This window comes from Canis lupus, chromosome 3 (genome assembly GCF_011100685.1).
Source record: "Canis lupus familiaris isolate Mischka breed German Shepherd chromosome 3, alternate assembly UU_Cfam_GSD_1.0, whole genome shotgun sequence".
Classification (NCBI taxonomy): Eukaryota; Metazoa; Chordata; class Mammalia; order Carnivora; family Canidae; genus Canis; species Canis lupus.
The window spans coordinates 2,594,351-2,846,704 of record NC_049224.1 but is presented as its reverse complement, the minus strand read 5'-3'; the positions used below and the strand labels follow the sequence as shown (position 1 = coordinate 2,846,704).

The following is a 252,354-nucleotide window of genomic DNA, read 5'->3' as shown; positions in this document are numbered from 1 at the left end:
TGCGCACCTCCAGAAAGTTCCAGGTCATCCTGCAGCCTCTCCTGCCCCAGAGGCCTTTTCCTTACTCGGCCACTCTGGTCCGCACCTGCTTTCCGGGGACAAGGAGGGGGCCCTACAGGCCGCTACCTTTTACTCAAAGTATGTGCATTTGTACCGGGTTGGATTCTCCGCTTCTAGACGGATCCAGGATCCCCCCGCCCCACAACGGCTCACCGATCCCTTCCTGGCAGGCACCCGGCGGCTGTCCCCGGGATGCAGGACGGTCACGTCCTCACTAACTGGCACCGCCGCTCTCCTTGGGACCCGACAGGCTCTCGTCACCCCGATGAGCCGTGGGCCAGGGGGCCCTTCGTGTGCCTTCGACTCCCCCGGGCCGAGAGCTGGGAGCGAGGAGGGAAGCGGGGCCGGCGATGCCCGGAGCCGCGCAGCCTGAGGGTTAGCAGGCGCCACGGCGCGGCCCGTGGGGACACCAGGGGACACCAGGGGACGGGAACAGCAGCTTTCTTGCAGAAAAGGTAAAAGCCTGAGCCCTGGGCAGAGGGGGGTGCCGAGCGGCTGGCCTGGGCCCTGGGGCCCGCCTCGGTCTCACCCATCTGCACGCAAGATCGTCCGGAAAGAAAAGATGCAGCGACTGCCCGGGTGCCAGGTGGCAGGTGGCAGGTGGCAGGTGGCCCAGGGGTGCTGTCCCAGCCCCAGGCATGTCGCGCAGGCCTCGGCTGGGCTCCCCGCGGAGTGCAACCTTAGGCCCCAGGCCAGGGCCACGGACGGCGGCGGGACAGGGAGGTGACGGCTGCGGCTCACGGCACACTTGGGCTCCAGGAGGGTGGAAAAGAGACGCTCTTTTTTTTTTCTTCTGGAAACCCTGCCCCCGCCGCTAAATGGGGCTCCTATTACAGGAGGAGGAGGCTGGGCGCCTCCGGGACAGCAGAGGGGCCCGGCCCGCGGCCTCCCGCCGTCCCCCAGGTCGCACATCTTTGGTCCCGCACAAAATCCCCTTTGATCTGTGCGCTCGGGTCCACCCCATACGTTCCCACGGCCCGAACGAAAGGGATCCGAGTCTCCTGAAGCTTCCTGCGCGCAGCCTGGCTCTGCCCCCTCCCCAAGCCCGGCCTTTCTTAATCCCGCAGCCTAGCGCCTGGCTTCTTAGGCGTGACTCACACACTGCGAACACGCGCACACATGCGCATATGCACATGCACACACCTGCACACGCACACATGCACATGCACACGCACACACACCTGCACACACATGCACACGCACACAGATATGCACACAATCACACACACATGCACAGGCACACACACGCACACCTGCACATGCACACATGCACGCACACCTGCACACAGACCACACATGCACACGCACACACATACACACGGCTCCTGAAGTCTTGCTTTTCTCTTCATCTAGGGAGAAATTGTAACCGCAGATGGGGATTGTTGACGGGAGCCCGCAGCCTTCTTTTGCGACGAGAAGGCAGTAATTTTCCGACCTCCTGCTTCAGAAGAGACCCAGGTTCCTCCTCCAAATGAGAGTCATGGGGCTGCGTGCCCTGACATCCGGGGGCCACCGACAAACAGTGCTTTCTTACTCTTTTTAGGAAAGACTGCTTTTTAAAAAAAAATCATAAAAGGAACATTATAAGTAGAACACGGGGAAATGGGGTAAAAGAAAAAATATGTATTATGTATTTTCCATAAGGCTCATTCGTTTCACACAGGCACTGCTGTCATGGGCACAATTTTCTTTCAGCCTTTTTTTTCAAATGGGCGTAATATCATAAAATGTATATATACATCTTTATTTGACATGATTTCCTAACATTTTTCATATTTCTACATGAGTTTTCAATAAGCCCATTATTTTAATAACTACATAATGGAGGAGATATATCATAATTTCTGTAATGGTTCCCCGTGGTTGGCATGCAGGTTGCACCCAATTCTTTCCCTTTCCCAGAGATGATAAACACTAGGGACATAAAGATCGATCGTATATTCAGAATCCTGGGGATTCTGAATTTTATTTATTAAATGGATATTTTTTAAAAATGAGTTTACTTTTATTACACAAATAATACATTTCACAGGTTCAAAAAAAAAAAAAAAAAACCACACACACACAGTAAGGGTAACCGGAGGGGAGGGCACTAGCCCGAGTCCCCAGCGTTATGTTTCTGCTTTTAGTCTCTGGTAAGGACCTTCCAACACAACTTTAAGCAATATTTATGTGACTTTTAAATATTTACATCTAAGAGCTGGTGACTCCTGATTTTATATTGTCCTCTTGAGTGAGGATTCTGTGTGCATCCAGGTCTGATGGATTCGTTTGTATTTACTCTCTCTGCTTTCTTCCCGTCCCCTGGCTCATATTCCTCTCTCTCTCTCTCTCTCTCTCTCTCTCTCTCTCTCTCTCTCTCTCTCTCTTTCTCTCTCTCTTGTTTCTGATGCCATGAATCTTCTGGGCTCCTCACTTGTGTTTTTCTGGAATACGATTTCTAATAATGTTTCCCAAAGAATGTACTGGGGGCAGTAAACCTTGTGGGTGTCTTCAGGTTACCCGCCCCCCCCCCCCCGCCCACCGCCCCCTGCCCCTCTGGGCACGAACTCGGGGACTGAATCACTTGCTACTCAGGACTCTGAAGTCAGTCTTGTAAAGACAAACCTAACACTGCTGCTGAAAACCCTGACGCGGTGTCAGTCTGATTCTCCTTCCTTGGGACCCGGGGGACTCAGCCTCGGTGCTACTGACATTTGGGGACCAAAGGTTCCTAGTCATGGAGTCTGTCGTGGACGTGGTGGAAACGTCAAGAGCATCCCTGCCCTCAAGCCCCCTTGATGCAATGATGGTTCAGTACCTGCTACCAGAAGTGGTCATGGAAGGGTCGGGACACAGAGGAGGGTTTCAAGCTATAGGGTGGCCTTGCGGCTGGGCCTGGACAGAGGACGGGGAGTGGTCGTCAGGCTGACGCTGGGGAGAGCATGTTGCTGGCGGTGAAGAGCATCACACCCGGGAGGCTCCACGTGGAGCTGGACGATGGGGACCTTTAGGGGGTGACACAGTGGGACAGGGAGGACAGGCCGCTCCCCGAGAGAGGGCTGTGTTCCCATAGGAGGCACTCACCGGGACAGTCTGGGCAGCAGGTGACCCCTCCTGTCCTTCTCCCTCCCCTCATCCTTTGTCCTTCTCTCTCTCCCTTGGCCCGACTCTCCCACTCTCCGACTCTCCGACTCTCCGACTCTCTGATCTCTTTGGTCATTGTCAGGGAGTCAGTCGGAGACCCGGGATTCAGAGCCGGGGATGCCGGGGAAAGCCCCCGAGGCGATGTGGCCCTGCCGGGGTAGCTGAAGGCAGGCATCCGCCAGGGGCGCAGAGGCCAGGCTGCAGCGGGGGTGCAGGCTGGAGGAGGCCGAGGGCCCGCGGGGGGGCGAGAAGCACGGAGGGGGGTGGGGGGGTGGGCGGGGACGGCTGCAGGGCCGCGGCCCAGCTTGGGGGGTCCCCTAGCCGGGCCCCTGTGGACGCACCTTGCTCCCACAGCCCAGGCGCTGAAGAGCACAGCCCAGGAGGCGCCCCACAGAGCTGCGGGGCTGGCATCCCTGTCGCACATTTCCTACTCCCCTAATATAAATGTCAAATTTTTTTTTTTTTAGCAACAGAAAGGGGCAGGGAGACCCCCCACTGATTGCATCAGGGCATGTTAATTACGCATTCATAAAGAGGACCCCACCATTCACCCCACGGATCAGCCCTCGGAAAGGCGAGTGTGCAGTAACCTCCTCGGGGTGGGGATGCTCAGAACCAGACGCCTCTGCGCCACCGCGGCCGGAATCCAATCGGGAGGAGAGCACTTGACGTGCTGTCTGCCGGCGGCTCAGCAACGGCCAGCGTCTGTGGCCAAGCACAGCCCTTGGGGGGCTGCCGGCCTGGCCCGCACCCCACGGCCTGCCCTGCACCCTGTGGCCTGCCCCGTCCCTGCACCCCGCGGCCTGCCCTGCACCCTGTGGCCTGCCCTGTCCCTGCACCCCGCGGCCTGCCCTGCACCCTGTGGCCTGCCCCGTCCCCACACCCGTGGCCTGCCCCACACCCCACAGCCTGGCCCGTACCCCATGGCCTGCCCCGTACCCCACAGCCTGGCCCGCACCCCGCGGACACATGTCCACTGACCCACGGCGCGGGAGGTCAGGAGTCCCGGACCCAGGCTCTGGCCCCTTGGCTGCTGGTGGCTGCTCCCCTCTGGCTTGCGAGAGCCGCCTTGCCACAGGTCCCCGCACGGCCTTGCCCCCGCATGCCCGGGGACAGAGCCAGCCCCGAAGGCCACCCTCGCAAAGGCCTGGAGCCCTGCCCCGGGGCCCCACGCCCCGAATCTCCGTCCAAGGCCCGCTCTCTAGTCCGCCTTTGGGGCCGGGCCCTAACACACGGCCTGGGGGCTGGAGGGAGACACGCTTGGCACGAGGCAAGTAGTTTCCAGGGCGGCTGCCTCATTTCTAGAACTTCCAAGGTTCCTCGAGCTGGAAGAGGGTGGTGGCCGCAGCGGCTAGACGTGACATGACGCTGAATGCTTCTCAGTCCTTTCCGAGGCTCCCGGCCTTTCCCGTCCAGCCTCGGGGTCAGAGGGGGCAGCGGGGCCAGCGCTTCCTCTGATGCCCCAGCGTCCCCCAAACCCAGGTCTGGAGCCTTGAACCTTTATAATCTGGAGAAGCCACGACGGAGCCCGGGCCGGGGGCCACCCGCGGGGTCTCCAGGGCCTCACCGAGAGCCAGACGGCCCGGCAGGAGCCCGTGCCTCAGCCTCCCTGCGGCTCGCGGGGACTCACGGATGGAGCGAGGCTCGGGATAGCGAGGCACGGGCACGGGCACGCCGGGGACGGTGGTGACGCCAATGTGCTTATTCACGAGACACACGGAGAGAGGGAGAGCCGGGCCGGGGAGAAGCAGGCTCCGGACACCGGTGGACCTTAGCGCGGCCGTCCTCGAGCCCCATCACAGCCCGCCCGGGAGCGCCCGGAGGCCGAGGCGAGGGGCCGGGCCCCGGGGGTCCCGTGTTCCGGTGCGGGGCTCAGACCGCGTCAGCCACCCGGTCGAGGGGCCGTCAGGGGCCCAGCATCAGCACTGGCCACCCACAAAGGTCCCCGAGGCCGAAGCACTGTGACGGGCCATCGGTCACCTGCCCGTGACACAAACGCCCCCGGGCCCCGCGGCCTGACGCTGCTGCTCCCGCGGCCCGGGGAGCCCGACACTGGCGCCAAGCGGGGGCCTCGCAGCGTGGCCGGCAGAGCCCCCAGCCCGGAGCGGGGACTCGGCTGTGCCATGTACCGGGGCCGCCGAGGGCGGGGAGACACGGGCCGGCGCGGGCAGCTGAGCCGGCAGCGCTTGGCCCGGTCCCCAGGGTGCGGCGGCCCCCAACGGGCCCACGGCTGCCATCGCCCGGGCGGGCACCTGCGCCAGGCTCTGCGCCGGGCCCGCGGCCCCTGGGTGCCCGGGAGCCAACGGGAGGGTGCAGCCTGCAGGGGAGCGGCCCCTGCCGGTGGAGGGAGTCCCGCCAGTGACCCCCGGTCCTGCCAGTGACTGCTCAGTCCTGCTGGGTGACCTCCTGGTGACCTGCTGGTGAACCCCTGGTCCTGCCAGTGACCCTCCGGTCCTGCCAGTGACCTCCTGGTCCTGCCGGTGACCCCCCGGTCCTGCGGGTGCTTCCTCTGTGCGCCCGCCCCCGGTGAGCGTCCTGGCAGCCACGGCGAGCAGGGCCCGGGACCGGCTGCGGACCCCACGGCTCCTGCACCGCGTGTCTAGGGACAAACGCCAGGGTGCGGCAGGCAGCCGGTGGCAGGGGACTCAGCCCTGACGGGCGCTGGGAGGGGCTGGGGCCAGGGCTGCGCAGCGTCCCAGCCCCGCCTGCCGTGTCCCCCAGCGGCACCAAGGAGGAGGTCCCGGGCGGGGCCAGGGGCCCTAAGGGCACCGTGCTTACCCAGAGTGGCACGAGGCCTGCAGAGACGCGCCCTGGAAGTCCCCGCAGTCCCCAGTAGCTGATTCCGTCCTTGCCACGCCAACCCCAAACTTCCCCGCAATAAAATGTTTCTGTGTGAGGTTTTATCAAGCCGGGAGCTGCCTCCGTTCTCCGGCCCGAGCCAGGGGTCGCAGGACAGCAGAGGCAGATGTCCCCAAGGGCCTTCCCTGCACCTCATCCCCCCCAAATGGCACGACCCGTCCACACACGGGCCCACGTGCAGAGCAGGACCCTTCCCCTGGCGTGGTGCTGGCGCCCACGTGGTGCTCCCTGCCCCGCAGCGGGCGGTGGGCCCAGGCCGGGGGCGGGGGGGCTGCCCACATCTTCAGCCTGCTCGCCGCGTGTCCCCCAAGCTCGGTTCTACGTCGGGGCCCGGGCCCCAGGCCTAACCGCGCGCCGCCTCTCCGCCTCCTGCGGGGATACCCGAGCGTAGGTCCTCCTGTTCTTCTGCAGCCACATAAAAATTCTGATTTCCAGCCCCGAGGCACATGGAGGGGACGTGCAGCTGTCACCTGCCCTCTACCCACCCTGCGGCAACATGCGCTCTCCTCCAGGAAGAGGGCCCCGGGCCTGGCTCTAATTGCTTCAGGGAGATGAAGAGGATTCCCATGTAGCAGCCCCTCCTGCTCCCCCGGGGGGCGTCCCCGGGCTCTCGGAGCCCCGTGGAGGGGCTGTTCTGGGACGTGAAGTTTCCTGATACAACAAAGGTTTCTCTTCCTTGACCCTCTTGTCTCCCCAGAGCAGATGTGCAGGGGCAAGTCTCCAACCTAGCAGCTGCAGAGCATAAAACCGCGTTGAAGTCTACTCTGGGAAGGTTCCAGGCCCACAGATACCTCTTGCCCGAGCCCAGTCCTCCTGCTTTTCCCTCCCCAGGTTTCCCCCCTGCAGCAAAAGCTCCTGACATCTAAATACTTTCCCTTTCTCCACAACCCCCCGCCCCCCCCCCCCCCCGCCCCAGCCTGGGCTGCCTCGGGTCTCTTCCGGAAGAGTGGAAGCAAAATCAAGCCTTACAACCCACCATTACTTTATTGACGCCGAGAGGGTTTGTTAATCAAGTCAGACTTTTCCCTTTCCTTGATCAATACCGATCGGGCTTGTCCTGCTAATAGACAGTTACCCGATTACCTGTCCCTAATCGCAGGCCCTGCATCTCTTAAACCTTCGGCTTGTTTCATTGATCAGATAACAGCTGCATTGGCATCCAGGCTCCTGCAGGACAGATTTAACCCGGCTGGCAGTTGATTAAAATGCTTCACCCAACCCAGGGCCACATGAAATTTTATCACTTTTACAGCTTGCTCAGGAGTCACCGCGGCACAACATGCGACGAGGCCTCACAGGGGGACCTCGACCTCCAATGTCCATCGACCAGTCCTCGGAGACTTCCAGAGGGTCACTGGGATACACGTGTCCCGGGAATACTGAGTTCTTGGCTCTCGTCTCCTCGATACAAATTTCTAGAGTGGAATTCTTGAGCCAAAGAGGCAGTTTCTTAACACATGTGAGGATTTGTTGGCTGCGGCACAAAGAAAACCGGAATATAAATATCACCAAAATGTGACTACGGGAAAACACATTGTTCCCACCGTAAGCTGATTTATTTTTATTATTTTTTTTGAGAAGGAAATTCCTTTTTTTTTAAAGATTTTATTTATTTATTCATGAGAGACACAGAGAGAGAGGCAGAGACACAGGCCGAGGGAGAAGCAGGCTCCATGCAGGGAGCCTGAGGCAGGACTCGATCCCGGGTCTCCAGGATCAGGCCCTGGGCCGAAGGTGGCGCTAAACCGCTGAGCCACCCAGGGATCCCCCATAAGCTGATTTAATACAAGGTAAACTTCCTGGGAATCATCATCGTGTGATAAGTAATCATCTTACAGAGACCTTTAGGATGACTCCTATGTCCTCAAGCACTTATTTTGTTAACATTTACTTAACAAATCTCCCATATTGTGAAAAAAATTTTTAATTAAAATGGAACTGTAGACTGCAACTCACTCATACAGAGTAATCACTTATCCTGTCCTTGGAGATTAAATAATGAAGCTGAAGGCTTTCTAATTAACAAGGAAGAAAAAAAAATCTAACTATTATGTAGGACATTCGTTTTCACCTCAGCTTTACAGAAGGAGGAAATGCAACGCATTCATTTGCAATAATAATCTGAAACCGTGCAAGTAGAAAACCAAAATATAGCCGCTATTTTATAATGTGCGAGGGATGTGTGATGTAAGTACGAACGGGTTACACTGTGTTTGTAACAGGGGAGCAAGGAGCTCCGGGTCCAGTGTCCTGCAGACGAGGAACAAGGAGCCTTAGCCTAAGATCCTAAGATGCCTTGAAAACTAGGCGGAAAGTCTGCCCCGATTTCTGCCAAGAGCAGAAATAAACCATATAAATCGTCTAGGCAGTTGCACAAAGGAAGCTCAAAATCAAAATCCGCGCTAAAAAATACCTGAAAGGAGAGAATAAAGCCTGTTGGTTTGGGAATAACACTGTACGGTCTGGTTTACGCAGCGCGGCCGTTGGATGCGGATGGAGCACCGTAGCTCGCCATCGAGAACAAGAGGTTAACAGGAAGGAAGAGGCGAGGAGGAGGAGGAGGAGTCATAGACACACCATTATTAGCGGGTTGTTTCCCAGGAAAAAGCTAGGTGTCGACTTCCCTTCTGTACTCTGGTCACTCTCTCTTCCCCTCTTCCTGTCTCCTGCTGGTATCTGCCTGGCTGAGGTGAGCGAATGCCAGAGGACAGGGGAACCTACATAATGGGGTGTGCTGAGGTAAGCCTCTCCGGGTACAGAGGAGGTAGGGACAAAGGTGAAAAGTACATCTGGAGGGACAAAATCACTGTATCATTTTATTTGTAAAATGTATAAATTAAGTCGATTGCATTTGAAACTCACTTTTCTCATCCATCAAAAACAGATAAAGGTAATTACAACCTTAGGGCACCTAACTCTTGATTTAAGTGTCCAACTCTTGATTTCAGCTCGGGTCATCATCTCAGGGTTGAGAGATGGAGCCTTGCATCGGGCTCTGTGCTCAGTGGGGAGTCTGCTTGAGATCCTCTCTCTCCTCTGCCTCTGCCCCTCCCCACAACTCACACGCTCAGGGACTCACCCTAAAATAAATAAATTAAATTAATTATTTATTATATGGTCAGGACCGTATAACAGAGGGAGACAAAGGTCAGGTAACAGATATTTGTGACTTCTAATAACTATCAAGCAATTTACAAAAAGAAAAACCACTGGGTAGTCTTTCGTTCAACGTGTTTAAAAGCAAGAACAGCTCTGCTACCCATAATGCCTGTGATTATCACGAATTTGGTACTTTGACCAAGCATTACTATCACATCTAAAAATCGAACATAGAACTGTGATCTGTACCCGGAAAGACACTTCACATGCTCACCATGAATTACGGTTTTCTTACTACTTCGCTGGCCAAGGTCATCCCTTTGCTAAACCAAGGTCATATAGAAACATTATGAACAATCTTTAGCTTTGTCAATAGATACGTAAATTTTATGATTTTAGTTGAAAGTAAAGAACAAAGACCAACCAACACCTTCAAGAAATAAGGTCTAAAGGTAAAAAAAAAAAAAAAAAAAATAGGCTGCATTAAAGAAGTGGAAACGATGTAAATTAAGCCACCTGTCATTCCCTCAGGTGAAAGCTCATTGTCTTTTCCTTATGGATTTCTATTTTTTAAAAAAAGTTCAAAAATAAAAAATAAAAATAAATAAATAAAAAATAAAAGAAGTTCAAAGCGTAGGAGTGGGAGGCATTCAGATGATCCTTAAAGCCCTTGCACCTTTTGACAGTAAAAAAAAAAAAAAAAAAAAAAAGGGCAAGAATCTGAAGCATTTTGTTGGGGCCTGGATTTGAAGAAAGCTTTTAGTGAGGTTGGCACTCGGAGCAGCAACCGCACAGCCTTCCCGTTACGGAGGGCGATGGGTACGAGCTCTTGGAAGGCAGAGGGAAGCCAACCTTGCCTTCCGCCTTCTGCTCAGGGCTGGCCCTAGCGTGGTGTGTGGAGACGCCTCAGTTTTAAACCTAGTTCACGGTTTTGATTATCATAGGGGACTGGGCTTGTCAGTTCTGAACGAAGGCTGTGCTGAAACACAGAATAACTGGAGGATTGTTCTAACTGGAGGGTGACCAGGAAACCCACGCAACGTCCTGCTCCCCCTTCAGGGAACACGTTCCCCCTACCAAGCAAATTTAAATGGAGACCAATATAAATAAATAAATAGATAAATAAATAAATAAATAAATAAATAAATAAATAAATAAAGTGATTAAACAACAACAACAACAACCCGGAGAGACACTTAAACGAGACGTGTCCATTCTGGGTACCCCACATCTCCGTCCAGTTCAGCACCCAGCCCCGGGCCCCGGGCCCTGCACCTTGGGCGCCTTCCTCTCCAGAGTACGGAGCACGGGTTTGTTTTTCTCTTTCTTGCGGCATTCTCTGCAGCCTTAGGGGCTTGGAGCTACAAATTCAAATACCTGTCTCTTTCCTCGACGTCACTCATCATCCTGTGAGTTACTCCACTGTCAACATGAAAAGAGAAGAATGCAAGCAAGTGACTTATTCTTCTTGTTTGTCTACTTGTGACAAGTCACCGACCTTCACGAGTCCTTCAGCTGCCGGACTTGTCAACTACTGCTGCACTTTTAAGCCTTTTACTTTCAAATATTCTGCGGGGCCCCGGCGATGAAGTGATCCTACGTGAAATTTACCTGTGGACGTACCTCACATGTTTGGCCTCATCTCCCTCAAAATGTGGGCTTTGGGGCCCTTGCAGTCCGCGCTCCCGCCTTGCGTTCCTCTTCTCTTTCCGAAGCAAGCCTCCGTTACACTGCGGGGAGCTCCGTCTTTCCCTCCCTCTGTGGCAGAAGCACCTCCGCTCGTCTGCTGTGCCGGTGCAGGCCTTTCACTGGTGGAAAGGTCAAGGATCCCTCGCCGAGGCCGTGCTTTCCCCCTCTGATCCGTGACGGGAGATAACCGCCGGACGCGTCAACAGAGAGCCGGCAGGGCTGCTGCTGGGGGGTGGGATTGGATCGTCATTGTGCCTCGTCTTAAACATCTTGGCTCCGGTGGCCCCCGTGAGAGACTGGAAGGAAAAGAGAGAAGCCAAAACAGACCCCAGATCCCGCAGAAAGGGCAATAGTTTTCCATGAACTCAGGCGGCAAAAGAGAGCAATTGTAGGGCCGCAGATTTGGAAAAGCTCCTTTGCATCCCAGTGGTGTGCCACCTGCAAATATAACCAGCAAAACTGAATTTAGGTTCAGTGGAGAGGGTCAGTCGCGAACTCAAGAGTCACCATACATGGAAAACGTGTTGGCAGACTGCAGTCACATCCCGTTTGTGGCGGCTCGACACATGAGGACGCGGGTAAGAAATGCGATGGCCGAGGCCCTACTTGTGTTTACACCCAGTCACCCCTTCAGAATTCTACTCCATTCTCCCACACCTCCTTCTTTCTGAGAACACTGCTTCGCTGTTTACATGGGCTCCTTTCTCCTCTTGACATTCCTGTCGGCCGTCACTGTCACAGAATGCAATCATTTTCCTCCCTTGATTCAAGTCCAGGTCAGAGGCAGGACAGAAACAAATGACACACTCACTCAAGGCAGACATTTCTGATTGAGTTTTCTGGCCTGACCCTGACCGGACCATACCTGTGACCCTAAACACGACCCTCTTCCCTTGACCTGAAGAGTTGTCACTGCCCATTTCCATTCATCCTTAGTTCCCCCAGGTTCTTTTGGTTGGTGACATGAGCGCCCTGGAGTAGGTGGAAATCTCTGCAAAGAAACAGAAACAAGCTGATCCCTATCTTGTCCCCGGCCAACGTGGCATTACCTTGACAGCACCTCCTCTAAGGCCATCCAGTCACAGGCGAGCATGCGGCCGTGAGGACACAGAGGCCCAAGGGCGAGAGGACTGGCCATGTTGTGGGTAGTGCAGAGCTAGAGCCCAGGTTAGCAGAGCTCCCCGTACTCTCCCCCTGTCCTCCCTCGGTTCGCCCATCAGAGATCCCGTGGACAGGCCACGGCCTCCAGGATCTCATGAGCAGAGGACCACTTGCTGCATGTCCGGAGCACTGGGAGATGATCCAGAAATGTACAAAGGGATGAGCTGGGCAACTTTGTTCAGGCCGTCCCACCCCCGCCACCGTTGGGCTATCCACCCCGCAACACCCATCCTCACTTTTATTATAACACAACTTTATTGAGGTACAATCTATACCAAGCAAAATCCACTCCTTTTTGAGGCACAGAATGATAAATTTTGAGAAATCTAAGCTGGTGGACAACCGTCACAATGATTAAGGGACAGAGTATTTCCCTCATCCCATAAAGGGCCCTCCTGCTCCCACCCCCACCCTGGGCCCTGGGCCCAGCAAACTCCAATCCATTTTCTGTTCCCATAACTTTGTCTTTCTTGGGTGTCCTATAAATAGAATCGTGCAATGTGCAGCGTTTCGTGTCTGACTCCTTTTACTGGACAGAACGTGCCACGATCCATCCCTGCTGCCCCAGCAGTATCCCCACCCCCACCCCCACCCCTGCGCCGAGTGCCGTTCTGCTGCATGGATGTTCCATGCTTTGGGTTCCCTCCAGTCAGGGGAGATGATGACTATGGCTGCTCTACGGACCTTTCTGTGCACGTGGACCTCTAGGTATGTGGGGTGTTACCTAGGAGTGGAGCTGCGGGGTCACATAGGCAGGATACGTTGATTTATGAGAACTTGCTCATTGACTGCTGAAGTGGTTGCACCATGCACTTTCCTACCAGCAACGTGAGGGACTTCGGCGCCAACACACGCTACCGTCCATTTAAAAAATTTTAGGGAGTGCCCAGTGGGATCTCGTTATTGGTTTAAATTCACATCTCTTCCTTGATGATGTGGGACACGTTTCACGGGCTTATCTGTGGGTCGTACTTCTCCATTTGTGACCATCTGTTTGAATCTTCCGTGCCTTGTTTGGTGAGCTACCAGTCTTGCTGTGGAACTGTCACAGGTTTGTTGCCATTGACCTGGCTTGGCCCCCAACGGGGCTGCAGGACCTCAGAGAGCAAGAGGCCCGCGTGACGCTGTGGTGTGTGGGTCATGATGCTCTGGCACTGTCTGGCCCCTGGGGGCTGGGCTTCCTCCCTGAGCCCCAGACCTGGGAGCCTCCGGGGCCCCGGAACCTGCTGCTGGGCCCCCCTAACGACCATCCTCTGCTCCCTGGATCTCAGCCTGGGCCGTGGTCAGGAGGCCCTTACCCTACCACCCGATGTGCGCTAGGGAGCTTCTTCAGGGTTTGCACTTCCACCTCCAGAGGTGTATCTTGGCGGCCGTCCCGCTGTGTCATCCAGCCCCATCCAGCCAGCACTTGTGATCCAGACACAGCCCCGCACGCCCGCAGGACCCATGCACGTCAGTCGATCCTGCCCTCAAGCTGTCTAGCGGCTGAGACTCTACTGCCGCGTTGGACTCGCTGCAGGTCTCTGTCCCCACCGAGTCCCTAAAAAAGGGAGCCTGTTTCTCGTGTGTACCTGTCACCACCCTCCCCTCACCTAATCACGCTCTCATTTCAGGACCGTTAACATCTCAGGGTCTCTGTAAAGCTCCCCCTGACCTCCGTCCACCCCCGTCCATCCCGAAAGCCTCGCCCTCCGCCACGATCTCTAGGAAGCACCGGTTCTCCTCCCGCCCAACACCACCTCCACCTCCAGGGCACTTGGGTGCCTCCGACCTCCTGGGCACCTTGAGGAGTTTCTGTTTGTCTGTCTCACCTTCTTCGTGGCAAGCTCCCCAGGGAGGGGGCAGATGTGTCTTACTCGTCGTCACGACCGCCCCACGGTGCTCTCGTGCAGCCAGGGCCCCGCGGCTGCCTCTTCCCGTTTCTTCCATGGAACCAAACTCGGTGCTTACAGTCTGTCCCCTCCTGTGTGCCGTGGCCCACGGAGAGGCGGCAGCGGCGCGTGGGGAGGCGGCGGGCTGGGCAGACGACTGAGGGCACAGCAGGGGCCCCGTGTCCTCGGGCTGCGCCAGCTGCAGCTCCAGGCCAACCAGGGGCTGGGAGTTCGGTCCCCCAGCCTCGGGTTGAAATCCTGATGCCCGGGGGCGGCGTGAGAGCTGGGACTGAGAGGCCTCCAGCCTCGTGGACACAATGGGCGCCTGATGGGAGCCCGCGGGGCACGCCAGCCCCTCCAGCCATGGGGCACAGCGACACGGTGCCCAGCGCCTCCACGGCAGCCCCGTGGCCTCCGGCCTCCAGGACCGAGGCGCACGAGCGCAGGTCGTGTGGAGCCCCCCGGTCGCCGGGACGCTGAGCCAGCAGGTGGGGCGGGCTCGCCAGGGCTCTTCCGCTGCGGGGACCTGGCCCGCATCCCGGCCACAGAGCTGGTCTCCGGCGGGCCTCTCGGGAAGAGGGGCCTCCCCAGGCCCCGACGGCGACTCCGCTCCCTGCCCAGTGCCTTGGCCTCGGGGCGCGCCGTGGCCCCTGCTCCCAGAGGTGGCCTGGAACCAACGACGGTGCGAGGCGGACCCGGGGCCCAGTTCCCCCGCCGCTCCTCCCCGGGGGTGGGGGGTGACAAGTGTGTCCCACCCCTGGGATCCCGGCGGGGCTGAGCCTCGGATCGCCATGCCCCCCGTGGCCCCTCCCTCCCCGCTGCACCTGCCCTCGTCCCTACCGGGGTCCCTGGGGCAGCCTCCAAACAGCCTACTTGCATTAAGACCGTGTCTCAGGGTCAGCTTCCGGAGAGCCCGCACCGGGACAGCGTGCTTCCATTCTGTGGCCACCGTCGCCCGCCTTCCCGGGAGCTCCGGCTGATGCCAGCGATGCCAACGGAGGCGCAGGACGGAGTCCGACCCAGGCCCTCCCAGGTGCCCACTCGCCTCCCGGGCCGTGCCCCCGACCCCTGGGGACTCCAGGTCGGGCCGTTTCTGAGCCGCAGGGCTGCCCAGAACAGCACCCAAGCCACGCACCGGGGGGGGGGCGGGGGGTGACAAGGGCCGACGGGCCGACCGCACCGAGCGCAGCAACCAGGACAGTCGCAGGATTCGCCTCAAGGGCCTTCCCACGCGGAGGCCTTGGGAACATTTTGGCCAACAGAGGGGCCGACCGCTTCAAGGCAACTGGAAAACGTGCTGTCATCACGTAAGGGGTGGCCTCGGATCAGGACAAACTGATCCCGGCGCACCCACCTCTGAGCCAGTCCCCCCAGAACACATGACGGGGCCTTCTCGGCCGGCGACGCCACGTTGCAGTCCCCAGGGCCACGTGCCCCGAATTCGACGTGGTTTGTTGGTACAAACACATGACGCTCGGAGAAGAATTGCAAAGGCTTCACCGGACGTCCCCGGCAGCCTCCCCTTTAGAGGCGGAACCGACGGCCCACCCAGTAGGCCGCTCCCCGGGGGCAGACGGCTTCCAGGGCGCCTGGCGGCTCAGCTGCTCACCGCCGCCTGCCTTCCACTCGGGTCACGACCTCGGGGTCCCGGGATCGAGCCCCGCATCGGCGGGGAGTCTGCTTCTGCTCTCCCTCTGCTCCTCCTCCCAGCTTGTGCCCCCCCCAAATAAATAAATAAATAAATAAATAAATAAATAAATAAATAAATAAAAATCTTTTTTAAAAAGATTTTTATTTATTTATTCATGAGACACAGAGACAGGCAGAGACCCAGGCAGAGGGAGAAGCAGGACCCCTGCGGGGACCCCAATGCAGGACTCGATCCCGGGACCCCGGGGTCATGCCCTGGGCCCAAGGCAGACGCTCAAGGCCGAGCCCCCCAAACGAGCCCCCCAAGCGAATAAATAAATAATCTTTAAGAAGAAAGAAATAGGACAGATTGTACACAGGGAACAGAATCTTGCCTGAACCAAGCCTAAGGATATTCAGTCCGGCCGTTGGTGTCAGTCACCCTGACGATGAGGAAGCGAGTTCTTAGCAGATGGGGTGGGATAAGGACCCCCGTGTGACACGCTGCGGTGTCAGCGTCGACCGCTGTGCTCCCGGCACGTGAGGTCGCACCTTCGGGGCCCACGAGGCTCCAGGAGTCGCCGAGGAGCCCGGCCACCTGGCGCTCGGGGTGGCACGGCTTGTCGTCTGATGGTCGGGCCGCGGGCCTCCTGCCACGCCGTCAAGCTCTGCGGGTGTCCCCCCGCGGGGTGTGGCGGCTCTTGCCACTCTCTTCATGGCCAGACGCTTTACGCACTTGCAGGAAATCCCCAGTGGTCCCGTTGGCACAGCATCTGCGCCCGGTGGCGGGGCGCTCCACTTGCTTCCTGGCGTGCGACCTCCTGGCCTCGGGCCCTCGCCCAGGGCGGCATCTGTGGCTGTGTCCCCAGCAGCCACCTGCGGACCATCCTGGGGCGATTCATTATGCACGCTTGCCCCCGGGGGGGGGGGGACCCCGCAGGGCTCCGAGTCGTGCTAGAATGGGAACCCCGGCGCTAAACGTAGTCCCGCTGTGCAGGCCACAGAGCGGTTCTTTCCCACCTGCATCTCCTGTAAGATTTTCTGGGAAAATTAAGCCGCATCGAGCAGGTTAGGCCGAGCAGGTTGGGCCGAGCAGGTTGGGCCGAGCAGGTGCCGTCGGCGCAGGTCCCGGAGGTAGAGCCCGGTTGAGCAGGGCTCGAGCCAGTCGCTGTGTGTAAGTGTCCCGCTCGGAGGCGATGCCTGTTGTTAAAGCAATTAAAGGCGGAGCAGATGCGATAGGTCTTTAGAGGGGAAAAAATAGTTCCCCGGGTAATGAAAATCAGGTGCGTGATGTGAACGTGGGAATGGCTTCCAGAAGTGGTCACCGCGGTTTCGCATATTAGTCGCAGACCTCGGAGGACGTTAAGATGTCGTGTGCGAGTGACAGCAGCGGGCGTCTTTTCTGGATCGTATAACGTCAGAGGTAGATGACCTGTCACTTCTTAGCTCTGTTTCGTGGCTCCGGGGCTCGGAATCCTACCTAATGGGGGAAACCGGAGCTCCTTGAGCGTGAGGGGCCGGCCAGCGACATTTCTGTGCACTCGGTGGCTGGGTTTCGGCCACAGGTCAGAGGCCAGGCCACAACCATTTACCGTATTAACATCGCATCCCGGGCGGGGCCGGTGCTGCTGGTTATTCCCGCTTCTCCTCGTCACCAACCGTTCCCTGCAACTGGCTCCTTCGCATTAACGTTCAACATTTGAAAATGCCTGAGGTCCTCCTGCCTTAAAATTCAAGCGCCTCACTCCACCCCCTTCTTTTCGCAGCCACGTCTCTTACCCCAACTGGCCTCAGCTCCCCACTTCTCCTCCATTCCTCAACCCCACGTGAACACGTCCCTTGCCCAGATCACAGATGGCCTCCTTGTCATCGAACACAATGGCCACTGTTCCGTCTAAGTTTTCCTTGACCTCTTGGCCACTTTTGGGGTTGCTGACTTCCTGGAATGTCCCAGGGACGGGGTCGGCGCTGGCAGGTTGAGGGGGCCGCTCCCTGTGACACCAAGTGAGGTCCCAAGAGGCAGGGGTGTGCAGAGGAAGTGGGAGCCAGGGGGATACACAGCACCCCTAAGCAGCTGCGCCCACGTTGATACGAGGAACAGCCCAAGCACCCTGTGCTCTTGTTGCAGGGAGGAAGGGTCATGAGTGGCTTTGTAGCACCTATTTTTTTTTTGCCTTTCTCCTTTTTAAAATCCACCCAACTGAATAAGGATACGATGATAGTTTCCAGGCAACACAGAAACAAGGGCACCATCCTTCTCTGTGAACTTCTGGGAAGCTTATCAAGCGTAATGCGCTGCAGTGAAGCAGACGTTCTCAGCTGCTGAAGCTAGACCGTTAGCTCCCGTGTGTGTCTTCCCCTCCTTTTCCCCCCAGCCCCATGGCCTCCTCCACCTCAGCCCACCGCCAGCTTCATGAAATCCTATTAATAGCCACAACTTCCTGATTTACAGATGACGCCTTCACCCTCGCCAATAGATCTGTCTCCACCATGACACCGTGGCCCCGACTCCTAGCCCAGTAGCTTTCTCAGATGCCTAGAGGGGTGGTCATGAATTCGTTTTCTTTACAGTTTTTTTTTTTTTTTAATTTTTTAATTCCCTAGGCAGAGCTTTCAGCCTATAGATCTACGAGGCCACACATGGTGTTCTTTGCACTCTTCCTCTTACTTCCCCCCAAGCACATAGGTACCGTTTTGTGGTTGTGGCTCTTCTGGTTGAGCAGCTCTCTGCACCAGGAAACCCTTCTAAACGCACAGTAGCACTTGCTGTCTCGGTTGAACCTCAAACCTCTCCTCACCCCTTCTCACGTTCATTCTTGCCTCCTGGGTCTGCCTGCAGTGGCTGCTCGAGAACACCTGTGAGTTGGGTTGGACGCTGCTGTGGGTGGAACTGGCTGTTCTCAGGACAGTGAGTGAGGACTGCGGCCACGGCTCCTCTCGGCACGGGGACCTCCAAGCACTCCCTCTCTTCTGGGACAGTAAAGGAAAATGTCTTCTGCTCTGGTTAAAAAAAAAAAAAAAATACAAAGACTTTACAATGGCTTAGAAGGCCATACTGTTGTCACACAAACCTCCCACTACTTGCCCTTCTCACCATGCTCCAGCCACAGGGCCTTCTCTTACCCCTGGCGGCCTTTGCTCTTCATTCTCTCCACGTCCCACTGGGCTTACTGTTCACTCAGATGTGATCTGAGCCCCTACAACCTGCACGCTCCATCGCAGAACTTCCAAGGCTCTGAATTCTTGCTCTGCTCTTTTGTCCATGGCATAGGATATAATTTACTTATTTACTAAGTTTATCGCTTATTGCCCATCTCCCCACTGCCTCACCAAGAGGGCAGGGAGATCTGTCCCTCCATGGTCCTCTGCGCATATCCCAAGTGCCGAGGAAATGTCAGGTATGTGGTAGCGACTCATTTTTTTCATTATTATGTGAATAAATTAATGAGAGGGACATGGGTATAAAAAAGCAAAAATGCATTAATTCCTGTATAAGTGGGACGCTTCAGTGGCTCAGCAGTTGAGCGTCTGCCTTCAGCTCAGAGCGTGACCCTGGGGTCCCAGGATGGAGGCCCATGTTGGACTCCCTGCAGGGAGCCTGCTTCTCCCTCTGCCTGTGTCTCTGCCTCTCTCTCTGGGTCTTTCATGAATAAATATATAAAATCTTTAAAAATAAGAAAAAAAAACCTTTAAAAAAAATTCCTGTACAAGTAAATTTCAACTGGTTGTCTTTTCTTTTTTTGACAAACGTCTCCAACTCTATCTAGTATCCTCATGTTTTTTCACAGCTCAGAGGAAAACTAGTGTTCGGAAACACAACTGAAGAGTTTCGATTGCCAGGAAGTATAATTTGGACAAGGGGTCGTGTGGTGGGGTGAGCGTGAAAAGGAGAAGTGGGTGGCGCCCCAGATGCAAATATGGGTTGGAGGGAGAGAGACTGAGCAGATAGCCCTGAAGGGTGAAGGCGCGGAATGGCGCACCGGCCCACTGCACGGCTGGGCAAAGGCAGGGAGCAATCCAGAGCGACCTCTGCTTCTGGTTTGGGGAGGGCCGCGGGCGGGGAGGTGAGCTGCTGCGGCTGCTGCCTGGGCTGTGCGCTGTGAGGGGCCTCAGTCAGGCCAGCAGAGCCAGAGCCAGAGCGTCCCGAGACCGCGCCAGTTGTCCGGGCCCGGGCACCAGCTGGCCTCACGGAGGATAGGCCTGTCTTGGGACCGTAGCAGCACGTCTGGGGGGGCATCCAGGCCGTGCGGCTGTCGGACGCCGGGGCTCCTCCCGGAGGCGAGCGTGTTAGTGTTGACAACGAACTCACCCAAGAGTCGCCTCCGCCTCTTAGCGCCCTCTGGCCTGGAGCTTGTCACTCTCAACCTCCCCAAACTGGGAACGAGAGCGTTACTGAGCGGCTTCTCTGTGCCAGACAGGTGCGGAGCCACGGAGACACGGGCGAGCCATCGGGATGGCAGCAGCCCTTGCTCCGCCCTGACGGAGAAGACCCTTGTGATCGGCACAGCAGCCATCGGAGATGGTAATACAAGGCCTCCTGTGTGATTGTGGAGAGGCTGTTGCTGTCCGGGAGAACCGGGGGGCTCTTGTAGAGCAGGTGGTGGCTCAACTGAAATGGGAGAATGGGTGGGACCCTGGTGGTGCTGGGTGGCTCACCCCTGGCGGAGTGGCCCACGTGGGGGAAGACGTGCTGTCGGGAGAGGAAAACAGGCCGAGTCTCATTCAGTGGGAAGCACAGGGCTCTTCACGGTGGAGCGTGATGAGGAGGAGATTCTCAGGTCCAGCGGCCGTGATGTGTGGGACCCGAGAAGGTCACCGGGAAGATCACAGAAGCCCCCTGGGCCACTGCCTCTGCTCCAAGCTTTCAAGCACCCCAGCCAGGTCTCCCTCCGGCCGGGCGCACGGGGCCCCGGCCCTGAGCCGAAGGGACCATCTCCAGGCCCGGGAGGAACTGCAGTCATAGATCCGAAACTCAGGTTCCCCGGATAGATTTTTTACCTCAAATTGTTTCTGCCAGCTTGCCGATTTCTTTTTCTGCTTTTACATCAAGTCAAATGTTATGTGTTTTTTTTAATACAATCTTTAAAAGGAAACCTAATAGACATACCAAGTGAAAAATAAGCAGAAGGGAGCTGTAAATCATCTTTCTAAAAGTAGTAAGATAGAATAATCACATCCATTTGAGAATCATGGTCACAAAGGCATCCTCTAATGTCTGATTGGATAGTTCCCTTCGAGAAATAAATACAGATGTTGACAATTTTGTTGCTTTCTGTGCATGTCTTCCTAGGCCTGACTTCTTCAGAGGTTACAGGGCATGAGTAGAAAAATCGCTCCAGAAATTATCCTCTGTCATTTTTCAATTTTTAAGTAAAATTGGTTACTTGGCTTGGAAAGTAGTGCGCTAGAGATAAATCACTTTTAAGAAACGCCGAACTGCTATTAAATTTTTTTCTTTATGTGGTAGACATTCTCAGTTTAAAAATAAATATATACTTTACAAATTAAAGCATAGCAGGAGCATTTGTTCTACCAAAGTTGACAAGAAAACATGTTTAAAGGAGCATACCATCTGTTTCTCTGCCTTGTGTTGACACGTCCCCGTTCCTTCGTATGTACCTACACGCCTCGATGTACATCGTGTATTAATAACAGACAGTGTGACAGATGCTCCCATTTTTTTTTTTTTTTTGCCGCTTTTGGAAAAAATGTAACAGATTGTATTTAGCTCTTCCACGATTATATTGTCTATTGTTGAACAACCACTGTAGATTTACACTGCTCCGTAAGTAGCCAAAGCTAAGCACCAAGCCATGTCTTCTTACCTTTCCTGAGGGCTCTGGCTGTGGAGCTGTATCCTAAAACCACGAAGACTGTTCCAGTCCATTTGAGAAGCTATCGCAAGACACCTTAGAGTGGGTGGCTTGGAAACAACAGAAATTTAGGTTTCACTGTTCCGGAGGCAGGGAAGTTCAAGATGAGGTCGCTGGCAGATTCTGAGCCTGGCGGGAGCCCACTTCCAGGCTTGCACACTGGCATTTTCCTTCTGTATCCTCACACGGTAGAAGAGGAGAGAGCGCCATGGGGTCTCTTTCATAGGGATACTAATCCCATGCATCAGGGCCCTAACCTCATGACCTCAGCACTTCCCAAAGGCTCCACCTACAAATATCATCCCATCAGGGGTTGGGTTCCAACATAAATTTTGTGGAGACCCACTATTCAGCCTACAGCAAACACATCGCAGCCTGTCTGGCCTCCTCAGACACCTTCGTTCTCTCTTCTGCAGTGGCCTTAGTAGGAATCTGGGGTTGTAAGATTTTTACGTACTTTGATTGACTGCCATATGTCTGGAAATGCTGCATTCTTAATTTTAAGATGTTGTGTATGTGCACGTGTGTGCATGCTCCCACACATGCACACACACCAGGATGAGGTTGCATTTTTCCTTAAAGATATTTGGCACAAGTCCACAGGACCATTGCTGTACTGGAGATAAAATGCAGTTTAAGCTTCAATCGAGCTACACATTTTGTTTCACTTCTACTCACACACCTTTGTCTTTTCACAGGACATCTCCGGAGTGTTGCTGCTAAGTTAAAAAGCAATGCTTAATGAGCTTCACTGCTTTAACATGGTTACCAAATAGAAGCTCAGTGTGTGTCTGCTGGTGAGAATTTATAGAGCTGGTTTGACAACTCCGCCCCTCTACAACGTGTAGATATTTTAGAATGTGTTATTGGATTCTGGCTTATTTTGCAGCATAAATGCATTTATTAGTTTACATTAAGGATTTCCTGTTCACGTGCAATCATAGTTTTATTTTCTTTTTAGCATAAACACCATGTTTATGGTGAAACATCACGTATCCTTCAGTGAAGCGGGACATTTCCCCGCTTCCCTTCCTTCCTTCCGCCTTGCCTGACCTTTCATGGATCCACTGGCTACTGTTCCACTGCAGGGCATGACCAGCCCTGCCCAGGGCATGACGAATCCACTCAGAGGTGTGTCTGTAGAGAACATGGAAATACCGAGGCCGATGTTCAAGGAGGAGCAGGGGCGTTCGGGAAGCTGGAAGGAAGAAGGAATTAGGGAGCATAGGCCATTCGGAGGGGGGCGTGCATGTCTTACCTGAGTGGCCTACCTTACAGTTCCGATCCAACAAACCTAGCCTCCAGGGAACCATATTTTAAACACTCTTTACCCTCGTAGGTGATGTGCAGAGGAGTCTAGAAACTGCCACACGAAGAACAAGGAAAGTGTTGAGGACTCTTCCCTGTCTTCCCTCCCTCTAGACACACACACACACACACACAAAGAAATGGCCAACAGAAAAGGAGGGAGAAAATTGGTCCTGGGTTGTTCCTGGGAACAAGTTAGTGTCAAAGCAGGGAAGTAGAGAGGGGCCACCTTTAGCATTATGATACTGGCATGGAGTTTGTACGTAAATTTGCCCACTCATGGAACGAATGGGCTCGGGAACTCCATGGCATTGATGCTTCCACAGAAACCACTGCTGTTCTTCTCTATCGGAGGATAGAATTGGCCAAGATCAGTGGGTCTTGTTGCTGGCTGTCCTTTAGAGTCACCTGGAGAATTTCTTTAAACTGAAGATTCCTGGGCCCTACTTCAGACTTACTAACCAGAATATCCAAGGGAAGGCCCTACGTATATGTCCTTTCATCAGCTCCCCAGGGACTCAAGCGTGCAAGCAGCATTGGGTGGCGCTTGGAACACAGAACTCTCAAACACCGTTGTTCCACATTGAACTTCCACCCACATATCCACAACAATTGCAACGGCGGTAGCATCATAAAAATAATACCTCAGTCACCATATATCTGTTCCTCTTTCCAGGCCCAGGCTTTGCTTTCCTCCATCTTGGCTTCGCTTGCTGCCAGGATCTCTCCAAGGGATGATAAACTGACAACTAGCACATGGCTGCTCCCAAGTAACACTCATTTGCCAGAGTCTTATATTTCCTGTAATATGAATAGAGGGATGGAACTAAGCAGGAAGGGATTTTTAAAAAATTATGTGCTCTTAACCTTTGCACTGGCAAAGGCAAATGACGTTTGGTTCAGACACAAAGGCAAGCACCTTGTCACTAAAAGGCATCACACCTGGAATATGCAAACATTTCCTTCCAGGGATCTCTGGAAAGCACATGGGGTCCTAATGCCCAGAGAGGACTGAGTCTTGGCTCCAGGTCACAGACTCTGGCCACCCTAAATTTTGTACTAACTTTTAACCCCTCAGTGCATCTGCAACTCCAATAGCGTTTACAGGTCTAGCTCCAGGGCATCTCTCAGATAAGGTGTGTCTGTACCTGGTGCCAGGGGTGGTAACAGTAATGTGGCCCAAGGCCTGGCTCCAGTTTTCACAAAGAACCTTTATTTGCATGTTTTTCTTTGAAAGGGCATGCGCAGGTGATTGGACTTTTGTAGTTGCTTTGTTCATTCCTTTAGTACTTAGCTGCCCTTTTTAGAATGAGTTATTTTTTAAGGATTTATTTATTTATGCATGAGAAACAGAGAGAGAGAGAGAGCAGAGACACAGGCAGAGGGAGAAATAGGCTCCCTGTGGGGAGCCCGACGTGGGACTCGATCCTCGGACCCCGGGATCACGCCCTGGGCTGAAGGCAGACGCTCAACCACTGAGCCTCCCAGGCCTCCCTAGAATGAGATAGTTAAATTGGTTTGATTGGCTCAAGGATGTATATCCAGTACCTATAACTTCTGTTCAATGAATAAATCAGAAAAATAATTGGTTTGAAAACTAGAACAGAGGGAGATTAGTGACCAAATCGCAGATGCTGCTTACCTTCTCTGCAGAGACTTCGCATGCACTTGCTCAAGCTGACCAAACACAAGGTCTCTCTCTTTTCCCTTCTGGGGAGAGAAACTCTGGGCAGGCGACCCTCAGAAAGATGAACACCAAAGTTGTAGCAAACGTTATTTCCAAACCTGTTCTAACAGTTAATTTTTTCTTCTCCTCCTCCCCCTCCCCCTCCTCTTGTTCTTCTTCTGAAAAAGGCGTGTTTATTGTCCAGAAATATATATTAAAAAGTTCCCCACAGAAGATGCTGTTCTCTCATTGCCCATCTTCTTCCTCTTCTTCAACATCCCTGATACAAAAAGCATTATTATATCTTATAAAACTTCACCCAAATGTCCAGACAGTGCTCCGTCTATGTATCCTTCTGTGTTCACAAGCCGCATGTTCACGTAGCGACCTCAGGTACCAGGCAGCCTGTACTCCACTCCTCACTTGAGTTTCACCGTTCCTGGCTTTCCCGTGAATCCCCTGAGGAAAGGTTTGGGACTGAGGGGTAAGCTCGTCTCAATGACAAGCACATGCTGTGGGCCACTTGCCACCAACCCACCTGTCATCCGTCCCTCGTGACTGCGGTAACTGCAGCCAGGCACAAATCCTGCTTTTGCTGTCTTACTTATGTGTATCAGTCACATTTTCTTCTTTGGACATGTTAATGTTGCAAGTGAAAATATCTTACTGCTTTTTCCTACAAAAATTCCAAAATATTGACCCTACCTTGCCATTTCTAAGATTTTATTTGATAGACAATGTTCTGTCTTCATGAGAAGCAGTTGCAAGAGTAATCTAGGTGGTGGCCTGAGCGCCAGGAGGGCGTAGTTGGGAGACACCATTTCCCGGGTGACCTGTCCTCCCTGGGAGCTGCCAAGTGGCCTTCACTGCTCCAGCACGAATTATTTTTGGATCCAACATTCTATAATTCACACTTAAACAAGAGACAATGGAATGAACATCCTGAATTTTTAAAGAAGACTTTCTTTTGCCACCTACCATCTAAACATGACAGACCAAATCTTCTGAAGAGTCTTCAACACCCACAGCCTGGCAACTCAGAAAAAAACTCATGCACAATATACACTTTCAAAAGTATTTTTAGTTCTTCCATGATGTGACATTTTATTTTACTCTTCTTAAAAACATTTAACTGTCAGCAATGGTTCATGCCTGGTAAATTCTGTAATCCTTATGAACGACTCCCTTCGTTCTTCAAGACAACGGGCAGCTTCATCCTAATTTGCCCAAGTTATAGCAGCTCAGAGCAATCCGGTGTGGTTGGGAAACGATGGAAGTTTACCAAGGGGAGAGGTGGAATCTGCTCTTCTACAACAAATGGATCCCAAATCCTAATCTAGAAGAGGACACGCTTGCATCTACCCGGGTTCCCATATATGAGATAGCTTAGTGTCCTTGGGGGAAAAAATGGCAGATCTAAAGTAACTAATTTGAGAGTAGTTTTAAAAATGGATGCCTTACAATGGTGTGGGTGGGGGTTGGGGTAGAAAGGAGATTCCCAGGGCCAGCAACAGCAGGGAGCTACCACCCCTGGGCCTTAGAGAGATGGAACAGCTGCAGAAACTCAGGAAGAGTCGTTTTATAAAGGGAACTTGCTAGTCCAGACCTCACCCTCTTGCCCACTGCCTCTCCTTGAGCAAGGCTGTCAGAAGTCAGATGACAAAAGGGCATGTTGACCTGGCCTCCTGAGACAGGACGGAGAAGGGTGGACAACGGATTCCAAGGCAAACAGAAGATACGCGGTAGATGGGAATGGAGGGAGGCAAGGGTAATCCCCGGAGAGTTCTTCTTTATCTCTTTGTTCATTCTTTCATTCATTCCCACGTTAGTTAAGCACCGCCTGTACCTGAAAGCACTTTGGAAAACACAAGTGAAGGAGAAGGATGGTAAGTCGTCTCTCCTCTCAAGGAGCTTATGTTTTTTATTGAATGTGGGAACGAGACACAGCCATGTGGAATGTCGTAAGACAAAGCTCGCAGAGAGTGATGGTGTGGCCGAGAGCAGCAGAGGGGCGTCTGTGTGGGCCTGAGAGAAGGCAGACCAGGGAAGGCTAGAGGACTCCAACGGGGCTTTGTGGGATTCCAGGGAGAGTCTTGAAGCCTCCAGTCTCCACCTCAGTACCTCTATGGAGACTTCGCATGCACTTGCTCAAGCTGACCAAACACAAGGTCTCTCTCTTTTCCCTTCTGGGGAGAGAAACTCTGGGCAGGCGACCCTCAGAAAGATGAACACCAAAGTTGTAGCAAACGTTATTTCCAAACCTGTTCTAACAGTTAATTTCTTCTGGCCTAGTGATTTCTCATTGGATTCTAGGCCTATACAAGAACTAAATATACGTACTGTGTTTTTATTGAGTCTTTATACTGTGCCAGGCATTCCACATACAAAATCCCATGGAAGCCTTCCAATGGGATTGCTGAAATTAGTGTCATTTTTCATATCTTATGTATGAGAATAAATGAAACTCCAGGAGGTGGAGTGACTTATGTAAGGTCAGATGCTTGGTGTTAGAGGAACGGAGATTCAAAGCCAGGCATTTCTGACATAAAATTCTCAGCTACTAATCTCCTTGAAGAACGACAATAAAGGACTCAGCAGTGGCGCCTGCCTTGGGGGTCAACATTGTCCTGGTAACACCCCCGTGCTTTCTCAGATAACCGGTACTTGGAATTTTCTCCCTATTTGAGGAAGCCGCTTGACTTGAATAATAGGATATGTTTTCACAAGTGCTGCCTGCACTTAGGTACAGAATTGGCCTCTGAGGAAGCCTGAAGGGAAGTGCCATTGTTTTATCCTTCCTATGGAAAGCCATCTAATGACTTCTGATTATGCTTGGAATTAATTCTATGAACTATATGGACAAATGATCTGGCTTCTCCTACCTCTGATTTAATCTCCTACTATCCACTACTTACTCACTCGGCTCCAGCCACACTGGCTTTCTCCTCGTTGAATAAGCTTTGCTCTTCTCACCATAGGTTATTTGCCCTAGGTGTTCTCTCTGTCCAGAATCTCCTCCCCACAAATCTTCACAAACTGGCTCCTTTTGTGATCCAGTCTCAACGGAAACGTCAGAGATCCCTTTTCTGACCATGTCCCATCGTGCCCTCCTACTCAATCTGTAGAACATCATCTTGTTTCATAATCACTGTAACACTCATCACCAGGTAATATTTCTTGTTGGTCTATTTAGTCTCTGTCCACAGGAGGCTTGGAAACTTCCGGTGCCTTATGCAACGCTAGATAACTTCACGTCTTGGATAGTGCCTGGATCCTTAAATGGCTGCAAATGAATGAGTAAACTCATGGAGATGAACCCTGGTTCAGAAAGAAAAGTGGTAACGGTGTGCTATATTTATTCATTATTTCATATCACCGGCCTCTCAGGTATTATTTCTACTATTACAAGATGAGAAAAGTGACATTTAGAGATGCTCAAGGTCATGCAAGCAATAGAGCAGGGCTACAACATGTACCTTTTGACTCCATCTCTATTGAGCTTTCAAAGCCACTGCTCTGTTTGTATGAGTTCCGGCCCCCAAGTACAGTCTGAAGTGAGGCCAACGCTGATTTTTCTCTCATGTGTTAATATAGAAGTGATTGTCTCCACCGCACGGTGGTGTCATCTCTGGGTCCAGGCTAGCTGTTCCAGTTATTGCCATTCCCTCGCCACAATAAAAGGGGAAAGAGGGAGGGGAGGGTCACAGCTTCTTTGTGAGGATGAATTCAGGAAGCTGTAGGCAACCCCTTCACCAGAACTACGAGAAAAGCTGGTGGATGTAACAGCTGGTTTAGAGAGTGTGTGCCCCATTAGAACTTGGCCAATTCTATCACTAAAGGAAGAAGGGGAGACTAGATATGGAGCATGGTAGGCAAACTGTTTGGTCTTATAACAACCGTGTTAGGTAGAGATTCATATCCTTTTCATTTTACATATGGATAAACTGGGGCTCAAAGAGATTAAAGAACATGCCATTAGTCCGGAAAAGGGCAGGACCCGTGACAAGATTCCATGCTGTCGCCATTTCATCATTATCATCTCTCTCTCACTCTGTCTCACATATACACACAGACACATACACACCACAGCTCAGCCTTCTATGCTTAGGTGGGATTTACTCCATTCTCATCCTTGGGATCTCATTTCAGCCTTGACCTACTAAAGAGAATTCAACCAATGAGGACAAGTAAGTAAGTAGAGGTGAAGATCCCAAGGGCTAGGTCCGGGCTGATCCTCTGCAGCAGAGCTTGCCTTCTCCTAGGTACAGAGGGTGCCTGGGGAAGCTGCTTCCAAGAGGCACGGTGTCCTGATAAGTCAGGACCTGGGTCTTGGGTAGAGGAGTTTTGTAAACAATGAGCCAGGAGTCCCTGACTCTTGAGCGCTAAGAATCAACAGGCCATTAGTAGGTACAGTGGGCACATGTCCTTGTGTACTGGGATAATCCTTGTTCACACCCCAGCATGCTCATTAAAAGTATCCCCTCAAAGTTGCCCTAGTTCAGGTGATAAATTATATGGTCACCCTACCAGTAGCCCTATGCTGCCATTGGTATTCAGCCTTAGAAAAACTGGGGCAAAAACTATAAAGATGTTGGACAGCTACCTAAGCAGAAGAGGTGCCTAAGTATGAGCCCCCGAATTTGACTGCCATTGTAAAGCCCCAATAAGAAACTGATCAATGGTTTAAATTAACAGTAATTCCATTCTTCTGGATAACCCCAAATAATCTAATTATCAAGGTTAACTTCATAATTCATTCTTAGATTACCAAAGAGAGTAAAAATGTCTTGGGGGTGTTTTATGCTGCAGTATCATTAATGATTAAAATGTCTGGGAACAGAAGCATGTACAGTCACAAATTATTCAAACCACATAAGACTTTATAAAATTCTATCTATGAGAGGCATTCAATAAATAACCCAGAATTCATCTATTTCATGTCTATGCCCTTTGGTTTCAATGACATTCTCATTTTTCAAAACAATATTGAGTTATGCTGCACATGGAGTTTCAGAAAAGTTCTTCCCAGTTAATCAAAATTTACTCAATTTGTAGCACAACAATTTTATTGCCCAGAGGTTATTATTGATGCTCTGTATCTGTGAACCTGGTTGAAAAAAATCCTAGAGGGAGACTTGCAAAATGACAGTCCTCCAGTCACTTTGTTTTTGGGGATCAGAAGCATGAAATTAAAGATCAACACATAAAAGAAGTTTCTGCTTCTTGAAGTTAGGATGAAGTAAAGCACAAACCCATTATCCAAGAATAATGGGTAAAGGGAAAAAGCAGCAATCTAAAGTGAGCTCACTTAAAATGGAACAAAATTGTACAGTTAGTGAAAAGAAAAGTTTCTGTAGGATGTAAAAAATTAAAGCCTGCAGAGTTTGGTGTTACTTCCCAACAAAACTATACTTCAACATATTCCAAGTTGCATTTGATGTTTAAATGACCCTAAAGAGGATCACTTAATAAAAATGGGTGAGGGGCTTCATTGGTCTCCCCAGGGGATTCTCTTAAACATGTTCACAGCCAAGTATTCTCTTTCGGAGGGCTTAGCTAGACAGTCTCCGTGTCCCTCTCTCCTCTTAGCTGTCAAGAAGTCTAACCCTCCGGGGCCTTGGTTATCAAAGTCTGAGCATGTGTGATTTTTAGGCAGTTTTCTAACACCACTTCCATCAACCTCATGAAACCCCATACCTTTGGTAAGATTTGCCTTTTCTCTTTGCGGTCAACGTGCACTCTATTAACAATGCATTGTTGGATATTCTAAACGACGGATGATCCTGGAGGCCAATCAACAGAGTCATTGATGTAATTGCTGGGAATCAACACTAAATGGAGCAGAATATTTGAACAGGGAGAAACTTTATGACTGTTTGGTCTGTTAGACAATGTCTTCCTGTGAAGGCCCCCATGGCAGCTGTGTAGCAGCAGGGCCTCAGGTAATAATCTCAGGTAGCCAGGACTCCCCTGTGCTTTAGGCTTGAGCCCCGACTTCATTAGCTTGTTCTGTGGTCTTGAGCAAGTCACTTCATCTCAATAATCTTACAAGCCCGAGACACCCAGATTCTTTTTCTGGGATCTGAGAAGTTCTGCAAATATGTTTTTAATATGCATGTTCTCAGGGAGTGTGCTAATATGTTTTTTTTTTTTTCAATTTTCATAAGAATCTAAACCACCAATCATGGAGTATCTCTCATGACCTCTAAAGTTGCTTCCATCTTTCACATTCTCTGACTTCTGATTTTCCCTGGGTAAAATCATCTATAGGGAAAAGTGGAAGATTGGGTTAGGCCACAGGGGAAAAAAATCTGTAAACTGTTACCTGCAATTAGTAAAGAAGTGCAGGTAGGTAATACATTAATTCTGACCATAATCCACCTCCCAGCAACCTCTGAAGCTTGTTTTGAGAAACCAGATTGAAGATTTTTGAGTTTGTTGTTTCAGAGAAGTCAGAATGCTATATACGAGATTTAATGATGTCTGTGCACATTGTTAAAGAAGTATTGGGCACTCAGCTCAATCTATTCCTAAGGATTTGAGACATCACTAAATAATTACCATCCTATATTAGTAATTAATTATGACTAAGATCATTGCAAATATCAAAACCAGAAAGATAGAAAATGATGCATACTATCTGATGTGGACAGAGCAAGTAGGGTTTCTGAAAGTAGTAGAAACTGGGCCTTTAATACAGCTATTCTAAATCTTGACATCATCATAGCCATAACTTATTACATACTAAGTGCTAAATTTACCTTCCGAATTTTAAACAGACCTTAATATGATATTCTTGTCTTGTTTTTTTTTAAGATTGTATTTATTTATTCATGAGAGACACAGGGAGAGAGACAGAGACATAGCCAGAGGGAGAAGCAGGCTCCATACAGGGAGCTCCATACAGGCTCCATACAAGGATAAGGTCACTCCCTGAGCCGAAGGCAGATGCTCCACCACTAGCCAACTAGGCGTCCCAACATGATATTCTTGTAATAGAAAATAGAAAAGAAAAATTGGAAAATTGCTTTGGTGACATCAGTTCTGCCTCCAAGACTCTTTGGAATCTCCATTAGATTTTTTTTTTTAAATCTGAGTCTCATTTATTTATTCATCAGGAATTCGGGATGGGGAAGTCTGGTATGACACTGTTGCGTCAGTGTGTAGGCCTAAACTCACAAAATCTTGAATGACATTATTCGACAGTGGGGAAGATAAGGCCCAGGACTGCAGGAAAATGGTTTATATTTTTTATTTAGCATTCACAGGCAAATAGAGCCTATCCCTCCATCAATGTGGGTCTCAAGAAGGCTTTGCAAAGACTTGAAGCACTTACAGAAAGTAAGTTAGTTCAAATATAATTAGATAGTAGAATATGAAAATTTGCTAAAATGACTTACTGACAGAATTTCTTAGCCAGGGAAATTTTTTTGATTTTTAAAGAGCTCAGAGAGACCATTTGTTGGACTCCTGATCAAACCATGATTTCTTACAGGTATGAAAAAAACATATGAACAAAACAACTGAACCTGTCTAAAAAAGACAAAGAACATGGTTTACTAATTCTAGAACATGCTAGGATTTAGATTCAAATTGGACAGAAATGTTAAGTAACTGACAGTAGGCAGAAATTATTTTCTATGGCCAAACTGCCAGGAGCATATGAAAATCACAGATTTTCAAAATTGCTCCATGTAGAAGTAAATAAATAGTTTTGAAAGAGATTGGTAGGTTTTTATGACCATGTAGCTGTGCATATTTTGGACATTTGTGGACATTTGCCTTCCTAGCACTCATTTCCCCTTCTTTCTCCTACTTTTCCACTGGGCCCCACCCTTCCCCACTGCTAGTCCATTGGTCCGTGGAACTCCATCCAAAGCTCCCCGGGTGGCCTTGTGCTCAAATATGTGACTCAGGCCTGACAAACACAGCAGCTCTTCCTGCTGGTCACAGTGATTGGAGGAGTAATGAGTACGACCAAAGTTATGCTAATAATATTGAATGTCTGGGCTACTGGGGATGCTACTGAAAACAATCCTTTTTCTAGACTCAGATCTAGGAGGGTATGCAGCAGTTTTACCAGGCCACCATCCTGGGAAGCCTGAGGATGATATATTGCTACCATCTAAGCCTCAGACCTCACTCCAGTTTAATCAAAAAGGTCCACTTCTGAACCATGCGCTGCATTTGTCATGTCTGTGAAGACCCCTTTAATGTAGAACAGTTTCTCGGATTCTCTCGACTTTCCTGACCTCATATCTCTTGAAGAGGATAGGCCAGTCACCTTTGGAATTTTCCTCTACTTGGGTTTTTCTGATATTTCTTCATAGTGAGATTTAGATTTTACATCTTTTGCAGGAATATGACAGAAGATCTTCTAGAGGCTCTCTATGAGGTGGCACAGGGTTTTAATGTGTCTCATTATTGATTATTTGTTCTCTTTGACAACTTGAGAAGGTGACGTCTGCAGATGTTTTCACTATAAAGTTACCTTTTTTCCCCTTTGCAATTAATAAGTGTTCTGTGGAGAAGTACTTTGAGATTATGTAAAATATTATTTGTCAATCAAATTTCATTTATTTATGTCTGAATGGATTTATAGTTTCCTATTTCGTTTCATGGGTTATAGTTTTTCATCATGATTATTTCTTCTGATGCCCAGATTATCCCGATTTGGCCTTCATCATTTGCTGTTCACTTATTTTTCTGGCTCTGTTCTGTAGACAGAGTCCGAACTCATCCCCACTATGGACACACTGAATCTACAGCTACGTATGGAACAATTTCCTCTGGAAAAGACCTAAACACCAGCTGAACAGCTCCTACACGTGGGCAAACAGGAAGAAGCCCACAGTGAAGGGGGCGGGAGAGGCTGAGACAGGGTCTCACCAGCACAGCAACCCACAATCAGGAGGGAACTTACGAACCCAAAGCCTCACCCTGAGGAGTGAACTGTTCACACCCCACAGCAGACACTCCAGATTCGAAGACCTGCACCCAACAGATGAGCCCCCAAAACATGAAAACCAATGAGGCTCCCTTCCGCGAGACCCACGGGGCTGTGGTGAACTGAGTGTGATGCCTCTGGAAGGGTTCATGTGTGTGGACTCGCTCACCTAAGGCCCAGTGTAGAAGCAGCTATTTGAAAAATGCCCAGACTTTACGTAAAAGAGATTCATTTGCTAATCTTAAAGCATCATCCAAAGAGGCAGGGTCTGTTGGGGTATTTTCCATGGATGAAGGAGACGGCAGGCACCATTTTCATGCCCTTGCTCCACCTTGTTAATGTTGGCAGATGCCTTTTATTTTCTAACCTTTTCCCCTCAGCAGATGACCTCTATACCCTCTAGCCAGTGGGCTCCATCTTTGCTCTCTCTCTCTGCATCTTCTGCAGGGGAGCTTTTATAGATGCCTGACGCCCTGGTTCTTATGCCTGGTGCCCTGGTTTTTGTAGCTGCAGCCCAGGGATGTCCCTTGATAATACAGTTCTGTAGGCCACAGGAGCTGAATTCCTGGGTCTCTGGGGACTGTAACAATCAGAAAGATAGTTTTAGCACCCCGCTCCCCCGGCACTACAGAGATAGCAGACTGAAACACAAGCCCACACATTCAAATAAAGAGGCCTGTTTGCTTATTCTGGAGCCTGGGGGACAGGCTTCAGGTTTGGTGCACATCTAGAGGCCTAAGGAGAGGTTCCCCAGGAACACAGGCCAGGTGACACACCATCTCTGTGCTCTTCCCTGCCACACTAGAGCTCACCAGTGTCTCTAAGAAAGGCTTGTCTGTAGCCCTGAGCTTTGTGACTGTTACCCAGGTACCCAGGGGGTACCTCCAGCTTACCTGGTATGGTAGTCTCGAGGGCTGACACCTGCAGTCCTACAAGAGTGCATCTACTTGCATACTCTAAAAGCTGCTGCCTACAGATCTGACTTCCAATCAGCCTGAATCTAGGTGCTCACTCAGATCTCCCTCTTTGGGACACTGACAGATCTTAGCACACCTCAACTACTTACTGTCACACTGAAAACCAAATAGGCTGCTTGGACAATCACAAAAGCCTGAGAGACAACCAAGAGGTAGGATAAGGCAAATGATAAGGTTTATCTTCTACATGAGGCCAGTCTAGGAGAGACAGCTGTTCCATCTAATACATAAAAACAAACACAGAGAATCAAGTAAAAAGAGGAAACAAAGAACAAGATAAAACCTCAGGAAAAAAATCGTAATAAAATGGAGAGATTTATCTATGCGATGAAGAGTTTAAAGTAATGGTCTAAAGACACTGACTGAACTTGGGAGAAGCATGGATAAACACAGCGAGAATTTCTTTCTTTTTTTTTTCAAGACATTGAATACATTTTTAGTGAGCCTTTTAGTTTACAATATGAGGTAAAAGGAAAGTAATTTCTCCTTAACCAATATTTTACATAGCTGTAGTAAAATATTTCAAACTTCAGGGAATTATAATGGATTATATATATTAGAAGTTGGGGATTGAGTAAATATCTTCATTCTTGAATTTTCCAGCTGACTCTTCCCTTACAAGAGCAACCAGCTCTAATCAGTTACACAAGTTTCTTCAAGGCCATGTTCTATTGTTGCTGATGTCTTTATATCTGAAGCATTGCTATGTCAGTCAATGTCCACTAATTCCACTTCAAAAATGAGTTTTGCATTTGGTAGAATTTGGGCATCAGGCCATCCTTTCTTTCCATAAGCCCATTCTGGTTCAATCCCTAGCTGAGCCTTTTCTCCTTTACTCATAGTGCTTCATCCCATTCTCTGATAACTTTGCCTATTTCAACTTTAAAACGTAAAGGTTTGGCATTTTTCTTCTTCTTTGAACTCTTTGAACATTGATATCAAAAACAGTCCCATCCAACACAGCGAGAATTTCAACAAAGAGTTGGAAAATACATAAAAATACCAAATAGAAGTCATAGAGCTGAAGAATAACCGAGCTGAAAATAGACTAGAAGTGTTCAATAAAGACTAGATAAAGCAAAAGAAAGGATCCCTCACTTCAAAGACAGGGGAGCAGAATTCACCCAATCAGAGCAAGAGCAAAAAAAAAAAAAAAAAAAAGAATTTAAGAAGTAAAGATGGCTCAAGAAACTTATGGGTCAATATCATGTTACAGGAGTCCCAGAAAAAGAAAGACAGAAAGGGACAAAAACCTTATTTCAAGAAATAATGGTTGAAAACTTCCCTAACCTGGGGGAGGAAACAGACAGACATCCATATCCATGAGACCCACAGAGTTCCAAGTAAGATGAACCCAAAGAGACCCACACCAAGACACATTTAATTAAAATGTCAAAAGTTAAAGATGATAAGAGAATCTTAAAAATAGCAAGAGAAAAGCAACTTGTTACACACAAGGGAGCCTCCATAAGACTATCAGCCATTTTTTTTTTTTTTTACCATGTAACCCTCATGATAACCACAAAGCAAATATCTAGTAGATACACAAAAGATAATGAGGAAGAAATCTAAGCAGACACTAAAGAAAGTCATCAAACCACAAAGAAAGAGAACAAAGGAAGAAGAAAGGAACAAAGTGGAACTACAAAGAGCCAGAAAATTAAGCTGGCAATAACTACATATCTGTCAATAATTACTTTAAATGAAAATGGACTAAATTCCTTAATCAAAAGGCACAGAGTAGCTGAGCGGGTAAAAACACAAGACCCACCTATGTGCTGCCTATAAGAGACTCACTTCAGATGCAAAGACACACACACAGACTAAAAGTGAAAGATTTGAGAAAGATATTCCATGCAAATGGAAAACTAGAATGGCTATACTTATATTAGACAGCATAGACTTTAAAACAAATGCTGTAATCAGAAAAATATTAACAGACCTAAAGGAAGAAATAGGCAGCAGTTCAATAAAAGTGGGAGGCTTTAACACCCCATTTGTATCAATGGATAGATCATTCAGAAAATAATCAATAAGGAAACATTAGCCTGAAACCACACATTAGACTTAACAGATAGATACAAAATATTCCATCCAAAAGAAGCAGAGTATACATTCTTCTCAAGTGCACAAGGAACACTCTCCAGAATAAATTATATAGGCCACAAAATAAGTCACAATAAATTTAAGAAGACTGAAATCATATCCAGCATCTTCTCCAACCACAATGGTGTGAGACTAGAAATCAATGAGAGGAAGAGAACTAGAAATTTCACAAATATGTGGCAATTAAATAACTTGCTACTAAACAACTAATGGGTCAATGAAGGCATCAAAATATACCTTGAGACAAATGAAAATGAAAATACAACTTAGCAAAATGTATGTGATGCAGCAAAAGCAGTGTGAAAAAGGAAGCTTATAGTGATAAATGCCTACCTCAAGAAACAAGAAAAAGCTCAAATGATCTAATTTTACACCTCAAGGAAGTAGAAAAAGAAGAAAATCCAACATACATAGAAAAAAAGAAAAAAGAATAGAGAAGTAAAATTGAAATAAAGACTAAAAAGACAATAGAAAAGATCAATGAAACTAAGAGCTGGTTCTCTGAAAAGGTAAATAAAATGACAAAGCCTTTAGATACACTCACCAAGAAAAAGAGAGAGGGCTCAAATAAATAAAATCAGAAATGAAAAAGGAGCCAGTACAACTGATACTCAGAAATCCACAGGACCATACGAGACTACTAGAACAATTATATACCAATAAATTCAACAGCCTGGAAGAAATGAATAAATTCTTAGAAACATACAACTTTCTAAGACTGAATCATAAAAACGCAAAGAATTTGAATAGACTGATTACTAATAAGGAGATTAAATCAGTAATCAAAAACCTCCTTGATAAATGAAAGTTCAAGACCCTATGTCTTCACCAGTGAATTTTATCAAACATTCTAATAATAATTAATACTAGTCATTTTCAGACTCTTCCAAAAAGCAGAAGAGGAGGGGACACTCCCAAACCCATTTTATGAAGCCAGCATTACTCTGATACCAAAACAAGACAAAGACATCCTCCTTCCCCCCCACAAAAAAAAGAGAGAAAGAGAAAATTACAGGCCCATATCCCTGAATAACAAAGACACAAAAATCCTCAACAAAACATTAGCAAACTGAATTCACTAAATACATTAAAGAAATTATCCACCATGAATAGGTGGGTGGAATTTATTCCCAGCGTAGAAGAATGGTGCAACATCCACGAATCAATCACGTGATACAACACATTAAAAAAAATATGATTCCTATGACCAACTCAATAGTTGCAGAAAAAGTATTTGACTAAAGTCAACATCTGTTTATGATTGAAAGTCTCAACAGAGTCAATATAAGGGAATGTACTTCAGCATAATAAAGGACGTATATGACAAGCCCATGGCTAACATCATATTTAGGAATTCCTAAGATCATGAATAAGACAATAAGACAGTTGTCACTTTTATTAGCATAATATTGAAGTCCTATCCCGGTGAACTGGGCAAGACAAAGAAATAAGCATCACATTTGGAAAGGACGTAAAACTGTAACTATTTGCAGATGACATCATATTATATATAGAAAAACCCTAAAGACTCCACAAAAAAGCTGTTAGAACTAATCAAAGGATTCAGCAAAAGTTGCAGGATACAAAAATCAATATACAAAAATCTGTTGCATTTTTAATAACAAACTATCAGAAAGGGGAATGTAAAAAACAATCTCATTTCAGGTTGCATCAAAAACAATAAAATACTTAGGAATAAAGTTAATACATTTAATAAAATACCACGAAAGTGAAAGACGTGTATGCCAAAAACTGTGAGACTCTGAGGAAAGTAATTGGAGAAGACACAAATAAATGGACAGATATTCTATGCTCATGGATTGGAAGAATTAATACTGGATAAAATATGCATATCACAGAAAGCAGTCTACAGATTCAATGCAATCGCTATCAAAATTCCAATGACATTTTTGACAGAAATAGAACAAACAATTCTAAGATTTGTATAGAACTACAAAAGACCCTGAATAGCCAAAGTAACCTTGAGAAAGAACAAAGTTGGGGGGCACCCTGGGGAGCTCAGGCTGTTAAATGTCCAACTCTTGATTTCAGCTCAGGTCATGATCTCATGGTCAAAGGATTGAACCCCGAGTCAGGCTCTGCGCTCTGCTGGAGATTGTCTCTCTCCTCTTCCTCTCCCTATGTCCCTCCCCCGCTTGCATTTTCTCTCTTTCTCTCAAATAAATAAATAAATCTTAAAAGAAGAAGAACAAAGTTGGAGGCATTGTGCTCCCTGATAGTCAAATTGTATGAAAAAGCTATACTAGGGCAGCCCTGGGGGCTCAGTGGTTTAGCGCCTCCTTCAGCCCAGGGCATGATCCTGGAGACCCGGGATTGAGTCCCATGTCGGGCTCCCTGCATGGAGTTTGCTTCTCTTTCCGCCTATGTCTCTGCCTCTTTCTATGTGTCTCTCATGAATAGATAAATAAAATCTTTAAAAAAACGTATACTAATTGAAAGGGTACTGTAATAGGGCATAAAAATAGGTACATAGATTGGTGAGACAGGAGAGCTCCAAAATAAACCCGTACGTATATGGTTGTTTAATTTACAATAGAGGAGCCAAGAATATACAATAGGGAAGGGACAGTCTCTTCAATAAATGCTGCTGGGAACACTGCACAGCCACATGCAAAAGAATGTGATCACTATCTTACACCAGACACAAAAATTAACTCAAAATGGATCAAACACCTGAACACGAGACCTGAAACCACAAAACTCCTAGAACACATAGGTGGTAGGCTCCTTGACTTGGTCTTGGAGATGAACTTTTGGATCTGACTCTAGAAACAAAGACAATAAAAGCATAAATAAACAAGTGGGATTATATCAAATTAATCTCCTACACAGCAAAGGCAAACTACTGAAAGAAAAATTTTCAAATCATATTTCTGGTAAGGTGTTAATATGCAGAATATATGAAGAACTGATACAATTCAGGAAAAAACAAACAAATAATCTGGTTTTCAAAATCGAGAGATTTCCCCGAAAGATATACAGATGGCCAAAGGCATATGAAAAGATGCTCAACATCCCTAATCAACAGGGAAATGCAAATCATAATCATGAGACGTCACCTCATACCTCCTGTTAGAAATGCAATAACACTAGCATTTTTCACAGAGCTGGAACAAATAATCCTGAAATTTGTATGGAAGCTGAATAGCCAAAGTCACGTTGAAAAAGAAGACCAAGCCTGGAGGCATGACAATTCCGGACTTCAAGCTGTAGTACAAAGCTGTGATCCTCAAGACAAGATGGTTCTGGCCCAAAAACAGACACACAGATCAGTGGAACAGAATAGGGAACCTGGAAACGGACCCTCAACTCCGTGGCCAACTAATGTTTGACAAAGCAGGAAAGAGTATCCAATGGAGAAAAGACAGTCCCTTCAACAAACGGTGTTGGGAAAACTGGATGGGAACATGCAGAAGAATGAAACTGGACCATTTCCTCACATTGTACACAAAAAATAAATTAAAAATGGATGAAAGACCTATTCGCGAGGCAGGAATCCACCAAAATCCTAGAGAAGGACACAGGCAGTAACCTCTTTGACCTCAGATGCAGCAACTGCTTGCTAGACACGTCTCCAAAGGTAAGGGAAACAAAGGTAAACATGAGCCATTGGGACTTCATCAAGCTGAAAAGCTTCTGTGCAGCAAAGGAAAGAACGACAAAACTAAAAGTCAAGTTATGGAATGGGAGAAGATATGTGCAAATGACATATCTGATGGACGGTTAGTATGCATGGATACTAAAATCTATAAAGAACTTATCAAACTCAACACCCAAAACCCAAAAAATCCAATCAAGAAATGGGCAGAAGACATGAACAGACGCTGCTCCGAAGAAGGCTTACAAAGGGCCAACAGACACATGAAAAAATGCTCAACAGCACTTGGCATCAGGGAAATAGGAATCAGAATCACAATGAGGTACCGGCTCACTCCGGTCAGGATGGCTAAAATTAATAAGTCAGGAAAGAGCAGATGTTGGTGGGGAGGCAGAGAAAGGGGAGCCACTGCACACTGTTGGTGGGAATGCAAGCGGGTGCAGTCACTCTGGAAAACAGGGTGGAGGGTCCTCAGAAAGTTAAAAATAGAGCTACCCTGTGACCCAGTAATTGCACTACTATGTATTTATTCAAAGGACACCAAAAGAGTGATCCAGAGGGGCACCTGCACCCCAATGCTCATAGCAGCAATGTCCAGAATAGCCAAAATATGGAAAGAGCCCAGCTGTCCATTGATGGATGAATGGACAGAGAGGCCGTGGCGTATATATAATGGAATATTAACTACCGAAAAGAATGAAATCTCGCCATCTGCAGTGACAGGCATGGAACTGGAGTGTGTTATGCTACGTGAAATAAGTCTGTCGGAGAAACACAAATACCATGGGATTTCATTCATATGTGGAATTTAAGAAATAAAACGGATGAACATGGAGAAGGGAAGGAAAACTAAAATAATAAGATAAAAACAGAGAGAGAGGCAAACCCACAGAGACTGTTGACTACAGGGAACAACCTGAGGGTCGCTGGAGGGGAGGAAGGTGGTAGGATGGGGTAATAGCGATGGGCATGAAGGGGGCACGTGATACCCACGTGAGCCCTGGGTATTACAGGCAACTAATGAATCACTGAGTTCTACCCCTGAATTAATAATACATTATATGTTAACTAACTTGAATTTCCATTTTTTTTTTAAAAAGAAAAAAATACCCCAAAAAATCACATACAAGGAAAAAAAGAAATGCTATTATCCAATGATAAGAAATAATGTGTCGGCAAGGATTCGGAGAGGAGGGAACCCTTACGGTTGGCGGGAGTGCAAACTGGCGCGGCCACTATGGAAACCGTATGGAGGTTCCTCAAAAATTTAAAAACAGGACCCTCATGAGCCAGCTATTCCGCTTCCGGGCATTTATCTGGAGAATGTCAAAACACTAATTCTCAAAGCTTTACGAGCCGCCGTGTTTGCTGCGGCATTATCCGCGGTGGCCAACGTCGGACGCGACCCAAGTGTCCACTGATGGGTAAATGGATAAAGGAGATGCATGAAGACACACACACACACACATGCACGCGCACACACGGATGCTACTCGGCCGCAAAGAGGAAGTCTTGCCGTGTGCAACCACCTGGATGGAGCCCCGAGGGCATCATGTCAAGTGACGTAAGCCAGACAGAGAAAGACATAAACTGTGCGATCTCACCCATATGTGAAATCTGAAACAGCGCAGAACCCCAAACCCAAGAAACCCTCAAGCTCAGAGATAAAGAGAAGCGATTCGTGGTTGGTGAGGGTGGGGGATGCGGGGGGTGTAGGCCTCATGGGTCCATATGGGGCTAAAGGGTCCGGACCTGCAGGTGGAAAATAACGAAGTCCTGGAGGCAGAGCTCGGTGACTGTGCTTAGTCCTGCTGCGTGTCCGAAGGGTCCTAGTAGGTCTTCAGAGTCCTCGTTCCAGGGACAATAGATCTGCGACCCCGTAGGACAACGAACGTGAACTGGGCTTATTGTGGGGACCACTTCACGACACGGGCAAGTGAATGACGCGCGACTCCTGAGCTGCACACCTGCCCGGGGTGTCAGACGTGGGCGGTGCCTCAGTGAGCCCGCGCAGCCCACGGTCTGAAGCCTGAGGACCCACTGCGGTGAGGCCCGGGCCGGCTCGCTGGGCTCCGGACACGGCCTGCGCCCCCCGTGGGGCTGGGCCAACCGGGAAGCCGGGGAACGGCTGATTAATATCCCGGTAAGGCTGGGGGCCCGGATATGGCCTGCTCCTTTCTTTTTCTTTTCTTTTTTTTTTTTTTTTTAAAGAAAGATTTATTTACTTATTCATGAGAGACCCAGAGCGGAGGCAGACACAGGCCGAGGGAGAAGCAGGCTCCCTGCGGGGACCCCAATGTGGGACTCGATCCCAGGTCCCAGGATCACATTCTGGGCTGAAGGTAGGTGCCAAACCACTGAGCCACCCGGGGATCCCCCCACTTGAGGTCTTTTAACAAAAAAAGGAAAAAACAAACAACAGGAATAAAAGATAAATGGAGCAAGGGCATAGCTTACATCCCTGGAAAGAATTTAGAATCGCATGTAAGGATTGAAATCAAAAGGAGGGGACACCTGGGGGGCTCAGCAGTTTAGCGCCTGCCTTTGGCTCAGGGCGTGACCCCAGGATCCCGGGATCGAGTCCCACGTCGGGCTCCCCACAGGGAGCCTGCTTTTCCCTCTGCTTGTGTGTGTGTCTCTCTCTCTGTGTCTCTCATGAATAAATAAATAAAATCCAAAAAAAAAAAAAAGGAAATCCTTTGTGCGTTGTCTGTTCCTACTGATGAAACAGTTTGGGGGTCAAGGTCCTCTACCCTTTGGCAGGAGTACAGTTGTGGAGGGCAAGCGCCGGCAGCTGCAGGAAAGGGTGGGGCTCAGTCATTGGGAAGCAGGTGTCCACGGGAGCCAGGACTCCCGGCTGAAGAGACCGAGCATGCCCCACGGCCCCCGGTGTCGGCAGAAGGATCCAAGCATCCCAGATTACGGGGCCCGTTAGGAGGTTCTCAGCAGACCTTGATGGTGCCCAAGACACTTTACCAGCCGGGACGTGAGAAGCTCGGTCAGCAGCAGGTGACTGAGGGAGCAGCAGGTGACTGAGGGAGCAAAGAGGTGATTTAGCAAAATCACGCGGCAGGGAGGCACAAAATATTTTTCAGAATTACAAGGAGCCCCCGTTTCTTTTCCTCATTTTTAAAATTCGGATGGCATCTCAAGTTATTCAAGTCTTAACACGGATCAGACAGGCTGCTCCAACCCACAAGGAAGGGTTGGAGCACAGTAAGAGTGAACCCTTGAGCTCTTGAGAACCAGGACTCATTTTTTTAATGTTTTTAATTTGTGAAGTTGGAACAAAACAATCCACCCTGCAGATTCATGATGAAGATGAACTAAAAGAGAGCCTAACACGATGTCTAATACTTAGCACTTCATAAATAAAACTATTCTTATAATGTAAATATGCATTTGTTGAGGGGGGTGGGTGCCTGGGTGGCTCAGTTGGTGAAGTGTCTGCCTTTGGCTCAGGTCATGACCCCGGGGTCGAATACCACCTAGGGCTCTCTGCTCAGCAGGGAGGCTGCTTCTGTCTCTCCCTCTATCCCTTCCCCGCACCCTGCTCGGGCTCTCTTGGTCTCAAATATAAATAAATAAATAAATAAATAAATAAATAAATAAATAAATAAATAAATAAATAAATAAATGAATGAATGAATGAATGAATGAATGTATTTTTTTCAATGGATTTTATTAAGAAGAGATGCTGTTATAATCAAAGGAAATCATACTGGTTTTGTAGAACTTCTGACAGTGAGTGGCTAAGGGGTGGTATCTTTCCATAAAGATCTCTTCTTCCCTCTAATTTTCACTATAAAACTATATCTTGACTATAAACTAAAAATACAAGATGGAATAAATTGCCATATCCAGGCATGCGGCCTTTGAGTAAAATTATTGGTTACATTTTGTTTCAGTAAAGTTCCCCTGTCAAAATCTTTCAACTTCTGAGAGGTGATTAAGATGTTTTTATGATTTTCACCTGAAGTGTTCATCAGTCCTAAAAAAATAGTGCCAAAATCAAACGATGGAAAGCAACCATATTTCCCACGACTTTGCGTATCGACAAAGGACATTTAAAAAATGTTTTCCCGTGCACAAACAGTACTGAACCTGTAATTTAGATTCATTACTTAATAAAGAGGAAACCGAGAGAGGTGGCGGGACGCGGACAGCGGCAAGGCCCGAAGCTCAGCAGACAACAGTGGGACCGGCCCTGCCGGCCACAAGCGCTCCCGCGGGCGGCAGAGCCTGACCCCCTGGCCCAGCCGTGTTAAGGGGCACCGTCAGAGCCAATGCCAGGCCGGCCCCCAGGGGCGCGAGCGCAGGGTCGGAGGGGAGCGTGGCAGCCACGGCCCGGTCTAGGCCGCACTGCGCTGGCCCAACACCCGGTGACCCTCTTCTTTTTTTTTTTTTTTTTTTTTTTTATTTATTTACTTATGATAGTCACAGAGAGAGAGAGAGAGGCAGAGACACAGGCAGAGGGAGAAGCAGGCTCCATGCACCGGGAGCCCGACGTGGGATTCGATCCCGGGTCTCCAGGATCGCGCCCTGGGCCAAAGGCAGGCGCCAAACCGCTGCGCCACCCAGGGATCCCCCGGTGACCCTCTTCTAACAACGAAACCTCCGGAAGCAGCGGCCGGGTGGAGGCCCTAGACACTTGCAGGCCCTGGCCCTGGCCCAGCAGCGCGCCCGCCGGCGTCTGGGCCGAGGCTGGTTTCCTAGCGCGTCTCCTCTACGGAGGGCAATCGCCCTTCTCAACACCTACAGCTTCTCAACACAATGCTGTCTTCCGACTGAATGTGTGCGTAACCTAGCAGCACTCCATCTACCCTTCTGCAGAGGTGAGGTCCTTGAACCCTTGGGGAGGCCGGAGGAATCTTCCTCTGCCCCCTGCCCGACCTGGAGGAAGCCCGAGGAGAGGTGGGCCTCGGTCCTGGACTCTGGAGGGTTCCTGCAGTCCTGGGTCAGTGTGGAGGGCGGGCTCTTGCCGAACCCACAGGAGGGCGAAGAACATCCGGCAGGAGAACCTTCCAGAAGTCCCTGCACCACTTCCGGACAACACTCTCTGACCGGCCTTCTTAGGTCAGAGTTCAATGTCTATAAAATCAGGTGCCCGAGAGCCTATTCCAGACTTTCTTAATACCCGTGTTCTCTGCCATTAACGCCAAATCCCCCAGGGGTTCAGATGATAGAAGTGAGGTGACTGCACACAATTAAATATTAGAAATGACCACTGAGTACATCCTGTTTATTGTTTATGATTTACACGGAAAATGATGGACTGGGGTGATTGAACAATAAACCAATCATTACATTTAGACCTGGGCTTTTGAAAACTTGCATTCCATTTTAACAGTTCATATATATTTAACAGCTTATATATAAATCCAAATCACAAATAATCTTAAGAGTTAGCTCAGAGATAAACAATTAAGAAACACAACAGAAAACCACATGGATCTACCTTTAAATATCAGCATTCATATTACAAGGAAGAAGAAAATGTTCAAAAAAATAAAATTAAGTCACTTAACAGAGAAATAAGAGAAACAGTATTTTTAATCCATATTTATACTTACTCCTAACTTACCTTCATATATTCTTAACTTTTCCAAAAGGACCCAAACAATATTTCAGAGGATCAAACGATATTTTGGAATCTGAACTTTTCAGCCTCTGCTTGTATCAACTTGTTATAATGAAAATCCTAAAGTCTCAATTTTCTTAAAAAAAATTTTTTTTAAGCCAACTCCTATTCAACTTTTCTCCTTCACAGCAGCTGTTTATAGATAGTAGGGAGCCAAGAATGAAGGATAGAAACAGATGGGAAGCAAAAAGTACAACCGCTATCTTAAGTTCAACTCTCAACACTACTGGTTGAGTTTGGAACCAAAACCTCTTAACAACTGGCAGATAACAGCTAAACCTTAACAGGCAAAGAAGAAATATTTTCTTTGGGACAGCTGCTACTAGGAGAAGAAAACTGACGTCCCTTAATACTGCCTAAATAGAATTTGTGGCTTACTATAGAGCAATCTGTAGCAATGTCAGTTTAACCAGTAAGCATCACAACTGATCAATATTACTTAACGGAAAACAACAGAAAAAGAAACGAGAAAAAGAAAAGAGAAAAATTAAAAACCACACTAGCCACAAAGTTCCACGATATACACATGAGAATTAATTTTAATCTGATTTGACTCCTTGACGCTAACTGCTCATCAGTGAAATATGGTATGGAAATATCACGGAGTAGAAAACAGGCAAAGATTAGTTTATACAACAGTGACTATATACATCAGGGGGGAACATGCTAGCTAATGCAACATTAAGGCCTGAATGTAAGCATTTCCAAAGTCACAGAAGCCCCAAAGAACCCCTAAATTACAAAGTCACCACATTACAGGCATGCAATGTTCAGTTTTGTTTTACCCATAAAAGGATACACAGTATTTTGCTGTAAATACCAGACACACATTTACAATTTTGCAAAAATTAGAATGCAAGTGTTATGTTCCTTATATTTAAGCCTCAAATGTGCCAACAGTGAAAATTCATTTAAGAACGGAGGAAAGAGATGGAATATAAATACTCAGAGAAATTACACAAATAAAATGGAATTTTGCATTTGGGAAGCCATAAATATTCCTTACGTGTCCAAACCAAATTATCAATGTACTACTCAGATGGATGTACACTCACTACGTGCTTTACAATTTTACTTGCTCAAATGCGGCATTCTGACACCTATCATTCTCTGGTGCTGATAGCAAATCCCATCTGTAGGTTAAATATTACGTGCACGTTTGCACGTATGTGCCTACTGGGTGTGACCACCTAAATGGAAAGCTGTGCAATCTCATTTGGAGGTTATATAATAATGGATGACCCTGGGGGCCAAATTTCCCATTAAGACAACTAAGGAAAGCTCATTTCCTCACTTTTATAGAAGAATCTGAACAGAACTCTTTTAGAGTGCAAATCTAGGGTCAGGATCTTCTCTCTTTTAGAGAAAGGAACCATGTTACATGTTCAGTTCTGCTCACAGTCACTAGGTGATCATGTCATCTCCTCCTTTCACCCAGGGCTTAATTTGGCTTAATTCAAAACAAACCCATTTTTATTATTTATTTTCAGGTGAATAATTTTATCAAAATAAATTAAAGAAACGCTGAAAATGCACTATGAGTAATCCTTGTTCAGGAATACTTTAAAAGAATAAATTATAACACAGTAAGATTTAGATATATTGTGAAAAGATGTGGCCAAAATCTGTCCTATACCCCATCAATTTTATGCTTTATACAAGTTGGTACAATTAACCTTCTAGTTTTTTAAGGATCGGATTTCTCCTTGGGATACAACAGAATGAATGTTTAAACACCTGATGGATGTTTTCAGACTTTCCAAAATTACTTTAAACAAACTGTATCTAATGTTTATAAATTTATAAATAAGCATATTTATAAATTTATAAATTAAAAAAGTATTTAACAAACGTGTAATGAATGTTTTCAAGTATGACTGTAACCAAGTAGAAAGGGAGAAGGATTTCATAAGGCCATCTAATTCATTTCATACCAAACACTGAGCACACGAGATTGCTCATAAGCTTTACTAACTTTACCTCAAGCACCAACCATAGTAAAACACTCATGCTTTACTAACATTACTCTAAGCACATCCACCATTTAGAAAAAGAAAAAAAAAATGTTTTACTATCTAACTATTCCAAGGGGATTACAACATTTAAGATTTTAAAATTTTGAGATGTTTTAGCCAAAATTTTGGCTTTTTTTTTTTTTTTTGGCATTTTAACTTTAAACAAACATGGAAGAGCAGACACCTTCCTAAAAACAACAACAACAACAACAAAAAAAACCCTCAGTATTATGAACCAAGAGGTTCTGATATAGCAAAAGCAAAGCAACCAATCAAAAAGCATGTTTTAGAATTCTTTTTATTTCCAATGAAACCAAATTTTACTACTGTTGTGATCACAGTCTTCACATTTGATGCAAATAGGAGAGCTTAATTATAATCACTTAGTGGCAGTACTTCAGACAAAATCAATAATAGATGCCACATATAGGATTATTTCTTCTGGAAAGAGTTATTAATTGGTAAGCTTGACATTACAACTGATATCAACATAGTCAACTAAAGAAAATGGATGCACTGCTTCAACATTCAGCTTGAAAATGTTTAGTACTTTCTGCAAACCTAAATTTAGTTTAGAAAGGTTAATATTCTTCTTTCTAAACTATGGCATAGACTATATATAGCATTTTAAATTTATTTATATATAATTATTTGCACATCAGATTGAGAAGGAATTTGCAGATTGACTTTGACAGGGCGATCTCATCCGAGGGTTAAGGTTTAGGGGGCATCCGCCGAGCTGTCACTGGAAGGGGGGGCCTCTTGCTCAGTCTCGGAGGACGCAGCTGCTGATGCCTCTATGACGGCAGGTGGGAAATGGCGGCGGCACACGGGGCACGTTCCCGACTGGAGAGGGAAGAAAATAAGGTCAGAGCCAAAGGAAGAGTCTTTAGGTGCCACCCAGTATCTTAGTAAACTAAAAAAAAAAAAAATAGTATTGTTATCCTAAAAAACTGAATCAACTCCAAACTCACACAATCCAGAGAGGTAAACTGTGATGCTATTTCCTCTTCATCCCAATCAGATTCTAATTTTTCTGAGGGTGAATAATGTTTCCTAATTGTGCTTGTGTCCTTCAGGTCAGTCATCTTTCACTTAGTATTAATGGACGGTCTACTACACCCCTTGCTCAGCACTGGTGCTACGGTGGAATGTGAGCAAGGAGTCACAGGGCATGTCCTCACCTGAACTGAATTGGTTTTATTATTTACTCCATGATGCCACACACCTAATTAATTCACATATCTGTAACACCAAATGATCCCCTAAGATGGACTTCCCTATATACTGAAGCCTCACTTAAACACATGGAGCTTAAACTTTATTAGCCACATAATTCCTTTTCAAAAAGATATGGAGAGTTAAATGCCTTCTAAATGATGAAAGACTTCAACTGTAGACCTAGGAGGGAAGATGGGACAGGGAAAGCAGTCATACTGTGAGTACATCTTCAGACCAATCAAAGACTATGGAGATGTGTCATGCTGGTGATAGATCATTCATTCCCTTGCGAATATGTCCCTGCGACCTCTCCCCCACCCCCACGAGAGATAGCCCTGACAGAAATCATGCTGTTCAAAGATAAAGATTCGTATCTTGGGGATCTTCTCCCCAGAGGAAAGGCTTTTTCTTGACAGGAAATAAACCAAAGAGATTATTACCTTGATAGTCAAGTCAATGATAAATCAAAGCGGTACAACATATATAATATTTACAATTCAAGAATTTAGCAAGCATTTATTGTGCACTTGCCATATGGACTGGGCCCGAGCAACCGTATTTTAGTGTCAGATGAGTGTGGTCCCAATCAACCCCATACTAGCTGTGTAGTCTTGAATGAGTAACAATCATTGGAAAATGGTTTTATCCCACTGTGTCCCAGAGTTACTGTGAGAATTAAATGAGAAAATAATACAAGAGTCATCTAGCCGTACCTGACACACAGCAGGAACATTTAGATCCTTCTTAAGGCTTAGATACTACCATAAGAGTTTAAATAAAGGGGATATGAAGGCCAGAAAAGGTGGAATTTAAGCTGGCCCTACCTAGACCATCTAATCTTACTGATGGTACAGGGGGAAAACTACGCCAGTTAAGCAAACATAAAAAAGTGTACAAAGGAAGTAAATATGAGCAGATAGGCTGGGGGCTAGATCACAGAAGGTCTTGAAAGCCAAGACAGAAACTCCAGATTTTATAATGGAATGGTGAACATTTCTGCATTGGATTTTACACATCTTAAGTAGAACTCTGACAATAATGAAGTGGCTGTAGAAGGGGATCAACGGCAAAGAAAAAGAAAGGAAGGAAAGAGAGGGGAGGAAGAAAGGAAGGAGAAAAGGAAAAGAGTGGTTGTAAGAAAGAGAAGGAGCTATATCCATAAGTAAACAGGTGATGAAAGGGATTAGGAAACTTCTACCTTAACTGCCTATAAATATACTTTATGTAAAAATAGAGTTCACAGAGAAGATTTAAGTAAAACCTTTTTTTCTTAAGTAATTCAAATATAGTTAAAAATTATTGGGTAAATATTTAAGGAGAACAGATACAGTTGGAACAGGAGGTATCTGGTAGGTTATTACATATTTCTCATATACATTTTCAAAGACATTGATTTGTATTAGAATATTAGTAGTACTTTGAATAGTACCAAAGGCTTTTATTTTGCTTGCGGTATTTCTGAAAATACATATTTCAGGGATGTGATTAAAGATCTACTTAGCTTTATTCTAAAATGACTTTTTGATAAGTAATCAAGCAATTAAGTGTTGTCTATATTGTTTTTTTAGCATTGTTATCAGTTTCATATCATTAATCTGTAATCATTAAAAGGTAATCAATTTTCAACACTTAATTAAAAAGTACTACAACTATGTAGCTGAATAAAATATGCTTAAAAGACATAATCATCATTAGCTTTCTGGAGGAACTATTAAAACACTAATTTAAAAACAGGTAAAAATAAAACTCACCTTCTGTAGCCAAATTGAGACACAAGGTTTATGAAAGAAATGATGACAGGGAAGCTCTGTTGCTATATCATCCTTAATATACTCACTGCAACAGATTGGACAGCACTGCTCCTGACCAATTGCTGAAAACAAGAAATCACCTGATCAATCCCATAGCATTCAATTTTAATATAACTGAAAATATATTAACTCATAGATGATACCTATGATAGAAGAACCAGACTTTGGGGCACACTTGTTCTAGCCCATGACTTAATAAATTAAAAATAGTCTTCTACTAGGTGAAAGTTTGTCAGAATCTAGTTTCATAGAAAAACTAATGAAAGCTTCTAGTACCAGTATTTTATGTTTTAGGTGTACTGATATACTTAAACATGCAACGTGTCATTTGACATTAGAGATCAACTTTGCACTTACCAGTGTGGTCTTCAAGAACAAGGGTCTCTGGAAGACCATCAATGCTTTCCTTACTGGCTGGTGGATTGGCCACCTCAACATCCACTGCAAGAGACTCTAAATGTGCCAGCGCAGTCTGCAAAAAAAAAGTCACAGTTCCTTTTTAGAAAACACTTTAAAATAGTAATAGAAAACTATTTTTAAAGGTGTGTTACAAAATTATATGAACCACTATTCTCTGCTTCAGTAGCCTGTCCTTTTTGCCTCCTCCCAAAAGGAACAACCATCACACCAAAACGTCAAAAAACATACCAGAAAAGGGTACCTTACTTTTCACAAGAACAAAAATCTATCTTGTCTCAATAATCAGCTACTTGCCCATCATACTTATAATTTCAGAAGAGTGGCTACCTCTTCCAACTTATGAGTTCCTGTATGGAATCAATAACATGAAAGAAAGTAAATATTTTGGACAGGCTCAACACACGAAAGATAAAACGTGACTGAGGTTACTGGATGAATCTTCAAGTTAGAGAAGCAAATAATTTATTCCTGAATGGCTATATCTACCACTGGCACAGAATCAGCACACCCACATGACTAGCTCACTATTATTACTAGGTTACCTGGGATATGAACTTTATTTAGGGGCTCAGTGTCTATATAGAGTCACTATTCTAAGTATGACAGGAACAACAGATCGTATGACCACCCAGTATAATCGTTTGTGGCTTGATTAGCCCTTCTGGCTACAGTAAATTAGAACTATAGATGGGACTTATATTCACAAGACCCAAAAGGTGGAAATGCGATGCGTGCCCAAGTACCCATCCACAGATGAATGGATAAAACTGTGGTTGGTAAAGGTAAGTGTACAGTCAAAATCAGAATATTATGATACTGTATGTGGTAATGTGTTAACTGCTTTGAGTATAAAGGTTAAATGACAAAAGTAATTACTATAGCTACAATAAACTGTTGATATACAATATAAAAAGAGGTAAATTATAACATCAAAAACATAAGAGGGGGAATAAAGTAGAGTTTTTGTATGTAATCTAAGTTTAGTTATCAGCAAAATACAGAGTATTAAGATGTTTTACGTAAGCCTCATGGTAACCACAAAGGACAAATCTATGTTAGATTTACAAAAGATAAAGAGAAGGAGATCAAACAATACTACTCTAGATAATCAAGTCACAAAAGAAGGCAGAAAGAGGGAGAAAGGAAAAAGAACTACGAAAGAGCTAGACAATTTTAAGATGGTACTAGTAAGTCCTTACTTCTCAATAATTACTCTAAATGTAAATGGACTAAATTTTTTAGGCAAAAGGCACAGAGTGCCTGGCTGAATTGAAAAGGCAAGACCCAACTATATATGCTGCCTACAACACACTCACTTCAGCTTTAAGGACACACAGGCTCAAAGTAAAGGATGGAAAAAGACATTCCATGCAAATGGAAACCAAAGAGAGCAGGGGTAGCTATATGTGTATTAGAAAAAATAGACTGAAGACCACAAATGCTAATAAGTGACAAAGAAGGTTATTTTTTAAATGATAAACGGTCAATTCATCAAGAGGCTACAGTAATTGCAAACAAATATGCAACCAATATTAGGGCACCTAGGTATATGAAGCAAATGAAAGCAGATCTGAAGTGAGATTACACAACAATATAATAACAGGAGGGGACTCTAATACCTCACTTTATTTTTTTTTTAAGATTTTATTTATTCATGAGAGACACACACACACACACACACACACACACACACACACACACACACGAGAAAGAGGCAGAGACACAGGCAGAGGGAGAAGCAGGCTCCACACAGGGACCCTGACGCGGGACTTGATCCCGGGACCCCAGGATCACGCCCTGACCTGAAGGTGGTGCTAAACTGCTGAGTCACCCGGGCTGCCCCTAATACCTCACTTTAAAGGATGGATCCTCCAGATAGAAAAAGAAAGAAAATATTAGACTTGACCTACGCTTTAGATAAAATAGATCTAAGAGATATACAGAACATTTCACATGACAGCAGCAGACTACACATTCTTCTCAAGTGCACACAAAACATTCTCTAGGACAGATCATACGACAGGTTCCAAAACAAGTCTTAGCCAATTTAAGAAGACTGAAATCATACCAACTCTCTTTCTGACCAAAATGGCAAGAAACAAAAAATCAATAATAGGAGATTGGAACATTTGCCAATATGTGAAAACTAAACAATACACTCCTGAACTAGTCACAGAAGGATAAATATAGTACGACTCCACTTAAATGAGGTACCTAACTCAGTAAAACTCAGAGACGCAAAGCAGATTAGTGGCTGCTGTGGGCTGGGAAGAGGAGGGCACAGAGGAGAAGAGGGAATTGTTTACGATGTACTTGATGCTGACTAATGGCTACAAGGGTAAATTTCACACTGTGTGTACATCCCTACAATAAAACGCTAACGGGCCCCCCTGCAGACCAGGAAGATTCTTCCTGAATGTTAACACTGTGCTCTCCTGGATGGCAGGCATCACCTTTGCGCACTCTTCAAGATTTAGCCTGGATAATCTCACAACGAATTATGTCTTTCCAAAAAGGATTTGAGATGACTTACAAGAGAGGATAGGGCCAAGGCCTAAGCAAAGTCAGAACTAAAACAGGAGGAAGCAAAAAGGTTCATCACACGAGTTAGTAAATATAGTTAATAATATGGAACACCAATTAGACTCTGAATTTGCAGAGACTGCAAAAAGAAAAATAATGTGCCAGAAAATGAATAGCTGACTCTTAGCTCCACATTCACCTTTCATAGATCTGGGCCTTTTGACTATTTTTTCCCTTGCTGGCTAGCATGACCTTAGGTTTTGTCGGTAGAGGGCTCTGGAGAGCCGTCACAGAAGGACTCTGCCTCCTGGTCCTGGTGGGCACGCTGGGCAGGCCCCTGCCTGACGGTGGGCTTCTGCATCACAGATGGCTCCTCCAGTGCCTGGCTACAGAAGCACACGCAATTTCTCCAGTGCCTGACAGACGCAGTAGCAGGTAGCCAGCAGTTTCCCCTGGCACCTATCTTGGGTGGCTTTACAGCAGTGTGCTTCCAGTTAGCCACCTCCCTGTAAACAGTCTCTTTAGCACTCCAGAGGGCAGATTTCCAGCAAATTCGGCCAGCAGAGTAGCACAAACACTTCTCTGAGAGCCATGGCTGTGTCCTCCCCAACAGTCTGGATCTCAGCCCTGGGTGGAGGTGGGGGTGGAGTGTGTGTGCTCTACCTCAGTCCTAAGGTTATTCCTTAAATTTGCTATTCCTGCTCCTGGCCAACAGAATGGAATATTATCAATCCAAAGCCTGATTACAAATAATCATACTAACCACAATCCAGCTACCACTGCGGTGCACTGAAATGAAGTGCCGACTAGGACATGTGTCTTGGGAGCCCAGGTACTTGTTACACTTGACTCTATGGTCATAATGTCAACTATAAAAACTAATGTGGGGTGGGGTTCTTGAAGAGTCCCCTTGCTAACCTCCAAAGAGAAAACGACAAACTCGGGTCCATTAACTCTCAGAACCACAGAGAGTGGTAAGGACCACAGAGTTTCCATGATAGCCCTAGAACAAACATCTTATTTCTTAAAATCAAACACAGTTTTTTTTTTTAAATTTTTATTTATTTATGATAGTCACACAGAGAGAGAGAGAGAGAGAGAGAGAGAGAGAGAGAGAGGCAGAGACACAGGCAGAGGGAGAAGCAGGCTCCATGCACCGGGAGCCTGACGTGGGACTCGATCCCGGGTGTCCAGGATCGCGTCCTGGGCCAAAGGCAGGCGCCAAACCGCTGCGCCACCCAGGGATCCCTCAAACACAATTTAATTGTATGAACTGCTGAATTAAAATGAGGGTTTAGTTCTGTCTTGTCAACTTTCTCAAAAGTTGTATGACGGGTTAAATCAGGATTCTGATACTTAAAATGGGAACATCTGGTTGGACTCAAGAGGAAAGAGACTATTTTGAATTCCCAAGTCACTCAGAGCCCCCTTTCTCCAGTAGACGTAGCGTGCCCTCTGCAGACCAGACTTCCTCAACTTGAATATCCTGTGATAATCTCACTTGGAGTGTACATCTCTTATTACTTCTGTGCCCACCAGTGAGATATCAGAGAATGACAACATCCAAAAAAAAGGGGGCAGGATGATTGAGAACACGTATGTTCAGGAATGTAAATCTGGGTCACTCCACTAAGTAAAGAATCCTACCCAGCTGAGATTCTTGCATAAGGCAGAGAAAATATGGAATGGGTTACTGATTTTAACAAAAAGGACTATTAGGCTTTGCATATTTTCTATCTGTTTGTATCTGCTAACCATTTTCTTTCTCTATCTCCTTCCCATTTTTATTTCATACAGCAGTTAATTTTACAAGTTAATCTTCATATAAGAGGATATTCAGTGTGGCTGAATTTGTGGAGTAGTTAATATTTAGCATTGGATATAATGACCCTTGGGAGTCTGTTCATCTGTTGATTCTTGAGAAAGAGTGAAAACTTCTTCATTTTAAGAACAGCTATATTTCATCAGGTGGAAATACAGTTGCACAGCTCTTGGGAGTTCAGATGTGTGAGAAAGGTGTATATGGGATCTAACTGGACCATTCCCCAGTTATTAATTACTGCTCTTCAAATCCAAATTCACTATTTTTGTCAGCTCTGTGATTTGGGCTATTTAAGTATTTTCCTCTGATAGCTGTCACAATGTTAATTAAGCTCTGTTCACAGAAGATGCTGAAGAGACATGCAGAAGGAAAGGGGTTTTGCTTCTAATCCCAGCGTGCCTGCTGGACTCAGAAAGGCTTCCATGGCATGCATGGTTCCCTCCAGCATCTAGCTCTTGAAATGCACGCGGCCAGGAGCTTCGCCAGCACCCACCTTGGGCAGTTCTGTCGAAGAGTGCTTCCAGTGAGACATCTCCCTATAAATAGCTTTCCAAAGCAGCACCCCAGGGTCAATTTCCAGTCAGTTTTGCCAGTGCAGCTCTACACTGACTTCTCTGCCATTCAGTGAGCCACAGTTGTGCCATCTCCATTAAAGTGTGGATCCCAGCCCTGGGGTGGAGTGGGATCCTTTATGTGATCTTAGCCCAACATGTGATGACCATTCCTTCTATGTGCTTTTTCTACATTCTTCAGAAATATCTTTATTCCTTACTCTAAGTTCTTGTTACTCTAATCCCCTATTACAGTTAATAATTCTTTATATTAAACTTTCCCATCAGGAAAATAGAAAATGGAAGGTGTAACAGCCTATCACTTGTCCCTTCTTTCTCACATAACTATAATCATGAATCTCTTCCCATTCCCTGTGTAGACAGACTGCAAGAATTCATCTGTACTACTGCCATAAATTAAAAAAAAAAAAAAAAAGAGGGCTACTATCTAGAGTAAGTACCATTTTTAGTAGGATACTTAGGCTCTGATACATGATTGTCTCACTAAGTTCATTATTTCTTTCCGATAATTATCTGCACACTTGCAGTGCTAATACATACCTGGAATTTCACGTTTGTAAAAATAATTTATTAGCTGGGTACTGACAAATACCTTAAGGTGATTTGAGTCACTTATAAGCAACAAGAGTAAGAAAGCCCACTTTGAAATGACTGCTATGAAAATCTATAAAAATACAAAAATCTATCTATACCTCAGGCTGGATATTTTCATCAGTCAGTCCACATGTCAGAAAGACAACATATAGACTAAACAGCACCAACTGGAATATGTTTAGGTTTAAAGGAGCATAATCCTTTGTGAGCAAGCACAAAGTTTAGTTTTTAAAGAAAAAAATCCAATTTCGTTTTTAAAGAATGAAAATTTATAACAAATGATTTAATACTGATTTTGAATGATCACTGAATCCAGGTTTTCTAGATGATTACCACCTGTTTGCTGATTTGAATAAATCTTTCAATATAGCCACTTACTGACAGCTTACCACTGTACCAGCTATTCTAAGTGCTTTAACATAATTTCACAATAAGCCATAAGGTATATGGTACTATTTCTATTTTGTAGATAAGGACCTGAAACTTAAGGTGGTTAAGTGAACAATGCAAGGTCACAAAGCCTAAATCAATCAATCTAACTCAAAAGTGCATGCTCTTACTTCATGTACTACTTTCCTAAGGCCGATTACTCAGTGTATATGAGGTGCTAAGTGTGTACAGACTTTCCAGAGGTCCATGGGCATAAAGAGTCTTGAGAGACTCAATTTCAATTCAATTAGCTTTCTTTCTTTTGTAACCTTTCCTCAAACTTATCTGCCTAAGAATGTACCTGTCATCAAAGTATCATGCTGGTTCTCTGTTCCCATATTCCTTTTTATACTAACATTTCCTTTATAAATAAAAGCATACTTCTGGGACGCCTGGGTGGCTCAGCGTTGAGCATATCTGCCTTTGGCTCAAGGCGTGATCCCCGAGTTCCGGGATCGAGTCACACACGGGACAACTTCCACACACGGGACAACTTCCTGCATGGAGCCTGCTTCTGCCTCTGCCTGTGTCTCTGCCTCTCTGAATCTTTCATGAATAAATAAATAAAATCTTAAAAAAAAAAAAAAGGCATCCTTCCTACCCATTAAAAGGAGCGATCTGAAATAACTGGGGTCAAACTGAAGTAATGACTGAATAATATATTTTTGTAGGTAGCTTCCAGCACCTGCTTTAAAAAAAAGACTGGAGGATCTAAAGAGTCTGTCAAGTTGATGTAATTTTGGCAAATACCTCAGAAAAACTAAGTGACATTGCTATGATAAACTCCTTCCATCCCCATCACTTTATTATGTGAACAAAGTTTCCCAAGCTTACATTCATAAAGATGAGAAACAAAACTGATGTTGAACTATATCTCATTTTAAGAATAAATAAAATTCACTCATTAAAGTAGTAAGGAAGGAAAAAATCTCCATCTATCTCATTAAGAGATACACTGCTGGGAAAATTTTATGTTTAAATACTTATCAACATTTATAAGTTTGTTCTTGATCACAGTCAGATGCTACAAACAATTTTAACCCAGTCTAAACCAGTTGTTCTATATTTAAATTCTTGAACATGTTTTTGTTGCAAAGGGATATGATATGGTCAACAATATTGCTTAGGATTTTGCTAAAAGATTTTAGGAGTCAACATAAATGTGCAAAGGGAAATTTTTTTTCCCAAAACTTATTCAGAGTTAAAGGCTTTAACATCATTGTATCAAACAGTTAAAGATCTTAAATATTTCATCCCATTCACTCAAATTTGAGACAAGATATGAGCCAAATGTTTGTTGTCAATATTTTCATCAAAAACCTCTATCTAGAAAAACAGATCAGTCTGGTATTAGGAAAATAATAGAAATGAAAACAACCAGTGCTGGAGAGAGATCAGGCTATTTGAGAAAAAAATAAAAGCACTCAGTTTATTAGTTCCTTTTGTTTCATTTAAAGAACACTGTTAAATTTAAAAGGAAAAATCATAAATTATAAATTATTTAAATTATTAAATTATTTCAGCTTAATTTTCAAAATGATTAACTGAATATTAGACATAGAAAAATAAGAATTTCTAGAGTGATAAGAAAATCGAACTGTATAGACTGTCAACTGAATTCAAGTAAAATACAGTAGAACACTAAGTCTGAGCAAGCTGTTAAACTACAGCAAAGGGAGACACCTAACACCATTTGCCAGAAGCAGAAGGACAGATGATGGGTCAGAATGAAAAGCGCCAGGTCACTGGGTTCCCTAAGAGCAGCAGCCGACAACGTGGGGACTGTACATTCCCTGGGTGTACGAACTTCTTCCTTGACTCTGTCTTTGACTGCTCAGCTCGTGCCTTTACACAGTATGACCCCTACCCACCTGACCAATCTTTCTGCTGCTTCTTTCAAGATGCCAATCAAATGTCACGTTTCCTACTGGTAACAAATAATAAAACTTTTTCTCAAAATTTCTTTTTTTTCTTTTTAAAAAAGATTTTATTTATTTATTCATGAGACAGAGAGAGAGGCAGAGACACAGAGGGAGAAGCAGGCTCCTTCAGGGGAGACCGATTTGGGACTTGATCCTAGGACCCCAGGATCGCACCCGGAGTCAAAAGGAGACAGACGCTCAACCACAGAGCATCCACAGGTGTCCCTCAAAATTTCTTTTTAAACATATCTCTATACTGTAGGAGATAATAAACTACCAGCATAATAATAATGGAAAAAACAGTTTAAGCAATGTGAAACCAGACTCAAGAATGGATATATTCCACTGTGGTCACTTAAAATTTACTAACAAGGAAGTTATCTTTATATATTTCAGATACAAGTTTTCACTCTGTACCATTATTTTATGTGTCAGAATTTAGTAGGGCAAGAAATAATCTGGGAAAAGTCCTAAGTATACTGTCTTACAATGGTTTTTCCGACTCTTCTAGTACACAGTATTCTTGGTATGGTTACTTTAAAAAAAAGAAAAGACACACCAAACAAAGCATAACTGATCAATGATCTACATGGAAGGTTACACACATGTAAAAAAGTCATGTATGTATATGTAGATAGACACGTTGGTCTACTGTCTAATTTATGACTCTAGACTTTCTAACCTCAGAAAATTTCAAGATAAAATGCTGTTATAATGTCCCTGAAAGTTCTCTCATTCATTTTTGTTCTCTCACTTTTGACTCATTCATATTATTTTTCTACTTTGGAAATATTAACTTAAAAGAAAAGACTTCTAATAATGAAATGCACTAGTGCACTGGAAGTTCCTAAATGTGAAAAGCTTGGGCTTCTGACCTTAGGCAAATACAATTATGAGTATTTGTGTTTTAGTCAAATAAGGAAAAGAAAGCAAGACAAAATTATGTGCCACACTTATTTAAGTATGTATGTGTATGGAGGTAATGGGAGTAAAAATTTTAACTTCATTAAGCAGCAAGGCAGTATTTAGAAGTCATGAGGACAAAAAAAGAGAAATGATTTGTAACATATCCTTAGAGATCGTCAATTTCCTTTCTCAAATACACCTGTGTGTGTATTTATATAGACAATCAGAACCACAAACTCAGATAATTCAATAAAGGAAAAGTGTATTTTCTAAATGTAAGCGAAACATTTTCCAATCTGCAGTTGGAAATACTGCAAATTTTAGCAAATTAGCAGAATGTCCAGAGTAATTTATATACATATATTAGTGGCAATCACTATTCAATAAATGTTATTGATGAAAAATTATTCACTTTTTAATAGAAACCCTTTAATGTTTATAATTCTGCATCCCACCAACTTATATATGGGCATCAGAGCCAGTCACTAAAATACCTCCATAGCTTGGGCTAAGCGTTCTTCTAGTGCCATGTAGGTGAGGAACTGAGGATCCACATAAGAAATCGCTTCAGCAACTCCTAATCCATCTGCAAAACCATCAAATAGGCTGGAAAAGAAAAAAAAAAGCCATGATTTGGGAAATCTTTATGAAGATATATTAGCATCCCAATAAACATACTATAAGCAGAAAATATTAAATATTTTAATGGTAAATATTTTAATATATTTTAAAATAAATAAAATATTTTCATATAAGTCTTATGCAGTGAGGGGCTCGAGGAACCAGCAGGGAAGTGAAATACTAAGCACAAGGAGTTAGGATACCACACTCATGACACAAGTTTGTAGGAAAATCCTACATTTCTGGTTCTAACTTTGAGGACTGCTTAGGCCTGGGATAAAGGTAGTACTTCTTCCCTTCTAATTCTTTCCTATATATTTCCCCTTCTGTTCGTTTGAGTTGCCAACCTAAACTTACATGAGAACATGGTAAAGATAACTGATGCATTTATTTTAAGTCTATCATTAGTGTCAAAGCCTCTTTTTCTTCTCACCTTGTCCTGCTTAATTACTTGGCCTTAAAAGATATTTAATTTTCTCAAGTGTTTCTCTTTAATCTCTTTTATTCTTCTAAGTTAGAAGTAGGCCTCCTCCATCATTATTCAGATTGAAAAAAGATTTAGCTCTTAAATGCTCATTTTTATTACCTTTTTTTTTTTCTAAAGGACTGTAGTCTCCTTGAAGAAAATCTGTTTTATTCTGGTCCTAATCTCCTTCCTCCATCCCTAGACATAGATTCCTACTTTCCTCTAGTCTTGGAAATACCACATATTTCAAAATCCAGGAATTCTAAGTATGTCCTCAGTCCTCTTCTTTCTAATCTTGGCTCCCCGGAAACTACATTCAAGTCCAGTGTCTCACTTATCCTTTCTATAGGTTGATTTCTTTCTTTCTTTTTTTTTTTTTTTTTAAGATTTTATTTATTTATTCATGAGAGACACACACACAGAGAGGCAGAGACACAGGCAGAGGGAGAAGCAGGCTCTATGCAGGGAGCCCAACGTGGGACTCGATCCCAAGTCTCTAGGATCAGGCCCTGGGTTGAAGGCGGCGCTAAATCACTGAGCCACCGGGCTGCCCACTGTAGGTTAATTTCTAACCTTTCACCTAATTCCAAACCCTCTTCAGCTGTTGACCTACATTTTTAGTTTTCTGGGGGGCACATGAGCCCAATTAATTCCCACCACCTCAAATCCACTATCTCCAAAACTGAACTTATTTTGTCCACCTAAAGGCAAACGTCTATTGATGTCCATGTCCCCAAGAGAAGCTGAATACAGTCAGGAACATCCAGTTATACTAGCTAGCTCAAAATAATTTTGATGTCAACTTCTGTGCCATCAAAATTACAGATCTATTGCCAAGAAATACAAAAGTATTCTTATGAAGATTAAAGCTTAGTAGCATCTAAAAATTAGCAGACATCACATGTTCAAAGAAACATTCTCACGCAATCACAGATTTTAAAATTAGAATTTAGTATATGTGCTGCCAAAGCGAGCACTTAAAATTAGAATTTAAACTACAAATCAGTGACTCCGATCTCCCTTGCAACACCAGAACTCCTTCACCCGGCAGTGAGATATAGTGCAAAGAGGAAGAGCCCCAGAGTCAGTGAAATAGCAATTGAACTCTACATTTAACTGAGTCATAAACAATGTGAAAAATTTATTTAACTGTTACTGTTTCTTCATGTATAAAATAAACCTACACATGCCTGGCACAAAGATGGCACCAGAGTAGGCATTCAAGAAACAGCAGAATCATTTTCTCCATGTAAAAACATTGCTTTCTGGGGTGGTATGTGCCAGTGTGGGAGAGCCCTATCAGAGTAGGAAACTTCTGTAAAGTAAGTGCTCTAGTTTTGCCTTTTGAAGTAATACAAACTAAGCCCACTTTTCCTTTGCAGAAAACTCCTTCAAACGGTTAGAGTCAACTATCTCCTAATTCTTTTCTTTTCTAGACTACGCAGAGCTAGGCATTCAAAGCAGAATATATATGCTCATAAATTTGGTCACTGCTAAATAACAGCTAATTTAAAAATTCTATTATCATTCATCTAGCAATCACCATGGTAATATAAGTGTTTCAGACAAAAATCACTAATGATACTAAAACTAGTAGATGGTAAATGGCCCAAACTTTTTAAAAATGTCAAAGTTATGAAAGACAAAGAAACACTAAGGAAATGTTCCAGGTTAAAAGTGACTAAAGAAACATGTTAAGCAAGAACAATGAATGGTCTCGGATTGGACAGAAAAAAAATTCTCTACTGGCATTAATTTAAGGACAACTATAAACATCTGAATAATTCTGTAGATTAGAGAATAGTATTGTTACCAGTGTTAATTTCTAGATTTTGAAGCCTTTACTTTGTTATATAAGAAAATGTCCTTGTTCTTAGGGACTTCATTCTAGACCATGGGTAAAAAGGCACCTTGTTTGCAACTTACTCATAAATGGTGGGGGGGAGAAATGCCATAAACATAGAGAAACAAAGGAAAGAGAATGATAACACAAATGCAGTAAATGTTAACATTTAGGGACTATTAGTGAAGAATATATGGAAATTCTTTGTATTATTTTTGCCATTTTTCTGAAGTTTGAAGTAATTTCAAAAGTGTTTTTAAAATTTTGTTATTAAACCATGGTCCTATCTATAGGGAATTAATTTCTCACAATCTTATTAGGTTAATAATTATTAACCCCAATTTCTTGCAGGAAGATAGAGAGGTTAAGTAGTTATCAAAAAACAAAAAAATGGTACAGTCAGGATTTGTCTAAATCTGAAACCAACTCCCATCACACTAGTTTATAAAATAGTCTCTGGGTAGTCTGCGGTAACACTTCTATGACATCAAAACAAATAAATAAACTTTGATAGAGGACTTTTTCCCATTTTCTTTGAAACTAAAGAATCAAAAAGCTTTAACTCTTTTTTAAGTTGTGGTGAAACAAAAATGTTAAGATTTTGGCTTCAGAGATAAGAAGTGCTGCTGTTTGCCATGGCTTTTCCTTTTAGTTGTCAAAATGACATTATTTTAATATGAAAACCAAATCATATTTTCACTTCATCAACCTGTAACGACTGCCACATAAATTAATATAGTGCCACATATGCAAATAATGAAGTGTTGTCATATCTACATAAAATTCAAAATAGTAACCTTCAAAATTTTTTCTTAAAATCAATGCTAAAATGTTTTCCATATTAAAAAAAAAAAAAAAAAGCTACTCTGAAGCTCCCCACATTTGGGGACAATCAGTAACATCTCTAAAATCTTGACAACAAACAACAGCCATGTCCAGAGGGACTGTCACTGAGTTAGAACCAACACTAAAAAGTCTTCAAGTTTAAGTTAAAATTATATTCAAGAAAGACCTCAATTATTTCTTTAAATTTTTATGTGGGACAACCTTTTTTGAAAGTTATTTAGAAATATGTATCAAGATCTTAATAAATACTACTTATCTCAGTGATGTCACCTCTATCAAACCGCCATAAAGAAACCACCTGAAGCACAGAACAAGTTATATGAGGGGAAAGAGTCACTGCACTATTTCAATGAAGAAATGATCAATTAAATTTTAGTGCAACTATAGACTAGAGCATCTACCTAATGGAGTTGTAAAAAATTATTTTCATAAAATTTTGAAAATGTGCAAAAGAAAACATTTCTTCATATTAGACCGTTACTGCCTCCCAACGTGCACAGATGAAGCGAACTAAAGCGACAAATCTGTCATCTGCTGAGCATTACAGGGAATGACTTTGCATAATGGAGACAGAAGACAGCAGTACACCAAGGAGTTCAGGAAGAGGGGGATAGACAGACATGGGGGTGGGGGTGGGGGATAAAATACCAAGACCAGCAAAGTCCAGGACCAGGTGAGCCACTGCTTTGCCACAAAGTTTGGGAAGCCAGAAAATGGGTTTTGGAGCCAGGAATGTTTATGATGGAATTATGAACTATTTGTGTGGCTGTGATGAAACACCACTTTGTACTTCCACAAAATGGTCAGTGAAAGTCTGCTTTGTGCATAAAATTATTTTCACCCTGGGAAGTGAGAGATAGGAAACAGTAAGGAGGATTTCAAGGAGATCCTGAGATTCATATCTGGAACAATTTGGAGAAGCACAAAGTAGCTACCCACACAGAAAGAGACACTAAAGATACAAAGGAGGACTCAAAAACGGAAGTTCTAGAAATCTGCAGTTATGGGGGGGGGGGGAGATATGAATGAGTTCTCCTTATCTATACTCTTCTCAATTTTCTGTGATGGAATTTTAACTGGAAAAACAAAATAAATTCTTATAATTGTATCTCTGTAGAGATGGACACAAAGGTAGTACAAAATCATATTTTCTCCAGAAAAAGTAACAAGAGATCAGTTGGACATCAGTTGGACATTATTCTACATCTCAGTAACTAGCTGCTTTCAGAGGCATACTGCACATTTGAAAGATAAATCTAACTACAAACCAAAACAAATTTTGACCATTATATCATGAGACATAACAATTCTATAATCCACTTAATTTATATGCTTCTTTTATTTGAAGTTCATTATTCCTTTCAGCATAAAGTAAACTGAATACTTTCAGCATTTCTGGGAAGGTACAATTATATTTTTCATACACAGAAGGGTTAACTATTTTCTTACGATTCTTCTCATTTAATCACAGATTCTGAAATTCTTTAAGTAGTATTTATTAAGGATTCTTTTTTTTTTTTAAAGATCAAATGGAAGGCTATATTCAGCATATACAGCTAAATTTAAAAGTTGGAAACCTCAAACCATAAGCTTATAAATAACAAGGATATAAGGTGGGCTTCAAGAGAGCCAAAAGGCCAAAGAGAAAAAGAAGTCACTGCCTGGAAAAGAAGGAGGGAGTGTCCATGTAGGAAGGGACATCCAGAATGAGATCAGAAGAGGAAGACTGACAGATGGGAAGGTGAGAACACTTCTGAGATCAGAAATATGGTTTCAATTTATCATCACAAACAAATTCTACTCAATGAACAATTAACCACAGGAATCGCACTGTTACATACCTCCAGTCCACATCTAAGTCTTCACTCACGCTGGAGTCGTCCTCAAGGTTATTGTTCCCATCCAGCATGAAAGCTTCTGGCTGTGCAAACTCATTGGCAGGCTCATTTCCCTCATCGCTGCTGCTTTCATTGACTTCATTGTACTGTAACCAAGGAATCTCTCCCTCCTCCAAAGATGTCTGTTCCCTAATATAAACATTTTAAGGGAAGAAAAAAAATTATTATTTTTTAAAGATTTATTTATTTATTCATGAGAGAGACAGAGAGAGAGAGAGAGAGAGAGGCAGAGACACAGGCGGGAGAAGCAGGCTCCCTGTGAGGAACCTGATGTGGGACTCGATCCCAGGACCCAGAGATCATGACCTGAGCCAAAGGCAGACACTCAACCACTGAGCCACCCAGGTGCCCAAGAAAAGATATTATTTTAAAACATCATAAAATTGTTATCTAAAAAGATCATAAAATTGTTATCTAAAAAGAGCTCTATTTAGTGCAAATAGATTCTTTATTCTTTGAGTTCTAAACTCTTGGTACTTTTGGGATTCTAAAAGTCTGATTTAACTGAAAAGTTATTTAAAAGGGAAGCAATTTGTTACAGGGTCATATGTATACAGAAATAGTTTCCAATTACATGAAAACCTATTTATTTGACATACAAACTACCTATGCTCCTGTATTTCTCTTTATGCAGAAGAAAAATAAGAAAAATTCATTCTAGACCATTTTAATTTTTAAATACTGCTCTTGAGGCCACCTAGGTGGCTCAGTCAGTTAAGCATCTGCCTTGATTTTGCCTCAGGGCATGATCTCAGGGTTGTGATACTGAGCCCCGCATTCGGCTCCACAAGGAGCCTGTTTAAGATTCTATTCTCTCTCTCTCTACCCCCTCCAACCCTTCTCCCATGCTCGTGCACAGTCACATGCGCTCTCTAAAAAATTAAAAAAAAAACAAAACAAAACACCATACTGCTCTTGAGTAGTTTTCCCTCACAGTTCAAATAAAGTCCAAATTCTTCAGCCTGGCCTACAAATCCCTACATCATACATGCTTTCTCCTTGGCCCTCTTCTCCAACTGTTACCTCTCACCACTCTTCCTATTTACTATATTTCAATGATTCTTTCTACGTTTGGAACACATTCTTTCTACCTTGGGGCCATTTCCTTTACCTGAAATGTTTTTTTTTTCTTTTCTTTTCTTTTAGAGATTTTTATTTAGTTGACAGAGAAAAAGAGAGAGAGACAGAGAATAGGAATGTACAAGCAGGGGTTGCAGCAGAGGGAGAGGGAGCAGCAGACTCCACCCTGAGCAGGGAGCCCAATTCGGGGCTCGATCCCAGGACCCAGCGATCATGACCTGAGCAGAAGGCACACGCTTAGCCACTCAGGTGGCCCTACAGTGTTCTTTCACCAGATTTCTGCACAGCTATTCCCTTCTTGATATTTAGGTCAGAGTAAATATCAGCTCCTCAGAAAGACCTGTCTTAACCATTCATTTTAAGCAGCTGTCCAGTGACTTACCACATAACTCTGCTTAGTTGCGTTAGAGAATTTACTTCTACTTTATCATTTTCTTACTTGTTCATTGTTAGTCTTTCTCCCACTAGAAAATAAGCTCACTGGAACAGGGACAGACAAACCAATGGTACAGATAAAACAAGGAAGACAAAAAAGAAGCATTTCAAAACAACAGAAAAAAGAATTATTCAATAAATGATATTAGGACAACTGAGTACTCATGTGGAGGGAAGGAGTTTAAATCTGTCATTACTTACCCACTAACAAATTCCAAATCTACATTTTAAAAACACGTGTGCCCCCCGCCCCCACCATTCATTCCTAAAACAAAGACGTAATGGAAAAATCATGAGAGAAATTTTTACAAAACTCTCAGTGTCATTGTAAGTATGATGTAAAACCTAGATGCCACAGACAGGATAGTTAAATTACACTACTTAAAAGTCAAAACACCAGAAGTACGAACACAAAGATCAAACTGAAAAGAATTAATTACAATACATGAGAAACAAAAGTCAAGGCTACAATGACTGAACAAAAGGTACTTTGTGAATTTATAACTAAGAAAATTATACTGGTAGGCTCTTCTTATTTATTCTATTTAACAGAAAATACTTTTTAGTATATCAAAAGGAGGTTAATTATTAGAGCATAGTTTTGATGAAGATGAATTTTAGTTCGGATTTTAAGAAGAGAAATAATGTTATACAGTAACATATAAGTTCTAATTAGAATTAGAATTATAGAATAATAATTAGAATTAGAGTTATAGAATAATTAGAATTAGAATTATACAATAATAATTCTATGTAGAGAATTATTCATTCTAATGTGCAAATTTAACTTTGGGGATAAAAACATTTATGAAAGAGATGTAGATGATGTCCACATACAAGAATCAACACATGTTAAAGGCACGGAAATAGCATCTCTTTCTACACCTAACCTATAAATGTTTCTTTAATCTCAGGTCCTAAACAACACTTTAAAATAACAGGATAATAAAATTTATTATCTAGTATTGCCTCTAGTAAAATCAGAGAAATTAGGATAACAAAATATGATTAACTTGTTGAAGGTTTAATATCTAACATACAAAGATGGTAGATATTTTCATGCATCATAACTTGGCCCAATGAAAAATGAAACCCATATGGATTTAAAATACAAAATCAAAAATTCTATGTTTACATTTTTTTTTTTAAAGATTTTTATTTATTTCTCCATGATAGTCACACAGAGAGAGACAGAGAGAAGCAGGCTCCATGCAGGGAGCCCGACGTGGGATTCGATCCCGGGTCTCCAGGATCGCGCCCCGGGCCAAAGGCAGGCGCCAAACCGCTGCGCCACCCAGGGATCCCTCTATGTTTACATTTTTATGAAAGCACTTGTCATACTGTCTTAGAACTTTTCTGGTGACTCACCGGTTTCCTCCTAAACTGGTAGCTTTCCTTTTTTTTTTTTTTTTTTTTTTTTAATTTTTATTTATTTATGATAGAGAGAGAGAGAGGCAGAGACACAGGCAGAGGGAGAAGCAGGCTCCATGCACCGGGAGCCCGACGTGGGATTCGATCCCGGGTCTCCAGGATCGCGCCCTGGGCCAAAGGCAGGCGCCAAACCGCTGCGCCACCCAGGGATCCCCAACTGGTAGCTTTCCAAAGGCAAACAGTGTGCTCTATCTCATGGTAACTTCACCCCTTTGCAATAAGTGCTTAGCACACAATAGATACTCTATTTGTGTTGCAAATGTTAACAATAAATCCTTGAAAAGCAATCTTTTAAAAAATAATTTGGGGAAATTTTTGTTATTTCTAATGTACTCCTATAAAAAAAATATTTTTTCTATTATATAAAAATCAAAATGAGTCAGTTTATATTGGTGAAAATGATTCGGTATAAGAAATACTTCTTTTTTTTAATTCAAAGAAGAATAATATTAAGTTATTCTGAATATAAATAATTTACAACATGTCATTAATATTCTTTTACTATATAAGCAATTCTTGGCTACGTATTTTGCTTAAACATTTGATTCTGTCTTTAATGACTCGTAATATAATGTAGTCATAGAGATAGCAAATAACGAGTATATGGTATATGCTTTCAACATATTACATAAGGTTCACATCAATTCTTACCATTTAACACAAAATTTACCAGGCTAGTAGAGTGGCACTGTGCTGGGCCAGAGTTGGCTTGATGAAAGAAAGAAAAGAAAGAAAAGAAAGAAAAGAAAGAATAGAAAGAAAAGAAAGAAAAGAAAGGAAAGAAAGGAAAGGAAAGCAAAAGCAAAAGCAAAAGCAAAAGAAAAAGAAAAAGAAAAAGAGAAAGAAAAGAGAAAGAAGGGAAGGAAGGAAGGAAGGGAGGGAGGGAGGGAGGGAGGGAGGGAGAAAAGAAAGATTCTTAACAATAGAATCAAAAGTATCTTTCATTTTCTGAGCTAACAAAAGAAACATGTACCCCCATGGGAATGTAAGCATATTATGTAAGTTTCAATGCTTCAAAAACCTTGAAAATATTTAAAGCAACATCTCAGTCTTCTCTCTCTCTCTCCTTATACATACACATTTACACACACGCCAGACATACCATATGTAACACATTCACAAAAACTTATACATTCAGTGTCATTTCATTTTGTTAATTCAAAAATTAACAAAATGCCATTATCAAGTTATACAGTAATTTACAAGATTTAAAAAGACATATTGTCTAATCGTGTCTCCAAATGGTCAATTCTGAAAAGGGTTCCAGTAGATGGAAGATGTGGAAGCATGTGCCTACCACAACCACCACTAAATTCACAAGTATTTCAACTGGGAAGGGAAACTGCGGATTTGTCCTTTCCTTCTGAGCGTTTCCAGCAGAGCCTGGAGGAAATGAATGCTGCTGCCAGGAGAGGAAGCTGAAAATGCTTCATGACGAATCCCCACAAGCTACTACTCCCAGTGAAAATCCTATAAGTCCATCAGCATCATCTAATCTCTTGACCACAGGCTACACTTAAACTCAAAGTTTCAGATACACAGACTGATGTTTCCTTTATGATATATAGGATATATATATTTCCTTAATGATTCAAGATCCCTATTCCTCAGTAATAGAAACTAAATTTAGTAATATGTGAGTAGCAATATTAAAATCATCAAAATATATTAATAAGCCAAGCCAATATGGAATATTTTAAAGACATTTTCATTAAAAAGTTTTAGAATATGCTTATTATATAACCATGCATCATAAAATTTTCTGAGAAATGAAAGGCAGACAAATCAAAAAAAATCTCTGAAAATACTAACTCTGATTTTACATTCTGAGTGGTTGCCGCCTTTAGCTAACTGATCAGCAATTTGAGTATCCATTATTTGCAGCACAAAATTTAAACCTTTGGGTTAAAGCCAACATTTTAAAGGGCTAAGGTTTTCATAAAACAATCTATATTATAAGAAATTTCATAAAATCCTGGACAGCATTATAAGCATTCCTAATTAACTGGTATTTAATTAACTGGCTTTCATTTTATAAATCAAGACACATATTAATTAGTTGCTAAACTTTAGGCATAGGCTCACTTTTAATAATTCTAATTGTATAGCAAGTTTTTCAGATTTCAAATCCTCATCTTGGAGTTAAAGTACAAAGGAAAATAACTGAAATTTGAATTAAAAGTCAAAAAAGCTTCAAAAGGAATTATAGTTTAGAAAATCAATGGTACCCTGTTCCATGTCATTTAGTCACAAAGATGGAAGAACTGTCTTCCTAATTTGAAGAACTGTCTCTTTATTCTAATAAATTCAGTGTTCACAGGAAAGGCAAAATATTAAGTTTTTATTACAATATTTTGAGTATTTATGTAAAAAATTTGTAGTCACCGAAACAGCAGGAAAAACTTAAAGAAAAATACACACGTGTGATACACTACTTTAACTTCAAAAATACTTATTTTAAATGGACATTCAATACTGTCCAGCAATTATTCAAGATTTACCTAATAAGTTTGTTGTCTAGCTCTGTGAAAGCCTATTTCCCACCTTTTTTTCTTTCCTTCAATTTTGCAATCTTCCTATCTTCCCCACTCTCAGTATCTCGTAATAACAAGAATACTAAAGGCATCAGAGACCCACCTTCCCACTGTGAACCTACAGACTTACTTACCTACACCTGTACCTACCTACTGCCTTCCCGCTAGGTACAATGGAAGTCTCTGCTCCTAAAAGCCCTCTCCTTGAGATGTGGATCCTAACCTTTCTCATCTTAAGAGTTTCACTTTATCTTTCCTGTAATTGTTACTCTCCTCTGGAACATTCTATAAGCCAACAGTCAGCTTCCGGTTTTGGGGGGTGAGGACAACATTTTCCTAGGCTCAGCATCCATCTGTGGCGCCTTCCCTTTCTAAAGAATTAGGTATGGTGACTGTCTCTACTCTCTTTCAATTCCCTTTAATTTTTAATTCCTTTTTTTCCCCTCAAATGTAATATAAACAATCTGTTTAAGTTATAAACGTTCTGTTGAACACCTATAAAACCCACCACCCAAAGCAGGAACTAGAATATTATCACTGACTAGTATACACCTTGTGCCCTGCACCTATCCTATCCCCTTAGCCTCATCCCCCAGAGAAAAGATCTGGATGCTATTGTATTTCCATTTTTTGAAACAAGTTTTCACTAGTTTTATATACTTAAGATATTTAACTTGTTTTTAAGCTTTGGGAAACAGCATACACATTAATTTTTCCTCAACTGTTTTCATTCAGCACTGTATCTCCAAGATTCCCTTGTGTTTTTGCATCTAAGCGTGGCTTATACATTCCCAGAGCTGTATGATACTCCATGTAACTTTTCTCCTATTAGTTAATATTTGGGTAATAGCCAGTTTTATAGCTTTCATGAAAAATACTGTAATGAACAATCTTGTACACAACTCCTGGGCCACGTGGGGAGGTTTCTCTTATACACTTAAAATACATACCTGATATGGCCGATAGTCTACCACGCAAATGTTAAAATTATTACATGATTTCAGTGAATCTGACCTATTTCACCCCTCAACAAGCATTCATATCCTCCAAAACACCTGACGTTGTCAAATTTCCTAATGTTTGCTAACCTAATGGGTGGGTAAAAAAATGCTACCTCCTTGTGATCTTAATGTATGCTACCTTGATTACTAATGATTTAAGTATCTTTTGATATTTTTATTCACCATTAATATTTCCTCTTTGGTCAATTATCTACAAAATGTCTGAACAATTTCCAATTAGATGGTTTTTCTTCTTGATTTCTAGGAGTTCTTTATATCCTGCACATTAACATTTTATATTCTATAAATATTTTCTACTAGTTTCTTTCATTTTCAGTTCCCTTCTTTTTGTCTTTTTGTCCTTTATTATTTTCCCATCAAGCCATGCCCACCAAAACCTCCACCAAAGATGGATGGCTGTTGAAATGGTGCTATGTGCACTCTTGATTTGATTTATTTTTTTTTAAAGATTTTATTCATCTATTCATGAGTGACACAGAGAGAGAGAGAGGCAGAGACACAGGCAGAGGGAGAAGCAGGCTCCATGCAGGGGGCCCGATGTGGGACTCGATCCTGGGGCCCCAGGATCACGCCCTGGGCTGAAGGCGGCGCTAAACCGCTGAGCCACCCAGGCTGCCCTTACTCTTGATTTTTAAGAGGAGGATTTTTTTAATCCTTTGTTATTAAAAATGATGTTTTTTGTAGATACTTTTTACTGGGTCAAAGAAATTCTGTTCTGATCCTAGTTTCTGAGTGTTTACCATGTTGAGATATTGAACATTAATAAGTGATTTTTTTCCTGTATCTACAGAATCTATCATATGAATTTTCTCCTGCATTCTGTTAAGCTGGTGAATGACACTTAAAGGTATTCTATATTAAAACACCTTTACATTTCTGGAATAAACTCAGATTGGAAATTGAGTTTTATCTTCAAAAAATATGTACTTACATATTCAGATTTCCAGTACTGTTTGAGATTTTGATATGTATTTAATAAATGTTTTCCTTCACATACTCTTTCAGTATTAGAGTTAAATTGGCCTTGTAGAATGATTTGGAGAAATAGTTCTTTTTCTATTCTCTTGAAGAGTGGAGTGACATGATCCTTGAAAGTTTAGTTTAGGAGAATTTAGTTCTAAAACCATCTGGAGGGATCCCTGGTGGCTCAGCAGTTTGGTGCCTGCCTTTGGCCCAGGGCCTGATCCTGGAGACCCGGGATCGAGTCCCACATCAGACTCCCTGTATGGAGCCTGCTTCTCTCTCTCTGCCTCTCTGCCTGTCTCTCTCTCTCTCTCTCTGTATTTCTCATGAATAATAAAATCTTTAAAAAAATAAAAAATAAAACCATCTGGATTAACTGTTTACAGTAAGATTTTAAACTACTGATTATATATCTGCAATACTTATAATATTATTCAGGCTTCCCATGAGTTTTGGTGAATTACATTTTTCTAGGAATTTGTCGATTTCTTCTAAGTTTTCAAATTTACTGGCAAAAAGTTCACAGTACTCTTTTTACCTTATCCAGTTTTTATTGTACTGTGGTTTTTCTATTTCAGTATTGTGCCTTGTCTTTATTTCTTTTGTTCACTAAGTGGATTGTCTATTTTTCTTAATCTTTTCAAAATATCACCTTCTAATTTCTTTGACCATTTCTATCATAACTGTTTTGAATCATACTGAGTTTTGCTTTTGTCTTTCCTAACTCTAATTCTGAATTTCCTTATTTTCTTTAATAGTTCTTTTCTATTTTAAGTTAAATGCACAGTTTCTCCATGTTCAGGTTTTCTTCTTTAATAACTTTATTTATTTATTTAATTAATTTATTAAGATAAATTTCCCTTTTTGAATTTCACTGCATCCCTCAAATTTTAATTGTAGTAGTATTCGCATTATCAGTAAGTAGAGAGCATTTTAGACTTTGGTTATAATTTCTTTTTTTTTTTTTTGTCCTACTGGTTATTTATAAGGATGAACAATATAAAAATGTATGGATTTTTTAAATTTTTAGATTTGTTTTTTATTTCTAAGTTAATTACATTGTGGTCAGAGAATATAGTCTGCAGGATACTGAATCTTTGAAATATGTGTATCTGTGATTTGTAGCCTAGTTCATGCTCAGTTTGTGTGTGTGTGTGTGTTTATTCATTCCATAGGGTGGGGTGTTCATTAAACCATGCTTACATGAGTTGCTCAAATCTGCTAAAGACAGATGAATTTCTTATATCCATGAATTATAGGTAATTGAGAAAGATATTTTAAAACCTCCCAATATGACAGTAAATTTGTCACTATTCTCTGGTTTGGTTAAATTTTGATTTGCTTATTTTATTTTATTAGGTATATTCAAAGCTTAAAGTTGCTACATTTTACTGATAAACTAGACTTGAAATATAATGACCTCTCATGCTCTCCAATAATGTTTTTTTATCTTTAAATCTACTTTGCTAATATTAATTTAACTGTTCCATTTTTGGTTAGTATTTGCCTAAAGTATCATTAACTATCCTTTTACTTTCAGTCTGTCTGTATACATAAGCTTTAAGTGTATCTTTTATAAAAAGCATTTAAGTTAAAAAAATCAAACTGATTGAAGCTTTGTCTTTTACAAGCAGAGATTAGGAGGCAATTTATATTTATTGCAGCACTTGTTCCATTTTACTTTTACCAATCTCTTTCTTTCCTCCTTTTTAATAATTTTCTCCCTTTCTTTACTTCTATTTGGATTGACTTTAAATATTCTTTTTCCATGTCTTAATATTTCTTATCTATAGGTTTCCAGTACATGTAACTCTATATTCTTTTGGTGGTTACCCTTGAAATTTTACCATACAAATTTAACTTATGTCCAAAGTTAACTTTGAACCCTCTCCTGAACAATATCTTTCAACTTTGGTGTCCCCTCTTTCAACTTAAATACTATTGCTGTCTAGTACTTTAGTTCTGTCCCCATCCCCCCTCACTTTTATCTTTTTAAAACAAATTATGGAGCTTTATTATTGTATGGTATCAACCCAAGTAACTGATAACTTCCACATATGTTTCTCTGTTGCTACCCATATATCTTTATTATCAACCTACAATCAGGGACATTTCCCTTAACACTTAAAAATTAAATATCTATGCATCTATTTACCATCTGCATTACACAGTCTAATAGGCACTTAAAAATTCTAGAAAGAGTTTGTACTTTCCATTCTTCTCCTCAGACCGTCCCATCTAGGTCAATGACAATAACAACTACCCAATGCTCAAACCAAAAAACCCAATCATCATTGATTCCTCACTCTCCCTCATCTCACACTCAATCCCTTCTATTATTTATAACTCAAAGATATTCTTAAACCTGTTTTTTTTTTTTAAAGATTTCATATATTTTTTCATGAGAGAGACAGAGAGAAAGAGTAAGAGAGGCAGAGACATAGGCAGAGGGAGGAGAAGCAGGCCCCATGCAGGGAGCCTGACATGGGACTGGATCCTGGGTCTCCAGGATCCCGCCCTGGGTTGAAGGCAGCGCTAAACCGCTGAGCCACCCGGGCTGCCCTGTTTACTTTTTTTAATCCTCACCACCCCTAGTCCAACAGCCTAGTCCAACTTTCTTCTCTCTTTTGTACTTAAATACCTTTCTAATCTAATTCAATCTTTGTAACAAAGCAACTAGAGTGGTCTTTTAAGTTTGTCAGATTGGGGCACCTGGGCAGCTCAGCAGGCTAAGCGTCTGTTGTCTTCAGTTCAGGTCATGATCTCAGGGTCCTGGGATCAAGCCCTCCATTAGGCTCCCTGTTCAGTGGGGAGTCTGCTTCTTCCTCCTTCCTATGCCCTTAGCCCCTGCTCCTGCTCCCCCACTCTCAAATCAGTTAGTAAAACTTTAAAATAAATAAATTAAATAAATAAATAAATAAATAAATAAATAAATAAATAAATATCAGATCTTTCACTCACAATCTCATTGTTCTATAAATAAATCCCGGATGCTATATATCCTGCATAGTTTGGTACCTACCTGACAACTTCATCTCCTACCACTCTTCTGTTCACTCATTCCCTTCAGCCCCACTACCTTTATGCATATCAAGCCCTTTGCTTTTTATAGTACCTCTGCTCTTACTATCTTTCCTTTTGCCCAAAAAGCTCTTCCTCAATCATGAATTATCTTTTAGATCTCAGCTCAATACTTAGTAAACTAAGTAATAGTGATTCAAGAAGATCAAACATAAAATCAGAAGGAGAAAAAAAACACCATTTTCAATCACTGTCAAAACCAATTATGCTTGCAAATTTCTTTCTTTACAGATTCTCTAATATATTTTATTCCTTACAGAATTAATCTCAAGCTGGAAATTTGTACCTTTTGCGAAGTTCAAATTTTAATGTTAGTCCAAGCTGAAAGAATTTAGAAAACCAAATCTTTTTTTTTTTTTTTTTTTTTTTAAATTTTTTTTATTTATTTATGATAGTCACAGAGAGAGAGAGAGAGAGAGGCAGAGACACAGGCAGAGGGAGAAGCAGGCTCCATGCACCGGGAGCCCGATGTGGGATTCGATCCCAGGTCTCCGGGATCGTGCCCTGGGCCAAAGGCAGGCGCCAAACCGCTGCGCCACCCAGGGATCCCTAGAAAACCAAATCTACCAAAATAGATTCCATTAGAGACTAAAAATTAGAACCCACCAATTATCAGAAAAAAATTTAAATTAACAGATACTAACTCACAATAAAATACAAACCTAGGTTTCACAAGAAAATACTAGCAACCTTTAAAAGAATAAGCTATTTAAGTAAAATATTTAAACGTTTGAAAAAATAAATAAGCTAAACATCAAGGGATTAAAAAAAGTATAACAGATTGTTTTAACAAAGCAATTATCACACTGTTATCTAGACAAAGAAACAATCACACTTATGCATCTCGACATAAAAATCCTATGTCAAATATCAGCAAACAGAATCCAGCAGCTCATTAAAACAACAACAAACCATGACTACGTGATCATATTTATTTCAAGAAATAAAGGCAACTGACTATTCAGGAATTTAGTAACAAAATAATTCCTCATGATCATTAGGTCAAAGGTGAAAAAATCACTAAGATCATTTCAACTGATGCTAAAAAAAACTATAATAAAATTTAACAGACATCTTGCTAGAAACCTATAAAAACAACAGCAGCATATTTCTTTAGTGTGATTTAGAAGAAAAAAGTGTGTGTGTGTATATGAGTGTATAAAAAACAACCCAGAAGTCAGAATCGTTCTTACTTAGGAAATATTAGAGCCAGGTTATAAACCATGGCCCATGGGTTATTTCCAGCCTGCCACCTGTTTTTATAAATAAAATTTTGTTGGAAGACAGCCACACCCATTCATTTACATATTGTGCATAGCCACTTTTACACTACAACACGAGGGTTGAGTAGCTGCAATGGAGACAGGGACACAAAGTTGAAAATACTTATTATCCAGCCCTTCACAGCATAAGTTTAACAACCCTGTACGAGAGCATTCCCATTAAAGTAGGGAAAAGATAAAGGTGTTTACCAGCAATCACTGATTTCAGAGATACCATCTTATGCAATTAGGCAGAAATATTAAAACTTCAACTTTTGCAACTTTCTCAATTTCTATGAATACATCACTGATTTCCCTCCAGGCTGCCCCTTCCCTCTTGCCATCATTTCTGTTGTACAGGAATAGCAGCCCTAATCCATTCACACCTAACTCAACCAAAATAATCTTTTATTTATTTTATTTTATTTATTTTTTCAAAATAATCTTTTAAATGCCCAAGTTTTCTTTAATGTGAAGTGGAAATACATACTATATCTCAATAGAAGATAATGAAATTACTAGAATTTTTAATTTTATTGTGCTTTGTAAAATACTAAAATCATAATTTAAAAAATCAGTAGGACTTACTGGTCCTACATAAGGCTTATACATGCAATTAACAGCATACCCAACATCTGAATGTGATGTATGCCGTTCTTGGGCAATACACATACAAATAATAAATCTCACTGTTAAACATACCCTTCCTGTAGAGACAATTCTTGGTTTTCTTCTTCAGGACCACTGCTATCACTCTGTAGTTCAGGTTCATTTTCATCTTTTCCTGGCAAAGTCTCCCAGCTTTCATCGCTTGATGACTGATCTTTTTCCGTACCAGAAAACCGATGAGGCAAAGAAGCAGACCATTCTCCATCACTGCATTCTGAACTGCAAATTCAGGACAGAAATACAATAACTGTCACTATTTGTGCATTTGTCATTTGGACAAATGCATCATAGTAGACAGTGGATGACTGATCCCACACATGCTTATAAATCAGGTGCCAAATCCATTTTAAAAAAATTTAAAAGTAAATAGAGAAATACATTCAGCAGAATGTAACTTTTTCAAATGAATATAGCATATGGCCAAGTTGTAGATTTATCAATTTATTATTTTCTTCACTGAAGTAATTCCGTAGTGGATAGATATAGGTTTATTTTTTTAGACCTATTTCTAAATAAAATTTTAAATATAACTTGGTAATCATAAATTAAATGCTATCTGAAATAAATAATAGATTTATTACTCATCTGACCCAACTAAAACAACTTTCTAATTACATACTGACAACTGGGGACATACCCTCTATGAATAAAAAATTTCCACTATTATCATATTTTAAAAGCTTAACGATTTTTTTCCTTCCTCTTTTACAAAAGACTTTAAAATGAAAGGAGATTCAAATTCATAAAAAACTGCACTGACAAATCTTTACTAAAGTCCTTTGATTGGACTGTGAATACAAAATAAATTTCAGGGGATCCCTGGGTGGCGCAGCGGTTTGGCGCCTGCCTTTGGCCCAGGGCGCGATCCTGGAGACCCGGGATCGAATCCCACGTCGGGCTCCCGGTGCACGGAGCCTGCTTCTCCCTCTGCCTGTGTCTCTGCCTCTCTCTCTCTCTCTCTCTCTCTGTGTGACTATCATAAATAAATAAAAATAAAAAAAATTTAAAAAAAAATAAATTTCAGCTAAGAGAATATTTAGAGAAGGAACCAAAAGCTATGATAAAAAGGTTAATGAAGGGATCCCTGGGTGGCGCAGCGGTTTGGCGCCTGCCTTTGGCCCAGGGCGCGATCCTGGAGACCCGGGATCGAATCCCACATCGGGCTTCCGATGCATGGAGCCTGCTTCTCTCTCTGCCTGTGTCTCTGCCCCTCTCTCTCTCTCTGTGACTATCATGAATAAATAAATAAAATCTTTAAAAAAAAAAAAAAAAAAAAGGTTAATGAAAAACCTCAGAAAATGACTTTTGGTTATATTTTTTAGTTAATTCGGTTACATTTAATTGCTTTTAAAGTACAGTCATCTTGTACCACAACAAAGTTAAAATATTACATATTGATGGTGAAAATAAATCTTAAATACCCCCTCCAACTGTATCAACCATTCTGGTTAAGAATCCCCTTAAAGATTTCCCTTAGTGCCATGATTTTTGAGAAACAAAAAAATTAATAAATTTTAGTTTGTTTCTGAAGGACGTGATAATTAGTAAGAAATAACTTTTCTTTATGATGCTATATTACTAATGGTCATATTATTAATGATACATTAACTAGACTAGTAAGTTCCTGATGAATCCAAGAGATCAAGATGCTATTAAGAAAGAATAGCACTAATGTAAGCTCTGAGAAATTAGAAGTAAAAATAATAAAATCAACTTCCAATTTTCAGTAAATGAGAGGCAGCAGGGGCACAAACATTCCGGAGAAGGAATGCTATATAATTCTGGTATAGCAAGTATTCCTTCAGTTGGATAGGACCCAAATTGCTTTTATTTTGTAAAATTTTCTGTAACCCCCAAAATAATCTAAGGTGAAGTAAATCACTTCTTGACTTGTGCCCGTGTAAAAATCTAACACAGAAAATAGTTTTAAAAGACTTCTTGAACTGCATTTCCTTGACTATGAAGCCTCTCAAATTCAAAGCTAAATTACCAGCTCCAATTTTGGTATGTCTTTAACAATTAGGCTAAGATTCCCTTATTAACTTATGGCAACTTTACTTACTTAAAAGAAAACCTTGTATTTTAAACATTGTTATGATCCTGTTCAGGAAAATAATACGTAAAAACTTCTGAATTTTTTTTACTTAATGAAATAATTGATGGACTATCTCCAAATTTTAATATAAAAAGAATGCCTATGATCAGTAGTCAATATATTTAAGAAGCCTATATCACAGATCGGTAAACTCAGCCTTTCTGCCAAATGTGGACCTTCTACTTTTTTTTTTTTATGGCCTCTGATTTAAAAACTTTTTTTTACAAGTTTATCTTTAATTCAGCTTCTTAGTAAAATACTAAAATACTATTTGGCCCTTTAGGGAAAGAAATCTGCAGATTGCTGGCCTGTATCATTACTCATTATATATCACCCTCACCTCTAAGTTGGTAACTTTTAAATATATATCTCTGGCCTTGACCATTTAGCTTTCATAATCACTAACTGCCCTCCAATAAGTTATAGATTTTCACAATCTTTTTCAAAAATTATAAAATAAAACTTATCTGACAGACAAGTCTCTTCTTGATTTTTCTATCTGCTAATAGTATTTTCCTGTTCTCAAGCCAAAATTCATGTATCTTTGACTCCTCACAAACTCCTATGTTTAAATCCTTTTTACTTTGCATTCTTTCTGTAAAATGTCTCCTTTCTCTCCATTTCTCCTAAAAACCCTGGCTCCAATATTCTTCTCCAAATCTATACCTAGACAATCAATTATTAACTGGTGTCCCTAAATTTAATCTCAGTCCCACAAGTCACCTTTCAAAAGATGCATTCTAAATACCACTATTGCTGCAACTTCCATCAAATAGTACATACATAATATTACTCCAAAATCCTTCACTTTTTTTAACTAACGCAGTATTTCACAGAATTAAGCCAATATATAGAGAAGAGGAAAGAAGCTTAATTTAGTCTCATGCCTACTGCCCTCACAGTTTTTGCCACAGTTATACATTAATATTGTTCTTAGAGAACAGTAGTTAAGAACACAGGTTCTAGAGTCAGTCTGCCTGGATTTGAATCCACCAATTATTAGTCGTGAAAAAGGTACTTCATGTTCACGTTTCTGTGCCTTTATCACTTCACACATCAGGTGAATTTAGTAACAATATCTAATAACTGAGTTCATATGAGAAGTCAATGCATTTATATATAAAAAACATTTTAATAGTGCCAGATAAATAGTAAGCCATCAATAACTGTTAGCAAATCTTTTTTTTAACCACTTTTTTTTTTACTCAAATACCATATTTCCTTTTCAAGTTTATGGAGATGTTTAAGTGAATACTGTAGATAAACCTCTAAAACAATTTTTGGAAAATGCTAAGCATTTAATACACGTGATAATTACTTTATTATATAAGTTGTCTGCTTAGACAGTTTCAACTGGATTTCCAACCAGCACACTATCATTTTCCTCTTTTCTCTACTGAAGAAAATCTACTCTGAATCCTTGGTTTGTCTTACTGAATGGCAAGATCAGCCTCCTGGTCACCAAAGGCACTTCAGTCTTAGTCTCTCTTTCCACCAGTGGTCAGCAAACTATGTCCTCACCCATGAGCCAAATCTGGCCACCTGTCCTTTAGTGGTCTGGAAGCTAAGAATGTCTTTTGCTTTTTGTTTGTTTTGGGGATTGGCTTTTTTTCTCTTTTTTTGCATTTTTAAATGGTTATTTAAGTACCTATAGAATATCCTTGATTTTGCCTTTTGGTCCACAAAGGCTGAAGTATTTACTATCTGGACATCCTTTTTAAAAAGTCTGTAAATCCTTAAGAGGATCCTTCATAGAAGACTCCGCAAAGAAAAAACAAATATAGGTCAATGGAAGAGAAATTATAGAGAGTGAACAAACTGCTCAACAGTAGCACTCAAGTAAAAAAACACGGGTACCAAGGCAAGTCAACTGGCTGTGAGAAGGAGGAGGTTACTGCTAACATCAGAGAATAGAGAAATAGTACTGTAAGTTTCAAGGCCTTTAAAAGTGCAGAGTGCAGGAATAGAAACAGTGGGTATGGAAAACTTATTCTGAAAATTCAGCAATGGAAGAGAAGACAAACAGGCCAGTTGTTAAAGGAAAAGCAAGATCAAGTGAAGATTTCCCCTCAGGATTTAGAAAAATACAGAATGAGGTGGACAGAAGCAATTTTGGTATAAGAATAATAAAGTCAGGTGTAAGATATAACTATAGACACAGAATGGACGAGTCATCTCTCTTCACTGAAGAAAAAATTAAAAACAGGAAAGAATACTAACATGCTGCAATATGGTGAACAGGAAAACAAGCTCAGATTTAATTATTTTACTACCCCAGGAAAGCAAGAAACAAAGTTCTCTCCTAAGAGTGATAGGAGTGTATGGAACTTAAAGTAGAGTGAGAAAAGATTTAAAAATAACTTTGCAAGTAGAATAACCAACAGAACAAGTAGGACACAAAACAATCACAGAGGGGCGCCTGGGGACTCAGGTCATGATCCCAGGGTCCTGGGATCAAGTCTCGCCTCAGGCTCCCTGCAGGGAGCCTGCTTCTCTCTCTGCCTGTGTGTCTGCCTCTCTCTGTGTGTCTCTAGTAAATAAATAAGTAAAATCTTTTACAAATTTTAAAAAAGATCACAGAATAGTGAGGACCCATTTGCCCTTGAATATAAAAGCCAATGAGTTAAATGTTTTAAATTCTCAAAATAAAAACTAAGTACCACTTTGATTTTCATATGGTCTTTTAAGTATTGTCTCCCGTTAAAATTTACAGCTATATTCAACAGCAGACAACTATTAACTTAAATGTTACATTTTCACATTCAATTGTGAACCAAAAACACTTTTTTCACATATAGAATAAAATTAATATGATTTCTAGATAAGATACTTTGTGTAGTACAAATCTTAGATAGAAATAAGATATAAAAGCATCCAAAAGCAACCCCTTATTCCTTAAATTCCCCAACGAACTGTTTTGTTAGTCTTCCCTGGCATTTACCACATCCATAAAAACTGAACTACTATGAGCCTAGAAAAACTGAAAATCTGGATAATTTTGTTACCTGACTAGCTAAGGATCAAAAATACTTTCTGAATTTTATTGAAAATACTCTGGATGGAAATTATGTTGACATATCATTTTCAGACAGTTATTACTGCATTGTCAGACAGTATAGTAAGTCTAATCTAAGCAGTTTGGGACATTTTAGCACTAACAACAACAAACTATGTTGTAATATAGTGATACAAATGGTAGTTATTCAAATCTATCAGGTGCTTAATTTAGTAAATAAGGCCCAGATGGTTCTGAATTGCGCCTGCCTTTTACAACTTTCTGGTCTTTTCCCTAAATATCAGAATACAGTAATCTGTAACTCCCTAGCATGTCTAAGGAACAAAACTCTTTATCTCTAATTTACTCCTTCTAAACTTCTAGGAATTTGGAAACAAGATAAAAAGATTTGCTCAAATGTTACAGCATATGCTTTAGGATCTTTGCTGGCTGCTCATAGATGCTTTATTTGTTGGGATACAGGGATATCAGAGAAGCTCCTGCTTGGCTCTTAGCTAATTTATAGAGAAGAGGAAAGAAGCTTAATTTAGCCTCATGATAATTAACTATAGGTCTTAACTTCCTCATAAGCCTGGTGAACACCAAGGGAACAGGAATCATTATTATTTGCATTTGCAGAGCACCTGGGAGAAGTCTGACAGGAGGATTTCAATAAATCCTTTTTGAATATATCAAACTGAAATCAACTAATAGCTGATATTCCTTTTATTTTCCCAAAATCATGAATAACAAAAAAGGTGTCCTGACATTTTTAACTTAGGTAAGGAACTTTTTACCTTTATATTTTAAGCAATGTCAAGGCTTAGGGACAGAAAAAAAACTCTGAAGGAAACCTCAAGTGCTCTAAGAAGCGCTCAGTGGATGGCATATCTCTTCCTCCAGTTAGGCCCAAGGTTAAAATGTGCTGGCATGGTTAAAGGTTCTTTTAAACTCAAGATCTTGTCCTCAGTTATTAAAGCTCTCAGGGTGTATTTCCAAAGAGCGGTATGTTAACCTTAGCTCTTTGGTCTAATTCCAAGTCTGGTAATTACATACTGCCTATTAAATTCCCCTCACAATTCTAATTTAATAAGGTGGTGTTCAGTTCCCGTCAAACAGCTCAGAGCAATCCTACCAACTGCAATGCTTATTCCATAGAGTGTAAAGTTTCAGATACGATTAAGTGATCATTTAAAAGTTTTCAGGGAGGAAACGGATCAGGCATTCATTCAAATACTTTTCACTTTTAAAGTATATATATTAACTATATATATTTTTAATTATATTTTTTAAAAGTGGCCAAAATTCCTATAACTAAAAATGTCACAGAGGTTTTAGTTAAGTTCTGGACATGACGGTTCTATTTGTAGCTATTATAATACAAACGTGACAAGAAAAATTTTCAAGTATAGCATCTTTAAGTTTTATAAAGCAAAGGAAACCCAAAAAGAACCTCACAGACTCAAGGCAAAGGGTATTTATACTTTATCAAGACACTTATTGTAGAGGAACTGTTTCCCCATTTCTCCAACCTGCTATTATCAGAATTCAGCAGGACTATAGTAAAACATCAAGCAGATGAACAAGAGATAAAAATGAAATTAAGTGTGAATGTATGGTTATTAAATTTCAACCTTTTTCTGACAGCATATTAAAAAACATTCTGGCAATTGTGATCCTTTGCAGGGAGTTGAAGGTAGAGGAACTAGAAACAGTAACACAGAAACAATTACTCAAACTGTCCAGACTATTGCAATACAGTCCTAAACCTATCTCAATACTATCAACAGATGCAAATGTGAGTGGAATTCTAGATAAAACCGTCTTCCTTGAGAACTTATTCTATGATGGTAGTCTTAAACAAGCAAACAAACAAACAAACAAACAAACAAACAAAAACCCTGTTTCTGGCCATTTCAATGTGTCTTAATGACTGCTTCAAAATTAGTTCCATCTTTTAAGCACAGCCCAACTTCAGGTTCTATAAATCAATATATTACTTTAAAGTGAAAGAAAAAAAGTTTCTGTTTACTGTATTCCCTCCTCTGTATATTCTATTTGTAAAATATCCTATCATTGTTTAGAATATTGACATATCACTTAAGGAAAAATGCAACACTCTCACACTTTCAAAAAGGTAAGTTATTTAAGACTATTAAGTTGATTTTTTTTTTAATAGTAAGCTAGAGGTATAATGAAAATTCACAATCCAATCCAAAAACCTTAGCACTGAGTATGTTTGGAATTCAGATTTTTCCCCTGAGATTTAGAAGTAAGCCAAAAAAACTCAGTAATCAAACACTTTCATATTTCTGCAGCAAAATGTTAGGAATGCTTTAAACAAAGGCCCATGTCAGCTCTGATCCAGATCTGCATCAAGCAAGCTAACAAGCAACTCAGGTTTTGCCGTCAATTTCCATTTTAAGAAGTCTGCGGATTTTACATAAAAGATTGTGGACCCAACCTAAAAAAACAGAAATAGGTTAGGCAAAAGTTCTTAACTAATTTTACCCTTAAGCTTAAAAAACAGGTTATATAAATATTGTCTGCTAGCTCTTGAATTTTATTTTTTAAGATTTTATTTATTCATGAGAGTGACACAGAGAGAGAGAGAGAGGAAGAGAGACAGAAAGAGACACAGGCAGGCTCCATGCAGGGAGCCCGATGTGGGACTCGATCCCGAGACCCCAGGATCACGCCCTGGGCCGAAGGCAGGCACTAAACTGCTGAGCCACCCAGGGATCCCCCATCCTTGAAGTTTATAAACTTCAAGATAGTAAAAGAAATTATATTTCAACTGTTTAAGTTATTTACATTGTATTATAGAAGCTTTATAACCATATGTCCAAAGAAAATCAAATATATTTTATTAACTTTATGGCATGAAATATATAAAATATCTTCCTTTGTAGTACTTTCTGGTTAAAAAAAATTTTTCCATTTCTCTTCATTCTATAATCTTACAGTGTTGGGGGCGGGGAAGATTATATACTAGAAACCAGCATGCTTATTCTAAGAAAAATTGTGGGGCACCTGGTAACTTAGTTGGTTTAGTGTCTGATTCTAATTTTGGCTCAGGTCATGATCTCAGAGTGGTGAGATCAAGCCCCACATCCAGCTCTGTGCTGGGCATGGAGCCTGCCCCTAAGATTCCTTCCCCTTCCTACTCTGCCCCTTCCCTCTCTAGTCCCTTTAGTCCCTTGCCCCAATCATGCTCGGTCTCTCTCTTACCCTCTTTAAAAAAAAAAAAAAAAAAAGAAAGAAAGAAAGAAAGAAAAAGAACAGGAAAAAAAAAGTTGTTATGTTCTCTTGAGAACAGTATATTTGGATTGGGCAATAACAGAAATGCAAATTCCAGCCCCAAAATTTACTAGCTTTGTTACCTTGTGAAGTTAACTCTCCTGTGCTTCAGTTTCCATGTCTATAAATGAGGGAAATGATAATATGCACCACACTGAGTTGTGACCAAAAACCAAACACTACATAAAAACAGGTAAAAAATAAACCTACTGATAAAAAAAGAACAACAAGAACAGAGAAACAGGGGACATTAACAAATACTAGCAAAGTTAATACAATATTATCAAAATTTTCTGTGATCTTAATCACTTTTTTAAAGATTTTATTTATTTATTCATGAGAGACAAAGAGAGGAGAGAGGCAGAGACAGGCAGAGGGAGAAGCAGGCTCCATGCAGGAAGCCCGACGTGGGACTCAATCCCAGGTCTCCGGGATCACACCCTGTGCCAAAGGTGGCGCTAAACCACTGAGCCACCCAGGCTGCCCTCTTAATCACTTTTTAAGCCCAAGATGGATTAACATAGAATCTTTTAAAAAAGTAGAATAAATGTTTACCTTTAAAAAAAAAAATGTTTACCTTTTTATTACAATAAACGTTGCAGCATTTTACTAACTGAAGTACTATGAATTGACATACATAGTATTTCTATTTTTTTGTAATAACTAATAATCATTGTCTGAACTTACAACTTCTATCAACTCCTGAAATGCCTCCAAGAAAGTTTCTGTAAAAAACAAACCAGGAATTTGCACGTGTGTTTAGCACCCAGAAAATCAGAGTATTTGGCAAGTCAGTATACCTAATTCCCCGACCAGGCACCAAACATGACGGTTACTAGAAATAAACTGCTGTGCTGACTACACAATCCTACCAGACACTGCATGAAATCTTACCTATCCTCATCTTTGTCGTACAGTTGGTAATAATCTCCACAGCCATTCCAGAAGGTGTTATCCACGACTTCTTGCCTTCCCGCGGTGGCCCCACTTTCTGCTGTGACTTGGTTATGTTCTGTTTCCCTACGAGTCACTCTTGAATAAGGTGGATCCAAGAACATGCAGTCATGTTCTCCATCGTAGTCATCACATTTTATTAAGAGGTCATCTGAGCCATTTTCCTCAACTTCCAAAGCCTCCCTCCATCTCTGAACACTTCTTTGTTTAGCCTCATGTCTATTAAAACCTGTTTCTTGGTCCACCTGGCTTGAGCTTATCAGTTTTCTAACTTTGGGCCTCACTACCTGCTCAGGAAAACTTCCCTGGTTCTTGTTCTTCTCACTAGTATTTTGTTCACGGCAGACATGCCCAGGGGCACATGCTGCATCTTCAGCTACACTTTCTCTCTGACTCTCCTGGCTAGTACTATTTTGTTGTTTCTCTCTAACACCTTCATCTTCAGAAGAGGACCTCTGAAATTCCTGATTGTTCTGACTGACAAACTCAGGATCAGCAGCAGAACTTTTGACTAACGGTGCTGAATCTAACTCTTCAAATTCATCTCTTATTTCACAGTTGAACGCGGGAACTGGTGGTGAAAGAGCAGTGTATGCCTCTACCTCTCCATTTGCCAACTCAAATATTGTATTGCCCAATGTTTCCTGATATCCACCACCTTCCACAACCTCTGCAGAAAGCTGAAGACGGTCATTGGCCTCTCCATGTGGGCCGTTTGGATCGTAAGAGTCCGTCTGAACCAGTGAAATTCCGTTTTGTACACTTGAAGCACTGCAAACTTCTGGAGTATATTCTCCCTCAGAGTGATTATGAGGATCGGTACTGCTTCCTAAAGTCTCCCTGCCCTCCTCACTATGATGCACTGCAGTGAAGGATGGACTGCTCTCAATGGTTTCATTCAATGTTGTATCACAAATGGGAACTTCAGTTTCACTTTTTTCAAATAAAGGGTCATTGGGTAAAGAAGAATGAACTTGATCCAATGGACTGGAACCTTCATAGAGAACAAAGAAAACATATTTGGAGACATTAGATATAATTTTATTTAATAATGACTATTCAAGTAGAAATTATGCCAATTACTACCCACTTGAATACAAGTGAGTTTCTCTGGCAGGACTTCTGTTCTCCCTACCTTAACTGAGAGGGCACCCTGGTTACCCTACGAGATCATTTATGCCATTGTGTAGCCCCTCAGTAACCTCTCCATCAGAGGTCTTTGGAAGTTTTCCACGTAAATCCTTATACCTAAAACATTCTGTATAGGACATTAAAAGGAGAGGCTAGTGAGAAACTACACAATGAGAGGCATAAGTCAAGTCACAGGGTAACCAATCTGCCCTACCAGCTGCTGGGGCACACAATTCAAACTTAACTTCTTTTATTACATGCAGGTAAAAAAACTTCAACAGTACTTTTGATAGATAAAAGAATAGGCTATAGATCTAACAGAAATGAAACTCTATTGGTTCGATGTCAATTCAGAAGATTATATCTCAGTCTCCAGATATATATTAGATTTGTATCCCCCAAATGGATTTTTTTATAATACATCTATAATAATGTGTTAACTTTAGATATGTGATAGCTATGATTACAAAACAACAAAAAAGACAACATGCTGAATTTCTCTGCCATCGTTTGTTACAATCTTGAGACAAGAATAAAATCATTTCTACAAATCACTTTTAAGCGACTACCTTTTATGACTACCATTGTAATAATAAAAAATGAAGGTATCTGAGAATTATTGTAATAAAAATTTGTAAGTTAGAAATAACTAAGGATCAGTCTTGTCAAATCACAGAAAGGCTACTTTAACAGAATGAACTTATCAGCTAATAATTTTGACTTTTGTTTATAAATGACAGTAAAAATAATGTAGAATTATCAAATTTACTCAGAATAAGAAGACCACACTCCAGCCCCAAAATGTACAATTATAGTACATGGGTATCTGCAAAATACTTTCTCAAACCACTGAATATTAAGAAATTTTAATTAAATAACTATTATTTGACATTTGTATCTCATAAAATGATTTTAAAAAAAACCAAATTAGCCAAGCTAAATTATTTGGGGCTACAATTAAAACAAAAAAGCTATTCAACATAATATGCAAGAAAAATATATTCAGCTCACACTGCAAATTTTTTTGATTGAGAGATGAAGATTTCCACTGGCCGAAGGATGTGAGAAGGTAATCACTGCTAAGGCAGTATAATTATATTTTAACAACTGGCTGTATTCTATTTTCTTCTAGGTTTAAATGTATATAGTATTAATATCAAATTCAATTAAAGTATCAAAATTGAATTTGATAGGAAATGTACACGATTGTACTCATAGACACATAAAGCTCACACACAATTTCAAATATTACAAGATCAATTCCTACATGCTACTAACAGCTCTTATGTAATTCCATGTTGCACACCTGTGGAATTTTCCTTTGGAACATCATCTAGTTCCAACACTTCGTAGTCATCACCAGCTCGACCTAAACTTCTTTCGTGCCTGGTCATACACGGTTTAAAACTGACATAGGCATGTCTTCTTCCGTATCTCCTGCCTGTGATTGTCTGATACCCTCCTGCTGGTTTGGGCCAGGCAGCCTTGCTGGATTCTTGATCCATTGCTGAAAAACAGAGTTGAAAATAAGAGAGGCACACAATGATTTTTATTCTGGTGACCAGCAGGGATATTAATTCAACATATATCCTATTACTTGCTACCGAACATCCTGTATACTTTACTAATACTGTAAAACATACGTGAAAGGTAGACATGAAACATTATGTTAGAGAGTTATGTGCCTCTTTACTCCTCCAAAAAAATAGCTTTTAAAGTTTGGTACTTTTAAGATAGTCTAGATTTTTATGATGTGACCTACTAAAAAGAATTTTTCATATGCCAAATTCATACACCATACTAAAAAAAGCTCATTAATGATTGGGACAATAATTCTACGAATTATCTAAGAAAGTACCTTATGTATAACTGCTTAATACTTATTTGTTGAATTACTAGCACATGAAATGCTGATTTTAATTACATTAAGAGTGAATACATTCCTACCCAAGATAACAGGTAACTTCTTTAACTGGCAGTTGTACTATCTATCATGAAGAACCAACTGGACCATAATAAAACATAGCCCAAAGATTAGGGTCAGATAAAATTCTCCAAAAGAATACAGTGATGAGCCAAGTCAAAGACATGCTACCTCAATGTTCCAAAACTACCAATGGTATACATTACGGTAGGAAAAGCCAGAAACACTTGCACAACTTAAATACTAAGTTCTGATGGCTGAAGGACACATAGCAGTAAACAGCAACACCTTTAACAAGAACATTACCATATCTATATATAAAAAAGTTCAACTTTCTTTAGTCAATTAGATTTTACATATATTACACAAGAGCTAGATAAAATATTTTGCAACAGTATATGAAACAGTCAGTTAATAGAACAGTTACGTATTTTTGTTGTATTGCATTGAAATAAGAAATATAATTGCTTTCAAGCACAAATGAAAAACATATATGTATTTATAACATACAGTTCTCAAGTTTTATAGTTCTTTAATCCCTTCAATAACCTATGAGGTAGATACTGCACTTCATTTTAAAGATCAAAAAATTAAAGTTAAAATTCAGTATTTAGCAACTTGTCCAATAACTGAATAGAATGACTTCAGAACCAGTGTCCTTAACAATTCCTCCAAAGGAACAGTCTCCAAAATGTAAAGCACAAGATAAGCCAAGGAAGTACGGAAAGAAAATATGAGAATTTGTATACTTATTTTCATATCAAAACTTAGAAATTAAGCTTTACAAATATTCAATATGTGGACCAAAAATGCCATTAAATAAGACCATGATCCCACGTTATATACTGTACTCCAGGTATCTAGAGAGGAAAACACAAAGTCCTCAATACAGAACTCACATAGACACTTCACTTACCTGCCGGCTCTTTTTCAGTATACTGTGACATATATGGCAGTTTTCGTGGGCCCAGTTCAGTGCAATTATGGATGTGATTTAGTTTTTACTCACACAATAAGCTGCAGACAATTCCTACAAAGAAACAATGGATGAAACAAAATAATAATACAAAAAGCACAAAACAAAAATGACAAAACTAATACTCCTCCTAGTGAAGCTCTTCGTTAGCCCCATTATCAGAAAAATATAATCTGATCTGACAAGGCCATCAAAAAACCTTTAGACTACCAAGATGGCTATTTGAAAAGTTACATCTCCTCTTGAAAAACCTTGTTGTAAATATGCATCATCCTTAAGACTGACAATGATAACAATGATAAATGATAATTTAAAAGTAAATAAGCAAATACACTGGGATAAGCGTTGAATGAAGTATCTGACCAAAATATCTGGGAGTCTACCACACTATGCTATCTTTGCTTCTCCATCAAGCACTATAGCTCCTTTAGCCCTGGCACTGTTAAAAGAAGTTAACCCTAAGAATACAGACTTTATTTTAAAAATGTATAATCGAGATGCCTGGGTGGCTCAGCAGTTAAGCATCTGCCTTTGGCTCAGGGCGTGACTCCGGGGCCCTGGGACCGAGTCCCACATCGGGCTCCCTGCATGGAGCCTGCTTCTCCCTCTGCCTGTGTCTCTGCCTCTCTCTTTCTCTGTGTGTGTCTCTCATGAATGAATAAATAAAATCTTTAAAAAATGTATAATGGCTTATGACGATTAAAAATTAATGTGTATAAATAATGATATTTGGGCAGTCCCAGTGGCGCAGCAGTTTAGCGCTGCCTGCAGCCTGGGGTGTGATCCTGGAAACCCGAGATCGAGTCCCACGTCGGGCTTCCTGCGTGGAGCCTGCTTCTCCCTCTGCCTGTGTCTCTGCTTCTCTGTCTCTCTCTCTCTCTCTGAATGAATAAATCTTAAAAAAAAATGATATTCTTTACAATAATCAATTTACCATTCAGATATTTTTATCCCAAATAAGAACCTAAATTGGAAAAACTAAATATTATCATGTAACAAATATAAAAAGACCTTTTTTTTTTGAAATTAATCCATTTATTATTTCAAAAGTTGCAAACTGTGCTTTTTAAAAAACTGTGGTACGGGCTTACGTTTCAATTTAAACACCTTATTTACTTAAACACTGGAGCTATTGCTAACTGACCATCACCACTTATTAGAAGATGATAGTTCTTTTACAACCACGAGGATGGAACTAGAGGATATTATGCTAAGGGAAATAAGTCAATCAGAGAAAGACAATTATCATAAGCTCTCACTCATATGTAGAATTTAAGAAACAAAACAGAGGATCAAAGGGGAAGGGAGGATAAAATAAATCAAGATGAAATCAGAGAGGGAGACAAACCATAAGAGACTCTTAACCAAAGGGAAGAAAGAAACAGGGTCGCTGGAGGGGCGGGGGGAGGGGATGGGGTAACTGGGGGATGGACATTAAAGAGGGCACGTGAGGGATGTAAAGAGCCCTGGGTGTCATATAAAACTGATGAATCCATGAACTCTACCTCTGAAACTAACAATAATACATTATATGTTAATTGTGTTCAAATTTTAAAAGTAAAAAAAGAATACAAAAAAAGATAGTTCTGCAAATGAGCTTAACCATATATGTTATGTGTCTAGTCATAGATTATTATGTATTAATATACAACTAGGAGTACAGATATACACTCTCCCATTAAATTATAAATTCAGTAACAGGTTGTGATCCTCTAATATATCTGAACCAAGTCATACTGTTAGCAACAGCTAAAGGGTAAATAATACCAATAATAATAAAAAAAAACTTACCATACTGGCAAAAACATAAACCCTAATTAATATTGTTTTAGTACTAAGAAAAGCGACCTGAAATAACTTAAATCTTCACATATTCACAGTACAGTATGTGGCAATTGTAAAGGATGACCATGGATTTAAGTTCACGAGTATTTCACCCTAAGTCTTTTATTTTTAGGGATTTTATTTATTTGATAGAGACAGCGCATGCGCATGCACAAGTAGAATGGCAAGCAGAGAGAGAGGGAGAAGCAGACTCCCCATTGGGCAGGGAACCTGACCCAGGGTCCATCCCAGGACCCTGGGGGTCATGACCTGAGCCGAAGGCAGACACTTGACCCACTGAGCCATCCTGGCGCCCCCAAAGTCTTTTCTTTAGAATAAAGCTTTATTTCACCATGTTCCAGGCACTATTTCCAGTACTGAGGATACAATAATGAACAAAGAGGACAAATACTTGTCCATATTCCTGTCCTTCTAAAATTATGGTATTAACACTATACAAAACAAGAAGTAAATAAATAGCTGAGTAAAATAAGTCAATCGGAGAAGGACAAACATTATATGGTCTCATTCATTTGGGGAATATAAATAATAGTGAAAGGGAATAGAAGGGAAGGGAAAAAGGTAGGAAATATCAGAAAGGGAGACAGAATATGAAGACTCCTAACTCTGGGAAACGAACTAGGGGTGGTGGAAGAGGAGGAGGGTGGGGGGTTGGGGGGAATGGGTGACGGGCACTGAGGGGGGCACTTGACGGGATGAGCACTGGGTATTATTCTGTTTGTTGGCAAATTGAACACCAATAAAAAATGAATTTATTATTTAAAAAAAAGAAGTAAATAAATAGACAATACATACTATGGAGCAAAATAAACGAGAGAATAAAGAGTTGCTGAGGGTGTGCAACTTAAAATAGGGTGGCTAGGGAAAACCTCACTGAGAAGGATCATCTGAGCAAACACCTGTGAGGGAGAGAGCCATGTGTCAATCTAGGGAAAAATACATTTCGGGCAGAACAAAAGAAAGTTCCTGAGTTGAGAACTTCCAGATGTGATCATAACAAGAAGTCTGAAATGGAATGAACAAGAGAGCAACAGGTGAGATTAGAAAATTAATTAGAGTGGGTGTGATGGGGGTGAGGTGCAACAGACAGATCACATGGGCCCTCACAAGGATGATGCAAGCAATGTAGGTTTATTCTGAATGAGCTGGACCACCACTGAAGAGTTCTGAACACAGAACAGATATTACTTCACTTCTGTTTTAAGAGGAATACTCTGGCTACTGTTTTGGATAGACTGAAGGGGAACACGGTCAAAGGCCAGGAGCCTGGTTGCAAAGCTATCGAAATCATACTGGCCAGAGACAATAGTTTAGACCAGGGTAAAAACGGAGGTGCTGACTGCGAAAGCAGTGTCCACAAAATCTTCTGACAAAGGTTATAAAATAAGGTAAGGAGTCAAGGTCGAATCTAAGTTTTATAGCCTGGCCGACTAGAAACATAAGAATTACCATGAACTGAAATAGGAAAATTTGTGGAAGAAGCAAGTTTGGAGAAGGTCTCTTCGGTGCACTTTTTTTTTTTTAAAGATTTATTTACTCATGAGAGACACAGAGAGAGAGAGAGAAAGGCAGAGACACAGGCAGAGGAGGAAGCAGGCTCTCTGTGGGGAGCCCGATGTGAGACCCCAGGGTCATGCCCTGGGCCAAAGGCAAACAAACACTTGACCACTGAGTCACCCAGGGGCCCCAGTCTCTTCAGTTTGGTTTTTGATGTATAAATTTGAGACGCCTATCAGACACTCTAGTAGAACTGATAGGAGTCTGCAGTTGACTAAACACTGAGCTGCCAATATAATGTGGGAGTCATCAGTATATAGATAATATTCAAAAAGGCATGGGCCTGGAAGACAGGACATCTGAGTGTACTTGGAGAAGGAAAAAAGTTTAAGGACTGAGCCCTGTGATGATCCAACACGAGGAGGCCAGGAAAAAAGAAGTATCAGAAAAACTGACAGAGGCCAATGAGAGAAAAGGAAAATCCCGGAGTGTGGATGCCAAATGAAGAGTGCCTCAGACAGAAGAACTGACGACTGTGCCAAATGCTAAGAGATAAAGTATGAGAAGGATCTACAACTGGCCGCTGAACTTAGCAACATGCAGGATACTGAAGATCTCGACAAGGGCACCTTGGCTAGAACGGTGGATATAAAAGCCTGATGAGAATACTGTCAAGAGACAGTGAGAGAAAACTGGAACAGAAAAGAGTACAGGAAAACTGGGAATCACGGTTTCTGAATAACAGGGTTTTTTTGTTTTTGTTTTTGTTTTTTAAATAGGCTCCATATTCAGCATGGAGCCCAACTCAGGATCTCAGGATCCTGAGATCAAGCCCTCAGCTGAGATCAAGAGCTGGTCACTTAACCTACTGAGTCACCTAGGTGCCCCTGAAAAATTCTTTAATGCGATTCCACTTGTTTCCTAAAGATATTCTCTTCTGAGCCCTCCAACTTCCTCATCTAAACTTAGTCTACTTGTTCTCAAGGCCTGTGACCCCTGCTCTGATAACTTTTGGTTATACTTCTAAGTCTCCTGATTTGAATTCCATGTTCACAATGGGACACACAATATGGAGGTGTGTGTCTCTGTCTGTCTTTACTAGAAGATCAAGTAATTGTTTCAGAAATTTTATGTAAGAAGGTAAACTCTGGGTCCTTGTATGCCTTCCTCACGCTTTAGGTTAGGGCAAGACAACACCATTTTTTCCAAACTCTGAGAGGCACTGTTTTTTAGCATCTCATGTTGCATACAGCATCTCATCCTGCTTATTTAGTTCTCATTTTTTAGTAAGTAAATCAATTTTTCTTCCTGGAATATTTAGGATATCCTCTTAATAAATGATATTCTATAATGTCACAAGGACTGTTTTAGGGGTAGGCCATTTTAAAATTTCTCCTACAGAGGCCTGATTAGGTTTTAAAAGATTCCTGTCAATTTGTCTCAAAGACGTCTTTTTTTAAAAATCCTATTTTCTCTGTATTTGGCCTACGTAGATGAATCCTTTGTCTGTAAACTTATCTTTCTCATTTTCACTCTGAGATGGTAAACTTCATCTACTTTTACTTCCAGCCTTCCAATACTCTCGGTAATAATCTTTTAAATTTCTTGTACTTTCCGGGGATTCCTGGGTGGTTCAGTGGTTTGGTGCCTGCCTTTGGCCGAGGGCAATCCTGGAGTCCCGGGATCGAGTCCTGTGCCGGGCTCCCTGCATGGAGCCTGCTTCTCCTTCTGCCTGTGTCTCTGCCTCTATCATGAATAAGTAAATTTAAAATATCTTAATAAATAAATAAATAAATAAATTTCTTATACTTTCCTTTCTTGTTCTCTGCTTTTTCTTATTATTGTGACTACTATTACTTTCAATAGTGGTTCATGCGTTATGAATGGAATGTAGACTAGAACCTCTCTGCAGATACTAAATGTTTTTATTTCCCCTAGGGCCAGCCATAGTCAAGTATCTACAAAAGTGCTAATCTCATTTCGATATAAAAAAGAAAAAAGCAGAACAGGAAGGAGAGAGGATGAATAACAAGAAATAACCACCACAGTGGTGTCAGATAAATAGTTATTCATCAGTCCCAAATTTGTATCACAACTGAATCAGAAACATTCGGTCTCTGAGTTCCTTCCCTCTGAAAAGATGTTTGCTTTGCTGAATTAGTCTCTCGTTCCTTGTACTATTATTCACTTGATAAGTAACCTATGATTCCCCTCTACCTATGACAATTATTCAATTCAAAATATTTGGGATTTTTATATATTCCCTAATTATTATAAAGCAAATTATATACATGTGTTGTTAAGAATTATATGAGTCAATCAACAAAGTATTAATTCTAGATCTTATTAGCCTAGAAGTCATCACCTTATCATTTTTTTTTTTTTTTTTTTTTTTATGATAGTCACACAGAGAGAGAGAGAGAGGCAGAGACACAGGCAGAGGGAGAAGCAGGCTCCATGCACCGGGAGCCCAATGTGGGATTTGATCCCAGGTCTCCAGGATCGCGCCCTGGGCCAAAGGCAGGCGCCAAACCGCTGCGCCATCCAGGGATCCCATCACCTTATCATTTTAACTAGCATCATGCAAGCAGCTATAAAGAGACAACAGAAACAACCCTCAAAAGAATAGGTAAAGGGAAAGCAGTAGGACTTAGAGTGGTGATTTTCAAAACAAATGCTTTGTTTTATTTTTACTTGAATGCACTATGTCTATTAAATGCACTGCTTCTAGTACATGGTCTAACGTAACATGTATGTAAACGGCTGAACAAGTGGATAAATGAACAATTCTGTTGTATGAATTGATATTCTTTCTTCAAAAACCAGAATCTGTACCCCTTCAGTGTGGATTGTACTTAGTGATTTGTTTCTACTGAAGACAATGTGACAGCAGTGACAACGTATAATGCACAAGATCAGGGCATACAGGGCATTGTGGCTTCCTCCTTGCTCTCTTAGCTCACTCTCTGGAAGAAGCAAGCTGCTATATCATGAGCTCATTCCAGTAATCCTAAGGTCCACATGTTGAGGAACTGGCAGTTCCTGCCAAGAGCCAGAAGGAACTGACGTCTTCCAGTAATAGCCATGTGAATGAACTACACAGGGAAGCAGCACCTTAAGTCCCAATCAAGCCTTCAGGTGACTGTAATCCCGACCTATATCCTGACTGCAACCTCATGAGGCCGTGAGACAAACCACTCAGCCAGGCTACTCCTGAATTTCTGACTCAGAAACTATGAGATATAAATGCTCAGAGCTGCTAGGTCTATTGAAGTAAAACAAATTATCGTGTAATAAGTAAAAAATACAAATAATTTAAACTACGTACACTTCGATACTAGATTTTCTCATACTTCTACCTTTTACTAGAACAAAGATTTTCTAATACCAACTCATAAAAGTGTATTTTCTCCCTTTTAAAAGATATGCTCATTCTCAGCATAGAAAGTGCCATGTTAGGTAGGGTTGACAGTGTCAAAATAAATTATACTGGTGTTTTGCTTGCAGGCAACGTCAGAACTGCCGCTTAGCTCCTCTATTCTGTTATCTAATGAATATTTACTAAAAAGCTACTGAATCAGGAACACTTACTTTTAGAATTTAAATCTGGCTGATTTAAGTGAAATTTTAGCCAAAGAGAAGGAGAAATCAGTTAAATTTCCAAAAGAATTTCACCTGAAAGCTTGGATCTATACCCCTGTGACCTATGTGCTGGGAGCCAAAAATAACACACTTCAAAAAAAAAAAACAAAAAACACACACACACAAAATAGAGGTATAATTGACATATTAGTGTTGAGTATATAACATAATGACTTGATATTTGTACATACTGCTAAATGATCATCAAAGTAAATCTAATTAATATCCATCACCATAAACACTAATAAAATTTTTCTTGTGATGAGAACTTCTAAGAGGTTAGGTTACCAACCTTCAAATATACAACATTGTATTATTAACTATAGAAACCCATGACTTATTTTGTAACTGAACGTTTGTACCTTTTACCCCTCTTTGCCTATTTTGCTGGCCTCCCACTCCCACTTCTGGTGACCACCAATCCGTTCTCTGTATCTATGAGCTTTATGGGTTTTTTTTTTTTTTTTTTTACTAATTTCACATATGAGATCATATAGTATTTGTCTCTTTCTGTTTTAGTAAGTATAATGCTCTCAAGGTCCATCCATTTTACTGAAAATGGCATGGTCTCATTATTTTTTATGGTTGAATAATACTCCATTGTGTGTGCATGCAAGGACACACACACACACACACACACACTGCATCTTTTTTCTTCTCCAGGAAAATCTTCCCTCCTTCCTGCTTTCCTTTCTTCTTCCTTTTTTTTTTTTTTTTTTTGCTTAAAATGACAAATTTATTCTCTCATAGTTCTGGAGATTAAGGGTCCAAAATCAGGGAGTCAATAGCACCATATTTTCTTCCAAAGGCTCTAGCAGAGAATCCTTTTCGCACTTCTGGCTTCTGGTGAATGCCAGTAAACCTCTGTATTCCTTGGCTTTACACCACATTTTCTTTATCCATTCATCCAATAACAGACACTTAGGCTATTTCCATATTTCGGCCGTTGTAAATAATGCTGTAATGAATATGGGGGTGCATATATCTTTTTTTTTTTTTTTTTTTGCATATATCTTCTTAAGTTAGTATTTTTGTTTTCTTCAGATAAATACCCAGGAGTGGAATAGCTGGATCATCTATTTTTAATTTTTTTAGAAACTTCCATTCTGCCTTCCATAGTGGCTGCACCAGCTTATATTGTCCCCAAGAGTGCACAAGGGTTTCTTTCTTTTCATATCCCCGTCAACACTCGTGATTTTCTTGCCTTTTTGATAAAAGCCATTCTAACAGATGTAAGTTGATATTTCATTGATTTGCATTTCTCTGATGATTAGTGATGTTGAGCATATTTTCACGTACCTGCTGCCCATCTATATGTTGTCTTCAGAAAAATATCTACTCATATCTTCTGCCCATTTTCTAACTGGATTTTTTTTTTTTTGCTATTGAGTTGTAAGAATTCATAATATGTTTTCGATATTAACCCTGATAAAGATGTATAATTTGCAACCATTTCCTCCTACTTAGTAGGCTGCTTATAAATAACTCATTGTTTAAGTGTCCTTCCCAGGAAGAAACAGAAAAGTTAAGAAGCAAATAAATTTAATCCAACTATCTGAAGGGCAATGTTTTGATTACTCTTCCAAATTCATTGGAAAATTTGTTCCTTATTCTCTCATATTTATGTTCTAAAATTATTTCCTAAAACTCCTCATAAAACAAATTTCTAAAATTATCTAGCCTGATTTTCTTTCAGGAAAATAATTATTTAGTCATACAAAATTCTGGTAATTATTATCAAACTTGAGCTATAAATTCAATAATGCAAACTGACAAATGCTGCTAGCAGGCTGTTTTGTATATGTTAGAACCAATTTTATTTTAACTTAGTTTACTAACATTATCTCATCTATTTTTAGCTGCTAAGGCAAAGTAAATATTCCAAGAGATTAATAAAGTATCTATTTTGAATAACAATCTAAACTTGCATTTAAATTATTTCTCATACTCACATATTGTTTTTAATCTATCTCTGGATTTTTCATATCTTTTCTAGGCACAAGCACAAATGGCTGCTTTTACATACAGACAACTGCAAAATATTCCACTAGATATAACCAGCAGATACACAATAAATAAGGATTAAGGTAATATTACTCCCATATATTGCTATAAACAAGTGGACACATTAATAAATTAACAGAGTCAATTGCAGCAAATCAAATAATGTACTAATAATCACTAGACCTTGAAGTCACAGGCTGCTACATAAGAAAAGTTCCAGGATGTGACTACTAGATTCTGTAAATGAACAACTGTTAAATTTCTGAGGTCAAATGGGTTTGCTATTCCTAGTAATACAAAGATAAAAAGCTAAGCTTACTTAAATACTATCTTTCTTGACAACTTTTCTGTAAATTACTGAAAAAGAATAAACTCATTATTGATATAGTGAAATTTTCACTAAAAAACACAAAATATATGTAATCAGAAACAAACCTTTAGATAATCCCAAATTCTTATATTTAAGTAATTTAAAAACTTTACTTCTAATTGGTTATGGTAAAGCCTCTATCTCACCAAAAATTGTTTAAAAAATTGTTACAAAATGGGGCGCCTGGGTGGCTCAGTCAATTAAGCGCCCACCTCTAGCTCAGAGTCCTGGGATGGAGCTCCATGTCAGGATCCCTGCTCAGCAGGAAATCTGCTTCTCCCTCTCCCTCCCTCCCACCCCTACCCCCACTTGTGCTTTCTCATTCTCTGAGCAAGCTCTCAAATAAATAAAATCTTTAGAATAAATAAACAAATGTTACAAAATTCTGTTTCTAAAAGACTCCCATAGAGAGAAATCTGTGAAGAAAGAACTGAATGAACATATAGCCAGCACACTAGAACAATGAAAATCTTCTATGGTTCACTGGAAATATAATCAGCTAGGGGGAAAAAAGATTAAAGTCAAAGACAAATTGAGATGAAGAATAAAATAATCAATCCATTAAAGAATAGGATGAAGAAATATTCCTCAAATTCACCTCTTATTTAGATGGGAAGATCTGTTTCAGATGTGAAAAACTAAGAAGGGCCCTACTCCACCCTCCTCTGGGAGGCCAAGTCAAATCAGTTCCAAATATAGAAACACCATATATTTATTTCCATGTCAATGAGCTAAGAAAAAGACGAAGAGTAGGGAAAAAGGAAAATAGAAAATTCAATGTTATGCATACCAAATGTAGCAAATTTCATTTGATAAAAATTCATAAAACATGCTCAGAATAAAAAATTAATATACCTCTGATATTTAGACACTTGGATGTGTTACCTACAAAAAAAAAAAAGGCTCACAGGAGTAGGTTTGGAGACAAAAAAACAAGCACAGCAAAATGTTGATGCAAGATATATAAATGTGGTTTCCTTATACTCCATAGAAATGTGATTGGAAATTTTCACGATAAATATTTTCAAGTACTTTCCTTTTCTCTCCAATCATCCGTTGAAAAACTAAAAAAGTACAAAACTCTTGAGCACACATCATAGTTCAATGAATTTTTACACAGGTTATATATCTGAGTAACTACCACCTAGATCAAGATATAAAACATTACCATCATTTCAGAAGGTTCTCTTTTACCCCTTCCAAATGATTAAACTTAGCTCAATCCAGAGGCAACTACTTTTTGGACTTCTACTACCCCAGATTAGTTTTTCCTGTTTTAAACTACACAACTGGAATCATACAGTATGAACTCTTTTGTGTCGGTCTACTTTCACTCAACACAATGTTTCAGGGATTCACTCATGTTGTTAGAAATATTCCTATACATATTTTTTACCTTTCTTGGGAAGTACAACCTGGAATTACTGGGTTACAGTACAGGGCTATGTTTAGCTATAACAGTTGTTTTACCAGTTTTCCAAAGTGGCTGAAACAATTTACATTCTCATTAGCAATATATAATAGTATCTTGTTTCATATCCTTAGCAGCACTTGTTATTGTGAATCTCTACCTGGCCATTCTGGTAGGGGTAGGATGGTGCTTCACTGTGACACTTCCCTGATGAGTAATAATGTAGAGTAACTTTACCTGTGCACATTGGCCTTTTGGATATCCTCTTCTATAAATAATCTGATCACTTGTTTGCGTGTTTTTTAAAAATAAGTTGTTTGCCTTTTTCTTTTTGATCTGTAACTTATGTATATTTTCTGGATAGAAGTCCTTTACTGAATTTATTTGTTGCAAATATTCTTACAGTCTGTGGCTTGCCTTTTACTTTTTTTTTTTTTATTAAGATTTTATTTATTCATAGAGACACACCAGAGAGAGAAAGAGAGGCAGAGACACAGGCAGAGGGAGAAGCAGGCACCATGTGGGGAGCCCGACGTGGGACTTGATCCCGGGTCTCCAGGATCACGCCCTGGGCTGCAGGTGGCACTAAACCGCTGCACCACTGGGGCTGCCCTGCCTTTTACCTTCTTAATGTTATCTTGATAAATAGAAATTCTTAATTTTATGCAGTCTAATTTATCGATTTTATGTTTAAGAAATTTTTGCCTAGGTGATGAAGAAGTCACCTAGGTTTTCTTCTACAAGCTTTATAATTTTAGCTTTCACATTTAGATCCATGATCAAAAACTCAAACGAACTTTTGAAGACAGCACCAGGTATAAATCCAGGTTCATTTTATTACTATGTAGATATCCAGTTTGTCAACATTATTTATTAAAAGTAAACGCATTGTCTTAATTTCAGTGGAGCTTTTGTCATAAACCAAGAATGGTTTAGGTGAAGGTCTATTTCTACATATTCATATTCTTCCATTGGCCTTTTTATCTACCTTGTTCTATTACACACTGTCTTAATGACTCTAAATACATAATAAGTATTAGCATCTAAGACATTTGTATTTTGATATAAATTCCAGAATCCAATTTGACCCCCTCCACCCCACCAAAAAAAAATTCTGGGATTTTCAGACTGTATTAAACCTATAGTTCAACCTGAGGGAAACGGACATGGTAACAATGTTGAGGTTCCCACTACAAAAAGATGAAATATTTCTCCATTTATTTAAATATTTTAAAATGTCTCTGGGAGCACCTGGATGGCTTAGTCAGTTAAGCATCCAACTCTTGATTTCAGCTCCAGTCATGATCTCAGGGTCGAGAGATTGAGCCCCAAGTCAAGACTACATGCTCAGCACAAGCAATCTGCTTGAAATTCTCTCTCTCCCTCTCCTGCTGTTGCTCCATTCCCAGACTCTTTCCCTTTAAAATAAATTTTTAAAAATAAAATATTTCTGAGCAGTTTTATCATTTTCAGTATAGAAGTTTTCCCCAATTATTATTATATTTATTCTTAGATTACATAGTTTGATGCTCTTCTAAATATACTTCTCTAGTTTTATTCTACACATTTCTGGTTGCTAGTAGACAACTTACAATTCTTTTTTTCTCCTCTTTTTCTTTTCTTTTTTTTTTTTTTGCATACTAGCCTTGTATAACACATATTACAATATAACAGTGAATAGAAGGATATTGGACATGAAAAAAGGTTTTTCACTGAGTTAGTTGGACATTTTGATACTTTAAAAAAAAAGAATTTATTGATTTGAGAGAGAAAGAACACAAGCAAGGAGGGGAGGGGCAAAGGTAGAAGAAGAAGCAGATTTCACACTGAAAAGGGAACCCAATTCAGGGCTTGATCCAAGGACCCTGAGATCATGACCTGAGCCAAAGGTGGATGTTTAACCAATTGAACCACCCAGGTGCCCCCATTTTCTGATACGCTTTAGGAAGTTAAGGAATTTCCTTCTATTGCTTCTAGTGCTAAGCTGATAAGGATTTTTATCATGAATGGATGCTGAACTTTGTCAAAGGATTTCTCTGTATCTATAGAAACGATCTTATTTTTTCTCTATGTTATTCTGTTAAAGAGATGAATTACACTGATTAATGTTAAAAATATTAAAACAACCTTGAATTCTTGGAAAAATCTGTAATCTATAGTATACATTCTATGTCACCGTATTATTTCAGTATCTGTGTTCATGATAAATATTGGCCTATAATTTTACCCCTTTTTCAGGCTCTTGTCAGGTTTTCCTATCAAGATTATGCTAAAATCATAAAATGTTGTCAAAGACTTTTTTTTCTCTCTCAGTAGAGCCTGGGGTTGTCTTTGTGGAAAAGTTTTTGATAAAGTCAAAAAAAGTTATCAAACGTTAATATAAAGTTCATAACTTCCCCTTATTAACAGTTTAATATATATAGGATCTGTAATAATGCCTCCTTTTAAATTCCTGGTATGGGTAACTTTTGTCTCTTCTCATTTTCTCCTTCTCATTACAGACTTACTACTTTTGAAAAGTCCTCTCAACAAACTAAAACCTTTGTAGTTCCTTAATTTCTACTTCGATATGTACCACTTCCTTCTTTCTAAGTTGATTTTGGTTTGTCATTCCCTTCAGTTGCAAGCTTAAACAACTTCTAATCTTTTTTTTAATTAATATATGCATACAAAGCTACAAATACAAAGTTCTCTCAAAGTACTGCTTCAGTTCCATCCCATAAGTTCTGATGCAACATTTTTTTCAGATTGAAATGTTTTCTAAGTTATACTGTGACTTTGTTTTTGATTAATTCACTATTTAGAAATATCCTGCTGAACCTCTGAACATTTGGAGCCTTTCTAGTTATTTTTGTTACTAAGTTGCAATTAATTCCACAATGATCAGAAAACATACACTACTCTGTAAGTAGAAAACATGCACACCCCAACAGAAATCATTTTCAACCTGCTATAAAAACCCAACAATTGGGAACCCCCGGGTGGCTCAGTGGTTTAGCACCGTCTTCAGCCCAGGGCGTGATCCTGGAGACCCAGGATCAAGTCCCATGTCGGGCTCCCTGCATGGAGCCTGCTTCTCCCTCTGCTTCTCTCTCGCTCTCTTATGAATGAATAAAAAAATCTTAAAAAAAAAATAAAGGAAAAATTTTTTGATGCAGACAGAGGAATGAAGAATTACAACTGACTTCTCATCAAAAACTGTGCAAGCAGAAAGACAATATACATGACATCTTTAAAGAAAAACAGCACGAACAAAAAATTCCATACTCAGCAAAGTACTCTCCAAAAAGAACCAAAACAAAACAAAGGGTACATTATAGCCAACCCAAGACACATGTTACCAGTAAACTTGAACTGAAGAAAGAGTATAAAACAGACATTTGATTCTACAATGAAATGTGGAACTTTAAACATAAGTGAAGATACATGTAAAACATAGCTTTCCTTATTTTTAATTACTTCAAAACAGAAGTATGTGAAGGAGCACTCACTGTTTGATTGAACTTTCTGGGATGATGGAAACAGTCATCTTACACTGTTCAATCTGAAAGCTAAAGGCTACATGTGGCTACTATGCACTTAAAAATGCATAGGAAATTAATTTAAACTTAATATTAACTACTCTAAATTCAAATTAAATAGTCACACTGGCTAGTGACATGATGGGCAATGCAGGTCTAAAGCAAACATAGTTAGCAAGGTGTTGTGAACTTACAGCATAAAATAGATGACAATAGCTGTGCAAAAGATAGTTAAGAAGAAACTGGCAATATAATGTTGAGGAGCTCTGACACTATATAAAAAGTTGTGTAATATTGCCTGAATATAGACTGGAATTAAAGATGTATGATACAAAACACAGACAAACCAGCATAAATTTTTTAAGGAGCCAAAGTAAGTGCAAGTACTGAGCTAATAATAAAGATAAACAGAACATACAGCAGACAAGTTAAATAAAAAACTATTAAGTTGATAGATTTAAATCCAATCACATCAGTAATTACACTAAACATAAATGGTCCAAACAACCTAATTAAAAAGCCAGACTGTAGGGATGGATTTAAAAAAAAAAAAAAAAAAAAAAAAAAAAAAGTGGGCTGTCTATGCCAAATCTACTTTAAATACAAAATTACAGATGTAAAGTAAAAGGATTTATCATGCAAATAGCAATCAAAAGAAAGATAGTGTGGTGATATTAAACATCAGATAAAGGAGACTGCAAAAGAAGGAATAATGTCAAAAATAAGGAGGCATACTATATAATAACAAAGGGGTCAATTTACCAACAAGGCATAACAATCCTAAATATATATGTACCTAACAACAGAGTTTCAAAATTCATGACGCAAAAAGTGTTAGAAAAGGAAAAATAGACAAATCCACAATTATATTTGGAGACTTCAATTCTTTTTGAATTAATCAACAAAACAAGTAGACAAAACCTCAGTAAGGAAACAGAAAACCTAATAAGCACCATCAATCAACTTGACAATTATACAATATTTAATGTAAAATATAACATTTAACGAGAAATACGGAACTTACAGAATAATCCACCCAAAAGCAGCAAAATACACATTATTTTGAAGGACATATGGAACATTTACTAAGGTGGACCATATTCTGGGTCATAAAACAAACTGCAAAGAACTTAAAGGAAATTATACAAAAAGTATGTTGTCTGCCTCCAAAAAATTAAGCATAGTAATCAATTGCAAAATGACATAGGCAAATATCACAAAATATTTGGAAAGGAAACAATATACTTCTAAATAACCATGGGTCAAAGTGAAAGTCCCATAAGAATTCAGAAAATATCAACATAACACAGGTTGTAGGAATATATAGTGTTTAGGAGGAAAAGGTCTCAAATCAAGGACCCAAGCTCACACCTTATGAAATCCTAACAAAATGGATTTAAAACCAAAGGCATATAGAAATAGTAAAGACCAAAAATCAATGAAACCAAAAAGGTTTTTTTAAAAAATGCAATAAAACAAAAAACTAAATCTTTGGAAAAATTAATGAAATTGGTAAACCTGGACACAAACTAATAAAGACAAAAGAGAGGAAACACTGCCAACATAAGGAATAAATGAAAAGACATCCCTATAGTAGCTACAGACATTAAAAGGAAAATAAAGAAACAACTCTGGTGATGAATAGATGAAACAGATAAATTCCTTGAAAGACACAAACCGGGATCCCTGGATGGCACAGCGGTTTGGCCCCTGCCTTTGGCCCAGGGCGCGATCCTGGAGACCTGGGATCGAATCCCATGTCGGGCTCCCAGTGCATGGAGCCTGCTTCTCCCTCTGCCTGTGTCTCTGCCTCTCTCTCTCTCTCTCTCTGTGTGACTATCATAAATAAATAAAAATTTAAAAAAATAAAAAATAAAATCTTAAAAAAAAAAGACACAAACCACTAACGCTCGTATAGTGAGTACAAGTGATTCATGTAGTCGAAAACCAAAACCTTTCAAGAAGTAGCGGATAATCCTAATCATTTTACAACTATTAATTTATCTTTTAAAACCTTTCAAAAGAAAAAAAAAAAAAAAACTCTGGACCTAGATGGGTTAGCTTTCACACTCTAACAAGAAAGATTTATTAAAGAAATACTACTCTTGGGGGGACCCTTGGGTGGCTCAGCAGCTTAGTGCCTGCCTTCAGTCCAGTCATGATCCTGGAGACCCAGGATCAAATCCCACATCAGGCTCCCTGCATGGAGCCTGCTTCTCCCTCTGCCTGTGTGTCTGCCTCTCTTTCTCTCTGTGTCTCTCAAAAATAAAATCTTAAAATAATAATACTCTTATCCAAAATTTTTCAGAAAATATAAGAGGAAGAAACACCCTCAAAATCTATGAGACCAGCATGATTCCAACACAAAAAAATTACACAAAAAAGCATCCTAAGTGAACATAAATACAAAAAAGTATTCAATAAACTATGATGAGTAAATCAAATCCACAAATTTATGAAAATGATAATATAATGCTAAATGAATGCAAGGTTTATTCAACATTAGAAAAAAAGCAATGCAATTCATCTTATTAACAGATCAAAAAGATAAGCAATATTTATTATCTTAATAAATACAGTAAAATTCAATGTTCACTTGATAAAAATTCCCACAATCAAAGAAAAGGAATGGGAACATCCTTAACTTGATAAAAGGCCTGGTATACTTAATATGGTAATATTCAATATATAAAAAGTACTAAAAAAAAGTACTTAATATATAATAATAACTTGATAAAGGCCCTATTATACCTAATAAAGAAAGCTGGAAACCAGTAAGTCACTTCTAAAAAATTTCATGGAAAAGGAAAGAAACTAGAATAGCCAGAATGATTTTGAAAAATAGTTAAGTCAGAGAAAGACAAATATCATATGACTTCACTCGTAAGTGGAATTTAAGAAACAAAAGAAGGAAGCAAAGGGACAAAAAGGAGACAGAGGGGCAAACCAAGAAACAGATTCTTAAATATACACAACAAACTGATGGTTACCAGAGAGAGGTGGGAAGGGGTTATAGGGTTAAATAGGTAATGGTGATTAAGGAGCGCACTTGTGATTAGCATCAGGTATTGTACATAAGTGTTGAATCACTATACCATACCCAAAACTATTAAACTTTAGGCTAACTGGAATTCAAATAAAAACTTCAAAACAACAAAAAAAGTAGACTCAAAAAAAAAAAAAAAAAAGAATAAAGTTGGGAGTACTTGCACTACCTGACTTTAAGACTTATTATAAAGTAACAAAATAATCATGACAATGTGGTATTGGCAAAATGACATAACACAGATCAAGGGTTAGTCAAGAAATAGACTCATATGGTCAACTGGTTTTTGACTAAGTTAATTCAATAAGGAAAGTGTTCCTAACGAATGGTACCAGAACTGAGAAAAGGAGACTTAACCCTTCTCACACCAGATACAAAAACTAACTCAAAATGCAGGATACACCTTGTCATAAAAACCATAACTATAAAACCTGTAGAAGAAAACACAAGAGATCTGTACAACTTTGCATCGAGGAAACTTAGAACACAAACACAAATCATAAAAGAAGACTGATGAACTGATTTTTTTTTAAAGATTTATTTGAGAGAGAGAGAGAGAGAAAGAGCAAGCGCAAGCAGGAGGGGGAGAGGAAGAAGGAGAGAGAGAATCTCCAGCAGACTCCTGGCTGAGCCCAGAACCCATCACGGGGCTGGATTTCATGACCTTGAGATCTTGACCTGAGCTGAAACCAAGAGTCAGACACTTAGACTAAGCCACCCAGGTCTCCCTGAATTTAATCAAAATTAAAAGCTCCTCTACTTTGAAAAGTTAGGAAAATAAAAAAGTAAGCTTCCGACTGCGCTGTGTATGTATTTGTCTGTGTGGGTCAAAGGACTTACACAAAAAAATACATAAAGAATTCTTTCAACTCAAGGAGACAATGTTTAAAAATGGGCAAAAGATTTGAACAGATATTTCACACAGGAAGACACACAATGACCAAGACCAAATTTTCAGCATCATTAATCATCAGATAAATGCAAATTAAAATTACAGTGTGATACTACTACCTACCCACTGGGAGGGCTAAAATTAAAAAGACTGAAATGCCCAAGTGTTGATGAGAGCATAGAGCAACTGGAACTGTAAAATGGGAAACAGTATGGCAAGTTTTTATATTTAAACATCCACTTATATTATTATTATTTATATTAAACATCCACTTACCATACCAACAAATCCATTTCTAGGTATTTACCCAAGAGAAACAAAAATCTGTGTTCACACAAAACTTCATGAATGAATGTTCATTGCTAGCAGCTTTATCAAACACAGCTCCAAACCGGAAACAATCAATATATCCATAAATAAGTGAAATGGTCAACAAACTGTGGTTAATACCATGGACTACAACTCAACAATAAAAAGCTATGAACCAGTTAAACACAAACAAAAGCATGTATGATTCTCAGAGACATCAGTCAAGAGAAAAAAAACTAAATGCAAAACAGTACATATTATATAATTCCATTTATATGAAATTTGAGAACAAATGAAACCAACTTAGAGTGAGGAAGAGAGGACAATGATTTCATGGGGCTGAGGGGTACAAATGTCTCTTACTGTAGAGGACAGAAGAGAACTTTTGGGAATGACAGAAATATCCTCTATCTTGACCGTGGTAATGCAAACATTCTAGTCTTGAATGTGGTCGTGGTGACAAGGATATACATATTTGTCAAAACATACTGAACTGTGTGTTTTAAATTAAAACATTTATTACATGTAAATTATCTTCATGAAGTTGATTCTTTAAAACAGAACGCTCGGGATCCCTGGGTGGTGCAGCGGTTTAGCGCCTGCCTTTGACCCAGGGCACGATCCTGGAGACCCGGGATCAAATCCCACGTTGGGCTCCCGGTGCATGAAGCCTGCTTCTCCCTCTGCCTATGTCTCTGCCTCTCTCTCTCTGTGTCTATCATGAATAAATAAATAAAATCTTAAAAAAAAATAAAATAAAAAAAAAATAAAACAGAACGTTCTTGGGAAAATACTAACCAGGGAGATTGGTGATGCCCTTACATAACCACTCAAAAGTCAAAACCATCAATAAAATTCAACACCCACTTACGGTTTTTAAAAATGTCATCAGAAATTAAAGACAACAACAAAATCATCTTGGAAAGCCGAAAAGAGAAGAAAATATTTTAACTTAACATTTCCCGTTTAACAGAAAGTTTCAGCAAACATCGTTAATGGATGCTAAAACATCAGAAGCAGTCCCTCAAAGTCAGAAACAACACCACATTTTTAGCCACCACTGCTATTCTTCAAAATTATACCGCAAGTGTACGCTAGCCAAAGCAATGAGGAAAATACGTTATAAAAAAAATGAAAAGAAAGCCAGAAAGGTGTGAACACTTCTAGGTAATCACCAACTCAAAAGTGATTAGATTCATGATAAACAAAAAAAAAAAAATCCGTAAGTTTTCCTATAACCAGAAAGAGAGAGAAAATGTTCCTGCAAGTTTCTATCCACCAGAGCAAATCACATCACACTCTAGCCAGGATTACTAGGAAGGAATGCCATAGTATGGGGGGCGGGGACACAACTACTATAAAACCCAAACTAAGGATATAAAGCCAGATGTGAATAAAAGGGAAAGACACACCATACACGCACATATTCTGGGGGAGAGGCTCAGTATTACAAAGGTCAGTTTGCCCCAAATCCATCTAAAATTTCAATGTCACATTCAAAAAAAGAAAATAAAAAACTAAGGATTTTTAAAAATTTGTAAGTTGCATCTAAAGTTCATCTGGGGAAGAAATGCATAAGAAACAGTCAAGAATAATTCTGGAAAGAGGGAAAAACGGTCATCAAAATTTAAAACATGCATACCATTTAACGCAGGAACTCCATTTGGAGGGAATCTATGCTCCAGAAGTGATCACACACAGAGGACGTTTCCCTAACAGGTGACTTTTAGAATAAAGGCAGGACCAGAAGGGGAAGTGGGTGCTGCACTATTTACCTTACGTTCATTCCTCCAACTGTTGGAATTTTTTTAAAAAATTTTAAGGTTTAAAGTGTGCAACTAAAAACTAATCAATGCATTAAAAAGTTGTCTTCAAATAAAGCAGTATTTGACAGCGAAAAGAAACTAATCGAATGTCTTTCAATAGGTCAAATAATCCCAGCTCCTCCAAACCAATGAAATACCGCTTACCCTTAACAAAGTTATCAGAGAGAGCCCTAAAGAACAAACCAAGGTGGGCCAGACACGTGGGCAGGTGAGAGGAAGGAGGGACGCAGCGAGGTGTTTGGTATTCCTCCCGCCTCGCCCCTGAACCCCGACTTTATATGTATGTGTTTAAAAATGCGTTTCTAAAAATGCCCAGTAAATGGCTAACTTCAGAGACTGGAGTAGGACAGGAGGATGACAAGTGTCCAAGTCTTGCTCCATAGGCCTTTTCCTTATATTGTCCAATTTTACATCGAGCTTGCGTGTCTGGGGCCAATATTCAGGACTTAGAGTCATCTCCTATAAAAATGGGATGGATGCTATGAGACAAAAAACAAAACACAAAAAAACCTACAAATCGTTAACACGCTTCTTTCTGTTATTTTCATATTTATTGACATGCTCTTGGAATGATCTGGAGTCCTCGGCAGAGGGGACTGCCATTTTAAGGAAATTTGACCAAATAGGTCATGATAAAAAAAAAAAAAAAAAAAGCAAATACAGAAAGCCTTAAAAAAAACAAACCTACATAAACATAAAGTTCACAGAGGCAGCAGACTCAAAGCAGGGCCCGTGCATACGGGAAGCAAAAAAAAAAAAAAAAAAAAAAAAATTTAATGCCTGGCGAGGGAAGTCTCCTCAACAGATTATTCTTCCTTTTTGCAAAAAAAAAAAAAAAAAAAGAGTATTTTACGTCCTCCCTTTTTTCTTCAACTTGGTCCTCGGGCGGCTTTAAACTCGGCATTTCGAAGGTGCGCAAAATGATTTAGCAAGCAGCCATCCGCGGGAGGCCGGCCTCCAGGCGGCGGGCGGCGGGCGGGGGAGCGCGGCCTGACACTGCGAGCGGCGGGGGCACCGGGGGGCACGGGGGGGCACGGGGGGCACCGGGGGGGGAGCTGGGGAGAAGCTGGGGGGCGGGGGGGCACCGACGGGAGCTGGGGGAGCATGGGGGGGCACGGGGGGGAGCGGGGGAAGCACTGGGGGAGCTAGGGGGAGCACCCAGGGGAGCACTGAAGGGAGCACCAAGGGGAGATGGAGGGAGCTGGGGAGCACGGAGGAGCACCGGGGGAGCACCGGCGGGAGCACGGGGGGAGGAGCTGGGGGAGCACGGGGGGGGCTCGGGGGGGCACGGAGGGAGCACCGGCGGGAGCACGGGGGGAGCTCGGGGGGACGGGCCGCGCGGGGGTCGGCGCGGCCGAGGGCCCCGGGAGGCGGGCCGGCCCGGCGGGGAGCGGCCGCAACGGCAGGCGGGGCGGGGGCGGCGGGGGCTCCGCGGGCCGCCGGGCAGCACTCGGCGGCGGCGGGGGCCGGGGCGGGGGCCGGGGCCGGGCCCGTGGCGCCGCCAACCCCACCCACCATGGCCGGCGGCGGACGCAGGCCCCGCGCCTCCCGCGCCTCCCCCGCCCCCCCGCGCCCCCGCCGCGCCGCCGCCGCCGCCCTCGCCCCGACCCCCGCGCTCCCCGCACCACTACAGCTCGGCCTGAGGAAAGAAAAGGAAATACGGCTCACCCTACAGTGCAGCGGCCCCGCAGCGACGGCAGCGCCCGAGCCTCAGCGCCACCACCGCCTTCTTCTCCGCCTCCGACTCCTCCCCCGCGGAACGCGCAGCGGCGGCAGCGGCGGCGGCGGCGGCGGCGGCGGCGGCGGCGGAAGCAGAGGCGGCGGCGGCCGCGCGTCCCGCCCCCAGCGCCGCGGCGGAGGCGGAGGAGGCGGGCACGCAAGCCCCGCCCCCGGGCGGTGCCGGCCAATCGGCGCCCAGGGCCTCTGCAGGAAAAGTCCACGCGCCCAATGGGGACCCGGGGAGTGGGCTCACGTCACCGGTTGGGACGTGGCAGAGAAAGGGGAAGGGACTCGGCCCGAGCCGGCGCCGCAGACCGCCCCGGGCCAGGAGGGCGCCGCCGATTGGCCGGCGGGCGGGAGGCTGCGGCTGCGCTCCCCGGCCCGGCCGAGGCCCCTGCGGCACTGCGACGCGCGGGGTGGGGCGGGGCGGGGCGGCGCGGGGCGGGGCGGGCTCGGCGCGCGGCCTTTTGTGGTTCGGGCCGCGAGACAGGGCGGGGCCTCCGCGATGGGGCGGGAGCGCCCGGGCTGCAGGGACCCCGACGCCGCCCCGGCCGCGCGCTCCCGCTCAGCGCTAAGCCGCGGAGGCCTGGGCGCCCGGGTGACCGGCTCGGGCTGGAGGCCAGCGCGCTGCCGCTCGGAGCCGGGCGGGGCGACAGCGAGCGCGGGCACGGCCGCCCCCCGCCCCCCCTCCCCGCGCGCTCCGCGGGCCCCGCCCCCACCCCCCCCCACCCCACCCCAGCCCCCCCTGCGGGGACGCTCGGCCGCCGCGCATCCGCACCAGGTGGGGGGGCGGGGGCGGGGCACTCGGCCTCCCAACCCCTCCCGGCCCCCCCCTCCCCCCCCCCCTCCTCCCCTCCCTCTGCCCCGCCCCCTCCCCGCGGGGACGCTCCGGCCGCCGCGCATCCCTCCAGGTTGGGGGAGGCGGAGACGGGGCACTCGGCCTCCCGCTCCCTCCCCATCCCCTCCCCATCCCCTCCCCATCCCCTCCCCTCCCTCCTCGGCCTCGCCTCTCCCCTCCCCCTCCCCGCGGGGACGCTGCGGCCCCCTGCGCCCCCCGCCCAGGTGGGGACGGGGCACTCGGCCTCCTGCCAGCCCCCCTCCGCCCCCAGCCCGGTCCTGACCCCCCTCCCACTTTGCACCGGGAGGCTCGGGGGCTGTGCAGCCCAGAAGGACCAGCTCCCATCACCTGCCCGACGGTAAATACAACAGCTGTAGTCCCGGGGCCTTCTGCTTAACTTAAACACGGGTAACAGTTGACTGAATCATGCCGTGATGCTCAGTGGTTTCTTCGGCCCGCACACCTCCTTTTTTTTTTTTAATTTTGTTTTTCCCCCCCCTCTCCTGAACGTGTCTGCTTCTCCGGTTACGGTCCTGCTCTCCTCCCACCTTAGTCCCCAACCCAGCCCCCTCCGCCCCACCACGTACCCGCCCGGGGCTCGGGTATATTGATCGCATCCCTCTCCCCAAGAACGAAGAGCCCCACTTCTTTTTTTTTTTTTTTATAGAAAGACTATTTATTTATTTATTTTTTGATAATAAATTTATTTTTTATTGGTGTTCAATTTGCCAACATACAGAATAACACCCTGTGCTTACTTCTTGCGCTGCCCCTGGCAACTGCAAAATCTGCCGAGAACCGGGACTTTTGTGATTAAAACAAATTATCCAAGGTTTACTATGAGAACTTCAGTTACGACGATTTGCTATATAGATATTTTGTGAAATCAAATCTAATTCTCAGCCCACCCTTGTAGTACTGTTGTTTTTTTTGTTTTTTTGTTTTTTTTAATCCAAGAAAGCATTTCCCACTTGGTATTTCTCTGCTTTACACATGTTGCTCTAGAAGCTGTGGCTCTTTTTCCATCCAAGTCTTTCCCTCTTGGAAACACAATTTATATTTTAATCACACTTCCCTAATCTCCCTTTGGGATGTTGCATATTGATCCATTTGGATATACTAATATGTTGGTTAGGGCAAGGTTTCTCAAATTTCAATCTTTTTCATACCATATCTGTGTATACGATTCACAGTATTATTTACTATTTTCTTTAAATAAATGTATTTTTTCTTCAATTTCTTTAAGAGGGGAAACTTTGTAAAAGGACTATGATGGAAAACCCCCATCATCCACCTAGGTTGAAAGTAACCATAAGAAAAGTGGACGAAACAATCTTTTAAATGACAGCTAGAAACTGTTGCCTACTAATGTCTCTGAGCCTAAACTCTAAACCTGTTAAAACAGGGAGGTTACCAAGCATAAGAAGCTTGGTATTGAAGATAAGCATGCAAATGGCATTTTTATTATGATGTAATCAAAAGATAGAAAAATAGAGCTAAAATAGGAATCACTTTCTCGCTATACGAGTCATTGTTTTTAATCTTGCATGCATGTTCCAATTGAAGTCATCCAAGGCATTAGGGTCTATGTTACTCTTTGGGAAACACTGCCATGGAGGCTTAAAGCATGTATTCTAGAATCAAACAGACCATATTCTTATAATAATTCCTGCGTTTATGTCTGTGTGCCTCTGGGCAACCTATCTACCTCTCTGGCCTTGATTTCCAATTTAAATATGGGGAAAGCAATAATGTCTACTCATGAGTCATCGAATACATTAAAAAACCTAATAAAGGTAAAAGCATATCATACCTACCATGTGGTAAGTACTAAATACATATTACCTTATGTATTATTTTATTATGTATAATGTAGAGATAATAATACATATTACTGGCTTATACATATAATTACTACTGATTCCAGACTCAGAAGCACCCCCTAAGGCAACGCGTTGAAGGAGTGGTGTAAAACAGTGGTTCTTAAAGAGTGATCCCCAGACCAACAGCATCAGCATTACCTGGGAACTTTCTCTCTTTTTTTTTTTTTTAATTTTTATTTATTTATGAAAGTCACACAAAGAGAGAGAGAGAGAGGCAGAGACACAGGCAGAGGGAGAAGCAGGCTCCATGCACCGGGAGCCCGACGTGGGATTCGATCCCGGGTCTCCAGGATCGCGCCCTGGGCCAAAGGCAGGCGCCAAACCGCTGCGCCACCCAGGGATCCCTGGGAACTTTCTAAGAATGCACATTCTCAGGTCCATCCTCAGACCTGAATTGGAAACTCTAAATGTGGAGCCCAGCAATCTATAGCCTACTGAGCCTTCCAGGTGATTCAGATGCATGTAAAGTTTTATGACCACAGGTATCATAGACAGAGGACTGACTGGTCAAAGAGTGAGAGGGCCTGAGTTTTAATTATATAGCCTTAAAGTGACATCAGCAAAACAGAGGCATAAGGACCTCTGAAAGTTCTTTTCTCCACTAAAGCAGTAAGAAAACTGGCAAAATTGTCAGAATAAAGGTTTTCCAAATTCTGGATATTAACCAAAGGCTTGCAGCAATCCAGGAAGCATTTATTCAAGAAAACAGCTGGGTCTCTCAGTAAAGCAACAAGCTTTTGTGCTGTTTTGACTTCTTTTAACCTAGTCCCCCCAGTTACGGCTCGGCTATTGCATTGAAAAGCAGCAGCCCACGATCATGGTGAAAACCAGCAGCCGGGCAGCCACCTAATGAAGCCGAGTGAGATTGGACTGCCTTCAAAATCTAATTCTAAGAGAATAATTTCACCGAACTGGTGGTTCCCTGGAAGATCTCACTTGCAAGGCTGTCTTCATTTGACTTGATTCAGAGCCAAACCAGTGCAAAAAGCCTTTTCCCCAGATACATTTGTCAAAAACCGTGAATGAGAGGGAATCGATTAACTTTTCAGTCACCTTAGGCAGTGGAAACAGTTGGGACAAACAACAGATTAACCAAAAAGAGTGAAAAGTTGGAAAATATCTGTAGGAATTTTGAAAAACTCCAACATATAGGAATCTAGAAACCCACACACATTAGAAACCTACACACACGCGCAGGGCTGTGCTAAATTGTGCATAAGATCAGGAAAAACCCAGGGAGGCCTGAAGCATTCACCATATGCTGACCTTGAGGCTCTGTAGAAGCCAAAAATGAAGATTAAGGGAGAGCTGGCAATGCCTGGCCTAGTGTTGAAGCCATGCCCATGCCACAACACACAGAGACCTTCAGTAAACTCTGGGGGACACACTGGTTCCAGACATGTAAGGAAATCTGTCTAATCACAGGCTGAGCACTAAGCTAACCAAGCAGAATCTTTTCATGGCCACACACAACAAAGAATACAGATTTTATGCAGCTAGTTCAGAAAAGTCACCAAACAAGCCAAAAGCAACTGTAACAAACAGCAAAAATGAAACACCCCCAGGAGGAAGAAGAATCTGATTTTCAGAGTCTCCACATTATGCTTTTTAAAATGTCTGGTGTTCAACAAAACCAAAAGTTGGTTCTTCAAAAAGATCAACAAAATTGACAAACCTTTAGCTAGACTGAACAAGAAAAAGAGAGAATACTCAAATTACTAAAACCAGGGGATGTTATTACTAAACTTACAGAAATTTTTTTAAAAATTGTAAGGGAAAACTAAGAACATGTGTGTGCTATCAGATTAGAAAACCTCTGCAAAAATGGATGAATTTCTAGAAAGACACAAACCACAAAAACTGACTCAAGAAGAAATAGAAAATGTAATCTTAGCCTTGTCATTTATGAGCGGAATGACCTTAGTTTACATTGGTCATTCCATTGTCTTGAGCCTAACTTTCTTCAACTAAAAAACCAGATATAATTAAAACTATGCCATCCATTTAAATGAGGTGATAGAGAGGTTATACGAGGTATATATTAGGTTGTTTAAGATACTCTAGCCACTGAAACAACTAAAATCCTTGGGACTCAGTGGTACCTATGCAAGACTATGTAATAAATTAATTTATTATTAAACACCCATTCAGTAGGACAGGCGGGAAGCTCTGCTTCACATTTAGGGACCTGAGCTCAATCATCTTCAATATGTGGCTTTCATTTAAAGTTTGAGTACCACCATCTAGCCGATAGAATAAAGGAAGGGTGGAAGAAAAGAATGTGAAGGATTTCTGAGTTTTTTTATTAGCCTAGCATGGACACAGTTATTAGTGATCATGATGTACCAGCAGGTCACCTTGAACCTGGAAGCTCGGTCTTAAGCTCTGTTAGACTACTCCACTTAGGTTTTGTCTTTCCTAGTAGGATGTAGCCCTTATGCATTGGATGTGGTTCTGACTCTTAGAGTGTTACCTTTTGGGGTCTCAACCGGAGACCTGGGATATTTACTAAGATCTCTGTCTTTTGGCAGGACTTACATTCCTGTCTTTGACTCCCAGACTGCATGACGACTGAAACCTCTCCCTAGTTCTTTATAATCTTCAGTCACTGTTTTCTGCTTGGTTTCTTGGAATCTTGCTCTTTGCCTGCATCATTTAAGAGTCAGCCAATAACTTTAAGGGAATTTATATGAAGATTTTGAGGTTCCTTATTTGCAGTTCCTTCCTTTTGGGGACTTTCCATTCTAGTTTCACCATTTTGGCGACTTTGTACTCTGACCTCTTGTTTCCACCGTGGACTAAGAGAACCAAATTCTGCTTGGACTCTGGTCCTTGATACCACAATTTGATGTATATGCTCAGGGGAAAAGCCAGAGTCACGTGAAGTTCACCTTGGGGTTTAAATTCTCTCAAGAATCACAGGCTGTCAAGTTCTACTTGCTTTGCTAACTCTTCAATGCCTTCAAACATTTGTTTTACGTGTTTCCCCAGTTTTTATAATTGCTTTAAGTGGGAAAGTTAGTCTGATGAAAGTTAACTTGTGTGGTTGCAACCAGAAGTCCACCAAATGGTTGTTTTAAAGTTTGAACAGGGAAATGCATTTCTAATGTAGACTCAATAGTTATCAATATAACTCCTTCCAATCTTAACAAAAGTTCTGATATTTTTCTTCCAAGCAGTTTTATGATATAGGAGCCATTATCCAAAGTTCTGTGCCAGATTTAATTCTCAAGTCTGGTTTAATCTTTACATCTTAGCCTCCATGCTTCTCTTTCAATTTAACAGTGATGACTGTCAGGTTTAGATGGGAAAGCTATATTCTTAAACTGGATTTCCCCCCCTAAATATTAGTCTGAATTGTCCCGTGTCGATCAAAACCTTTCTTAGTCTTTTATTTTTATTTATTTTTTATTATTTTATTTTATTTTTCTTAGTCTTTTATCTACAGTTCAGGGTCTGGTGGAAGTTCATTTTTCCAATCATTTGCAGCCCCCAAATTTCTCTATTTTGCCCCCAAATTTCTCTATTTTATTCCTATTTGCACACAACCATTTCTTGTCTGAGCTCATCTCTTTAATCTCATACTTTGCTAAACAATCGGTAGTAACAAGATACACCTCTAACATTCTGTTTTCAAAACATTTTTCCTGGAGCACTTTGTCCACATCCCACGTTACCACAGTGATAGCTGTTTGTTTAATCAAATGCTTTGAGATTGCATAGCACGGATCTCCATCTTTCCAGCGTCTGAAATCAGTTGCTTCACCACTTGCTGACCAACCGGTAAGCCAGTACTATGAATTTACAGTATTTTGTTACAAAAGGTCATCCTAATTAAGCAACCCTAGGTGATGTAACAGATAAACACTAAACTGTCATGAAACACTCCCTGGAAGTGTATTTCCTGAAGACATAAGGTCCACCTAGTGGTGAAAGAGGTGATGGGGAAAGATTTCTTTTAAAGATTTTAATTAATTTATTATTTCTTTTAAAGATTTTAATTAAATTATTTATTTATTTATTTATTTATTTATTTATTTATTTATTTATTTATTTATGAGAGACACACACAGAGGCAGAGACATAGGCAGAGAGAGAAGCAGATTCCCTATGGGGAGCCCCATGTGGGACTCCATCCTGGGACCCCAGGGTCACGACCTGAGCCAAAGGCAGATACTCAATCACTGAGCCACCCAGTGTCCCGAGGTACTTAAGTGGGATTCAATGACCCATGCTGGCCGAGGAGGAGCTGTCTACAATCATGGGTTCCAAGTTTATGCTGAGAATCCTCACAAATAGTCAAAGAGCTTTGACCAGCCGCATCCTCATTGAAGGAAAAGAACATGAAATAGGTACTTGAAAAAAGAAATTATAAATGCTCCACCAATTACAGCTGGTGACATTATTCATTCTATGATTTCCACCTATGGTTCTCATACTATTGAAACTTTACAAGCAGCATCACCTAGGAACTGAATTCAAATTTTCACATTGTATCCTAGTCTTACTGAGTCAGAAACATGGGGAGTGGGGTCCAGCACTGTGGTTAATGAACCCACCGGGGGATTCTAAATCAGGCTAGGATTTGAGAACCACTGGGTGTCTGCACATCAACATAGGACTGAGAAGCAGGTGTGGTGATTGATAAGATGTTGGTTCTCTCCTTTCCCAGAGAAACTAAATGGCGTTATATGGTAGCTGTTTTTGTGTAAAAGTTTAATCCTAAAACGAGCGTGGGGCCATACTATGATGGACGATAATGACTGGCTTCTTCAGCCTTCAGCCTTTATTACAACCTTCTAACATATCCCTCTATGTTGGAGAAATTAGAACCTTTAGAACTTCGCTTAGATCCTGTAGCTGCTACAGTTACGGGTGTGATTTGGAGTCTGCCAATTCCACGTCCATGGGAGATTTGCAAGGCGAAAATGAGGGTCTTAAGTCAATGCCACTCTTCTACCATTTTGGTTATTTCTGCTGCAAACTCAGGTTGGAGGAATTGGAAGGATCACTGTGAGCTGTGAAAAGATACTGGTGCCTGGTCTAGAATTCTGTGGATCGTGGTGGAAGTGATGGGGTTCTGGAGCTGGGGTTACAGTGATAGTTTCCTTGGATCACCCAGCAGCTGTTGGTGCTGTGTTTCTGCTGATGGCAAGAACAGATGCTCTCTCGGTGGCCCACTTTTTCGGTGTGGTTTGGGAGATCATTCTTGGATGCCCAGATTAAATCTTATTTCATCAGTTCAACCAGCCATTTTATATAATGCAATAAATCTTTTGTTCTGCTTAAACTTGCAAAAGTGTATTAAGTTTTCTGAAACTGATTATGAATAATAACAACAATGGATGACCTGCTTTTTTTTTTCTCTCTGGAAGCTTTTAGCACATTTTCTGTATAATTTTTGCTCTAAAATTTTGTAACAATTTGTTCTAAATGTGGGTTTATTTTGATTCATCTGTTTAGGCATTAAGTAAAATTTTTTTCTGTATAAATATAGAACTCAATCTTTGAGCCCAGAGAAATTTTTCTATATTATTAGATTGCTAATTTCTTCCCCTCTCTTTTCTTTGCGTTTTAGATAGCTTGCAATTCTTTTCTCTAACCTTTTCATCCTCTCTAGTTTTCTTCAGTTTTCCTAGAGTTTTTAGACTTTAATTCTTTACATTGAACTATTTTTTTCAGCCATCATATTTTTAATTTCTAAGTTTTCTCTCTCCTTTAGGCCATACTGCCCTTATTTTTTTGGATATAATCTTTTCTTGAATCTTCCCAAAGTTTCTCTCCCTCCCCAGTTTTACTGAAGTATGACTGACAAATGAAATTATACATATTTAAGGTATACAATGTGATGTTTCGCTATATATACACATTGTAAAATGATGATCACAGTCAAGCTTTTTAACATTTTCATCACATCATACAGTTACCTTTTCTTTCTTTCTTTTTTTTTTTTTTTTTTGAGATATACCCTCTCAGCAGATTTAAAGTATGCAATAAATTATTGTCAACTATAGTCACCATGCTTAGGTCTCTGGAACTTATTTATATTAAAATTAAAAATTTGCACCTTATGACAAATTTACCCTGATTCTTTCACCCTGATAACCACCATCCTGCTCTTGGTTACTATGAATTGATTTTTGAGTTTCCATATATAAGTGAGATCACACAGTATTTGTCTTTCTGTATCTAGCTAATTTCACTTAGAATAATGTCCTCTAGGATCATCCATGTTGTATAAAAGGCAGGGTTTCTACGGTGCTTTTTAAGATTCTTTATTTATTTATTAGAGAGAGAGAGAGAGAGAGAGGCAGAGACACAGGCAGTGGGAGAAGCAGGCTCCATGCAGGGAGCCTGCTGCGGGACTCGATCCTGGGACTCCAGGATCACACCCTGAGCCGAAGGCAGATGCTTTAACCGCTGAGCGACACAGGAGTCCCAGGATTTCTATATTTTTAAAGCAAAATAATATTCCATTTTTCAGAGGTACTCATTCACTATGTTCTCACTTTCCCCAATGGGAGAAATTGTAGATTTAAAAGGTCTCTTTTGGCCCTGAGCTGTGCTGCCTTGGGGAGGGATGTCATCGGTAAAGTTTCTTCTTAACCTCTTAAACGCACACATTCTTGGATTTTTTGCTCCATTGTCTCCCCTGGACTCCTAGACTCCTACCAAGGTACTCTGATCTATGGGTGGTTGTCAAAAATCAGTGTTCTGTGGAGGAAAGATAAAACTCCTAATACTGCCATCTTACTGAGCCCAAAGATTCTAATTAGAGGTTTATGTTGTTTTTAAAGTTCCCTTCCATTCTTTGAAGTATCTCTATTTCCTTCAGTGTTATCTACAGTATTTTTAAATCAATATTCTTTTCGTAACACAAGCTTTCTTCATGTGCACGATAACCCTTGATTTGTGCTCTGGCTTGAAAGTAATAAGTAAATTATAAGTTCAATGAATGTGAATGGGTGTTGTCGAGGGGAAGAGCTCACCTTGAGGAGCACTAGCTGTTTTGCTGAGAGAATTGTCAATACTAAAATGCTAAAATTTTGCACCCTGTTTCTTCAGGGTAATAGGGGGAGAGAGGAAAAATAAAACAAGATGAAATCAAAGAGGGAGGTGAACCATAAGAGACTCTTAATCATAGGAAACAAAGTGAGGGTGACTGGAGGGGTAGGGATGGGGGGATGGGGTAACTGGGTGATAGTAAGGTGGGCACGTGATGTCATGAGCACTGGGTGTTATGTGCAACTGATGAATCACTGACCTCTACCTCTGAAACCAATAATACATTATATGTTAATTAATTGAATTTCCATAAAATTTAAAAAACACATAGTTAACCTTTTTGTCTTGGAGAGAAATACTTGACTATTTTATTTATCTTCATTCTGTAGCTTTCATATAGACCCTACACTGTGCAATACAGTAGCCATTAGCCACATGTGGCTACTGAGCACCTGTTTTTGGCACTTCTGAATTAAGGTGCGCAGCAGTGTAAAGTACACAGCAGATTATAAAGATATAGTTCAATACAAAGGAAAATATCTCAAAAATTGTTAAACTTTTATATCGGTTACACGTTGAAATCCTATTTTCCATACCAGTGCCTAGTTTTCTGAAATATCAAATATCTCTGAGATTAAGTTTGCTCCTTTCCCACCTCAACTTTAATAATTCTTTCCAAGTATCCTTGAGTATTTAGCTTTTTTTCCTGCCTGGCTCCAATCAGTTAATTCTTGCATTTGATCTCTGTTTTCTAAAAATTTTGAGATCTCACATGTGCTATATCCTTCCTCCAATTATTTTTATAATTTATGACTTACACTTTTAAATTTCTTGATTATTACTTTCATGTAGATTCAGGAGGAAGAGGAGATAACATACTGGCTCAAACATACTCTTTGATGCAATAGACCATTCCAGCCTAGAGGACATCCTGTGGATCATACACCTGGGTATGCCTTTAGCATTGCCTGGCACAGAGCACGAAATATAGTGGAGTTTACATTCCTAACAATTCTCATACTTGTAAAGGGAAGTATATACAGTTCAACAGAAATCGATAGATCCTATTTTCTTATGACGGGGACTGTATCAGTTAAGATTGTAATTCACCAAAACTAGTTAACTAAGGGGAAAAAAAGAAAATTATGGAAAAAATATTGGGTAACTGTAGAGACATGTAGAGAAGACTGGAGAAGCAAGCTTGGGAAACCGGTGAGAACAGAGGCTGGGCATGCAGAATCACAGCCTGAGGCATGTGAAATAACCAGGCTGGGGAGGAACTGCTATGACCCCACTGAGCACGGATGATACAGCCTACAGCAGCACAGGATGGTGCTTGTGGCGATTCTGCAGTCAGAACTGGCTGCTGTTGCTGACAAACAAATTCTTCCCTGACTGCTTCTTTATAGCTACTAGCTCCTGAGTCAAAGTCCCTAGAGAGGGCACCTGGTTAACTGGAGCCCCAGTCATGTGCCAGTGGAGAGTAGGAAAGCAAATACCTGACATTTCTGTGTCTACAATGGGAAGCTCTGCCTCCCCTTAAGATATATATAGTAGGGAATTCCTCAAATAGGAAGGAGGTTAAGATTGGGGCAGCCAAAAGAAAAGACAGAGGCTTCAAAAGAAATGACACTTCAGAGCCCACAGCCAAAGTTTGGAACCAACATTCGGAACCAACATTCAGTATAACTTTTGGAAATGTGAATGTTTAGATACCTTTAGAAAATACATTCTTCTAAGTCTAATAGTTGCAAAATGAACAAACAGGCTTTGAGATCTACAACACTGTCACACAATTAGTGAAAAGATACAAAAAATCTGAAGGTTTAGAAGGGAGAGCTGATACCAACTGGTTCAGCTTCCTACTTAATGCGGAAGTCCTTCCCCAAGATCCATTTCAACATTTATAGTATTGGGGGAGCTCATTGAAATAGGGTTTCATTTCAATTCTAAATTGTCAGAAGTGGAATATTAGAAATTTTCTCCTTTTTTTTTGTTTTTTTAGAAATTTTCTCCTTAAATTAGATGAAAATTTTCTTCTTATAACATTTGCCCATGAGACTTAGAACTGATGACTCTAGTTACTCAGAATAGAGCAGAGTAGTTAAGAGTAGTTAAAAGTTTTAACTACTGGGGTAAGACCAATATTTGACCTCGGTTTTGTTTCCTAGTAGCTGAAAGACCTCTTTACTTCTTGTCTTCTACATCTAAAAAATGAGATTGTAACAGCACTTAAGCTAAAGAGTTATTGTAAAGTATAAGGAGATAATTTAGTGCTTAAATCAGTAATCAGCACATAGTGAGCATTCAATAAATTTAAGTGATGATGATCATGAGATTGATTGATTGATGACAAAAGCCATTTTGAAATCGGAAACCAGCTGCCATGGAAATTTAGAATGATATTGGAGAAAGAACAGTGACTTGTTGTGAGATTTCAGTTGTAATCCTGATTCCTCTACTGATTAATTCCATAACCTAAAAAACGTTATCATATTATTCTTTTTTGCAAAATGAAATATTTGGACTATTATCTTAATAAGATCCTTTTCATCTCTAAATTTCTGAAATTCTATATACACTTATGTCATCTATTTTTATTGCTGAGCATTACCAGTTTCATCAACTGTACCTCATATATCTTGATCAACAGATTCACCATAACCTCTATCTTTTCCTCAGCAATGCATGTCCGTATTCAGGCTTCTATTTTATTAGCAAGTTTGTTTCTTCTACGAAATTCTTATCCATATTTAAAAAATTGAAAACAGAGCATATGGCTATACATACAAAATATAACAATATAAAGCTATGAACCATATGGCTTGCATTAACTCTTTATGAAAAGAAAGTAATCTTACAGAAGCAAAATTTGACAATTGGCGTTGTAATGTTTTATTTTTATTTTAGTTTTCAAAAATATTTTATTTATTCATTTTAGAGATGGAGAGAGGAGGAGTTCGAGTGGGGAGGAGTGGAGGGGGAGAGAGAGGGAGAAAGAATCCGAAACAGATTCCACACTGAGTGCAGAGCTCAACACAGGTCTCCATTCCGCAACCATGAGATCATGACCCAAACCAAAACCGAGAGTTGGAGGTTTAATAGTTTGAGCCACCCAGGCATCCCCATTAGGTTTTATTTATTTATTTATTTATTTTAATTTTTTAATTATTTATTCATGATAGTCATAGAGAGAGGAGAGAGAGGCAGAGACACAGGCAGAGGGAGAAGCGGGCTCCATGCCAGGAGCCCGACGTGGGACTTGATCCCGGGACTCCGGGATCGCGCCCTGGGCCAAAGACAGGGGCCAAACCGCTGAGCCACCCAGGGATCCCCTCCCATTAGGTTTTAAATAGAGGTCTCAGATTCCTTGATATATATGTGTATGTATTTACATGTTTGATTCCACTCATCTTTAAACTCTATGAGGACAAGATAACTATCTACTTTGTTCACCACTGTACCCTGGTATTTAGCAGAGTATACATGCGTGTACACACACGCATGCACACACACACACACACGATAAATTGAAAACACGCATTTGGTCAACCCTAACTCCACCTCTAAGCAAAGACTGGCATTTTCCTCCTCAAGTGCTGATCTTGCTTTGGGGGATTCTGAATGGCACTTCAAAAAAAAAAAAATGCTGCTATGTGTTTTGCTAAATTAATTTAATCCAACCTTTTCAGCCATCACCAAACCTTCAAAAAGTCAATGTTGCATGGACTTCCTATTACCAAAAGTTTGGAAATGTTGACTTAGAGCTGGGAATAAGTAGCCAGAAATTGCTCTTGTAGAATACCCCCTAATTTTGTTTTGGAGAGAGACTAAGTGTGGATGAGGACACTGAGAAAGAGAGATATTTTGGACCACAGGGCCATCATTACACAGATAATATTCAGCTTTATTCAGCCATACATCTCCCTTTCCTCTAGCCCAGATGGTGAAATGACTCATCTATTCCACTGGCCAGAAAAACAAGGCAGATAGAAGAGCTGTTATAATCCAGATAAAAATGGATGATGTTCAGAAGCAAGGGGAAAATATTTCTAGGTAATGATGATGGTACATTGGTAGTACTTGTTAATACTTTACATTCCTTTTCAGATTCGCAGCTTGAGTTTCACATTACTTCTAGGATTCCTCAGGAGTTCTGACCAGGAGTTCTTTTTATCTTCATCATGTATGTAAGTTGCAACATTTTTTTTTTAATTTTTATTTATTTATGATAATCACAGAGAGAGAGAGAGAGAGAGGCAGAGACATAGGCAGAAGGAGAAGCAGGCTCCATGCACCGGGAGCCCGACGTGGGATTCGATCCCGGGTCTCCAGGATCGCGCCCTGGGCCAAAGGCAGGCGCCAAACCGCTGCGCCACCCAGGGATCCCTAAGTTGCAACATTTTTGACCTTCAAACAACTTACTTCACTAATTTCTCTTTTTAAAGCCTAACCATCAAACTTCAAATGTATGACTTTATTATTTTCCTTGAAAATCATCTTTAATTTTATGTAGAACATAGTCCAGTTGAAGATGTGGCTACGATGAATGTGTAATTCTTTTACTAAATAATGGGAAAATGGACTCCGAAAAGGTGGGATAATTAGGTAAATAATTATGGGATCCGATGGACAAAAAATGGAGAGAGGACCAAAAAGAAGGTTTTGTGTGTGCTTGTTTTTGTGGTCGCTATTGTAGGAGATTATGCTGAGTCTGTGTAGGGGTTGTTAGATATATCATCACAGAAAATCTTGAATCTTGCATCGTTCTCCAAAGATCTGAAAAAAAAAAATTGGTTTCTAGGAAATCAGACTTGTCTTTCACTAGAAATTCAGCTCCTAATCCAAGAGAGAGCAAAAATAACTAGGTAGGATTTGTTCTTAACTATTAGGGGCATAACCGTATCTCTGAATCTGACTTCCTATTCCATTTGCTCCCAAAGCCATTAACCTGAGCTTCCTTAGCTAGTTTCAATTGTATTATTCCTCAATCCTAAAACATTCCATAGCTGCATATTCCCTATGACACTAGGTAAAATCTTTCACGTGTGCACTCAGGAGCAACGCTACACAGCTGAGCCCACTTTCCTGTTGTAATTTTGCAAGTGCAATTTCATGTTCTATGCTAGACAAACTAAACTTTTTTTTTAAGGATTTATTTATTTACTTGGGGAGGGATAGGGACGGAGGGAGAGCATCACAAACAAACTCCCAGCTGAGTGTGGAGCCCGATGCAGGGCTCAATCCCACCCTGAGATCATCACCTGAGCCGAAATCAAGAGTTGGATACCCATCTCCCCAAGCACCACCCAGGCACTCCCAATTGGAACTTTTTCATAAAACATACAATTTTTCATTATTCTATAACAACATAGCTGATACTACAATTATTACCTTTTCCTACTATAGTGGGCATCTCCTGTTTTGTCTGCCTAACAATTATTTCTCCTTCTGATAATATCTAGGTTTTTTATTGGAGAAGAACTTCCTTTCATCATATACAATCTTGGTGGGTCCCTCAATCAAGATGTTCATTCCAACTCTGGCCAAGGAGTGGACACACTACTCAAGGTAAACCAGTCATATTCTATCCTTCCCTGGAATTTGAATCTTGAGCAGTATAAGAATAAAATATAGTTGGAGCTGATTCGTTTAGATAATAATGTCTATTAAATATTGTCTATCACCTCCTACTTTCTAGATATCCAAAGCTGCTATTTCACATCTTTTCCAACGCAAAATTATTCAGCTTCTCTGTAAGTCTATTAGCTAAACCTCTAAATAAGTCCACCTTATAAATCTCCTATTTGCTTCAGTTAGAGACAATTTCTATTGCTTGTTAACAAAGAATACATAATGGACCCTATGTTAGGAAGAGTGATGGCTCCTCAAAGGGGTCCATGTCCTAATTCCCAGAACCTGTGAATATGTGATTCTACATGGCAAGGGGGACTTACAGTTGCAGATGAAATTAAGATTCATGAAGATGAAGGGATTATCCCAGGTGAGACTAATGTCATAACATGGTACTTTAAATGGGGATGAAGGAAGAAGAGGCCACAAGAAAGAGAACACATCTTGAGAAAGACATGACCCATTACTGCTGGCTTTAAAGATGGAAGGGACTATGAGCTGATGAATGTGTGAGCAGCCTCTACAAAAGTTAGAAAAGGTAATGAAATGAATTTTCCCTTAGAACCTTCAGGAAAACACAGCCCCACTGACATCTTCATTTCAGTCCAGACCTATATTGGACTTCTGACCTTCAAAACTGTAAGATAATAAATTTGTGTGCTTTTAAGCCACTAACTTTGTGGTAATTTATTACAGTAACAGTATGAAATGAAAACAAACTGATAAAATATGACTGTGTAAATAAATCATATATCTTTCAAAGCAAATAATACTTTCTCCATGAATTCTTTTATTTTAAATTATTTTTTGTTATGAAATGTCTCAAGCATTTGAATGAGTTTAGAGATATTTATCATGAATATACATGTTTACCACCGAGTTTTGCCAAATTATAAAATTTGCAATATTTGCTTAGTATTTTCAGAAACAAATAAAATATAACAAAGTCCTTTGAGTACTGTTTTACCATCTTCCCTAAGTGTATCTCTTAAACTGAATGTAACATACTGTGTATACCTTTCATAATTTTATATAAAGACTATAAAAACTTATATTTTATATAGAAACTATGTAACTTTCTCATTCACATTTTCACTTCTATAAACCTTTTAATCGTTCAGCAACTTACTTTTCACTAGAAATTGTATTTTTGACTTTTATTCATGATGAAATATATAAATCTAACTTATTTTTAAAATTTTGCTATCTGACAGTACATAAGCTAAATAGTAGTAACAAAACCCCTCAAAATAAAGTGGCTTGGGTGCCTGGGTGGCCCAGCCGGTTAAGCACCTGCCTTCAGCTCAGGTCATGATCCCGGGGTCCTGGGAATGAGCTCTGCCTCAGTCTGCTTATCCCTCTGCTCCCCCTCTCACACTGTCTCTCTCTCTCCCTCTCTCTCCCTTTCAAGTAAATAAATAAAGTCTTTTAAAAAATTAAGTAGTTTATTATAGTATAGTATAGTATATAGTATAATTAAGTATAATTCTTGCTCATATAATAACCCAGAGGTGGGTGGTATAAGGCTCTTCTCCCCTCTTCAATACGTGGTTTCCATCTGTGGGATGAAGATACCTCTATTCCAGCTCTTCTCCTCTTCCCAACAACCAAGAGGGTAAGGATAAAAGTAAGGCAATTGTGTTGTTTTTTTTGGTATAACTAGGAAGTGACATACATTACTTCAGCTCATATCCCATTGCCAGAACTTAATCACGAATTCACACTCAACTGCAAAGAAGCTAGGTGATGTGATCTCAAGCTAGGCAGAGAAAGGCCCGCTATGATTTGCAAGTTTTGTTTCTAAAAGAAGAAGAAGAAGAAGAAGAAGAAGAAGAAGAAGAAGAAGAAGAAGAAGAAGAAGAAGAAGAAGAAGAAGAAATAATAATGTCGGCGTTCTCCTCTCAGTAAAATATACCTAGTAGAAAAGGAAATCATCAAGGACAGAGGGACCCTGAATCCTATCAACCTACAGAATCCAGTTGCCATTGGTAAAGCAAACTACCGAAAACCAGCAGAATACACATTGTTTTGAAGTGCACAAACACTTACCAAGAAAATCATATTCTGGGTTGTCAAACAATATTAACAAAAGAGTGGAAATCACGCAAGTACATCCTCTAGCCATAATGGCATTAAACTAAAGAAAAAATGACAGGAAAATCTTTAAGCACTTGAGACTTAAAATACACTTCTAAATTCATCAAAAGATAGTTCTCAAGGAGAAAAAAAAATGTTGAACTAAATAAAAATACAATACATAGCAAAATCTATGGGATACCACTAAGGCAGTACTTAGAGGGAAATTCATAGTATTAAATATTTATATAAGACAAGTTTCAAAAAAAAAAAAAAGACAAGTTTCAAATAAATAAAGCCTCCTCCTCAAGAAACTAGATGAAGGGGGATCCCTGGGTGGCTCAGCAGTTTAGCGCCTGCCTTTGGCCCAGGGCGCGATCCTGGAGTCCCGGGATGGAGTCCCACGTCGGGCTCCCAGCATGGAGCCTGCTTCTCCCTCCTCCTGTGTCTCTGCCTCTCTCTCTCTATGTCTATCATAAATAATAAATAAATAAATATTTAAAAAAAAAAGAAAAAAGGAAACTAGATGAAGAACAAAATAATTCAAAGGAAGTCTAAGGAAATAAGTAATAATGTTAAGATCAGACATGAATGAAATTGAAAGCATAAGACAATAGAGAAAAATCAATGAAAATAAAAGCCATTTCTTTAAAAAGATTAATAAAATTGATAAATCTCTACTAAGACTGACAAAGTGCTAAAATGGACAAATTCCTTAAACTAAAAGATGAAATATACAATGAACAGTCCTATACCTACTAAAAAAATTGAATTAGCAGTTTAAATAATCATCCAAAAAAGCTCCATGCCTACATGGTTTTAATTCCCAAGGCTGGAATAATTTAAATAACTAAATAAAATAGTATTGTTTAGAGAATAAAATAAACATCTGAATCCATTCTGAAATAATTATGTGATTAAATAAAGTAATAAATGGGAGAGAATACACAAATCTGTGCAGAGAATTTGAAATAATTTATGATGAAATTTAGAAGTTTTGGGTTTTTGAGTGAATGGCTAAGAAAGAATTCTTGAGATGTTTTTGGTGCAAAAAATATGTTTTTATTCTAGCACAGGGGTATGACTCGTGGCAGAAAAAGCTGCACCTACAGGTGGGATGGGTGGTTGATTATATATTTTAAGTTTTGTGGACAGAAGGGAGGTGGAGATAAGGTAGGTTTCTAAGGAATTTTTGTATACTGAGAGTCTTACAGGACCTTGAAGATTTAGCTATTATCAAGGTTGAGTTTAGTCTTTGATGAAATAGACACATTAAGCCATTAAGGCAGCCATGAACTCCTTGACGAACGTCATGCTCTGTAGGTCTCAGGTATCTATCGGTGGGCTGTAAACTGTAAGGAGATTTAATTGAAACTACATTTTTTTTGCCTTTGTTCTCATCAATTTATGTAGATACTCCACCCCCAAGGACAGGTAGCATAACTCCCCACTCTGTAGGTGCAGGCTATGCACAGTGACTTCCTTTTAAAGAAGGAAAAAGTGGGGAATAAAGTGTAACTTTGCAATGGAGAAACCTGACAAACACTGAGTCAGCCAGATAATCAAGGTCAATATCAATATTCATAGATCATTTGCTGATGGTATGCACCCTTGTTACGATGTTATGAAAATGACACTTTACCTGTGTGGTCTTCCTCCAAAAAGCCTGTAACTCCAGTCCTATGAGTAAAAGAGAAACAAAAAAGAAGAAAAGAAAAGAAACAAACAAAACAGAAGACAACTAATCATGGTGGGAGAATTTGACTTCTTCTTTGCCTATTCAGATGTTTTTTATTTTTTTTGTTGTCTGATTGCTGAAGCTGGGACTTCTAGTACTATGTTAAACAGCAGTGGGGATAGTGGACATCCCTGTGTATCAGATAAAGGGCTAGTATCCAAAATCTATAAAGAACTTATCAAACTCAACACCCAAAGAACAAATAATCCAATCAAGAAATGGGCAGAAGACATGAACAGACATTTCTTCAAAGAAGACTTACAAATGAAAAAATGCTCAACATCATTCATCAGGGAAATACAAATCAAAACCACAATGAGATCCCACCTCACACCAGTCAGAATGGTTAAAATTAACAAGACAGGACACAACAAATGTTGGCAAGGATGTAGAGAAAGGGGAACCTTCTTAACACTGTTGTTGGAAATGCAAGCGGTGCAGCCACTCTAGAAAACAATATGGAGGTTCCTCAAAAAATTGAAAATAGAGCTACCCTACAACCCAGCAATTGCACTACTGGGTATTTACCCAAAGATACAAATGTAGTGATCTAAAGGGGCACCTGCACCCCAATGTTTACAGCAGCAATGTCCCCAATAGCCAAACTATGGAAAGAGCCCTGATGTCCGTTGACAGGTGAATGGATAAAGAAGATATGGTATATACTTATACAATGGAATACTATTCAGCCATCAAAAGGATGAAGTCTTGCCATTTGCAACAATGTGGATAGAACTAGAGGATATTATACTAAGCAAAATAAGTCAATCAGAGAAAGACTATCATATGATCTCACTCATGTGGAATATAAGAAACAAAACGGGATCATAGGGGAAAAGAGGAAAAAATAAAACAAGATGAAATCAGAGAGGAAGACAAATCATTAAGAGACTCTTAATCATAGGAAACAAACTGAGGGTCACTGGAGTGGAGGGGGATGGGATAGGCTAACTGGGGGATGGGCATTAAGGAGGGCACATGATGTGATGAGCACTGGGCATTATAGAAGACTGATGAATCACTGACCTCTACCTCTGAAACCAATAATACATTATATGTTAATTAATTGAATTGAAAACAAAAGAAAAAAGAAAAAAAGAAAATCAATTTTAAAAAAGAAAAGAAATGTATCATACTAATGTAAAATGTTAATAATAGGGAAAACTTGGTGTGGGATTATGGAACACTCTGTGCTATCTTCTCAAGTTTTCTGTAAATCTAAAATTGTTCTAAAACATGAAGTCTATTTAAAGAAAAAGAAAATATAGAGGAGAAGAGCATCAAAATCACTAGAAAATGTGGGAAAGATAGAAACAGGCAACTCTCAAAGAGGATATAAAAATTTCCCTTAATTACATGAAAAGCTGTTCAACTCCATTCACATTTAGAGAAATGCAAATTAAAACATTGCTTATTTTGTCTTTCCAGAACATTTTTTTTTCTCTTCTGGAGACTATGGCTCCTTTTGTTAAAAAAAAAAAAAAAAAAAAAAAAAGTGCTTTTCTACCCAGCTGCATCCCTGTAGTTCTAGTGAAAACTGTCATAACCCCTAGAAATGTCCTCAGCACTCAGTCATTGTCTGTTAATGAATCCTTATCTGACTTAGGAAAGTCCACACTTGAGCAAATGTCTATTCGTGGATGGCTTGAAAGTGGAGGTCTGGGAGAGGGAAGGCGCTTAACGGTCACTGTGGTGGTCATAGTGGAGGCGGCACTGCTGACAGAGGGATCACACAGCTCTCGGGCTGTTTCCCTCACACACGTCAGGACGCTGTATGGGGTCAAGCCCAGGACATGTGATTGCAGCTGCGTGGGAGCCACCCTGACGCTGCTCTCCCTTCCCTACTCACCTGCTCGATATCTATCAGAGTGGAAAGTCCGGACTGGCATTAGTTTGATGTATAGGCCAGCCACCAGGAACTCCTCCCACCCCTCTTTCCCTCTACCTCTGTCTCTGTCCCTCTGTCTCTCACACAGACACACTATTTATTCACCATAAACTTAAGACATGTGGGGAAGAATAGGGTTCACCTCAAAGGCTGCTTGGGCCACATGCATCTCTGGCCTACAGGCTCTGAGAAGGTGTTTATTTGTAGGTTGTGCATACTCGGGCCGTCTACCCAGTGGTGGATGTCGAAGCCCCACTTGCAATATCATTCACCTTCAGTCCTTTTTTCCTTGGTAAATTATAATTTCTCACTTTTCTTAGACTTTTTTTTTTTTTTTTTTGCTTTCTAGTATTATAGCCATGGTGGCTTAGTCTTAGATTCCAGCATAGAAATCTCCGGATAGATGAGCCTTTGCAAGTGGGCTCAAGGAAAAGCCTCTAATAACGGTCACTTTCTAGAAGTTCTGTGATGCTGATTAAGCCCAGGCAGCCCAGGAGACTGAAGGAGGTATCAGTGTGAATTTATTGACTTCAAATGAAAAATAGTTGTCATAGTAGATAGAGGACCCCTAGTCAGAATGAAAAGCTTATTCCCCCTCTGTGGTCAAGGTACATGTGATTAAAAGGTCGTCTGGTGAACACAGAAAGCTTAACAAGAGTCATTAGATCAGTCAGATGTTTGTTACTCTCAGGGTTGATGTGTCCATGTCTCCATGGATGGACGTGGTTTTGCCATAGGGACAGAGGGATTGAAGACATGATGCCTCAACCCCCCCCCTCATCCAGAACCAACAATTGCCCTAAAATCCTTAAGTCATATTTGAGTGGAAGACCCAAACACATTAAGAATCCCACAGGAACTGTATTATCAACTAAAAACTACTTGGATACTGTTGTCTGCATGTTATTTTTCTTTTCTTACAAGTCCCACATAAGAGATTGTGAGAAGTCTCAATTATTTTTCAATTAAGCAAAGCTTAAATTATGAAATGTAATCAACTCATCTGCAGTTTATATTTTGACTATTCGCCAAGTTAACTTCATTTCTCACACGGCTTTTATTTTAGAACATTTTCCTGCAAGCTCACAGTATGTTAGTCGTACGAAGTAGCTTGTCTGCCAGAAGGGTTCTAGAAAGGGAGACATCCTTCTATCTTGCTTCTGGTTCATAAACCGACATCCTGACTCTGTAGGGTGGAGTAAAACTATGTTCTTGGGCCCAAATAGGGCAATTGGGTCTGTATTCAAGCCAGTAACTCCTGGACTGTCACTCTAGGGGGTCCTGGGTCGGAAAGAAGGGGTGATTTAACCAATGCAACAAAATATCTACAACTGTTCTATAGAAATTCAACCCAGGGAGGAACAGTCACGTGCCCAAGATGTGTTTACTGATCACTTGGTCAAGTCAAACTTAGGGAAGCCAATGGCTCCAGGAAGGAAGGTCTGGGAACCGGTTTGGCTGGGCAAGATCGTGGCTAAGATATATGGCTTTCAGGGTGGCAGTAGGTGCATCGTTGAGCTTCTGGCCCTGGAGTGACCTTAGGACCAGCAGCATTTGAGCTCTCCGCACCAGTGAAAACATAGCCCCCTGTGCTGGTGGCGGCAGTGGGACAACTGGTGCCAGTTTCTTTATATCGTTGTTTTTGGAAGCTTGGCTGTGGGTCTAGTTCTCCAGCCTTTACCAACAATCCTGTAGCCCCCCCCCCCCCCCCCCCCCCCCCCCCCGCCCAAAGCAGTCCCTTAATAAACTTCCTTTCTGGTCAGTCCTCAGAGTCTGAGTCTAAGTAAGGACTCTGACTATAATGTAAAACTGGTAGACCTGAAATTTCAGGGGTTCTGACATGAAAATAGGTTGTCTGAAAATGAGGTTAGCAGAGAAGAGAGGATGGCTCAGAGATGCTGAGTTAGAGACAGGCTGAGATTTGATGAGCGCTGGGTCCATACTTTCCTGGAGCTAAGATGAATAGATACATAAGCCAATAAATATAATCATTTTTTTTTACACACATCCTTTTGGGTTGGATTATCTGTCATTGCCATTGAAGGCATTCTGATTAATATAGGTTCTTGGTTAATATCCATGTCTATATATTTATGGAGTGTCAAAGAATTTGTGGGTGTTTTAAAACTGCAGCAATCACATGGCTGGTCAGTGATAGTGTGCCAAAAATCACAGGCATTAAAAATGATGAGGAGCAGTAATTTTTACATTTTCTTTTTAGCATCAGAAATCTTTATTTTATTTTATTATTTTTTAACTTTATTTTTTTATTTTTATAAATTTATTTTTTATTGGTGTTCAATTTGCCAACATATAGAATAACACTTGACGGGATGAGCACTGGGAGCATCAGAAATCTTTAAACAGAAACTATATCATCTATCTATCTATCTATCTATCTATCTATCTATCTATCTATCTATCTATCATCTATCTATAGAGAGAGAATATTTTTCAAAAGGCTCCCATTGATGAAGATGGGATCTGGGCTCAAGAGGTGGAGATGGAACTCTGTCCATTCAGCCACACGCCTAACCCTGAAGACCCCTCGGGCATCTCACAGAAAGTTCTAAGTCTCCCTAGCTTGCCCATTTGAAACTGTCTCTTTACACATGAAAATCCAGAGATAGGTAAAAATGTTCAACATATAGTGTTGGAAAGAACAGCAAGTTAAAAAGCAGTAGGTGCACTTTGGTCTCATCTTTGTTAAAAAACAAGCATCCCCATTCATATCTGAAAAAAAATTTAAGAAGACTCATAAAAATATTCATGGACCAGTGGGCTTGCAGGTGACTCTAATTTTTAAAAATTGTATTTCTTCTTTACTAAGATTTACTTTTGAATTTACTAAGATTACCTTTGTGTAGAGAAAATGAAAACTTTTTGTTGTTGTTAAGTTTAACCTTTCTGTAAGATGACTTCCCCTATACTTACGCTCTGATCTCATTACCTTAAAGTAAATCTTTGATGCTAAAGCAAATTAATTTTACAAAGTTATGAGCAAACTGAGAGACATGGCGATGCCTGGGAAGTCATGCATTTAGCAATATTAGTGGCATGCTGAGACTCAGGGGTATTCCAATTCTGAACCAAACTTAGTACTCTCGTTTGCCTTTTTTTTTTCTTCTATTGACTAGAAACCCCAAATTGGCTTCATATTTCTTGAACTAACCAAGGAATTCTTGCTCCTTTCAGAAACATGGCATCTGAATAGACACCATGGCTTTTTGATGCAAATAGATAATTTATTCAATACGAAGGCTTCATCGCCTCTCATCTCTCTCATCAATGTCCTTTGCAGTCTCACTGAGATAGAGTCATTGGATCTGTTCTGGTTCAGTGGTGGACAAAATTAGCCTATATGCAGATCGCGTCTTCCACATTTGCATGGGGAAGAGAAAATTGTTATCAGGCCTTTATTAGCGCCACTGAAGATTTTGCCTCTCAGATTGAAGACTGGTTTTTAAAACTCACGGACACAGAACGAGAGACTCAAACTCCATTCTATTTTCCCCCTCCACACATTCCATCAGGACTTGTATATTTAAAGAAAGCTGTAATGAGAAAACTTCCGGCATGATGGAGTGTAAGGGATGTTGGGAATCCTATAGACTGGTCTTGCTGGTCAAGAAACAAGTGCCACAAAGGCTGTGGCTTGTCAGGGTCACACAGGACAAAGCAGGATTACTCAACTCCAGCTCTCCTCCCTTTGGGGCCATTTTGTTCAGTCACACCACACTACTTGTTATGAAGGAGCTTCCTGAAACCTTCCAAACGGGCTCGAGACTTCTGGTATTTCCATGTAATGATATTTTTTTTCTTCTGGGAACATAGAATTATTAGCTCAAGACCACTGTTCTTTGGCAAAGTATATCAGGGTCACTGGGCCCTTTTTGAAAGGAAGGCTGTGCGTCCACAGTGAGGGTGTGTGAATAATATCTATGCATCTCCTGCAACGAAGCTATAATTGAATATCTCATTGAGGTCATGGTTTTGCCTGGTGGAAAATAATACAAAGGGTCGGAATACACCCTTCTTCATGCAGAGGTCCCACAGAGACTTAGGAAAAAATCATCTGTCATATATACTCCCCTACTGCCAAGCTAAGGGACCTCAGTTCGGGGCTCGGCACAGCCCAGACAGATGAAGATTCTATTCTCCCCTCCAGGCAGAAGAATGCAGGTGATGTGGCTACTGATTGGGAACTCACCGGGTTTGAAGGAAGTGTGCAAGGTTCTACTGTATCGTGCTAATTCCTTCTCACTGCAATAAGGATAACCCATGTAACCCAAATGGGACGTAACTCCAAGTTTAGGCGATCCCTACGGCAACCGTGTGATACAATTATAGGACTTAACAAGCAATTTTAGGGGCACCTGGGTGGTTCGGTCAGTTGAGCTGCTGACTCTTGATTTCAGCTCAGATCATGATCTCAGCATACAGGGAGGGATGGGCCCCGCGTTGGGCTCTGTGCTCAGTGGGGAGTCTGCTTGAGATTCTCTCTCTCTCTCTCTCCCAAATAAGTAGAGAAATCTTTTTTAAAAATTTTAAAAGCAAAAAGTAGTTTTATTTCATATGATTCTTTTATTGGTTCTGCGATGTGGATGCAGATGAGGCCTATGAAGTGCAGAGTGATGAAGTGACAGGCCCGGACCACAGTCCTGGCTCTCCGCAAGGAACGGCTCTTGCGGCCTTAGTCCGTTGCTGATGCAGCTCAGCAATCTTGCAGATACAGAAATAATCAATTCAGGAGGACATAAAGATTAAGCCACAGAAAGTATTCTGTTAAGGGCAAAAATCCCATCGCCTAAACAGTCAGAATGCTGTCCTCACAGGGGCAGAAATGTTCTTCAGCTAAATTTACCAAGTGGCTTCTTTTCACTCTGGCTTTTGGGCAAAACTTTGTAACTTTGGGGGATTATTCCATTCTCTCGGGTGGTGTAAAAACAAAAAAAGGAAAATGTTTATTTTTTTTAATTGTTTCCAAAAAGGGAACAAATGCTTTCCATACTGTTTAATGTGTCGTTGGGGTGTTACGTTAGAAAGCAACTGGGTTGTGACAGGCCCTCATTATGGCTGATAGACTCAAAACACCGCACAACTGGAAGTGAAGGCTTCCTCTCTGTGGAGAAGTGTAATTTCAGGTTCTGCCGCAAAATCTTTTAAAGCATCTGGAGACAGGTTCACAGACTGGCAACCTGCAAAGCGGTCTGGGTGACCTCGCCACACAGGAGCAGCTTACAGCGGGGAGAGATGCTGGTCATAACCGCGGATGCGATGCGAGTGTGCTGGCCAGGGCTCGTGCTGGCTTTCCCTTCCAGCCACACTTCAAATCACTCACAGACCCAGTTCTTTTAGGTTCATTTTTAATTTTTTAAAAAATTATTTTATTTATTTATTCATGAGAGACACAGAAAGAGGCAGAGACACAGGCAGAGGGAGAAGCAGGCTCCCTGCAGGGAGCCCAGTGTGGGACTCGATCCCAGGACCCTGGGGTCACGACCTGAGCCAAAAGCAGATGCTAAACTGCTGAGCCACCCAGGTGCCCAGTTCTTTTAGGTTTAATCTCATTCAGTTTCTATATTTCCATGGCTGATTTAGTGAAATAATTACTTTTGTTCTGATGAAGGAAGTCCTTGAATAGTATTCATTCTTTCATTCAATATTCACAACAAATATTTATTAAGTTAGACATGGAGCTGATAGCTGTTTGCAAACCTTGCCCCTCTTTCATCTGTTTGTGTTTTCTCTGGATGCTTCCCTCCATCTAGACGTCTCCCCCGCTTTCTCTCCTACCTAACGCCTCCTTATCCTGCATACTCTTCCCTTCTGAAGAGACGTTTTTAGCACACAAAAGTACTTCGATGCCAATACTATTATTTACTCCCCAATGGGAATAGATGAAATCACTTGGGAAGAACATGTCATGTGAACACAGAAGAACTGGTTTATAAGGGATGCATGGAAGAAGCAGTGCCCACAGGTGAGATGGAGCAGAAGGGGCTAGCGAGGTAGAAGAGAGACGGGTAGAAAAGCCTGGAATGACTGTTTCCGGGTGCAGACTGTTCACTGCTGCAGAGAAGAAAGGTAAGCTAAGAAGTGAAAACCGTCATCGGTCTGTACGTGTGTCTGCCTATACGCACGTGGAGTACTGCTGCAATGATTCACAAACATCTAAGATGATGGTTATCTGCAGAGGACTGTAGGCCCCGGGCAGATGAGGAATATTGGTAGAAGATGGACTTTATTTTTTTTTTTTAAGATTTATCTATTTATTTTAGAGAGAGACAGCATGAGCAGGAGGAGAGAGAGGCAAAGCAAGAGGGAATCACAAGCAGGCTTCCTGTTGAGCATGGAGCCCAACTCAAGGGTAGAGAGATCTCCTGACCCTGAAATCACCACCTGCGCCCAAACCAAGAGTCAGATGCCTAACCAAATGAGCTACCCAGGCGCCCCGGAAGATTGACTTTTATATTTTGCATGCCTTCTAAAGTTTCTGAGTTTTGAATTATGTAAATGTAATACATATTCAATAGATTGGATTAACATTGATTAGACTAACTTTAACTCTCTTATTAATGTTCATACCAAATTAGCAAAATATACAAACTTCCAAAATTTTCATATGAAATTAAAATTGAGTTTAATGGGTCAAATGATCTATTCAATGCTTATATGAAATCTGTGCAATGAAGCCTTTGTAAAAATTGGTGAAGTATACCAGAAATACCAGATTTACAGGTATCTAATGAGGGATCAAATCTTTATGTTTTTCATGGAGTTTGTCTAAGAATTAAGAATGTTTTAAAAAGACAATGTTCCATTTGGGGAAATGAAGTGAAGAAAATATACAACCTTTTGCTTTCCAACGAATATTTGTCCAAGTGTTATTCAAAAGTTCCGATCAGGTAGGCTTAGGATTTTTTTCTTGTTTATATGTACTATACTCTATTATTATGGATTCTTAGTACTGCCTATTGAAAAACTTCTTTCAATGTACTGGTTACATGTGGTAATTTCTGTATATTAAAGCTTTTGCCATGTTTCGATTCAATTGTTGTAGTTGCTATTGCTTTCTGTATCAAAACCCCCTTGTGGGGTCTTGGGATGACACCCAACCCGTCATATCCTCCTTTCTGGGTGTATTTGTACCTAAATAGCAGATGGTTTTCCACTGATTTTAGTTGAGCAGTCTGAACTAAATTCCAATTTTTAAAAAATGTTTTTTTAATAAAGATCCAGAATTAGGAAATTCAGTAAAAAGAATTAGATCCAGAATTAGGAAGTTCAGTAAAAATCATAGTACCTATTCTTTTTAAGAAGTAGTAAAACATTCTTTTTTATATGAACTTTTCTGAGCTTCCAAAAGGAATTTCTAAGAACCTAACAGTTAACTTTTTAAAAGTAAGATTTTCTTGCGATGGTTAAATTTCATACTTCTACCTAAGAGAAATCCTTAGGGTGTATAAATGGATGTGTATTAGATTTCAATTTAGTAATTCCAAAGGGTGATAAAGGGACATACTCCATCTTCAAACAGTTTTTGAAGCCTGGTTGGCATATATGAGTCCATAAGAAAAAAAAATATCAAAAACCCAACATGTGATTCATTCACTATTTTAAGCATAATAACAGCATAATCTACATTTTGTTAACTATAAGAGAAAAACAAAGTGATTTTCCAATTTTGTTTTTCTCTTTAAGATAAAGCCCAATCAAATCATTTTTTATACTATTTATATTGAAAATTTGTTTCCTCAGTTGAATTAGGACAGGCTATGATACCCTGCAGTAACAGACGAATCCTGGAATCTTTAGAACTTAACACCACAAAGGTTTATTTCCTGTTTATAAAAATTCTAATGCAAGAATGATACTGTCAGCTGCGTAGTGACTCAGGGATTCGGGCAGCTTCCGTCCTGTGATTTTGCCGTCTCAACATGTGGCCTTGATTCCTGTGGCAGAGGCACCTTTACCTCCCCTTATAGATCAATGGCCAGAATCAGTCGCATGGCCATAATCTAACTATAAGAAAAGCTGTAAAATGCTGTTTTTCTGGTGTTAGAAAGAGAAGAGGAACACAAAGCATTGCCTTTGCTGCAGGTTTTTTTTTTTAATATTTTATTTATTTACTTATGAGACACACACACACACACACACACACACACAGAGAGAGAGAGAGAGAGAGAGAGAGAGAGAGGCAGAGACACAGGCAGAGGGAGAAGCAGGTTCCCTGCAGGAAGCTCGATGTGGGACTTGATCCTGGGACTCCAGGATCACAACCTGGGCTGAAGGCAAGGGCTCAACTGCTGAACCACCCAGGCATCCTTTTCTTTCTTTCTTTCTTTCTTTCTTTCTTTCTTTCTTTCTTTCTTTCTTTCTTTCTTTCTTTCTTTCTTTCTTCTTTCTTTCTTCTTTTTCTTTCTTTCTTTCTTTTTTTTTTTTAAAGATTTTATTTAGTTGGCTGCGGTTTGAAATGCAAATCCTTTGAAAGGACTTTTTCTAGTATCGAATATCCTTGGTAAAGGATGAACCTCCAATGACTGAAACCAAATCAGAGCTTTACTCATCTCTGATTCCTTCTCTTCATGATGGAAATGTTACAATAACCACATACTTACTGAGAGCTGACCATCTAATTATGGGACTTGGGAACCTCCCTGGCTTATTATTGCCTTCAAGATTTAATGTTACCATTTGTTTTACTTTGATTGGATATTGTAAATAAGGAGGGACCAGAGATATAAGAATGTACTAGTGGATAGTACTGCCAAGCAGAGAGAGTCTCTCATGATTTTAGTTTCGCTTTTGAAAATACTACCATCAAAACTGATGCATGCCTTTGATAATAAAGATGGTCTTAAAACTTTTACTGCATTAAGTATTTGATGGAGTTGAGAGCCTACGTTAACAAAAATGAAATTATATCTAATAAAAATACTCTATAAATGTCACAGAGATAAATGAGGTATTTTCATAACTTAAAATTCTCGCTCTTCTGGGAGCATTTTTAATGTAAAATAAGAATCAAAATCGTCCCCACATTTTATAGTTTCAGGCCACTTTGAACTCTACCAGAATGCATTTTTTTTTTTTAAACAAAACTTTCCTTTCCAAACTTCCAAGTGTAGTCTGAGAAGGTTGAAATATTTGCTGTTGGTTTGCTTTATTAATGCGAAGACATACTGGGTACAAAAGAGAATCAAAAGCTATATATCTAACATACCTAGACTTTTCCTTGGCACACAGGGCACTTGGAACAGACCATATAGCTGTCATTTGAGGTCTTTGGGTTGACCTACAGGTATGACATAAGGGTTATATATGGTAGGTGGCCTGGCAGGTCTGAGCATTGGTAAAATATTTATGAGTGCCAGCTTTGCTCCTAGACTCTTTATGGTCTCAAGTAACAGGTGAAATCCCAAAAAGTAACTTTATTGTTGGAAGTGATGGAAAGTTTCACTTTAGCGAAAATAATAAATGCACAGAGAAAGGAGCGAGAAAATAAAGCTTTTTAAAAATTCCATGAAAGAGATTTCTCATCTCATATTGCTATTAACAACACTGATGATCACCTGAATGGCTCAGGGGTTGAGCGTCTGCCTTTGGCTCAGGGCGTGATCCCAGGGTCCCAGATCGAGTCCCACATCAGGCTCCCCGCAGGGAGCCTGCTTCTCCCTCTGCCTGTGTCTCTGCCTCTTTCTGTGTCTCTCGTGAATAAATAAATAAAATCTTAAAAAAAAAAAAGACAACATTGATGACAAAGGCTAACTTATAAAGAAGGGGTAACATGGCAAGAAGCACATTTTGAGCTCCTGGCTCCTATTGACTGAGAAAGAGAGAGACAAAAAGATTTTTGTTTAATTCCTGCAGCCCTTAGTTATGCAAAGTCATAACTGTGGACCAGGGTGCTAGGGAGCTTGTTGCATGAAAGAGGAAAAGAGCTCAGAAAAAAAGTAGCTCTCTTCTATAAGCTATTCTTCCCAGCGTCATAACAAGGAACAGAAAACATATATCTTTGCCGTGTTCTAAAACATAAGGCACAGGAATCATTAAACCCAATAAGCAGAGGAGTCCAGAGAGAGCCGGCCATGCAACCCAAACTGGATTAAGTCTTCCAGTGGTGAGCACAGCCATTAGAGTCAAAACGAGCAGAATGAAAAGAGAGATTTGGGAGAAGTCTGTGAGTGCCCTTAAATTTAAGGCTTGAAGGACTAAGTCATGGATCTTCTAGCTGGTGGTCCAAGGTTATAACCCCTTTTAAGGTCAGTAGAAGACAGGGTCATTTTACTGTTTTAAAAATGTATGTACATGCATGTATATTATAGTCATATAACTTCCAGCTAAAGTGAGGGTAATAATTAATAAGACTGTACCTAGAGTAGACATATTAGTTATTTTCATAAACCATCCTTTATGGTTTATATATATAACCATATATATATATATATATATACATATATAGTTTATATATATAATCCTAAATTGGCAGTTCAGTATACATTTTACTGCTTGCCTGTCTGTTTTCCAAAATTATGAATTAAATAACCCTTGAGTTATTATAAAAACCATAATACCTACCTGACATGGACATAGCCATTTGATAATCTAGTGTCCTGATAATACTCCATAGTCAGTGATTGATCCTTAGTTGGCATGCTTATGGAAATAGGTTCCTAAGTGTTTTCTGAGTAGAGGTGGGGCCTCTACTGGGGGGATCCCTGGGTGGCGTAGCGGTTTGGCGCCTGCCTTTGGCCCGGGGCGCGATCCTGGAGACCCGGGATCGAATCCCACGTCGGGCTCCCGGTGCATGGAGCCTGCTTCTTCCTCTGCCTGTGTCTCTGCCTCTCTCTCTCTCTGTGTGACTATCATAAATAAATTTAAAAAATTTAAAAAAAAAAGAGGTGGGGCCTGGCTTTGACATCTGCAGGGTGCTGCACCTGCAAAAAATGCTTTGACTGACCAATAATGTGATAAGTGGGTAACCATCACTAGAGAAGGCCTTTTGGAAGGAATGTATTCACCATCTACCTCTCCTGTTACCTATTCAAGAATATCTACGGATTGCCTACATTGTACAGTCATTTGCGTAAGTAGGACTGACTCCTTGCCTTTAAGATGATTATAACTTAGAAGGAAGATAAATGATCAACGTAAGGCAAATGTGCAATTAATTTGAAGGAATGAGCCAAGTTAAAATTCAGTTTTGGAGAAAACCACGTCTGTTTTGAGAATTCAAGCAAGGATGGTGAGGTGGGACGGGCTGTGAAATCAAAGAGCCCTTTCAAGAAAAAGCTTTGCTTCTCTACCATGATTCCTGAACGTTTTTACCCCAGCAGAACTGACAGCTCCTGACTTCCTCCCCTGTTGTACCACAAATGGCTTTCAGTACAAATACTTTTAATTTTGTTGCTTACTTTTATTTTTCCCCCTCAAAATTCTGTCTTGCTCATCTTTGTATTACCACTCCCTAGGATAGTTATCTATTCCTAACAGGGATTTAGATGATGGATAGTTTTATTTGCCATTGGGGTTGATCTTGGCCTAGGGGTTATCTGCACTTTAAGAGTGTGTTGGTTATGAAAGCAGCTGGAATAGTTAGGTTGGCTCCACACAGATTAATGATAACTAGGGTATGTTTTTCATCCGCTCCATAGTACTGGCACAGTACTTTGCCAAGGATATAGTTTTTGCTCAATCAATACATACAATTACTTGTTACTTAGACAAGCTAAGGCAAGTGCTAGTGCTTGCTTTACTTGACACAGCTCATGGTTGCTGTTTAAAGTAGATGTAAAGAACGTGCAAAAAGAGTAACCCTAGATACAACATTGGCTCTCCAAGAAATGCTCAATCTCTTTCCTCATCAAAGAAGTGCAAATCAAAACCACACTGAGACATCATTCACCTACCCATTGGCAAAGATCAGGAAACATAACAGTATTTTTAAGAAGATTCATGTGAAAAACTTGTGCAAACTAGACTAGTAGTTACTGGAAAGCAATCTGAGCATAGGTATCAAAGTTACAAGTGTATCATCCACTCTTTGACTCAGGAATTCCATTTCCAAAGAGGTTGGGATCAATATTCTGACATGTGGGAAATGAGGACTTGGCAAAGTTATTCGATGTAGCATTGTGTGTGAGAGAAAAATGTCAAGCCACCTAAACGTGTAGTCAGTAGGTGTCTGGTCAAGATACTGATTCTTGTTACTGCGGAATCCTGTGCAGTCATAAATAGAATGGAGTTTTCTTTTTCTGTATTGGTGGAAGAAGAAATCGCTATAACGTGCTAAGGAAAAAGAGGAAAAGTGCAGAAGAGTTTGTTATAATTATGCTATTCTTTGTGTAAAAGAAGGGAAAAAAGGATGTGTGTGTGTCTTCTAGAGATGCAAGAGGCATGTCCGCAAGACAACAGAAGAAACTAGCAGCACTGATTTGCCCTTGAGGAGGGGAACTGGGTAGCTAAGAGGCAGGGATGGGCAGCAGAGTTTTCACCGTGTGCTCTTACATTTTTGAAATGTAAAACCTTACGACTATACGGTCTATACAAAAATTAAATAGAAACAAACACACGACAGCAGATGCGGTGGTTCCCGGCAGGGAGCAGCTGTTGCCATGGTCACCTGCAGCAGCTGTCACACTGCTGTGGTCACCTACAGTGACATCTGCTGGTGCTTCCCGACAGCTATTCTAGGTCCGTGATTTTCAAGCTGCTATTTTGAAAACGGGTCGTGCAATCGAGTGAGTGAGTCCAGCTAGCATTGGCGAGAAAAAGAGAAATCACACAGAGCAGAACATTTCGGAGGGCATAGCCAATAGTAAAGGTAAGTCCTGTTGTGTGGACTTTGGTTTGATTTTTTATGTGCATATGCGCTCTGACGTAACCCAGCTCTCTTACTGTGCTCAAAAATGTTAGAGAGCCACCATCCACAGTGGTGACCTTTCTCAGCCAATCTAGACTTCGGTAGTTCCTCTTGAGCAACCACTATTTAATAGGGAAATTCCCTTCAAGGTGGAGCCAGGATTTTCAGACTGTGGATGTGGGATTCCCACCTTTTCAGGCAGGTCCCTCTGCTTATGTCTCTATTACTACCATACAGAGTCTCCAGGTTGTGGGTCTCCTCACCTCAAAGCACATGCATTTTTTAGGGGAGTACCTTCCTCCCCAAGTCAACAGGGCTCTTTGGGGTCTAGATGGGGTGATGGGGACCAAGATCCAACCTGGGGTCCTCCGTGTATTCCGAGCTTCAGGGACCCTGTTGTAGCACCTTCCCTTCTCAGGGTGACCCCGATGCCTTGGACCACGCAGCTGCACCATCAGCGATGTCCTTCTCTCCATCTCTGCTTACTCCATTCTAGTTTCCTTCAAGACACTGTCCAGTGCTATTTCCTCCATAGAACCTTCCCTCATTTCCTCAGCTCAGAGTGATTTCTCATGTAGTTGTCATGCTCTCTTAATGGTCACCGAATGTAACCTGGTTCAGACTGAGTTCAAGCAAAGGGCATAATGAGCTCAACTAATTAAAAGTTTAAGAATAGTTCGGATCCGCCGGCTGAAGCCCTCATCAATGTCCAGCCATTCTCTCTCTCTCTCTTTCCTTTTGCCCCCCATTCGCTTTGCTTTCCTCCATGTTGGCTTAATTTTTGAATATGCTTCTTTTTTAATGCTTCTTTCACGGAGGCAAAATGTCTCTGGAAGCTCAATGGTCATGTCCAACAAGTTGAATTCCGACAGGAAGAAAGGCCTTGTTTTTCTCACGGGTCTACCAGAGAAGCTTCAGGAATGTGTCCCACTGCCTAACTTGGGTTATGTGTTCAGCACTTGGACCTCATAGCCTCGAGGTTACAATTTACTCATTGGCCAAACTCAGATCACATATTCACCCCTGGAGACGGGCCAGCCCACCAGTGGAGAAGCAACTACGTGGAGAGGAGAAAAGGACGGTTCCTGAGTGCAGATTGAGAGTGCTGTCCCCCGAGGGAGGGGAATGACAAAAGAGACAAAAACAGCAGAGGTCCTTGGCAGATCATAATCTGGAAGGTGGAGACGTCCCTCGCCCGCATGTTGTCCCATGGGACTGCCCAGCAAAGCACCGTTGGAGGTTAACCCGTCAATCCTTACGGAGTAACCCATCCTATTCAATTGCCTTGCACAGTTTGGGCCTCTGCATGATGTGCTTTCCCTCAGGATTCTCTTCTATTCTAACTCATTCTTACGGGCAGCTGAGGAATCCATCAGTCTATAAACTCTGTGCCAGCGATGGGGCTACTGAATCCATGGTTTTTTGCCCCGTCAATGTTGGCCAAGGATTTTAATCAGGACAGACACTTAGAATCTACGAAAGGAGACTGCACACCTGCTGGGGAGCATGTCTCACACTCCTGCTCCAGCTCATTCTTTCTCAGGAAGCAAAATGTTTTTAAAGAGAAACATCTTAACACATCTGGTGTGATGTTCTAGTTATCCAGTTTAAGCCACACACACACACACACACACGCACACACGCACACGCACGCACATGCACACCGTGGTATCATCTGTTTTTCTTTTATACGTTTTAGGAGGCTCTGAGAGCTATTTCCTAACATATGTCAATTCACCACCTGCCAGTTCCTAAGTGATAGCCCTGCAGCCGGGCCGGGGGATCTCCGGTTAGAACTGCCTTCACTTTGGAGCTGTCAGTAATATGTTTACTCCAGGGGGAGCCGATTTCCCTCACTTGAAGAAGACATGTGAATTAGAGGCACAGGGAGGAGGAATAAGCTGGATGATGTCTTTACAGCCATGCAGGAGGGAGTATAGCAGAGAGAGGTTCCCCAAACAAGCAATAGATGAGAAAGCCTAGTCAGAGGTCACAGATTAAACTGCTTCTCCTGGGGAACGCCTGCTTCAGTAAACCGCATCCTAATTTCTCCTTGTTATTCAATATCAAGGGTGTTTGCAAACAGAATTAAGATGTATTAACCACATCTAAGAGTACCCAACCATGTCTAAGGCTTCTCTTACATTTCTCCTCTTTTTTAATCCTTTGATGGAATTTGAAGTTGCATCAGTGAGCTTCAATTTCTGTCTGGAAATTCATAACAGAATGCTATTTTGACATTTATTCTGAAAGAGGTGGCCTACGTGTTGGTCCTAGGAGAGATCAATATTTTTACCTGCCCTAAGATAATCTGGTCCTGAATTTAGTAGTTCAACAGTGTTAAGACCTAGCAAATCAGGGCCTCCATATGATTAGTGTCGTTTGTTCCCCCTCATCCTCCCCACCCCAATAACATTAATGCATTTTGTTTCATTGGATTTTATTTATTTATTTTTAAAGATTTTATTTATTTATTCATGAGAATACACAGAGAGGAGAGAGAGAGAGAGGCAGAGACACAGGCAGAGGGAGAAGCAGGCTCCATGCAGGGAGCCTGATGTGGGACTCGATCCCAGATCTCCAGGATCAGGCCCTGGGCTGAAGGCAGCGCTAAACCACTGAGCCACCCGGGCTGCCCTGTTTCATTGGATTTTAAAGGAGAGGCATGGCCATGGGCTCATTAAGGTCAAGCTAACTGTATGTCATTATTGCTATATCCTTTATGTCAAACCATGTGCTTGACACATACTAAGTGTAGAATAAATGAACCAACCCTGTCCTGAAATTCTGAGATCCAACATTTGCTCTTAGAGTCCTCAAGTTGGGTATCTTAAATAGTCTTGCATAAATTATAAAAAACAGCACATTGACTTTGATTATAGAAAAAGAAGAAATGAGTTCTCAGGATTGGACTTTCATAGGACAACTTTATTGTGAGTTCTTTCTAAATAAAGGTGGAAACTCACATGTACTCTGCACCAAATACTATTTATGTTAATCTATATTTAATAACTATATATACTATAGTTATAGTATACTATATATATAGTATATATATATAGTATATATAGTATAGTTATATATATAGTATATATAGTATAGTTATACTATATATGTTAATTTATATTTAATAACTTTTCAGTGAAGATAGTGGTTTTGTAAGGGTAGTGGAAATGTAAGGGTAGTGGAAAGAGAAGGAACTTTGGAGCCTAAAGGTCTGGAGCTGAAATGTGGGATCCACTCCTTATACTTATTTAACCTCTACTTCCTGGTCTTCAAAATAGGCATAACAATAAGGCCTGTTGTAATAAATTGAGGACAATCATCATCATCATAATAATAAAAGCTTAGCAAAGTGCCTATTCCTTGTGGTCACTCACTAAGTGGTAGTCACCATGATCCATGTTATAAGTGTTCTGATATTATATAGTACAGAAGACAAGACTCGGTTACATATAACCCAAGCCCTTTAAAGCTTTCTAAGTTAAAGCCAAACTCCATCCAATGCTATGTTAGTCACCTAGCAAAATGGTAAATGGTGTTCCTTTTTTTGTCCTATTTTCAGCATCTCAACTTTTGCCATGGCTATGAGGAGAGAGTCCTAAGAAAGTCATGCAGTGAGGCCCATAAGGCAGATCCACATAGCGTTAATGGTAATGAGGTGACACATTTAGCATTTCAAACCAGGTCTCTCTGTTGAACTCAGATCTTCCCAATACATGACATATTATCCTACAGATATAAGCATATATTTGCATTTTGTAAATCACAGAGACTCAGCACAAATGTCTCAGGTTAATTCTTAATGTGACGCAAAAGCAGGTTTCTAAGGGAGCCCTCTCTGCCTCCCTTCCTTTATTTCTCCTTTCTTTCTTAAGATGTGCCAGGCACTGTGTATATAAAAAATAATTACAGTGGATGAGATAGAAGATGGAAGGGATTCCAATACGTTTTTATTTTGACCTGTTCTGGAAAAGGTGAAAGCCATTCCACGTAAAGTTAAGTGCTGTAAAAATGCATTGACTCTTAGTTCACTAGAGTCATGCTGTGAGTTATGTCCTTAAAACTTTTTGACACATGAAAAGATTAAACAGAAATAATTCCAATTTCAACTTTATAGGCTATTTGCTGAGGTCCTTTTTTTTTTTTAATATTTGCTATAATCTTCCTTAACAAAGTGGATGAAGTACAGAATGCAAATATTCCACACTGCATGGGTTGATGAAAGGTATTTCTAGGAAATTATTTGACAGTATGAGCTATAAGTAAGGGTGAAAGTTGTAGTTCCAGCCAACTATTTAGTTTCATATTACTCCAGCAATAGTTTATCTCTAAAGTTATTGATTATAGTGATAAATTACTTAGAAGTCTACCTACTTTTAGGGAAAAAGGAGGCCTACAATTTTTCTTTTCTTTTCTTTTTTTTCTTTTCTTGAGAGAGAGAGAGAGAGAGAGAGTGCACACATGAGTGTAGGGGGGAGGGGCAAAGAGAGAAGGAGAGAGAAAATCTTAAGCAGGCTCCTCATCCAGCATGGAGCACAACTCAGGGCTCAGTCTTATGACCCTGAGATCATGATCCGAGCTGACATCAAGACTCAGATTCGTAACCAACTGAACCTCCCAGGCAACCTCAGAGGCCTTCAATTTTCATATGGCTACAATCTATGACCAAGAGAGCATTTAAACGCAACCCAACTATAGACATAATTCCGGCCAAAACATTTATTTTTATTATTTTTTAAAGATTTTTATCTATCCATTTGAGAGAGAGAGAGAGTGAGAGCACAGAGGGAGAACAGAAGGAGAGTGAAAGGGAGAAGTAGACTCTCTCCTGAGTGGAGGGCCCAACTCGGGGCTTGATCCTAGTACCCCAGGATCATGGCCTGAGCCAAAGGCAGATGCTTAACTGACTGAGCCACCCAGGTGCCCCAGTAAAAACATTTTAGATATACTGCTTATTTATAGACAATCTATCAATATATAATCTGCAGGACATCAATTAGGTATACAAAATCTGAAACGCCCCTCGAACCCGTCAGAGACAAAGAGAAAGTTAAAGAAGTTTGAATGTTGCTATTTCATTAATTTTAAGAGCGATCTGATTCATTATGTGTATGATTCATATATTATAAAAGGTAGTTAATTATAATACACTATCCAGTCAAATTAGTTAATAATATATTATTCTCTGAAAAGCTTCCTCTTCCTGTGGTGCATACTTTTAGATATACGTACAGTTTGCTCTAGATTTAATTGGACTCTATAGAGGTAGATATGATACCATGGATAATAGAGTAAGCAGTACCAAACCTTAACTATAATTCTCACTGGTCCGTAGCCATAGCCTCATATACTCAAGTCGTCCACACTGTTCCCAGAAAATGTGCTACTACCTTCACTGCTTCCCATTGCTTTTTCTCTCCTGGAAAAAGTATTATCCCCTTGTTTATCCAGGCTTGAAAGGCTAAATTTTTCTTCTCTGCCTTTCTTCCCTTTCTAGTTACCAATCGCTGCATAACAAACCACTCGAAAATTCATTAGCTTAAATTCATGACAGTCATTTACTAATATCCTGTTAATTGCTCATAAATGTGCAATGTGGGTAGGACCCAGCAGGGACTGCTTTTTTTTTTTTTTTTTTTTTCTTCACCTGGCATCAACTGGTATGGCCGAAGGTAGTTCACTCTTCAAGATGGCACTGGCTCTGGACCAGGAGCTTACCTGTCATTTGGTGGCCTCTGTTCCTCTCCAGGTGGACCTCTCCACAGGGTTTCTTAGGCTTCTTCACAGTACAGAAGCTGACTAACAAAAAGGAGTGTTCCAGGAGGCCTAGGAGGAAGCCATAAGACTTCTTAGGACTTCTAGCTCCATGGGGATCAATCAGAATCCTTTGCCACATTGATCAAGTAGGTGACTAAGACCACTGAGATTCAAGGTGAGCGGAAAGATTCTATGGAAAGAGTAGCAAAGAATTTGAAGACACTTTTAATCTACCCCGCCCTGTATGTTTATCCAAGTTTTGCTGACTAGACCATCACGGCGTCTCTCACATCCATTCCTCATGCTTTCATCCACCCAAAACCTCTTGTGCGGAGCAGGCAAACAAATCTGCATGGCAGCGCCAACGGATCAGGAAGGAGATGGTGTCAGACCCTCGCAGCAATGTGGTAGCCTCCGAACAGCCACGAAGGCAGCTTTGAAAATGTTGAGGTACTGGGAAATGTCACAGGGAAAAGATATTTTCAGCAGAGGTCCCTACCATTGTTGTTTTTATCTGTTTTCTTATAATTCTTTTTAAAATCTTTTGCTAAATTCTCCCTTCTACTCTGTGGAGTGGTTTTCAATAACTGTATGCAGGTATTTATAGAGGAAAAAAATGGAGATATATTTGTGGATTTTTTGTATTTTTTATTTTCTACTTTTTTTTTAAAAAGATCTAGGGCCCCTCAAAACCAGTTTTCCTCCCCTCTGAAATTCTAGAAAGGAAGAGAAGATTAATGCTGATTGAACTTATTAAATTCATTTGTGGTCAGTGTAGGAGAGCTGAATTTCATTTTGTAATGCGCTATCGGTATGTTACCCACTGTCAAAGTAGATGGAAGCCTCTTGCTCATTTTATAAGAGGTGAAGTATGATTTTTACTCTAAATTATTATGGATGTATCTTGTTTTCGGACCTTTGTTTTTATGGTAAGTCAGCTGGCAATAGTTACAGTTTATTTGTTTCTGTGTCCCTTATTTAGGACTATGACCTTCTGTTATGACGCTAGTCTTAAGAGGCAAATGACCTGTGTTACCACAGATCCCTATATGGTGTGGTTTCCAGGAATGCATTGTGGACATAAACAAGGACAGCCTGTACCGTTCCAGGAAATGGAAGTGAAACAGACCAGCATTTGAGTGACACTGAAATGGATCCCGCAAACACACTGGATCAGGGTGTAAGACAAATAATGATTCTAATGGAACTTGGGAAGGAGCACTAAATGGGAGTTAATATATTGCTCCCTAACTGATCTTAGTTTACGACTCTATAGGGGGCTAATTATTTTCCTCAATCCTGTGACAAAAAGAACTGGAGAAGATAGGAAAGGCAAAGAACAACTTGGCTCTCATTGAATTCTCAATAAATGTTAAACTCTACTGAGACCGATTTAATATTTTCAAATGTAATAGAATGTTATTTATACAAATGATTTTTGAGAAGTGTTTTCAAGCTTGAATTGGGTAGATAACTTCTTAAACCGATCAACTTACATCCAGCTATTCCAGTAAAACATCACTGGAGTACAAGCGTCTATTTAAATTTTATTTCCATTTGGGTCCATTTTCAAGTATGAAAACTTTAAAACTTTTAAGCACTTATTTTTATTTAATACACTGTGTTTACAATGCAATGCTAAGTGAAAGCATTATAACTAAACTACATTTTCCAAATTTTCTACAAGAATCAGAAAAATATTATGAATAATTAATTCCATGGGCAACTCTTAGAATATATCTAACTGGCAAATATGACCTAGAGTTGATCCTTACTTAACATACCATATAGGGATCCCTGGGTGGTGCAGCGGTTTGGCTCCTGCCTTTGGCCCAGGGCGCGATCCTGGAGACCCGGGATCGAATCCCACGTTGGGCTCCCTGCATGGAGCCTGCTTCTCCCTCTGCCTGTGTCTCTGCCTCTCTCTCTCTCTCTCTCTCTGTGTGACTATCATAAATAAATAAATAATTTATAAAAAAAAATACCATATAAATCGGAAACTGGGAAATCTATTTCCTCTTCTTCTAAAACTCAGCCACAGTTAAATGGCTGACATCCATGTATTTCTCTAGCAGGTGGATATTCTCTAAAAGCAATTTTTTTTTTCAAGGAAAGAAAAATGTTATCTCTTTCACATGAGCATTTTCTCCCTTATTGATTTTCATACTTCTTCCTTTCCTTGCAAATTTCCAAGATGGGGAACAAAGTTGGCATTTATATTTTGAATTTTTCTCTGGATCAGATAAATATGCTAGTGAATAGCATGATTTTGAAGAACAATGACACAGTGGATAGTTGATTAGGGGGAAGATATGTAAGGAGGGATAAAAATGTCAGTCTTGTTTCTCATAAAACAGTGAAATGAATCACTAAAATTTTCCTCCCATTACTTCACAGTAACTGAGGTATAATTTATGGGAAGCTGAAAGTAGAAAAGTCTCTTGCAAATTAATTTTGTTTGGTGGAAACTGATAATGGTATGAGAGAAGTGGCTCTTGCCATTTGATCCAGGATCCTGGAGAGCTATGCCTAAGATTTTTTTTTTCCTGTTTACTCAGTGTATAATTTAATACAATTATTTGTAAACTGGAGGCCGAGACTTATTATATAAAAATGGCATATAGTGGATATGAAAGAGAAAGAAGTGTGAGTTGGAGTGAATCTGGTCAGCGGAACTGTATCTTTGTTGCACAAAAGGTATGAATATAATTTATTTTTCTTGGCTGGCCTAGGGTGGCTGCAAGATGAGTGGCTCTGATAGCCAAGCAGATGACAAAAAATATATTTTTCAAAAATCTTCCAATAATACTATAGGGCTCTGGTAACATAATTTTAATAGTCTACATGACTCTAGAAATAGAAATACCATCGCTTCTCAAAAGGAAAAACTAAAATGAAAATTCTAGTTCTTGTGAGAAAGTGCTAGAAGTGATCACTTAAAAACAAACAAACAAACAAACAAACAAACAAACAAACAAAAAAGGGGCTCCTGGCTGGCTCAGGCAATACAGCATGTAGGACTCTTGATCTTGGGTCATGAGTTCGAGTCCCATGTTGGGCATAGAGATTACTTTACAACATTTAAAAAATCAAACAAAAAACAGAAGTATGTTGCTATTTTTTTTAATTAATATTGCTCCCTGAACACAAAAATAAGATAGTATTGCAAAAATGACTATAAAACTGTGAGGCCATTAGGGGTAGCTGAACTGAAATATCAGAACACTTTTGTTTCTTTAAAACAAAACTTGGGGGAAAAAAAAACTAAACTAGAATGTTGGAGTAAAATTTTTTTTCAAGTTATGACATATTTTAAATATATAATGAATACCCATATACTTGCTACTTAGCTTGATCGAATCTCAACATTTTCTCTATCTGTTTTGGATTTATTGTTTTGTAAAAGAAATGGAACAGTTTAAGTTTCCTGTATCTTTCCTTCCACCCTCTCCAGAAATAACATGTTAATGAACTTGATATTTATTTCCAGGAATTTCTTTATAATTTGATAAACAAATAAATACCCATAAGCAACTTGCTTATCATGTTTATAAACTCTATATAAATTGTAAGATAATGTAACATGAGAAAAACCATACTTACTTATTCATTCAACTATTTTAGAATATTTAAGTTCTTTCCGAATCTTTGCTGTTACAAAAGATGTTGCTTCTATAATATATCCAGAAGTGGAACTGCTGGCTTGTAGAATATGAACACTTTGAATCTTACTTAATACTGACAAATTGCCCTATAGAATGATGACAAGTTACAGTCTACCAGGAGTTCCAGTTTCTACCCATTAGCACAAAACTCAGTTAAGAGATTTTTAAATTTTCATCAGTGTGGTTTTAAGTTGCATTTTTAAAATAATAGTTAACTTAAATATCTTTTCCTATGTTTATTGGCCATTTAGCTTTCCTGTGCTGTAAATAGATTGTCCACTTTTATGTTAGATTATTCATTTAAAAAATTTACCTGTAAGAAGTACGTATGTATTTTTTTCTGTATTGCATGTGTCTTGGTCCAAGGCTTGTCTTTCCTCTTGGTGATATTTTGAAACATGAATGTGTTTCAAAACACATGGGAAAATTTATTAATTTTGTTTTGTGCTTTGGTATCTTATATGAGAAATTCTTGCCTATGCTGAGATGAAAAAAAAACAAAAAAACCCCAAACCCCATAAACGCTATATTTTCTTCTTACAGTTTTAAAGCTATGGTTGAAAATACCTAGATCTTTAGTTGTCCTGAAATTTATTTTGGCTCATGTGAGATTAAGATTTAACTTTATTTAAATTTAGTGTTTTCCCACATGAGTAACCACCTCTGTCTTTGATTTTGGGGATGCCACCATGGATTTTTTTTTTTCTTGGATCTCTACTTTATTTCATTGGTCAGATAAGGCAAGTTACCCCCTACCTCTGCATTGTTCTTCTTAAACTTCTATTTTAAATTATGTGTTATTATATATGAATTATATATGGATTCTTAATTTTGAGTTTAATAGCCACTTGTTAACTTACACAAGCAATTGTATTGGTATTTTAACAGGAACTGTATTTTTTAAATTGTATTTAATATGTAGATTAATCTGGAGAAACCAACATTTGTATATTATTTAGTATTTCCATCCATGAACATTGTATATCTCTTCATTTATTTCAGGACTTTTGAATGCTGTTTAATAATGTTTGACAATTTTCTATATAAAGCACATCTTTTGTTAGAGCTATTCCTGAGTACTTTATATTATTTGTGCTTATTGTGAATGGGATCATCTCTTATGTTTTTCCAAATGGTTACTGTGAATACATACATATATATACATATATATATATATATATATATATATATATATATATACACACATACAGTAATGCTTTTGATTTTTGCATGCTCATCTTGAGAAGAAAGCTTTTATGGCCAAGTTGCAATATTTACCAGCACAAATTTTTATTAAATAAATTTGACATTCATTCCAATTCAGCTAAAGTCATGGTTGTCTAATGGTTGTTTAAAGATGAGTTAATAATGACCTGCACAAGAAAAAAACATTACCTGTCTAGGAGTGCTGACAAAAACATTGCCGATCTGTTGCTTTAAGATCATTACATTTTAATAGATCCAATTTGGTGAAGACTTAACAACTCCATCTAGTGGTAGTTTGAAGTTCTAAGTGAATTGGCAAATGCACTTCCAGGTTTTACTGGATAGCTATGTGTGTTTGAAATATCATGATAATAATCAATAACCTTATTGGAAATGTCAAGAGAAAGCAAGGATTAATTGACACACCAAAATTAATTATACCTGTTATCTTAAGTGTTGTTGATTTCAAGATTATTTTTATTTTATTTTTTAAAAAAGATTTTATTTATTTATTCATGACAGAGAGAGAGAGAGAGAGAGAGAGAGAGAGAGGCAGAGACCCAGGCAGAGGGAGAAGCAGGCTCCATGCAGGGAGCCTGGTGTGGGACTTGATCCTGGGTCTCCAGGATCACACCCTGGGCCGAAGGCAGGCAGGCGCTAAACCACTGAGCCACCCAGTCTGCCCAAGATTAGAGTGAGGTATACTTACAGAGAATATTATGTACAACCTCCCATGCTAGAGCCAAGTTGTGTATATACAGATTTAATTTTATCATATTCAATCCATACGACCTTTATAATAATAGGATCCTCACAGTCTCTACCCCATGAGGACTGACTTATAGTTAAGGACCCTTTAAAATTAGACCTAGTTTTATATTTTACTAATTAGAATTTTTTCTTTGTGTAGGAAATAAGAGAGTTTTGTGCATTGGGACAACTTGGTAATCATCTGAAGAAAGTATATTTAACTCTTAAAATACACTCAAGATATATTTAAAATTTATAGGTACAGAAAAAGTTTTTTAAGACTTATTTGTTTAGAGAGAGAGAGAGAGAGCACAAGCAGGGTAAGGGGCAGAGGGGAAGGGAGAGAAAGAATCTTAAGCAGAGTCTGAGTGGAGTGTGAAGCTGGACACGGGGCTCTATCCCATGACCCTGAGATGTGACCTGAGTCAAAACTAAGAGTTGGATGCTTCACCATCTGGGAGTGCCACCCAGGCACTCCCACAAGGCTTTAAAAGTATACTATGAAAGCTTATTTAACTTTGAAGTGGGGAGGACCTTTCTAACGATAGATGGAACCTCCAAGAGTAGAGGTTGATTAAAAACTTCTGTAGAACAATGAAAAAATTAAATTAAAACAATAGTGGTATATCTTTGGTAAAAATTTAAAATTGATGATGTCCTGTGTTAATATAGGTTAAGGGTGAAGACATCAAGTATAGTCTTTATTATACTGCTACCTGAGAATATACTTGGAATAAACTTTCTCAAGGGAAATTTGACAATGCTATCAAAAGCCTTAAAAAAAATTTTACCCCAGAAATTCATAATAATTATAGACATGCAACAAAGAAATGATTACAACAATATTCTTTATAGCACTATTTAAAATATTCAAAAATTGTAAAAAATATAAATGTTCATCAGTAGGCAAATTGGGAAACTAATTATTAGAGTATACACTTAGAGTAGAATTCTATGCTATTATTAACCCTAATGCTACAGAATAATATTTAAAGGCACGTAAAATATTTTTAAATATTTAATTATGTAATTATACCATTAAGAGGAGAGTTCTCAGAATATATTAAATGAAAAGCAGTTGCATTACAAATCAGTATGTTTTCATTTTTTACAATATTTGTTTTTGTTCTTTTGCAAAAAACAGAATTGAAATTCAAGAGAGCTTATATTCTGAATTGTTATGTTATGGGCTGAATGTTTATGTCTCCGCCCCCCCCCCCACAAGATATATATGTTGAAGCCCTAGTCGACACAGTGATGGTATTTGGAGGTGTAACATTTGTGTAACTGGGGCTAGATGAGGTCATGATGGGAGTAGTGCCCCATAAGAAGAGACACCAGAAAGTCTGTTTTCGCTCCATCATGTGAGGACATTGTGAGAAGAAGGTAGCGATCTAAACGAGGAGGAGAGGTCTGACTAGGAATCAAGTTGGCCAGCCCTTGATAATGGTATTTCTGGTCTCTAGAAATGTGAGAAAATAGGTTTCTGTTGTTTAAGGCACCTAGTCTGTGGTATTTTGTTATGGCGGCCCAAGCAGACAGTAATACATACGAGGTGATCAGATTTTCTTTTCTTCTTTTTTCTGCTTCTCTGTATTTGATTTTTCCCACTGAGCACACTATATTTATAATTTTAAAAGGTATTGTAAAATATATGAAGCAGTATTAGAGAAAATTTCCAATGCATACAGATTATTCAGTGAGAAACTCGTCATTAGTAAAAACTGTTATTCAAACCTAGTTTGTGATTACCTTGCCATATCTTCATGAATCCTCTCCATACACTAATTATTTGGCTTACAATTAGATTTAACAAAACAGACTGAATCTTTTTTTGGCTATGAATGTCAAAGATTGATTGGGTTTCTAAATATACCACTGAAAAAGTTTTATTTTCTTCTCACCTAACTACTCTACAGTTATTATTTGGAGACACTGACCATTTTAATCATTATATTTCCAATTAGAGTGAGTAATTAGCATTCTGTCTTAGGATTGCATGCCTAATAACAGTGAAATTATGATTTTTTTTGCATTATAAGGCATATTCTAATTATCTTACCCATCCATCCCATTTTCCTCCTAAGAATTCCTAAGAATTTCCTCCATCAAATTCCTAAGAAACAAAGTACTCCTTTCTCTTTTGTTACAATGCTATCTAACCATAAACCAGAGGTGAGATCATGAGTTCCTCCACTGTGTCTAGTACACACACACACACACACACACGCTCTCACACATACTTTTATCAGTTATATTTTTATCATCTCAATATCCCACACTAACACTAGGGATGATGGTTAGGGGAGAAGCAGGGCTAGAAGTTTGAAGAATGGCAAATGTTCTTTGTGGCAGCAAAGAGTTTGGGGTGTGAGGAAGATGGAGTCCATCTCCAGAATGCTGAGAAATTGGCAGCAAGAAATTCCTCCTCTGGGACAGAAATCCACAGTGTAGACAGCACACTTAAACTGATTAACCCTGTAATATACAGTCATCACTTGAGCTAACTGACAGCTTTGAGCACTCTCCTTACATTGTGGTAATTTCCCACATTGTATGTCTTACCTTCCCAATGAGGAAGCCAAACACTTGCAATCTCAGACTCCCCAGAGTAGGGGGCAGGCACGTGACCTCGTTTCCTCCAACCAGAGGAACTATCCTTTGGAGACAGATCTGGAGAGAGCATGTGAGGAAGCAGATGCGCCTAGGTTTGGGCGCAGTCCAGGTGGTGGGGGATCCAGTTCCCAGGGCGGGGAATGGCGGTGCTTCTGGAACCCAGTTCTGAGCAGCACGGGTGCCAGGTGTCAGTGGTGTTTCTGCCGGAAAAGGAGTGGTTGACCATTGCTCATGGATGTTCAGATTTATTGTTGGATCCTCTGGCCCTGCCAGACATTCTATGAATTGTCTAATATCCTTGCATCAATTCCTTTTCCGCTCAAATTTGCAAGTGTGGATTCTGTAGATCGCAATTAAGCACTTTGCCCCATATATCATCCCAGTCATGATGCTCTCTCCCTCCTCACAGCAAAACAGAACAAAACAAAGCCCAACCCTAGTAAAATTTCACTGTTCATTGTTTAATTACTACCAAGACCAACCAGATTTATAGATATTAATATAAAAATTTTAAATGTAAATCATTGCTGTTTATTTATTTACAGAGCTTGTTGGCCAAAGCTTCCTCTAGCTCTCTGCAGTAATCAGCAGAATTCATTCTTCCTTTTGCCTCGATTCCAAGGATTCAAACAGAACCTGTGAAGTTGACAACTTCCTTATTTGACACATGTTTGATCTCTGCAGAACCTCTATTCATTTACTGGGTGCTTAACCACTTATTTCCCTGAAATTCAACTTCACATTGCACACAGTGTTGACTCTCACATGAAAAACCTAGGGATCAGCCCAAAAAAATCTTCAGTGTGAACATGAACACCGCAGGCGAGTATTTTTACTAGGAGCAATGTGCATCCAGGATAAAGGAAGAAAGGATACCGAGGGGGGTGGGGAATCAACCAAAATACATTAACTAGTTAGAGACCACTGCACTCAACAATAGATGAGCATCCGATTCAAGTGGTTGAAATCAGAAACTTTTCCCCAGCTGTACTGAGATACATTTGGCATAAAACACTGCATAAGTTTAAGGTGTACAACATATTTCATATACCTATATATTGCAAAATGTAAAGCTGGAATTTAAAGAGATTGTGAAAAAAAAGGGAAAAAAGTAATAAAAAAAGTAAAGAGGTTGTGGCATCATATATTAGAGCGGGTTATATCCCAAATATGGGATAGAGTGGTTATATCCCAAATATGGGATAGAGTGGTTATATCCCAAATATGATTTTTATTTTTCACTTGGAATAGTACACCGCATAAACACGTATATTTTATGAAGGTTGTTTTTAAAGTTTATTGGACATTTAGTAAAGGCCAGCACTAAGACCTTGCATCCTGGAACTCACTTATTCATCCTGACAGCACAAGGCAGACAGATATTGTTAACCCTGTTTTAGAGACAAGGTGGTTCCCAGAGAGGTTAATGGATTATCCAAGGTGCTACAACTCCTGGATGACAGAGGCAGCACCTGTCCCCAGGTCTGTTAGACGCCCAAGCTCCCTGCGCCCAGTCATGAAGCGCCAGGGGAGTATCGCTTTGGGTCCCACGGTAAATGCCAGAAGCAGGGCCGGAGATTCTAACAGGCCGCGATGCAGCGGCGTCGCTGTTACACGGACACGGACAAGGCTGGCAAGGCGGCAGATGTCACGGGCCATTGCTTGGTGTCCGAGAAGAGAAGAGAAGAGAATGAGGAAACACATCTTAGAAGCAAAAAAAACCTAAAACCAAAAATCCACCCCAAGACTGAGGGTGCGGGTATGTGTGCGCTACGGTTTTAAGGGGTCGGGAAGCTGGACCCCATTCACAGGCGCGCGGGCTGCCTGGCTTCCCATCTCACAGCCGCTTAGGGCGCACGTGGGCCCTGGGGTTACTGGAGTTTGTCTTTCGCAGTATTTTTTCAGCAGTCCCTGAAAGCGGCTACGTTGTTTTCATGATAAAAAAGGAGACAAGGAGGAGTCACAGCCAGGAGCAGGGGGTTCGGGGCACCCCAGGGCCGCCTCCGGGCGCCTGCTGAGCCGCCTCAGCCGAGGAGGCCGAGGCCAAGGCCGGGCGCCCCGGGCCCACAGCGTGCGGAGGGCGGGGAGGAGGGCGCGTGGCTGCTCCCAGGGCGAGCAGGCCCTGGCACCCTGGGCGTCTGGCCCAGCGACGGTGGTCTCTCCACCCGGGGTCCCTCGCCTCACACCCCACAGGCCGGCCTCGCCAGCGGCGCCTCCCGGGTCTGTCCGGCGAGCGGCCGCCGCGGCCTCTCAGGCCCTGACCCCGGTCACAGGAGCTGCCAGGGCCGCTCGGGAGGGGGGCCCGGAGGGGCGGCCGCTGGGCCCGGGCCCGGGCCCTGGCCTGGGGACAGCGCCTTGGACGGACAGAGGACGTGGGGGGTGAGGCCCAGAGAGCAGGCCGCTCGAGGCAAGGACGACCACCGTCACAGGCCCCTGGAGTGTCCCCAGGTGAGGCCGCCACAGGCCAGGCGTCCGCTGCAGGCCACGGCCCCTTGTCCCGGGAGCCCCAGCTCCCCAGCCAGCTATTCGGGCTAAGAGCCTCAGGGTGCTCAGGTGCCCCGACTCGGCAGACGCTTGGGCTCGGGCCCTGAGGAGGGGCCTGGGCACGTTGGGTGAGAAGTGACAATATGTCATATTCCAGATTGGACAGTAGACGACCACGCGGCTGTCACCTTGGTCTCCAGCTTTCTTGGATTGCCTGCATTGGGCAAAACTGTTCACGTATCATGAACGGTCCTTTGAAAAGACCCGTAAGAGGAGGAAGGGAAATGTCCAAGGGCCTCGAGAGAGCCTGGGAACGGTCCTGCAGTGCTGGCTAGCCACCTGGGTCCGGAGACACGGCGGGCAGGACCTGGGCACAAACCACAAGGCTGAGCTGCTCCTACGTTCTTGGCCTTCAGCCATGATGGGATGATGGGTGTCTGTTGTCTTGAAGGTGCTAAATTTGGGGCTCATGTGCCATATAACAACATGCGACTAATACCAGAGCAGCACAGGCTCCTCAGGGAGGACGTTCACGTTACCACCTGACAGGGAGGAGCAGGCAAGGCCACTGGGCAGAGCCAACTTAGGGAGTCAGCAGGAGCGGGGGAGGAGCGTGCTGCTGAGAAACCTGGCTCTGGGGCCTCAGCAATCGCTTGTTGAATGGATGAACCTCAGGTGCTCCGACCTCCCTTATGAATCTCTAGCCAAAGACCTACTCTGGATCTTCAACCAGGCCTCAAGGAGGGTCGGCACTCTGTGGTTTTGGGTGTCTCCATTACGACTCTTGGGTCGTATGACCCTGAACGCCTACACCTGGCGGCAACAACCCTGGGTGCAAGTGTGTGGGTGGCCACCTATGTGGGGAGCGCTCTGAAGTGAATCCTGACGGCTGTATCTCAACACCATTGGGCTTTGACCTATCCATAGGTTCTCACTGGTGGTTTTTGAGTTCCTACTGGGACTTGGCCTCCCGTCTACACCCAATGTGTAGGGTGGCTAACATTTTAGACTGTGCTGACGCCCTGCTACACATCTCATATGGATTCCGTTGTTGATCTTTATGACAGTCTTGTTGCACATCATGGTAATACTTGCGTTAGGCACAAGGAAGCGGAGGCAAGAAAGGCTGTACGTCGTCCAGGGCCATAGGCGTCTTAGGTGGTGGAGGTAACGTTTGGATGTGATCGGTCTGCCGTGCCGTCAGTGCCTGTGAGGGGATTTGCCACCTGTAGACGTGCGACTTCTGCAAATGCAGCATAGTTTGGAAGGTGTCAGAGGCCTCACATGGAACCCCTCACTCTGATTGATTGCAATACTCAAGCAAAGCATCCGAATTCACCTTATCAAATCTACAGCTTAAAGCATTCTACAAGAAGAAAATGGTAAGTACGTCGTTTAAACACACACACACACACACACACACACACACACACAAGACCGTAAGTGGGAGGAAAAATGGCTTTCTTATCAATGTCCAAATTTCTTACACTTTGTCTAAAATTACACACTATGCTGTACCTCTTCATGCTCTATCCCACTGCTGTGGGCTTCATGATAGAATGCTTCAATTTGCTCCACGTATAATATCTTCGCACCACTGTTTTCTGTAATTTATACCACATGCTGTCCACTTCCTTGTACTATTTTATTCAGGAGAGCACTTTGGATATCAGTTTCTATGAAAGATGTTATTTGAAATGAAGTCATATTGCAAGCTGCATTATAACAATTTCCTTCTTTGCTTTGCTCCTGCTTCATCTTACACAGTCACCCTGACGTCGGATGCAGCGCTGAAATCTAAATGGAACGAGTGTTTGCAATTGATGTTTATGTATGACTTATTTAATCTGCTGCCAGAGTGATCCACTGTTGAGTTCTCTGTTCTCAATATCCTCCGAGGCCTGTTCTGACATCGATCTTACTAGTTTCATGGAGAAAATCCATGATTTTTGTACTATGTGCATCGTTGTAAGTTAAGTGTAAGTGGGCCAGTCATTCTGGCTTTGGGATAATGTCCTACGATGCTACTTACTAACATGGAATAATTACGGGAAGAGTAGAAAAGTCCGTCAGACCTCAGTCATGCAGGGATAATTGCCTTCGTGCTCTGTGTCTGCTCCTTTTTTCCCATTGTGTCCTTGGGTCTTTCATTCATTCCAATGTTTCACGTTGGTCTTTTGAGAAATGAGACACAGAGGAAGAAAAATTGAACTTGTCCCACTTGAGTGACTTTTTGGCAGCTCTTGTTAAGGACACCACCACCACCACAACAACAAAAAGACAACATTACTTTGAGGACCAAAGTGAAGCTGGTGCCTGAAATTTGCATGCTTTCTTAGATTTATGATTCTCTGGATTTGAGTACACACATCAATCATATTTCAAGGTACTGAATAAATACGGCCTAACTATTTTGCTAGGAGGGCTCTGCTGATAGCCAATCACAAGAAAGATAACAATAATATTATTATTTATAAGAAAAAAAAGGCATTCTAATGTCTTTTTTGGCAGAGAAGAGATTCGCCAAGAAGGTAGACAGCACGCAAGATCTTTCTGGGTTATCATTCCTCGGTTCCCGTGCTGCAGGCTCTAGGTGTGGAAGCTGTCCCGTGGTTAAGGCTTAGGCCCCTCCCTGCCCTGCTGCCCGAGCACTTTGTCTGTGGTGATTTGCTGGCAGTGATGTGCATGGCTCACGCCTAAACTACAGCGTACGCGCTTTAAGGGTGGACAGAGGTTTTGGTTATCTTTTGTTCTCTCCACCCCACTTGTAGAAAGAAGGTGTCAGGAAGTACCCCAATAACGAGACTTTAATTTTATTTCTTATTCTCTATATTATTATGCAATTTATTAGTAAAATACTATCAATGTACAAATAGCTGTGGATTGTCCCAGTTAGTCTTTGAAGTCAGGCAACCTAGAGCTGCAGGAGGTCTCAGACCTCCTCTAACCCAAACCCAGATTTCCTGAGGTCTTGAGTGGAGACTGCCATCTACTGGCACGGTAGGCATGATCTCGGGCAAGCCATCCACCCGCGCCGAATTTAAATTTTCTCTTTTAAGAGAACCAGAAGGGTGTACCTTCCGCGGTGGCTGTGAACATGCCACGAGGTGATCGGTGCAGAGGGCCTTGTAAAACTGCAAGTGCTCTATCAATGTTAGTTCAGGAAACTGGGGCTTTGAGAGGGTAGGGGGCTGCTCCGGGGTGCATGTGCGGGCCAGCTGGTGCAGGGCCAGGGTTCTTCGGGTGGAAGAGCCTCACTCAGTAAAACTAAATGTGGAATGAGAGGGAAGGTGCGTTTCAAGCAGATCGTGGCTTAGCTTGGCACGTGCCCAGCATATCCTCACCACCCTGCCTGCTGCTACCCTGAACCATAGCCATTAAAGTTGAGAGTTTTGAAAAATAAAACTGACCTCCAGGCTATTACTCCATAGCCTCACTTGTGGGTGACAGGTGGGATGGGGTGATAGCTTAGAGCCCCACATCTCCTGAGGCGGGTGATGCGTGTGAAGGTACCTGGGTAAACAGCAGGGAGCCGTGTAAAGGCCACTGTTGCTGCCCCCGCTTCCTCCAGGTAACTTTCTATTGCCTTTCTCCCATCAGGAAGAAGAAAAATAATTCTCATGCAAATTACACATTAAGTCACCGCAACAGCCTAGTATAAAAGTTTCGGGGGGGAAATAACATTGATTTTTTTCCCCCAGCATGGTGACCCCATTAAATCTTCCTTTCATGACACACATTTCATTTTCAAAAATTCTCCATTTTATTCTTTTAATTTCTTTCAGAGACCATTACTGTGTATTTGTTATTACGTTTTGGTCCTGCCCTGGGTCCTACTGTTAATCATTTTGTTTGTTTCTTCTCATTAACCTGGACCATATACTCTTTTTTTATCCTACCACCTGAGTAACTCCTTCCCTCCCTCCACACCCGCCAAACTTGGGGCATCTTATAAATAAGTGCTCTGAATTAAGACAAATTCTTTCAGGACTTCCTCAGTTGCCCTTTGGGAAGATAGCTGAGATTCTGAATCTCGTGTTTCTCTTTAAGAGAATTACAATAAAAGAAAACCGTCCTGGATCGTAACTCTTATTCCTCCCCAATTTATGGCGCTCCCTCTGCAGAAGGAAAGAATCCATAAAGAATCTCAAATAAACACCTAATAAAAGAAATTTAGTTCACATTACAATACTAGAATACCAGATGGTGGAATTTAAGTATTATTCAACTACTGTTTATCCTACCCAGTGCTCATTTTGAATTCAACATTTTTGAGAATTATTCATGGAGCCATGGTTGTATTTCATGCAGATAACAAGCTTAGTTTGGAGTGAATTACCAGAATGCACCCATAATTTCCATACTTCCTTGGTTATTGTTAATTTGGATTGCAACTATTAGTTAAAGTTGAGAGGCTTTCGAAAGCAAATTGACATCAAGCTATTGTGGACAATAATTTGTTCAGCAATCTGCGGGGAGGGCAAATCATTAAGTTTTACAGGGTGGAGGGACTCACCAAAGAATGTGATGTTCCATCTGCCAAAGCTGAAAAACACAACTGCTTGATGAGCATGTTTCTTGCTCTGTAGCAGCCTGCCCACTGAGCAGGCAATTATTCTTGCTTTTATCTAATGGCTGTGGCGTAACTTTTAAGTGAAAGTAAAATGCAATTTCATCTTCCAACACCTCCCCATGTGAATGAATAAAAGATCAACAGAGCTGTCTCTAACACAGCACACTTCCCCAGGTAAAGTCAAAGGGCCCTTTGACTTGATCACTAGGACACACATGGCAAGTGTAGATTACGGGGCTCCTTCCATGTCTGGTTCCCACCACACACTTGTATTTTAGTCATCTTGTGTTAGGGAAAATGACAAATTTTCCTGTTCCTTAAAAGAACAACATCCACTCCAAGGCTAAAAGCTAATGCTTTGACAGTTTGAAGAGTTTTCACCCTACATTTAAAATTAATCTTTGAACAAAAAAAGCTAAATTCACTATGACACACCCCAATGCCAAAAAAAAAAAAAAAAAAAAAGAAAAAGAAAAAAAAGAAGCTTTTACAGAGAGAAACAGGGCTTCAAAATCTCTTTCTGATTTTATTATTGGATTTTCCAAATTCTGAGATCAACAGAAATTGAAGGGACTTTTCTAGCAATCAGCCTACAAGTCATCATTATTGCTCCCCATTGTTGAACATTTACTATGTCCCAGCATACTCATGCAGGGAGCTTCACACCCATGATCTCATTTAACTCCTACAGTGACCCTGCAAGGGATTCTCATTTCACGAATGAGGAAACAGCCTTAGAGAGGCTAGTAAGTATTCAGCTGAAATTCCTACTTGGCATTGTCTGACTTGAGAGCTCGTGCTTTGATCGCTAACAGCGTATCTCCCTCTTGAGCAGAGTAGATGTGAAGTTATATGTGAAAGTTAATACTTGCATTTTATTCTTGATTTTTAAAAAATATTTCATTTATTTATTTAAGAGAGAGAGAAAGAGAGCAAGAGAAAGAGAGAAAGAGGGAGAAGCAGACTCCCCACTAGAAAGGGAGCCCGACGCAGCCTTGACCCCAGGACCCTGGGATCCTGACCCAAGCTGAAGCCAGATGCTGAATTGATGGAGCCACCCAGGTGTCCCAATTATTACATTTTAAAAGTGGCATCACAGAGAGGACAGCATACTTTATTTTTTAAAAAATGCCTAATGAAAAGTATACCTTGGTTGCATCTCTGTGCCGAGCTCCAGTCCTGTACCATTCGCAACGCTTTATGGGGAGCATCTAACTACTAACACACTCTCATGGAAAAGAGCGTACGTTATGCCTTTGTTAAATGGCTCCCTACGTTCCCTCTAAGCCTGAAGTTATTCATTCATAAGACGAATGATCATAGTACTTACATCATGTTGGGAGGTAACTCCACGAGCGTCCTGCATTTCTGTGCGTCCTGGCTGCAGAGGCACTGGCCACCTCTCCTCTGGCCTACTGTTTAAGAAGGATGTCTGGAGAGTAAACTGCCTCAGGCGACAGTGACAGTGTCTCCCTCTCAAGCAAAGAGTGGCATGATTACTGTTTATTTTAAAATATTCAGTTTCCCTAAATTCAGGGCTCCTTTCCTATGATGTACATATGTGTCACCTGACCTTCTTTCTGTCATCCTGCGGGAACTGGGGCTTAGAGGACTGGCCCAAGAGAATGCTGATATTCTGGTTTCTGCTACTTCTGTGGGTCATGAAGTCCTTTGTCTCTGACTCAAGAGTCTTACGTCTTCTGCCAGTGTCCACAACGCTGGTGCAGGTCACCTTATTAGCTTGCAGGTAGGGTGACATCTCAAACCCTTCACGATTCTCGACACCTCATATAGCTGTGGCAATTAAATGAGACACTATGTGTAGAAAACTTGGTGGCTGGCACATAGAAAATACTAAATACACATTGGATATTGAGGTTATTACTAGCTCAGGAAAAAAAAGCAGTACATAACTGGTTCATTAATAATAAAGGTATTTTGATATTTTATATGCGTTAATTTCAAATTCCTTTTTTATGTGATCAAGTAATAGTAACTTTCTTTCATATACGCTGTAGTTAATTCAGTCGGGACTCCGGGAGGGTCAAGTAAATTCTGCAAAGATAGGGTTCATGAATTTTTTGCCTCTTATGGCTAGGGCAGTTGGTACAGAAATAATTCTGAGGGAATATTTTCCAGTTAGGTCTTGCAGTGTTCTGATCGAATATTGGGAGAAAATTAATGAACCAATCGTACAAGTGCCATTCAATAGACTGACAAAGTTTAACGACTCAAAAGTCCCAAAGCCCATGGTTCTTTATGTACATGATCTGAGGAACCCCGAAAACATTATTTTTAAACCATCTGTGAACCATATAACTTACTGGTGCAAAAATGAGTTAAGAAATACAAGTGAGGGTGGTTGTACCTGGGTGGTTCAGTTGGTTAAGCGTTCAGCTCTTGATTTCGGCTCAGGTCATGATCTCAGGCTTATGAGATCAAGCCCCAAATTGGCTCCGTGCTGGGTGTGGAGCCTGCATAGTATTCTCTCTCTCTCCTTCCCTCTGTCCCTTGTCCTCCCCCCCCCCCTCCAAAAAAAAGGGAAGAAATACAAATGATAATGTAGCTCTGATAACTATGTAATCTGTCTGGAATTCCTTCTCTATTCCTTCTGTATCTCTTTATTTTAGCTCTACTCTTATTATTGAAAAAAAAAGGAAGGTTCGAATCACTTGCCATCAGGGAAATACAAATCCAAACCACAATGAGATCCCACCTCACCCCAGTGAGAATGGGGAAAATTAACAAGGCAGGAAACCACAAATGTTGGAGAGGATGTGGAGAAAGGGGAACCCTCTTACACTGTTGGTGGGAATGGGAACTGGTGCAGCCACTCTGGAAAACTGTGTGGAGGTTCCTCAAAGAGTTAAAAATAGGCCTGCCCTACGACCCAGCAATTGCACTGTTGGGGATTTACCCCAAAGATACAGATGCAATGAAACGCCGGGACACCTGCACCCCGATGTTTATGGCAGCAATGTCCACGATAGCCAAACTGTGGAGGAGCCTCGGTGTCCATCGACAGATGATGGATAGAGAAGATGTGGTCTACGGATACAGTGGGATATTCCTCAGCCATTAGAAACGACAAATACCCGCCATTTGCTTCGACGTGGATGGAACTGGAGGGTATGATGCTGAGTGAAATGAGTCAGTCGGAGAAGGACAAACATTACATGGTCTCACTCATTTGGGGAATATAAAAAATAGTGAAAGGGAATAAAGGGGAAAGGAGAGAAAATGAATGAAAATATCAGAGAAGGTGACACAACATGAGAGACCCCTAACTCTGAGAAACGAACAAGGGGTGGTGTAAGGTGAGGTGGGCGGGGGGTGGGGGTGACTGGGTGACGGGCACTGAGGGGGGCACTTGGTGGGATGAGCACTGGGTGATATGCTATATGTTGGCAAATTGAACTCCAATAAAAAAAAATACAAAAAAAAAAAAAAAAGGAAGGTTGATTTTGTTTGTTTTGTTTTTTAGTACTGATGGCAAATTGTTTCCCTCCTTATGTCCTCTGCATGTGCTTCTGGTTTTACATGACATGTCTTTGGCAGTTTGAAGATTCCCTACTTTGGGAGTACCGTAACAGCCACCAATTAACTTATGGCTCTGCTTGTCACTGGCAGAGTTCTTCTATCTGTGGGTTACATTTACGTTTTCTTAAAAAATGAGCTGTTCAGTGGGTGAAATTTAAGGAGAAATAGGCCATGTGAATAATTTCAAAGTATCTCATACCATAAGTAAAGGAATACTTAATTCCAAAGGGAAAAATAGTAGCTGTGTGGATGGGGGAATTTGGCAGACACAGCCGTAATCAAGATCAACGTCACCATTATGGCCTACCACGGCATGGGGTGGCACAGCGATGACGGGCATGCCCATTTGTGGTATTCTTTCTAATGATGCATAATCTCAGTCAAAGCATGAGAAAACACTGAACGAACCTAATTTGAGGAACATTCTACAAAATAACTTATCAGTATTCTTCCAAAACCCCGAGGTAATAAAAGACAACCCAACAAAAGACATGTTGGAAACGCTGAGGATTGGAACAGACTAAAGATCTGACAGACAGAATGCAGTGTGGGATCCTGAGTGAGATCCTGGGATGAAAAAAAAAAAAAAAAAAGGACATTAGTAGAAAAACTGTTGTAATCTGAATAAAGCCTGTAGTTAATTGCATCTTTTCAGTGGTAATTTCTTAGTTCAGAGATAAGCACCTCTTATCTCTTTGGTTACGCAAGGTGTTAACGTTAAAGGGCGCCAAATGAGGTGTACATGTGAACTCCGTGCATTGCTTCTCAACTCTTCTAGAAGCCTATAATTATCTTAAAATAAAAAAAAAAAACATTCTTTTAGAAAGAAAAAGTGAGTTATTTTTTTTAACCATTATGATAAAAACCTGGTTTTATTTTCCATGCTAGGAAATAAAGTTAAAAGGTGAAAGAATACAACAGATGATTCTTCACAAGCAAGAATAATTACATAACAGCCTGGAGACACAGGAGAGAGCGAGGTCATTTATGGAAGACATTCAGCAAAATGGCATCCACTTTGTTTTGTTCTCTTTTAATGTGTAGGTGTGTGTGTACACAGTCTGTCTCCCCAAATAGATTTGAAGACCGCCTCTCTATTTTCTCACGGGCTGGCTCAGATTTTTATATTTACTAGATGTTCAAAGACTGTTTTGGTTGTTGAGAATGAGAACCAGTGCTCTCTGCTGGCTCAGATCTCATGCACTTTTTTTCCCCCCTGGATGCTGAATATCTGCTCTATAGACTTTATAGTTGTGTATTCAATATAAGGTCTGAGCTAACAATTTTTAAAGAAGAAACAAAAGAAACAAAATTTTTCTTTCACTTCCAATTCACAGTTTCTTTCAGCATTACAAAGTAGGTACACTTAAAGAGGATTGCATAACACATTTTCTTTGCCTAGAAACTGGAAAAATGTTTCATTTCCACTACTCAATTATTTTGAATGTTCATGTTAATAATGAATTAGGGGTAGAAAGAGATAGGTGGGTTTTCATGTTAATAGTGAATAAAATATTTGTGAAAAAAAGTGAAAAAAATAGTGAAAAAAATATTTTTGAGAGACTGGTGTTTTACAAAGGAATCCTTAATCTGCTACCATCTCCTCCTTCAGATGTTTTTTTTTTTCCTTGAAACTCCAACACAGTTTTTCATCATTTCTCATCAGAAGACATTTTTTAAGGATGTTCTGTCCATGTCACTACAACCGAGAGGGACAAAGACGCCTGGCCCCTGACTTCAGGATTTTTTATAATTGAGACAATTTGGTGTCCCACCCATCTCTTCGGCATCCGCTTCTGAGACTATAATTGTGAAACATCTTCCATCTCAATCTGTCACTGATATCTAAAATTTCACCACTGAGATTTCATTCTGTGGTTGCCTCCTAAATACAACCAAAACTTAAAAAGGCAATATGCTGTGAATTCTGCTATTAATTCCCTTCTAACGTGGTAGTTGGCTGAAAGTCATCCTGAATAGGAAGAAAAGAGGGGGCAACAAGAAGCAAGTAGAAAATGGGGAGGGTATGTTAACGGGGGGGGGGGGTAGAATTAATAGGACCCAAGGTTATATTTTGGCTTTCCCATTTACTAACTGGTTAACTTTGAATATAATACTTCCTCTCTTTTAGTTCAGTTCCCTCATGTGGTTCAAATGCAAGCAGTGAGCTCGCCTCCCTGGAAGGGTCACATTTCGACGAGCTGAGAAACGTGAAAACACCTAGTCTAGCACCAGAACTGGAGCAGGTGATGAAGGATCTCTATTTTTTTGTTTTTTAAAGTGAAGATAAACGCTGTCCTCTCCCCAGTTTGACTACAGGACCAAAATGTACTAACTCGGAGGTCTCGACACTATCCACAGAGCTTTAAACACAGGACCAGAGGCGTCCTTGGAGCCCCCCTCTTCCAGTTCGTGTCTTGGAGACAGAGGGTAGCTGTGCAGCCTGCCCTTGCCCGGCCTATGCAGGGAGCAAGGGAAACAGCTGCTCGCTCCTTCCCGCCAAGACGTGAGCTCCCCTCTAGGCCCTCTAGGCTGGCTCGACCTGGAAGGCAGCCATGACATGAAGAGAAGGCACGGATGACAGAAGAAAATCTGTGTGACCCGGCGCTGAAGAGGAGCCCCAGGGGAGTCACCAAGGCCGACCTGGGCTGGGGAGGCCAGGCAGGGTGAACCTCAAGGGCTTCCCAGAGGCCAAACAGGTTTATGGGGAGTAGAGTCCTATTTCCAGTGTCTGAGGGAGATAAGGGGCCTCTTACTGGGACCTGCTACAGGTCATCGGACTCGTAGGCTCCTCTTTCTTGACCTGGAAGGGTGTTAAGTCCGGCTGCTGTTTGTGCTGCCTCGGAGCAAACACCACGGGGCCCATCTCAATTTTGAGAACAATTTCTGAATAGCATTCTCTTAGCAGCTGAAGGAAGCTTTTCTTGAGAGCCACTTTTAGAATCCAATTTTGCTCTTTTTCAGTAAAAGGACAATTAAAAACAGCAACAGAAAGCAATGCTTATTTTTCTCAGGCTTTTCATGGAGGTTTACTTTATTCATCTGTTTTTACATATTTACTTCAATTTTGTCTCATTATGTAAAACAACACTAACCAGCAAGCACTTCTGTCATCATCTGAGTGTTCTCTTTTGGGGGGGATTTCTTTTAACTGGTATCACCTCTGAATAATCTGGAAAAAAACCCCACCAATTTGAAGAAGCCATCAGAGGAAACCCCATATTATCTTCTGTTTGTCTTCTACAATAGTTGTTCCCTATGCTTAGGAGTGTTTTGAAGTGTGTTGGTGATGAACACACTGTGTTATTACTTTACAGTCATATTATTTTGACCCAAACAGCATCACGTGGTTTGATCACTGACCTTATTTATCAGGTCCCAACACAAAATGACCTTTTCTTGATGTTTTGGGGGGAATACATAAGATGGACATTTAGGGGGTGATCTCCAACCTCAGAATTTATAATCTATGAGTAGAAGTAGATTATCTAGTAAGGGATTTCAATGTTTCCAAAAATCAAGTTTTGCCAATTTTGAGTATATTCAAAAGTATGGAATGTGGAGTGCTGATGAATGAGACAGTTGGAGAAAAGTTGGTAGTAGCAAGAGTTTTGAACAATATACATTCAGCCCTTTCCAGAAATTCTATCTCTAGAAATTAAAATAACTACTGGAAGTTAAAATCCTTCTCCCATTGAAATAAATAAACATGAAAAGAAATTCATGTATAGGCTATTCATTACAATGTCATTTATAAAAACAAATCATGGAAAACATTAAGCTACACCTGGCAATAAATTATTGTGCATCTGTTGAACAAGTATGAAGCCATGAAGATTATAGTGACAATTATATTTAATGATCAGGGGAGATATTTATAACATATTAACTGAAAAAAATCAAGTCACAAAATGTACAGTATGTTTTCCAAATTTGTAAAAAGTATATACATGCATATGTAGGTAATAAGAAAAATAACTGGAGTATATCCCCAAACTCTTCTGTGATTATTTCTCACTGGTAAAATTAACATTGATTCTGTATGTGTTTTGTATTTTTCAAAGTTTTCAATAAAAAGCACGTATTATTCTGAATTTCAAAAACAGTCACTATTTTTTTTTAAGTGATCTGGGTTTTGAAGATGATTACAACAGAAATTTCAAAAATATTTTGGCCATATTTGGGTTATCACATAAAAGCTTTCTGTGCTGATTACTCAGGATTACCTCTGTGTCTTGTCAGTTTCCAGACACATTATTCTATAAAAATGTATTTTAACATATTTGTTTAAATATGGGGAACATTTTCCTAAGGAAAACAGCAATCCAAATAATCTATAGAGAAGCCTCTGGGTGCTGACTCTCTACAAAGCTCTCTGCCACACACTGTGAAGAATGCAAAGTGAATGAGAAACAGCTGAGCTGTCGGGGGCACCCAGATTAGCCGACTTGTCCAAGGTCACCCATCTATGTGTGGACAAAGCCAGAAACGAACAAACAAGGGGCCAAGGATCCTTACGTCCGCTCCGTGACTCTGACACTAGGCCTCACCATGTGGGCGTTGACTTAGCTCGTCCCACTTGTTACCAGATCTGGAGACGCTTAGGGATCTACCGTTAGGCCATCATCCACCCAGGCGTCTTTCCCCTGGCTTCGTTGTTCCCGAGGCCTATCACTGCCTCCACTCCTTCACTCTCCTTTCCCTTCAGTTTTTATTTGTAGTAAGATCCATCATACATCATATCCGAAGACTCCACTAGTTGTAAGCTACTTTGCTAGGAAACACAGCATAACTCCACCCCTCTCGTCCTCCCCAGAATTAATCCCTTTCTTCCCTTTCACCTGATTATGATGTCATTCAGCTTCCTGAGGGTAGTAACACTCTTTGTCGCTATTCTCGATTTTTCAGTTTCTGGATTGTTAACTGACTTCTCATTACGGGAGATGAGACAACATATCTCTCCCCCTCTCCTTCCTCCTTTTACTCTCCACATATGCATAGTCCGCTCATTTCCTTCTCCTCTAGTAGAGTTACATTGTAATTTTGGTTAAATTAATATTATATATTAATACATCGTTATGATTACATAAATTCCGTTTCTAGCTGAGACATCGTGTAAACTACGAGCACTATTCTTTTCCTGCACAACATTTTGTTTTCCCTGGAGTTACAATTGTTTTCATTTGCTTCATTTTTTATGTGTGTAATCACTGCTCAACCTCTCTTCCACAATTGTCTAAATATTCTCTCAAGAGTCTTCCTAAAAACTCTTCTCCTGAGTTTTCATTTCTAACTATAATATTTTTCGTTTCTAAAAGCTCTTCTTTGTAATCTGAATGAACTGAATCTTTATTATAGCATCCTGTTCTTGCTTTTGGTTGCATGATCTCTCATTTCTATAGATATTACTGCTGTTTTGTTTTTCTTCTTAGGTTTTCTTTTTCCTGCACAGTCTCTCTTATCTCCACATTGCTTTAAATCTGTTTGTTCTGGTTTCTATTTTTCAAATTATATGCTAGCTTCCTATGTTTGATAACCCCTGGTTGTCTTCTCTTACATTATCATTGTCTTCTCATATTTTATAATACTTTAGATTTAATTATAAATGCACATATTATTGTCTTCTCACATGGACTATATTGTCTTTTCATAGCTCCTAGAACTGAGTGCATTAATGCATTCTTATAAATTGTGAATTCCATTGTAGGGTCATCAGGTTGGACTATTTACTTGACAAGTTTCTGATGTCAGCATCTTTAGAATTTCTTCTTGAGTTGATACTGTTTTCAAGACCTTTAATCTCTTCTCTGGATGATGAAGGGCTGGCTACCAGTGTATGGGGAGTTGAGTGGGGGAAGATGGCTAAATTTACTGAATTCTCCAATTTTCGATATAATACTCATACCCTCAACTTTTTCTTTTTGTTCCCAGATCAGAGACCCTCTGTCTTACACAATTCAGAAAATAAACCTCCAGTCCTCAGTAAATATAACTGAGGTCTGTTCAGAAATCTTATATAAGAACAGAATTTGTCATGGCTCAGGTCATGATCCTGAGGTCCTGGGATCGAGTCCCACATCGGGCTTCCCACAGGGAGCCTGCTTCTCTCTTTGCCTGGATCTCTGCCTCTCTCTATGTCTCTCATGAATAAATACATAAAATGTTAAAAAAAAAAAAAAAGAAAAGAACCGAATTTGTCTAAGCATGTCTGTCTATAGTCTTGTCACATTTTGGGGAAAAAACATGCTTCAGAATTTCTAAAAGCACGTAACAGTTTGATAAGAATAACTAATAATAGTTAATAAAATATGAAGCATCAAACCTACACATCAATCATGATGGTTTGTATTCCAAACATATAAAGTGTGAACAGCCAACTTCAAATTAGATGGAAGTGGTGATGGGTATTGAAGCCCTTGCTTTCTCAGTACTCAACCCTGAGCATCCTATCCTTTTAAGAGAAGGTGGCCCAGTGTAACATGTCTCCCAAGAGCAGAATCACTCCATGTGAATTATATCCAATGGTCAGCATTGCAATTGCTTCTACTCATATTACTTAGGTAACTCAGAATGCCTTTTCAAGGCCACCTCTCTGAGATCAAGGTGAACTTTAAGGTAAAATGGAATATTTGGTTTCACTGCTAAAGTAAAATTCATCCCTAGCATTTATCTAGAGTGGCAGTGTCTCTAAAGCACTTTGTGCAACAGAATATTCTTTTCTTAGGGTCCTATTTATAAAGACATCAAAGAGTTGAGGGAAAAACATTTCTTTCAACCACAGTGATGAGGCTTCTTTCATGTTTTGAAAGATCTTATGTTTTATTTGGGTTTGAGTATTGTTTTCTTTCTGATGGCATCTCACATTTGAATAGGTCTTGCTAAAAAAATACAAGCCACCTTCCATTTGACCAACTGGGGATAAAATTAATTTCATCAATCAGGCTTTCTAACATTTTTCCATGTAAATTAAGTTTGGAACTTTGAAAAATATGAAATAATCAAGTTACTGTTATTTGAAATAGGTACAGTATGTCATCCTGCAGTTTGGTTTATAATGGGAGCTTATAACCATATTCATTACTATGAACTGTTTCCTGGCTGGCCTTCATTAACCATCTGGCTTTAAACATTGATTTGTGGTTACGTATGTTATTTTTAGGGAAGAGCACCTGAACATCTATCGAAAACATTTGTTTCATCTTGCTCTACATATTTTTAAAGGGCATGATTCTCAATGTTGTTAAAATCTGGTAGATTCTATTGTATCTTCCTCCTTGACTTGTAATCATATACAATTTATTCAAAGAAAATGCCAGTCCAGTTATCAAGTCTTGGTCCTAATGCTTCTTTTCCTCATGAAATTTCCTAGGTAGTATGATAGGAAAAGAGAGTAGATAGAAGACAAATCTAATCCTATAGATTTTCATTCCAATGTAGTGAAAAACTTTATATACTTTCAGGACTTGGATGTTAGGATGCTTTAAATTAGAGGATGCCAAAATCATTCATTCATTAATTTAGTCAGCAAATATTCACTGAGGACCTTTTAGGGAATAGGTGCTAAAAATGCGGGAGATACAATAGTAAGTAACAAGGCCCTTCCTCCATGTAGCTGGACAACAAACATAGAGAAGGACAAATAATCTATAGATAAGAGTATGAAGGAGATAAATTGGACTTTATAATAGAAAAAATTAGGGGAGGAAGGCTACTTTAGATTTGGTGGTGAGGAAAAGCCTCCCTGAAAATATAAGAACCAAGACCACGTGAACAACCAATAGAAGAAACTTCCTGGTAGAAGAGGCAGTGAGTTCCAAGGACCTCAGTCTATAAAGAGCTTCATGTGGTATGAGACAGAAAAAGGGCCTCTGTGGTTACAGCAGTTAGTGCCAGCAGCTAGTGATAGGGATGAGGTTGGAAGTGCTAGCAGGAGTCAGATCGTATGAGGCCATGGTAGAGTCTGGATTTAATTTTCATTGAGACTTACATTTAAAAATATTATTATGACTATGATGTAGAAAAACAATTCTAGGGGTGCCTGGGTGGCTCAGTCAGTTGAGCATTCCACTCTTGGTTTTGGCTCATTTCATGATCTCAGGGGCCTGGGATCAAGTCTCGTGTTGTAGGGCTCTTCACTCAGCAAGGAGTCTGCTTCTCTCGCCCTCTCCCTTTTCCCCTCCCCCCACTTGCTCTCTTTCTCTCTCTCAAATTAGTAAATAAATCATTAAAAAAAAGCCAAGAAAACCACCCCAAAACCCCCCAAAACTCTAGGAAGGCAAGAGTTAAAAGATAGAAATGACCTAGAAGGCAACTATAAGAGGCAAAGTGGCAGATAGTGATAACCCAGACTAGGGTAATGACCTGGAAATGGAAAGGGATAGACAGGGATGTGGTTTTGGAGTGGGTCAAGATGACACTCTGATATACTGGACGTGAAGTCAGGGAAGGATGGGAAGCAAAGATGGCTTCTAGGATTTTGCATTGGACAAATGCATATATGAAGATGCCATTTACTGAGATGGGGAGTTCTGGAAGAGGAAGGGATAGATGCACCAGGAATTCACTTTTTAACAACATAAAATTCTGAGGTGTCTACTACATTCTAAGATGAAAACAGTGGATGGAAGTTGAATATGCATTTTGAGGGGTATAAATGCATCAAGATAAATGAAGATTACCCAGGGGAAAAGTGTAAACCAAGAGAAGGCCCCGAATAAGTACTGTACTGGTGATATTCCAGGAAGGAAACAAAAATCATAATAATTAGAATTATAGTTGACTAGAACAATGCAGGGATTGGAGGTGACCATCCCTGTGTAGTTGAAAGTCTACTTTTAACTTTTGACTCCCCATAAACTTAACTACAAATAGCCTACTATTGACTGGAAGCCTTATGATAACACAATCAATTAACACGTAACATATACTTTGTATATGTATTAAATGCTATATTCTCATAGCCAAGTAAACTAGATAACAGAAGATATTATTAAGAAAACGATAAGGAAGGAATAATACATTTACAGTGATGTACTGTATTTATGGGAAAAAATCCGCTAAGTGTATTTATGCAGTGCAAACATGTAGTGTTTGGGGGTTAGCTGTTTAGAGAACTGGTTATGTAGAAGCTAGAAGGCTGAAGGAGCAAAAGGAATATGCTGAAGTGCCTAGAAACTAATGACTGTAGGAAGCAGCTACTACTCTCAAGCTTGGAGAACTTAGGGACGAAGCCCTAAACCAGAACCTCTGAGCTAGGAGGAGGGACCCTACAGATCTAGTGGGTGGGCCTCTGGGAGAAAACTCCATGCAGTTTTGGTGCTTGACTCCTGGAGGAGGCGCATAGCCCAGTGGGCTCCCCCAGGTGCAGGAGGAGTAGCACAGTTGGTAAGGATATGTCACGTGCTGCCCTACGAGGACTGCCAGGGGCCTCAGCTTGGCTGCTACTAGGCAGCTTGGTGAGAAAGGAACGCTGAGTGCTGGAAGAAGTCGTGGCCAACTATTATTGAAGCCTATTACTGAGCATTGTTGATAGGAAGTAGGAAAAAGGAGATAAGCCCGTCCTCCTCTCCTTGCTGCTTCCAATGTTCCTCTGGTGATCCCACTGGTAGAACCTAATAGGAAGCCAGTTGGCAAGGAAGTCTTGGAGATATGGTTTGATTAATCCCAACCCACTAGTTGAGAAGGTAGGCTGGAGCTGGGAAATGGCTTCTGAATATTCCCTGATTTTCAATGTGAAGTGACAATTTTGCTTTCAGAGCAGCTCTTGCATGACTATTAAGTGAAGGCTATTAAGGAGGCATTATTAATTACACTGACGGTCCTGCAGGGGCAGAGTAATACCTCCTTGCCTATCAGCAGACCTGGGTCAGGCACGGTGTCCTGCCTTGTTTTTCTCTCATGCTGAAACCAGAACATGAGTTACCTTTCTCATCCTCCCCTGGAAGAATCAGCCTAACATTTTCTTGGGTACTTTCTAGAAATAATTTTTGCATATAGGATAATCTCCTTTATTCGCCCATTTATTCAATATTTATTAAGAACCTAGTCTCTGGGGGCACCTGGGTTGCTCAGTAGTTTAAGCATCTGCCTCTGGCTCAGGTCATGATCCCAGGGTCCTGGGATGGAGCCCCATGTCAGGCTCCCTGCTCAGCACAGAGTCTGCTTCTCCTTCTCTCTCTGCCCCTCTTCCCGCTAGCTGTTCCTTTCTCTCAAATAAATAAACTCTTTAAAAGAAACCACCAACAACAAAAAACAAAAAAGAACCTTTTCTCTATATTTGGCGCAGCTCCAAATATTGGAGGCATAGAGATGAACATGACAAAATTCCTGTCCTTTTGGACCTTAAATCCTAATAAGCTGAAGTGTGTGCCGGAGGGAAGGGTTGGTAATAAGCCTATAAAACAATTTTTAAAATGAGATGTTTTTAAGTACTGCTACATCCTATGAGGAAAATCAACCCCTGGGTGACTCAACACAAGTGATAGAGTTGGGGCACTGTAGCTATTTCAGACTCCGACTCACAGACATATTAGTAGTATCACACTGTTCCTAGCAAAACAGACTGATTCCTTCAGTAAGATAGGGCTACTATCAGGGAAAAGGCCTCTCTAAAGAGGAGGAATTTACACTAAAACCTAGAAAATGAGCAGAAAATCACAAGACATTCACAGAGAAGAGATAGCAAGTACAAAGGCCCTGGGGCTTAAATAGGCCTGGCTTATCAGAAAGCCAGAAAGGCCTTCTCTCCTAGCTGGGGGAAGGCTGGAGGACAGTGGATGAGGAGGAGTGGCAAAGTATCCGGCCTTTCCCATACCCACCTTATTGCGTTTAGCGAAATACCTTGGAAATCAGTCCCTATCAGAACGTCCCTCTTCTTAGTGACTGCGTGATATCCTATTGGACAGGCAAAAATTCATCTCAGCATTTCACTGGTGTCAGATGTTTAGACTGTCTGCATTCTTTGGTTCTTACAAATAGTCTTTACGCTGTAATAAACATCATTTTACATACAGTTCTGCAGGTTAGGGTGATTATATCTGTAAGGAAGTCTTGGAGATGTGTGTGCATTATCAATTTTGCCATATATTCATTTTATGTTTTGGTAGATTTGTCCAAACAGACTTCTAAAATTTTTTATCAATTTCCATTTCCACCAACAATAGCGCCTTCACCCTCATCTCTCCCCTGAGCCATAAAATGTCCGCCTCTTTACTCAGTCTGTCACATGAAAATGGGATCTCGCTACAGTTCTATTTTGTCTTATTTTCCTTATTAGGGAGATCCAGTTTATTTTCATGTGTTTAAAAGACATTTGCTTTTTGTATACTTGTAAGTTCTCAGCTCCTGTTTTTAGCCAATTTCCACTGGATTACTAAGTTTATTTCTGTAATGGCTTCATTGCCGGTTGTTTCCTCCAGCCAAACCACAGGGTTTGAGATCATGCCTGTGCATGACGGGAGGGAGCAATGAAGACCCTTCCCTTCAACACTCTTGCCCCCACCGTACACTACTGCCTTCGCGACCAGTCTACAAATTGTTGTGGGGATTTTGGATTCCTCCTTGTGCTCTGGGCGAGGAAGGTGAAACAGAGTATTTCTAGTGGAGGAGTGGGGATGGGAACCAAGATTCCACCTCTATTTCCCCACCACCTACCTCCAGGTTCTAAACCTTTGGCACAGAGCTGAGAAATACCTCCCACCTACAAGGTATTTTGAGAAAATCCAAATGTGATCACAGAGCTTTCTTCCCAGTTCCATGTATTTCTTTTCCCTGACACAAACTACAGAAGTTCTTGGTGGTAATCTGTCTCATGCTTGTACTTCTGGCTGGAGGGACATGTGACGATGTTTCTAGTATGCATTCAATGTCGTTATAGCTGTGAGTAATAGGACACAACTATGTTAATCAGAAGAATCGAGAAGAGTATAATATAGTACCTGTCTCAAAGTCCTTCTGCATCGCTCCCCTCTCCCTAATTTACTTCCTGATTCAAACACACATCCACTATTTTGTATATATACCGGAATCTATGTTTGCCATGATTTAAATACAGTAATCAGAGAGGTATTTTTCTCACCAGAAATGATTAAGCGAAGATGCATAACTCTGGAGATCGAATGATTACACATACGGAATATGATTCCATAGTGGAGACCCCCGCCCCCCAATTGAGGTCATTGTAAATAAGCAGGTAGTCGCAGGTTTAACTAAATCCATTCCCATTTTCCCAAACTACAGATCACATATGCTCTGTCATATGAACTTGTGCAGAGAATCTGAATGAGGTGAGAAGAACCTTTATAAAAAGGTAAAAAGTCATCTCTAGGGATTTCAAAGTCTCCCTTCAGCAATACTTTAATTTTAGGGCCTCTGCAACAAGAGAGTCATGCTCTAAAATTTAGAATTACTAAGTGTTAATTATAATATAATTTACAAGTTCTCCATTTTACTTCTTGCCTGTGTCCTACCTTTAATTAATGTTTCTCTTTGAGCTAGGAGAGCAGTAATTTTCTTGACTGTTTCTTGGTGAAGAGATTTGCTATTCTTTCCAGATCTTGATCTTTAGCTTTTTTTCTGCTAAGAGAAACCTACAAAAAACAAAACAAAACAAAACAAAAAAAAGAGTTCAGAGTCAAACACAGCGATTCTATACTCTGAAATATTGTTAACATGTTGTCAGTCTCAGAACTTCCCTGAACTAGTGCTGAACAATATTTTCTACTTCTCTTTGGCTATCCTTAACTCATTCATGTGTTGAAATCCTAACCACCAAAGATGATAGAATTAGAAGGGAAGTAGTTAGTTTACAAAGGTGAAGCCTCATGAATGGGATTGCGTACCTTATAAAAGAGGCTAAGACCTATGTGATTCCTACTTGGTAGGTAAAGAAATGCAGGGTTACATGACGATCGTCCAGGACCCTACAAACAGTAACAACCGTAGGACCAAAATACAAACCCAATTTTATTATTCTAAATCTGTATCTTTCTCGTTACCGTGCTACATGGTGCACATGTCCTTCCTTCAGAAGCTTCTGGAGGTAGCATTGCTGATATTGCCACCTTACTGATCCTTGCCATCTGTGTCACGAATCATGAAATACGTTCACAAACGAATTCACTAAATAGACTGATACGATATTCCCTTTATCTGTTAATAACAGAAAGACAAACTCAGACTATACCCCAAAGTTTTCTATAGCTACGCTTCAGCAGTAGCAACTTTAAAATCCAATTAAGTCCCATACATGGAGGAGTCAGACTCATCCCTCAAAGCAAGCTAACACACATCTTCCCAATGATGTTATCTCCACCACATATTTTCCTTTCTTGCAACAACCCAAATTATCATGGTGTTCCCTGCAGAGCCAAATTTAATATATGGGAAGCCAAGTTGTGATAAGCTTGAGAAAGAGATAAAGCTAGGTGTGTATTGCTGGCATAACAATACAAGCTGACTACTTGGGAATGATTTACCCAAAGGCAGAACTGAAACATGGTAGAGAGGCCAGGCCTGGGCGAGAAGAAGCACACATAGTAACTGTGATTGTAAACCAATAACATCAGGACGGGGTAGGACTTCACTCAGTACTTTTGGACCCCTGAAGTGATATAGGTCCTGATTTGGAACTGGACAAAGAGAGGCTTCCACATTCTGGATGTCATTGGTCACATTACCCTGGCTGGACCACTGAGGCTCAGTTTGGGGACTTTTGTTGGGATCACAGGAAAACAACAACAACAAGACCCTCCTTTTTATAAGTCCTTTCTAGCTTCCTCCTCCCCTCCCATCTTCCCTCCTCACCCCTTTCCTTTCATATTTGATGCTGGGAGTATGTAAGTCTCTGTAGAGCTTGTAGGTCTACAGCACTGAAACACCTAAGAGTTGAGCCAATAAAGAGAAAAGCTGAGTAAATAAATGGAGGAAAACTGAATCCTAATATCCTGTCAAAGCCTGGATTTGGCCGTGCCTGAAGTGAGAGCCACATACTCCTTAGATAATTATGTCCATAAATTCCTTTCGTTGTTCTCTCCCTCTTGCTCTGTTTCTTTTTCCAGCACCTTGATGTGTGTTTGTCACTTGCTGCTAAGAGTTCTGATTCAGAAAAATAGCAATCAACTTTTTTTTTTTCTCAGTGATTTTGTATCTCTTTGTCCAAAAAGTTATAGGTTATTAGGGACAGTGACCATTTACCCTGTAAATCCTTAGCTGTGCCGTCCACAAGATTCAGTCTTGTCCCCTCTCTTGGTGTTTATTGAACAACTGAAACATGTTTTGAGGAAACCATAGCCTAGACTGATTTAAAATTTTATTCCTTAATGAAAACCAAATTCTATTACGAAATCCTGAGGCCAGAAACAGTTAAATGCTTGCAAAGTTAATGGCATTTTCGGTGGCTGTAATAAAGTACAATCTTTTATTTTAAAGATCACAGCCGTTTAAAATGATCCAATAAACATGGTGTACTGACTTCATTACAACACTTTAAGTCTTTTTCACCCTGCTCCTTTCCCTGGAAAAAACACTTCAGTTTCAGGGAGATTCCATGAGTAGGTAGTTTTGCATGGTTTACTTAATATTTAGAGCTGGAAAGAGAAGCACGGCTCCTGAAAGTAAAGGTCTGAAACCCTCAGGGTGGAAACACTTTCTAATTGACTTTTCTTTTGCTCTTTACTCATTCATTCATTCTTTCCTCCAACAGCAGGAACAAGAGAAATTTTCAGGAGCTGCAGACTTGATATGGCTTAGCAAGACATGTTCTCACTGTCTAGAGGCAGAGAGGGCTGAACAAGCCAATTATTAGAGGGCTTTTTGTTTTCCTTACTTTAAAAGTCAGTGATATTTAATTTGAGAATTCCTAGCTTCCAAAGTGATGGGTTGAATTTTGGATAAGCAGTTTAAACCAGAAACCAGTTTGCAAGTCAAAAAAACGTTCGACCCTTGAGCAGTGTGAGGGTTGAGGCACCCATCCCCCATGCCGTTGAAAGAAAGCCCTAGTAACTTCTGAGCCCCAGAAAATTAACTACTTAATAATCTACTGTTGAGCGGAAGCTTCCCAATAACAGACAGTTGATTAACACATACTTCATATGTTATATGTATTACACACTGTTTTCTTATAATAAAGCAAGCTGGAGAAAAGAAAATATGGGATAATTGCATTAGGAAAATCATAAGGAAGAGAAAATACATTTATAATGTTGTCCTGCATGTATCAAAAAAAATCCACATATAAGTGGACCTGCACAGTTCAAACCCATGTTGCTCAAGGGTCAACTGTATATTGATTTATCTGGTTTTGGTTACATATAAACACCTATATCTAATATTGCCCTGATGAGTAGGCTAAGGCTTAAAATAAAGCCATACAAACACTTTCTTTTTTTTTTTATTAAAAATTTTATTTATTTATTCATAGAGACAGAGAGAGAGAGAGAGAGAGAGAGAGAGGCAGAGACACAGGCAGAGGGAGAAGCAGGCTCCATGCAGAGAGCCTGATGTGGGACTCGATCCAGGGTCTCCAGGATCATCCCCTGGGCTGCAGGCGGCACTAAACCGCTGCGCCACCGGGGCTGCCCCCAAACACTTTCATACATATATATTTTAAAGTCAATGTGTGACCTATGGTAAGTGTTAAAAGAAGTGGTAAGAAAACCAACACCTGTTGGGCGTTAATGTGCAAGGTACTTCTTAAGTTTTTTTCAATTAATTCCCCGAACATCCTGTGAGGTTGGCATAGTTATCCCAAGGGGCCACCCTGCTCTCTTGCTCCCCCCAGGCAGGCCCCGCCCTCCCAGGCAGTTGTAAGGACAGGGAGGGCCCTGTAGGAGACCTGCCAGTTCCAAACCTCTACAAGTGGGCACTCGCCACTTCCCAGCCCAGGATCCTAGATTTCTGGGGTTTCCCTCCAAGCAGCGGTATGATTAACAAGGTGATGAATGTAGATGTGCAACTACCTGACCTATTACTTAGCTCTGCTTCTCATCAAACTCAACCCTAAGAAGCCTCAGGTCTTTAGTACCAGTTGCTCTCCCTGGGCTCAAGACCATGGTAACCTTTCCTGCATAATAATATTTTCCATCTGGCCGTAGATCTCCATGTAGAACCTAATCCCCTTCCAAACTCTCTCAGATAATTCTTAGGACAAAATAACCATAGTTAGAAGGAATCATTTTCCTTGTAATGTTATCATGTTAAAGCACAGATCCTATTGTCAGGGAGACCTGAGGTACTGTGTAAGTATGTACTTCTGACCAAGACCTTTATTTCTATCTCGCCAGAGTCCCATTTTGCTCCTGAGATCCCCACTGTGGGTCAAAAGAGTGATGATATCATAGTTCTGCCTCTTTCTTTCCTTAGTTTGTCTTTGTCTCTCCCTGTGCTCTGGTTAATCTCTGCAGTTCCTCTCCTTTATTAGATAAGCTTCTGCTATTTCTACTGGTTAGGCCTAGTTATCCTCCTATATTACAGATGACTCCGCTCAGCTCTCTCAATAATTCTCATTTTACAAATGAAGACAATGATGTTCAGAGAAGTTAGTTACATCACTAGTTAACACTAAGGCAAAGATTTTAATTCGAAACCGTTTTATTCCAAAGCCCATATGCTTTGCTTCATACTCTGTGGCTCCTCTTATGATTGCATCATTTGTGACTGACTCAGAAAATTAAATTGTAAGGCAATGGACGTTTGGATTATTTAACATGAATCATCCCCTATGGCCAATTATCCTGCTGTTGAACATTTTCAACAACATATAAATAAAATGTACATGTTCACACATTATAATATTTTTCATTATTATTATTTCACTTACAGACATCTAAAATTGATTTGTTTTCTCCCCAGATTTTTAGTAAGAATCAATCATTTCATATAGCCTTGCAATTTTTAAGAAAATTATGCTGCTTTTACAAAAATCTTGCGGAAAAATCTTCTCCAGGGTAACAAAAAACTGTTACCTCTAGTTTCCTCAAAATAAGTTCTGCCCTTGGTTCAATTTACATGATCTTACTGGTGTTGGTATCTGTAAATACAACTATTGATGAAGTTCCCACGCCAGGTTCCAAGTGGCCAATAACCAGAGTTAGCACTGGAAGTTGAGAATACTTAAGGTTATCTACATTTTGACGTTTTGCTTGTGGTTTATTTTCTGCAAAGTTCTTCTTACTTTGATGGACAGGGTTTTATTCTATTTGAGAGATCTTAGGATGATCTAATCTCATAAATGATTATTATTTTGGGCCATATAAAAGAATATATCCTTGAACTTCTGTTTCTTTTAGATGAAAGTTATTGCTAAAGTAGTTCTCGAGTTTCTCAGAGTCAGTATACAATATGTGTATCAGTGTTATAGCCAATTATCTCCACGAAGTCTTGTTTTATTTCTAATTTATGCATTTAATCAGATTGACCTGCTAGCAAACCAGACTGTGGAAGAACTTAGTTATATTCACTCACTTACTGCTCATTCATCCAAATTATCTGAGCATCTACTACAGATTGGTCACCATGCTGGATCCTGAGGATAAAATAGCACACAGTTGATAAAGTCTCTGCCCTCATGGATTCCAATTAGGAAGACAGATGACAAGCTAGTAAATAGCTCACCCACGCTTCCCACTTTGGAGTAATAGAGGAGAACTTGAGAAGCAAAAAATGGTGAAAATAAAAACTGGAAGTCCAAGAATCTAAACTGTCAGGGTCTGATTGGTTCATGCTTCAAAAATATGGCCTTTGACACCTATTCATGAATCGTGGCCTTAGCCCTTTTGTTGTTTCATCAGAACAGTTACTGTCTACTTTGCCTTGCCCAGCAGAGTGGCCTGCTTGACCCAGTTAAGATCACGAAGCAGGCAAAATCAGCATTAGTTATTTATTTGCTCATTCCCACAAACATGTTTCAGTTCTGTGAAACCCTTTTGGAAGGCAAGGGTTGTTGTGAATCTTAGAAATTGTCCAGAGAAGGATTCCTACTTCTGAGTTGTACAGTACTAATAGCAATAGGTCAATAATCTTACCGGAACAAATGGAAAATATTACCAAAGTCCTTTTCAGACGTATGGGAGAGCTGTGAAAGCAACAAAGGCTAAGTGAATCAAACCTCTGGAGAGAATGATCTGCCATGATCTGATGATAGCCACCTCGTTTCCTCCATGGTATTGGTCAGTTTGGAGAATGCATGGGTGCTTGGGCCCGACCCAGGGAGAGGGGGTCTACTGGAAGGATCACAACCAGGAAAGCTTCTGGTAAGCGTGGGGAGTGCTAGAAAGTTGAGGGGCCTCAAACGAATGCCTGGTTCTCCTCCCAGTATTGGAATCTCCCACAGTCTCCCAGAGCTAAGGAAACCAATTCTCATCCGGGGAGAGGTTTATCTCAAACACACCGCCAGTCTCCTGGCGAAGAGATTTGTCAAATATCGAAGCTGCATGTGACAGGCAGACAACAAATAAACTGAAAACTTCTGAAGGGCAGAAATGTATCTCCTGCAGCTTTCCAGTGGCTACTGCCTGTAGTGAAAAGCCTGGGATAGCCAGGTGCCAGGACCGTGATGCAACCCCAAGTAGACGGAGTCTCCCCGACAGGTTAGCCCAGTCTACTTCCTGGTTATATGTGATTGGGTCCCATTCTCTGCCAAGTAGGGGGCCCCACATTAGTCCGCTTGGGCTGCCATGACAAAGTACTGTGGACTGCCTGGGTCCTTTAGAGAAGCAGAAATTTATTTCCCACAGACATAGAAGCTGGGAGTGCAAGATCAAGGTTCTGGCCAATTCGATTTCTGGTGAGAGTTTTCTTCCGGGCTTTCTGGTGGTCTCCTTCTTTCTGTGCCCTTATATGGCCTTTCCTCAGTACATAACAACATGGGACACAGGGGATAAGCTCTACTTTATTATAAGGGCACTAAACCTTTCAGATTAGGGCCCCACTCTTAGGACCTCATTGAATCTTAACTATTTCCTTAGAGACCCCATCTCTACATACAATCACATTGGGCATTAGAGCTTCAATATATGGATTTTGGAGGACACAGTTCATCCACAGAGGGAATAGAAAGAGAAAATTTTTCTTGTGGAATATAATGATATCTGGAGCCTCTATGGATCTTTTATACACAGTATCCTACCTACTACACTGTGAAGAAGTAAGGTCATATGACCAATAATCAGGAGGAAAAAAAAACCAACAGAAGCAAATAGACAGATGATCCACATAATTGAAGTTAGCAGATAAGAACTTCAAAGCTGCGATAATTGTGGACTTGTGGGTAGCTGAAAATACGGACAGCTGCCTAACTACTTCCCTCTTGAGATTTTTTCCTCAAATGATTCCAAACAATAAGATAGGATATGTAAATCTACACAAAACCATATTCTCAGCATAACTTGAAGACGGAGAATGCCAAAACTTTAAAATGACTGTGACTAGAAAGAGAAGAGTCACCACATCCCAGTGAATGATCTCTCACTCTGGTTCGACCCCTACATGGTCACGAGGCTCTGTAGTGAGCCAAAGCAGACTGAGAAATGCTCTAGGAAAGCCAAAAAAGGAAAATCAGCAAGAGGGCTTAAGGTTCATCAGAAGCTGCCATCAAAGAGACTAAGTTCTCCCTCCATCTGAAAACAGGATAACAGTGTCCATGAAGAGCATAATATGGCCTCAGAGAAAGGACCTCAAAATACGTGTGATTAAGAGCACCAAGTTACTTAAAGGGCATCATTCAAAACATATTGTTGAAGGGGAGAAAAAAAGACAAAAAGCACTCTGTAATTGGGTTGTGAAGGGAAAAAGAAGCAAATGGTGAAAAATATAGGGTCCTAATAACAAATTTATTCAGAGCCATTGCAAAAAATCAGGCCAGAAATTTCTACATATACCCACTGAGTAACAACCCACCTCCCATGAGAAGCAGAAGAAATTTTTTAGTCAACACTCCAAACAGAATCATATAAACTCATTCAAGCATTCGAAGATACAAGAAAATCCCTTAAATTAGAAATTCAAACACAAAGAACATTACAGGATGAGAACTGGAAGAAAGAGAGTTGATTGAATTCAGAAGGAAATGGATTGAAAAGATAAAAATATCCCAAACCTAAAAACTATACATTATACAGTGGCCAAGGGAAAAGAGGCTCATGTAAAAATTTAATAGGCATAGAAGGCAGGGAAAGAAATAAGAGAATAAAGTAAAAAGAAAGAAAAAATGGTTGGAGAGAAAGTAATGAGCACATAAGGAAGGCAAAGGACAGCATAGAAAAAGAGAACTACAAACCAATATCCTCTTGGTGATGATGCAAAATACTAAATAGATATTAGTGAGCAGAATATAATACTAATACTAATATGCCATGAGCCTGCAGGATTTATTCGAGGAATGCAAGGGTTTTTTTCTATATTAAGAAATCTATTAGAGACACCTGGGTGGCTCAGTGGTTGAGCATCTGCCTTCGGCCCAGGTCATGACCCTGGAGTCCAGGGATTGAGTCCCACATCGGGCTCCCTGCATGGAGCCTGCTTCTCCCTCTGCCTCTCTGCCTCTGTCTCTCATGAATAAATAAATAAAATCTTAAAAAAAAAAAAGAAATCTATTAGTATGTGTTATAAAGAAATTAAAAGATCACATGGTTATCTTCATTGATACTGAAAAAACCTAAGTCGAAAGCGAAAACCCATTCACAATAAAAACACTCAAAAATAGGAATTAATACTCTCTCAACAGGATCAAATTTATGTGTGTGTGTGTGTATGTGTGTGTGTGTATAGAAAGAGAGAACTGTCTTTCATATAAGAAAATAGGGAATATAAGAAACTATATATGTATCTGCTAATTTCTGGCAAAAAAACAAAAAACAAAATTGTGGAAGAATCATGCTAATGTTAAAGAAGCCAGGTGCCTCTGGGGTGGGGCAGTGTGGAAAAGGGATAGAAAGAATGGGGGGCTGACAGCTCCCCAAGGAGACCTTCATGCACAGCTGTGTATGGGACCCGCGGCGGCCGGGGGTTCGGCACAACTCGAGGCCTACAGGCAGCTTTCCCTCGGGGCTGGACACGGGAGGCCAGCAGAAATGCCATGCTCATTCCCTACTGCTGAGCTTTTACACACCAACTAGATTTCTTCATTTGTAAACTGTCATAGGGTTTCCCTCATACATGGAATATAAGAAACGGGGAAAGGGATTATAAGGGAAAGGAGGGGAACCGAGTGGGAAAGATTCGAGAGGGAGACAAACTGTGAGAGACCCCTAACTCTGGGCACTGAACAAAGGGTTGCAGAAAGGCAGGTGGGCGGGGGGGATGGGGTGACTGGGTGAGGGTCACTGAGGGGGGCATGTGATGGGATGAGCATTGAGCGTTATACTATATGTTGGCAAACTGAGTTTAAATTAAGCACAATGTAAAAAAAATTAATTAATTTAAAAAATAAAATAAGACAGCATGTAGTTCTCTGGCTAGATTTTTTTTGACCTTAAAATAACTTAATATCCCATTTAGACCAATGGTTAAAAACAAAATCAATGTTAAGTACCAAATGAGTACTTTTATTTCTAATCTGTCAATTATGAGTTTATAACCACTCCCCTTTGACACCCAGCAGGCACTTTTCAGTGCAGTGCACAAGCCAACAAGCAAACTCTTTGCAGGGCGACTTTGTAGAGGGGTTAATGGGATTCCCCAGTCTCTCTGAGCACTGATTGCCTTGAGTTAGCTTCAGTTTGTGATGAGCTAACTGGAAGACTAGGAATCCCTCTATCCTACATTTCACCTTCCTATGGGCCAAGCACACTTCTTGAGCAACTGCTAAGCCAGCTCGGGAGCCTTCTCTTATCACCTGCCATGGCTTCCATTGGGCCTCATTTGCTACAAGGACATGTGACCACCACGGGCCCTATGTCCCGATTACCCTGATGTAACTCTATTTAAATCTGTACATTTTAATTTAAGCTGCTAATGTTACTTAGCTTTGTTTCCTTGGTATAAGCAAATGAATTAGAGCTGAACTAGAATTCTAACTCTTGCTTACAGACTTCAAACCCGAGCCTTGGTTCTCCCATTTGTAAAGTTGGAGTAATAATAACTGTACATAATAAAACCCAAGTCACAGTGCCGATTATTAGTAACAATAAATAGATGTTAGTGTGACCATTAAAAAATTTAATCTTCCTTCCATAGTCAGTAAGAAGTCATTTTCTAATATATATATATATATATTTTAATAACAGAACTGTGTTTCCCAAGATCATTTCTGTCAGTCAAGATTTGTGATCAAAAGCAACAGAAACGAACTCTGGCTGATTAAAGCAGAAAATTATTTAATTGAAGGATACTGGACAGGTCATACAATCTCCAGAAAAGTGTGAGAAGCAAGTTTGGGGGCTATATAATCTGGAAAAAAATGCTCCAAACTAAGCCCCAGGATGACTGAGAGCCACATTCCTGCAACAGGTGGTACATCCAACTTCTCTGATCTTAGAGCCAGGATGATGACACTAGCCTCTGGATGTGGCCTTGCTAGGATGGAGTCTTTGCATCCCCTTTTAAAAATTTTTATGTAAATCTATCAGTTGATGGACATTTGCACTCTTTGCATAATTTGGCTATTGTTGATATAGCTGCTATAAACATCAGGGTATGTATATGTTCTTATAAACATCAATCCCTTTGAATTAGTATTTTTGTATCCTTTCGGTAAATACCTAGTTGTGCAAGTGCTGGGTCCTAGGGCAGCTCTATTTTGAACTTTGTGAGGACCCCCCATACTGTTTCCCAGCATGGCTGCACCAGTTTGCATCCCCACCAGCAGTGCACAAGGGCTCCCCTCTCTCCACATCCTCACCAACACCTGTTGTTTCCCCTGTTGTTAATTTTAGTCATTCTGACTGGTGAGAGGTGGTATCTCATTATGGTTTTGATTTGTATTCCTGATGAGCGATGTTGAGCATATTTTCATTTGTCTTTTGGCCATCTGGATGTCTTCTTTGAAGAAATGTTTATTCATGTCTTCGGCTCATTTTTAATTGGATTATTTGTTTTTGGTGTGTTGAATTTTCTAAGTTCTTTGTTTTGGATACTAGCCCTTTATCTGATAGGTCATTTGCAAATATCTTCTCCCATTCTGTAGGTTGTCTTTTAGCTCTGTTGACTGTTTCTTTTGCTGTGCAGAAGCTTTTAATCTTGATGAAGCTCCAATAGCTTATTTTTGCTTTTGTTTCCTTTCCCTCAGGAGACATGTCTAATAAGGAGCTGCTACGGCCAATGTCAAAGAGGCTGCTGCCTGTGTTCTCCTCCAGGATTTTAATGGTTTCCTGTCTCACATTTAGGTTTTTCATCCATTTTGAATTTATTTTTGTGTATGGTGTAAGAGAATGGTCCAGTCTCATTCTTTTGAATGTTTCTGTCCAGTTTTCCCAACACCACTTGTTGAAGAGACTGCCTTTTCCCCATTGGTTATTCTTTCCTGCTTTGTCAAAGATTAGTTGACCATATAACTGTGGATCCATTTCTGAGTTTTCTATTCTGTTCCATTGATCTATGTGTCTGTTTCTGTGCCAGTACCATCCTGTCTTGATCACTACAGCTCTGTAATAGAACTTGAAGTCTGGAATTGTGATGCCTCCAGCTTTGCTTTTCTTTTTTCAAGGTTGCTTTGGCTATTGGGGTTTCTTTGTGGTTCACTTACAAATTTTAGGATTGTTTGTTCTAACTCTGTGAAAAATGTTGTTGGAATTTTGATAGGGATTGCATTAAGTATGTAGATTGCTTTGGGCAATATAGACATTTTAACAATATTTATTCTTCCAATCCATAAGCATGGAATGTTTTTCCATTTCTTTGTGTCATCTCAATTTCTTTCATGAGTATTTTAGTTTTCAGAGTATGGATCTTTGACCTCTCTGGCTAGGTTTATTCCTAGGTATTGTAAGGGTTTTGGTGCAATTGTTTTTTGTTTTGTTTAAGTTTTTATTTATTTAATTTTTTAATCCAACATGGGGCTTGAACTCACGGGCCCAAGATCAAGAGTCACATGCTCTTCTGACTGAGCCAGCCAGGCTCCCCCTTTGGCGCAACTGTAAGTGGGATTGACTGATTCCTTGAGTTCCCTTTCTGATGCTTCATTTTTGGTGTATACAAATGCAACAGACTTCTGTACATTAATTTTGCATCCTGCGACTTCACTGAATTCATTATCAGTTCAATCTATTTTTTTGGTAGACTCTTTTGGGTTTTCTTCCTTTTTTTTTTTTTTTTTAAAGATGTTATTCATTTATTCATGAGAGACACAGAGAGATAGAGGCAGAGACACAGGCAGAGGGAGAAGCAGGCTTCATGCAGGGAGCCCTGGGCCAAAGGCAGGCGCTAAACTGCTGAGCCACCCAGGGATCCCGGGTTTTCTATATAGAGTAGAATGTCATCTGCAAATAGTGAGTTTGACTTCTTTGTGATTTGAATGCCTTTTATTTCTTTTTATTGTCTGATCGCTGTGACTAGGACTTCTAGTACTACGTTGAATAACAATGGTGTGAGTGGACATCCCTATCTTGTTCTACCTTAGGGGAAATCTCTTTGTTTTTCCCCACTGAGGAGGATACTAGCTATGGATTTTTTGTATATGGATTTTATTATGTTGAGGTTTCCCTCTAAACCTACTTTGTTGAGGGTTTTTTAAAAATCATGAATAGATGTTGTACTTTGTCAAATGCTTTTTCTGCATCAACTGAAAGGATCATATGGTTCTTATCTTTTCTTTTATTAATTTGATGTATCATGTTGATTGATTTGTGAAAACTGAACCACTCTTGCAGCCCAGGAATAAATCCTACTTGATTGTGGTGAATGATTCTTTTAATTTACGTTTGGATCCAGTTTGCTAGTATTTTATTGAGAGTTTTTGCATCCATGTTCATCAGGAGTATGGCTCTGTAGTTCTTTTTTTCAGTGGAATCTTTATCTGGTTTTGGTTTCAGGGAAATGCTGGCCTCATAAGATGAATTTGGAAATTTTCCTCCCATTTCTATTTTTTTGAATAGTTTTAGAAGAATAAGTATTGACTCTTTTTTACATGTCTGGTGGAATTTCCTGTGATGTCATTTGGCCCCAGATTTTTGTTTGTTGGGAGATTCTTGATTAGTGATTCAATTTCTTTGCTGGTATTGGTCTGTTCAAGTTTTCCATTTCTTCCAGTTTCAGTTTTGGTAATTTATATGTTTCTAGGAATTTATCTATTTCTTCTAGGTTGTCCAATTTGTTGGCATATAGTTTTTCATAATATTCTCTTCCAGTTGTTTGTATTTCTGTGCTGTTTGTTCTTACTTCTCTTTAATTTGTGATTTTATTTATTTGGGCCCTTTCTCTTTTCTTTTTTTAAGTCTGGATAGGGGTTATCAATTTTATTAAATTTTTCAAAGAACCGGCTCCTGGTTTCATTTATATGTTCTATTGTGTTTTTGTTGTTGTTGTTGTTGTTTCTTAGTTTATATATCATTTATTTCTAACGCTTTATTATTTCCCTTCTGCTGGCTTTAGACTTCATTTTATTGTTCTTTTTCTAGCTCCATTAAGCATAAGGTTAAGTTGTTTATTTGAGATTTTTCTTGCTTCTTGAGGTAGGCCTGTATCACTATGCACTTCCCTCTTAGAACTGCTTTTGCTGCATCCCAGAGGTTTTGGACTACTGTGTTTTTATCTTCATTTGTTTCCATATATTTTTAAATTTCTTCTTTGATTATCTGGTTTACCCATTCATTTTTCAGTAGCATGTTGTTTAATCTCCAAGTATTTGTGGTCTTTTCAAATTTTTTCTTGTGGTTGACTTCAAGATTCATAGCGGTGTGGTCAGAAAATATGCATAATATGATTTCATTCTTTTTGTACTTGTTGAAGCTTGACTTGTGACCTAGTATGTGATCTAATCTGGAGAATGTCTCATGTGCGCCTGAAAAGAATGTATACTCTGCTGCATTAGGATGGAATGTTCTGGGGCAGCCCAGGTGGCTCAGTGGTTTAGCACTTCCTTTGGCCCAGGGCGTGATCCTGGAGACCCGGGATCGAGTCCCACATTGGACTCCTTGCATGGAGCCTGCTTCTCCCTCTGCCTGTGTCTCAGCCTCTCTCTCTCTCTCTCTCTCTCTCATGAATAAATAAATAAAATCTTTAGGAAAAAAAAAGGATGGAATGTTCTGGATATATCTGTTAAGTCCATCTGGTCCAGTATGTTATTCAAAGCCATTGTTTACCTCATCTCTTGTGGGCAGCATATAGATAGATCTTGTTTTTTTTTTATTCACTCTGACATGCTGCCTTTTGATTGGAATGTTTAGTCCATTTATATTCAGAGTAATTATTGATAGATATATATTTGGTGCCATTTTATTAGTTGTTTTGTCCTTGTTTCTGGAGTTTTTCTCTGTTCCTTTTTTTGTCTTTGTCACTTTTGGTCTTTCCTTTCCATTCAAAGTGTCCTTTTTAACATATCCTGCAGGGCTGATTTAATGGTCATGAAATCCTTCAGTTTTTGTTTTACTGGAAAATCTTTATCTTTCCTTCTATTTTGAATGATAGCCTTGCTGGATAAAATATTCTTGGCTGCATATTTTTCCCATTCAGCGTGTTGAATATATCATGCTACTCCCTTCTGGCTTGCCAAGTTTCTGTTGAGAGATCTGCAGCTAGCCTTATGACTAAGTTAGGGATTTCTTTTGTCTTACTGTTTTTAACATCTTTTCCTATATATATATATATATATATATATATATATATATATATATAGTGATACATTTACATTTTTTAATTTAAACTCAATTTGCCAACATACAGTATATCACCCAGTGCTCATCCCATCAAGTGCCTTTCTCAGTGCCTGTCACCCAGTCACCCCATCCCCTCATCTACCTCCCTTTCCACTACCTTTTGTTTGTTTCCCAGAGTTAGGAGTCTCTCATGGTTTGTCTCCCTCTCTAAAAATCTAATTAAAACAAGTCCTTGTAGTTCCTGATTCTATGTGTCACCAGCTTCTGAATCAGTGTCTGGAATAGGCTTATCAGCTTAGCCATGCTTATGTCTTGTGTCTGTGTGCTGGCTCCAGGGGCAACTAGAAAAATTTCTCTCAGGTGTTTTCATTTTCCCTGAGGGGAGTCAAACCCTGGCTTATAAATGGGGGTCTCCCCAAATAAAAAGGGCTCAGGTACCGATTGGTCAAAAAATGATAAAAGCACACCAAAAAATCTTAGGAGATGCAGTAATCATTGCATGAAAAAATGAGGTTATGTTTCATGACCAAACAAATTGGGTTAGTGCTCTTTTCTGGTCTTTCTTCCACCTATGCCACTTCTGTTCTTTATCTTCACCGCACTTAAACCTTCTCAGTCCTTAGGCAGCTTCTCTCTCTTCTTACTCGGGGGGTATACAGACAGTTCCAGATTTGCAATGGTTCAACTTATGATTTTTGACTTTACATGGAAAGTCATACATATTCAGTAGAAACTGTACTTTGATTTTTGAATTTTGATCTTTTCCTGAGCTAGGGATATTTGGTAAGATCCTCTCTTATGCTGGGTAGTGGCAGCTTGCTGCCACTCCCAGTCAGCCACGTGATCACAAGGATAAATATCCCATATGCTTACAATTGCTCTGCACTCATACAGCCATTCTGTTTTTCACTTTCAGTACAGTATTCAACAAATTACATGACACATTCAACATATTAGAATGAAGGCTTTGTGTTCGATGATTTTGCCAAACTATAGGCTTATGTGAGTGTTCTGAGCTTGTTTCAGGTAAGCTAGGCTGTTATCATGTTTGGTAGTTAGGTGTATTAAGTGCATTTCTGACTTACAATTTTTTCTACTTAGGATGGGTTTATTGGGAGGCAATCCTATTTTAAATCAAGGGAGATCTGTATAATGTTATGTTAGTGAGAGTAATAGCATTAGGCTAAGGATAATCTTGAATCTCCTCTAATTTATTAAAGGAAAAGGCAAATCAATTCTGAAGTTGGCACTATTATTAGCAAATATTTGGTTGGTTTTGATACATTATGAGTCATGACACCATAATGAAAGCATGTTTTAGGTCAAATAGTATCAGAAAAACATTCTGCTCAAAAAGTGCAGGATAGAGTTTGCTATATAAACAACATTAGCACCCAACCAAGGCCTCACTGGGTTGTGCTGTGTCCTTCCCTTCTTTACTTTCTTTTGAGTACCGGAGTTTACGCTATTACTAATATTATTTTGGTGATGTGTCCACTTAAATTTCCAGTATCTTTCTACATAATCTTCAATCAATTCTAAATAATTACAAATTTAAATACAACTTTGTAACTAGCCAACATTAGTTGCTGCTTTCCTCAATTACAATCCTTCCTAAACGATTAAGTCCATAGGCTCATTAATGTACAGTGCTTTCAATTCTAGCCTATTATGTCAATTACAAATCATTTTGTGGCGTCTGGCGGAGCTGATTTGTGAGTTGGGCTATCACCTTATTGAGCTTTTATCCTGTTAATGACCCTGCTGCCACAATTCTCACATCGTTCAATATAAATGAGCTGTGCTTTCAACCTTACCAGAGAGTAGTGTGTGTGTGTGTATGTGTGTGTGTGTGTGTGTTTCCCTTCAGGAAAAAACAAAAAAACTAAACAAAAAAAAAACCCCTCCAGAACACCTACTGTTTTGCTAATATCCCAGATGTCTCTGATTTAAAGGTTAAGTTGAGTGTGCTGCCCTGAGATGGATTGTTGCCTTTAACACACTGGGGGAAATTCCACAGTATTCGCCATTGGCTCTTGCCTCCAGAAAGATAAAGACATTTGTCTAAATTTAACACAGAAATCCCATGAGTACTCCTACTTCTCAATCTGGACCACTTACCTCCATTTTTGATTTCTATTCTCTGATATAGTTTAAATTTCTCCTTTTCACTGGAATGGTTCTTGGTACTTCATTCTGAGCCCCCATTACCAACCCCTTTCTTTCTCATGACTCAGCCTATCTCCAGTTTTCATTCCTCCTAATGAGGGGTGAGAAGCTGTGCCATCTCTCATTGCATTAATAGTGCTAGTCTGGAGGAATCTGAAGTGCATCACCTCTACCTTTTATCATCTCCCTTTTGAAAGTGTTTCCAAAGTTTACCAAATGAAGAAAAGGGAATCGACAGAAGAAAATACAAGTTGCTTATATAATTCCTTAACCTACATATTTCCAAGTCCCAAATAAACAAAGGGTGACCTACATGCATATTTATGAACTTAAATTGTTCCTGTTTGCTTTAAAAACTTCAAAATTTACTACATTTCCATATATCAGGCTTAATGCTATATTATATCTGAACATACAATATAATGTAATATATTTCAATATATTAATAGAAAATATATAATATACTAAACACACAGATATATAACATATATGCTAAATACACACTCATATATATAATTTACTTCTTACAACAATTCTATGATGTAAGCATAATGGGAAATAGAAATTATCTAGTTTGAAGCAATCAATTTGACTGTCTAAAAAATTGGTCCCTAATTTGTATTTGATATTTGTGTCTAAATTACTCCTATAGGTTTTATTCTTCAAGAACCCCTAAAGGAATTGAATAATGTTAGGTGACCTACTAGAATGGCAGTTCTGCTTCTGGTAGCAGAAAATTAGGCTAGAATCCTCCAGAGATTTGCCAGCAAAATTAGCAGCAGAGAGTATAAAAGCAGCAACTAATTCTGCTAGAAAATGAACAGAAGGGAAGGCACTAATCTTATTAGCAGCTATGTCATCAGTCAAAACAGCAAGAATGTAGGAATGAAGCTTTGAAGACTATTTTCTCTTTAAGAGTCCCTGTTTCTCCTCTTCTTTTAAGACCAATGGCAGGATAAAGAATAATGGTAGCAAATAAAATTTAAAAGAGGTGAAAAGGCAGAGTTGTATGATTGTTCTGTCACATAATTCGAGCTGTCCATGGCTCGAGTGACTTGGGGCATTGACAGCCCTGACAGCCCAGATGCCACAAGCAGTTGTCACTGTGTTTAAGTTATATTGAAAGCTTTGAAAAATACTTCCTCTATGTAGGGTTAGCCTGAGTGGGTAGGCTAATGGATTCAAATATGAAGGACATGTACCAAGCCCCAGTATTCTTTAGAGAAGGCAGTCTGTCTTGGGGTTCCCCAGCCCACACAGTCCAGAGCCCATGAAAACACACATTGACCATGGGCATATGTTCTATTCATTGATCTCTATTCATAAAGACTATATTATTGGGTATGTGGCCCAGCAGGGGGGGGCAGTGAGGACACTTTAACTCTCCTTTAATTCAGTGTAAAATTGAGTCAAAAAACCCTAGAGTTTGATGAGAAACCCACTTTCCTTAAAAGAAAGGGACCTCAAAACTATATTTAAAAAAAGATGATCCCACATTTTACTAGTATGGTAGACCTAATCCTGGTTAAATGGTCAAACTTGTTTGTTTACATTGAACTTTTCCCCAGGTATGAATTGACCTGTGAATTTTATTCCTAGCTTTTAGGGTCTCTCATCTGTAAATCTCCAAGCCTCCTTCCAGTGTCGACATTTGGATTTTGAGATTAATCGAGTCAGACTCACAATAACTGGAACAGTTAAAATATGTAGATATAAATGTTTACATGGAGTCTTTTAAGGACATTTAAAAAAATGGCACTTCTGAGTCACCAAATCCCATGACATTAACTTACTTTCCAACCACATACAATCTCTGGTGAATTGATAACAGGGGCAATATGAAATTCAAACTACAATTACTTTACCATTTTCACATTCATTGTTGATAAAATATTCATTTTCTTAAAACCCATATGGCTGTGGATTTTTCCTGAACACAATTAGGGAACTCTAAGTATCAATATGAGTAATTCAGGCTGAATGACAAAACATACCTTTCAAAGAAAACTGTGGTAAAGCTAGAAGTAGTTCTGGAAGGTGAACAAATCCCCATCTAGCACTGTGCTTGGCACAAGAGAACTCAAAAATGTATTTCTCTCTCCTCCTCTGCATTGTCTAGTTTACTCAGAGAAAATCATGGGCTAAATTTAGAATTCTTCACAATGCTACTCTGCTAAGGAAGTTTACCCCAGTTTTTTAAGCTGAGGTAAAGAGACTGGGCTCCCATATTGGCCTACTGTTGGTTTGTATCTGCTTTACTTCTACTCCTATTTTATTTGATTTTTAAAATAATACCCTGATTTTCTTTTTGGAAGTTGACTTTGGCCTACTGAAACTGAGGCGTCTTGTTCCAAGATAGACTCATGCCTGGCTAACCAGCAAACTCAAGCACAATGATTCTTGGCTCAGGTTACCTGGAACTCATCCACCCATAGCCTTAGCGGTAATGTAATTTTATAACCTCCAATTCTTAATAGCCAAAAGAATTCTAGACCTCTTATTTTAGAGCAAAGTCCTTTGCTTTCCATACAGGCAAATTCCATTTTGTGTGGTCAGAGTACCACCAGTGTTATGGCATTTTTTATAGACAATGACAGTCACATACTTGCCTACTGCTTTGACTTCTGAGCTCCCCTCAGGATAAAACACTATTGATTTTGAAGGTCAAAAAGGCTAATGCTTGGAAAAGAATACCAAGAAATATGCAGTTGAGGCAGAGCTAGTAGAAAGCAAATGGAATATAGGAACAACCTTTTATTCCCCCAAGAGAAGGGCTGAGAACTTTTCCAAGAAGAAAGAAGAAAACATAATCTTCTATAAAAGCCCATAGCAGTGCTGTGAAATAGGCCGCTGTCACCGTGTACACCATATTACCGAAAAAGCAAAAAGAACATTGAGTGGTAGACAAATATCTTCTAGATCTCTTTCTTTTGTTTATTTTTTATTTTATTTTTAAATCTCTCTTTCTTTAGAGAGTTAGTATAGCATAATGGACAAGGTTATGGACTCTGGGGTCAAATTGCCTAGTTCCAAATCCCACGATGGCCATTTCTTAGCTGGGTGATCTTGAGCAAGTTACCTAATTTCTCTGTGCCTTAGTTTACTCATTGGTCAAGTGGAGATTAAAGCTATCACATAGGCTTGGTTTGTTTGTTTTATTTTGTTTTTATGGAATTAGTATATGCAAAATGCTAACAACAGGGCCAGGAATTTAATAAATGCTAATTTTATTCTTGTCAGGGAGCACTGGGTCCCTTTATTTGCCTTTATGTCCTCAAGTTTTAGGACCACTTCACAGCTCGTAGATCTATATCTCCATCTCATCCCACTTTAGGTCCTCCCCTCAGCTACCATGTTTCTGACAGTGGTGCCTTCATTTTCAAGTCTCAACTCAAAACTTCCCACTCATTTCAAGCATTCCTCCCGGTGTGATGAATCAAAGAGGGGTAATTTTACCAGATTCCAACCCAGGCAGAAGCCAGGGGACAGAGACATGTCTCATAAGAATGAACAGTTGTGTGACTCTGGGAATGTTCTTGAGCTTCTTTGGTTTGTGAAGTGGGTATCATTCCTCTGGTTGAGTCTGTGCAGGGCTGATGTCAGAGTCAGTTCCTTACAGGCAGTGCTCCTGGTGTGGGGCTGCCAAAGTCGATATGAGTTAGTGGATTCCTAAACTGTGAACTCCCTGAGGTCAGGGCCAGGACTTCCTGTTCACCACTGACTCTCCAGGCCCCAACAAGTGGTTGATACTGAAATACATATTTGTTGAATATATAAATTAGTGGTTTAAAAATAAAAGAAACTTCAACTTCAGAGACAACAATTATTTAATTGCCTCCAGGCTAGTCACTCACAGGTATTACCCCCCATAACTCCTTTTCAGTGGGCAAAAAATCAGGCCATGTTAACTTCTGGGTCTCTAATATTGCTAATCCCAATTACTAAATTGTCCCAAGTGAAAGCCACATTTATATGTTTATAATAATGCTTTCTTTTAATTTTAGTCTGTCTGGCTTTTTTTATATCATGGATTAGTTCTGCATGAAGGCATAGGCTTTTTATTTCTTTCTTTTCACAGAAGTTCATTTTTTCTAAAAAAAAGGTAATTGAAATTGCTTGCATGGGGTTTAGTAACAAACCATGAAATCTTTTGGGGGGACATTCTGTGAGTGCTTTTCTAATAGTTCTTTTCTCAATAGTCACATTGAGAAAAACATACTGCCTTTATTTGTTACATTTTTCTCTGTTTTTAATTTATTGGTAAATTTATCTTTTTTTTTTTAATTTATGATAGTCACAGAGAGAGAGAGAGAGAGAGAGAGAGGCAGAGTCACAGGCAGAGGGAGAAGCAGGCTCCATGCACCAGGAGCCCGACATGGGATTCAATCCCGGGTCTCCAGGATTGTGCCCTGGGCCAAAGGCAGGCGCTAAACCACTGCGCCACCCAGGGATCCCAATTTATTGGTAAATTTAGAATGACTTTTGGCAATGCTGACCACATATTTGTAAAGCAGGACTGAGGTCTCATTAATCACTATATCATGAATTTTCATTAGGTTTAGAAAATCTTACAAACATAACATTTAGTTTTTCAATAACTTGCTAGAAGGAAGATCTTAAATAATTAAGATATCAATGAAAACAGATTCAGTTTATTTACTGAGGAAATAGTAGCTATACTCTCTAGGAGCAAACCCTTCTCTCCTGTCTTTACTGTGTTCAACTGCTAGCATGTGAATTTGAGAACTAGACTGCTGATGACTGGAACTGGGAAGACAGAGGCAAAAGCTGAGCATTTGGAGGGATGTTAGTTTTTTTTTCAGCATTGAGTTTTAATGGTAGATATTTGTTACTCAATTTCCATAACTCTTAGGAAAAGCCAAAATTCAGTTTTATTCAGGGCAGGAAGTGATACAACTTAGTAGCTTGCTGTAAATTAACTTTGGGATAATTTTTTTTTAAGAACTTTTTTTTTCAAGATTTATTTATTCATTCATTCATTCATTCATTCATTCATTCATTCATGGGAGACGCAGAGAGAGAGGCAGAGACCCAGGCAGAGGGAGAAGCAGGCTCCTCGCAGGGAGCCGATGTGGGACTCCATCCTGGGACTCCAGGATCACGCACCAAGCCGAACAAAGGCAGATGCTCAACCGCTGCGCCCCCCAGGCATCCAGAGAACTTTTCTTTAAAAAGAAGATCTCTGGCTTATTAAAAATATAGCAAAAATAAATCCTTTTGTAAGTCTCAGAGTATCTTAAATTCAGTTTGGTTTTGTGAAATTCAGAGAAGGGCTCCATTTACTGCAAAGTTGTGTGTATGCACAATGCCACAAGCAAGGCAAAGAACTGCAAAATGCTCTCATCTGCATAAATACGACTAACTTGGGCACCCCATTACCCCACTGAACAAATATTAAATACAAACTCAGTGCTTCTAGTCCCTATAAAACATAGAAGAAAAGACAGGAACCAGAATACTGATCTTATGTGGTCCCAGTTTGATTTGCTATTGAATGTATAATTTTTAAAAAGATTTTATTTATTTATTTGACAGAGAAAGAGAACAAGCTGCGAAGAAGTGGCAGGCAGAGGTAGAGGGAATAGCAGGCTTCCCGCTGCCTGGGAAGTCCAGTGTGGGGCTCGATCCCAGGACCCTGGGATCATGACCTGAGCCAAAGGCAGATGCCTACCCGACTGAGCCACCCAGGTGCCCTTGAGTGTATAATTAAAATCAAACATATGCAATATATAATTGGAATATTTATTCCTTCCTTTCACACTTATGAAACTCTTATCATATGAAAAGCCCCGAAATAAGGGCATGAGCCCAAGAATAAAACCTCATCTCCACCCTCAAGGTTATATAACAATTACTTGGTGTATAGAATAACATAGACAAGACAAACAGTGTCAGTCTAAAAACCTGAATTATCAGATCTCTAAGTTCCTTCTTTACCCCTTCCATTTACACACAGTCCAGGTGGTAAAAGCGGCTGCGTGTGTGAGTAGCACCTCCCATTGTGCCCTGGGGCTCTGAGTCCAGCGCTATTTACCAGGCTTCCCTCCATGGGGCACCCGCTCCCCTGATGGCCACCAGCGGCCTGCCCAAAATGAGCTCAACTGCCTTTTTAAAAAATAGTCTTGGGTCTCCAAGGAGCCCAGGCAGGCCGGTCCCTCTGGCAGGGATCCTAGCAGTGGCCTCCAACATCGGCCACAGGCCTAATCATAGGCTTCTTAATGCCTGTGCACTTGGCCACAGCTTACGAGCCACATCATCTTGCTTCTTACTTCCTTTTGGGCCCCGGCTGTGCTGGGTTCTGTGTCGTCGTACTATCGTCCACAGCATGTGTGCCTTTAGCTCGGCTTCTGTAGCGGTCCTGGTGCAGCTGTCGGGACGGTGGGATTGAAAGACCATGGTTTGAGCCTCAAACAAGAGGTCCAACCCATCTTTGTTGTTTACAGAAGCTGTGATCTGGAGCAAAACTTTAAAACCTCCACTTCAATATAGATAATAGTTTTTAGCTTCATCTGATTAAATTGTTATGAGAATTAAGTGAACTAATGTAGGTAAAATGCTCAGCACATAATCATGCTACCTGCATTGAGTTAGCATTTCCTTCTCCTCCAGACCCTTATTTTAATCAGCCAATCTTCACACATGTGTGCCAGAACAATTTGCCAGCTTAGCTCCTGAATACTAATTTACCACATTTTCCAGGCAGGCTTCCTCAGGCCCTCCACGGAGAGACCCAGGTCCCTTCCCCACTGCCCATCAGGGAAGAGGGCAATTTCCACTACCAGTGGAGTGTCCATGAACTAAAGTGGTTCTCACGCATCACTTTCTGAGCATGATCAGTGATGGTTCAAATGACGGGAGGACACGTATCAGAATGAAAAGGTCTAGCTTAGACCAAGCCCTGATACACCTCAAGAACCTGCCAGAAAAGGTATGAGAAAAGGTTGCCTTTATTTTCGTTGGGTCTTCATCCTGTCCCTCACAGCAAGGCGTGAGTGTGACACGGTGTGTGGCTGAGCCAATTCTAGAGCCAGACTGCCTGGGTTCAAATCCTAGTTTTGCCACTTATTTGCTGATGACTTTGAGTGAGTTATTTCACTTCCCACTTTGGTTTCCTCGTCTGTAATACAAGGATAGTATCCACCTCATGGGATCATTCTGAGAGTCACTGAGTTCAGATTGACAAGCTGCGAAGAACAATGTCTGGGACATAGTAAAGACCGTGTAAGGGTCTTAAAAACAACACATTTAATAAATGGAAGGCACTGAAACTGTGTCCCCAAAATGTGAAAAGCACATACATACACTAGCTCTCCCCTTTTGCCTCAACCGAACCCCAAAAAGCTCTGCTGAAGCAATTCATAAAAATTCTGCAGGATCCCATTCTTTTGCTATGTTTGCTCAAAACTGCACTCATCTGTGAATACAGCCTCAATATGAGCTGCCAGCGCTTCCATCAGCACGTGAAGGAGGAGGGCTTCATCAGGTTAGACCACGTGATCTTTGAATAGATCATCAAGACACCTACCTGGTTAAAGAAATAGTGCTAGCTCTTTATATATAAAAAATTATAAAAAATCCTTTTAAAAGATTTTAAAATTTATTTTAGTGGGGGGAGGGGTGGAGGGAGAGGGAGAGAGTCTTAAGCAGACTCTGTGCTCAGTGTGGAGCCTATCACAGGCTCAATCTCATGACCCCGATGTCACTACCTGAGTTGAAACCAAGAGTCTGATGCTTAACCAACTGTGCCACTCAGATACCCCTAAAAGAGTTTTAAAACTCTTTAAAATAAAAATATTCCTGGGGCAATGTTCAGACCCATGACTGTTTTCTCTGTTTCCCCCTGAAGCCAGGCACTCGTTAACTCCAGATTTCTAGTACTTTTACTACACAGGGGGTTCTGAGTAACTTCCCCTGGTCCGGGAAAATCACTCCCAACAGACAATCTGGGGGACATTCAGGAGTGGGGATGTTTCCCCAGTTCCCAGGTGGGTGCTATGTGGTCCAAGACTCACATGAACTTGGTTGTCCTGAAGCTTTTAATTTTGAGAACAAGAGCCATGTTTTCTTTGTTTTGTAACTTTGTCCATAGACCTGGTAAAAGGGTTTCCCCTTAAATACTTGATCAACTTGTCAGACTCAAACAACAGTTAACAGGGAACCAAAGGAGCAGGACTCGGCTGGTAACAAGATTGTGTCCTCTTGGATAAGTGGCTTACATGTGGGGTGAATTCTGATTCCTCGTTGGTGTGACATTAGGGTTGTCCTATGTTGCCTTCAAAAACCCCCGCCTCTTCTGTCGCTAAACAGTGTTTTTGAGAGTACAAGATAATTGTAGGCAAGTACCTAATGTTAGCTGTCTTTTAAGTAAGGGGCAGGACTTTAAAAATAAGATAAACCACCATATCTCTGAAAGGAACACAGAAGTTTCAGGATCAGTTTCATAAATTGCTTTCAAGTTGTTATAACTTCAGTGTTTCAGATTTTTGTTTCCAGTTAGAAATATAACAATGACAAAAGAGTTAAGGTGACACCAGGCAAAGGATGGAGTTAACATTGTGTCTTTCAAAACTGCTGATGTGAAATTTTAGTTTGTCACCATAAATATTTGGTGACAAAGTCTCTTTTCTTCTTGAGTGAAGTAAATATGCCACTCATCCAAAAATGACTACACAGGAGGTGAAATTATCCACAAAACTTAGCTCAGTATGAGTCTGAAGTAGTGACTTCCAACAGCAATTAAGCTTATGAATCCAGGTTCTCTGCAAATTGTATGTATTTATATTTACAGATTGATTTGTATATATTAAAGGACTGATCTGTATATACTAAGGGACTGATGAGCGACAGAAAAGGATATGTTGTATAATTCATGTTTGTATGAGAAAAAAAAAAAAGCAGCCTGAATCCCATCACAGTAAATTTTATTGAATGCAAAATGTCAAGGAAAATATATCATAGGTTCAATACTTCCTTATATCAATATCTAAAGTTGTGTTACAACCATACAGACCTTTAAGATCTCAAATGATGATTTCATTACAACTTTTGCAGAATCCTAGAGAAAATAAGTGACCTTCCCAAGGACACTCAATGAATTAGCTGGAATTCTAACACTCTTCTTTGGTCAATTAATCCCACAGGCTCTGGACACTGTATATGTATATGTACTCTGTATATGGAGCAAATGGACACTGACTGATTGTACCTGGTACTCATCTTTTAAAGCTCATACTTTATGAATCTTTGTAGCAGCCATTCCTCTTAGTCAAGCTGCTCCTTATTTAGCTAAATCCTTCATTTCTTCTTATGACCTACACATATCTTTTACCTTTAAGAGCTCTCCTTTTCTACCTTCTTCTTTTTCCTTTTCTGTATCTTGTATAAAACTTACCTTCACTCACTTTGCTTATAATCTCACTGGAATTGCTCCCAATTGTCAGTGCACAGTCCTGACAAATCCCATAATGTCTTCATTCAGGATTCTTAGAAGGATTTTACTTTTGATTTTGAAAGCTGATACATGTGCATTCATATCTGGTGTTTCTTATTTCAATTATTTTTGAGCTGCTATCAAAGATTTAGTGTTGACTGTGGAAACTTTATCTCTCTTGTCTGACACTTTGAAGACAAATTCCTTCATCCTGGATCATCCTAGGGAACCACACTATTAAGCCCTGGATGGAATGCTAGATATTATTTGACAGCTTTGTTTGCTAGTGGTAGCCCTTTGAGGGCATACAGATGTGGGGGGATAAACACATAAAATGACTGAAGGAGAAAGTAATTAAATTTTTGACGCTATTTAGGCAAAGGAAGTTGTTACATTAAGCTGGTGCAGGTGGTTAAGTATCAGCCTCTTTCATTCTAAGTTGGTGAAACACATTCTCCCAGAAATATTGGAGAGACAATCACTCTTCTTCACCTCAGCTTCTGCAGGGAAATGAAGTCATTTCCTACATCCTATAGGTTTATAATGTCTTGGCTCCCAATATAGGCTAATTGCTCCAAAAGAAAGTTCATCTTTGAGATTCTGAGTTAATGTTTCTAGAAAAGTCAATGTCAAAAAAGTTTATAGGGAAGAGTTCTGCTTCTGGCTATGTCAGACTAGCTTATATCATAGCAACCCTCCCATTGAATAAAAGTATGAAAGCTGAATAAAGAAAATGTTTAAAAGCATCCTAGAGCTTCCAAAAACTTTCTGTGCTTGAGGGGCTATGATGCAGAAGAGAAGAAAAGCACAGAAAGAGCCTGACATTTGGCTAAACATTTCTCCTGAGCCATTTGCTGACTTATAAGCAATGTCTGGAATGAAGAGAAGCTAAGTAGAGCTTTTAGTAGGCTCACAAGGCTGATGAGACAAAAATTTAGGCTTAAAGCCCACCAAAAAGGAGAGCTGATAAAAAACTCTAGGCTTTTAATGCCCCCCATCAAGCCTTAAGCTTTGGGGGCAAACAAGAAATATATCGCTCTCATAAAAACTGAAACCAAGATTTGAGTCATCTAAGTCCCTAATCAGATTAAAGTGATTGTCCTCTAACCTAATTGCCTGACAGAAGCTGAAGTATATTCTCTCTAGAAGGAAGGTGACATCATCCAGAGCCTCAAATTATCTCTATAATTTTTCAAAAACAATGCCTGGAATTTAATTTTAAAATTACTAGGAAAAATATAACTAAGTCTTTTGAACTTAAGTTATGCAAATACTGCTTAGCTGTGATATCAAAAGCACAACCCATCAAAGAAAAAATCGATTTATTAGACTTGCTCAAAACTGAGACCTCCTGCTCTTTGAAAGATACAGTTAACAGAATGAAGAGAAGCTGTACAATAAGGGAAAATATTTGTAAATCAAATTTCTGATTAAAAAACTTGTATCCAGAATATGTAAAGAAATTTCAAAACTCAGCAATAAGAAAACAAACTATCCAATTAAAAAAAGGGCATAAGATTTTCAAGTAGACCTCATAAATGACAACATATATAGATGATAACTAAGCACATGAAAATACTCAACATCATTAGTCATTAGGGAAATAAGTTAAAATTACAATGAGATACCATATGCTCTAGTTACAATGGGAAAAAAAAAAACCCAAAACCAAATTCTTCCAAACATGTATGAAACTATTAATACTCATATATTGCTGGTAGAGATAAAAAGTGGTACAGCCACTTGAGGAAATAAGAGGTTTGCAATGTCTTTTGAAATTATACATACTTAGAATAAGATCTAGCAATCCTACTCCTATTTATTTTCTCAAATCAAATGAAAATTTGTGTTCACACAAAAACCTGTATGTGAATGTTTATAGTGGCTTTATTTGTAATCACCAAAAACTAAAAACAACCAAATATCCTTCAACTGGGGAATGGGTAAATAAACTATAGTACAATGGAATGCTAACCAGCATTAAAAAAGAACAATCTATTCATATGCACAACATGGCTAACTCTCAAATACACTATGTTAAGGTAAAGAAGCCAGTCTCAAAAGGCTTCATGCCATGTGATTCTATGACATTCTGGAAAAGGCAGAACTATAGGGGCAGAAATTAGACCAGTTGTGATGAAGAAAGGGGTTGACAAAGGGACAGGGGCAATACGGGGGGATGGTGGAACTGAACTAAATGTAGGTATGATGGTGGTTACATGATTGTACATGTTTGTCAGAACTCTTAGAACTGGACTTTCACTCCTGGGAGTATGGAGTAAACATATTTTTCACTAAGTACAATGAAAAACTCTGGGCTTTACACATAAAACAAACATAAGAAGACTCTAAAAGGTGAAGAAAAGCAAGCAGACTACCTAGAAACCTGGGGCCCCAAGGTACAATACCAGAAGATTGTGATAAGTTGTGCATATATAATGTAACACTCAGAGCAACCACTTAAAAAACTATAGAGATATGCTAAAAAATATTTTAGAAAAATCAATCAAAATGAAGCTTTAAAAAATGCTCAAGTAACCCACTTGAGACAGGAAAAAGAAACAAAAAGAAAGAACATAAAGAAAACAAAAAATAAAAAGGTAAGCTTAACCTCTAATATATCAATGATTACATTAAATATAAATAGCATAGATAAACCCATTAAAAGATAGAGATTATCGAAGTAGATTATAAAATATGACTCCTATGTTACTACAAGAAACTCACTTTGAAGGTAGTAAGTAATATAGGCGGGTTAAAAGTAAAAGGATGAAAGATATATCATGCAACATTAATCAAAAGAAAAAAGGAATAGCTATGTTAATATCAGGTAAAAAAAGACTTCAGAGTAAAGAACATTAATAGAGACAGGGAAACTGCATAAGGATAAAAAGTTCAATTCAACAAGAAGACATAGCAATCATAAGTGAGATGAAGGGGTATTTCAACAAAGAGGATACAGAGTGGAAAATAAGCACCTAAAAATTGGTCAGCATGATTAGCTATTAGGGAAATACAAATTCCAATCATGGGGATATCATTACATACCTATTGGAATGACAACACCAAAAATATAGTGAAACATAAATGTTGGTAAAGATACAGAGAAATTGAATCATTCATAGCTTTGCTAGTGCAAACAGTGAATGGTGTAATCACTCTGGCAAACAATTTGGCAGACAGAGAATGAAGAAAAATGAATAACTGAAAAGCTAATGACCAGGAATTTTTAAAAAAATGATGAAAATATTAAGCAACAGATTTAGCAGGTGCTACAAAAAAACAGAAGAAAACAAAACAAAACCGAAAACCAGGATGAATGCACAGCAAAGCACACCTAGGCACCTGTTGAAAACCAGTGACAAAGAAAATTTAAAACACAGCAGAGAAAAAGACACCATGAAAGGGGGATCAAAGATGTCAACCTGATTCTACAATAGAAATACAGGAAATCAAAAGACAATGGAATGACTTTATCAAATAGTAGATGAAAGAGAATCACACAAAAGTAACCATAAGAAGCTGAAGTAGAAGCACCTGGGTGGCTCAGTTGGGTAAGTGTCCAACTCTTGATCTCAGCTTAGGTCTTGATCTCAGGGTCGAGTTCAAGCCCCACATTGAAGGCTGAAGTAACAATATTAATGTCAGACAAAATAGAGTTTAAAATAAGAACTATTACCAAAGATAAAGGAGACATTTTATAATAATACAGTATCAGTATATCAGGAAGATTTAAAAACTATACAGCTAAAAATGGAGACCCATAACATATGAAGGATATATTCTGAAAGAAAGAAATAGACAATTCAAAAATTATAGTTGAAGATTTCAATATATCACATATAAAAGTATTAATTGATAAGCACTTAAGCTTTGAAATTTATGAAACAAAAATTTATATAATTATATAATAATATGTATTATATAATTATACAATTAATATTATATATTAAATATATAATATATTATATATTTACATAATTATATAATTTATATAATTATATATAATTTATATGATTTATATAACTTAAGCTTTGAAATTTATAAAACAAAAATTAACATAGGCAATAGAAGAAAAAAAATCCCACAACCACAAAAGGAGCTTTTATCATGCGTCTCTTAGTAACAGACTGAAGAAGCATACAAAAGTTAGTAGGAGGGATCCCTGGGTGGCGCAGTGGTTTAGCGCCTGCCTTTGGCCCAGGGCACGATCCTGGAGACCTGGGATCGAATCCCACGTCAGGCTCCCGGTGCATGGAGCCTGCTTCTCCCTCTGCCTGTGTCTCTGCCTCTCTCTCTCTCTCTCTCTGTGACTATCATAAATAAATAAAAATTAAAAAAAAATTTTTTTAAAAAACAAAAGTTAGTAGGAGTATGGACAATTTACTTTTTATTTTTTTAAAAGATTTTATTTATTTATTTGAGAGGGAGAGTGAGCAAGAGCACAAGAACAGGGGAAGGGAGAAGAAGATTTCCCACTGAGCAGGGAACCCCATGTAGGGCTCTCTCCCAGGAACCTGGGATCATGACCTGAGTTGAAAGTAGATGCTAAACTGGCTGGGCCACCAAGGTGCCCCAGAGATGGGTATTTAACACCATGATTCACAAAATGGAACTTACTGATATATCTAGGAAACTCTACCCCAAAACTGTAGAATATAAATTATGTTCTATTGATTTTGAATTATTTATAAAATGCGCTACCCTGGACCATAAAGTATGCCTCTACAAATTTCAAAGGACATAATATTGAGCATATTCTCTGACTACAGTGATATTTAACTAAAAAAAATCTATCTAAAAAATAGAAAATCACCAAATGCCCAGAAATTTAAAGTATATTTACATATACTTTACACGGGTTGATGATGACAATTAAAATTAAAAAATATTTTGGATTGAAACAGAAAATAGAACATACCAAATCTTGTAGAATGCAGATAAAACTCATGTTTAAAGGCAAAAGTTCATAGCTCTTTGTGCATATATTGCAATGAAGGTAAGACTGAACATCAATGATTTCAGTATCTCAAAAAGTAAAGAAAAAGAAAACGCTGAATAGAATCCTAAAAAGTAGAAGAAACAAATAACATATAAAAGTTCAAAAAAAAAAAAAAAAAGGAATAGCAACAAATGCAAGGAGAATAAATAAATGTTAAAATTGATCCTTTAAAAAAGGTTAATAAGAAAGATAAATCCCTGGCAAGAATGATGAGAGAAAGAGAGAAAGATGCAGAGAGAGGGAGATAGAATTTTGAATACCACTTGTAGGAATGGTGAAATCACTACAGATTATTCATTTGTTACAAACACATTAAAGGATAATATCAACAACTTCTTGCCAATAAATTGTAAATCAAATAAAGTGGGAAAATTGACAGGAAAACACAACTTTTCCAAAAATAATATAAAAAGAAATAGAATTTATGAATATTCTTATATTTGATTAATTAAATTTCTATTTAAAAACCATCTCCAAGAAAATTCCAGAATAGCTCCACTAAGGAATTTTCTAAACATTAAAGGACAAAGTAATTTTAGTCTTACATAAACACTTTCAGAGAACAGAAAACAATAGCTTAGTTTTTGAGGCCATCATAATCCTGAGAGAAAATCCTATATGAATATTACAAAAAAGAAAAATTATGTCAATCTCTTTCATGAACCTAGATACAAAATAATCCTAAACAAAATGCTAACGTACCAAATTCAGTGATATAGAAGAGAAGCCACACAGTATGATTAAGGATGTAAGTTTGGTTTAGTTATTCAAAAACCCACCGGTGGGATCCCTGGGTGGCGCGGCAGTTTGGCGCCTGCCTTTGGCCCAGGGCCTGATCCTGGAGACCCGGGATCGAATCCCACGTCGGGCTCCCGCTGCATGGAGCCTGCTTCTCCCTCTGCCTATGTCTCTCTCTCTCTCTCTCTCTGTCTCTTTCTGTGTGACTATCATAAATAAATAAAAAATTAAAAAAAAACCCACCGGTATAACTCATTACATGAATAGAACAAAGGAGGAAAATAACATAATACTTTAATTGATGAATTAAGAGCATTTGATGAGATTCAGTGACCTATTCATAACAAAAACTCAGAAAAATAGGAATAGAAGGGAACTTCCTTCAACAGACAAAGTCATCTATCAAAAAAGCTTATAAGTAGCATCATACTAAATAATGAAAGAGAAAAATCATTTCCCTGAGGTTGGGAATGAGACAAGGTATCTACTACCAATATTTATATTAAGTATTATCTTAGAGGTCCTACCGTGGGCAAGAAGTCAAGAAAAATAAGTAAAGGATGTCAGGTTTGGGAAGGAAACTATCATTATTCACGGTCAATATGATTATATGTAGAATGAAAATCCAAAAGGATTTATAGATCCACTATTAGAATCAATAAGTGCATATAGCAGTTAATTAACACTAGAGCAGTACACAAAAATCATTTATATTTCTAAATCTAAGCAGCAAGAAATTAGAAAATAAAATTTTAAATAATATTTAAAGTAGCATAAGATTCAAATACCTAAAAATAAATCTAATGACCGATGTACTTCTGTACACAAACACACATACACAGTAAAATATTATTTAGAAAAAATACATATGATGTAAATAAATAGAGGGATTTATCATGTTCAAGCATTAGAAACTATAATATTGTAAAGATGTAGATATTCTCCATCTTGTCTTCAGATTCAATGTAATCCCAACTAAAATTTTTTTTTTGGTAGTTTTTTTGGGGGATGAAAATTAGCAAGCATCTTCTAAAATTTAGGTGGAAATATAAAGGACCTATGATAGCCATGACAATCTTGAAGGAGGCTAAAATTGGAGGACTTAAGTGAGCAAATGTCGGGATAGTAATTAGGACAGTGTGATACTGGCACATGGATAGACAATGAATATATGGCCATCTAATTTATTACAAAGTTATCAGTGTATGGCAATGGGGGGAAAATAATCTTTTCAATAAATAGTGGTGAGTTAATGGATAGCTCTGAGAAAATGAGTCTTTACGCTCACCTCACACCTTATGAGTACTAAACTCAAGATGGGTTATAGGTCTAAATGAGAAAGGTAAAAAAGAAGTGTTAGAAAAAAAAAAAAAAAAAAGAAGTGTTAGGGTGATAATATAGAAAAAAAAAGACTTTTGTGACTTTCAGGGAGGCAAAATCTTTTTTTTTTTTTAGGGAGGCAAAATCTTTTTTTTTTTTAATTTTTTTATTTATTTATGATAGTCACACAGAGAGAGAGAGAGAGAGGCAGAGACATAGGCAGAGGGAGAAGCAGACTCCATGCACCGGAGCCCGACATGGGACTCCATCCCAGGTCTCCAGGATCATGCCCTTGGCCAAAGGCAGGCGCTAAACCGCTGCGCCATCCAGGGATCCCTAGGGAGGCAAAATCTTAAACAGGACAACAATAATGCCATCAATAAAAGAAAAGATTGGGAAACTTGGCTATGTTAACATAAAATTATGTTCATCAAAGGAAATCATTAAGGGAATAAAATGAACTCAGAGAATGGGAGAATATATTCACAATAAAAACAAAGAAGGATTTGTAAGAGGATATATAAAGAAGTCCTACATTTCAAACTACAAACAAAACAATTTTAAAAAATGGACAAAATCGAGAACCGGTAATTCACAAAAGAGGTTGTGTAAATACAGAAAACGGTCTTGCAGCATATACCAAAGCTGAACAATTGCATATTCTGACTCAAATTCAATTCCTAGGTATATGCCTAACAGGAATGCATAAATATTCATGCTAAAAACACAGGCAAAAACATTAATAGTAGTATTATTCATAATAGTCCAAACCTGAGATAACACCAATGTCCATCAAGAGTAGATTAGATAATTGTATTATAGTATATTTACATAAAAATATACGACTCTATGATAAAAAAGAACACTATGATGTTTTGTGTAACAATATAGATTAATCCTACAGCATAATATTAAGGGGAAAAACACACAAAAGAGTAGCTATTATCTAAATATTTATTTATTTTTATTTTTTTAAAGATTTTATTTATTCGTGAGAGACACACACACACAGAGAGAGAGAGAAAGAGAGAGAGAGGCAGAGACACAGGCAGAGGGAGAAGCAGGCTCCCTGCAGGAGCCCGACGCGGGACTCGATCCCGGGTCTCCAGGATCACGCCCTGGGCCGAAGGCAGGTGCTAAACCACTGAGCCACCCAGGGATCCCCAGAGTAGCTATTATCTAATTCCATTTATATAAAATTAAAAAACAAGACTACCCAATCTGTGGGATCCCAATTCTGAATGGTGGGTATGGTCAGAGCACAAGGGCTGTTTCTCTGTGCAGAGAAGGTTCTGTTTCTCGATTCTGGGAGTGACTACAAGGGTGTGTTCATACTATAGAAGTTAATCAAGTTGAACATTTATGATTTTCACGTCATGTATGTGTGTATTCAGTAACAGTTTGAAGGAGACTAATGCGAGATCTAGATAGAAGCACCTATCAACTAAAGAGATAGCAAAACAGTGAGGTTACTTTCCATTTTTAAAATCCAAAATGATAAATAACATCATCTAAATAAAATTAATGCAAACAGACCACCTTATGGCAGTTATTATTTCTTTCCTAGGATTTGGCAGGTTTGTAAGTTAATAGCACATTATACAAAAATACTTGTTAACATATCAGTGATTACATTTCCTTTGTTCTTTATTGTGTCTCTTAAATTGTATTTAAGGAAGTGGCAGCTATTTCCTTGGGAACACTATGCTCTTTAAAAAAAAACAAAACTGAAGTATTTCTTGTTCAATCACTTTTGTGCTACTACCGAAAGGGCCCCAGCAGATAAAACTTTACAGCGACCCATGCAGATGAAAGTGCTTGCTTTGTTTTCAGGACAAAACAAATGGATTGTCAGATTTTGGAATTAGGCTCTAAGTACCCCTAAAATCAGTGGGAATTTTTAACAAGTAGTTAAAAGTAAGTAAAAAGAACTGAATATAAAGATAGGAATAAAGCCAGTGTAAATAGGTCTTGAGCAAGCATAAAAGACAAAATTGAGAAGAAATTTTTTGTTGTTGTTGTTTTCTACAAATTAAAAAAAAATACATTTTTATCCTAGAAAACTTAGAAAGTACATGGAGATATATATTTTTAAAACAGTCATTCATGATCGTACTACCCAGAGATTAAAAGCCCACCCTAGTCCTATATTTTCTGAGTCCATATTTCAGTAGGCTTTACTGTATCGTAATAAGCTTCCTGCCCCTCCCATGTTCCCAAGTTATATATTGTTCTGTATTTAATGGTTTTCAATTCTCCATAGAATCACCTGTGTGGATTTTTTTTTTTTTAATGCGGAAACCTGGATCTTACTCCCAGCTACTCATGTGACTCTCCGTGGAGAGTCCCTGGCATGGGAATGTTGAAAAAGCTTCACAGCAGATCTCAATGCAGAGCCAGGGTTGAGACTATCATTTTGACTATTTTTTCTCCTTTAATATACATGCACAGGAGCCATCCTATGCATGTACCATAATATATTTAACTTGTTCCAAGTATTATCAGGCATTTATGCCTAAAAAAAAAGGGAGAGGGGGAGGGTTGGTCGGGGAGTATCAGAAATAAGCTTGTAGTGAATATCGGTGGATGCATCTCTGATTATATCCGAAGATTAGGTTCCTAGTAGTAAAACTGTTGGTTCAGTTTAACTGAAGGCTTTTGATTGTCACATCATCTTCTAGAAATGTTTTGTCAAAGTATTCTAGCCCCAGCATAGTACGAGATTTCCTGTTTCCTTGAACCATCACCAAATAATAATAAAAATCCAAATTTTAAAACATTTTGGCCAATTTTATTATTTTGATGTATGCATTTCTTTATCAGTTAAGTTGAGCAATTTTTCATCAGTGAATTGCTTCTTCACGGCAGAAGCAATGCTTACATGGAATAAGACTTGAAGAAAAGCCTGAAGTTTTATTTATTTATTTTATTTATTATTTTTTTTTATAAGCCTGAAGTTTTAAAGTAGAAATGAAAAAGACATGGTACTCAATGTTCCAGATCAGGAACCAAAGAAAAATCGAAAGAGTTTTTATTGTGAAATCTTAGAGTTATCCTAAACATGGTTTCTTTTTTTTCTGAAGTTAATGGAAAAATTAAAGCACTCGAAGAAAAACAGGTTGGTGTTTCTATCTTCCTAGTATATTCAACTTTGAATCAATGCCTATAAATGCACTTTGTGTATTATCCATAAAAAATTAAAATCCAGGGACGCCTGGGTGGCTCAGCTGGTTAAGCATCTGCCTTTGGCTCAGGTCATGACCCCAGGTCCTGAGATCGAGCCCTGCCTTGGGCTACCTGCTTAGCAGGAAGCCTGCTTTTCTCTCTCCCTTTGCTGATCCCCCTGCTTGTGCATTGTCTCACTCTCTCTTCTCTCCCTCAAATACATACATAATACATAAAATACTTTTTAAAAGGCAAAAAAATATTTTTTTAATGAAAAGCCAAATGCATATCTGGTCCATCATTTCATCTCATTCCCTTTGTGAACATTTAGTGACCGCTGTATCAGTCAGAGTTCTAACAAGAAACAGAACACACATATTAGCGTAATTTGATGAGGGTTAACTTACAAAGGGCTAATTACGAAGATATATGTAGGGTGGAAGGGACTGGTAAGGGATAGCACAGACACCACGGCTGCTCCATCCCCGACCCTGGATGAAGACAGAGTTGGTTAGAGGGAATGCCACCCCGAGTGGTCAGAGATCTTCGGTAGAATAACCCAGCCAGTCTACAGCCACTTGGTAGTGAAGATGCTAGAAAATAAATTCCTTGCACAACCTCACCTACATTCTTCAACATCGTACCCCACCATTCTCTCTCCAGCTTTTCACAGGCTGCGTTTCTTCACTGTCGTCAGATCTCCGGCCAACTGTCACCTCCTTAGAGAGGCCTTCCCTGATGTGCAAAAATTGCCAGAAAGGCCCTGTTCTCGCTCTCCCAACCCCTTATCCTGCCTTCCTTTAAGGTATGATCCTTAGGACCACCGGATACAGTACCTTCACTTGCTCATTTCTCCACCGATTGCCTCTATTATCAGAGGGCGAGCTTTATGAGGCCATAACTTCGCCTACATCATGTGCCTCTGGACCTTCAGTGCTTATAACAGCGTCTGGCTCGTGGTAGGTTCTCAGTACTTTTCATCTTTGAAGAAATGTATAGTAAACTGCTATGTACCCCCCCAAAAAAACATGAAATGTCATCATTATAACTGAGTAAACACATGCATATTTTTGGATTACCCCATTTTCACTCAATTGCTTTTATTAGCACAAATAACTTGTTTTGTATCTAATTATATTTCCTGTAGATTTTATATATATATTTTTATCTATATCTATATCTATATATTTATATATAGATATATTATTAGATATAATAGATTAGATATAGATATATTATATATTATATATAGATATAGATATATATTTTATATATATCTATTATATATATCTATATATTTATATATATAGATATATTTCTAACCTGACCACTTCTCTGTGTCATTACTGACATCATTCAAGACTAAACTACTATCTCCCACTTGAGCAAGTACAATAGCCAATTATTCTCCCTGCATACAAAGCAGCCAAGGCAGGCTTTTAAAAATCTGGTATTTCTCCACTGTTTAAAGAGCTTCAAATGCTTCCTTTCGTGCTCACGCTCGCTCACGGAACGAATTGAAGGAGTGTAGCCCAACCCAGAAGGACCTGCATAATCTCACTCACCTGCGCCCCTCCCCTCACTCCTTCCCTCCCTAGGATGCTGGGGCCACTCACTTCTGCTTCTCCAACACCTCCAGCTTTTCCTGCCTGAGGGCATCTCAGGTCTCTACTACTGCAACTCTCATTCCCCAGGCTCTTCCTCTTTCAAGTCTACTCAGTCTTCACGTCTCAGCTGAGAGGTGCGATCTTCAGGAAGGGCGTCCCCGGTCTTGAGTGAGCTCCTCTACACAAGTTCCTACAATACTTGGCAATTTTGCTCCTTAAGATTCTTATAATTGTAGCCGAATCATTGTTTGTGCAACAGCTCCTGCAGTCTGTCTTCCCCACTAGATTGCAAACTCCCTGGAGGTGGAGCTGTGCCTATTTTGTTCCTGCTGCCTCCAACCACTAAAATAATGTCTGGAATGTACTGACTTAATTTTAGAGTTTCTCCTTTGAATGCGTGATATGGTTTTATCTCTTTAAAATTCTTTCCTTTCAAGACGTTTCAAAATGTAGTTTCCTCGTATGCAAAGCTGGCATTTAAAATTCAAGCCCGTGTATCAACTGCTTCTATTTCCTAGCATGGCAATTCTTATTAATAGACCTAGAATCAACGCTTTTTGAAGAATTCACGCATGTCCCATAATGGGGAACTGATGCTTCGTGTTCAGTTCAATTCTCAGCTCCTGGGGATAAGGGATTGGGGGCACGCGGCCCGTGTCTCCACATAAAGTAAATATACGCTGGATAAAGCAATGTTATTTTTCTTATGGAATTCTTTTGTCATCCTAATGTCAGGTGGTGATATAAGACCGTTTTCCAGGGTGCAATGGGGTTCTGATCTTTATGCTAGTGAGAAAGGGTCCCAGGGCTAGCTCTTGTAGCTGCTTCGTGGCTTGGAGAACAGCATCTCCGCTCAGGACACTTTACCTGCATCTGTTAGCAACTGCTGTTAACAGGCTAACAACAGTTAGAAATTTTACTGCCAGAATTGTGCTAATCAGTACACAGATCAGTAATACCCCAAATGGGAATGGTGAGCTGTCACTGAGGCTGCCCAAATGCTCATGGTCACCCCGGAGGTGACCCAGGTGTGGAATGAAACACTAAAAACATGTTACCCGTTGCATACGTGTGCAGTGGTTTTTCTTCACCGGTGGTTCAAAAGTACAGTAAATGTTAAAAGTCTTTCTGTATGCTCACGGGGATTTTTCTGAAGAAAGATGGGAGCCATATAGATAGGCCTTAAATATTTGATTTCTCTGTTCTCGTTTCTTCTCAAACCCCATCACTTTTGCTCAATTCCATTTTGCCCCATGTCACTGACCAGATCTCTTACTTCACTTCTAGGATAGAGCTTTAAATTCACTGTTTAAATTTATCCAAGAGGGCATCATCTTTTCTGTCTTAAGGAAACGACAAGAACTCAAGTAGTCTCCTGGATAACTTACAGTAAAATGCAATTACATTTCTAAAATTTTTTCTATTTAAATTTTTTTTTAATTTTTATTTATTTATGATAGTCACACACAGAGACAGAGAGAGAGGCAGAGACACAGGCAGAGGGAGAAGCAGGCTCCATGCACCGGGAACCCGATGTGGGATTCGATCCCGGGTCTCCGGGATCGCGCCCTGGGCCAAAGGCAGGCGCCAAACCGCTGCGCCACCCAGGGATCCCAATTTTTTCTATTTAAATTCAATTAATTAACGTATAATGTATTATGGGTTTCAGAGGTAGAGGTCAGTGATGCATCAGTCTCATGTAACACCAGTGCTCATCACATCATGTGCCCTCCTTTAGGGCACATGTTCATCACCCACTTACCCCATCCCCTCCCCAAGCCCCTCCAGGGACCCTCAATTTGTTTCCTTTGGTTAAGAGTCTCTTATGGTTTGTCTCCCTCTCTGATTTCATCTTGATTTACCTTCTTCTCTTCCCCTGTGGTCTTCTGTTTTGTTTCTTAAATTCCACATGTGAGTGAGATCACACGATAATTGTCTTTCTCTGATTGACTTATTTCACTTAGTAGAATATCCTCTAGTTCCATCCATGTTGTTGCAAATGGCAACATATCTATTTTTTTTTAAAGATTTTATTTATTTATTCATGAGAGACAGAGAGAGAGAGAGTGAGAGAGAGGCACAGACACAGACAGAGGCAGAAGCAGGCTCCATGCAGGGAGCCTGATGTGGGACTCGATCCCAGGACTCCAGGATCACACTTGGGCCAGGCAGGCACTAAACTGCTGAGCCACCAGGGATTCCCCAACATATCTATTTTTTGATGGCTGAGTAATATTCCATTGTATATATACACCATATATTCTTTATCCATTGATCTGTCAGTGGACATCAGGGCTCTTTCCGTAGTTTGGCTACTGTGGACATTGCTGCTATAAACATTGGGGTGCAGGTGCCCCTTCGGATCACTACATTTGTATCTTTGGGGTAAATACCCAGTAGTGCAATTGCTGGGTCATAGGGTAGCTCTATTCTCAACTTTTTAAGGAACTTCAATACAAAATGCAATGAAATTTTTAAGCAGCTGCTTCGTTGGTATGAATTTTCTCAGTTGCAATGAATTTTCTCCTTTCATCCAGCATTTCCTGAAGTGGCATTCTGGAGGATGGTGGGAAAAAATATGCTGTAAAAATTAGGAAACTGCTGGTTCAGCACATTTAACAGGTTTTGGAAGTTTTCTTACGGTTTTTGTCATAGGTTTTACCTAGATCTTTGATTAAGTTAATGTGTATGTGGATTTGAAGTGTTTTAAAACTTAGTTGACCATGAACCCCTTGAAGTACCTATTAATAAAACCTTGAAAAAAGTTCTGGAGGACACAGGTTGGGAAATGTTGCTTTATTGATTAGTCTATCTTTGTGTGCTCTTGGCAAGTAGCCTACTGAAATGGAAAGGCACTGATTGACTACTAGGGGACCTGGATTCAAGGCCTTCTTTCTGTTAAGTAATTATATACCTTGGGCAATAAACGAAATCTAGTTTTCTTCTTTGCTGACTAACTATTTGAAAATGTGGCATGTCACTATTCTTATTCAGCAGTATATTAGTTTCCTACAGCTGCCATAACAAAGTACCAAAAACTGGGTAGCTGAAGGCAACAGAAATGTATTGTCTCAGTTCTGGAGGCAAGAAATCTGAAATCAAGGTATTAGCAGGGCTATGCTCCCTGATGGCTCCAGGGAAGAATCTAGCCTTGCCTCTTTTAGCTCCTGCTGTTTGCAAGCAATCCTTGGTGTTTTCTGGCCAATAGATGCATGGCTTCTGTCACATGACCATCTTTTCCTGTGTGTCTTTCACATCTTCCTCCTTCTGTGTGTGTCTTTGTGTTCAGACTTTCCCTTTTCATAAGAACACTAGTCATATTGGATTACGTCTCATCCTAACGACCTAATTTTGATTACGTCTTGTAGAGATCCTATTTCCAAATATTAAATTTGAGGTACTGGGGTTAGGATTTCAATGATACTCTTTTGGGGGACAATTCAAACCACAAGAGGCAGTCATAAACAAAGTTTGCTTTTGCATCTGAGACACATTAAATTTAGAGGTTGTCTTCATTAGAAACTACACTTGCTCCCCATACCTATGCTTCTCACTCTAGCCAGCTCCCGTTTGCCTGCTTTGCCTATTTCTGGGCTGGCCTAACATTTTGCTGTACAATGTATGGCCCATGGATCAGCAGCATCATCTACAAGCTTGTTAGAAATGGAAGTTTGTAGGCCTAATCTTAGGCTTCTTGAATCAGAATCTGCATTTAAATATATCCCCAGGGGATTCTATATGCACAATAAGTTTTAGAAGTGCCCTATTAAAAAATTAACTCCCGTGAGACAGTGGACTCCTAAAACTGAAGCAGGAAATTGCCCCTTAAACCTCTTTTGACCCTGAAAAAAAGGAACCTGGCTTTCCAGGTATTCTCACACTGCTTTATTGCTCTGGGGTCATCTGCTTCCTGGATTTGTCCTGACAGTGTGGACCCTTGTTCACACCATCTGGTTTCACTCCTGTCTAGATATCTACCCTTCTCATCAGTCCTTTCTATGTCTGTCCCCTTTCCTGACTACCCACCTTGCACTATAGTCGGCTGCCTCAGTGCCTGCATGCTGTAGATGTAAGTGCCATCGCACCTGGCGTAGAAGGCAGCACAAAGCACGTCAAAGACTGTCAAACAGATCTATCATCATATCCTCAAATGACACCAGACTGTTGGTCTCATTAGTTTCACAATGTGTATGGTATCTCTTTCCCCCATTACTAATATAATCCACAAAGCTAAAACAGAAGCTGCCCACCAGCTGGGAAAGTGTGTGATGTAAAGCAAAATCAAAATATTATGATATTGAAGTTATAAAAGTATGTATGTAATTATGCTGGCTCTGTTTTGCATTGGATTCTCTCCGAGGTAGAAAATGAAATTGCCTTCCTTTGATAAAAAAGTAAAGTTCCATTTATTACAGGATAACATTTGTAACAGAAGTTTCCGTTAAATAAAAATCAAAGGGCACAAATGTAATCAACAAGCCATAGGCGTGAGACATGTCATTTTTATTCTATGCGTAAATTCACTAATAAAAGGGAAAAAGAATACTAAATCATACTTCAACATTATTTGTTATTTTCAATAAAATTCTAGGACAAATTTCCAACTTGTCTTTTTTAGAAATTAACTTGGATCATTAAGATTTTATTACCTGTTTATGAAACGGCATTCTTTTTTCCTGTATTGTTATTAACATGTGAATCTTTATGTCTCAGAGCTGGATTTTTTTCAACTAGGAATACTTATTATCCTTTCCCCCCTATTTTTTAGACAAAGCCAAATAATGTCTTATGCTTAAAGATATGTTGTCACTATCTATATGCAACACATAAAATTGTTTAGCTTTATTTTAAGACTCTGTATCTGGTTCTTTTGCCCCAAGTCAATTTTGTTTTGAATGTGGGCAATATTTAAAATGGAGCTGTTTGCCTGAAACTTGGTCATTAACAATCCTTATCAATGACACACAGTTAGATTGAGAAGTTGAGATCCAAATGGGAAACATTCAACAACAAATGACTATCTTTCTTATATAGTTGGTGTCACGCTCTTCTGTTCACTGTGTTTGGCTAGGCATACTAGAAAGAAAACATTTATGACCAGGGAAGCGCATGCACTGAAAACCAGAGCAGGCTGGAAGGAGACTGACATTTTTTTTTTTTTTTAACAGATTTCTTTTTTTTCTTTTTTTTTTTAAATATTTTATTTATTTATTTATTTATTTATTTATTTATTTATTTATTTATTCATGAAAGACTGAGAGACAGAGAGAGAGAGAGCGCCAGAGACAAAGGCAGAGGGAGAAGCAGGCTCCATGCACCGGGAGCCCGATGTGGGATTTGATCCCAGGTCTCCAGGATCGCGCCCTGGGCCAAAGGCAGGCGCTAAACCGCTGCGCCACCCAGGGATCCCGAGACTGACATTTTACACTGAGAAGGCAAAGATTGACTCAGACGAGATAGAACTGGAGCTCAGTGTTACTTGTTCTGCTAGTAAATCACTTATATGGCTCTCGGCGCTTAATTAACCTCTCAGGACCTCATTTTCTGTTTCTGTCTATGCAGGTATGCCTCCATTTATGACAGGAAGGTGCTTTTGATATGAAATATGGAAATGAGCTAAATGAAAACAACTTTAGTAAAAATATTTTTCTATTCATTTGTTTTAGTCATTAAACAAACAGATTGAACACCTATTTCCAGGCAATATCTCTGACTTGAGGAGGTAACTCATAATCTCAGGTATATACCATATACTTAGAACCGAGGACAGCACAGGGTGGGAGAAAAATCTTGAGTTGTGCAACTACTGGAAGGACCAAGCTTAACTCTTACTAGCTGGGTGAACCCTGATACATCACTGAACTCCTCTACCTTAGTTTTCTCACCTGAAAAAATGGAATAATATTCTCATCTGCCTGGGAAGGAGAACCATAAATTGAAAGTGCTATGTAATCATTAGTTGTTATTATTTTTTATGAATTTGTAGAAACTTAAAATGTGCTAAACTATGTTGCCAAACTGTCAACTATAAGAATGACTGTAGTGCTTTAAACTTTATCTTATAGTTAAAAAGATATAGGCTGGAAATTCAAATTTTTGTGAATACACTGCACATAAAATATAATATGGAAATCCATGATTGTAATTTCTCAATTCTAACACAGAATTTGATATGAATCTGGGCAATCACTCATCTCTTAACTACAAAGCCCTTTTAGATGAAAGGTTCTATGTGAATTCAAAGTAATATTGTTGACAAGGTTTTATCGTCAACTCTTGCTCCACAGACTGGGTGATCGGCCTCTGAATAATATCAGTTCTTTTTGGTAGATGCAATTACTTTGCATGAATATTGCTTCAAGAGGAGTCAAGATCTATCTACTTATTGTGCAGACAGAAATAAGTTTCTATATCTGGAGAGGCCTGGTGTATGCTCTAAATGCACTCTGACTCTTGTTGGGCAGGGAAGAGTATACACAGGATAGAGGTCTGTAAGTGAATGGAAAGGAGGGATGGAGGAGCTTTGACAGTGAAGGGGCGTCCCAAGTGAGAGAGGTTAGAGGAATGACCAAACCACAGATCACAAGCCAATAGCCAACCTTGTACAAATCTCATTGCCTCTTTGCTCCTTGGTTTTCTTGATGGTGAAGCATTAGTAACAATAGTCTCCAAGGGTCATCCAGAGGAGTAAATGAAATGACAGGTGAGCACAGTGCCTGCTACATGACAGGTGTCCTATAAAATAACTATTCTTCTCCTCCTTCTTCTTTATAATCATCCACATCATCATCATCATTGTTATCATCTTACTCTCTTTCTTCCTCCAGCATCAAATGCTTTAGAGCTGCCCTCCTTCCAGGATTCTGTGGCTAAAGCTGAGCCTATAGCCAGGTTTCTTGCTGCCAGGATGATGGCTTTAATTAATATTCTAAGTCTCTCAAAAATAATAATCTCATGTTATTTGTTTAACCTACTGAATCTCTCGGGCTTTCTGAGAGATTTATCTTTCATAGGGAAACATGTGGCCATTTTTCCGCCTCTCTTCAATAAATGAAATTATTAACAACATTCATGACTCTGTTTCCCCTGTCATGAACTGTTTATGTGTCTTTGTATGATTTTAATGTTATTCCACCTTCTCAGTCTTGCCATTTATTATGAGTGGAATTTCTACCCTTTGTAACCAGACAATATCTTCCTAATTTGAATTTCTTTTGGAATCATTCTTCAATCATCCCCAGATTTTTCTCTATGACATTTAAATATAACAGAGCACAGCTTTTATTTTTTCTTTTAACATTTAGAAAAAGATGTTTCTTGTAGAAGCTAGTGATTATAAAATATTTGCATTTTATTTAAGTAGTATTTGTCTACGTCATCCTTCTGTACTTTCATAATTAAGAGGTGGTTATGAATTTGCCACTATTTACATTTTTATTAATTATAGGAATTATAAAAAATAATTTATGCTCTTGTCATTATTGTGTCCCTGCTAGAATAGAAGTAAAATTTTGAAAGAATATATAAAAGATTTTTATGCAGGAAAAGGATTTCAGTAATTACAAGGTTATTAATGGTTGAGAATTATTAAACAAAGTGAGGTTGTATAAAAGAAAAAAATCTAAGCTAGAAAGTTAGACTTCTTCACATCATAATTATAACTTAAACACCAATATATCCAATGGCCTTATCTGCAACCATGAGTACTGCTTTCTGTAGATAAGGTGGCTATAACAAATTTTGTGTAGAATTTTGCAGTTCCAACACTAAAAAAGAAAACCCAGGTATCATAATGTTCCTTCCAGAATCTTTTCTTGCAGGATATTTAGAGATAATTCTCCAAAAAGAGTAAAATCAAATTATATGCAGAGGAGAACAGAATGTTAGACTGTTGAAAAAAGACATCCCATTGAGAAAGCATTTGTGAGAGTCTTGGCTGCACTTTGAGGGGGAATTTTTAAATTACAGTGTACAGTAAACGGTAGCTACCACATGAATAGTTAGTCACTGAGAAATATGAGCTAAAGAGAGAGAATTTCTTGGAGTCATTTACTGAAGTCAGTATCACCTAACCTTAAAAATTAAGATAACCCAGGATTTATTCACCAGGTTACGAGTGGTAAGGATTCTATGACTGAAAGCATGTTTGATATATTAATGTTATTAGTAGTGACTGTTAATTATAAAAAAGAAAATAACACAATTTGTTTTCAAGATATTTTCTCCAGTCATGAAGTAGATAAATACAAGCAATCATGCTACAGACAAAAATTTCCAGATGATCATGGAAAAGCCTCCAAATTCACACAAAAGGATAAGGAAGAAAGAGGAGATGCTTGTAATTGAGACAGGACGTAATGAAAGTAGCTAACAATTGCTTAGAGCCTACTGTACGACATAAAATGATAGCCCATCACAGAAACCCTAGGACGACACTGCTATTCCTATTCTCATTTTGCAGATGAGAAAATTGAGGCACAGAACAGTCCTGTAACTTACTCAATGTCACACATCCGGTTAATGACAGACACAGGATTTGAATTCTGACAGCTTAGACTCAGAAACCAGACTCCTAAATTCTACAGCATACTATTTCCCAGAGAGCAAAATTCCAAAGAACTATTATTCATTCCGAAAAAGATAAATGTTTAGATGTTGGTTCACAACATGAAGCATTTTCTGTAACATACTCAGTTCAGTTAACAGCATTAACGATTCTATTTTGAGAAATCCCAGCTCACATTAATTAGATTTGGTTTTTCGATACTCTTTGCTGAATGTCTCCAGCCTGGGGTCACACCATGATTATTGTATAGAGCAGTAATGAACGTCAGACCACCTGGAAGGACCAGCATGCAAAGAAAGTCTCAGGACTTGCCTGGAAGAAGTATTCCCACATCATCTGGGACTGGGTGGTCCCAGAGAGCAACTGTCCTGCTGTGCTTCTACCTGGGGCCAACTCTCCACTGAGATCAGGAAGCTATACAATCAGTCACTATATCTTCAGCTGATTGAATTTTTCTTAAAAAAAATTAAAAAATGCTCTGACACAACAAAAAGTCCAGATGAAGGGGTTCAACACTATCATTAAAGATCCAGGTTCTAAAAAAAAAAAAAAAAAAAAAAAAAAAAAAAGATCCAGGTTCTTTCTCTTCCATCACCCTGTCATCCATAATGAATTGGCTTTGTCTTGTCATAAGATAGGAATTATAGCCAATCTGATGATGTCCAGAGAAAGAGGAAATCATCTTTTCTAGAAGATCTTTTTCTTATGTTTTATTACTAGGTCACGGGTCTACTCTACACCAATCGCTAGCAAGGGGAAAAGAGCTGCTATGATTGGCTGACAGAAGCCCTGTAACCGGGGACAGGATCTCTCTCTTTAGTCAGTTGGAGGAAGGGTGGACACTCAAACTCCATGACTCATCAGCAAAGAAAAGGGAAAAGGATCATGATGGGCCACCAACAGTGTGCACTACAGAAAGACTGATTCCTAATTTTGAGACTACTCACCCGTAAGTTAAAAAGAAAAAAAAAAAAAAACCAAAACAAAAACCAACCTACCTTCAGTTCCAAAAGGTATATTCATAACATCGTCCATCTTTCTGGTTATGAGAAAGGTTCATTTGGTGTTTCCTGCACTCAGAGACATATGTCATATTGCCAGCTCTAATTTAACCCCAAGTTCTTTAACTTTGCAGGAAAAATATTATGTAAACATGACGCTCGAATACAGAAAGCAGAAGCAGGACGCACTGACTAATGCTTTGGTAACTGAAGTGGGAGAGAAGAACCTGACGTCACCCAGTAGATGGGTCAAATCACTCTGTAATGGATTTTCTTCTTCCTTTCCCAGGTTACTTCAAAATCTTATTCCAGATAAGGCCATGAGAAGAGTGGAAAAAGCACAGAGAGAGTTTGGGATTTCCAAAACTCAAGTCCAGGCCCACCTTTGTCTACGTGTGTGCCCTTAACTGACACTCCATTAATTTCCCTTTGTCCATCAGTAAAATGGGAGTAATGAAAATCTATGTCAGGTTTGCCACGAAGCTCAAATGAGCTATTATTTATAAAAGCACTTCATCATTTAGGAATACTGTACTTTCAGTTAGAAGTAACAGAAAGATTGAAATTGCAACACTTAAGAAGAGTTCATTCAACATAAGACATCGGCAGGTGTAGGTAGGTGTAGGTAGGTAGGTAGGCAGGTGTAGATCGGCAGGTAGGTAGGCAGGTGTAGCAGCTTCATGGCATCAGTGTCTCAGGAGCCTTTTATCTTTCCATTCTAGCTTCCTTAGGGAGGCCACTAATTGCTTCTTGGTCACAACATGGCAGCTGGATCTCTAGATAACATTCCACAGGCAGGAAGACGTATGCACCAACCTTGTCTATTCCCTTCTGAGAACTCTCTCAGTGGACCTTCACTTATAATCTCCAGAACTGGGTGACAGGGCTATGTCTGTCTGCAAGAGAGGCTGGAAAAGTATTTGGTTTTTCCAGTAGGGGAAGAGGAGGGCCAGGCAGAGACGGAGTTTAGATAAGACGACAGTATCTTAAATGCCACAAGCATTTTATAAAGTGAAAACTCTGGGCAAATGTTCTAGTTGAAGGTTTCCAGAATGTCAGTCAGTCATTAAATACATCATGGGTGAGGAACAGTAGAATAAATAATAAGAAGGTTAAAATGTTAGCTTGGAGGGAGGCCCAGTTTCTATCACCTCAATGTGGTAAACACCACGAGGTCCAGACTGTTACCTTCGTCACGGGAAGACCTGTCCCCAATGAGCCTCTAAATGAAACGCTACAGAAAACATGGATTAACTGGGCCCTGTTCCCTACTCCTACCATCATGTTTTACAAGCAGATGAAATCATCTGTGCCCTCTCCCACCCCCTGTTTAGTATTTGTCAGTGGAATGGAGTGTCAAGAAGGACTTAAAATGCCTAAAACATTTAGAAATTAAAATAGTGTGCGGAGGTACCATGACCTTTTCAACGTGCTAGATTTTCAATTGTTCAGCATTTCTCTTATTCTTTTTTTCCTGACTCTTCTTTATGGGAGAAAAAGGTGAATTGGCACCTAAAGTAGGGAGTACTCAAAGGAACAAACTAGCGCATCACTGAAATAATTCAGAGGCAATTGTGCACTGCTGCGGAGTGGCAGGGGAACAAGAGGGGGGAGCTGCGTGCATTGTGACGAAGCTGGGGGAATGGATTTAGAAAGCTGCCTTCCCAATTTGTCTCTAGGGTGCTTTATAGGTGTCCAGGGTTGCGTGCGAACATCTATTCGTGTTTGAGATGCGACCCTGTCTTTTCCAAAGAATAACAACGAATAAATCCCCAGATAGTACCAGTATTCTGAAGGAAAATGGGTGCTTGAGTGTCACTGTGGTTCCATGACATCTCTTGGAAGAAGTCTTCTTGGGATGCTCAAGCCCTTCCTCTGGGTTCCCCTGGAGCTCTGTAGGTGCTCCCATGTACAAATTACCACGTGGTATTATTCCAAGTTTCTGTTCACTCAGTTGGTCTCCCGGATGATTATGATTTTCCTGAAGGGCACCGCCTGGCATGCAGGAGGAATTCACAAAATGTTTGCGGAATAAATGCCTCCCTGTGTCAAGGAACAGGCCAAGTCTGCAAGCAGAGGCTTTCTCTTCTGCTGTCAAAGGTTCTCCACCTCTGCAGAGCCCCTAGGAGGCAGCAGGCATGTTGTATGTGTGCCTGGTTATGCCACCATCTTCAAGCTTTACCCCGAAGCTGACTTTCATACAGTTCTCTCTCTCTTTTTTTTTTTAACACGAGTTTTGAGATTTTTATTTTATTTACAAGTATATGGAGAATGTCTCCTGTGAACACTAATTTGAGACAAGGAAGGCAATATAAAGCAGGGTTGCCAGCTCCACAGTGATCAAAATGATGTGTCAAAGGATCCTTGCCTCTGTTTTTTTTTAAACAATGATTTTTGTCATTAAAAAGGGGGGGGAAGTGATTTCATGTTGTTCATGTGAAAGAACTCAAAAAGGACTTTTCAAATACTCTACAGTCTGTAGTCAAATGTGTGAGGTGATCAGGATGTCACTTTCATTCAGTGACAGCCTTGCTCCCCAAGAGCAATAGCCTCTGAGCAAATGATTAATACTCATCAAGAGTATATGCCTGAGGAATGGAGAGAGATGGAGAAACTAGGGATGACTACCCAAGAATTCCAAAATGCAAGCATCTTTAAAGCCACTCTGTTATCTTCTTCTAAAGAAAGAAGAGGCAGTGCCATTCTCAGATAATATTGGTAATTTTAGAAATTAAAAAAAATTTTTTTTTAAATCCAGTGTCTTACACTTGTATTTTTATCCTTCTCCTCTCTTTTCATTCTAGATGTGGGTAGTTCCAGAAACTGATAGTGGAGGATGATTAGAAAGAGCCAGTCTTTACACAGGTCTTTGCACATCCACCATAGATATCTGGACAGGGCAGGTGCTGGCATATGAGACCCTATATTTATACTCAGGAGGGGGGAAAACACTATTTTTCTGTCTGATTCCATTACAGAAGCAAAGGGGGGATAGGTAAGAAATGACACACGTGACAAGGAGTGATAAAGCATGTCATGCTGGCTAAGAATGAGGCCTCTGGAGTGACCCAAGTTCAAATCCCAGATCTACTATATAGTGGCTTTGTGACCGTGGTGGCTTAACTTCTCTAATCTGTAGTTTCCATATACACAGAATGGGTATAAGTTAGCACCCACATCACACGGAGTTGTTGGGAGGATGAAAGGTGACGTACGCGGCCTGGCGACTGAGAGGTTCTCAGCAAGCATCTGCTAAGTGACAGCGGTCTTTCTCTTCTTAGGAGATTTAAAGAAGTACAAGGGTCAAGGGACCTGAGTTATAGACTCAGATCTGTGACAGACTACAGACACAGTGCTGGGGAGTTCGTAGGGCTTTGGTTTTCTCACCTAATAAATGAGAAAGGTTTGGACCAATTATCTCCTCCCAGATTGTTCTGGCGCCTAGAAACCAGTGCAAAACAATCTCCGTATACTTTTCTAAGCATTTTCCATGAGGTTGGATACAGCAAATAATCAGTTTCCTGAGAGCATCTCTCTGTAGGTACAGGCTCCAAGCCTGTCTGAGGTTCACGGCCACGAACAATGAATGAGTGTTTCCAAGCCACAGCTATTAGTCCTGTCTGCCAGCTCACGAATGAGCACAGGAGACATCGAGAACTACGGGCCTAGCTGGCTTCGCCTCTCCCCACCCCCAAGAGCCGCTTATATTGGGGTTGGACACAGTGCCAACATGAATGTGCGTGAGTGGGGAGGCTTCCCATATGACACCAAGCAATTTTCAGGTTGTCTTGAGAATTCACCTCAATCCTGGCATTATCGACCCAGGGACAGCATCAGGTTCCACAGATTAGAGGTTCAGTCCTACAAGACTTGTCGCGCCCTACCTTCAGACACCAGTCCTAAGGCCAAGGTTATTTGTACTCCTGATCTTCAGATGACAAATGAGAAGCTCCTCAGAACCCCTCCTCAGGTTCAATCAATTAGCCGCCTGCAGCTTACAGAACTGAGGGACACACTTTTGCTAGTTTATTAAAGGATATGATAAAAGATATAGATAAACATCCAGATGGGAGAGATGCATAGGGCAAGGTACACATAGCTCCTAGCACCTCTACGTGTTCAACAACCAGGAAGCTCTCCAGACTCCATTCTTTTGGGTCTTTATGGAGGCCATTACATAGGCATGACATAGGCCATTAAATCACTGTCCATTGGCAACTGATTCAACCTCCAGCCCCTCTCCCTTCCAGACCTTCTCCCCTTTCAAGGTTGAGACAGAATTGGAAGTTCCAATCCTCTAATCAGGTGGTTGGTTCTCCTGGCAACCAGCGCCCATCCTTAGGAGCTTTTAAAAAGTCGCCTCATTAACATAACAAAAGACTTCCTTACCATGCTTATCACTTAGGGAAATTCCAAGGGTTTTAGGAACTCAGCCAGAAATGAGGATGAAAACAAAATACATACACAAATTTCTTATTATAAATCACACTATCATAGACGCTTAATTTCTTCCAGCCTCAAATGCCTCTTTTCCTTGGTCACTACCCAGGGACACCTTTCTAGTCAGGCTTAACCACTTAATCCTTGTTCTAATAATGCATTGTTCTTCTCCCTGGTCCAATCTCCCATTCTTCCCTTGAGCCCTTTACAGCTCCTTTCCCTGGCCTTGAATTTCCCCGTGCACTGCCCCATCCTCCCCCATCCTCCCCCATCCTCAACTTCTTCAGGCAACCTTTCCTCAATCTTTTTACCTCCACAGACATTTGGCTTATAATCACCCTATCACTTTATAATACCACTTGTTCTGCAACCTCTTGAGTGGAGGGTGTTTTTTCTCTCCCACGCCTGTGTAGCTCAGGATTGGGAAGGAGAATCTGCAGCCCATTGCTTCTGCCTCTAATCTCCTCTTGTCTCCATGAATTTCCTGACAACTAGACACAATCCTTGTCTGTGGCTTCCCATCACTCATTAGTGGGTGACTTCGGCAACTAGCTCATGGTCTCTACCCCTCCACCCCAATTCCTGTTACCATTCTGCAGAATTCAAATGTGTATGTGGCTGCCCTGGCCAGCATGTGGCCTCTCAGGTCCAGGACTCGTGTTTGCATGAACAGCTACTTCTCTCCAGTTGAGTCTCTCAGTTCCATTTTCACATCTGGAAGCATGTCATGACTTGAAAATTTGCCATTTCAGAAATTTCTAATTAAACCAACCTATGCTTCAATCACAACTCCTTATTTTTTAAGATTCACTATTTATTTACTTTCTCTATAATTGGTCATCCACTTTATCAAAACAGCCAGTCCCTTGACCCTTCTACTTTCTCTTTATTCACAGGCCTTTTCCTGCTTGACCTCTCTCCCGATCAAAATTTAGATTTCATGGTCCACAGTTTCAATCGCTCTCTTGAAAAAATCCTAAGTACTTCTGTTGCAACCACCTGACAAAATCTCCATCCTAGATGAATTTACTCTCTCTGTGTCTATTCTTGAGCTGTTCAACACAGCTGTAGAAAAAAAAATGATACAACCAGACAAACCGCTATCCACATAAACCCATGCTTTCACTCAATCAGGATAGACCAGGTCATGGTGGGGTAAGAAGCAAAATGAAACAGATGAAGCAAAGCAAAACATCAACAACAAATCTCAAACATGAACCTGACTCAGTGTCTTTCTTGCCTGTGCTGGGAGTCCAGAATGGGATGGCAGGGGTTCTGCTCACCTTACTTATTTAGGGACTCAAGGAGATGGAGGGTCCATCTGAGTTTGTGCTTCCACAGTCATTGGAACAGAGGCAAGGGGATGGCAAGGGGATGGTGATAAGTGCACTGGCTTTGAAAGGCTTCTGTTTATCTTATATTGGCCAAAGGAATTCAGGGAGTCATACCTGAGTGTAAGGGGCTGGAGAAGTGCAATCTTACCCATGCCAGGAGGGAGAAAAGGCAAATATGAGTATTTATGACTACCCAGTGATTGCCACAGTTATCAATCTCATCTGCTCCTCATATTATTAATGTTTCACCAATTGGCTTGCTTTCTTCATGGCAACGATTTTTTAAGTTTTTATTTAAATTCCAGTTAGTTGATGTAACATGTAACATTAGTTTCAGGTGTACAATATAGTGTTCACACTTCTGTAGGACACCCAGTGCTCAACACAACTTCCTTTATTTTTTATTCAACCTCTGACCCTGCCTCATTCTCGAGCTCCCTCAACTTGGTATGGAGAGAAACAAGACTGGTCCTGAGAGATTGGCTATGGAAATCTATCATCTCTAGTTTCCTCATCAATAACACTGAAATAGTAACAATTGTCAAGCTTACTTCAAGGCCAAGGAAGTGTAAAAATTAACTGAGAATGTATTTGAAAGTACTTTGAAAAGTTAAACACTATATTTTGTATTGTAAAATATTATTATTATTTCAGAATACATAATATCAAAAAGTGCAAAATGGGGATATTAGTATTACAATGATTTATAATTTAAGCTCCAAGTGGGCTGACTTCTTTTGTTTGTTCACTGACATATTCCCAATGTCTACAGTATCCCAACACATAGCTGGTACTCAATAATTATTATTGAATGAATAAATTTTATAAAATATGTGATCCGATTAGTAAGATAGCATCGCTACTGTAGGATGTTTATTTAAAAAAAAATTTTTTTCCAGTTGTGTTGAAAAGTAATTGACATATATTACTGTGTAAGTTTAAGGCATACAGAATGATGGTTTGATTTACATATTTTATAAAATGATTATAAATATTTTTTCCTAAGTTCATATATTAAGAACTATTACCTGGTTCTGTATACAATTGAATATTTTCTTCTTTATCCACTATAAAATTAGGACAGTGTGTTGGAAAGTGTAGGGGGCTGGTTATCTCAAATAAATTAGATCTAAAAAAAAAAGTCCTATCTAAAGGCATTTTGGAAGTAAAATTTTGCTTGCTTAATTTTCCATATTCTAAATGCTGTTCAAATTCATGTGAGTTTATATGTGCATAATAAAAAATTATCATTATTGTAAATTTAAAATGCATTATTTAACATATGGTAAACATCTGCCAAAAATGTTTTCATTATATTTTAGACAAGCCAAATATATCATCATTTGTTGTATGCCATGATAATTTAACAGGAAATATTTACGACTGATCTTTTTCTAAATTAATTGGATGCAACTCAACATTCACGCAGCAAATTAGTCATTTTTTCTTTAAAGAAAATAATTCTTGTCTTCATTTTTTTGAAGTTACATTACATAGCAGTAGTATACATGAATAGATATGCAGTTATTATTTATTTGGTTTCCCTTATAAATGCACTGCTTGCCAATATTTTTTTAAAACTATTTTTAAGTTATTATTCTTTGAAAACATAAGTCTGGGCAATTTTTTTTCATCATGCAAAATTCAAAAGGCCCATTTTTCCCTTTTGTTGAAAACTTTTTTCATACATTATGGTTGTGTTCAGAGTGGACATTTAAGGCAATGTTCAAAGTGACCACCATAAATGAGCAGCTTTCCTGAGAAGTCACATCCAGGAGTAACAGCCACAGAGCTGCTTGATTATTATAGAAGCAGAGCTTTGTGCCTCATTGTCACTTGGGCCACAGATGTTGAGTCAGTTGGATTTATTGTGTCACCAAATCCCCTGAAGTCTCAGGGTTCTCCCCTTTCCTCACTGCTGCACTGAGATGCTCCATTACACCTGCTGAGGGCAGCATTGATTATATCTCTTGACCAAATTATCCTTATCAAGATGATCTCTTATGTTCTCTACCCTCATATCTTACTAGGTATCTTGATTCTCATCAATAAGCAAAATTAAACCAAGTTGTTAATGGACACTTGATGCATTTCCCTTTAGCAACTCAAAGCATGCTTGAGCATCTACTATGTGCAAGGCTCTAGGGTGCATATAAAAGGAGTAAGAAAAGGATCTCTTTAAGGACATCTACCTATAGAATTAGGCTATATATAATATTATCAGATTTTAAAAATATGACTAAAGGTAATAAAAATTTAATGAGAAGCTTTATGGGTCAGTCATTGTCCTGGGATCTATGTAAACACAAGTGAATAAGACTCATTCTGTGTCCTCAAGGACTCATGGAACTATGGGACATAGATTCCAAACTGGTGCCTGCAGGTCCATTCCTGCCTGTAGATTCCTTCTGGTTTTGATTGACACAGTACTTTAGCAAATTTGAGACTAAACTTGAAATTGAGATTTCACAGAAAAATCTGGCTTTCCAGTTTCTATAGAAAAATTGTAAGATCTGCCACCATTAGTCCCACATTCCTGGCACACTCACCCAACAGCCCCTTCATTTTGGCAGGATAAGAGTTTTCCAGCTACCACAGTCCCCACCAGTCCCTCCTTCTTCCTGACACAGAGGCTGAGTTTTAGTGTCCACTTACCAATGAGTTTCAAAAAACACTAGAGAAATATTTTTAAACCTATGTCCATATCAAAAGTGGAAAATGAAAGGCCCAAAGGACCATGTTTTAAGAAAAATGGAAGAGAACATATTCCTTTAAGGAAGTAAAAATAATCCAAGGTATTTAATGTGCAACTAGTAGGCCTCTGTCACTCATTTAAGTCACCTGCTTAACCTCCTTACCCATTTGGATTTGGGGCCCTTGGTGTAGGGGAAATTGGTATAAAGTACAAGAGAGGAAAAAGGTAGAAGAAATTACATGGGATTATGGGAAATAGGGAAAATGATAATTAGTGAGAAATCCAGAAAGGCTTCAATTAGATGGTGGCATTGTGGGTAGGGTGGGAAGAGATCACTCAAAGAGAAACATCATCTTGAACAAAGTCCTGAAGGTGGGACAGCATTTAGTGAATATCAATGAAGTAAATGGTAGTCAAAATAAGCAGCCATGGAGTAGGGAAGGGCGAATGGGTGATAATGCTGAAGTTGTAAGCTCTGATACATAAAATATGCTTTATGGGGCTTCAGGGGGACTAATGTGAGTATCTCTTTCTCATCCTTCTGGTAGTGCAATCGTATAACCATCATACATCATTTTTATTATACTTTTCAGGCCGCTCCAAAATAATGCTGAAATGCCACTCCATTTTTGGGTGGTATCATCATACAATGCAGAATCATCTCAAAATCAAGCCCAAATTGTGTTCTTATTGGCCAACTGATGATCAAGAATTCACCCAAGGACTGTATGGGCCAAGGAAGAGATGACAAAGCAAAAGAACTAGGTGCCATGGAAAATCAGAGCCAACTAGTTACATAGCTCATGTTTTCAAGGCTTGCTTGAACATGATTTTGTTTATACCACTTCCACTTGATTATGGAGTGCTGCTACTTATGCCCAAGTCTGTGACTCAATGAATTTCACAACTTCCAGTTTAAAGTGGGCAGTCAGGTTATATGGTAAGTTGATGGACAACCATGTTTAGTCATCCAGTTTGTACTGGGTCCAGCTTTATTCCAAGAGTATTTCTCAAAAGGAGGATTATCTGTGGAAGACAACATGGTTTCACTTTACAACAACCCCAGGTGTTGCATTGCTATTCTCTTATCTGGATTTGTTGGAGGCTTAATATAGGGTTTCTACTTGCAACAAATGTTCTTTATGAATTGATAGAAAAGAAAGCATTTGCCAGATCAATAGTGGCAAACCTGATGCCAGAGGAAGAATTAATTTGCTCCAGAAAAAAAAAATTACACATTTGAGTTTGTGATAATCTACTGTTTTTCTCCAAAATTCATCTTTCTTCTGCACATAATAAATAGGGGAGGTTTACATGAATGTGATAGGAACTGCCACCTCTGAATCTTTCAAGCTTTTGGTGATGATATTATTCTCTGGAAGTCTCCCAGGATTGTAGAATTATTACTAGTTTATGGTTTGGTAGAAAGAGGACAGTCCCAGGAGCTTCCTTTTCGCCCTTCCTATCATAATAGGCCCTCACTTCAATGGTCAGGAAGTGAAGTCTGATCAGTTGCCAAATATGCTTTTGGAAACTGGGAAAAACAAACCCACAGGGCTAGGTTTACAGACCTCCTGGGCCCTGTGAGAGATGGATTCAAGCCAAAACTCCATTTATTATTTGACATTCCTAAGTCCCTACTCTAACTGGTGAATGCTAAAATTTGGGGGTTAATTTCAGAGCCAGTGTCCAAAAATCTGGAACTGTATGGCTGTTTTCCTTTCCCCAGAGTATATAATCATCCTGATGAATGGATACATTTCCTTCTAGGAAAAATTAGAAGGATATTTTATAGTATTTTCTTGTAGTCTCATTGGGTCCTCCTTCAAAAGGTCTCAGTCTCCCCTTCTTGAAAGGGACCCTGTTAACTAGTTTAGGCCTGAGAACTGGTAAATCCATGACTCTACTGTGGCTATTTAGTTCAGATATCTGTCCTATAGATTTAATTTTTTCAATTTTACAAATGAACCAAAACTTTATTAGGTTGACAATCCATTTCGGTACCAGAGACACTATGATCGAAAAGTTACTGCCAAGGGTGCCTGGGTGGTTCAGTGGTTGAGTGTCTGCCTTTGGCTCAGGTCATGATTCCGGGGTCCGGGATCAAGTTCCACATCCGGCTCCTTGCAGAGAGCCTGCTTCTCCCTCTGCCTGTGTCTATGCCTCTCTCTCTTTCTCTCTCTGTGTGTATCTCTCATGAATAAACACATAAAATCTTAAAAAAAAAAAAAGTTACTGCCAATGATCTCTCTAGATAAAACCACTCAGAATAGGACTCTGGTCTCTTGTCCAGAACAATAATCTTGTCTGTCTGGTGGCTAAGTGCTGTGAGTTGGCCTCTGCAACTCCTGGTAGCCCTTCTAAATAGTGTTATATTATACTGCCATCCCTAATCTGCAAAGGGACACATTTTCAAGGATGCTGGTGCTCCCCTCACTAATATATTCCTCAATGCCGTCACAATGGGAGTGTCCTCACACATGATTGCTCCATGCCAATAATTTCAATCCTTTCTAATCCTTTGAATTTCTTCTTACTATATCAATTTCACTTAATGAAAGCCACTGTTGGGTGCTGGTTTTAGTTAACTAATCAATCAAACTCTTTATAGGGCTGTTTTCAGCCACTCAAACTAAATATTGAATCTAGAATCTAGGATAACTGTACCCATAATTACAAATTTGTTTACTACTCAAATTATGTTTCTTCTTCTCTTGTCTAAAACCATTAGATTCCATTTCCACGAATGTTTTCCAGGTTTCTGATATCCTCCCATGGTCTGTTGAGCTCTGACTCTAGTTACAAGTCTGGGGGCAAATAAAGGGTGGGGGTGGACCATAAAGATAATTCACATCCTTGTGAAAAGTAATTGTATTAGGATCTTTAAGTTAGGGAAAGCTAATATCCTCAAACAGAGAAGAGAGGCAGCTCAGTAGGATTTAGAAGTTCATAATCCTCAGAGTCACTGGAACCCACCCAAATGTCCTCATTCCAATTTTTGCTCTTTCCTAATCAATGCCCTCACTTTTACTTAAGAGACCTGGAAAGATTGTGAATTTCATTTGGGTTATAATTATGCAACCTACAGGAAAAAAAACCCCACACATATACATTAGCCATATGGCTATAAGAGATATTTTTAGGGTAATCTTAGAAGCTCTCTGGTTATCTGACTATGCCTTGAGCTAAAAATTTGAAATTTTAACCTTTTATTTAGAAGCAACCAGCCCATATCATAGTCCTTACAATCCTTTTTTTTCTATTAAAATCCTATTATAATAATTAGTAGTCTCTCAAAAGCTTTTCTATAGTAAGCACTTCATTCCAGAAAACTATAGATAATTATTTTGTTACTGCTTTCTATGGACTACTAGTATCCTGTTTTTGCTTGTCAATGAAGTCTTTACTGCTTTCCAATCTAAGGAAGTCAGATAACTGATTCCAGATTCCTGTCTTTGAGTTTCTGTATCCTGGAACCACTTCTGGAACCAAACACTGTTATCAGTCAAGATTTTGCCAGGAAAGCACTTACCTCTCTAGTTTACAGAGGAAAGGATGATTGCATACACAGGGAATTACAGACCTACAAAGCCATTGGGAAGACTAGGGCAACTAAGGTTCATGGAAACATACTGCTGGCTTTGAGAAAATTTGGAAACCTAGGAATCGGAGTCAGTAATTGGTGATTATATCTGCTTACAGTGCCGACGTAGGTAATTCGCAAGAGCTCACCCAGAAGCATCATGCAAGCTTCACGTCTGCTGTCAAGCCAGGCACTGCTGGGGAAGAATAATGGCTGCCGTCTCTTCTGCCTTCCAAATTTTGTGCAAGATGTACTTTTACTGGTAAAATTTAAACGACGTAGCGAGGGACCCGAAGCAATGCATTTTCCAGGCTTCCAGACCCTACTTTATAGGGAAGAGTTTGGGAATGTGGAATCACACTGAATACAATCATCAGTATGGTACAGGATTTAACCATCATCTTCTCCTCAAAGATATTTAAAATGTGACAACAAGTAACATAGAAACATTCAGGGTTTTTCTTTTCTTTTCCTACTGTCTTTCCAATAACCAGAATATTATGGTTTTCCCACGACGTTTCTATTTTTCCCTCACATTTTGGAACCAGTTATTTTGAGCCTTTAAGACGAGACTAAGTAGTGGGGGGAAAAGAAAGATGAGATGAAGTAGGTAAAAGACCTTAGACAGTGATTAAGGAGGGAGCGTTTAAGAAGGTTGGAGAGAAAAGCCTAAGAGTAGCTACAGTATGAGAGCTTTGGATGGGAGGGGAAAATGACTCTGAGAAGCATTGCTGTGAATTATATGAGTATTTCATGGTGCTTAAGAAACACAAATAGGGACTTCTAGTCATTTGGAAATTCCTTTGGTTGCTGCATTTTGTTTGTATGTTTGTTTACAGCAGAGATTCCACAGATCCCTGAGGGCCCCTGAGAATCTTCCAGGGTGTTCTATGAGGTAAGTTTATTTTTGTAATAATAGAAAGACATTGCTTGACTTTTTCACCTTGATGAGATTTCGACTGATGTGCAAAAGCAATACTGGGTAAACCTTCTGACAACTTAGCAAGAATCAAAGCAGTGGGACCAAGCTAGTTGTGCTGGTCTAGGTCTGCTGTTCTTCACAACCGTGCCCTTGCATCACAAAAATAAAATTAAAATGCCGTTTTCACTTAATAATGTCCTTGATGAAGTAGTGAAAATTATTATTAAGTCTTAATTCTTGAGTATATGTCCTTTTAATATTCTCTGGGACAATAGAAAAGGTACACATAAAAAATAATAATTAAAAAAGTACATACGTAAAGTGCTTCTGCTGCATATAAAAGTATGATGCTATCTTGAGGTAAGGCGCTTCTATCATTGAGTTCTGAGCAATCTAGCCAGTGTTTTTCACAGAGCACTACTTTTACTTGAAAGAATGACTAACAGACAAACTATCTTTATTCAGACTTCAATCTGAATAATGATCTGATCTTTAAAACGAATAAGATGAGCCTGTCTCTTCAAGGAAAATAATTTATACTGTATGTTGCCAATGATGAAATCCAAGGTTTCAAATAAAAATTAACATTTTGGAAAACTTGTACTTCCACTATGAGCTTGACAGCTACCCAATGAGATTGTTGGTGTTTTTATGTATGTGATGCTTTTGCATTTGATAATGGGACGTGTCAACATTTGAAAGATCTGTGTGACTCACTGAACCAATATTTTCCACATGAACAAGAGATGATGTTATAAAGTCATGCACAGGGTAAAGATTCCCTTGAAATGCAAGACAGACCAATGGATTTTAACATTTTATTTTATTTTATTTTATTTTATTTTATTTTATTTTATTTTATTTTATTTTATTTTTGAGGATTTTAACATTTTAGAGCACTAACAGCCTATTGACAAGAGTTTCTGATGCCACCTTGCAACTCGCCTTAAGTACCTACCACTTGTTGAGTTTTGGTGTGGTACCAAAGAAAAATATCCATAATCATCTGAAAAGGCTATTTAAATATTTCTTTCTTTTTCAACCATGTGTCTGTGTAAGGCTGGATTTTCTCTGTATATTTTCACCAAAGCAACACAGTTCAACAGTGAATGCAGAATCCAGATGTCTTATTAAACCAAACATTAAAGAAATTCACGAAATGTAAAACAATGTCATTACACCTGCTAATTTTAACTGTATTTTAATATAACTATTTTTAGTTAAAATGTGTACTTATAGTAACATGCAGTGAGTTTATCACTGTTATTTTAAATAAACTCATAATAATTTTTGACAGTTATTTATATTATTATGATAGATACTTGTCTCAAAAAAGAAAGCAAGGACAACCATGAGTGGTTGACATTTGTCTTAAATGGTATAGGGGTGCTCTCTTCTCCTCTCCTTATTACTTGATAATCAATACTGAGCTGTGAGGTGATAGGTTATCTTTCTCAGGGGTATTTTATAAGTTAAGAGGAGATTCATAATGACAAAAAATTATTTTTTAATAATTAAATAAATCTGAGTGTAGGTGACACACAATATTACATTATTTTCAGGTGTAAACCACAGCGATACAGCTGCTCTTTCCATTATGTTATGCTCACTGCGAGTGTAGCTGCATCTGTCACCATGCAATGTGGTTTCGCTATCACTGACTATATTCCCTATGTTGTGTCTTTTATTCCTGTGACTTATTCATTCCATAACTGGAAGGCTACCTCTTTCCTTCCCCATCACACATATTGCCTAGCTCCCACCCCTTAAAAATGTCTTTGTTTTATTTTTGAACAAAATAAGAGTAGATATAACTCATAAAAGCGAAAGATTGCTGTGATCCCTCAGTAAATTTTTAGTATAAAGGGGCCTTTAAGAAGTTTGAGATTCATTGTCTCATAGCAACATTACTCTAAGACTGAGCTAAATGGATTTTTTTTAACCATATGTTATATATGTTACAGAAAATATTGAAGTACATTTTGTATAAGTTCTTTCATATATTAATGTGTGTTTTGCAGACTTATTATATAAAAAACATAGGATACTTCAAAACTTGCTATTTATTTCTTTTTTAAAAAATACATTGGGTCATGACATATATACAAGTTAATTTAGGAATTATAAAGAATAAAGCAGAGTGGGACAGTATCTGACTTTAAAGCCAAATGGAAACTTAAGTCCTACTTCAGCCACTACTTTACTGTATTATCTTGTACTTCTATACTTAGGTTTAAATATAGTTTTATTTAATCTCTTAGTTTTAATTTTCTTATTATAAAATAAAGTTAATAATACAGATATTTCCTTATTTTAAAATAAGGATAATAACAGACCTCTGTGACTTGGAAGCAGATTTATATATTACTATTAATATAGGCTAAAATTCTGTAAGAAGGAGACCAAAAATTACAGCAGTTCAAACAAGATAGTTTTTTTCTATCTCTGTTAAAAGTCTACTTGATCCAGAATAACCAGTCAGGACCCCAGGTAATTTTCATTGTGTCACGTTTCCATTAGCAGGGTTCTTGTTGAATATTCATGGCCAAGCTAGTTTATGGACATATCTGCATTCCATTGAGTATAAAAAGGGCAAGAGAGAGGCAATTGAGGATAAGAAATTTTTATTCAAGCGATGTAGAAGTTGGGGCACCTGAGTGACTCAGTCGGTTAAGTGTCTGCCTTCGGCTCTAGTCATGAGCCCAGGGTTCCTGGGATCGAGCCCCACATTTAGGTTCCCAGCTCAGTGGGGGGAAGGGGGGTTTGCTTCTCCCTCAGTGTTCCCTCTCTGTTCTCTCTGTTCTCTCCCAAATAAATAAATAAAATCTTCAAAGAAAAAAGAAGCGATGCAGAAGTCGCACACGTCCTTCTGCCCCCATTCTTTTGAAAAGCACTTAGTTGCATGGCTATCTATCTACCTGAGAAATAGTCTCAAGGGGAAAAACCATGTGCTTGTCTGAAAATCCATTACTACTGAAGGAGAGAATACACCGAGAAACAACTCTCAGTCTGCATAGCAAATGTGTGCTAAATACCTCGTACAGTACCTGCTAACTCACAGGTGCTCAGCACCTATTTTAATTTTAAGAGTAGTACTATACACAAGTACATGCTTTGCCAAATAAGTTAAAAGGTTTACAGAAAGGTCTTCTGAAAGAGCTTTTCAGCAAAACCAGATTTTTAAGCGGAAGAATAAGTTTGGTACAAATATACTTCCCTTGGTTTAATATGAAGGCTCCTGGATTCAGGATGCACATCTTCCACTTTGCTGCAATATCTGAAATTTCTACCATCAGTGTCTGATTTCTCCAAATACACCAGGAGTGAATAGCACATTGTTATTATGAGGTATTACTATCTTAGGATAGATTTATTAATTTTTTATCTCCTGTCCCACTCCTCTTTGTCTTTTCCTGTATTATAAAAATCTAGAAGAATCAACATGGAGAAGCAAAAAGTTCCCAGTCGGGTAAGAGAAAAGGGGAAACTAAGCAAGGGCAAGGTAAGCCAAAAATCTTCATCATAAGCTCAGGGAAGATATTTGTCAGGATAAATAAGGGACATAATTGGTGAGTTTTACTAGGAAAGAGAGCGAGCGTGGTTGTGAGCCAGGGCCCAGCCCTCAGAGGGTATGTCCTCATGAAACTATGCAAGCATTAGGTGCTCCCCAGGGGGAGATGGCATAAAACGGGGTACGAGAGGTGCTGATAATCAAAGCAGTTATTTCACAATTTTTTCCCAGGGCCAACCATACTACAGAGACGTGGTTGCAGCTGCATTTAGCTAGAGACAAATAAGGTATATGAAAACACTCAGGGCTTTTAAAAAGCTCAGTGCAATTTCTGGGCTTTGCAGTTATTTAATGAAGGCAAGCAAGAGGGTTATAAATTCAACAACTTTGTGATTGAGATTAATGTGCTCAGAAGTTAACTCTTGCCTTCACAGTCAAATGAGAAGTGAACATTGGGCATTATATAGTCTCTAATTTAAAGCTGCCTGATTGGTGGCCTAGAACAAAACATGGCTTCTGGAAATTTAACCTTTTCATGGTTGGCACCAGAGCTGGGTAAAATGGTGGCCAATTAGGACATTACCTAGAGTTGCAAACTGTAAAGTCTGATGGAGCATCACTAATAATGTAACAAAATGGGTAAACATAATGTGGCTTTTAACCAGAATTCCGTTTAGAATTTACTAGAAGAAATAATTTGCATTATACAGGGTTGATGTTAAACCAGCCAAAGAGTTTGCTCAGAACTCTTTCCATCTTCATTTAAAGCCTACACTTCAAAAGCTGAGAATAACATAATAGGTGATAGGTGTCGAGTTGTGCTCACATTCCAAAATGAAGTGCTAAGCCAGCATGCAAAGAAGGTTGGCCAATTTTGCATGCTCAGGCCAATTCTGAAAATATAAACCGGTTCGGACTGAAGACATTAGTCAAGGAAGGGTTTTTTGGAGGAAGCTGTTGGAGTATTGGCGGCTATCCTGTCGGTGGCAATGTCGGAGTGGTGGGGTATGCTTATATCTACCTCAAGGAAGAAGAGCTTTAGGAAAACTACTTAAAAATTTTGATTTACATCCCTGAGGTTTGTAGTGAACAGAGAATGGAAGAGTATAAAGCAGAGAGACTGTGGCTGGTTTGCTGCTTTCAAGCAGCAGGAGGTGGGTAGGACTCCCTAGGGTCACTATGGAAACTGCCAGGTAGGCTTGCCACATTCTCAGAGAGCCAACTGGCAATGTGAGAGTGAGCCCGAGTGGATTCAGGTAGACTCTTACTACATGGCAAAAGCAAGGGCACCACGATGTCAGCTCCCCATGTCTCTCTTCCACGGGACACAGGTGGAGATGACACCAAATCAAAGGAATGGTAAGAGAAGTAGCCAGTCTGCTTCCGAGAAGCCAACTCTAAATAACAGCCAAGAAGTTTTATAAACTTTCACAGAAGCTACATCTGTACCAGAAGGAGGAAGGGTGGAAAGCCCTGCACTCAGCAGAAATAAGGAAGGTGGATGAGCAATGGTCTTGTGGCAGCCTCTCACAAGACAGGAAGGCAGATGAGAAACTGCATTGGGCAACTCTTCACAGGCTGCTTATCTCCCCTTGTTCTGGGAGGAATAACAGGGCATGGAGCCAAGTCTTGAATCAGGCTGGTCAAGCCTTGGCTATGGGGCCTACACGAGAACAAGGCTATGAGGGTGCTGAGTAAAGCTATTGCCCAAGTCAGCCTTGATATGTAGATAAAAGAAGGTTACATTAGAAAGTGGCTGCTTTGGGCTGTGCCTTAAACACACAGACTGCAGGATGGATGCAACCCCAGCAGTGGGACTACCGTATCGGAAGGACATTATTTTATTTTATTTTATTTTATTTTATTTTATTTTATTTTATTTTATTTATTATTAGTTTTAAAGATTTTTATTTATTTGTTCTTGAGAGAGACAGAGAGAGAGTCAGAGACACAGGCAGAGGGAGAAGCAGGCTCCATCCTGGGAGCCTGACATGGGACCCGATCCCGGGTCTCCAGGGTCACACCCTGGGCCGAAGGCAGGCACCAAACCGCTGAGCCACCCGGGCTGCCCTTCGGAAGGACATTTTAATTATTGATACTTGCTTTGCCTAGAAGTTCCTGGAGGACTTTTAAGACTTTATCTACAAATGAACGTAAAAACCAGGATTTCATCTATTGGCAAGGAAAGAACTAGCCCACAGGAAGGACTTAAGGGACAGTGAGGAAAAGAATAACACTGTTTTCTCTTTGTGTCATATTGGGCTCTATATTTTTAACATCAAGGCTATATCAGAAGTACGCATGAGTAACAGCAGATGGTGAGAAACGGATTAAAAACCTGGGTGGGTGTCCCTTTGCTTACCGGGTGATACAAGTCTGAGCTGGAATAGAATTGCCTAAAGAAATAGAGTTAGGACTAAGGCTGCCTCCAGCCCCTCCTTTCCTACTCCTTCACACTCAAATAAATATTAAAATAACATTTAAGAAATATAGACCTGAGGGCATGCCAAATTATTAGGCCATTTGTGACAGCACATACATTGGTCCAACCCTGGACCACTTCTTAGTTAGACTAAGAATCAGTCCAGCCTCAGTGGAGGTAACTCTAAGTGGTACAGATTTGCAATAACGAGGTGGAACACTTCCTTTTCCAAGGCTTGCTGCCTTGATGAACATGTCACTTGGGCTTTCAAAAACTCTTTAGGGAATAGTATGGTCTTCCTGGACAGACCACAGTTCCAATACAGAGATAGTTTATGTCTTAGTATTAGGACAGACCCAGCAAGTTTAGCATCTAGAAAGTTTCAGTGTTCTTGAAAATATGAAACAACTTTTGTATATAACTGCAGGTTTCATATGAAGATACGGTTAACATGCTTTTGAAAGATACTTTTTTTAAGCAAAGAGAAGAATTTGTTATAATCAGGCACCGTTCAATGGTTCTTCGCTCTGAAAACCCGGCGTGTGATTCATGACGGAACAGAACTAGAGCATTAGGCCACTAAAAATAGTGCTTGAGATAAATTTTAAGAGCTTGTCCTTGTTCTATTGACCAATCTGAATGCTCTTCTCTTCATTCCATATATAAACATTCAACCATTGTTTTCTAAATGCCGAGACTAATGCACCTCTAATCAAATAGAAGCTACATGGTAGTACTCAGATTTCATAGAATGAAAGAACTAAAAAGAGCCTGGTGTAATTTTTTGGTTCATCCAAGTGAATGCCCCTAAATCAGGAATTTTCCTGTATTTTGGGGACATCCTACACTTAATTGAAGGAATCACAAAGGGCCTTTTTAAAATACCCAAGCTTAGTTTAACTAACTTTAAAGCGATGTACTTTAGCATACACTTAGTGGGATGATTAGGTGTAATAAAATAAAGAAAATAGTGAAGGTATCTTCAGTCCAAAAGGTTGGATCTTAGCATCTGAAACCTATCAGAGTGGAAGGTTGTCTACATATAGTTTTCAGAAATGGAGAGCCAATAGGTTCACTCAGGAACCCATTTCTGCAATGTATTCCACGTGTGTTGGATGAGCAGATAATCCCCATGACAGATATTGTGTCAAGTGTCCCTTGTACTAAATGGAAGAGAATTCATACATTTCGTATGAACACATGAAATAAACAGAATTTTGTTGAGAGTAGAATCAATCAGGGCAATTTCCACATTCTTATAATTGAGGGTGAATGGGGCATGATGGTGATAGTTGGACAGGGGGCAGGTAGAGGGGTTCCCCTCAGCTTGTGCTCACAAAGATAGTTTTCTACAGATCGCATCCATTCAAAACTTACACATTACGACCCAACAGAACTCAAGAGAATCTGTTCCTTTCCTTGTCTCTAAAGTCAAATATTGCCCCGTTTCTCTCAAGCGTGTCCTTGATGTTAACTTAAAACTTACTGTTCCTGGGTGAACACTGTTTCCAGGCTCTAAGTCCCTGGAGGTTGGTTCTGGATCTGCACCCACTTGGAAATAATGACAAAGATAAGCACAAACCTCTCCCCAAATAAAGGCAATTCCTTATGATCATTGCAAGGCATTTGTAACCCGTCTCATCACCTATCAGACTTACAGTCTCGGTACAGTTCCGGCTGTATTTCTCC

At 40.3% G+C, this 252,354-nt stretch overlaps 1 protein-coding gene, 2 long non-coding RNA genes and 1 pseudogene across 13 annotated transcripts; 1 reads left to right on the top strand and 3 right to left on the bottom strand.

The window, feature by feature from the left end:
- Positions 1-24,587: 24,587 nt before the first annotated feature.
- Positions 24,588-24,886, bottom strand: LOC100684913 (annotated as a pseudogene).
- A 20,316-nt stretch (positions 24,887-45,202) lies between these two features.
- Positions 45,203-113,570, bottom strand: PJA2 (praja ring finger ubiquitin ligase 2). Its single transcript, XM_038532170.1, has 10 exons — positions 113,424-113,570; positions 91,333-91,446; positions 89,799-89,999; positions 87,302-88,355; positions 78,051-78,236; positions 65,484-65,669; positions 60,361-60,472; positions 51,036-51,150; positions 50,619-50,740; positions 45,203-48,492 (listed from the first exon to the last, which is right to left on the bottom strand). Exons 2-10 carry the CDS (start codon positions 91,361-91,363, stop codon positions 48,367-48,369), a joined length of 2,133 nt encoding a protein of 710 aa, XP_038388098.1. The 5' UTR covers positions 91,364-91,446; positions 113,424-113,570; the 3' UTR covers positions 45,203-48,366.
- A 953-nt stretch (positions 113,571-114,523) lies between these two features.
- LOC102155937 lies at positions 114,524-162,729 on the top strand. 11 transcript variants are annotated; one of them, XR_005356531.1, is made up of 10 exons: positions 114,524-114,670; positions 124,053-124,150; positions 127,311-127,390; positions 128,666-128,771; positions 128,902-128,956; positions 147,224-147,362; positions 153,154-153,611; positions 154,144-154,341; positions 155,720-155,858; positions 161,944-162,728. It is a non-coding gene; the product is annotated as an uncharacterized LOC102155937 (long non-coding RNA). The 11 variants fall into 11 exon arrangements; XR_005356533.1 differs by having other exon boundaries at positions 153,419-153,611; positions 161,944-162,724; XR_005356534.1 differs by having other exon boundaries at positions 153,500-153,611; positions 161,944-162,723.
- On the bottom strand, positions 127,681-154,946 carry LOC119870979. The gene is made up of 2 exons (XR_005356542.1): positions 153,123-154,946; positions 127,681-127,979 (listed from the first exon to the last, which is right to left on the bottom strand). It is a non-coding gene; the product is annotated as an uncharacterized LOC119870979 (long non-coding RNA).
- Positions 162,730-252,354: the final 89,625 nt, after the last annotated feature.

Coding starts and splice junctions, on each gene's coding strand:
- PJA2 (XM_038532170.1), bottom strand. CDS start 91,363: ATGTCACAGTATACTGAAAAAGAGCCGGCAG. Junction 90,000..91,332: donor TACTGAAAAAGAGCCGGCAG/GTAAGTGAAGTG, acceptor TCTGTTTTTCAG/CAATGGATCAAGAATCCAGC. Junction 50,741..51,035: donor TGTTCTTGAAGACCACACTG/GTAAGTGCAAAG, acceptor TCTTGTTTTCAG/CAATTGGTCAGGAGCAGTGC.